General features: G+C 41.7%; 1 protein-coding gene and 2 long non-coding RNA genes across 5 annotated transcripts; 2 read left to right on the forward strand and 1 right to left on the reverse strand.

Annotated features, from left to right (window-relative positions):
- Positions 1-34,008: 34,008 nt before the first annotated feature.
- ASAP1 (ArfGAP with SH3 domain, ankyrin repeat and PH domain 1) lies at positions 34,009-180,424 on the forward strand. 3 transcript variants are annotated; one of them, XM_057429851.1, is made up of 30 exons: positions 34,009-34,595; positions 52,993-53,079; positions 63,535-63,664; positions 108,591-108,663; positions 117,367-117,512; positions 119,858-119,932; positions 120,293-120,342; positions 121,972-122,101; positions 122,825-122,910; positions 123,667-123,742; positions 124,564-124,650; positions 130,659-130,759; positions 131,177-131,246; positions 132,297-132,384; positions 132,924-132,972; positions 139,097-139,260; positions 140,808-140,941; positions 141,942-142,033; positions 142,804-142,990; positions 145,377-145,462; positions 147,735-147,850; positions 150,119-150,186; positions 153,700-153,807; positions 155,138-155,366; positions 163,905-164,066; positions 166,895-166,961; positions 169,047-169,105; positions 171,277-171,779; positions 175,821-175,943; positions 177,786-180,424. In XM_057429851.1, exons 2-30 carry the CDS (start codon positions 53,021-53,023, stop codon positions 177,858-177,860), a joined length of 3,393 nt encoding a protein of 1,130 aa, XP_057285834.1. In that variant the 5' UTR covers positions 34,009-34,595; positions 52,993-53,020; the 3' UTR covers positions 177,861-180,424. The 3 variants fall into 3 exon arrangements, with proteins under 3 accessions (XP_057285834.1, XP_057285835.1, XP_057285836.1); XM_057429852.1 differs by lacking the exon at positions 163,905-164,066 and having other exon boundaries at positions 34,010-34,595; XM_057429853.1 differs by lacking the exons at positions 34,009-34,595; positions 52,993-53,079 and adding an exon at positions 62,806-62,965.
- An 875-nt stretch (positions 180,425-181,299) lies between these two features.
- LOC130610181 (uncharacterized) lies at positions 181,300-184,522 on the reverse strand. Its single transcript, XR_008974983.1, has 3 exons — positions 183,909-184,522; positions 182,483-182,577; positions 181,300-181,431 (listed from the first exon to the last, which is right to left on the reverse strand). It is a non-coding gene; the product is annotated as an uncharacterized LOC130610181 (long non-coding RNA).
- A 908-nt stretch (positions 184,523-185,430) lies between these two features.
- Positions 185,431-198,723, forward strand: LOC130610185 (uncharacterized). Its single transcript, XR_008974985.1, has 2 exons — positions 185,431-185,550; positions 196,861-198,723. It is a non-coding gene; the product is annotated as an uncharacterized LOC130610185 (long non-coding RNA).
- Positions 198,724-243,587: the final 44,864 nt, after the last annotated feature.

Raw genomic sequence — 243,587 nt, forward strand, 5'->3', positions numbered from 1 at the left:
GGACTGTTTTACTGCTCAAGTCCTCTTAAACTGGCACCTCTACTAGCAAAGTTACGTTACATTGATGTAATAAAACCACTCACTTGAGGGAAACAGGCTTTACCCTTCAAAGATCAGATTTTTCAAGCAAGAGCATCTGTAATAGGGACCAGCAGAGCAGTGTTGTTGTGGACAAACCTCTGCATACAGCCTTGATGTGACTAAGTGGGCAAAAGGACAGAAGCTCTACCATGGAGACAAAGCTCACCTGAGATGTGATTTAACTGGGGTAAAACCCTGGGGAAACTGTTACATTATATTGCCCTCAGGCCAACATGGTTGAAAGAATAATCATGTCAATGCTGTGCTCTCTGAAATCCCATTGAAATATGAATACAAATCCCTATCCACCCGGCAGTAGAGTTGCAGGCTGCCTCTTCTGCTCTCCTTTTTGTGGGTCAGTATTTAATTTCTTTATTTAAAATGATGCCCAGGAGAACACAGGGGCAAAGCTTGTCACGTAGATGGGACCTGCTGTCTTCATTGCTTTGCAGTTCCCTGGCCTGGGACATTAGCACAAAATGCCAAATTGTAGACCTGGGCTTCAGAATCAAAGCACTTTTAAAGAACCCAGTTCCTGGCCCAAGTAGCTGAAGGAGAAAGAAAATAATCACATTTCACATGTGAACCTCTTTCATTGGACTGTATCCTGTATTCAGAAGGGAAATTTTCTCCTCCTCTAATCTCACTGCAATCAAATCTTAAGTTACACTGGGCACCTTTAATCATGAAATCTAATGTAAATGCCAATTCTTTCTGTGTGGTCTAACTGAACAGAAACCTCACAGCAGTTATTATTAGCATGAGCATATTCCACAGCATCCAATTGCTTCTCATTGCATTGGAGCATCCAGAAATCTTCATCTCCCCCAGATCTCTGAGATGTTGCCATGAGCCTGCAGTAAAAAATACTGCACTCAACAGAAGAGGAAAGCAAAATATTTAGGGCAGCTCAGAATAAATCAAACTGAAGTAAGGCTTTGCTTGGCAGCCAGTTTGGTTTTTTTATTTAAATTTAATTCTGGGGAGGAAAAGAGCAAAACCCCCGATGTTTAAAGTTTTGCTCAGTCTGTGATGTGCCTCTTAGGTAAGCTCAGTACCGCAGGTGTTTTGTTGGAGAAACCAGGTCAAGTTTCTTTGAGATGTGGGCTTTAGATCTTAGCATTGTAGGAGTCTGTGGTACTTCCAGGCACTGCAGTGAGAAGAGGAGAGTGAGGCAGAGCTGACTTCATGTGGGTACCACAGCAGACAGTGCTAGAGGCTGGGGGAAAGGTCTTCAGGCCTTTGATTTGCATCTCTCGCCTCCCCATCCCTTGGAAATCAGCTGCTGAGAACTGAGGTGAGGTGCCTCTCTGAAAGAGCTAATTTGCATCTAGCAGAGAGCAATAGAAAACGCAGGAGGCTTTCACTAGTTCTCTGTCTGGGTTTCACATGTCTCCTGTTTGATCCAAAAAATAAGTGCAGCATGTAAAGCATCACGGAGCCCAGAGAGATAAAAACCAGCTTCTTCAAAATGAGTCTGGATACTTCAGACGGGGCACAGACCAGACAGTCTGCTTCCTCCATCAGAGGCATCTGCCCTCCTCTCACAGCTAACAGACCATCATGAGGTCACCTGGGACTTCAGCCCATCCTGCGCCGCTGCAGGACAGCGCTGAGAAACCGTCCCTGCCATGTTCAGCCCAACCAGAAACCATCCCGCTTCACCTCCTATGAGAAGCTGGGTCACGTTAAGAGCAGGATTGGTCCTGGTGGTGTTTTCATCAGGCTTCACACTCTGGCATGGCCAAAAGGAAAACACATTGAGCCTTGTGGATGTGGAGCAATCCAGCTTCCTGGTCTCTCCTGATGTCCTCTCCTTACACATATCTGCTTCCTTTCAAAGAAGAGCAAGCTGAGCACTGACCTCTAGGTTTCACTGGAGTGGAGGCAGAAGGACAGCAGAAGGCACCAGTGCTGCTCTGCAGCTTCAAAGCAACCACTCTCTTCTGCTTTTCTCAGCTGTAGGTGACAGTAGACTACAGCATCCCAGCTACCTGACCAGATCATGCAGGACTGGCATGCCACTTTGTGGCACTCATGTCAAGTGTGGCCACAGCATCAATTCCCTAGGGAGCATGAGCTAGATTTCCTCAGGTGCTGGACCATGACAACTGAAAGATGGAAGAGCAAACTGATTGCCAGTCACGCTGAAGACCCTCAGTATTAGATCACCACCACTACCCCAGTGGTCTGCTCTTTCCAGTCCATTTCAGCTGGTGATTGAAGTATCTGCTCTTACTTCAGCAGCCTCTGCATTCACAACTCACTGACCCAGCCCTCCTGGTGATAAAAGGTTTCCAGACAAAAGCCCCTTCTTGACTCAGCCTGTAAGCATGGCCCTTCCCCATGTGCGTGGCACTGACTCACCTTCTTCACAGATCTCTTTCCCAGAATAAGAAGGAGAAAAAAAAGAAAGAAGGAAGTACAAGAAGAAGAAAAGCACAGAAACACATCAGGAGAATAAGCAAGCACCAAAGACATAAAAACAACAGCCACAGACAGCTCTACAAATCTTCATTACAATATTGTCGCATGAGGTTACAGTGAAGAAGCCTTGGAATTACAGACAACAGCATGGAGCAGGGTGAGTTAATGTTTGAAACAGGACAATGAATCTCAGCATCCAGGAAACTGCTATAAGTGAGATATCTGTCAGGCCACATTCACACTGCAAACATCTTAGTGACCTGCAAAAAGCATCCAAAAGAGAGGGTAAATGAGCTTCCGAGCTTTGTGTCACTGCAGCTTATATCCTGCTAGTAGCTAAGACAAGCTCAGCTGACTAATGCTGCCAAGCCCCATCTGAGTGCCTGCAGCCCTCAGGTGAGCAGCAGTCATGAAGAGCCACATCTCACCCGGACTATTTCTGGCAGTAAATTGAAATTTAGCCCCTGGTTTAGCCGGGCATTTATCTGGAAAGGAAGGGGGGGGGATTCATCCAAGGAGATGAAGGTAACTGAAACACAGAGAAGTGAAACTCAGCCTATCACTGAGTCTCTGTTAGCAATGAAATGAGAGGAACCGGCACTTGAAAGCAGTAATTCATCCACCCAACAGCAGGCAGCAGATCTAGGGGAGCTTGGAGGGACAATGTGTCCCCGTTGGTGATGCAGGGAGGCCACCTGACAAGCTCAGGTGCAGATGTTGAACAGGAGGGGATGATGCAGGTTAGATATAAGGAAGAAGTTCTTTACTGTGAGGGTGGTGAGGCACTGGAACAGGCTGCCCAAAGAAGTGGTAAATGCTCCATCCCTGGCGGTGTTCAAGGCCAGGTTGGACAGAGCCTTGGGTGGCATGGTTTAGTGTGAGGTGTCCCTGCCCATGGCAGGGGCGTTGGAATTGGATAATCTTAAGGTCCTTTCCAACCCAAACCAGTCTATGTTTCTATGATTCCCATTCCCACATGCTGACATATGCTGCAATACAGCTGGGCCATAAGACCACTAACCCTCAGATTCAGGCCTGGTGATTCCCTAAATGAAGCCAACCACCAGACTTCCATTTAAAGCAAAGTCATCAAATTGTTTAGGGAACTGAAATATGCTGCCAGACTGGGTCTGGTTTCATAATTTCCTAATTCTTCTGACACCTGAGGCTTTTTCATCAGTTTATTTCTTGAAGAAGTGGGGATTCCTCCCCTTTGCTGGGCCTGGCATGGGAAACCCATGAAATCCAACATGAAAACAACCTGGATGAAAGTAATACCAGTGGAAAAACATGAAGGGGAAAGAGAAAACTGTTCAGAAAAAACAGCAAAACAAAACCACCTCAGTAGCTCTGAGCTTTTTACACTTGTGTTTGCAAAGATACGTTCCCTGGTCAGCTCTGCAGTGCTGAATACATGGAAAGGGCCCTTTTTATGCCATACCAGAACTAAGCGCAAATAAATGCGAGCTGTCCCTTAAGTGGCCTCCTTACTCTCGCTCTGAGGAGTCTGTACGGAGCAAATTTGCCGGGACTGCTCTCCTGCTGTGATCTTTTGGGAACACCAGCAAGGGGGAAGAGAATACTTCTGGTACCATTACAAAGGCAGGATTTCTGTTGCATTTATATCCATGAGGAAAACTGCTCACCAGACACCATCCCAGCTCCCCAGAAGAGGCAACAGCTTTTCCTCTAACACTGCTGCTGTGTGGTTTGAGCCGAAATCCCAAAGCCTTCTCCTCCAGCAGCTGAGCAGACAAACCACAGGCCAGGCACTTTCCCTGTGCTTCAGTTTCCCTCTTAGCAAAGGGGGATAATAAAATTACCCAGCACTCGGGAATGCTGTAGCTTTAATTCATTAATATCTATAAGGAGCTTAGACATCCTCAGCCATAAGGGGCTCTGGAAATGCCAGCGGAAACGCTTTGCATCTTGTTGCTGTGCTCTGGCTGTCAAAATTCCCCCACTAAACCTACTGGTTCCAATAATCCAAGTTCTGGGTTTTCTGACTTGTCAAATCCGAATCAGTTCCTCGCAGTGACGCGTGGGGTAAAAATGTGCTCTTTGTCAGGGAGAGGAAGCGGGGAGCAGCGCTAGGCTATCTGTATGCTGCATGAGTCAGCCCCAGCTCCTGCACCTGCTGTGGCTCACAAGTCTGAATGCACTGACTGCACACGGAGATGCTGGTTTTGCAAACAGATGGATTTTGTAAATCCCGTTAACTTTTCTGTGTGTAAGAGCTTCCCAGCAGAAAAGGATCATGTCCACGTGAGTATCAGATCCACTTACCCTTATAGATTTTAGAAGAGTAGCTTCGTTTTGCTCAGGCTGGAGATATAAATAGAGTCACTGTAAAGTGGGCACCTGGTTGTGTTTGTGAGAATGGCGACTTTCAGGAAATTACGTTTTAAATGAGCTGCTCTAAGCCATAATAAGAGGAGAGATGTGTGCCTCTGAAGACACATCTGCTCTGGAGGAACCACAGTCCAGCAAAATAACCAGCTTGGCGATAGCACGGGGGTTGCATGTGCAAACTGCTTGTTGTCCTCGCTCTCAATCACAGCGGTTGATTCCAAAAAACTTACTGGAATGTTTTGTTCTCGTAAGGTTTAAGCAGCTTAAGCAGGGAAAATTGCATAACCCGTTTGCTATGTAAGCTTCAGTCTTTGACATGTACTGAGCTCCTTTTGCTTTGTGTGTATACACGACGTCTGAATGGACAGGGCCAGAGAAGTAAACAAGGAAGCTGAGCCTGATAAGAGGAAAAAAAGGTCCTATAAAATGCTACTTTGAATACAGGAGAAAAGGGGGGCAGGCAGCAGAACACAGGCTGTGTGCCAGCAGTTCACACATGAAATTCCTGAAATCCTCACATTCATCTAGGCAGGGTAGCTGCCATGGGGCAGGGCATGCACCCACCACACATCTGGCTGTGTGTGCCATCACTCATCAAATGCACTGGCTATCCCAAACTGACCCAAAATACATGGGAAAAGAAGGCAAAAAATGGAGAGTGGGGGAGGTTGGTGGATTCAGCAATCACAGCAGAACGCTCTTGTCACCCCTGGAAGTGGCTTCCTTTGGCTACACAGCCAGCCTTCATCCATGGGTTTGAGCTTGACCATGGTTTGGGAGGAGGAGGCGAGAACTGTGTATTGGTGAATGAACCCTCTTATTGGTGGGTACTGAGGTGCTCAGGCAAGGAGGTGACAGTCTGGCGCTGACCCCACCTCCTGAGTGCAAAGGAGATGATTGGCAGAAGTTGCATTAGAAGTTGGTGTCCAGCAGGCTGAACCCAGCTGGACACCTAGAGAGGTGTTGTAGCCCTGTACTTCCCCACATTGCTGTGATCATCAGTTATTGAACACTTGAAACCTGCTGAATACTGTAAAATCCTAGCTGTTTTCAGAATTTATTATGTGGGCAACTAACAGAGACAATCGCATTACCGCTGATGAGATTCATCTGAGTAAATCTCACATGTGTTATTCTCCTAGAAAAACAAGCGATCAACTTTTCCAAAGATAAATGTATTCTCTCATTTATTGCTAACTACACAGCTTGTGGCCATGTGGTGTGAGTATAAACAAGCTGAACAAATGCCTAGTACGGGAAGGAATAAAATGTTAATGTAAAAGACTGATTTGGTGATCTCTTTGCAGCCAGTGAGATAGATATTTCATTGCCAGGTCTGACTATGAAGAACAGTAAGTGTGTGATTTGCACTTAGTGACTGGAGTTTGTTTCTTTTCCTTCCCAATCATTAAAGCCATGTTTATCTGCTAAGAACATGCTGATAATTTCTCAATATAAAAATAAAATATAAAGGCAAGTGAATCAGAAACCACAGCAGCCTAGTCAGGCTCTGAGTAGGCTTTTTATTATTTCCCTGCATTGACATGCAGTAAAGCTTGCCAGGTAAAGCTGTCTCCAGAAGGGTAAAGCAAACTACAAAGAACAAGGAGATGGGGCAGCACCTGAGCTGTTACCCCCCCTGAAATACCAAGTCACAAGATTACATCCATACATCCATCCAGAGGAAGACAACTGGGGGAATACTGCTGTTAAAGCTGGGGGACAGTGTCATATGGAGCTGATGAGCAGACGGAGCAGCCCCACTTGCTGTGCACTACACAGGGCTTACACCCCTGAGTACAAACGTTAACCACATGAGACTGCCACAGCAAATCCCTACCTATGCATGACCCAAAACACTTCTCTAGTCCATTCTTCACCACAAAAGACTTGCTCTGCAAGGTGGTTTCCTGCTTTCCTCCCCCGCTACTTCTGGCAGCTTTTCAAAGCCTGCAGAGCAAGGCTGCATTTGATGCAAAGTGACCGGCCTCTCTGCACCCTGGGTACAGCTACGGAGAGTATTTTGCTTCTGATTACATCTGTAGCATTTCCCAGTCCTAGGAGACGTGACCTTTCACCACCACTCACGCTGCTACAAGTGGTGCTCCAAGTGGGGCTGTTGAGTACCGTAGCTGGGATTTTCAAAGACCTGTAAGGGGATTAGGTCCCTATCTATCTCCTAAAGTTTTTCAGGAAGAAAGGATGAATAATTCCTTTAGTTATGCCCACTTGTAAAAAAAAGAGACTCTCTTCACATGGTGTGTGGCAAGAACACCCTCAGGCACACTGTGAACTGACCTGTGTGAGCACATTTACATCCCTGCTCATCGCTTGGCCTATGGCAAGATAGATATCGGCTTTGTGCCATAATCACTGCAGAAAATCTTGTTCTTGTTTTGTGAGAGGAAAATCCCAAAACAGAAGAAGCTACAGTTATGGATAAATACTCATCTGGCATTTAAGAGAAATGCATAGATGCTTCTTAAGTTGTTTTCCATCTGTTAGTGATGATCCCAAGTGCTGTTACTGGAAGCAGAACCCAGCTGGCTAATTCATCCCTATTGCATTACGCCTCCAATGCCAAAGCAGAAAGCCTGTTTCCTAACCCAGGTCTGTATTGCCAGGCAAACTGTCTGAGTGATGGACTTGATTATGAACAGGAACAGAGCCAGTGCTTTGACTCTGTAGGCAGATGATGACCACAGCAAGTCGGAGGGTGGCATGGTCGAAGGAAGCAGTGCCTGTGCCTGGTCTGTCTCCTTGCTAAGGGATGCTTCTGTTACTGTGCATGGGCAGATGAGCCAGACTTCACCATTCTGGGTATAAGCAGTGTTGTCACACAACCTAGACGTTAAAAATGATGTTCGGGTCAGAAGAAAACCTGTATTGGTAAGTAAAACAAGCCAGGACATTCTGCATGTTCTTAAGGTTATTGAAGTGATGTAGCTCATATCCATTGAGCTCTTCACCCCAAACCTCAACAGCTTCACCCTTGATACCTGTTGGCCCCTGTTATCTTCTGAGCTGTGCCACAACATCTGCGGTGGAAGTGCTTGGACAGCCCAAAACCTTTGAGGGAATGTGACAATTGATAATGATCAGAGAGGGTCTCCAGCCTGTGCCCTGGCCCAGTTTAGCTCACTAGCCTAGGCATAGCCAAAGGGCCTGACTTAGGAGTCAAGCCCTTTGGACTCAGGAGTCCAAAGCTGACTTTTCTCAGCACTGCGGGTTGTGCTGAGCCTGTGATTCTAAACTGGGAGTTCCCAGCGGGACCTGAATTCCCCTGTAATTAGTAAGGGTGCCTGGAGACCATGCAGTGTCCCACTCACCACCCATTTCCACTGGACAGGCAGTGGGCCCAAATGGCTGGTTTTGATATAAAACATGTTTTCCCTATTTTTGTCACTCCCTCTCTGCTGCTCATGTGTTTGCTTCACCCAGCTGTGACTCTGTCCTTACTGCAGCCTGACTGTGGCCATGACTCCAGATGACATGGCAGTACAGCCATAAACGTGGGGCTTAATACACGAGCTTGATCCAATGCACCACCACAACCAACATAACATACCACGACAGAGCAGTAGTAATCAATAACACAAAACTGGGTACATTGTAAAGGAAATGGATAGAAATCTCCCTAAACCCAACTCCAAAAACCAGGAAAAACAACAGACTAACATCACTTTATTTCTAGTTTTGTATTTCCGATTGATGCTACTGTAGGTGGACATGCAAAAAAATGTAGGTGTCCTGCTGAATTAAATTTGGAGGCAACTGATGATGCCATGTTACATTATAAATAAGTCTGTCTAAAGCAGTTGAATTCATTCTTATAATGCTTTTTCTTTCCTCCCCTTAAAACGCTGGTGCCAAGTCCAATAAATTGTTAGAACTCCCACTCACTTCAGTAAATTTTGGATCAGGTCCTGTGGGATTAGCCCATATAAGATTTACAGTGCAAAGACTTGCACACAGCAGTAACAGATTAATGAGACCATTTCTGTGACCAAGCATTTGCCGACAGGGGTTAAGTTTGCATGGCCAAGCACTAACAGACTTAAGCCATCATCTTAATAGCCTGCGCATGCATTATATTGAAAGTGAAATGAGCACATTTGGGTGCCTAGAGATGAGGATGATTAATAAAGGGGAATAAAAAGGCAGACAACTGAGTGGGTAAAGTGAAGAAACCATATGAAGAGAATGGGACTGTCATTCAAAGAGGGATGCTCAAACCTGGGACTTTGTGGATCCAGTGAATGGTGTGTACCCTTGCATAAACACGCCACACTGACAAACGAGCCCAGTGTTTGATTTCTATTGGAGCACTGGTGACAAAGAAGCGAAATTCCTGCTTGGAATAGGAGCTGCCCATACGTGCTGGAGACCACAGTGTGAGCAGCAGGGTCCAGGTCGAACCACCTAACATGAGGAAATTGGGATTTAAGTCTAACAACTGACTGCAGGCACAGAGAGAGGGTTTAAATAAACACGCTTCAGTGCGGGGACAGGCGATATGTTTGGAAATCTGGGCAGGCTCTTTCTGCCGTCTGTGTTTTGTTTCTGAATCCAATGCTATCATAATGAATAAGCTGTTTGCTCTTTCGACTGCACACCACATGACAGCTAGTTTCCATCCAAAAGCTTTGGCCCCTGCATGTAAATTGATCCTGTAAAGTTAACTCCTTTGTTCAAGAGGTTAAGTATGTGATGTATCAATTGGGCTTTTTGTGTAAAAGCCACAGAGCAATATACTTACTGAGACATGTGGGTATTGCAGAATAATTTGCAGTAAAGGTATGTGGAGGAGCAAAGATGGATTGTACAAAAAAAATAATGTAGGCTCCAGTTCAAGAAAGTATCCATTTAGAAGAGAGCAGAATTTAAGCATATGCTTAACTCCCACTGAAATATGGTTTCCAATCACATGTTTCAGGTTAAACGTGTGGTTAATGCTGGCCCCAATAGGGAAGGGTTTAGACACACGCTTAAAACCTCTGAACTGGTGCAGGGGTTTCAAAAAGGCCTCTGGAGTCTGGGCTGACCAAAGCAGGAATTCAAACTTGCACCCAATCTCTACCAAACGTGCCAAGGAGACTCACAAGGGGAAGAAAAAGGCTGGAGAAAACAGCAGGATCATCTGGAGGCACTTCAGAAGGCTGGAAATGGAAGCTAGGCTTGATCCTAATAATACAGGACAGTGACACCTCACTGGGATGCAGCAGCACAGCCAGGAGCTGATGACACCTGGGGCTCCACCATTCCCATCTGGACCTTCTGCTTTCTGGCTAGGGGCAAGTGAATAATGATGACACCAGCCCTAGACTACAAGATCCACTTGTCCTTTTGACTTATGCTTTGGACATGACCCTGGGCTATGTTCCCACTGCACACAGTGACTCTAGTATCTGTCCCAGTCTTCCAAATGACAGTGGAGGACCAGGATCTACTCTCAGACATGGGGGGACCACAGAAGTCCCTTTTGTAAATGGCAAAGTACCTCCATCCTATATCTTGGTTGCTGTTGCTGTAAAGACATTTCAGGGGTCAGAAAGAGCTTCTGTAAAAGTAGCTTTGCCACAATGGAGAAATCAGAATGAACCACAAGGGAAAAAGGAATCTTCCTTGCAGGGAACAGGACTGTCTTTGCATTGTCTTCTTCAGTGAAATCAACGTTGCCTAGGTAGAATGACGTCTCCTCTGACATCTTAATCCCTGCCGCCTACCCTGCTGGCAGTGGGATCATATGCATCTTTGGCAACAGACAACTGGCATTTTCAAAACACATTAAATTCTTCCCTTCTGCTGCAGTGCATCTGGACACAGAACGTACTGGCAGCCTCACTCAACGTTATCATTTCATTAGAAACTCTTGAAGGAGCATATTTGTCTTATCCTTTCAGCTTTTTGTTATTTCTCTCTGGTAGCAAGAGCCAGCAGCCAGCGAGGTACTTTCCAAAGAAAATAGAGGCACAGCCTCTGCCTTGCAGAGCCATCAATCCCTTGTAGATCCTTTGCAGTGTTGTGAAATAAGAGAATCAGATCTCTAACCCCACCGTTGTGAAAATGTAAAGGTACTTTTAATATTTCTCTTTTGTGTGTGTCTCTATGTGTGAGTGTGTTTGACCTTTGTCTCTTTAATAAGGAGGTTTATTTTTTTCCATTGTAAATGTGTAGACTGGGAAAAGCAGTTTTCTCCTTGATTTCCCTACCTTAATCTGGTTCCTGCTCCAAGGTGCAGCATGGCATTGGCCATGCTATTAAACACCTAATGTGCTCTCCCTCCTCGGCAACCCTGGATTAAGCAATTCCTATGGATGCACGAGCAAAGCCTGGAACAGCATCGGCTCAAAGGACTTGCAGGGATTTCAGGAGTACGGTAAACTCTCTTCTGATCTAAACCGGCGGAGCTCCTCTGCCTTCTTCATTGCTCTGCCAGCTCTCACCAGGTGGGGATCTGGCCCTCAGCCTTCATAATTATCATATGCACTCAGAGATGAAAAATACATTTATCATGAAGCTGAGAGAAGACGCGGGAGCTGCCAAACGGGGAGGTGTTCACTCAGCTCAGCTCAGCTCAAAGGGGCATCACCTCGGTGGCACTGGGCACTGATGCTCTCACTGATGCTAAGCGAAGGTAACAGAGACAGACCAGACAGCTCTTTGGAGTCCCTCCCTGCCCTGTTTTTAATGTGATGTCTGTTATTTAACAAGGGATCCAATCTTTCCCATTGGTACAAATTATACCAGGCAAGGCCAGGCGATGTCTTGCAGCAGCAGAGGGCTCAGTGGGCTGTGCAGCTCAGTTCAGGCAGGATTTTGAGGACAAAGCTGGGCTTCAGGGGATTGGATCTGCGGAGGGGGTGACCAGGATGTCCCAGTGGAGCAGGGCTGCACATGGTGAAGGTGGTGGGCAAACGCAGAGCAGCCAGGTTTCCCTAGGCATTTCTCTGCCTGGTTTGGGAGGTTTGGTATGGATCAGGGAAGGATTTGCCAGGCTGCAGTGCCAAACCAGTGCTTGTCCACAGAAGCCTTTTTATTTTTTAATGTGAGATCTCTTGCTGGCATCTCTCTCTCTCCAAACCTGGCCAGTCACTGGAAAAGGAAGATTTATTCCTTTACGGATGAGGGTGCAAGGGGAGGGTGGAGGTTTCTTTTGTCTGACTTTAAAGAGATACCCCCTGACTTTCATCTGCTTCCAGCTCATCCTCCTAGCTGGAAGGTTCACTGCCAGGGCTGGGGAGGGAGGGGGAAGCCAACAATGGCTTCCTTGGTGTGAGAGCATCAGTAGTAACACAAGGCCCCCTCAGATGCACACGTGCCTCTCTGTTGACTGCTGTGGGAGTTGCCTGCATATTTTAGGAGACAATTAGGCCGATACAAGTGTACACTGCCTATTCACTCTTCATCTCCAGCCCTGGGGAGCAGGAGGAATGATTTATTAGGGAGACAGACTTAACGTCTTCTGGCTTTGGTCAGCTGTGATGTGAAAATAAGCTCATTGAAGGTAATTAGCATCAAACCCAGAGCAAAGCCTGGTTTGATTGCAGACAGCTACTGCACTGGAAGAATAGCAATGCAGGGAAGGGGGACAAGGAAAACAGGAGGGGAGGAGAAGGGGAGCAAAGGGGAGAGGGCAGGGACACAGCACAGAGCACTCTGAGGTGGCTCATCCTACTCATGCTGAGGGCAAGTGTGGGCAGCACTCGGGAGCACTCAGCCCCTCACAGGGGATTGCCCAGCAAGGGGAAAGTCTCTTTGCTGCTCTGCTGGGCTGTGCAGTGACCTGAAAGGCTCAAGTGATGGTTTGGGTCGGTGCATACTCAGACAGGAGAGACCAGCGCCGTTCTCTGCGACAAATCCTCAGTAATCCTCCAAAAGCAGAAACAAAAACTAAACAAGTGATGCAGCCTGAATGTGTGAACAGGCTTGGTTGGCATTGTTTGACCTTTGGCTCCTGCGCAGGCAGGGTTGGTTAATCCCTCAGCACTCCCACAAGGTTACACCAGCAGAAAGCCCATCTCTACACAGGGGGCAGGATGAGCTGTGCACCCCTTTGCAGCAGCTTTGCTAGACAGACCTTACACCCTTGCTGCTGCCCCGAAGCTCAGTGTGCAGCCCCACATTAGCTGTCTCATTAGAAATGTGCTTGTTCTGCTCTTGTGCCTGGTCCTCTATCAAGTTTGCTTGGTGACACTGAAACCACTGCAGAGAGGGTGTTTTATGCCTTTTCACTTAAATGTGCCCTCTTTTGGGTGTCCCACTCTCAGCCAGAGCCTGCAGAATGGAAGAATGTGTGTGAGCAATGGGGAAGACCATGAGATGGGGGCCTACAAGGATACCAGAGAGGGACTCTTCGTCAGGGACTGTAGTGATAAGACAAGTGGTGATGAGTTTAGATTTAAAGAGGGGAAGTTCAGGTTAGATATGAGGAAGAAGTTCTTTACTGTGAGGGTGGTGAGGCACTGGAACAGGCCGTCCAAAGTGGTAAATGCTCCATCCTTGGCAGTGCTCAAGGCCAGGCTGGACAGAGCCTTGGGTGACATGGTCTAGTGTGAGGTGTCCCTGCCCATGGCAGGGGGTTGGAAATGAATGATCCAACCCAAGCCATTCTATAATTCTAAGACCCTCTAAGGTTGGGTTATGCTGCCCAGGCCTCTTTAGCCCCGTACTCCCCATGCCTGCCTGCAAGCAATGCCCTGCCAGGGTTCCTCACTACCTTCAGTGCCCCAAGGGACACAACAGCAGCACTTGTGATTACAAATTAAACATGCCCAGGAATCTTCTCTGGCACCAAGGCCAACTGGTTTAAAATAGCCTGCACTCATGCTCCTAAGCTTTTTTGCTCTCCAAAACACTCTGACTTCTTCCAAGTTGCCTACTGGGAGAATTGGTTGACCCATGCTAATTCCTGACCTTTATAACAATATAACAGTGCAGAAAAGTTCCAGCACTTGGGGAAAACCCCCTAGATCTATTTAATTTATCAGTCAAGAAACAGATTAGTCATCTTCAGTATATTCAGGTGAACGCAAGACTTCTGTGATTGAAGTTGCTGATCCAAAACACTAGCAGTGTAGGAGAATTTTGTAGGGTTTCTGCTCTGGGGAAAGCAGCCCCTGCTTGAGCCAAAGTCATTACTAATCCAAGCATGAGTGTATTCAGCATGTTGATATCCACCATATCTGCTGCAGGTAGTGGCTGTGGGGTTCTCAGTGCACTCCTGCCTATCTCCTAAGCATCACACAGCATCACGCCACTGCTCTCACCTCCCTGCCCCAACCCGGCTTCCTACATGGGAGGAAAGAGGAAGGGGACCAAAGGTGTTTCCATTGCAATCACGCTGCCAGCAGTGCCTCGAATGCCCACCAGCATCATCAGTGACGGGAGGTGTGAATGGGCCGGTCTTGCCATCCCGTTGCTCTGCTTGTGCAACTGCCCTCACACTCACTGCACACAGGACCTGTGAACAGGCTGAAGAGAAACCCAAAGCAGAGCTGCCCCACAAACATTATGCATTGCTTCTTACACAGGGAAACAGACAATTCCAAACACTAAGAAAATTTGGATCTGGAATCTGCTCCTAAGCCAGAGCTTTGTTAAAATTAAATGCGTTAAGTTATGCCTCACCATAACGTACCAAATCAGACAACACGTTGCAGTCCCTTAAACCAACGCTATTACTGTAAGCAGTGCTGTACAGTTTGTGGTACAGTAAGCACTGTTGTATACTGTGGTAAGAGAAATTCATTAAGAGTCTGTGCTAAAGCAGGTGATCCCACTCAGTTCTGGTAAGGTTTCCACTTAAAGGACAGGCTTCCTTCTCTGAGGTTGCAACAAAACTTGGGTTCCTGTTCCTAAAAGGAACTGGTGTATGTCATCATCTGTCCAATTTATTCTGAGATATTTTTCGCCTCAGGTCTGCCTGCATTGCTATGAGTCATTTCCCCAGAATTATGTGAGGATATTTAGAATGTGTGCTTGGCATATTTAACAGCCTGAGCTAGTTGCCAGTTTTGGGTTCCTTTAGCATAGTCTACTGAAAAGATTTTGAAGATTAACTGTTTTATTAGATAGCAAGGATTAGATCTTCAGCTGTACAAACTGAGCGGTCTCACTGCTAATTCCCAGATAGGATCCTTATCTCACTCCTGCATACATCTTCAGCCTTGAGCTACACTTGCTTTTTCTGTATCTTGGGAGAGATCCAATGGGAGGAGTAACATGTTCTGTATCCTAGTGAGGGGGAGATACTGTCATGGCACCTGCCCTAGGGCCCACTGAAGGCAGTAAAAAGCTGCACTTTGATTTTGAGATCAGGCTTAAGCCTGGCACAGCAAAGCACTGCTTAAACAAGTAATTAACTTCAACCATGTGCCTTATTTTTAGTGACTTCAACAAGACTCAAAAATGAGATTTTCCAGATGCTGATTTGAGGACATGGTAAGCGTGTTGCCAATTCAGGGCCTAGCTGCAGCTGTTTCATGCGCAGAACCTGGACCAGGCTTGCACTGAGCTTGCACTGCTCCATACCCACTGCCTTTCCAGGGCAGATGTTCTCATTGCAACTCAGTCCATCACATGCCAGAGCTGAGCTTTCAGATGCTGCAGTTAAACAGCCATACCCCCTGCAGAAAAGCCCTCCACAACTTAATAGGAAATTCCAGCCCTGAAAATGCTTATTTGGGGGCTTTTAAATCATTTTAACAGGAAATTGAGTATAAAATGCTATAGAATAGGTAGGAAATCTACTGAATTTCAGGATCTATTTCAGATTTTTTTCTCCTGTGCTCCATCCTTGAAGATCTTCATGCTTTCACCAATATTAAATTCTGCAGGACTTTTCCACAGAGGAAATATGTCATTTATTTTCTTTACGCTCCTGACTGAGCAAATATAGACAAAATAAAGTTTACTGTGGCACAAGGGAGACTTGAATCTGAAGTTGCTTTTCAATCGTCTGACATTACAAATGCCTGGAGCTGTGACTGATATCTCACACCCACAGCCAATTATGTTGCTTGGAAAATCCTGTTACATGAGCGAATGAGAAGGGTAAAATATATTAATCAAAGTTTTTCACTTTTGCAGAATTTTGGGGGTTTTTCTTCATTTTTCCCTTTATCTGCCTTGACTTTAAGAGGCTGATTCACAAAAAGCAGGATTTTCCTACCCAAAAGAGAAATGCATCCTCAGAATTATCACATCTGGTCCAAACTGAATCTTGATCCATGCACGTATTTCCTCCAGGACTGTTTCAGACTCAGGGTTGTGATTCAGGTGTATCTTCCTAATGAAGATGAATTGCATATTGGTTTCCTTGCAGTTTCAGAGACCTAAAGGGCTGCACGGAGACCAACAGAGGCAGATTTTTGCATGAGGGAAGACCCACTGGTGCATGTACATCTTTATATTAATTATATATCTAAGAACAGGATGACTGAATATTTGTACATGCCTCTGTCTAATTGGGAGACTAATTATACAGGTACAGATTTATAAAAAGAATGGAGAAAGAGGGCTGAAAAGAAGTAGAAGAGTGGATTATCAATTCCATCACGCACAATCTATGCTCCTGCATCCCAAAGACTTACATTATCTCTTTCCCAGGGTTAGGCTTCATCCACTCCCACTGTTCAGGCACATTTTCATGCACACTCATATGTTTCTTTACATTGCTAAGTTACACAAGTCTGAAAACCTGTGTGCTATCTGAATGTGTCCAGCTTTGAAATCTGAGCCCTGCTATCAAAGCTGGATAATGAAAACCAACATAAAAATCAGATTCAAGGGATTTTATGTCTTGAGTTAACACAGCAGAGCAGGGACCATCCATGGTTTTGGTGTGGCTGCTGCAAAATGCATGTTTTGATTCGGTGCCCTGGGAGCCTCAAGTCTGCTGTTACTATTTCTTTTCCAATTATTGCTGTGAGTGGATAAAATATATTTTAATATCTTTGTGCTAGGAGTCCTATCTAGAGAGAGAGAGGTATTTCCACTGCACTTCAAGACCATTACATTTATTTGCACAATTCACTTAACTCTGGTCCATGATATCGCCAGAAGCCCTTGATGGAATTATGGTTCCATAATTATAGCTTTATAAATTACAGTCCTTAATAGCTTTAGGGCTGGATTCTCTCTTGCAATCAATCATCAGGGCTTCATTGATTTTATTGAAGTATATGGAGGTATGTCAGCTTACACCAGCTGAAAACTGAGGTGAGATTCTCACCCTTTGAAGTCATTGGGAGTTCTGCCATCAACTTAAAGGCAGCCAGAAGTTAACCCTTGGTCCTCATTTTTCACAGCCACTTTGCTACTGTGAACTGTGTCAATAGAATAAATCATTGAAAATAACGATATCACAAACCAAAATGATGTTGCTAATTAAAATCTGTCATTATCACTTGTGCTGTAAAAGGTTGGGCACTAAAAGGGTTTGATTCCCTACCGCTCTGCACCTGAGACTCCCTTTGTATAGTCTAACACATCCTCAACTCCTGTAATACCCTAATATCTTTTTATGGATGTTCTTAGATATGCACACACGAATATAAAGTTTCAGAGTATGTCACTGTGCACTCTCAGCTTATTTATTGTTCATGCATGAGCCTCAGTGAGAGGAACAGATAAATAACTGGAAGACATCCAGCATTTCAAATGATCAGCAAATGAGTGCACTCAGGCTCCTCAGGCAATGTGCACAGTCTTCTGCCAAGAAACCAGACAGTAGAAGAGAAGGTTAAAATACTGAGCGTGTGGGGAAGCATTGCACTGAGTGAAACAAACATTCATACATAAGTAGTGAAAGTCACTCACTGCCACGGGTCAGGTTTGACCTAGTATTGATCACTTGGGATGGATGTGACAATCGTTCACTTAGAGAATAAGTAAAATACACTGTTAAGTCTTTCCCATTAAAATAGCCTACCTAGACCATAATAGTTCTGTGGGCTTAAATTTGGCTATATCTGCATTTTCAGTTACGGAAACGAAGTCACTGAAAATTTCAGTAGAAACCAGCTATTGATTTTTATGGCAATCAAAATGTGAACATCTGTGCCTTGCCCAAAGTCACTTTTGGCAGGGACATCAGGGACCATCAGTTCCTAAATCCAACCAGTGAACCCTCAATCACAGCTTATTCCATCTGATGTTAATTAAAAATCAAACCAGATCCTTCAGAGGAGAATTACTAAGGGGTCTGTTAAGAACAGCAAAGCACAGGCCCAGATTTACCAACAGGTGAGGCAGTTGCGGTGTATGCAAAGGAAGGCATAAAATGTTTATCCATTTAAGCCACGGTGACTGATGAAGGGTAAGCTTGAGAGTGCTTTCTTGGGTATTCCTGCACTGCAGTTTGGTTTTCCTTTCCTCTGCACTTATGGTTACATCTGTATTATTTGTCCCTCAGCTAAGATAAACATTTGAATCTGTTACAACTAATTTACTGGTTGCAGTCAGAAAAAAGCTCTCTGTTGCTTCTTGATAGCTCCATCACAGAGAGATAAGGGGCAGACTGTTTGAAACATTGAGCTTCTCATAACAAGGGAATCAAAGGCCACGAGACAGGCAGGCAATGAGGGAGCTCCAGCTCCAGGGCAGGTTGTGCTCTCCTCAGGAACCCTGGGGCAGCTGAAGTGGTGTTTTGGCTCTGACACATCAAAGGTGGCATTTAGGAAGAAAGCATTTCTTCAACTTGTGTCAGGACCATGATGAACAAAAAGCAAAGATAGAAAGTCAGGAAAAGGGTAAAGCACTGCATCCAAACCATATCCAAGGAGAGGATAACTGAGAAATTAAAAGCATTTGACCAGACACTTTCAAATGGACATCTCAACTTGGAGGACGATGTGCTGATGCCAGCAGCTACCCTGTAAGGTATGGATCCACTGCAGCACAAAATGCTATGGCAGGGAGGAGCCCACTCCAGCATTCCTGAACCCACATGCTTTCATGTGAACCAAGCCCTAAAAATAACATGAAAGCCATATCAAAAATGAACTGATGAAGTCAATCGAGGGGCTTTTTTCTTTGCTGTTGCTTGGAGGTATGTTGTAAGCAGTTTCATCTCAGCCATGTAGTACAAACTCATTGTACTACCGGAGGAGAGAGAAGTTTTCACATAGTAAACAGTTACTCCAAGCTACCTGCAAGGCAGTGATGAATACAGCAGCAGGGACTGCAGTTTTCTGGGTCCAGTGCATTAACAGAGTGTTAACTAGGAGAACATTAATTATACATTGTGCCTGCTGCTCACCCCAAAGGAATTCAGTCTGGCAAAAAACCATCATAAAAAGGAAGGCATTTGGAACAAATCGACGTGTGTGTGACATATATAAATGCCATTTGCATCCTGCCATGAAGGCTCTTCAAGCCTCATGGCTCGAACTGGCTGTCAGGGTCTGCAGTGTCATCAAGAGCACCCTCAGATCATGGTCCAGTGACTCTGATCTCCACTTAATGAGCACTGACAGGGAGATTAGAACAAAACCCAAGATACCCTCTGGTAACATTTCTAGGCATAAAAACTCCTTTTCTGGTGAAGCTATAGGCTTGAGGTTTTTTTTCTCTTAATAATTCTGGTTTAAGGTAGACTTCAACATTTCAGTGACTGTGTACCAAGACATCTGGGTCTCTGGGATTAATAATGTGCTGTGAGGACACAGCTCCCTCAATGTCTGTCCAATTTCATGCCCAGAGCCACCTGACTTACTTGAATCCACACTCTCCCCACAAGCCAGTTCCTTACTGTGAGGATGGTGAGGCACTAGAATAGGCTGCCCAAAGAAGTGGTAAATGCTCCACCCCTGGCAGTGTTTAAGGCCAGGTTGGACAGAGCCTTGGGTGACATGGTCTAGTGTGAGGGGTCCCTGCCCACGGCAGGGTGGCTGGAACTGGATGATCTTAAGATCCTTTCCAACTGTAACCATTCTATGATTCTATGACAAGCCAGCACAGCACACCATCAGCTTGCACTCATCCACCCCTCAGGAAAGAAAACCAGGAGATCCAGTCTGCCACATCTAGGTCTGCTGGAGATGCAACAGCACAGGGAGGCAGCCAAGACAGTCCCAAGGGGCTGAATCAGCTCCTCCCAGTTACAGAGGGTTGTATTTGGTTTCCACTCAGACCAGTTGTTTATAGAGTGCTGATCATCCATCTCCAGGACGCTTTGAACAGAAGCACACCTATCACCAGATGCCAAAATGATGTTCAGAAGAGCAAAGTGACCTGTATTTTCAAATCTATACAAGAGGGGTCAGGAGTTAGGTTCAACAGCTGGTTACATTACCAGAACGCTATGTCGCTAATGCATGCACGCTCACAGGGCATAGCCTGGTGTGAGCACTGAGACTTTGGGTTAAAGCCACCATCGCTTTATAAATTGTGCACAATCATCCGTAATCTTTGCAAAATACAAAGTACAGTTTGCTTTCTGTTCTGCACAGCCCTTTCATTAGAGAAACATCTGTTAGAAGTGCTTTAGCTAAGGGCTCGTCAGAGTTTCCATTATAAACCCCCATTTTCAAGGGGTTACTGCAGGGGTTTCAAGGGGTTTACTGAGCCATAAAAAGTTGCTCCAGGCTTAAACTTGGCATAAAAGGTCTCCAGTGGGAGAATTTGTATTTTTTTTCTGAAACCAAAATGTTAAAATACATGCAGTTAAACAAAAGAAATTCACTTTCCATCAGAGAGTGCCTCTCCCAAATCTGTATGTGTTAGACACACATACATCTACACACATCGTACATGGGCCTTTAAAAGCAAACTATTGATTAATTAATTTATTAAGCTATTTATTAAAATAAAGTCACTAACTTCAGAGCTTTATTGATTCATTTCAAATATAAGTGCCCAGGTGATTTCAGATAGAAAAGCAGCAACTACATAGAAAATAAATTATCTATCCATATAAAAAGGTGTTGGGGAAGAAGTACTTTTAGGCTATTTTGTCATCCCCAGCTTTAACTAAGCATTTCTCTTGCAGACAATAGGTTTACCCCTGCATTGGCAGTAGGATCTAATGACCAGTGACCCGAGGGCAAGCGGAGACAATATTTCTTTCAAGAGGCTGTCTGCTCCAGCAAGATGGAGAAGATTATCAGGAAGATGTTAAGTAGGAGGAAATATGCTTGTTTAGAGAAGATAAGCAGAGGGGAAGGATTCACTGTACTGTACTGATCAAGGCAGTCAAGGTGATCCATGAGCAGTGGTAGACACAAAAATCCCCCAGGCAGCCTGGGGACAATGAAGAAGAGGCAGAAGCCATAGGAGTGTTCAATCCAGGAAGGTCTGGTTCACAGGTAAAGGAAGATGAAGCAAAGCTAAGATCCAGGAGACCTGTGAATTGGAAGGCTCATTTTGCAAGCTTGAGGGTATGAGCAGTTCTGATGTTCGGCAGGGCAGCCTTTGGCTATAGGACGAGCAAAACTCTTGTTACACCATTAATTGTGCTGCCATCGGCAGCTGCAGCAACAGACCTCAGTGCTGATCCTGCAGGAATTTAAGCCCATAAGTAATCCCATTTAAATTAATGGGATTATGCCTCAGAAGTGTAGAGTTAAGCATATGTGTATGCGTTTGCTGGAGCAGGCCCTCGGCAGCAAGCTCACTTGCAGAGCAACCTGCCTTCGGCAATGCTCTTTGTGCTGCCATCCCAGCGGCACCATCCAACAGGCAGAATGGCTCCAGAGTGAGCTGTAAGGTCTCTAAGGAAACCCAAAAAACTGGGGGAAGTCACACAGTGATTCAGCGAGTGGCACCCTTTCCTCTGACTCAGTCCTGAGCAAAAGTCCCAGCACGGCTTTAAGATGGGAAACTACGGCTGGATGTGCAGTCCCTTGGAGGAGATGGAAAACAAACATCCTGCCCGTGACCACCACAGAAGGTCTCAGCAGCTCTTTAGGAGGGTTGGTTTTTCTCCCTGGTGTTTCTGGCCAAAATCCAATGGCTGTAATTTCAGCTTTCTGGTTCACCCTCCCAGCATGGGCTCCTGCTCTCTCACAGCCTTGTTTGCATTTTTGAACACCAACAAATAGCTGGTGCAACTCTGAAGGGTGAGGGAAGATGTCTGTACACACAGCAGATGACCCTGGCTCTCTATGAGAATGAGCGTGATGTGAAGAAGCAGCATTGCTTCCTTCACTTGCACTGAAGACTGTTTTGGTTTGTATTAAAAGCAGAATGCTCAGCGTGCTTGACTCCAACAGAGCGGCTCTAGTTGGAACAACTAGAGATTTCACTACATGCAAATGGTTTCCTTTAATCCCCTCAAAGGCTTCAACTCTAACACTTAACTCAGGGAAAAGCTGAAAACATGGTACAGCTATCTTATGTGAATAATTGCATATGTAGTGTCCTGCCTATGGATATAAAAGAGGAAAATTCTTCCACTGCATCTTATTATCAGCATGCTTGAGACATTTCTGACACTTGGGTGTTGGCCAGCCTCCCCCAGTGCTCTGGAGTCATCACTGCCATCACCTGATGCCTTGTGGCAAACCCATCTTTGAGCATCAGGAGCTCCTAGAAAGAAAATCAATCACTGAAGTCACAGGTTATCTGAAGTGAAGGCTGCTCATGGTTTCCTTCCTTCTTCTTGTCTTCTGTAACCTTCTTCTAAGGCAGTTGACACCATGCTTCTTAGGTCAAGAATGCGCAGGTGATCACCTCCTCACATTTATTATTATTATTATTATTATTATTATTATTATTATCCTCTATATCATGGAAGTCCTCTCAATTAGAAGGAATGTCTCAAATATAAAAGCTTTGACTGGATTGCTCCCAGAAATTCAGTTTTTCATCATTTGCAATGATGTAGATACATGTTTTGGCTGGTTCAATAACTTTTCTTGAAAACATAAATATTAAAAATCTGACAACAAAAGTTGACAATAAGTAGCTGGAGAGCTAGGATATACACCAGCTAATGGGAATTTCCTGCTGCTACTGCATAGGTTTCTACCTTAAATCACCGTGACATTATTTTCTTATCCTGGGCCGTCCAACATGGCATAAGAGGAGCAGATATCTGACAGGTCCTAAAGAAGCCTTTTAGAATAGACCATACATTAAAGATTTGCCTTTGCTCCAGGAAGAGAACAATGTTCACAAAAGTTATATACATTTCTGTGCATTAGAATATTTTTCCTGGGCAGTCATAGCTAATGTCAACTTTATGTATCGTTCCATTTTGAAATTTCCAACATGCCCATCTCCACAAGCCCAAGGAAAAAGTCCTTTTCTTTAGACATTCTTTACAAGAAAGTGCTGAAAATCATGCTTTTTAAAATGAATGAGGATTGATGTGATTGTGTTACTTTAACAAGAAACAATCTAGTATTTCCATAAGCAATTAGACTATGTTAATAGTCCACAATCTATCTTTCCCAGAAATGACAGAAGCAACTTCTTAACTATATACAAGTGTCAGGGGTTTTGTTAATGTTTCTGTTTTAGAGACAAGGTAACTCACATTTCCATCTGGATCTAGCTCAGCTGTTGTGAAAGAGCAGCATCAGCATCCGCAAGAGCAGAAACAGCAGAGAGTCAGAGTTCAGGCCCCAGTGCCATCCTGTTGTTTCTGCAAGAGGAAGACAAATGACCCTGGGAAAATACAGCAGATTGCATCAGGGAGAGGTGTTATACTTGGCTGTAAACCTCTCTCTGAAGTAATCACTGGGGGTGTTGACTTGCTTTTCTTTTATTTTGCTTATTAAATATGATCTGTGATCCTGTTAGCACTTTGAGTGTCACACTGAAGCTTCACACTAGAAAAGGACTGCGTTGGAGATTCCTTTAGCTGTGGTCCACAGCACACTGGTGAGCGCTCACTGTGCCTGCAGTATGCTGGCTTTCGTCCTGGACTTGAGTTGAGAGGAACAAAGCCAAGGGAAGAAGAGATGAGATAAACAGCAAAAGCAGAAACCATGGTCAACTTTTACAGGAAGGTCAATACCTGTATTCCTCTAAAGACCTTTTAAAAAGAGGCACAAATGCTTTTTCAGTATGGTTTTCCATGTAATGTAAATTGCCACAGGGATGTTACACAATGACTCTCAGGATAAGTGCCCACGAGGCTGTTTCTTTATTGAGATGTAGAGCTCATCACAGAAAAGCTGGAAAACACCTGTAGGCGTGGGAATAAGTTTCTGCTTTTACTGGAATAAGCCATACCCTGATCGTTGTGTAGGCTTTTCAAGACCCCACAGCATACAACAGCTATTTATGCCTGTCTTCTGAAGGAGCCTTTCATTCTTTCACAGTGTAGAGAATTTAACTGGCTTTTAACAGAAGAAAACAACATTAAACCACACAATGAAGGTGGGCCATGAAGAGAAGCTAAGTGACATTAGCTAAATGCTGTAATCCAACACGTCAAGTGCAAGATTATACTAATCCTGAGATGCAGTGTTAGCACTGGCCTTTGGCACACTATTATGTTGTATTTCCAATGAATATAATAAAAGGCATAGCACTGAATGATTCAGAAGTCTGATCACAGAAGCTGAAGGGCAGTTTCCTGTTGTCTGTAGCAGCACTTGACAACCTTTTTCAGGAAGCCACATCGATCACTTTTAACAGGCTCAACCATGTCAAAACCCTGAGAAAATCAGTTCTCTAAGCTGTACCTATTTGCACCACACTTTCTACCTTAGCTGCCTTTCTCAGGCTGATCTATTTTAAATATTTCTTTCTGGAAGCTTAAAAGCTTGAGTCATTTGAGATGATGGAGTTACAGGGAAAGCTCCTTTTCCACCTCCTTTCCACACCTCCATGTTACAGGACTGTGAATGCCCTGTCCATGAAACTTCATTCTTTTCCTCCATTAGAAGAACTTGAAATTTGGCAGTGAAATGGCTTTTCAGACAGATGTAGCTTTCACATCTTTGAAAACCAGCATATATCCAGACAAATCTAGGTTTCAACGAGCAATGCACCCTTGGTACACAGGATATGCCAACCCAGAGCTGATCAGGGCTGATCTAGATGACAACTGAGCCAGCGCACAGACATCTGAGAGCTGCAAAATTCAACCCTGCTGAGAAGAGGGGAAGGGAAAATCAGGGAATATTCAAGGAGAGAGAAACACGTATCCACATATCCAACAGGGATGGGAAGAAACTTCATGGCCAAAAACAGGGAAAAGGCAGGTTTGCCACAGCTCTGCCCACACAGCTTTCAGTGACCAGTCAATGCTCCCTTACAGCACGGCTATGGCATACAGTATCCTACAGTACACATTGAATTTTCACTTTTTTTGTGCAGATTTTCACAGCCTTCCCTTCCTCCTGTGGCTTTTACTACCTGAGAAGGGAGAAGGGAGGAACAAAAAGCTGCAAACTGAAAGGAGTGTGGGTGTGAGGGGGTTTATGTGTGCTTTGGTTCCAAAGCTTTGGCCTGAAAAGAGATATTTGCGTTAACAGACTACAAAAGAGGGATGATTTGCTGTGCTGGAAAAGTTAGAAACTCCTGCAACGTCAACACAGTTCATTGAAAGTTAGAAGGGGGCGTGTTATTTTTAGGTGCTAAGTAATTCACAACATTTTGTGTTTAAAATAAAGTATTCATCTGTACCATTATGAGTCATCTTTGCTCAGAGAGTTTACTAAAATATTCTCCTTATGTAATACTACCATCCAACATATTCAGGATCTCTATTTTTATCATGAAGTTGGTGTACACGAGAAAGTCTCCCAATATATTTATGTTCTTAAGGCTAATAGCAAAGCAAAACAATATTTCAGGTAGAGTCACTATTAACAAGTTGTAAAACGTTGATTTCTCGTCTTGTATTTTCAAATACTCTAAGTCTTTCCTATTATTATTTTTCTTCTGCAGTTTGTGTTCTGCATGCCTGCAGCCAGGAACATGTGTTTGCAATTATCTGAGCTTTCCATACCAGCTTTGCATTCAACAGCAACTTCTTTTTTTTAAGGTACTGCTCCTCCTCCCACAGAAGTTAATATTCCTCTCCTTTTTCACGCAGCAAAGAGCAGCAGCTCTTGATTTCAGGCCCATTTTAGAAATCATTTAATTTGGAGCTCCCCCAGACAGGAATGTTACTTCCTTCTAAACTTCTTGTACATTTTATGAGACAAAACCAAGCTTTCCCATTGAATGTGCATAAAGTGTTGAAGCAAGAGAAGGAAAACTGATGTCATCCACTCTGCCTTCATGAAATTTTCTTTAGTTTCCTATACAGTGAAGAATCCAAGAATCTAATTTGACCACTAGAGCCATAACAGTAGAAAGGTTTGATAGCATCCAACCCTTAAAGCTCATGCTTAGCCCTTGCAAATCCCATCCTGCGCAACCTGTGACCTGTAGCATACCTGTGTCATGGGTTGTAAGGTCATAAATTGTGGTTATCCCCATTTGTACATGGAGAATTGAGGCAGGCGTATGCTTGTGCCTCTGTGTTGACTTACTTAGGGCTCAAGCTTGCATTTGACTATTCTCTATGCAGTACTGGGCCCCATAATTTAGAAAGCATATTAAGGTACATGAATGCATCTGGAGGGGGGCAAAAAATCCGGTGGTGGGGCTGGAAGGCATGTCCTATGAGGAGGGGTAAGGACTTCATGCTTGTCTTGTTTGGAGGAGAGGAGGCTGAGGGGCAACCTCATTGCTCTCTACAGCTTCCTGAGGAGGGGAAGTGGAGAGGAACGTGATGAGCTCTTCTCCCTGGTATCCAGTGACAGGGCACATAGGAACGGTTCAAAGCTGCATCAGGAGAGGTTGAGACTTAATAATAGGAATCATTTCATAGAATCATAGAATCATTGAATCACAGAGTCATTTAGGTTGGAAAAGACTTTTAAGATCATCAAGTCCAACTGTAAACCTAACACTAACAAGTCCATCATTAATCGTGTGCCTAAGTACATCTACACGTCTTTTAAATATCTCCAGGGATGGTGACTCAGCCATTTCCCTGGGCAGCCTGTTCCAACGCTTGACAACCCTTTCAGTGAAGAAATTTTTCCTAATATACAGTCTAAATGTCCCCTGGTGCAACTTCAGGATGTTTCCTTTTGTGCTATCATTTGTTACCTGGAAAAAGAGACCAATCCATACCTTGCTGGATGAGCTGACCAAGGCCAGTGTAAGAGCTTGATCTCAGCATTATCCATGAATCTCCTTAATGAATCTTCATTACCAGCTGAATCTGCTTCCCACGACTGGAGAGGGATCAGAAGAGGTAAGCCACATCAAACTTCATGGGCACCATGGGGGCAGAGAATGCTCTAGGCCCCAGGCAGCAGAAAGGCTGGTTTGAAGGTGTTAGGGTGTTAAGAATAGGTTATAAATCCCTGCCCTTTGGTCACTGAGTAACCAAAGATTGAATAGCAGATCACCCATATGACCTCCACATGAGGAAAATTAACAGTTCCTCATTTGTATGAAAAGTGCTATTTGAACACTACTGTGTGGCTGCCCAGAGCACCAGGAGATATGGGTACCTACTGAAGCACAAAGCTAGTGAGGCATTGTGTGCCACAATTAAAGGGTAGGAAATCAAGATATTTAACCCAAGAAGAGTAATTCAGAAAGAGGGCTAATTCATGCTTGGTGTCATATAACCCTCCCTCATGGATGTGCTGTGCAGCCCTGAAACAAATGTGTGGTCAGCATAATACTGCAGTGTTTGAAACCTCTGACGAGAACATGGCAGAGCACAAGTGAGATCCCCTTACTGAGCCAGGATTAGTGCTTCAGCCAGTGAACACTTGTGAAGGGACTCGCAGCAAGTGAGAGTGGGATGAAGGCAGCCACCACCTCCTGCAGAAGACCACCTCAAGCAGAAGCTTATAACCAGAACATACGCAGCCAGAACAGTGATGTAATGGGGAGAAATATGGAAATGAGATACCTGCAGAGCCCATTCCTCCTCTGGGGAAGTGCTGCAGTCCTTCTGTGACACAGTCTCTTCTCATCACTGCATCTTCTCCCTAAGAGCCATCAGACTTCTTGGTGATGGTCCCAGGTGCATTTGTAGTCGAGGTCAGGAGCTGCAGCCCTTCTGAGCATGGGATACAGCACTTTCTGATTAATTTGATCTAATGGAGGCAACCCTGCCACCTACTCCCCACTATCTTCTCCCTGCAAAAGTTCCATCTTTCTGCAGCAGTTCCAATCTCCTGCTGGGCCAAGTCATTCTCCTCTACATAATTCAGGACCATAAGAGACCAGGCTTGCATTTTACCCTTCTGCTTTGTTTCTCAGTCTTGTTTCCTCATCAGCATTTGAGGGTTTGCATTTTGACTATACACACACATGCATACACATAAAAACCTAAAGGCCTAAAAGATTACAGTCATGGGGAAAAAACTGGCTTTGAGTTTTTCCTTGTTGTACACATGTTGCCATTACTGTCATCACCTGCTTCCAAAAGCTGCAACTGGAAGGAGAAATATTTCCTTGTTTTCCTGTGGCCTTTCCTTTTCCAGACCCCACTGAAGCTCCCTTCATATAGCTTTTGTATGCAGTCAGTGAAGTTTGCAGCATTTACAACAGTGCTGACCCTCATGTGTCTATGACAACTCTCATGACTTCCATCATTTTAAATGTTCAGCTCCATGTGATAAGGGATTGACAAGAATTTTAGCACTAATTTTTATGCATGCATCTAGTCTTCATTTGTAAAAAACGCTTAAAATTATTGCTCATATGACTTCCAAATACTCAGATCATGAGAAGCTTACATTTCTCTTAAAAAAAGCATAATTGCTAAACCAATCTGGTGATCATCTGGGGGTTTGTCATAGTGTTATTAATGTCTGCAATTCATCTGCTGTGTTTGTCATTTAAATTTTCTGCCACAAACCAATGACAGCACACTGAAAAGGCATCTTTTTCACCCGCTTTTAGAAAGGAAGGTGAGGAAGACTTTGGTGGCAAAAGGAGAATAAGACTGGTGTGATGCTCACAGCATGTCCAAGGTTTCCTCCTAGTCCAGCCCTTTCAACACAACTGGTGGCATGGAAATCTATAGACAATGGTGCAGAGATGCTCAGAAATTCAAGTTTCAGCCTTTTCCCCACACAGCAGCATTTCATTGCTGCTGGTGTCTGTAGTGTATAATTCAACTTACAGCTGTCCCTGAACGTTATCTGGAGCTTCCACATATCTCTGGCAAATGATGAAGCCAGAAGCTACACTCAAACCATGGGGACATCTTTAGGTGACAGTTGTTTTCCTTTATTGACTATATTTCTCTACAGTATATTTTGAGCAGAGCTGGTTAAAAATCTTGTTTGGAAATGTCTTTGGTTTCATCTTTCCACATGCCACCTCAGAAAGAAAAGATTGAGGGAGAAAAAGGGGACTAGGGGAAAACTCCCCTTTTTTGCCATTGCAACAAGGAAGAGTGAAAAGGAGAGGATTCTGTTTTCCTATTGAAAAATATAAACCCATAATAACAGCTGAAAATGAAGTGTGCTCAGCATCCTGCACATTGGTACTGACTAGTTACCACCAAGGGTCAGGTGTTTCTTGTCAAGGCAGTTTCTAACGCCTGGACCTTTCTCTATCATCAAGAGGTGCTATTTGCTTAATGAATGTACAAACATGTAGTTAAACCTGTTAGAACACAACTTCTGCTGTATTTCACTGAATGAACAGTGAGGAAAGTGGCAACGTTTCTTGTGCAACGTCAGAACAAATGGTTTGCTAGTGATTGAACGGGGCTCGCTGCTTTTCCTAAGGCCACACAGCCAGCATGCATGCCGATCTCAAAAGTAAACCTCCTTGACTGCACCAGTCAAAAAAGTGACAGGGATCTCCAAGCAAACATTAACATTAAAAGCCAGTGCACAAATAGAGATGTTTTGTAATGCAGCAAGAAGTCTCTAAACCAGTTAATTACTGCATTTTTGTGAGAAAAAAATAGTGTTTATAGCTTATGGTAAGTTATGTCAGTGTTTATGAAATCCTTTTGCTTGTTTTTTTCTACTCATAGTCTCTAATGTTTGCTAAGTTTTAGCATATGTTGTAAATCCAGATAGAGCCATAGTGTGAATGGGGAACTTTGTTCAAGCATTTTGCAGTATTTCTCTGGCATCCAGTTTCTGGTAGCTACTGAGAGGTCTGGGATTGCTGAGCATACAGGGCTGGCCATGCTCTAAAGTAAATTAGTTTCATGTGAATATATTAAGTCATATTTTTCAAGGATGTAAAGCCTCAGGGTGACTGAAGGGTGAAGAATGATAAAATTGGGACCTGCAATTTCTTTTACCAAACGTTTTAACTATTCTGCTGAAGCCTTCTCCAAATGCAATAAGCAGGAGGTGAAAATTAAAGAACCAATCTTTGTTTCAAATCTATACTGGGAAAAAAAAATCATCCTAACAATAAGGCTTGTCATTGAACCACAGAAAATAACAGAGGTTGGGGCTCTGTTAATGATAACTCCTTCTTGAGCATTTTGTCCACAATCTCAATTATCATTTCATACGCTTTATCTCTCACATGCATAACTAAACCCTTTTAATCTTTAATGAACTAATTTGTCTTAATTCAGTAGCTATAGGGTTCTCTGAGGAAAAAGTGAGAATTTCATTATCAGCTCTAGGACTACAGAAAAGTACATCCTGGGGAGATGGAGCAAGCGAGCAGAAAGCTCAGCTGCTGTGGCTACATCAAGGGTGGATGTAGTGGAGGGGATTTTTCCAATTTAAAAGCAAGCATCTTCACATCTGTATTGAGCGAGGCTTTTTTCCTCAGGTGATGGTGGATTTTTTGCAGCTGCTGTGTCCTTTCAGGAATCTTTATCCAGTGTTCAGCTTTGATAGCTCTTCTGGCCCGGGTTTGAAGTTGTCTCTCTACCCCATTTCTGCTGAAATATTTCTGTATGGTGTTTTCCTGCCAGCTTTGTTATTCTACCTGCTATGCTGCCCCTGTTCTCATCTTTTACGAAGACTGACATTAACACCTTTCTGTAGAGCTTTTCAGCAGCAACTTCTCATCAAATGAACATTTTCACACAACCTTTTTTCAACTTATTTTTGACTAGGAAACCAGAAATGTACAACGCTTGTTGTGGTTCTGTATGGAAATTGTTGGAGTTGTTTCATAAACTGACAGTTTTCCACTGAATATACCAATGATTTTTTCCTTCTCTTTTGAATTTTTCTAGGAACAAACCCTATTTGCAGCAGGCACTTGCTCTTCTGCTTACAGCCCACTGAAGGTAGCTGGAGGACGCTGGCCTTTTTAATTATTGCTTTATCCCCTCTCACCTTGACCTAACTGTGCCCTGGCAGGGAATGTTTGCCTACCTCTAACTGATTTACAGCAGATGTTAGTAGTAATAAATTATATCCCGCGTCCCCCAGCTCCTTTTTTTTCCTACAGCTCCTCGAATGTTTTCAAATGAAAAGTCTCTCAAAAGGTGTTTCTATTTCAAAATGTATATTTTGAGGGTTTATGAGTATTTTCTCTTTTTTTCCCAGTTATACTGAAAAGCAAAGGCTTTTCCTCTATTTTTGCTTTCCTTTTGCTACTGGAAAGAGTGGCACTAAGGTGAAAATACAAGAAAAAGGAAGGTGAAAAGAACTGTGACAACAGAAGAACTTCTATGGAAAAAAAGCAAGTAACTGAAATAGCTCATTGGCAAAGCACATGGAACAAAAAGGGGAAAAAAAGTCCAACGCTGACATGTTTTATTTTTTTCTTGTTTTTCCACCAGTTCCCTCCTGACATCATCAAACAACCATTTGGTACTTGTTTCATGTAGCACATGCTAGGCAAGGCGAATGACTTCATGCCTCTAAAGCCAAGCCTTTGTTCTACCAGCTATTTGCACAGATGCTGTCATCAGTGCCCTGGCCACGCTCATAAGAACCAACCTCCATCACCAGCCTTATGCATCCTGAAAGCACAGCAAAAGAATGACTGGGAATGTGAGGATCCAGCCTGAGAGAGTGTTCAAGGCTACGTTGGATGTGGATGTGAACAACCTGGTCTAGTGAGATGCGTCCCTGCCCATGGCAAGGGGTGGACCTAAATGATATTAAGTGAGTAGTGACTAGTGAGTAGTGATATTAGGTTATCCTGCCCCTCTACTTTGTTCTCGTGAGACCTCACTTGGAGTATTGTGTGCAGTTCTGGTGTCCTCAACATAAAAAGGACATGGAACTGTTGGAACAAGTCCAGAGGAGGGCCACGAAGATGATCAGGGGACTGGAGCACCTCCTGTATGAAGATAGGCTGAGAAAGTTGGGGCTGTTCAGCCTGGAGAAGAGAAGGCTGTGTGGAGACCTCATAGCAGCCTTCCAGTATCTGAAGGGGGGCTATGGGGATGCTGGGGAGGGACTCTTCATTAGGACTGTAGTGATAGGACAAGGGGTAACGGGTTAAAACTTAAACAGGGGAAGTTTAGATTGGATCTAAGGAGGAAGTTCTTTACTGTAAAGGTGGTGAGGCACTGGACTGGGTTGCCCAGGGAAGCTGTGAATGCTCCATCCCCGGTGGTGTTCAAGGCCAGGTTGGACAGAGCCTTGGGTGTCATGGTTTAGTGTGAGGTTCCCTGGGCATGGCAGTGGGGTTGGAACTTGATGATCTTAAAGTCCTTTCCAACCATAACTATTCTATGATTCTATCTTAAGGTCCTTTTCAACCCTAACTATTCTATGATTCTATGATATAAAGGTCTTTTCCAACCCAAACTGTTCTATGATTCTGTGTTTCCTGACTCAGAACTGGTCTGGAGACCAGAGGAGATTTCCTGAGGCAGGGATGCCCCAGAATCCCTGTCTCCCTCCCCAGCTCTGCTGCCAGGCTCCCCATGGTGTTGCTTGGCCAACACAACCTGTCTCATTGGACCAGGCATGGTTTCCAAGCCTGGCCACTTCCAGGGAATGCGCTACACAATGTTGGTTTGCCAGAGCTTCTGTCTTTGAAACAATATGCAGAAACACACCTTAAGTAGTAGAAAGTGCTGAAGGAAGCCTTTTCCTATAGTGCTCCTACTTTGTTCCTAGTGGGTACCTTAATGTGATGATATAGGTTAATATTGCATGTGGCACTTACATGAAAGCTATTTCAGATGAGCTAATTTGCCAGTGCCTTAAGCAAAGACACCAGTTGGTGGATATTACCTCTGTGTCTAATCACTTCCACCAGCAAGTGGCCAAGTGAAATTCAAGCTACTAATTTTCAGCATTTTTTTATTGCTATGAAGTCCTAGGAGAATCAGAAAATCTAAAGACATAGCATTTTATTTCCAACATGCTTTAGGCAGGACTGTCCCAAAAAGTCAATTTGAAGAGAACAACATTGGGTTTGGAAGCAGGCCCTTGCCTTAGGAGTCAATAACCTCTGAAAAGCCGTGAAGCCTGAAACTGTCCTCCTACAGAACACACTGTGAAGTCCCCATCCTGCAGACATGCAAGGGCTTAATTGTGTGTGTGCTTGTAGTCCTATGGATTTAAATTGGACAACTCTTAGGTAAACCTCACTGTATTAATTACATCTGTGGGAGCAAGAGGTCAGCTCTATAAAATACTTTTGCTTCTTCTTGCTATTGTAGCTAGCTAAGAGTTTCCATGAATAGTTTAACCAAGGTAGATCATATAGAAGAAATCAATTATAAAATGTTAACTGGTGTTTTTAATAATGGGGAATTAAGACACAAAAAGCAAAGTTTATCTTCTGGAAACAACTAACTATACAAACTTCATCTTAATCTTACTAGGGACCACAGAATTTGATCATCAGTTCCTTGGCAAAAGGGTATAAAGGGAGTTTCCAAACTCCCCTGTTCCTTTAAGAAGTCTCCCCCTCTAATTTCTAAGGTGCCCCCCAACCCCTGCTGAACCAGCCCTGGAGTAAATCATCACTAGAACCATGTAAGTGTCCTACAGACAGCTATATAAATCTTGTGTTACAGCAAAACAAGAGGGGGAAAACCAAGTAAAACTAATTCAGGACTACCATGTACCCAGGGTTGGTGACACACAGGAGTTCAGGCAGGTTGCCCCGCTGTTGCAGGGCTCTGGGTGCAGTATCATCTCCTTCTCAGAGGAGGAAAATCATACCCTTTTTAATTAAAGCATCACCTTCTATGTAGAAGTAAAGGAGGGAAATATCCCTGCAGGAGCAGCAAGGGAAGAGCAGGCAGGGTGGAACACAGGCTGCTGCTCAGACGCTGGAGCCCCCCGGGCAGCTTGTGTTTCTAGGCGGTGCAGATCTGATTTCAGCCTCAGCCATGGGCAGGCTAAGGGTTAACAGGAGACGCAGCACGTTAACTGTATCTGTGGAGATTATGGCATGTTTATCCAGTGTTCAGATTTCCTGTCTGAGTGTTTGGATTTCCTGAAATCCCTGCTATCAGCCCAAGTGCTGTCCACTGAGCAAACCTTTTCTCTCTCTCCCCTTTTTTCTCCCCCTTCTTTTTTTTTTAGCTTTGCTCACATGGTAGGTTTTCCTTCCTGCTCTCTTTCCAGTTGTAGTGCCTGTGTCTCCTCACCGGTCAGGACATTTATGGATGCAGATCAACACTCTTAGACTCCAGAACTCTGGGAATCGCCGTCCATTGGATTTCCTTTTTTATTATTCTTATTTTATTTCACTTTGTTTTCTCTTTTTGTGGCAAGAAAACCTGAAGAAACATGCTCTTTTCTCAGCTGCCCATGGGAGAATATGTTTTAGTCTGAGATGGAATAATGGCCTTAGGTTTGAGGACCAAGACTGGAATGGGAATTCAGACTGCACGCGTCCTGGTGAGTTACAGTGTGTTGGGGCTGAGTGTGGTTGTTAATGAGCAGCTCTGAAACAGGAACAAAGGCTGAGCACGTCCATTCAATGTGGCTGCTGAGCAGACTGCAAAAAGCAGATGGGTGATGCAGAAGTTAGAACTTTTTCCAAAGAAAACAGCTAAAGTCCACTTTTAATTCCTAAAAACACGCTGCTCTACAGCCCATATAACCTCTAGGTAAACATTAGTGTAGCAAAATGTATAAGGCCACATTTTGCAAGTCCTTACTCATATAAGTAACTTTTACTCACATAAGCAACCTCAGTGACTTTAAAAAGGGCTCATGTAATATAAGACTTGCAGAATGGGGCCCACACTGAGCAAACTGCAATGTCTCGATCTCAGCAAAACTTAAAAGAAAAATTAGTTTTGTAAGTGCCTTTGCATGTTTCCTTGGCCTTTTATGTTTTATTGTTGATCTAGATTTAAGTTTTAAGAAGAATCTACGTGCCAACTATTTCTCTTATTGTCTCTTAAATAAGTTTGCAGTAGGAGTGACAACGTATTTCATGCAGCAGTGTTCCGGGAGGCCAGAAAGGGGCTTTCTGTTGGAGGGAAAGTGCTGAGTGCTCTGCTGCTCTGAATAAACTGGAGAGCTGCATCCAGACGTGAGGCTCAGCTAAGGTTTTAGATTCACCTTTGGATGCGAGAGTCCATGATGGCATTGTTAGTCTTAGGTGGGTTTAGTTAAACCACGGTCACAAATGCAACAAGTTGACCAGTCTCAGTCAGTGACTCAGCATTTGAAACAGAAAAAGTCTTCTTTTCAGAACTCCTTAAAGCAAATTTCACTGCTGGCACCCATGGAAGTGTTGATGGAGTAAGATGTGGCAGATAAAGCATCATCACTGTTGCAACTTTTGTTCTGTCCCATAGCTGGAGGCTGTGGTTGTGCTGAACATTCCTAAACTACTCCTTGGAGCTGCTCCAGGGATTCAATTCTTTAATTTGAAGGCAAAAAGATTGATTCAGAAATTGTTTAGATGTTAGGAAACATCTACAGGAAAACCAGCTTTCCACAGTAATTTTACTTCAGCCCTTATTTTCCTTAGACTATTGCATATGTCCTGAATTCTTGTGTTTAATACTGCATGTCAGTCAAGAGACTTTAACATTTAAATTCTTGGGGTTTAGCAGGACAGAATACACTCCCATTTTATACCAGTAAAGGGAAAGATTTGTTTTCCAAATTCTTTGCAGAGCTTCCAAATCTGAAGTTTTAAACTAATTGCCTGGTGTGCAGGCTTTCCGCACAAACTTCTGAATGCGATCCTGCTGCTCTTCAAGGTTTTCTTTGGTATTGGTGGAAGGCTTTTGTGAGACCAGCCACACCAAACTCATGTTTTCTCTGCCTGCAAGCCTGCAGAGATCCAACTTTAATTATTAACATAAGGAAATGCTGAAGCTGAAGGCATTTTATGCATTGAGATGTCAGTTCTTGCTGTGTATATAAGTGTTTACTTTCATTGTAGGGGGTTGGCAGGGAGAACAAGGAGGCCCTCACCCAAATTAGAGTGGACCATGGTGTCCTATCTTGCATTTAACATGCAATTTGGTGGTCTGTGGTCATGGATGAGACTAATCTGGCTATAGCAGAAATGTGCTCTTCTCAAAGCTGGCAGAAAAGATGAAATGTCACCAAGGATCAGTGAACTGCAGAAGATACAGAGTACAAATGAGGACTCAGTGGAAATATAAAGACTTCTCTACATTTATCTAAACCTCCTGGTTTTAGGAATTATGTTGGCTTTCCAATGAGCAGGATGCTTGAGACTGGGTCAGTTGTGGGGCTTCCTCCCCCTTCTTTACAGGACAAGCAGAACTTTCTGGTTTCAGTCAAGTTGGAAATGCTGTGGGAATAGTTTTTGTGGTGGTATTTTAGTATTTCCTCTTCTGCTCACACCCAGACCAGGAAGCGCAGAAGCACAACCTTCAACTCATTGTGTACATGTTTCTTTTTATAAACCTGAATTCCCTTCCCTCCCCCTTTTGTGTGTCGTCCCCCCTCTGTTCCATCCCCCCCCCCCACTTTTTCTTTTTTTCTCCTTATGGCTCTCACATAGGATTAAAGTTCTGCTTCATTTAGACTGTGGGAATTTTTCATCCCTCTTCATATAGCTATACCAAGCACTAAATAGTTCATTAATAAGTGATTATGACATTAGTTTTGAATTATTTAAGTGCAATATTCCCAACTCAGCTAACCATGGACAATAATGTTAATGTGCCGGTATCCCCTAGCAGATGTTTCTGCTGACATTTACTTCTGAACCTTCACCAGTGTGAGGTCTAACTGGCCACTAAGACCTATCTACCCAGCTGCCCATGAAGAAGTTCTGCAAAAGGTCATTTTCTTTGTAACCAGCTGCATCATTAAACTCTTCCAGATTAGAGACTTCAAGCTTTATTGTTTCCCTCCCTCTTTTTCCCTCTCTGCACCAGTAAGGAGGTTCAACTCATGCGCCCTTGCTCCATGTGTCCAACTCATTCACCATCATGACTGTCAGTCCTCCTGCCTTCCTTGCTGTTGTTGGCAAGTATGGATAAACAATTTTGACAGGTATAGAGTCCTGCAGGGCTAACTTCACACACAGAGTGATGTTTCTCTGCTCAGATGATAAATGGACCAGAGGAACTGAGCCACTTTCTCTGAAACTTTTCCCCACATCCAAAGCTTTTAGACCCTCCATTTCACACCGTTTTCCTCAAAAAGCAAAGAATGCAATTTGGTTTCATACCTAAGGAAAGCAGATCACATTTGGATTGCAACTCTTCCTTCACGACTCTTCAAGCCACCTTGTAGAGTCTTTAATCCACCATTTTATAAATGAAAATAAACTTAAGATGAATCTTAAATTTGGCCCCCCAGAGGCAGCGATGCTTTTCGTGTGTTCTCCTCTATCTCGGCTGGAATTAACAAAATCCATCTGTCTCTGTGAGTCAGCAGAAAAGTATTCCTCTTTTATAAGAGTTAAGGGACATGGGATAGGGCAATGTCAAAGAGCAGAAGTCTTCCTCTAGCTCAGCATTTGCACGGCAGCCATGGAGAGGAGGTCGTGTTTTCGCTTCCCATTCATGGAACGAGCTAGATTTACACCAGCAAAGGACGTGGCCTGTGGTGTGCATGGCCACGGCTGTCGAACAAGGCTCCTTTCATCAGCAGTAAACGTGAACAAATGTGCGAATGGCACCAACCAGCACGCACAGCAGTGTGGCGGCCCCTGGAAAAGTCAAAAGAAAACTCTATTTTCTTCTCATCACAAGCAAAAAGAGGAAGCTTCCCCCCTCCCCTTCCACCTCCACCGCTACCACCCTGGCTCGAGCAAGTTGATCCATAGGTATTTGTGTGGGGGTTTGTTCTCCGCGGTTAACCACATAACAATTTGAAGCATGTGGCTAACTCAAAAGAAACTGCCTTTAAACATTTGCAGACTGTAATTGTGTTAGGGAGAGCGGAAGCGCTGAACATCCCACAGCAAGGTCCTGTGAAGAGGGAAAAACCCCCTTGCTTTATCTCTAGGAGTTTCTCTTCTTGCCAATGCTCTGCAGCCGGGGCCAGATGTTCCCCACCTCCTGTTTTGTGTCTTTATCTGGTGTGTCAGGGCAAGAAACAAAACAGAGAGAAAAGGGGTGGTGATGAAGGGGAGGGCATTTCAGCACACAGCTTTCACAAATAAAGCTTAAGTAATAATAACAAACAAATTGGAGAAGCTTTACTACGAAGCTGAGCGTGTGTGAGACCACTGGGTGATCCCCAAAGGATGTGGTGACAGGCAGCATGGGGCTGGAGACCAGGCTCCAGAGGGCCAGCAAGGAGAAACCCTCCTCAGGGTGGTAAAATGCCCCATTCAAGCTCTTCCATCCTTCAAACCTGAATCTGTTGGGCAGGGAGGAAAGGCTGGAGGAAGCCCATGTGCAGCTGTGCTTGTGGGAGTAAAGATACCAAGACCACATGGTGCCACAGCGCTTGTTATCACAGAGACATGGGGCTATACTAACATCCAGTTTTAACGAATTTTGGGCTTAAGGAAACCACTAAAACTGAACATTGCAACATTTCCCCATGGGACGAGATGCCTGTGAGACATTCTGCAAGTGGGTTGTGGCTCCCAAAGGTCATGAGCTTTTAATTTCCATCCATTCCCAGTGTATTCTCAGTCTATGATTAGGAGAACCTTTCCTTGGCCACAGACATGCTCTTAAGTGTTCATTACACAAATAAAATAGTGCAATTAATTTTCTTCACCCTGCTGCAAGCCTCTTTTGTAATTCAGCAGGTAAAAATACCATATCTGTACAATCACTAAAATAGCCCCTGTTCTAGGAAAGCCAATGACTTCTGGAGTGTGGCCTGAAGGTTGGAAATTCAGCCTGCTCTGGAGAAAGGGTAAATAAGGCATTACCAAGTCTTCTCTCTGTTACAGTGGCTGGAGCTGTGGCCTTGTGGCACAAGGATGGGGTAGGATTGCAGTTAGAAACCAAACTGTGCCCTGTGGTCCTGTAGCCACATGCATTTCTCCATATCTATTCTCCATTCTGGGGACTAAAGAAATCAATTTTTAGTCAGTGGCTGAACAGCCCTGATATTTCACCTTTTGGCACTAAATTATAATGTGACTGCAGGCAAGTCACTGCAGAAGTGTGGCTGGCTCCCCGTTTCTTCTTGTTCATCTGTGCAGTAACCAGAAGGAAGCATGTACATGGGAAATACAGGCACATGTTTTGATGTGCTCCTCAAAACTGCTGGGGCAAGGAGAGGGAGATGCCTCCTGCCAAAGCTGGCACAGCTGCATGCCCTTTTTATAGCAGTTGGCCAAAAGTGATTTTATTCTGGCCAGAACTGCCAGCCAGAGAGGCAGCAGGATGATTCAAGGCACTGAGACAAGCCTTATGGTATCTAGATTCAGCATAACTCCAAGCCCTTAGCATAATAATATGGTTCTGTGTAAGAACATAAAACCATCTGAGCCAACACTTCAGGATCCTGTCTCCAGTAGCGGCTGACATGTGTAGGATGCAAGAGTTGAACAGGGAGGACATGTAACAGTATTACCCCAGATTACGGCCCCAGTGTTCCAGGATCTCACCTGGAGAATTTTCTGAGCCAGATCTCATTCCTAGGATGAACTTGTCCTGCAGATATTTGCAACATGGATTTTCAGGCTTTTTTCTGCTTTAACTAATAAGCATTATTTTAAGCATCCATTTAAAAAAAAAAAAACCTTATATGGGTGCAACAAATTGGTAAACAATAATGGGTGGACAAATTCATGGAAGGAATTTTGTCCTGAATTTACAGCTATTAAATCATTGCTGATTGTGACGGTCCAATCCTAGTCTCTTATGTGATTTATAGTAGTGCTATAAACTGAATGTTGTGGAAATATTGCAGATTTATTTGTGGGTAAATAAGATCTCTACCAGCATCATAGAACTCTAACATTTATTTTATAGAATTTAGTGTGAAACTATATACCTACTATCCTTCTGCATTCAAATCCAAGCATTTCACTAGTTGCCCAAATTAATTACTGATGTAATCATTTACCTAATGGTATATTTGTCATTGAATGCATAAGACAGCATTTTGTGCTGGTATAGGATACTGGCTTCATCCATCAGATCAGAGGCAGATTGTAGTTTCATATCCTTGAATAATTATTTCTGCAGGTGTCCTTTTATTCCAGTTCATAATTAGTATCCGAGTATTTAGCAAAGCTTTTTAGGATCAGAAATCCCTACAACACAGTAGTTATCTATATTCATGAACAGAGAGGAGCTCTACATTGGTAGAATAATTTCTGAAGATATTTTATTAAAACTAATGGGTATCATAATTTTACATCAAATGTAGAGCTTTTAAATTACTATCAACCAGCAGGGTATAATTCTGATCTTACACTTGTCCTAAATTAATATCACAATCTGACTCCAGATTTAATCAATGGTAAGACAGTTCTTAGCCAGAATCCCAGCTCTCCCAGGTCACTTAAACTTTATAATTTTTATTTTCTATATGTTTATGATGTTGTGGCTGAGGAGGAGTTATTGTGTTCACGTGTTGTCCAGGACGGGGTTAAAAATCTACTTTTGACCCAAGATGATCTACAGTTGGTATCTGTTCTCAGCGCTTAGACAGACAAATGGGATTTGGCTCAGTTGAAAGACATTTCCTTACCATTGAGAATATTAAACTTAAAGGGTGCCAGTAGCAGCAGGAACAAGGATAAAAAGGTGATTGTAAGTCATGTTTTGCTCCTGTTTTGCTGGAGCCTACCTGACACCTGGTCTGAATTACAGAGATCTCTTGACTGTTGAGATTTATGTTCTTCTTCACAGAGTTCCTAGGAAGCTCAGTAATTATGCAGTGCCCCCCTATAGGGTGGGATATATGTTATGCATATATGCACACAGTATATCAAAAATTCCTACACCTTCAAGTACAGAAAACAGTCTGGCTGTAAGGTTCCTCTTCAGCCAGAAACCTTCCTGCAAAGGATCATTTCTAGCACTAATTCTGCCCATTTTAAGATTGTTTCATTTACTTAATAGCCAGTAGGCCTAAGCCACTCCTTCTCAAGGCTGCAACAGGCCTATGTCCTGTGAGTCATATCAGCATAAGCAAAAGTCCTCTGATCGCTACAACTTGAGCAAGAGAGTTAGACTTAAAAATAAACTCCTACTATATATTTGCACCATTAGACAGATCAGGCACAGAGGAAACATGACCCCAACCACTGAGACCAGTTTTACCCTGACTCTAAGGAAAACAAGCAGTCTTAGACAACACTTTTTCATGGTGCTGGATGCTGATGGACATCTTATCACTGCAGGAAATCTTATTCATGTTGTGATTTACATCCTGGGAGAAAAAAAAGAATTTCTACCATGGAAATTTAGATCATTCAAGTGGAGTTTAAGTAACATATATAACATATAATAGGGAGGTTTAGGTTGAATATAAGGAAGAAATTCTTTATTGGGAGGCACTGAAACAGGCTGCTCAAGGAAGTTGTGAATGCTCCATCCCTGACAGTGTTCAAGGCCAGGCTAGATGGGGCTTTGAACAGCCCGGTCTAATGGAAGGTGTCCCAGCCCATGGCAGAGGGGTTGAAACTGAATGATCTTAAGGTCCTTTCCAACCCAAACCATTCTATGATTCTATCATATTTGCAGCCTGGTCTCTACGAGTGAGGCTGAGGCAATTGCACTGTGCATGCATGTGTCCCCCCAAGACTTTGAAGGCCCCTCAACCAAGACAGATGGAGGAACAGAAGTCACAAGTCCTCCTACACATTTTGTAAAACCAGGCAGAAGGCTGGAAGAAAGCAGCTCTGTAACCTCTGACTATCTCCTCCCCAAGCAGAAAGCCACAACTACTGTGGGGGAATAAGACAATTTCCACAGAAGTGCTGTGCTCACCACAACCTGGGGAAAAGCTTCCATGGGCATTTGCCCTTCAGGCTGCATGTGTGGGGCTTCAGGATTCCCAGTTTCTCTTGGTGTTCATGCAGACCTGTACGTACCAGAGTGGCTTTCAAAGCAGTAACAGTTAGGTGAAAGACACCTGTTGTTATTTATTGTAGTACTTAAATTCTCTCTCCTTGGAAGAAATAACTTCTTGCAATATTACAGGCCATTAAACCACCATGTTAATGCAGAAAGCGTTTCCGGGGGATAATAATATCCTGACATTGGAATTGCTTTCATAGTACTGCTGGCTGCTACTACAGTGGCAACATTTTGCTTAGACAAGCAATACCAGGCAAGGACCTTGTTTGCTAAAGCTTAAATAAAAGCTTAAATCAGTGATTTTCAAAATCTAGCTTCCTAAAATTCAGACTCTTAGTTCATAACAAAGTCCTGGATAAATTATTTCAATGTCATTTTGAAAGTGAGGTCAGTTATTTCAGTCCATTAAATAGGGTTTTGGTAGACATGAGTTCAGCGCTTCCTCTTGAGTTTCCCAGTGCAGGACAATGTAACTGAGTTCTGAGCTGCAGAACATTTGGTTTTGTAATTCAAGGCCCTTTCTAAAAAGAAATCATCAGCTGGGTCAGACTGTTGAAGACAAATCAATTTGTTTCTCAGAGACACTCCAGAATGTGAACGTAGACGGGAAAGAAACCCAGATCCCCAGAAAGGGTAGGTTAGGGCTTTCACTCCTTAACACTTCCAGCCATCTGCAATGTATATTAGTTTAGCAGGAAAGTGGTGGTCACAAACACCAGAACTGAGCAGTCTCATCCAGCTCCTACTCCAGATGCAAACTGCAGGGTTTTGCTCTGGTTCCTAGAGACAATGGAGCAGGAAGGACCGCAGTGACCAGGCAGCAAGTGAACACTGGCAACACCCTCTGGTTTCGACAGTAGTTATCACAAGAAAGTATGTTTCTGCTTTGTCTTTTCCTTTCCATGACAAAAACAAACAAGATATTTGTTTCCCAATAAGGAAATAGGCTCATTCTGGAATGCACTGGGCAAACCAGGTTCTTCTAAGGATGAAAGATACATATGAGATTTCAACATTTTTAAGCCCTCCCAGGATATTTGTGCAATAGTAATTGTGTCAGCCACTGTATTTTGCAGCAAACAGTAGACCTGAGGTAAGGAAACCTGGCCTCATTTGTGCTGTTAATGTTGTCTTTCTTAGAAGCAGAACCTATTTGCAAGACCATAATTTCCCTCACAGACAGTATTTTAATTGGGGAAGAGTTCTCTCAGGAATAATAGTCTTACTTCTGTTCCCATCTGCACAGTATTTTCCTGATCAGGAGATCAAGAGAAAGAGGATCTGAGCAACTGCTTCTCTAAGTAAGAATGAACAGAGAGCTGTGCAGTAAATCATAATGCGCAATAAAATAGAAAACAAAATTTGGCTGGAGATTAATGACTGGAATGGGACTTACTGAATTAAACTGCATCAGATGTTCCCTGGAAAAAAATCTGAGTTAGATTCACAGCTCTCTATGGTTTTGGTTTTGTTTTTCACAAAGGAAGATTTAACGTGATTGTTTTGCAACTACTAACATTTTCTAGGCCTTGCAGAGTGGTCTTAGGGGCCTGCAGGAGAGGACAGGCACTGGCTGGAAATCCTGGTCTCACTCAGGCAGAAGAGGGAATTGAGCATGGAGCCTTCCCACAATGCCAATAACTGCACAGATGTTACAGGAGGCATCACATTTTTACAAGATATGAAGGGCTGATTTCAGTTCCCATCTCCAGAGACACATTTGTGATTACAGGTCTGCTGCGGAGACAGATATCCCTGAGCCCTTGAAGGCTGTGATCAAAGCCCAGTTGAATCTATCCTGTTCCTTGTTAGGTGGCTTAGGTGCCTCCTTCTTGTGTGCCTTCTGTGAACCCCCTTGTAAGTGTCCAGCCTTCCAGATGTTGGTTAAAAAGACATATGTGCAGCTGACTCCAGCTTTTGAATTATCCCAGGGACTAAGGCAGCCAAAGGCTTGGTGTTGACTGTTCACACCAGGCTTCCTTTATCTTTACTGATGTCAATACAGACAGCTGAAATTAGGTTGTCGCTCACCTGATCCTATAGAAGTAGGTGTTTAAAATAGAGATACTAAAGTCAATGTCTACAAAGGCCAGGTGATTCACAGCCTAAACTGACTCTTCTACTGGTTAAAAGAAAGAGAGCAGGGTGCTGAGTCCAAAGATGCTGAGTGTATTAAGTGCATTGCAGCATGGTCTTACTTCTACCTGAACCATACCATAGCAGATACAAGACTGTCCCTCTAATTCTACATTCAAGAAGAGGTGCCAGGAGCAAGAAAATATTTTTTTTTAAAAAAAAAAAAGCTTTTAAAATATAACCCAAAATAAGGCACACTCAGCTTGGTGTTCCAGGGCCAGATTTCCTTGGGATTCTGACCTTAAGCAGAAAAAAGTTTGCACTTCTAGTGTTGAAGAAACTTAAAACTGTAAACCAGTGACAGGGATTGGCATATCCTGTTGGTTTTTTTTCTAATCAGAGATGTCTCTTGTTTTGTTAAGATCCAGACTTGGTTCATTAACATCTCAGAGGAAGGAAACCAAAGCTGCATAAGTTACCACTGACTGTTTAACGTGATTGTTTTGCAATCTGATTGTGCTAGAGATACCAAAACTCTTTCCCCCTTTAATTAATTTTATTTGCTGAACTGAAACTGGAAGAGATCAATAATATGACAGATTAAAAAGCTCACCTTTGTAGGCACAATGTGAAGGGAGCACACACACATCTGCCTTCTTGCCTGCTCTCAGGCACCTGGCAGCTCTGCAGCACTGGATTTAGTGACTTTGTCCTAGTAACTCAGTTTCCTCAGGCTTTTGTAAAAAATGGACTAAACAGCAGATGCCTAGAGCCAGAAGAAGAGCCTGGCTACGTTATTAAAACCCAGAATGCAACACCAGTTTAAAATTCATCAAAGTGCTCAGAACAAATTCCCCAGACATTGGGGCTTAGTCATCCCAGGTTTCTACAGCTCATTTCGATAATTGCCCCTTGAAATAGTTGTCTTTCTCTTTTTTTTTTCCTCTTATTTTTTTTTTAAACACTGCTACTTGGCAAGCATTCACTGAGCAGGCAGCTCTGCTCCACAGCTGCAGAAGGGCAGAAGAAACATCAAGATTCCCACCATGCGCATCTCTACTTTCTACAACATGAGCCAATCACATCTGAGTGCACCCAAAATAGTCATCTCACTGTCACCTGATGTTAGAAACTCATTAGCCAGTTTAACTCATTAATGTACTGCTAAAATTAATTCATGAAGTGATTTATTAATTAATAGGAGGTATTTAAAAGAGTGTAGTGTGTCAGTTATTCAGTATTTTTAAGTACCATCAGTGCCTGCAGACACTCAGTCTCAATGCTTTCCCACCTTCTTGAAAACTGTATGGTTAGATGCCCAAAGAAGCAGTAAATGCTCCATCCCTAGCAGTGTTTAAGGCCAGGTTGGACAGAGCCTTGGGAGTCATGGTCTAGTGTGAGGTACCCCTGCCCATGGCAGAGGGGATTGAAAATAGATGCTCTTTCCAACCCAAACCATTCTATGATTCTAAGATTCTATGATTGCTTCTGTCTTGGTATAAATTCACCAAGGAAGACAGTCACATAAGCTTTGTCAGGAAACTGATACAAATGAAACTGAAAAAAAGGAGGTTACTTTTCTGCTGCATCATTCTTCTTTTGGTAGAAATATAAAACTTATATTACAACATAGGATTGTATTGTATTTTCCTGATGTAACTTCTTCTATCCAAGAAAAACTAAAGATCATTACAAGCTCTCATTAGGTTGCCATTGGAAATCATGTCAGCACCCACATTAGTGCACCAATAGGTTTGGGGTTTTGGGGGTTTTGGGGGTTTTGGGGTTTGGGATTTATTTTAAAAGATTGGGGTTCTTTTTAAATATTAATTTTCTTGCTCCTTGCACCTCTTCTTGAATGTAGAATTAGAGGGACAGTCTCGTATCTGCCTATGGTACGGTTCAGGTAGAAGTAAGACCATGCTGCAATGCACTTAGGGCATGCAGCATCTTTGGGTAGGTGTCACCTCTGGGCTCAGCACCCTGCTCTCTCTCTTTTAGCCAGTAGAAGAGGCAGTTTAGGCTGTGAATCACCTGGCCTTTGTAGACATCAACTTTAGTACCTCTATTTTAAATATCTACTTCTGTAGGATCAGGTGAGCTACAACCTAGTTTCAGCTGTCTGTATTGACTGAGTCATCAGTAAAGATAAAGGGAGCCTGGAGTGAACAGACCAGGCAAAGACACTTTGCCAGATACATCCCACTTTTGCATCCTAAAAGTTGAGTCAGAGCACACTAAAGTGGATGCAAAGAATCCCATTTACATTGATATGTTGTATCAAGTTTTAAAGGCCCTGTTCTGTCACTTACTTTGAGTTAGTCTCATTTTTCTATGTAGATACCACATAGATTTCAAAGAGCATGCTCATAGATCTGGGCATGACTCACTGTAGGGGTAGATACCAACACGAAGGACAAAAGAAGAGAATATTTGGGACATCTTTGTATTCCTGTTTCTATAAGCCTTGTATTAGCGGTGATTCTGCAGAGATGCTTTGATAGTTCTGCACTCAGCTGAAGGACAGGATAGGTAGCAGTATTATATCAGCCAAAATATGTGACATTTTCACAGGGCTTCTAAGTAGGAGAGTGGCACTGCTTGGCGCATGTTAAAGAGGAAGGCATGAAAAACACACCGCTGTGAAGGGCAGCACAGTACCAAGACAAGAGGGATTGGCAGAAGACACTGTAGAGTCATCCTTGCGATCAAAGACTGGCTCTGTACTTGAGACATCAGACTGAAGGTGAGCACATCAGTCCATTGCTTCTGCCACAGACCGGAGCCTGATGTGCTCATCTTCAGTCTGGGGTCTCAAGTACAGAGCCAGCCTTTGATCACAAGGATATACAGCCATCCTACAAATATATATCAAACATTAACTTCTGTGAGATGTTCAGACACAAGGACAATGCAAGACTTTATTAGTGCCTGACTAATCAATGAGGGCTAGAAGCAGAAGCTGTGCTGCTTGACTTGAGAGCTGTCAACAGGGTAGAAAAGCTGCTGTAGAAAGGACATGGGGAGCTCAGATGCACCAGACTTTTCGTACAGAGACAAGCTGATCAAACTATACCAGGTTTAGTTCCTATTTTTTATAATGACTCTTTCTTAAATACACATCCAGCAAATGGCTGATATTGAATTCAGCCCACAATTAGTGGCTATTGAGCCACTTGATGCCACTAGGACTTGATGCCACGTTCAGATAATATTAATCTGTTATCTATATACCTATATATGTATATATAATCTACACAAATTATATATGTACAGGCTATTTTGCTGTAGACTACATACTGAGTAAATAATTACTAACCATACAGAGAAGGTGTGAAGCACTCTTATGTGTTATTAGCCCCTCATAGTCTTCAGAAGTTGATTGTAAGTAACAAAAAGTCTTGGACTGTGGATGGCAGCCTTGTCATTAAGTATAAAAAAATACCCTAGAATACCCTTGACGAGATCAGCGAAAGCTCTGCAGAGGTCAGAGGCTGAGCAGCAGACACTCTGATTAGCTGCTGCTGCCACAAAATGAAAATTCTTCCCTGAGCCCAAGAAACAGATGATGGATATAGTTGGAAGTGATGAAAAGGTCATTCCTAAGTAGATACAAGGAGATTTAACTCACAATACCATCATCCTGAAGCCCTTAGACAAATAACAAAAGACAGGCTTCAAAGACTGGAGAGTCCTTCAGTCTAAACACTTACACAAATCTCTTTGTCATATATCTGAATCTTAAGGAAAATTCACCTTTGAATGAGACAGCAGAAAATTACTAAACAAGTACACTAAAGCCCTCAGGTCCTCTATAGCAATATGTTGTACCATTGTACAGTGGTGATATATTATAAAAGTGTTGAGTCTTAGAGTTATTGTGTTTTGCAGCATGAATTCCTAAGCCACATCTAAGCTGTCAAGTGCAACTATTCTATAGCACTTGCACAGTCCATGTATCCTACTATGATAATTATATAATCATATGATGAACATATCAGCTGAGGGTGGGGAACTAATTTCCATTCTAAGAGCAATGCCATGTCCTAAAACTAGATTTTTTTTTTAACTAATTATTATTTCTAGGGATACTGTTCAAGAAACTATCTGAATTTTTAAGTTGATCTTCTGTACATATCGAAACATGTGGGTATTTCAAGATGAATGCATTAAAGCTCATACTTTGCCAATATATTTAAAAGTTCAGTGGAATGACCCGAGGATTGATATCCTTCTCAGCCTGACATCAATCCAGTGTAAAACACCGCAATGGCAAATTCCAGGCACTATTCATAAAGAATCACAGGAAAGATATGCAATTCATGCTAGTCAGGACGGAATTAAGGAAAACACATTTAATTTCAAATACTGTTGATGTAATATTCAGAAACTTTGGTAGAACTTCTGGCACCAAACAGAATTTTGATTAAGGATTATCTAAAGTCATCGCTGTAATTATTTAATAGATTAAACATTGAGCACTTGACATTTCTCAGGAACCATTATAAATAGGGACGCATCATCAAGAGGATGTCAGTCAGCTCTTCAGGGTCACTCCTGGGCTCTATGCTGAGTTAGTACAATTCAGAGATGACTTTTCCATTACTCCTTTCAGGATTCACATCGTGCCTATAGGCATGTCAGTATTTCGATTGTGTATTTTTATGGAAGCACAAACAGCTGATGCACAAGGTCAGACCAGAGATTCTTTTGCTTAGGACATACTAAAATCAAGTCTGAAGTGACTTGTCCACAGACAAATATCCTCGGATTTGCTTCACTGAAGTTTGTTAGACCACATCCTAACAATGTTATCCAAATTGTGGATTAGAGTGAAGCCAAAGAGTGTATGTTTGTCACATCCTGTTTGGATGATACCAACATAGACACAAACAGAACAAGCAGATTTTGGCATGAAATGAAAGACATTTTCCTTAATCTCACAGTTGTTCAAGAACATGCCAGTTATCACATGGACTAAATAATTTAATTCTGTATTTTGCCCTGAAAACAGATTGAATAGCCTTGCAAAACGTGATTTTGAAGACAATCTTTACATTTATAAGGTATGCTTTTCAACAGAGTATATTTGCAGGAAATAAGATTTTTTTTCTACCTGCTTTATTTTAAAACTTCTGGGGATATAAAAGCTTTCTGCTCAGTCATTAGTTGTCAGTTGCAGAATGAAGCAGTACCCTACAGCATTTCCAGATGAAGTAGTCTGTTTATACAGAAAGCGCAAGAGCTGTAATTACTACATGATCGCATTTGTGTATCAAGGTCAGAATTCTGTGATTCATGCTATTGTTTGGACATAAAGGGAGTTGATTTTCATCATGGTGGTGTACAACTACTATTATTGTTACATCAAGGACTGTAGAAACAATATTAACTTTTGGTTGTCTGAGGTTTTCGGGTTAGGTTAACTCCAGCTCAGGCATAGATGGAAACTGGCTGTTCAATGTTTGTCCTGAAATCTTCATTAGACATGCAAATTAGATATGTATATTGTTGCTGTTCAGGTTGTGTATTCTATTATGAAAGAAGAAAAAATAATCCTACAAAACAAACCAAAATAGGTAATGAAATGACTTATGCATGAAATCATAGAGTTTAAGCAATATCAAATGCAGGGAATTAAAGAGTATGAAAATATTTCCTGATCTTTTCCCCTCATCTGAAAAATCTCTGCATGGGATTTTCTTCTTGACTGTTATTTAATATATTGACAATTTTTATATTCCCTCTAAATAGGCTTTCCACACTATTTAATGAGTTCTAAAAGCTTAAAAATATAGGAATTCAACTTATTATACTTACTAGTTAAGAGCTAGGATTATTCAAGCACTTAAGATTGTAAAATTTGATATGATTGCACATATTTATAATCAGGCACAACAACAAATGCTTTCCTCATCTGAGGACTAATAGAATCTGCTACTGCATTATTGTATTGTATGTATGCATTGTATTTTATTGAATTGTCCCCCAGCTGTCATTAATGTCACCCTCTTCTCAGTTAGACCTTACTTAAGCTTCAACTAGTCTTTCTCTCTTTGGGTGCAGGTGTCCCTAGCTAAAAAGCAATCATATTTCTAGGTTTTGATTGTCCTCTATCTATTCTGGGATTTACATCTCCTTTTCACTCCCTGCTCCAACTCACATACTGTCATATATAAGGACTCTACATAAATCTGATAGTGTTGCCCTCACATTGCCCTGGACAGTTGGGAAGTACTGTTTTTCTTTCAGGTTTTTCTGGGGGGACTGTGTGTGTGTGAAAGAGAGTCAAGATGCCATCTTCACACAGCCTGAATTCTATTACTGTCCTTGGTTGAGAGTTTCATAAAAGCTGTATTTATCGTCAAAAGAATTTTACCCGGACAAAACACTCACATGGGCATGAGGCCTGAGGAACCTGCCATCTGAATGGTGCCCTAATAACTTCTCCAAATTCACCAAGTCAGGGAGTTGAACTCACATAGGCATATTCCTCACAGGGCTACCTTTCTTCTCTCTAGGAAATCTACATGTTTCCTTCTCAGTGTTGTTAACTTCAGTCCTGCTAACTTCAACCAACTTGATTTCTTTATAAATATTTTTCTGCATTTCTTTCATATTTCATTTTATTTTTTAGTTGCTGTAGTACTGAGAGGCCCAGTGTAGGAGACCTAAAAAGGGAACATAATCATCCTGAACCACTGAGATGTAAGCACAAATGCTGGTAACTCCTTTGCTGTATACAGCAAATGACTAAGTAACATTCAGTGGCTTATTATAGCAGAAGTAAGGAGATTCTGTGACTTTCTGGAATTATGAAAAATAAATTACCATCAAGTCAAAATGTAATTTAATGTAAATCATAGTTACTTGTGCACTGAGCTCAGCATTTCATTTAGAAAGCAATGAGCCATTATAGATTCTTGTCTTTTTGCTTTGACTTGAACGCATACACCTATGATGATGAAGGTGACTGTTTCGCCCAAGGAGATGGATAATACCATTAAAAGGAACAGATGTGCTGTAAAGTTAAACAACAAGCAGACATGTCATTGTGGTTTGAGTCAGATCCAGGATGCCAGTGGCTGTGGTTTTGCTATAAGAGAGTGGTATTTGTTTGTCTGCTGGTGGAGGTCTTTCCCAGTCCACAAAAAAACAGTGCAATGACCAGATCTTCTAACACCTTCTTCCTGCAGGTAACATAATATTCAAGCATAATATTCTTGGTTCAAAGTAGATAATTCTCCTCTTACACCCTTACCTTCATATCAAAGGACACACCTCTTCCTTATGGACAAAGCCCATAACCATTTCTTCCCCCATGCTGCCAAGCTGGTAGAATTTCAGATACCTTCCAGCCAGTATGTAAAAGTCTGCATCTGCTGGTTAAGCCCTGGTAATGGCAAAAGAGCTCTCCACAACATACTTGAAAGTATCCTAAAGGCTCAGTAAGGGAAAAGAGATACAGTAACATCCCATCCAAAACCTTCTATGTTGCAATGTTTTATTGAATCCCATGTGTCTTGGAGACAGGGATTACTCTATGTTATTTTAAATGTTAAGGGTTGGCAAACCTCCAGGCCCACATGACATATTTGGAAACATAAAACAAGCAGGACAAAATCCATAAACAAACTACAGCAGTCTCTGGGGAAATAGGTCAAGAGAAGTAACAAGACTTCTCTTACACAGAAGATTTAAAAAAAAAAAAGAGTCATGGAGGAGATGTGCTTTTCCTTATGGAATCAAATGGCACACTCAAATGGAAATAGGCAGACTGGCTAAGCAAAGGGTGTGATCTGGTGGCAGCCTCCCTCGCACTGCCCGACTGCCTTCACCCCTCTTTTTGGTCCCAGTGTCACCCCTGTGGGTCCTAGTTCTGTCTCCCTTTCTACCAGCCTGCCTGGTCCACGTCTCCATCTCATGTGATTGTCCCAGTCTCCTTGCTTTACCACCTCATCTTACAAGGCAACAGCTTCTGGGTAGTCTTCTCCTACCCAGCACCAATATTTGACCCCAAATTTTTTCCACGTCATCCCTTTGGACCTACTATGGAGATCAGCCCAGCAGATTGCAAAGTGAAATGTATGACCCAGTCCTACTCACCTCCTTCAGAGGCTCTTCAGCATCTCTAACCCTAACCCTTCCCCCACAGAAACACAAGTCATAAACTGGAAACAGTATGAAACATAATAGTGGAGGAGTCTGATGAAAAACTGTGATTTCACTTGCCCATGTCCTGGATGACTGTCTCCCCACACCCTCCTCCCCTCTCCTACAGGCAGGATTCTTCCCTATCAGGCCACTTCTTGCTCCCAGGCTCTTGATCCTTCAAATCTTATCTCCATCTTCCAAAAAGAATCAGTCTGGTGCACACACCTGACATGGAAATTTTCAGCCTGAATGGTTAGACTGAAGTTGTATCTGAAAACTGGGTCTTCTGAAGTGTCAGACAACTTGGACAGGCAATGTTTCCAGTTCTGCACTCAGTGCAGCTGACTGAGTAGTTGCCACATTCAGTTAGACAGAGTTTTCCCAGTCAGCTGAACGAAATTCTCCTGTGGCAATTTTAACAAGGTATTATTTTTCAGGTGATTTCTGATGGATCTGTTTACCACAATGACATTCACGATATCAAATGCAGTAATCAAATAATGTACGGTAAATTGTTATCACTGAAGAATTAACAGACATTGTTTCAAACTGACTAAGTGATCTTCTTAGTCCCATAACTTTGGTCAGTTTTACTTACTTGATCTTTTCTCCTCATCTAGGTAGGTTTCTGGTTGTGACAGATGAGACATGAGATCTTCAGCTTCCAGGCTTTCAAGTTTTTCTTCAAGAGATTCACTATGGAATCGGTAAGAATAAGAAAGATATAAATAACTGCTTTAAAGGCTTAAAAACAGAGCATGATCTAAGAAAAATAAGCCTAAAAGAAATTGGTATTGTCCTTTGTAATATCTGCCACTGGGTTTTTCCTCGGCTTTATGATGCTTTGGGTATTACTACAGTGGGTGTTTTTCAGATAAGGTATAACCTATTGATCATTCCAAGGGCCAAAAATTCCAACAAATCAGTAAATCCTTACCAAACACTGACTGCCTGAGCAAGTAATGGAACAAACACTAACATTTATTATGTATTTTGCTTTGCTTTCATAGATTTCAAAGCTGGAAGAGGGGGGCAGGGTATAAAAAGGACACTAACTCTTTTCAACTCGTCTAGATCTGGTAACTGATGTTGTTTTAACTGAAAACAACAAATCTCTGAAATCAGCCTGAAAAATCTATGGCAGATTTGTGCGGGGGCTTGAAAGAGGAGGGACTCTTTTTCTCGTGATGTAAAGTGCTGAATAGCACACAGTTGTCTAAATATGCTTTTGTTTATTCAGTCTCTGTATGGTGAGTGCTCTTGTTTTAAAGTTTTTAAAGTGTTTCACTGAACCACTAAAAGCTACATTCAGATTGCTTTTACAACAACACCACTGATGCTTAAGGCTGAAGACTTCTTTGTACCTGGCGCACTGGCTGGAGCTGTCCTGGCACAGGTCACTGCTTCCTGCATGGCCATTACAGCAGTGTGGGACTTTCATCTTTTCTTCTTCCCTGGGGGAAACAGTTGACCATATTGCACTCCAGCTCAGCCAAGAGGGTGATTCACTGCTGCTGATCTTCTGAAAACTGAATAAATCTTCCTTTCATGCATTTGCTTTGTCACATGGCTACACATATTTTTCCTTTTTTAAATCCATGATGACTTAAATAAGAGAGAGTTCAGAAGTCAAACAATCATCTTTGCAAAAATATGAAGCTATTAAGATGAATGTTCCTATTTGATTCTGAAACAGCCCTTAGGTTTTTATATCCTACTGCTCCTACATTTTCTTGGAGGAATAAAATAAAACAAAACACAACACAACCACCAGCAAGCAAAGAAGTAGTGGTAAGATCACTGAAATTAATGAAACCTGAGTTCCTCTGGATTTGTGTCTTGACTGCAGCTCCTGAGCTGGGATCAGCAATGCATTACAAAAATCATTAGAGGCAGGACAGATGAGCAGTTGATGACCTTCTACTGTAGTCAGTGGAAAGCCAGTTAACTTAGGAAGCAGCAAGCTCAATTTCAGTGGTTAAAAGTAGCAGCAAATGAGTAATCAGAGATAGTAGCTGCTGTGATGGACTTATGGACTGAAATTCTTCTTATTTCATTTAGCACCATATCAACACTGACCCAATGGAGATTAGGTCCATGCAGCAAGACCAGTTTCCAAAAGCTTCCAGATGGTTGTCTATCATCCTGGGATTTAACAGAACCCCACAACTAAAACATTCAAATGTCTACTTTAAATGTCTACATTCAGAACTGGATTTTAAATTTGAGTAGTTTTTGCTTAATGAAAAGCTTTTTAGCACTAAAGCAGGTATACCTCAAATTATTTCAGGTCTTCTGTATTGTTAAACGTATTTATCTCCTTACTAAAACAAACAAGCACCCAAGACCCCACCAAAACCCAAGAGGTATCACTCCTGCACTGAAAATTTCCTATGCTAAGTTCAAATTTAAAGACTGGCCAACTGATGCATCCTTGAAAGTAGAGGCTTATGTAAGGGAAATACAGATGTGCTGATAAGTTCAGTGGTTGCAAGGGATTTTTTTGTAACACCCAACATCTGCAGATTTATTTCCAGCATTTCCCTAATGAGATGCTATTTAGCGAATTAAGAAATTAAGTATGCTCAGTCAACACTGTAAACCAGCTTTTGAACTTCAACTCAGTAGGCCCATACACGTGAACGCCTGCACATGTCTTAGAAAAGCTTGTGTAAAGCTACAAATGACTTCTGTGTGTTTGTTTAACATGATGGGACTTCAGTCCCTTCTTTTTCACTAAATATGGTTTTAATGCTAATAAATTCATAATACGGAGGAGGAAAAAACCCTCACAAAACCAGATCTCTCTGCTATAGATTTTCACATCATGAACAACTAGTAGAAAGAAACTCTTTCCTTTACCTGCCAATCCTTTTTTTCTATCCAATAAAATGCTGATTAAATTGTTTGGCCTGAGAGCCCTTTTCATCCTTCAGCTACTTTTTCTAAACTCTTACTATAAAACATATAAAAAAAACTTACTTCTGATGTAGCACTACTCAGCTGGAAAAGCCCAGTGTGCTTTCACCTAGAAAAATACATGTAATTGTCTGCATTCCATAGATAGAGAAATGAAGCCCACAGAGATCAAATGCCATGTCACAGCCATGAGTGGCAGCTCAAAGACATGATCCCAGCTCTACAGAGCCTTTATTTTGCTCTTAAACTGTTTCCCAGGTTCATTTTGGCATGAACCTCCAGGCAAGATGCATGCTGCCATCAGCACACATTTAGCAGCTTAGGTAGAACTAGAGAAGTGCCTGGATAATGAGACAGCCATATCATTTCCAGAAGGAAAGAGAAAATATTGAAATGTTTGCAGTGCAGGTTAAGGCTTTATTTCATTCTCTTTTTATTTTGGAGAGCCTGCTATGCCAGCTGCCCTGCAACATGTTCATTTCTGCAGTATCATTCTCTGATTTTAGTCACTGCTATATCTCATATTTAAAAAAAAAAAAAAGTATTCATCTCCTATGAATTCTGCTTTGGAAGGCCTCTTATTTCTCTTGTTTCAGTCAGAGTAGCCCTTCATGATATATTGGCTTTATCTTGTGCTTTCCAATCCCATTGCATGGCCTGCTCTCGTGCTTTCTAGCAAGCCTCCCAGGATCTGCTCAGGGTCAGGAATGCAAGGTAACAATGAACAGATTTCCCCTGTGCCCATCCTCACCAACATGGTGATGGTAGATACTGCTGGCAGAGCAACCCTGTGGGGCTGGCAGTCTTTGCACAGCTGTCTCCATAAGTGATGAGCAGGCTCCCACCTGCACCATGGGCAATATAGAATCATAGAATAATTAGGGTTGGAAAGGACCTTAAGATCCTTTAGTTCCAACCCCCCTGCCAGGGGCAGAGACACCTCACGCTAAACCATATCACTCAAGGCTCTGTCCAACCTGGCCTTGAACACCACCAGGGATGGAGCATTCACAACTTCCTTGGGCAACCCATTCCAGTGCCTCACCATCCTTACAGTAAAGAACTTCTTCCTTATATCCAATCTAAACTTCCTCTGTTTTATATTCTGTAGACGTTTTAAGGGCTGTATTTGAATCTGGTCTCTACTGACATGCAGTATTACTTCCTATGTCCTTAAGTAAGATTTCATAAATGAGCATCTCTCACAAAAAAAGTTCAGCATACCTACAACAAAACCCAAAGCATGCCTTCCCTGCCCTGAGCTTGCTGATGCTTGCTGCTGGTGAGCATTTTGCTGGTTTTCTCTTTGGAGGATGCAGAGGTTGCAGGGGAACAGCCCCTTGCTTGTTGTTGTTACTGTGAGCCGGGAATGCCATTGCGTGTTTGTCTGAATGACTCTTGATACTGCATGACAAAACCAAAAAACAAAGGCAAAACTGAATCAGCAGATTAGTCAGCTTAATCTTGTGTAACTCAATGCTGTACTTCATTTTCAGTGCTGTTATTTTCAGCTGTCCTTTGAGATGGCTATTTGAGCTCACCTATCATTCTGCCAAGCTACTTGCATGGAACATTCAAGTAGATAAGATGCAAAATATATAATTCAGTGGAACGTTTCTGATGTTTTGATTTAATCTTTTTCATTTGGTACACAGAGTGTTAAAAATGCAAGATCTTAATGTTACCAAAATGTCCTTTATAATGAGAACACAATGGGTTCTTTTTTTGCTATCATATTACTATTGAAAGAATGCAAAAAGAACCTTTTGTTTAAACCAATATTGCTACTGCTAAAAGGCTTTTAAACTAATACTGTAGTTTCTGAGGCAGTTGCTTATGTTTCCTTACCTAATTTTAAATACCAGTAGAAGACAAATGCTCAGAGATGCCAGTATTAAAATTGAAATAAGCTGATCCTTCTATTCAAATCAGTTACAGCAGCAACACAAATTATTGATGCAGCTCATGTGGTTCATGAGCCATATTGGTAAATGCTGTCACTTAAAAACACAGAATTGCAATCAGCATGTTTGCTGGATCTGGATTTTGGGTTTCTGCATGTACAGCGATACAATTTAGATAAGAACATTCTTCCTTGACTGGAAAGTTACCTGACTATTCTGTCTCAATAACACAATCATTTCAAAGATTTGTTTGCAAATGCCAAATCCAACAGCCTTCTTTCTCAAGCAGAAACACTTTGCAGTTTACCATATAACTTCCCTTGAAGCAAATTAGCAACAGTCAATGTGTGATGTAGGCTTCAATTTTTAAAATAGGCTTTGCTATTTCCTGTGAGTATATCATGCACTTATATGATATTAAAAGTGTAAACATTCTGCAGGTTAAAATATGTAGCTGTTACATTTCACACATGGCTCAGGTGGCCAACGGGACTGTTCTCTGAGAGGACTCTCTTCCTGAGATGAAACTTCTAACTAAACGTCTCCTGCTCAAGTACAAAGGGATGATGTTACATGTCCTTATATAAATGGGGTGGGTTTGTTTTTCAAAACAAAACTGTGAGAGTTCCGTTAACAAAAAAAGTTTACTGAGTTTTAGCATAAGACACTCCAAAAACCAAAAGCCAAACTCACCCTGCTGAGATTCTTGTTGATTTGAAGCTCCTTTTAACCTCTAAGCCCAACATTCAACTCAAATGAGAAGAGTTGATGTTCAGAAATATCTGTGGATATTCTACAGCCATAAATTTAAATAAGTATTTTCCATCAATTTTATTAGAAGTTATGTGAAAATGGAATTATTAAAATGCAGCAACAGCAATTAACCATGTACAAGTTTTCTCTGAGAATCTCAAGCCGGCTTTATCAGATATCAAATGCCACGGCTGCTTTACACCATACAGTGATCCCATACAGCGAGTTAGGATAGGAAGTATGAGAAATAATGCTGACTGCTGTGTTTAGCTGACATGTATGAATACAACACCAAACCACAAATTTATTCAGAATAGCAGTACAGTAAAGCAGCATAGCCTAAGGATATTTTCCTGATGAGTTTTAGCACACCACTAGTTCTGTTGCTATTCGCTGCTGAGCTGGTGATACTGTGTTTGTGAAGATGCTAAAGAGCATAAAAAGAACAACTATATAGTTTACTATCAAAAGCATGTGTCTTTCAATGACCTGACGTTTTAATTAAACTCTAATGTCTGATCAGCAGATGCTTTTATCAGCAGTAATAGCCACAATGGGAACCTTGAAAGTAAAGAAATGAGCATTGGTGTAAACCCATATTTGCAAAGTGGCAACATTTCGATCATTCTTGGGAAAGAAAAAAAACCCAAATTTGACATGTGAGATCCTGGCATGATTGTGTCTGTACTAATCAAGAGGAGTCATCTGCACAGTAGCCATGTGCACAGTGATTTCCTTCTTCAGCTAACAACTCATTTCCCCACCACACTGACAGGTTGTAAATGGCCCTGAAGGCAGCTTGTCTGAGCATGCTTGACAGCATATTTGGTGCACAGCCAGGGACCTGGGTCAATCTTGTTTCCAGAAACCAAGCAGCAGCCACACCTGAGTTTGTATCTGTGAGCTCGCTATCTATGAAGCAGGGAAGCGTGGCCCTGGGGGTGGCTCCCGGGCTGCTCTCTGCAGGCAGTGTAATCGTATCCTATGGGAGATCCGGCGCCAGCTCCAGCACAGCTGAGGTGTTGATACCCTGAAGAGCTGACTCGGCACTACTAAAGCTAGACAGCCAACCATACAGCCCTGCTTTTGGTCGCAGGGCCACAGCCTCCTGTATCTGTCTCCTTTATAGTGGAAATATAACCTTTCTGTTCTCTACCTCACCGTTGCATGGGTTAAACAGTTAATTGCACTGATGACATAAAGAGCTATGCAAGTGCTGTGTAGCTCTTCACCTCTGGCACGGATCTGTAATGTCTGAAAGTTTGCAACAACGACAATAGTCATCATCACCTGATGACTACTGCTCAGCTCTTGTGAATGACTGATGATCTCAATCTAAATATGACTAGAGTACTATAAAATGAAAAATACCATAGTTGCTATTCAGCCTGTTGCAAAACACCTGTGTTAATAGTTTGTGCTTGTTGTTGCTATGCTCCTTAGCCTCTCCTTAAGCATGGTGACTATCATTACTGCAGAAATATCAGTTCTCTGTAATTAACTCTTCTGTTGGCAATCACAGTAAAAAAGGCCAGGGAATAAAATGGATTTGTAGAATGAATCACTGGGTGGGATGGCAAGACAGCAAAACTTCCTAACTTCCTTGACTGCAATGTATCATCAGCAAGGAGTATGCTTTCCAGAGGTGCTTGCATGATGCTCACCCGCTCTAGCTTGGCCCAGGATGGACAGGAAAATGCATTTCACAATCAGAATACCAAGAGGAGTGAGACAAGCATAACTTCTATTGGCAAGCCTTACACGAGAAATAGGCTGCGACACAGCCTCCCCCAGGATCTAGCACAGACTAAGATAGCGTTAGAGCAGACGCCGTGAAATATAACTTTCACACTCTGCTGATTATTCTTTGACATTTGTGAAGTGAAACAGTGATTTCAGTTAGTGACAATTTATAGAGAGGTGAATCTTGCAAATTTAGAAGTGAATCTCAGATACTGATGGCAATTCAAAACAGGAAACATGGTTAAATCTGAAATCCACTAAAAGCTACCTGAAACACTTATATAATCTAACTAGTTTAAATGCAAGCACATTTTATCTTTTATTAACAGCATATTAATTAACTAATTTTGCTTCCAGTGAGTTTAAGTGAAGATAATTCAAGCCTAAAGAAGTCATGCCCACGGGGCTATTTTCTCTACTAGCATTTGTATAGGGGAAGAGGAAATGCTGCCTCAAAGCAGCAAAACTGAGGACTATATTCTCTTTAATAGAGTTAACAATTTCAGAATTGCCAAAAGACCAGACTAATGAGCAATTATGATCAGTAGCTATTGATCTTCCTTTTCATCTTTAGGCCTTGTGCTGTTCTCTGATTTCCCAGTATTCTTCCATATTCTTTCTACTTTTATGTATTTTAGTTTTAAAGGTAATTTTTTTTTTTCCTGAGGAGGAAACACAGAAGCTCAGCTACTGCTACTCTCTGCTGTGCCTTCATTTCTGTCACTCTTCACTGCTCCCGTTTCCCTGGCCTGCCTCCTGCCTTTCTTTGTTGAACATGCTGCTCCTTAATTCTGCAGTTTTCATTTTCTCTAAAGAGTATTAAAGAAATTATGTCTGTAGCAATATGTCCAGCTTTGTGTCCACACTCTCTGGGGTAGAATTTGGTTAGGATAGCAGACGAAGTTATTTTACAGTCCAAAGACTACTGTTCAAGTTCACTAACCTCAGTCTGAAGAGGAACAATTCTATTTTAACAGTGAGAGTACCCAACTAATTAAACCAGTTTACCCATCAGTGTGATGGATTTATCTTCACTTGAAATCTGCTAGAGCAGGATCAGGACTCCTCCTAACATGAACACCCTGAAGCTGACCCTCAGACCGTAGGTCTGGCTCAGGAACGGCTGTGTTGACAACCCATGATGGATGTCCTACAGGAAATTAGCAGGGGTGATCACAGAGACCCTGTGTGGCCCTCGGGCTGCGTCCAGCCCCTCACCCATCCGCTTTCCATGCAAGCGAGGTATACTGAAACAGCTCTTTCTGATGCTAACAGCTCTTTCCTGGCCCAAACCCCAAGGCAATTCTTCACTCTCCTTTCCATACTACTTTTGATGCCACCAGCCATTTTTATCCTCTTGATCTCTCTTCCTCCTCCACTGCTCTTATGAACATGATCCTCAATTGAATTTCTTCCTACCCCTCCAGTTGCTTCTTCAGTGCTTCATTTTCAAATCCATTTTTCAGTGTAACTCCCACACAGTTCTTTTCTTGGCTCCCTCCTCCTCTTGCCTACTCTACCTTTCAGAGTCTCATGATGTTTAACAATCATCTGTACGAGCCTGGAGCCTTTTTGCCGGAAAGCTGGATCACGTGAAGCAGCAACAGCAGCAATCACATGGCCATATGGAGGGCTTCTGCTAAGGCAATGAAATCAAGGAAACATGTTCAGGCAGGACCATTTCTCAGGAGTATTGGTCATATTTTTTGCTGGCAGAACTGCATTTAAATCATTTTTTTATGGGTATACACCAATTAGGTATCTCCTTTTATCACACACATCACAGCCTTCTGTTGATGTTTTCAACTATTTTTTGAGTTGCACAGGCATTTTTTATTTGAATTACATAGAAAACCATGTAAAGGCCTGAGCGCATTGTAATATGGGAGTTGGTCCTTATATAGAGAACATTAAAACCTTTGGAATGAACATATCCATAATAATACTGCTCATTGCCAATTGTTCAGATTTGAGAATATTTACCATGCCTGAATTCCCCAGCTTCTGTGGAGAGAACCCCAAACACAGAAAAGGAAAACACATTGTATGAGTAAATAAATGAGACAGAAACAGCAGATGACCATAATTACTTGAGTCTCCTGAGACCTCCACTTCTTTAGAAAGGCACATATGGGCCCCAAAATCTAAGCTTAAAAAAAAACCAACCCAAAACCTCATTAGTGCTGTCCATCAATTCCCAGAGTTACATGATGCAATGACAGATAAATGGTGTTTTAGTTTATTCGGAAATACAGCTGGTGAGTGCACAAAGGACATCAGGGATGCGGTGAAGGGTTCAGGTGGTGGCTGTTGTGCGAGGGGCTGCGGTGAGCCATGCAGCCTGGCCATGGTGTGTGAGGGTTGTGGTGAGCCCTGAGGCCGGCCATTGCATGTGAGGGGCTGTGGTGAGCCCGGCCATGTGTGTGTGAGGGTTGTGGTGAGCCCTGAGGCCGGCCATGGCATGTGAGGGGCTGTGGTGAGCCGTGGAACCCAGCCATGGCAGTAGGGGTGTACCACCCTCTTCCTCTCTTTGGACAAGCTCAGGAGCATAATTAGTAACAGGTATCAGTAACAGCAGCTCCAGCGGTGTCGCTGAGACATGGCAGAACTTGTTAAAAATTACCTAAGGAGAGTAAAATCTGTATGGTCAGGTTGCTTAAAGTGATGACTGCCAGCACTGGCTGTATGAAATCTTCATGCTTTATGCCATAGGAAGCTTGTAGCACAAGCAGAGGCTTTTCCACTGGCTAGATTGACTTAAACAAGGGCAAAGTAAGACCAAATACCACAGAGCCGGCCGCCGCTCCCCGCGGCTGAAAGCGGCCGTCAGGTCCTTGCGACTGCCCCACGGCTGCCGGCGTGGGGAGCCCTGTCTCACAGCTGGGAACAGAGCCGGAGCGCGTCGCTCCCCGGCCTTGCCGCTTCCAGCAGAAACCTCTTTTTAACAATGAAATAAAAGGAAAACGAAAAACTAAAGAGAAACAGAGCCGCAGCGTGAGGCGCGCACCGCAGCGCGGAGGGAGGTGGGAGGGGAGAGGGGCCTGACGGGGGCGTGCGCGAGGCCGGGGAAGGGAGGGAGGCAGCTGGAGCATGCGCAGAGCACTTCCTCGTTGGCCTCACGTAACGGCTGCGGGCGGGCGTTGGGTAGCGCGTGTCAGTCACCGGGTGACTGTCAGCGGCGGCGGGAGTCCTGCCAGCCCCGGCCAAGCCCCCGCCAGCCCCGGCCCTTCCCCTCCTTCCCCCCGGCCGGGGGGCGCAGCCGGAGCCCGCACAAGTTAGTGCTCAAGTTGGCGGCGGGCGGGAGCGGCGGTTAAGGCGAGGGGCGTGAGGGGGGTCGGCGGCGGGTGGGGAAAGGGGCTGAGCTCGGTGGGGTGGGGGCTGGCGGGTGCCGCTCCCTCCTTCTCTTCCTCCTCTCCCGCCCTCCCCTCAGCGCCGGCGGTGGGGCCGGGCTTCTCAGAGACGGCCCCGTCCCCGCAGCCGTCGGGGGGCCGCAGGCAGCCGAGGGAGCTCTCCCCGCCGGCGGGGCCGGGCTGCGCGGGCAGCGGTGCCGTGTGGGGGCCTTTCCCCCTTCACCTCCTGTCCGGGAGGAGGAGGGGGCGGCCGGGTGAGAGGCTCGATGTGGAGGCTGAAGCCTCAGCCTCTCTCTGCGGCTCCGCGGCTTTGATGCTGCGGGTCTCTGCTGGCTGCTAACATCTTCCCTCTTTTTTTTTTCTTTTTTTTTTTTTTCCTCCTTCCTTATTTTTTTTTTCCCCTCCACCTCCCCCCCCCCCCCCCCCCCCAACTTGGCTTCCCCTTCTCCGGATCTGTGTGTTCGGCTCCTTCTGGGCTTTACCGGTGGGGTAGGATCATGCCGGACCAGATCACCGTGTCGGAGTTCATCGCCGAGACTACAGAGGATTACAACTCCCCGACCACCTCCAGCTTCACCACCCGGTTGCAGAACTGCAGAAATACGGTCACGCTGCTGGAAGAGGTAAATCACCCACATACACCTCCCTCCCTTTGTTTTCTTTTCCTTTTTATTTTCTTTTTTTGTCTTTGAGAAAGAGCATCAGAGACAGGGCAGTACCGCCTGCCCAAATCCAAGGGAGCTAGAGGCATTGGTATGCATGTAATCTGGTCTTTTAATTGTGGGACTTTGCTCTTGTGCTGAGCTAGTTACTGAAAGCTTTCCTGCCCTGGCGTCTTAAAGATTAGTGGATAAAGCAGTTGTCTGAATTTAAATACTACTGTTGTATGTCTTGGATTTTTTGGTGTTGGTGGTTGTTGCAGTAGGAAAGAAAAGTGAATGTTGGGATTTTTAGAGGGAATCGTTTGGGAGCGTTAGCAGCCACTCGTTAGATCAAGTCAGCGCAGAACTCTTGACTGCAGAAACCTGCCAAGGGAGACCTCGTTTAAGAAACGAGGTAAGGATGAAGAGATAAATGTGGGGTGAGGAAAACAATATGAAAACAAAATAGGTGGTGGAAGGACAGGAGCAGAATAATGCAGCAGAGTGATTATAGTCACAGCATCTCAACATTGAAGCCTCACTGCTGGTTTGGTTATTTTATTGCATATTATGAAAGTCATTTAGATGTTCATCCTGCTTCACTGTCAAGAAATAAGAGTGTGAAAGTGGGTAAACTTCCAGAGCTGGTTTCTATGGGATATCAGTCCACTGCTTCCTATTTGAGGTTTCAGTGTGATTTCCTATGGACTAGGTCAGCAGTTAGGAGGAAACATCTTCCAAATGACTTGAAAACAAGGCAAAGTATAGCTCTTCTCTTGCCCCACACTTGTTTGAAGCTGCAAGCATAATGACTCTGAAAGAAGACAGCTTTTTGCTATTGTTTCATGGGTTGCAGTGAGTTGGTTTGGATTATATACTCAGTTCATGAAGTATTTGTCAATTATTCAGGAGCCGGCGCGTATCTAGGAGATGGATTTAATAGATTCTTTTTAGTTTTGTTGACTGTGTTGGCGTGAGCAAAGCATTTGGTATGCAAGAAAAGAGTACTAATCATGATGTTCTCCAGATAGTCTTGGGTATGGAAAATAGGATTAAAACTAGTTAATGCTGGCTTAGTAGAAAACTTCCTATGTTCAACATTTTAACAGTGCTTTTGTTTATAGCAATTGACCAGGTAATAGAGCGACTGTATGACTGCATTTAAAATTATGTGTTTTATTTTTATTATGTAACCTAGATTAATTTGTGTAACTTTCCCATAACTGTAACTGCTAATTTCTCACCTAACTGAGCTGTGGTTGCTTACAGGTTTGTCAGACATAAACCTGTTTTGGTTTGCGTTTGACAGTATTGCTGCCCCCTGGTCTTAGCTGCGTGGAATAGGTTCAGCCATTGGTATATACTTACTAGTGCAGTCGACAGCATTCAGAGAGTTAAGCAAACATGTATTCTGCCATCTCTGATGGTTCTAGGGTAAGAACACAGTCCAATGCTTTCATGATTTAGGAAGTACATCAGTACAGTCTGAGTGGCATAATGCCTGTCCGAAGAAAACCAAAATGCAGAGGATAAATACACGGTGTTCTGCACTATTTGTGTGGATTGAGCATATTTTCAAAGTTTTTATGTCTGGTTTGACAGCAGTAAATCACAGGAATAGAGAATAATCGGCGCTTCTAGTACGTGTGTTGGTATTTCTTGAATTTATTTTGTTTGTGTAACTATTTTATGTGTCCTACTTAAGCCCTTTGCAGTTCCAATTGATGCTCGATTTATGTTTATTAACTGTAAATATAAAAACCCCTTTATCTGTTAGCAGACAACATAGAAATATGCTCTGTTGTTACATACTGCAAAAAATCTGCAGCTCTCCCAAAATTTACTTATTAAATTGCATGAAGAGGTGCAGATGGTCAGAATGAGGCAGGCAAAGTGCTCCATTAGAGTCCTTGTGTCTTTATTGTAGCTGTAGCTTGCATGCTCAGTTCTGCTGCTGCTGCTCTAAAGCTGGGGCTGTTTTCTGTCCATCTGCTTACCTACGGCTGTGATTCATGTGAAGCAGGGACTGAAATGGAGCAGTTGAAGTGGCTGTTATGTGGCTCCTATTACTGCTCCCACTGTCCACACATTGTGGACGAGCAAAAAGCTCTTCAAGCAGCTCCTGAACTTCAATTTTGAGCCCACTGTGTTAAGACAAAGGGGATGATCCCATCCTTGGAGCTGTTTGATTTTTACCTTAATGTTGTGTGTGGTTGGAGCCCTCACTGGCCTCTTGCAGGCAGTGTCCAGCTCTGTGCTGTTAGGGCACTGCAGCCTGAAGTATCTTGGGTCATTATCTGAGAGCTAATGTAGTTCAACACAACCTGTACCTACCTCAGTGACTATAAGCTGGTTTGTGGATAAACTAATAATTTTCTTTATTCTGAACAAGACTGTGAACTAGAACTATTTCTCCAAACGGAACTGGTAGGGAAATTGAGCAGACTTAACAAGAGTTACATCTGTTTTGTAGCCTCTGAGTCTGATGTAACTCCTGCCAGAGCTCAGAGCAGTGGTTAGATAGGAGCCACTGTTTCATAAAGAATGTGACAAAAAAGAAGCAGACTGTTTTGTGTGCCTCTGTGTCTCTGTCTAGTTCCTTGAAGGTATCCCAGAGTTATGAATTTACTGTTTCTTAATTACAATTAACAAGTTTTCTGAAGCAATAAAATAGATGATGGACTCGGTTGCTGGTTTTTTTTTTCACTTGATTGAACTCCAGTGGAAGTGCAGTTAGTTCAGCTGAGCAGATTGATATATATTCTCTCCTAGTTGTGACTCTTCTATTATAACTCTTAGATCCTGTTAGATGCATTTTTGGGACAAGTTTCAGGTGAAAAAATCAGAGCAGGCATTTTTACTAATTCTGATGACTTTGCGCTTGATAAGGTTGTAATGGAAAACCCAACAAAATGTGAAGGCATACCTGAAAAAATAAGTCCAGGAAAGATTATCCAAAGGACTTCTGTGTGTTTAGACTGCATGTTAGGAAAAATTTCTTCATTGAAATGGTAGTCAGGGATTGGAACAGGCTTCCCAAGGAAGTGGTGGAATCACCAACTTTAGAAGTGTCCAAAACCCATGTAGATGAGGCCCTAGTGACATGGTTTAGTGGTGGACTTGGCGGTCCCGGGCTAACAGTTGGACTGGATGATCTTAGAGGTCTTTTCCAACCTAGTTAATTCTATGACTTACTAAAAAAGACCCAAAGCCATCAAACACCATGTGTCATCATCCATCCTGTCCCTCTCCCTCATAAAATACCACCCAGAGTTTATCTGTTGTAATATTGTTAAAGGAGAAAATAGTAGGTAAATGCTGTTATGTGGCAGTTTATTGACTAGAAAAGTTTCAGGCTACATTGTTTAAACTACTGAAACTTTGGGAAATTGTCAATTTTTTTTTTCTTCCTAAGAGAGAAAACTGGAAGTTTTTGTCATCCAGTCACACCAGACCAAGGAAAACAGACCCTGTCATCTTCATAGCCAGGCATAGCCATCTTATATATTCGTTACCAAAGACCAGCAAGATCAATTTTTTAGTAATATTTATTTTTGAAGCATGAGTGTTATGTAGGGTCCATCAGAAAACGCAATTTTTAAGGTTCATTCTATTGCTAAAGTAATGCTATTTTTTTGTTCAGACTCCAAATAGAAAGATCAAGCCTATTATGTTGTAGTCTGGATCTAGTTTAAGAGAATTTGCAGTCTGTACTCCTTTCCATGTTGGTTTCTTCAGCTTAATGTTACGTTCATGCAAAGAAGACATTTTTAACTTCACATTTCTGCATGAACTGGGAGAAGTTTCTTATAATATTCATATGAAGAGGTGGATTATTGCGTATGTAGGTGGGTGGTTAATTACTTTTTATGGAAAATTGAAGTCCTAAGATAGTATAGACAGATTGCTGCTACAGTGTCTTAAAGTACAGCCTCTGCATTTTACTGTAAAATACAGTAGCTCCATGATTTGTGTTACTCAAGATTTTGAAGAGTTCATTTTAATCTTTGAGTTGATATTACTGTGTGAGCTAGTTGGAATTTTTAGGGAATGATGACATCTGTTCTGAGAATAAGTGGTGCGCATGTGGGATTGCCACAAGACTGTCTTGATTACCATTCTGCTGTGTTCCAGCTCCAGCTGAAAGGACATCTTTGCACTCAAGGGATAACTTGGTTATCGTGACCAGGCAGTTCTGAGTCTTTCTCCTAAAGCAGCAGATGTCTTGCAGGGCTGCCTTGAGATACAGAGGTTAAGCTTAAATAGTTAAATTCTCTTTAGGTAGGCTGGTAAATAAGAAAGAGCAATTAGAAGCTGATAATACAATAAAGAGTAGATGTAGTTGGTTGGTGCCTGTTTTATACTTTCATAATGCTTGAGCATTGTTATTTATTTCTTTTGCTCTTCAATGACAAGTCAAAAACTTAAAATGTGCTTTCTACCAGTTAGAGCTTGATATAGCCATCCTTTTTTAATAAATGTTTAACTGATGTGTGTAATGAAATATGGCTGCAGAAGTGTTTGGGTTGGTTTTTGTTTGGTTTTGTTTTTTTTCAAGTAGTACCCTCCAACCACCGTTCCTGTAATAGTTGCTCATTTTGCTTCTCTCTGTGCTGGTCTACTTGAGCTCAGAGGTCTGTTGGTCTAGACTGGTGCTGTAACAGATGTGATCATGCTACATCAGTGAAAGAATGACCGTTTGGCTCCTGCTGAGCCTAACATAAATTTTGTTGTTCTCACTGCAAATATGGTATAATCTAACATAACTTGAAAGAGGAAGATTTCTCAATGTCCTCCATCATGTCATGGGCACTTACCTAAGGTTAGAGATGGGAAAGGGGAAAGTATGGGGGAAATTTTTGGTTTGCCTTTTAAAACTTTTCTTTGAAAGTTCTGTTGTGGATGAATCATTTTCGCAGTTTCCTGTATGTAACTTTCCCTTCGTGCTTCAGTTTGTGATTTTTTTTTTTTTTTTATTCTTTTTTTTTCTTACCCTACTGGGGGAAGGCTTTTGGGCCAGTGATAAGGGGAGAGGGTTTTTCCTTCTTACAATTTTGTAGAAACTTGTGTGGCCCTGAAATGGCTGTACAGTCAGTTCATCTACATTGACTTCATATACTTTTCTCTCACAAGATCCTTTCCAGTGACAAAGGATTCAGTGAAGGGAGGCAGGTGAAACCATGTAAGCAAACAGGAGCATTTCCATTCTAAATCAGGTTTTTGTTTTAGTTGCCAGTACATTCAGACTTTGTTCATTAGCCTGAACTCTGAAAACTGGTAAAATCTATTCTGTGTGTCTGAAGTGAAAAATTTCTGTCATTTCTATCACTTCATTTCTCTTCAAGCATCACTTCTATGTAATTACAACAGGTCAATTGTAACATCCTATTCTTTATCTTTTATTTTATTAAAATGGATTTTTATTTTTGGGGGGGGGAGGGAAACCAGGAGGTTCCAGCAGCACTAGTCTTAAACCCAGCTTTTCCTAACCTTGTAATATGTTACTTATGGCAGCCAGAAGAAGTCTTTCATCATGGAGAGCTTTGTACTTAAGATTTGTTTCTTGCGTAACAGACCACAAGCAATCTTCAGGTGTCAAAGAAATATTCTTTTGGTAACAGTTCATCCTAAAAACCAGCTAAGAAAAGCTTCTTTGTCTAATACGTAAGACTCAGGGTATTTATTATTGCTTTTTATACTGAATGGCAAATTGCACCAAAGATGGAAAAATGGGTTCATGTGCACTTTAAAATACAGAGGCCTCAGTGACAGCTCATGGATAGCCCTTGGTCATGATTGAAAATCTGATCAAGAAGGAGACTTGACAGCAATGTCCTGTATTTGCAACAGCAGGTCTCACAAAAATGCAGTTGAGGCTGTTTTACATTTACATGCTACACTAATGGCGCTTAGTATGACATTTAGTATGTAACTGGTTCTAACCTTGATTTGATGCTAGTTGAAATGTGGCTGCAACAAGCAGGGAATCTCTTTTTTCCTCAGTGTGACTGATGTGAGGAGAGGCAAAAAAAATATTCACTGCTAGTTCAAAGTTTCAGTCATGGCAGACAAATTAGCTCTGCCTCTTGAGAATTTGTATTTATTTCAGGCGCATTTTTGAAAATACTTACTGCTTTTTGGTAGCTCATTTGTTTTTTAGGGAAGTACTGCTTCTTGTTTTGAACTCCCAACAGGCTTCTTCATGTTTGTTCATCAGTTAGGGAACTGTGAAAGTGCTCTTTGGTGCACTCTGATCAGTATGCTCCTGACAGATCGTGTTCCATGCAGTCATGGGAACTTGGGCTCTGATGGAGAAGAGATTGGTGCTTAAAGTGGCATGACTTAAAGTTGGGATTAATGTTTAGGTTGGAGTCCTGGGGAGAATCTTCTGTAGTTAAAAAGCAATAAGAAGGGGGGGGGGGGGGAAGTTCTTTGAAGGAAAAAAAGTGGTGGGAGGGGAAACAATCAACAAACCTATGTTTGTAATCCAGCATGGTGTCACTGAAAGACTGCAGGAGAGTGATTCGGAGCAGAATTAGGTTAGTTGATGTAATTTCCAGTAGTTTCCTCTCTCCAGTTAGTAAAATTTGATTTTCATAGCTGTTGTTGTGATTTGTAATGATGTAAATGAAGGTGTTTTAAAAAAAATAATAACAGATGTGACACAAATTCATAGAGGGGAACTGAAAGGAAGATCATAACATCTTACTTTGAATGCAATAGTACCTTGCAGGAAAGTCAGGAGGCAGCATCAAGCCAAGAATGTTAATTAATTACTAGCATTGTTTCAGGGGCAGAGGAAGGCAATATAAACATGTCCTAAAAACCATGCCCTAAACGATGGTACATTTGTGTATTTCATGGGAAACTTTTCAGGATGTAGTTAATAGTATGTGCCCTGGTACTTCTCTTTAGAGACTGTTGTGTGAGGTTTGATTGATACTGGCCAAGAGGCCTAAAGTTTACTGGTGAGTGTGAAGGAAAACTCCTGAGATAATAGCATGAGTTTCCTTTCCTGAAGGAGTACAGCTGGAAGTATAAGCCCAGCTGAGAAGTGCAGCAGTTATTTTATAGTTCTGAAGAGACAGTGTTGAACTGCATTATATATATTGTCTTTTAAATACCGGTGGGCTAAGGCTGAGGTTTTGTGTAAGCATTGTTACAAGTAAGATGTTTGTGGATAGTGGGTTTCATTGTGGTCATTTGGACAAACTTTAATGATACTGTGAAAAAGCAAACAAAGGCTGTTGGGATCCCGTTTCACCCTTTATACACATAGATGTGCACACAGGGCCTCCTTGTCTCTTTCACTCACTGGTGACAAGCCAGGCCTGAAGTTGTGTTGTTGCTGTGGTTAGACCAAAGGGTGTATGCTTTTTCTTTCTTTTTAGTAGCCACCTCTATCTTAACCTTACTTGTTTTATCCTTCTTTTTACATTATCAGGAAATACACAGAAGTCTTTCTCATGCAGAAATAGATACTTACAATACAAATAGAGTCTACTGTTTTTTTAACCTGCCTGAGAGCTAAAAGCCTAGTATGATGCTGGAAATAATTTTCTGTAGAAGAAAAGTCTGTAGGAATGCAAGGTCTTTAATATAGTCTGCTCTGATAGCCTTCTGTCTGGGTTAGTGAGAGGTGGACCAGATGAATAACCTGCAGGGTGGGTGGGCTGCCAAGCCCGGAGGGTGATATCAGTGAAGTCCAGCCAGTAACAGATCACAAGTGGCATCCTTCCAGGATCAGTTCTGGGGCCAGTACTACTTGGTGTCTTTTAATTGTCTAGATGATGGGCTGGAGTGTGATCTCAACAAGTATGTTTGAATGATACTGAGTTGCTTGATATGCTAGTGGGTAGAATCACCATTCAGTGGGACCTGGAGAAATGGCCTGATAGGAGGAGCCTTGTGGCACTTTATGAAGAGAAATGTGAAATCATAGAATGGTTTGGGTTGGGAAGGACCATAAGATCATCTAGTTCCAAACCACTGCCATGGGCAGGGACACCTCACACGAGACCATGTCACCCAACCGGCGATGAAGTAGCCCCATGGAGCAGTACAGGCTGGCTAGAAGACAGGTTTCCAAGAAAGGACCTTGGACTCAGATAGATGGTAAGTTCAGCGGGGTTTGGGAGTGACAAAGGCCAGCCACGTCCTGGGCTGCATTAGTAAGAGTGCAGCCAGAAAATAGTGGTTCTTCCCCTATATTTAGCAACTATGAGGCCACATCTGAAGTACTATCTTTAGGGTTCACCAGTACATGAAAGAAGTGACATACTGCCACAAGTATGGAGATCACCAAGGTGATTAGGGACCTAACACACATCACTCCAGCAGGGGAAACTGGATTTCTTCGACCTTAAAAGGGAGGCTAAGGTTAAAAAAGCTACTGCTTTTTTCAAGTACATAATTGAAGAAAACTAAGAAGGCAGAAATTCTGATTAGATTTGAGGGGTTTGTATATGTTTGTTGTTCTGGGGGTTCATTAGTTTGTTTTTTACTATGAATCTGATGAACAGGTGCCCAGAGAGACTATGGACCCTCTATCCAGAGATAATCAAAATGCCACCTGTTGAAGTAGTCCTTCTTAAAACTGTTTAGACTGCATAATTTAATCTTTAAGAAGATATGCAGGCAGAGTAAAGTGCTTATTGAGTTTCATGAATGTTTTTTATATTTTCAGGTAGAAGTTTATGCTGAGCTTATTCTTGGGGAAACAGCATGTTTAAACCTGAGAGAATGGATGTAAGCAAAGTTGATAACTCTTTTTTTCCTTCAATGAAAGACTTCTTTAATAAAGAAAATGGGATACTACTCACATTTTTGCAAGTGTATATTTCAGAAAGTTTATCAAATTTGAGTGTTTGGATGACTTTTAAGAATAGTTTGAATAGTTACCGAGTGTTTGATAAGGATAGAGTTCTTTTTAAAGGATCAACCTGCACTTCTAGAAAGTCACCTGATTTATCCTGCAAAGTGATGACTGTTATAGCTTAAATATGACTCTCCTGAATTAAGTTCTGTGAGGAAGATCTGAACTTTGAATTTAGTCACTGGGACAACATTTGCCAGCTTCCAATTGACTAAGACCTCTCCAGATTCCCACAGCTGCTGCAAAATAATGGAGAGGTGTCCTGCAATGATATCCCAGCTCTTTCAGTACTCTGGGATGAATCCCGTTGGGCCATAGAGACTTATGTGCATTCACCTGGAGCAGCAAGTCTTAAATAAGTTCAGGGCCAGCTTGTTTCTTTAAAACAAAACAGAAATCCCCTAATGGTTACATGAAGCTAACTTAACACTTTTGTTATGCTCTGCTTCTGTTAGATTTACGTCAAAATTTCACATTTCATTGTAATCATTTACATCTATTTTAGAATTGAAAAGGAATAATGTTAAGCATATCACCAAGAAAGTCTTTCAGTATTTAAATCTGTGTATTCTTTTGATGCTATCTGCAGAATTTGGTTTTGTTGTATTCAGGTCATTTCAGAATGAGACTGACATGTTAATGCTGGGTGTAGAAAGTTAGGGTTCCCAGATACTTTACATTTTAATTAATGCAAACTATTTTTGCCCAAGCAATATTTAGGTTGTTACATATCTTCTGGAAAAGTGATACTTTTGCTGTACTCAAATTTAAATTGCATCGCATTTTTGTAGTGCTTTTTTTGATAGTTCTTAGTCACGATGTAGCACTGTGTAGCATTTAGTAGCACTGCTTGATAGTAATTATAGAATGGTTTGAGTTGGGACCTTAAGGATCATCGAGTTCCAACCCTTTGCTTCAGACAGGGCCACCTTTGAGTAGACCGTGTTGATCCAAGCCCTGTCCCACCTGGCCCTGAACACTGCCAGGGATGGGGCAGCCACAGCTTCTCTGGGCAACCTGTGCCAGGGCCTCACCACACTCATTATAAAAATGATTTCCTCCTCATCTACAATATAGATCTACACTTTTTCAGTTTAAAACTATTGTACTTTGTCCTGTCACTACAGGCCCTGGTAAGAAGTATCTCTCCATCTTGTTTATAAGCCCCATTAAAGTGTTGAAAGGCTACTCTAAGGTCTTCCCTGAGCCTTCTCTTCTCCATGCTGAACAACCCCACCTCTGTCATCCTGTCTTCATAGGAGAGGTGCTTCAGCCTTTCACCACTTTCATGTCCTCTAACCCTCTGGACCCACTTTTACAGGTGCTGGAGCCCCCAGAGCTGGATTCAGTAGTCCAAGTGGGATCACGCAAGAGCTGAATAGAGGGGGAAAAATCACCTCCCTTGACCTGCTGGTCATGCTTCTTTTGATGTAGCTTAGGATACAGTTAACTTTTTGGGCTGGAAGTGAACAGTGCTGGCTCATGACCAGTTTTTTTCCTTTTTCTTTTCCTTTTTTTTTTATTTTTTTATTTATTTTTTTTTATTCACCAATATCCTTTGCCTCTGGTGGCATTTTCCCTCTGTGTTGCTAAGCTTGGTGTCATCTGTACACTTTGCAGAGAGTGCACTGAATCCCACTGTCTATGTCATTAACAAAGATATTAAACAGTACTGGTCCCAGTATGGGCCCCTGAGGGACACCACTCATTACTGATCTCCATTTGTTCATTGAGCCATTGATTCAAACTCTTTGGATGTGGTCATCCAGCCAGTTCCTTATCCACTGAATAGTCCATCCATCAAACCCATACCTCTTCAATGTAATGACAAGGATGTCGTGAGGGACTCTGTCGAGCCTTGTAGAAGGCAAGGTAGATGAGATGGAAGTACATGAATGTGATGCTCACTGCTAACCAAACAAGACCGTTTTATTAAGTATTTCTCCATGGTAATGTCAGTGTCTTGAAAGTACAACACAGTGAAAGCAGTTGAGCTGTTGTTTTGTCCAGTGTGTATCAAGGAATGAAGACAACCGTTAGAAAAATGTAACAGTGATATTAAAGCAAACTATAGACGCTTCTGGTCAGTGATGGCAGAGACCTATTTACAGCCTTCAGAAACTATTTGTTAATTGTCAGTTTATGAAACTGATGAATTTTATTAAAGCTGAGTGACGCTGGGATGGGTCTGGGAAAGTATAGTACGTGTTGAGCAATCCCTTCAGTGTTGAGAATGTTGTCTGGAGCTCAAGAAAAGTGGTCTGTAGAGTATAACAGTGTGCAAACTGTGGTGGCCTGTGCTGTGTTGTAAGGGGGGAGGACCATGATGGTCTCTTCCTTTGCTCTTGATAGTATCGTGTACAATGGTGATGATAAGTGGCTTACGAAAACAGCAGGAATTGGGTGACTTTTAACTCAGAATTTCTAAGGAGGTAGCTTAGATGTAAGATGCACTGACATTCTTGTTGGCTGTGTTTTGGCTTTGTATTTCTTTTCTCTCACTATGAGCTGGAATTTTGGGGAATTATAAAACTAGGAGTGATGATGCTGTGACAGCGGGATATCCTGACTGTATCTGTTGTCTAAACCAACCTCTTATCCTAGAAGAGTGTTTATGCCGTCCACATTAGTCATTAAGGTGGGACTTATTATAACAGACAAGTATAACTAAAGAGAAAGTTGAATGAAATCGCCTTTAATGTTCTGACAAAGTTTGTTTTCACTGTAAAACTGGTCTTGCACACTACATTTTCCTATGCTTATAAACAGTGCTTTGATTTCTTTTGAAAATTCTTCTTCATATGAGGCCTTGCTAAAATTAAGCTCTTATGATTTAATTTGTGAAAAATTAGTTAGGCAAAATAATTTTGCTTTTTGCAAGGCAGAAGGATATATATTACAGTTTCTAGTATATTGTCATGCCTGCAGCACCTACACATTTTTTTTCAAGGGGATGCTTTGTGTCATTTGTGTCCCCCTCCTCACATATGCACACCTGTAGTGTCTTCTGGGAGGGATGAAAGAACCTTTCGGAGGCTTTTGATGTGAAGACTTACTTAGATTATTTTTCAGTGTTATGATACCAGGGCTGTTTGTGTGCAGATTTGGAAACAATTGTAGTGATAAATAGCAAACATGATTCAAGTGTCCAAGAGGAGTAATGTCTTCTGGAGTGGGGTGACCTGCAGAAGCTTGAGTGCCCAAAGCATTGTAAGCTCACTAGTACAGTTACAGTACTAATACAGTAACTAGTATGGTTACAGGGAAAGAGATAAGAATTCTAATACCTCTGTTAAAAAGTATTTGTAGTCCTGTGGTGACAGATTTGTTGTCGAGCTGGTGTTGCTTTCACAGGAAGTGCTTGGAAGGCGACCTTGTTTAAACTGGCAGAGAAAGCCTGGGAAGAAATGCAGTTTCTTTCCTTGCTGACACTTTGCAGGTTACTGAAGCTCTTGGTCATAGATGCTACTAACTTAAACTCTTAACTTCATTGCCTGCCTTTCCTTGCCTCCCTGTTTCATTTGAAGTGCTTTGAATGCTTCCTTTTGTTCCACCATGTCTAGAGTAGCTACTTCAAAGACATTTTTTGTCCATGGCTATGGTACTGTCTGGTTAAAATCTCTGGAACTGTGTCACTTTACTTCAGGAAAGCCTGGTCTTTTTGCTGAACTCGTTTGTAGTTTAGTATAGCTTCCTGTTTTTCTCATTTAATTGGGCAACAAGTTGCAGCAAAGCAGCTTCCTTTTAAGTTGAATCATGATTATTGTACATATTGTAAATATGGATGCAACTGATGTCTCCTTGAATGTTCCCAAACTCTTAGGCTCCTTCCTGTAGCTTTAATGTTGGTGTGGAAGGCCAAACCTGGTTTCAAATAAAGCAATTACCCCATTTCTGTTTATTCCTTTTCAATTTTGTTGGATTTATTTTTTGCTCTCTATTTCTGTCTTTTGATGGTAACAATAAAGAACTGTCCTACTTTATTCCTTTCTTTTTCCTGTTATCTCTATTGCTTCGTGTTGTATAACTTGTTCCTACAAGTAATGGTGGCACTTCCTTGGATTGAGATGTGTGTAGTGCTGTCCTAAGATAATGATTCAATCAAATTGACATGCAAAAATATTTATCAAAACTGTTGTTTTTGTAGAGAGCATTGCATAGTGTGATTATAGCAGTACAGCTGTTTCTTTGAAACACTGTGTGTGTTTTCACACACAAGGAAATGGGAGTAAACACAGGCAATATAGGTGGGTGCAGAGCTGAGTACATGCTATAAACCTGGAAAACATTGACTGACAGGGATTGGTATGAAATCACTGATTCATGAGTCAAACTATAAGGGTGAACTATGGGACAGAACGATGATGTTCTGCTGGTGGTTATAGTCCTGAGTGCAGTTCTGGTGTCCTCAACATAAGAAGGACATGGAGCTGTTGGAGCAAGTCAGAGGAGGGCCATGAGGATGATCAGAGGGCTGGAGCACCTCCCATATGAAGACAGGCTGAGAAAGTTCAGCCTGGAGAAGAAAAGGCTACATGGAGACCTCATAGCAGCCTTCCAGTATCTGAAGGGGCCCTACAGGGATGCTGGAGAGGGACTCTTTATGCGAGATGGGCTGGGATAAGTGGAAATAAAAGGCTATAGAGACATGTGGTTGTTTAGTGACACAATACAGGGGAGTTTGTTTTATTATAACAAGATGTAAATGGAGCTTTCAGTAGGGCTTCCATGTTCTGTATTAACCTTACTGCTTTACCCTTTGTGTGAGGGTACACACACCTCAGTGCAGAAATGTTGTGTGAGTGGAGCTGCTGCTTCTGTTGCAGTGCTGTGGTTTCTGACCAGCTAAGTAGGCAAATGGATGAGCTTCTAAAGTATGTATGATACATTAATGTAGTGGGTCGTGCTGTTTTGGACATTGCTTTCCAAAAAATTGCATGAGCATATGATGAAGTGTAAAGGAAAATGCAGATGATGAAAGATGATGATAATGTTCCAGGAGCTGCTGGGGACCAGGTATAGTTTAGTGCTTAAAGAGCTGAAGCATCATATTACTGCTCCACAGTGTTGGAGGCAGAAATGTTTTAATTTCTACCGAGAAAAGAGGAAGCAGTGCTATAAAAACTTCAGAAGTCTTAAGCTTGAGCACTGCTTTCTAATGAAGTTATATGAAATTCTGCTCTGCCTTTGAGCACAATAATTGGATGGTACTAATTTATAGTCCATAGTAAACAATTTATTTTCAGATACAAGATTAATTTGCAAGATTTACCAAAGATTTAAGTGCATTTGCTGCTGACTATTAAATTCCTAAATGAGTGAAATCCTTCCTTTTGCTGACATGGTTTTACATTGGTGTTCATGCTTCTCACCCAGCTTTCCATCCTCCTGCTGTACCTTGTATCCTGTCCCTTCTTGAGGGAGCTGATGTTGACTGATATCAAGTCTGTGTGCAAAGCTTTTCAATGCTTCAGTGCTTGTAGCAAGATCTCTGAAACCCTTGACTAACAACCCTCTCTACAAACAGTGCTTTTATTTTGCAGAAATAAAGTTATTGTTCATAACTTCAGTAGATTGTTTTCCTGGGTAGTTTGTTCTGAAAGATGGTAGATGTTCCTCTAAATTATATTAGTTATAACTTTTATTGTTAGCCATTTTTCTAGCTGCTTTAACTTAAAGCTTCTCAAACCCCTTGGCTTACGTGAATGTGACCATCCACATTAAGAAGTGAGAAATGTGAATTGGTAGGAATTGAAACACACTGTGTGGGTTGAGAGACGTAGTTGTATTATGTGCTATGATGGAAAGAGTAGAAAGTTATTGTCAAAAGTATTTTAAGTTGTCAGTGTTTTTTTACCAGAAACTACCACCATATTAAGTCAAACCACAAGTACACCTAACCCTGTTCCCTGCCTTTTAACACTCCATGATTGATAGCATAGACCTATTTGAGCTGGAAGGCATCTTTAGAGATCATCCAGTCCTAACCCCCTGCCACAGGCAGGGACACCTTCCACTAGACCGGGTAGCTCCAAGCCATGTCCAGTTTGGCCTTGAACGCTGCTAGGGATTGGACAGCCACAGCTTCTCTGGGCAACCTGTGCCAGTGCCTCAGCACCCTCATAGTGAAGAGCTTTTTAATATCTAATCTAAATCTCCCCTCTATCAGTTTAAAGCCATTACTCCTTGTCCTATCACTACAACATTTTGTTGTAAGAAAGAGGGTCCCTTGTTGTAAGAAGGTCCCTTTCCGGACTTAGTCCCCCTTTAGGTACTGGAAGCTGCTGCAAGGTCTCCCTGGAGCCTTCTGTTCTCCAGGCTGAACGAGCCCAACTGTCTCAGCCTGTCTTCATAGGAGAGGTGCTCCAGCTCTCTAAGTATACTTGTGGCCCTCCCGTGGACTTGCTTTAATAGCAGCTGCCTTGAGGAGAGCATTAAGAAGAGGGAAACTTGCTGTGATACTATTCAAACAATTTGCAGCTCAGAACTTTTCTGAGCTGAAAGTGATGGAACTGTTAAACACAGTTGTCTTGGATATCACATTAATTATATGAGTTCAGAAATCACTTGTTTGCATCCATGGAAACCTGAATGTCACATCTTACCTAGGTAGTGGTTAGGTCAAAAAGCAAACTGAAATGAAGTCTGCAGGCTGATGATTTAGTTTGATGTCCCTAGTTTTAATAGTGTGAGAAAATAAGTAATCATTCCCTGCTTATTTCTTCTGTCCTTACTGTTTGAAGACATCTCTTGTTCTACCTCAGTGATTTCTTTGGGAGGTTGAAGACTCAGCATACATTGTTTACCCCCACCTCTCTTAGGAAATGTTTCCTTGGTTGAGGTCAACCTAGTTGCCTCCTTTATTCCTCTTTTACCTTTTTTGAGATACAAAGAATGAAATACAGATATACTGTGAACTTGCATCTTGGTGTGATGGTGCCCTCTGTGCTGCTCTTACTCCACCCCAATGACTTGCAGCATTATGGTTTGAGATTCTGGTAGCTCCTGAATATTCAAGGAATAGTTCAGGAAGACTGCTCTTAAAGCTGCAGCATGTTTTTGCCTACCCTCGTAGCAGAGGATTTGGAGTATTTTTCCTGTGTGCATTGCTCTATGCTTATGTGTTTATATATATAATTTTGCTGTCTTAATGGGTATTTAGTATTGGTGAAGTTCCCTGTGCTTTCCATATCTAGGTTTTGTTTTTTTCCACTTGAACATCTTATATCATCAATAAACTTTGTCACTTCACCATTCACATCCTTTTCTAGATAATGTCTGAGCACAAGCTGCACAGATAACAGAACTGCTTCCTGATGACTTCTCTTGGATGACAAAGATGACAGTTCAGTTAGTTCCTGTTTCCTTTCTTTTACATCAGTTCCTGCTCCAGAAGAGTGATTTCCCCTCATGTCAGTTTATGTTTTTCAAGGACGTTTGCTGTTGAACATTTAGATCTTTTTGGAAATGCAGATACCCTGTGTCAACAAGTGTGTTTGTCCAGCAAAAAATGGGCATAGTATATTAAATTACTTGGATCTTGAGAGTTCCCTTTACAAAACCCATGGGTTTAGTTAGTTATTCCTCACTCTGCCCATGGTTTTTTTTGTTTCTTTGTTGGTTTTAAGTGTATGAATGAGAGAGGAGGTACACAGCAGAATTCAGACAAGTTTTTTGCTTTGAATGTGGTTGAAAATAGGCTCATTTTTACACATTCAGAAAAATTCTCACTATTAATCTCCTACTTTGTGAGTTTTCACATTTAATTCATAAGCATGAAAGCTTATGTGATACCCTCATTTGCCCATGTCTTCTGCTTGCTGAAAGATGTCTTTTAGTAATCTCCTTTTACTGGCTCTTTTGTCATTGTGGTCTTTCTGAAAAGATATGCTTCTGAAATGACAACCCTTAATTTACTGAGGTACAATCACTTCAAATGATTTGAAGTTGTAGATCAGGGATAGTGGAAGATCTTTAACACATCTTTCTGAAACACTGACACTGAAAATTATATGTGAGTAATAATTTGGTACAACTAAATATTTAAAGTGTTTCAGCAGGAAACCATCTCACATTAAGCTGAATTTTAATTACTTTCAAAAAGGTTGTGTATTTCCAAGTAAACTGTTATTGCCATTAGGTATAAAAGCCATGTTAGTTCATTTTCAAGACAAAACACCTTTTTAAGCAGCTGACCTCTGCTAAAAGCTTACGGATGAATTTTAGATTAGAAGTATGCTGAAGACAGAGCCTTGGGCGTTGCGGTCTACTGTGAGGTGTCTCTGCCTGTGGCAGGGGGGTTGGAACTAGGTGATCTTGAAGTCCTTTCCAACCCAAACCATTCTATGATTCTATGACATCAGCATGTAAATTTTCTTTATTATTTATTTGAAGAGATTCTGACACCCACTAGCAAATGGGGTCGGTGAACCTGCTTCCACAGGTTCATTGAGCTGGTATTCAAAATGTCAGGGAACTTCCTCCTTTCCCTGTGGAAAATTAGACAGCACTTCTGTGGGGAAGCTAATATTAGAATGTCCTGCTAGAGAGAAGATGGTCTTAAGTACTTTCTTACGTCATCAGAGAATTGGGCAGATGCTTTCTTCAAATAGTATTTAAACCTAGAATAATTTATTACAGTGAGGGGTAAGGTTCATGGTGTTACTGTTTTTCCTCTACCTACTTGGATGAGTTATATTAAAAATAAACCAAACCCCTTCAAGTTTTACACTGTCATCCTTGTGTCTTTACCAAAAAGATTTTTACCCTTTCTTTTCTCGTCTCCTTACCTCAGTACGCTGCAGTCAGACAGAGTCTTTGCTGGGGCACTGCTGGAGCTGCATTCACTGCACCAGTGCCTGCACAGGAAATGGAAACTTTCTTGCCTGTACTGCAAGAGGAGTTGTGACATTGGTTGGGTAGGTGGCATTGCTGCCTGAAGTTCTGTCTCTTGGCAGGAAGAATGTGCCTTCTCTGCACCCCTCCTGAATGGGTTTGATTAGGAAGAACTTTCAGATTACCGCCTTCAAGTGGAGATAGCCAATCAGTTCAGGATTTAAAAGTGTGTAGCCAGCTGCTGTTCGTTACAGTGTTAGTAAAGAACAGGGTAACTTTGGGTCTTTGTACTGCCTTTGGGGTTGCTTTTCTCATCTCAATTCTTTTGATCGCTTGTGTAGCGGACGTGGAAGAAAAGGGTGTATTCCTCCAGGCTTAACTTGTTAACCAAGAAGTTTCTTTGTTCTTTGTTTCAATGCATCTCCTATCAAAGGGTAGAACCACTGTGCTGGTGTTACACAATTCCCCTTTGGCTGGTTGCGTGTGTAGCAGGAGTGGTGTTTGCTGCTGCCTGCCTTCCCCAGCCTGCTGCTCTTGACTTGCTGGTATGCCCAGCAAAGGGAGTGGGCAGCACTGGACTGCACAAGGAGTGGCAAGGGCCAGTTCCTTGTTTCTCACTGCTGAAGAGTGAGCTCGCTCAACTCTCCTTGCTTTTTTTCCTGCTGCCTGGACACTTGTGACTCTTTTCTAGTAGAATATTTGTTTCCTAAGCTGGATCTTTTGACTGCCAGTTTTTAAGTGTAAAAACAAAATACCAAAAAGGCACCTGCCTGACAATGGCATTGAGCTGGGAATGCAATATGATGCCGTTCTGGGAGAAGAGAAAGGGAAAAGGGATGGAAAGGGAGATGAAGTTCTTCATGCACAGTGGAGGAAATGCTTCCATGTTATCTTCAGCATGTGGCTCTCCTCATCTTGTTTCTTTTTTTCTTCACAGAGGCAGCAAAATGTGTCATTAGATTTAACTAGGAATTTGTTTGAGGCCTGCAGGGATTGAGAGTATAGGGTTTTATTTAGGACCTTTGATGTTCACTGGGGAGTAGTTCTGTTTCTGTGCCAGACAATGTTCACTTTATCCAGCTTTTTGTTTCCTTTGCAAACTGCAGTCTCACTGTTTCTTACTTTCCTCTGTAACTGTTACTGTTTCTTATTTAGCTTTTCTTTCCCAGACAACATCCTAGGCTTTAGCAAATTTGCTTATGCAAATTCTATGGGATTAAATTTAATGCAAGAGAAGATGGGGTATGTTTTATATTAGTGTTCTTTGAGTTTTATATAGAGAAATAATATTTTTTTTAGCACCATGTTTGTATTAAAGCTGCATATGGATAGATAGTTTACCTTCTTATGGTCACTAAAGCCAGTACTTAAAATATTAGAGTCTTGATGTCATGCTCTGTGCTTGCCTTTTCTATTTTTCTTATGATAGTAACTTGTAAGTTAATTTTATTTCCTGTTTATGTTGTGAGTATTTCAGCATTTGGCTTTCAGATAATTTAAAACAAATGTTTGGTTTTTAAGTCTAATGGAATGACTTCACCGTTTTAAGAGATGACTCTTCATAAAATTAGCAGAACCGTACACTGGGTGTCATATTTAAAGTAACTTACTCTTCGGGAAGAAAAAGAGTAGTTATTCCCTGCAAGCCATCACTTAGAACAATGGAAACTGTTACTTTATTTTTAGCTTGCATAGATTTGCCTGCTACTTGCTTCTTGCTGCCTTTCCTGGGCTCAATATATTTAAACCTCTCTAGTCCTCGCCCACATGATTTGAGAGGGAAGTTTGCAGTGTAAGCTGGTTCTACAGCCAGGTGTTACCTATGCTTACTGAACAGATTAAAAGAAACTGAAATAGAGAAAGGAGCTTGCACAGAAGGTCACCGTATTGGGATAACATTAACTAAACATGTTGCATTTGGGAAGTTACCAGGTTTCAGCTTAAGGGCAGAAGCAGATGAGACACCTGCACCACGGTTACCTTGTGTGATCAATAGGAGGATTGCCACTGAAGGTTGATAAATAAACTACATTCCTATCTCTGTACTCATGTTGTGACCCAGGCTGGCCTTAAGAGGGCCCTGGCAACCCTGTGGCTCCTGAGAACAGTTGTTTGCAGCCAGTGATACCACTGAGATGGTGCAGGTTGTCTGGGAGAAGTTGTCTCTAAGATTTTCATGTGTGTCATTGTTTCTGTTTCTTATTCAATAACGTTTTCTGATTGTTACAGTGTTTCATTAAAAACGACTGTAAGGAACATACCTGAAGAGCTATACCCAGTGCATGAAAAGTGATAATTTTCATGATTAAGTTGAATTAATAATAAATTAAATTATAAATGAAATAAATTTAAAAAAAAACCAAACAACTTAGTCCCAAGTTCAAAGATAAATTCAGGAATCACTTAAAAAAAAATATTAAGTGTATTACGTCCTTCATGGAATTAAAGCTGGCCCTGCCTAGTGTGGAGACAGCTTCTGGTGTCTTCTTACACAAGCCACCTCTGCAGCCCCTCTCTGCCCCCCTCCCCAGCTACCAAAACCATGCCACATAAACACCATACAACAAGTACAACGTCTGCCCAGCAGTAAAGTTATTTTAATGATGAATTTGAAAATGTCCTTAGCCAAATTATAGTAACAACTGTGAAATGTGGCTGTGGGTTGGGAAATAAAGTGAAAGATGGATCAAAACATGCCTGCAAAATCAGCACACATTTTGATAGTGCAGTGCTTTTTGTAAGACTCTAACATAAAATTGCCTAAAAGTATTTGCCCTGAACTAGTTTGACTGATAAGTGTACTTGAAGAGCATTTAAACCAGTTCTCCAGGATTACTGCCTGAGCAGCAAGTTTGACAATTCTTAGGAGAACTAGGCTTTCAGGAGAGTTAGTCTAGAAGTGTCTAACAAATGCAGCGCTTTTAGGAGTTACTGTGCATGCTGTGTGGATTTTGCAGAATCAGGTGAGTGGGTGCTGATGTCCATATTACTGAGTATATCCAGGCCCAGGAGCAGTTTCTGCTGCGCATGTTGTGAGCTGGTACTCATGTAAGGCCACAAAACCACTGGAAACCCAGACAACTGCAGAAAACCCTCAGTTTGTATAGGCACAATTCCTGGATTTCTTAGTCTGCACTATTCAGTTGAAATGGGAACTTGTGCCTCTGATAGCCCCTCGAATAACCTAAAGATGTTATAGGCTGGTTGGGGGTGGGGGGATGGTGGGGTGGTAGCATGTCACTCTTTGGTAGTTTGCTACATAGGATAATGAAAAATCAGTTACTGTTTCTTTACCTTAAATCACATTCAGCCCAGGGTGAAATAGAGCGCAAACTTAAAACACCCATTGTAACTTTGAGAATGGGCAACACAATTCCAAATGCTGCTAAATCGTGTAGGTTATAAAATGAGTGATACTTAACCAAGTTGCACGTGACTTCACTGAAGTGTTTCCCCTCTGATGTTAGCACTGAGTCAGCTGCAGTCCTGGATTCTGTCTTTCATCATACTTCCTGCTGCACCTGGTAGCAAACACAGCCAGACCTGATGCAGAGTGTTTGTATGTAGGACTAATCTTATCCTTGAAGTCCTGAGTGGAAAAGAGGGAGGCGTTTACACTTTGAATCCTTCTCCAGTTTTTCCTTTCCTCCTTGCAGATGAAAATACAGGTCAAGGTGTCTTGCAAAGCAGCCTATAGTATTTGACAGCCTGATGAACAAATGTCTGCCAGAGAGTGTGGTAGAATTTTCCTGTCCTTTTTTGTGACTTAAGTATGTTTATGCTGCAAGTCTTTCTACTGTAATCTTTTTGTTTTGATGATGCAGGCTCTGTCACACTGTACACCAACAATCATACTTCATACAGGGTACTGAATGGGATAAATAGATGTCATTACAGGCATTGAATTAAGTCTAACCACAGTGGGATTTACAGGTTTTGGGATAACTGACCTCCCACTTTTATCCTAAGTTTGCAGTAACAGTAGACAGTAACACTCACCTGCTTATCAAGTATGAAGGAGGCAGTGGAATCAATGAAGCAAAACTAAACCCCTATTGCTGTCATAGAATCACAGAATGATGATCACCAGTGATGACTTAGTTGATATTAAGACCACATGGATGTGTTCTTCCTGAGAAAAATTAAGATGGCTCAGACACTGGTATTTATAGGCAAAGCAAACTAGTGGACATCTTGTTTTTCATCCCCTTTTACTAGCGATATGGACTGATGGGGCTCCAAGCTAACAATTATGTTTTGTCTTTGGAGTGTTTCAGAGATAACTTTAAGATACATGTATTTTGGTGTCTTTCCTGGTACCTTTTGAAAATAGGAAGTGAGTTGCTTGGAAACTGCTCAGTGAAATACGCTTTCTGGTCATAATGCTTCTCTCTAATTTCGTGGTGCAGATGCAGTTAAAGCCTGTGAGTTTGGTGGTTGCACTGATTGTAACAGTGCTGTCAGTGAAAGGTAACCTGTAAACATGTGGTCTAAGCTGCTTTGTGTTTGCTCCAGGCTAGGAGCATGCACAGGGGTATTTATTAAAGATTCCAATTAATTTTACGTGTTAAGATGCTGTATGTTTGTCTGGAAAAAAGGTTTTGGGGGATAAAAAGGACCTAACTTCTATTGTATGCTCTATGGACACTCATATATTGTTAATAATTATTGATTTTTTTATTTTTTTTCCAGGACTTGCTTTTATTTTTAATAACTTGAGTGAGTTATTTCTACAGGAGTTGTCTTGTTTCTTTTTATCACAAGAAATCATTGAAAAACTGCTGCTCATGTTGATAAACAACAACCAGCTTTTTATTGACTCAAGGCAGAAAGAGAATAGAGGTCTCAACAGAGCATGTGACTGTTCAGGCATAAGAAAATCAAAGCAGCTGGTTGAATAGCTTGGGTTTGTTTTTTTTTTAGTGCCAACCTTGCCAAGACATCTGTGCTCTATAGGATGTTAAGGAGAGAAGCTGATTTCAAAAAGTGGTGTGTTTTTGGCACCTTTCTTTTGAATAAGGGGTCTGTATGAGTCAAAAAGGCAGGAGGCCACGTGACCGTCCTTTCTACTGCAACCTTCCTGATGTGCAAAGTGTTTTAGTAAGTCTGTGTTCATCTGGAGTGTCAGTTTTATGTTAGCTCTCCCCTTCCCAAGCAGGAAGTACTTTGTATTCACTGCAACAGTAGAACTGTCACTGAGTTTTGCTTTGTGAGAACTGGGGCAAAACCTTTCTTTTGGGGTTTTGGATTACCTCTTGTACCATTCAGTTGTGAAACTAAGAGGTTCACAAGTATTTGGGTTTTAGTTATGAGTTTCAGGAATGTGTACTAGAAGAGTATCCCATGGTAGTTTCGTAAGTGTTTGGATGTTTGGAATATCCTTCTTTCTGTCTCCAGCTGATTGTTTCAGTGTCTTGTTTTTCTTTCAGTTTCACAAAGCTTAGGATATAACTGAGATTTTATTTTTTCCCAACATTCCCAAGACATCCAATAGACACCTTATGATCCCATACTTAACCTGGCTTCAGGAGCCTCTGATGCCTTATTTCCCTTGAAATGACACATGCAGGGGTCAGAGGATACTTATGTATCATAGAAAAGCTCTGCTTTCTTACAAGACTGAAGATTCTCTGAATTTCTTGAGCTCAGCTGAAGTCAGTGACACTTTGCCATAGGAATAACATCATATAAATGTCGTGGTTTAAACCCAGTCAGGTAACTCGTTCACTCACTCCCCCCTTCTTTCCCTCCCCCTACTCCTGGAGGGATGGAGAGGAGAATCAAAAAGAATGCAACTCCCACGGGTTGAGATAAGAACAGTTTAGTAACTAAGGTATAACACAAATCACTGCTGCTACCACCAATAGTAACAATGATAAAGGAAATAACAAGGGAAGAGAATACGACATCTCACCACCAGCTGACCGATAACTCGCCCCCCCAGCCCGACCAAGCTCTGACCGATACCTCCTCCAACCCCGCAGTCTCCCAGCCCTTCCGGCTAACTCCCAGTTACATCCTGGGCATGATGTGCTGTGGTATGGAATACCTCTTTGGCTAGCTTGCGTCAGGTGTCCTGTCTCTGTTTCCTCCTGGCTTCCCCTCCTCCCTGGCAGAGCATGACGCTCACAAAGTCCTTGGCCAAACCAAAACATCATTGTTATCAGCTCTGTTCCCAGGCCAAAAGTCAAAACACAGCACTGCACCGGCTACCAAGAAGGAGAAAAATGACTGCTACTGCTGAACCCGGGACAATAAATTAAGTAGCCTGGCCAAAAGACAGTCATATACTGCCACAAACCGCACAGGAAATCGTAGTTCTTAACTTCACAGAACAATTGGGAAGAGGAGCAAAGTTGCTGCTAATTGCTGTGAAACAGTGATGTTGCAGTGAAGTTCTTTGTTAATTTTACACTTCTGTGTAAGAGTGCACACGCAGACAGCAGGTGAATGTGTGTTAACTGAGTGACTGTGTAGTTCTGCCCTGTTGTCATGGAAAGGTAGCTCAAGGTAGTTTAGTGTAATAAATGATCTGAAAGAATCCTGGGAATTTAGATTTCTCAGTTATTAAAAATATTAGCAGTATGAAACGTGTAAGTATGGACTAGTTATTTGTGGAACTCTTATTACAGACAAAGCCTATATCGTCACTTTTCAGAATTTCCCAGGCAAAGTCTCTGTAGCATCTGTTGTTTCGGGGTCAGTCACTGTGACCAGCTGAAGGTGCTCTCTCTTCATGAGCCCAAGTGGTCTGTAAGATGTAGTGATGCCATCCTGCCTGTTCTGCAGCCCTGGGCTGCAAATGCTGTTGCACCACATGCAGGTGGAAGGCACAGCAGCAGTTACGTCTAGCTGGGAAAGGGAGGTGATTCTCTCCCTCTACTCTGCTCTTGCGAGACCCCACCTGCAGTACTGTGTCGAGCTCTAGGGTCCCCAGCAGAACAAGGATGTGGACCTGTTGGAGCAAGTCCTGAGGAGGCCATGGAGATGCTCCAAGGGCTGGAACATTTCTATGAAAACAGGCTGAGATTTGGGGTTGTTCAGCCTGGAGAAGACTGCTCTTAGCAGTCTTCCATTACCTAAAGGGGGCCTACAAGAAAGCGGTAGAAGGACTTTTACAAGGGCATGTAAGGGTAGGACAATGGGGAGATTTAGATTAGATATTAGAAAGAAGCTCTTTACTGTGAGGGTGGTGAGGCACTGGCAGAGGTTGCCCAGAGAAGCTGTGGCTGCCCCATCCCTGGCAGTGTTCAGGGCCAGGTTGGACGGGGCTTGGAGCAACCTGGTCTAGGGGAAGGTGTCCCTGCCCTTGTCAGGGGGTTGAAACTGGATGATCTTTAAAGTTCCTTCCAACCCAACCCATTCTGTGATTCTCAAATAAAATATGAAAAACTGAACTTCTGCATTTCCCCCTTTTACTTGTCTATAATAGCACCCTTGGAACAGTGACTTATTTTTAACTGCATGGGGTTTAGGTTTGTATTTTGTTGTACTCATTTGTTCTAAGTTGCTGGTCAGTTAACCTATGAGTTCACTCAAGTGCTTCGTTGCTCTGTGAGTATGTGATGTACGCATTTGCTTGGAAACTTCCAGGGAGCTTGTTTGACTTCTGTGATACAACTTGTGCTTGCTAGTGACTTCTACCGGTATGCTCAAATGTTACCTAATTCTCTTTCATGATGTCAGTAGAAACTTGAAAAGATGTCTGTCATGCTGCCAGGAGCTCTCTTGTACTCCTTTGTGTAAGAAAGCATATTCCTTTTCTTTCATGTGTTGCCTCTGTCAGATCAGAGGCTTTGATAGGCACTTGCAGAGTTCTTACTCCAAAGGAATTTGGCTTATGTTTGGACACTTTGGTAATGTCATTAAGAATACTTCAGCCTTTGCTGACGACAACAATTTGACTTAAATTTCTTTTTTAATTGTTAGACTATAGCATATATGGGGAAACTGTCATTAGCTGCTCAAGGCAAATCCTTATCACCATTGCAAGTTAATTTCTTCTCTTCATTTTTTTCAGGCATGTACATTCTAATAAGTTTCTGATTTTATTTCAGGCTTTCCGATACCTCTTTATAAAAATATGATTTTAATACATATCACAGCACCTTAACTCCTGAGTATTTGAGCTGCACAGTGAACGACAGTGCAGTCCTCTGTGGCTTTATTTTTAAGTGGGGGGAGAGGTTAGGTTTTGTGAAGAGCATCATGGAATTGTTCAGGACTTACTGTGGAATGTTTAGGGGAAGGACCAAAGGCAGGGTAAAGGAGGATCTGAGGTGGTCTGGGGAGGAGCAAGCATTGGAAACCAGAAGGATAGGGAATGAAAAGGATAGTTTTATTTGCCTGGTGAAGGGACTCTCTTCTATAGACATGTATACATGGAGCACAAAGTGCCAGTCTCAGACCACAGTTCAGACTGGAGTCAAGCCATTGGGGTCATACGGGCCTGCACATCTCGAGGTGCCAGCAGCTGGAGAGCATGGATGTTGTGTAGATATGTAAGTCAGTGTGCAGCACTAAGCAGGGCTGTTAGTGGGCTGGTGAGCAGGTAAGATGCTTGGGAGCCTGGTATTGAAGCAGCCATAGATCTGGGAAAGACTGAGAGAAGGGAGAGTCTGGCACTTGGCTGGTAGAGGGACTAGCAGCTCCAAGCCAGCTACTGTAGGTGCAATAAGCCCTTGGGGCTGGTTGAGAGACTCATTTGCATGTGTATGTCTCTGGGCATGAAGCACTTAGCTTCTGTAACACACTTTTGTCCTGGTCAGCCATAGTGGAGACCAGCACAAGGAACCCTTTGTGCTGTGTGTGTCTGTTGGAGATGCCTGCTCAGCCTTGGTACTGGCTGAAACTGGGAGTGGAATCGGCAACCTATAACCCATTTGGATTCAGTTTGTGTGTATGGCTGTCTCTTTCCTCTGCTTTCTTTTGTGTGGGGCTAAAAATAGTACAAGGTAGACTCTTGGGATATATCTAATGAGGCTTTTTATAGATTTTTATTTAGAAGAGATTTATTTACCAAATTGCATGTCCAAAGACAGCAAATACTATCAATGTACTATCAATATTTATAGCAAATACTGAGATTTAGTAATTATCACCTTTACTGTAGATTATCCTTTTTCAGGTGCAGCCCTCTGAAGATCATACCTAATATCAAGAGGGCTTCTGGACTCTTTTATAAAAACAGCCCAGTGATAGCTGCCCTTTTCTGCACAACCTGTAACACACAGTTCCTGCTTTCAAGGAACAATGGATGTGTAGAATTCTGTATAGAAATGAGTACAAACTGTAAAGAACAGGAGGATGAGTAAGCATATGGTGGTATAACTCTATTGCCTTCTGAAAATCGGACTCCTGACAACAGGGAGTCTTTGATAGTGGTCTTAATTTTTAGCACTGTTTTTGCTGTATTCTGGTTTGGAACATAAGTGTTGTTTTGAAGTGAATTTCCTAATTATCTCTCTTATTATGCCATGTCTCATGTCATGAAACAGTTTTATAGTAGACAAAACTGGCTTACTTTTGGATGAAAATGAACTGGAAGATGCATTCCCAAATGCTGCTGAGCATTTGGTGCACAGAGCAGTTTAAATCTGGGCTGGAATAAACCTGTCTGAAACGCACCTTATGTGGATAAAGTATATTTTGTTTTACAGATCCTAGCCTAATATTGTGCTGTACTTGTGGCTATAGATACGGTCTTTATTTTATGAAGCAGCACAAATATGTCTGGTGTGAGCTGTTTGCTTTTCCTGCTTTAAACAGAAGCAAAGCTTCACCTTCCCCACACTCTCTAAAGGGGCTTTGTTCCTGTGCACCGTACTGATGAGGGAGCTGCTAGTAATATGTACCCCTTGAAAATACTCTGGCCTGCAAATCTCCTTCCTCTCTTCCTTATTATGCTATATATTTAAATGCCCCCCCCCCCCCCCCGTGCTGCTCCCTCTGCTTCACTGTTTGTATTATTTCCTTAACATGATTTTTTCCTTGCTGCCTCTGACTTTGTTAGTATATAAAATATTCCCTTATTTGTCATCCTCAAGCTCTGTCTTTCATCTTTTTATAACTATTGTGAAATGTACCACACAATCACATCCACCATGGGAGAGAATTATCTACAGTTGCCATCACCTATGGTATTATGTGTCTTTAACTATGGTTTTTATTTGTGTACACTACACAAACTGTATGTAACACTGGCATTAAATTAATATATTTCTAAATTTTGGAACTCTGATTTTGTGATTAACAGGTGTTGCCTTTATGACTATTCAGTATAGAACTAGAGTTTGAACATGTTCCAAATGCAAATGCCTAGAAAAATAGTTCTTTACTGAATCTTCTATTTATATTCCTCATGTGAATGAGCTGGAGGTTTTCTTACTTTCTTCCTCTTATTCAGGCAGAATACAAATCAGCAATAGGAATGTTTTTTTCACCATTGCACACAGCTTCCTTTTCTGTTGCTCCATTCTATTTGTGTCCTGCCTTCAGCCCTGCTCCAACACAGCCCTTAGCATTCTGTGCAATCCCAGCTTCCAGAGAACCAAATAATGCGACGTTCATGGAAGCTTGAAAGACTGCAGTTGCCAGGTGTAGGATTTACTCTGCTCTAGCTGCCTGCTGTTAGCTCATAATAAACCAAGACAAAAGTAGAATCCAACAATATTTTCTTGTGAATTCACAAATAAAAAGATTCCTTCATGGGAATGAAGGTACCTTTGCTTACTGAGCCCATAGCTGTCCCTAACCAAGGTGAGAAATGGATGCCTATGGAAAGAGTGCAGAAACAGTATGCAGTGCTATTTATCTTGGTATGCTCAAAGGGACGCTTTGAGCTGGAGTTCCATCATGCATACAAATATCTTAAGGCCGGGTGTCAAGAGGATGGGCCAGACTCTTTTCAGTGGTGCCCAGCAACAGGATAAGGGGTGACAGGCAGAAACTGAAACACCAGATGTTGCATCCAACTGAATATGGGGAAGAACTTTACTCTGAGAGTGGCAGAGCACTGGAACAGGCTGCCCAGGGAGGTTGTGGAGTCTCCTTCTCTGGAGGGATTCAAAACCTGTGTGGATGTGTTCCTGTGTAAACTGCTCTGGGTGACTGCCTTGACAGGGGGTTTGGATGAGGTAATCTCCAACAGTCCCTTCCAACCCCAACCATTCTGTGACTCTGTGAAAAGCTATTACAGTTGAATCAAGACTTACTGGCAGTATCACTACCATATCTTTTACCATTTCTGTTTTCCTACCCTCAATTTGATTCAAATCTGATGTAAGCTAGAGTTTTGTTGTAGTTTACCTGGTAGATGTTCATCAGTCATTTATTTTTAATTATTGGTCAAAATACTCTCGTGTCAAGGTAGGTACTTCTGCAAGGCAGCATTCCTTGTAATCCACATTGGTAAGCAAAGCTGATCAAAGCTGAAAGTATAGGGCTGATCTCAGCATGGTGGGTTTCATCAATATCTGGTGTACCAAGATTCTTTCCAAAGCAGTATATGTATGAAGAAATCTCAGCTAAAATATAACTTTTAAAAGGCTAGGAGCTAGCTTAGTAACAGTCAATTTTTGGTGAAGGATTATGGATTTTATTAAAATGGCTTTCTGAAAAGACTTTATAATTTTAGTATTTCAGTTGCATGCGTTAGTTCAGTAACTTTCCATTCACTGCATAAAGATTGGATATTCTGAAATAATATAAAGAAGTTAACTGACTCACTCTTGGGTGTAGGGCAAAGATACAACATCAAACGTGTCCTTGTGAAGTCTGGCAATAAACCACAGCTTTTCTTTTTCTATGACTGTAGAAACAAACATTCTCTATACATGAAACAATTGGCTTTTGTTCTCTTTTAAGATATACTGTAAAATAACAAGCTTGAACAAATTAGTTAAAGTTTAATCATTCCATTTTGCTGGAGCACATCAGTGTAATTTGTGAGATATCACAGAATCATAGAATCATTAGGGCTGGAAAGGACCTTAAGATCATCTAGTTCCAACCGCCCTGCCGTGGGCAGGGACACCTTACACCAAATCATATCACCCAAGGCCTCGTCCAACCTGATCTTGGACACTGCCAGGGATGGAGCATTCACAACCTCCCTGGGCAACCCATTCCAGTGCCTCACCACCCTAACAGGAAAGAATTTCCTTCTTATATCCAACCTAAACTTCCCCTGTTTAAGTTTTAACCCGTTACCCCTTGTCCTATCACTACAGTCCCTAATGAAGAGTCCCTCTCCAGCATCCCTATAGGCCCCCTTCAGATACTGGAAGGCTGCTATTGAGGTCTCCATGTCTGTAGGCTCTGTACATTTAAAAACCCAAATGTATGAAATGTGTCATTGGTCTGGTGAACATAATTGGTCAAGTAATAGCTTCCTACTTAATTATTGCTAAACATTTCAGAAAATCTTCCCCTTTCTGTATGTGAATACCCTGTGAGGGTGCTGCGGCTCTGGCATAGGGTGCCCAGAGAAGCTGTGGCTGTCCGGTCCCTGGCAGCGTTCAAGGTCACTTTGGACGGGGCTTGGAGCAGCCTGCTCTAGTTGAAGGTGTCCTTGCCTGTGGCAGAGGAGCTGGAACTGGATGATTCTTAAGGTCCCTTCCAACCCAAACCATTCCATGATTCTACGATATATAGAGAAATCGATTAATATATAGTAGTTATATTTTGGAGCGGCCTAATTTTAACCAACCAAAATGTTACAGTCAAACAACAAAAATAAACTCTTACAAAAGAAGATGTAGTATTTCTGTTCTTTAACTGAGAGGCACCATATTCTCAAATCACACCATTTCTGTGATAGCTAAAACTGGTACATCCGTGGCAGGGGCTTGGAACTGGATGAACTTTAAGGTCCCTTCCAATCCAAAGCATTCTGTGGAGTAGGTTTTGGGGGTTCAGCATTGACAGTTGATACTCAGACATGAAGAAAAGCAAAGCTGTATGAAGGAAGAGGAAAATATGTCCTAGTTTGCTACAGGACTCTTTTCTTTTTCTCATATTTTCTTCCCCATTTTTTTTACTGACGTTTGCCTGTTGCTTGGTGTTGTATATATATGGTTATCTACTGGTGAATTCTTTTTCACTGCAGCTTACATATCAGAAATACCATTAGTGGGTGGAAGATCAGCTGTGCTGGGATAGTCCAGGAGCTGATGAAAGCCTAGGATCTTCTCTGACAGTGCCAGCCGTAGATGACAAGAGAAGAGTGTAGGAAAAGGGCAGAAATGCACGGACACCTTCTCCAGTATGATCTTCCAATCTCCAGTAACTTGCAGTTCCGGATATGGCAGAACAAAGGTGTTGAATTTATATTTAATGGGCATGCTGGATTTCTCTTCCATTACTTTATCCCTTCCCCCCCCTTCTTTTAAGTATATAAAATTTTAGGACCCAAAAGGAGTTCCACAGTTTGTCCTGTGCAGTGCAAAGCACTCTGCTTTTCTAGTTTTTAGCTTTTTAGTTTGAATTTGCTACCTGCTGATTTGTTTCAAGTCCTCTGCCCTTTGTGTCAGAACAGACTGTGTTCAGCCATTGGATGCCCACTTCTCTTTGCTATTTGGGATTTTATAACCCTGTGAGGTCAGGCAGGATGCTCAGCCTCTGTCTTGGCATGTGCTTGTCACCAAGAGAAGCACTTTGTGCTTGCTTCAGAGATCTGAAGGGTTGCACTTACTGTGACAGGTAATGGGGACGAGAAGGTGGGACTTAGCAGGGGCCGCTCTGTGAAAGGAAATACAAGGTTTCGTATTGTCAGTTTCTTACAACTTCTGTTCCACCACTTAGTGTTTTCTTTCTATTTAGTTCTCTGTCAAGGCCAGCTTCTGGCCTTTTAAACTCACCTTTACTAAATAACTCTGAGTGAGGAGCATACTGAGAGGAAGTGCTGCTTGCTTGGAGGTGATGTGTGGTGTAGTGCATAAATGGTCTTTTGAAAGTAGCAGGAGGTATTTAAACTAGGTTACTAGAGAGTTAATAGTACAGCACGCTAAAAGTTGCCTGAAGTGCTTTTCAGATTTGGCTTGAATTGGTGTCATCAAGTGCAGTAATTCTGCAAATGTAAAACTCCAGTCCATGCTTCAGCAATGGTTTAAGCACTTGTGAAGATCGTGAGAAAAGACATCATGAGCTCCACTTAGATACTGTAGTTTTAAATAGTTGCATTTCTGAGGGGTATAACCATTTTAAAATCAAGAGAAAGAATGTGAGATTCTAAAAGGAGATCTGTGGCCTGAGTCACCCCTGCTGGCGAAGGAGGAAATTGGATTTAACTCCTACATGTGTGAATGTTGCTGCTTTTTCACAGAGTTGGTTTCTAAGCACCCAAGTTTTACAGTCTCAAAGTGTATCTTCACAGATCACAAGTAGGTGGATTGCAAGGGATGCAGCTGGGATGGAACAGATCTTACTGTAGCTGAAATATTAAAGATCATCTGTCTTCTCAGGCTACAGTCACATAATCTATTTCAGTATAAGCTCATGCATCTAAGGGTAGAGCCACCATGTGTGTGGCTGCCCTCCTTTGTGCTGGCCGTAACACAACAAAAAAGGCAGTTTTCATCTGATCTTATTCCTTGACTTCGTGATTTTCTGACCAGTAGTGTGCTGGTACACAGAGGGTAGTGGGACTAGTGACTGGTTGGCAGAGGAAAATGGGAAAACCACCTCTTTCAGGTCCTGTGGAGCTACCACATACTCCCCACAAAAGCCTGCAGGGTTGCCTGTTGACCTGTTGCTTCTGATCATAATATTCTAGTTGGAGTGTGGAATGCCATTGATGTTAATCTTCATTTGCTTAACCTTTTAATCTTTCCTGTCCAAATATTCATGATATTACCATTTTTCTATACATTTGTTCTGTGTTCCAAATAGAATCTTTTAACCATATGCATACATTTAGTGTATATTACAAGACTATTGTATTTCATAGACATACAAAGCAGTGGAACAGTTGTTATTTCTTAATGAAAAGGAAAAAATTACATCTTCATTCATATGCCTCCGCTGAATTAAATTGCATTTGGAGGTTTTAATTTTTTCATTAAAAAATAAAACTGAAGAAGCTACAGAAATTTAAAAATTAAGAAACTCTTTCCAGCTAAGTAAAAGTGTTGATGAAAAGCTGCTACATTCATTGATGATGACATTGTGTTATATCCCATATGTTCTGTTTGTAGCTTCTTTGCAACCTTGCAAGAGCTTGCTGTGCCCTAACTTAAAATACTGCAGTCCCCTCTTGTTCCCATACCTCAGTCTGTCTGGTTTTTATGTGCAATCATTCAACCATTGTATGAGCTTCTTGAGTATCTTTAAGACTGATGTTGAAGTGTTAATTTTATATAAGGACTAACTGCATCCATTAGGGTTAGCTAATATGACTTTTAATGTGGATTGGAATTTGTGTATTGCTTTTGAGAACCATGGTAACTTTAAAATAAATGCCATAAACTAATGACTTACACAATCCCTCCACAGTAAAACTAATGTTTAGTTTAAAAATCATTGGACTAAAATATGAATAACTTAGTGTTCAATTAAGTAGAGTTTCCTATGTAATTCCAACTCGGGGGGGGGGGGTGGGGTGGGGGTATTAAACTATCCAATTGCTTTATCCTTTATTTCTATATCCTATATTTTCTAATTACATATTATACAAGAATGAAAGGCTACATGGTAATGATCAGCTTTGTCCATGCACCCCTGTTATCCTGTAGTAGCAGTCTTGTTTTTCATGAGCTTTTCCTTTCTTGATCCTGAATCATACATTGGATTCCTTATTTTAGAGTAGAATATTGCCAACCTGTATGCTTTTGAAGTGATAGATATCCTCTTCAGCTGTAAGACTGCTGTTTAAAAAAACGCAAACAAAATAAACCTAAAACCCAACAATATTTTCCTTCTCAGTGGTGTTTTCCAATTCTTCCTGTATACAAAAGTGTTATTTCCAACCTTTGCTTTGCCCCGAGTGCTTTAGTTTATATTCTAGCTAATCCTGTGGGATATGCCATTTGATGATTCACTGAAGCTGATTCTACTCTTGCCTTCCTTGATTCTTTTTGCAGAAGACAAGTTTCAGGGATCCATGTGTTAAATCCCCTCAAATAAGTAGTAGTTGTCTGAAATATGGGTGTAGGAATGCCTCTTCCAAAGGGGAAGATGAGAGTAAACAGACTGAAAACCTACTTTCCATACAATATTTAATGTCACAAGGAAATGATTAACTGGTTGTTGGTGGTGGTGGTTGTTGTTTTTTTTTTTTGTGGGTTTTGGTATTTTCTTGGTGTTTTGTTGGGGTGGTTTTTTACTTCTAGCAAGATAAACTAGAAGTCAAGAGCTGCTGCTAGAATGTGGCTGTTACTGAGTAAGCTGCTGTTGTCATTAGTAGAGCAAGAATATTGATTTTGAAGAAGTTAATGCTCATTGCTGTGTTCAAAGTCCTTTATGATTCACTATGTGGATGATGTGCAAGGCCTGTGTTTTATCTGACAAGTATTATTTTACAGAGCAGGGTTTGTTACGCAGGTGTTTGATAGTCAGGGTGGGTGTATGCCTGGGAGTCCAGCATAAGTGTTGGCAGGAGTGATTTAAGCCCTGGCTTGAGGAAGAAAAGGATGATTGTGCATGATCTTCTCTAGTTCTGCTGAACCTGAACATTCTACTTTGGTGCTGTGTATATGGGGAAGTTGTTATCTTCGACTAAAGTTTTGCTTTTGAATCTGTGGAATTTGAATGCCTTTGAAGCTCCAGGTCCTCAAACAGTTACCTCTCTCCCATCTAAGACTTTTCTTTTCTTGAGAACTCCTCTGTTTTTGGCTAATTTGCATGAGCTGTTTCACTGTGCCTCCCAAAATGATTAAAGAATATAATTGAGAAGTGTCATAAAATTAAGGGGTGAGGGGGTAAGGAGGCAGTTAAATACTCCCTGGCAAAACAGTTCTTTGTTCAGCTGCTTGCACAACTGTATATGAATGTGGCATTATTTGTATTACCAATATTCAGTTAAATCTGTGATCAGACAAATCAGTTGCATTTTCTGAATGGAAGACTGTAGTTATTTTAATATCTGACAGTAAGTATTTTTATGTTGTTGCTAGTGTAACTTAGGTGTGTTTAGGATTGTGGATGTCAAATATGTCTGAAGATTAATATTAAGAAAATGTATAGAATATTCTCTAAGGGCTTCTGTTCTCTCATACAGTCTTAAAACAGAACTAGCGTGGGACTATTTTTACCCAACACAATACTATGTTGAAAGATGCTCTGAAGTAAGTAGCAGTTTCCTTGCAAAGCACTTGTACTGTTGCCTAACATACTGGAAATTACTGCTAAATTCATATAAATGTCATTGTATTTTTAAAACAATACTTTTAAAGTTTCTATTTGAAGTGTTCTCCTCATGGAAGGGAAAGTGGTAGCTTCTGTGTTGCCCCAATTACTTTGTCAGGTCATGTATGCAGTTTGGGCAAATTAAGGATTTCAGTGGTGCTGGTGTATCATTTTCTTCCCCCTTGGTTGGTTGCTGTAGCTTATGCACTTGTATGGAAGTCAGAAGTTCCTTTCTAGACTTAACTGGTTTTCCAGTGCTCATCATGTGTGCCAGCCACTTCAAACAAACCCTGGAGAATCTGATTGGACAAGTGGGTTTCCTTTAGGCTGGACATCCCTTTTTGTTCCACTGGATTTTACTTGGATATTGAGAAAGCAGATCTCACTCTGGTCTTCAGTAGTATATAGAATGATTCTACTGATAAAAGCATACATATCACTACATAATATGTATTACATATTTATGGGATGGGGGGTTTTTGGCCTGTCTTGCTCTTTAGGTCTGTTTTTCTTTACCACAGCAAAGATGACATGTGCATTTTAGTTTTCTAATGCCTATTGCACGTTGATCAAAAGGAGTGAAAGGTGATATAGGAGGAGGAGGTTTTTAGATGAGGCTTTTATTAAAGTTTTAGAATTGACTATTCTGGTTATCATGTTTCCTGTTCTGTAATTTCCCCCCCTAAATTAAATGTTCAGAGAATACATTTGTATTGAAGAACAGGGCATGGAAGTTCAAGCTTAGCTCTAATGCTCCACATCTCAATTATGCTGTTGTGATTACTTTCTGTTTTTGGAAGGAGAGATTCAAACCCCCTCTTGTGCATTTTTTAAATCGGCTCTAGTCAAAGTCTAATCATAATGATTAGAAACACAGCTCCTGCTATTTATTGTAAATCTTAATTCCATTTTTAACTTTTGCCTTAAAAACAACAAAGAATTGAACGTTTGCTTATTTTCTAGAATACTGATACTTTGTTGTTATTCTCTCTCCTGCTGTTGTCCTATAGTGTCAGTCTACATTACATACTGTAAGAAGAGTTAGATGGTAGACTCTCCTAACTGGTCGTCTGAACGCAGCTCCAAATTTCATAGTAGTGGTGGTTACAGCTTTAACATGGTGTAAGATTGAAGTCTTATTGAGTCTGAGCATTACTTTGAGTGACAAAATGAAACTGAGTTAAGCAGTGTCCCAGAATGCTGTATAGTTTGCAAGGTCTGTGTTATACACAGAGTAATACATTTCAGATTAATACAATACAGAGTAATGTATTTCCCCTGGACTTTGAAAAAAGTTTTGGGAGAGGTTTGCAGAGCACAGGGACAGAATAGGCTTTTATGTCTTAGGTTGTTGAGATCATTCCCTTTGTGTTTTTCAGGCAGTACTTAGTAATTGCTGACATGGACAAGGAGGATCAACTTGGAGGAAAAAAGATTGACAATATGCCATGACTACTAAAAAGTACAGCACAACTGAACTGCTTATTTTTAAACATGGAAGCATGTATCACATAGGCGACCGTTCTGTTTGAGTCCTGTGCAATCACTTGCTAGTGCTGTGCAGCTTTAACACTAGCAAAAGTTGTGGGTGCAACTTGGGAATCTTGCTCGGTGTCATCATGGGAAGTGTGGACCTGGCTATGTGTTTGCTAGTTTCTGAGCTTTAGCCATGTTTTACCCCATTAACATGTTAGTGAGTGCTGCTGAAGTAAGAAATAGGTCTAATTGTGCTGTAGTGACATGAAAACTGGAAAGTTTTCTTCACTGCTTTTGCTGTCTGAGGCTTGTAATTAGTAGTAGTAAAGCTGCCCTGTCTATTGCAGTGAGTTTGGATGTAATGAATGGTAACTGTTCAACTGGTCAGGTAGTTCAAGGTACATAGTTGCCAGTGTAAGGGTATTATTTCTACTGAGAAGCTGTGGCTGCCCTATCCCTGGCAGTGTTCAAGGCCAGGCTGGATGGGGCTTGGAGCAGTCTGGTCTAATGGAACATATCCCTGTCTATAGTAGGGGATTGGAACTGGATGAGCTTTAATGGTCCCTCCCAGGCCAAATCATTCTGTGATTCTGTGGTATTTATCACCAAGCTTAGTTTCTACCCAGTGCAAGTTGTGCCTGTGGGGAAAATTTTCTGTCTGTCACTGGATGTTTTCAAGTGTTGTCACTAGCTGTGGGCATTTCAGCAGCTCCTACACAACAGAAGGTAGAAAATGAATGTGTTCTGTGTCATCATTTTATCTGGAAACAAATCTCATCATTTTATTTTTCAGTTACCTCCTAAAGGTACCTTGTGCACAAAATGAGCTGAATGCAGAAATGCTCATGTAACTCATCTGAGAACCTGAAGAAGGAACTTCCCCAAATATTGTTAAGTGTTCCCAAATGTGCCAGAATGTGCACAAGATCAAACGGCTGCTCCATGCTCATTAGGAAAAATGTGATGCTAACTCCATTTCATCTAGAAATAATCACATATAGATAGCAATTAGTATCTATGTTCAGAAAAGGCTTTGGGTGGGAGTCTGATTGCAAAGAGGAGCCCAGAGGTCAGTTGTCAAAACCAATTGCTGTTAGCAATACTGGACTTTTTAGAGGTTTTACAAGCAATATCTACTCAGCTTCCGTTTGAGTAATGCTTGAAGAATAATTTGGTGACTATTATTTTTGCAGTTCTCTAGAGACTACACAGAGGAGCTTGCTCATCTAATGTGACCTTTATAGCACTGAAGGGCTGATGATATTTCTTGCATATGCGAGCTAAGAGGGAGGCTGTTGCATTGCATCAGGCCCTGTAACTGACAGTAGGAGATGTGAGGGAAGTTCAGCTAATGGATCGCTGTTAAGCGTTGGCATTACCTGAAAAGAAAGATTTACTGGAAAAAATGTATTTCCTAAATTTGATTCCTGCTTGGTTATGGTTAAAAACTCCAGTTTGGATGAGGCTTTGAGCAGCCTGGTCCAGAGGAAAGTGTACCTGCCCATGGCAGGGCGGTTAGAACAAGATGATCTTTAAGGTGCTTTTCAACCTAAACCATTTTGTGATTCTATGAAAATTCTTGAAGCTTCCAATTTTCAGGGAAACCACAATTTAAAAAAAAAAAATATTATCTTTTAATTGGTCTCAGTGGGAATAGCTGGTACACAGTAGTGTACGAGGTGATGTTGGCAGCAGTTATTACAGTGCCAAGTGCTTACTGATGTGTTGATCTTGTTTGTTTTCTCTCATTTGGATCCTTTTGGGATCTTTTACATGAAGGGATTAATAGTCTCTAGAAAATTCTTAACCAGTCCCCTATTTTTGTCATGTAGACATGTGCTGAGGCCAACAGTTGGAAATAGATTTTGCCAGTACTTTGCCAATTGAGTGAGGAGGGAGGGACGGGAAGGATGGTTTGAATTGCTTCTCCACATACAGAATGAAGTGAATTTGGTAGTCTGCTCCTGTCTGAGTGGGTAAGCTACAAGGGGCCAGCACCTGACTTTTATCTTCTGCTTTGATTGTATTTCACTGGGGAAATGGTGGGGTTTTGTATAGTTGCAATTTCTGTGGCATGTAATAATTTAACACGCTGTCTAATCTGCATTTGTTATCCATTTGATGAAGTTTGGATTTTATTGTGAAGAAAACTGATCCTGGTGCCGAAGAGCCATAACTTTGTACAGTGCCATTGCTCTGCCATGTTGTATGGACATTGTTAACCGGGACTTGAGCAGACACAGTAACTGTATTTTCCAGTGCAAGCAATAGTAACTGTCAGTCACTTCTGTGCCAGGGTTTAGATCAGTGTATGAATTGAAAAGTGAAAGACTTGCTGCTTATAGTCCCTTGAAGTCAGTGTGTCATCTGTGTATTCTCTATGAAATAATGAATCTTGTATCTGACAACCTGTGTCACTACAAAGCATGTGTATACCCATTTATGTTTATAACCTCAAATATCTTGTACTTCACATTTATTGCTTGGTGTTTTAATATAGGAAAATGTATTCTTAAAATACACGGAGTGGTTTTGTCCTGAGTGCACAGACTGCTTATGCTCTCATAGCCTTCCAAATTCTCTCATGGGCTTGTCCTGTGCAAAATACTGTAATTGTTTAAAACACTTCTGTTTTGGTATATCACTTTTGTGGGTGGGTTTTAGTAGTGGTAGAATATGGACAAATATAGACTATAGGGCAAACTTCCTGCAAATGGGGTGAAATTCTAAACCTTCTCTGATATGAGGTTGAGCAGTTTGTTCCAGTTGGAAAATGCATCTCTGGGTAATAATCTACTTGGAGGAATTAATAATGTATGCTGACATATTAATGTGATTGTCAGTGCCTTGAGCCACTCTTTATAAGGCTGAATCAGAAATCAGTGGGGTTTTTCTTCTTGAAATTGTAAAGGTTTTCAGGGTACATAAAACATGTTTGATGTTTTAGTAGGTTGAGTGAGCTGAAGGGGCCATAGCATCCTCTGTGCAAATGTGCATCTGCTTCTGGGATCATACTGATTTATAGCAGAGCTGGATTTAATATGTACTTGAACTGCATTTGTGATCAGTTTCTGTAACAGTAGTTTTACATCAATCAAGAAAGGAAGATATTTGTGTTGCTCAGTCCATCTTTTTAATATTTATTTGTAATAACCACATCAGATAGTCTGAAGTATGATTCCTAATATATAGACTTTGATGTACGTATGCATACATACAAACACATATTGGTATCTACCCACATGTAGGCACACAAATATATATGTATTTATACATAATGAAAAGATAGAAGGTTCTAAAGAAACAATGTGGTCTATCTAAACATGAGTTTGCAGGTTTTAATATATGAAATGTTGAGAACAATCCAGAATGGAGCACTTCACACACTGCACAGTAGTACAGTTTCTGGTATAATATTCAGTAGCTATTAAAATTGGCCCAAGAATAGAAACAGCCTTTACTGAGAAGAGGTCAGGTTTTAAAGAGCAGAAGAGAGGCAAAAGCAGTGTCTGCAGAGCTCTGCCTCATCTCAGAGAGAGGACTGCAGCGTGGGTTATGGGATGTAAGCATATCCCTTTTCTGACCTGCTGCTGACGTGTGTGCTGCGTCATGCTGGTAAAAGTATATGTGCAAATACAAAGTTATGTACATCAGTGATCCATTGGTAGGACTCACCTTCCTCCTCCCTCAGATTATTCTGGTTTTGTTTCTTCAGGTGGACAAGTTTTTCAGTTCTTATATTTGTATGAATAGCTATCAGTAAATGTACATGTTGAGAAGGAGGGTGCTGTAAGAAGTCTTGCCTCTGAATGTGAAGTGGTCATTCTAAGTACAAATCACTGCCAGTGTGCATGCTCTGATGGAAGGTGAGCTACATCCACAGTGCTCATAAGGAGCCTCTGTTTTTCTTGGAGCTAAGGTCATCACAGCAGTCACTGAACTGGGTCACAGTGTGTAGCCAACATGAGTTCTCTGGTATGAAGAAGAGGCACCACTTTCTTCAGTAGTACAGATCTGAATGAGGTTGGTGGTTTGAAATTGCAGTCCAGGTTCAAAGTAGTTGAATTTTGACCAAAAGGAGAAATGAAATCTGAGGTGACTGTCTGGGGGGGTTCCAGACTGATCTTGCATGATCAGGCTGTTTTCTTATTGAGCATAAGCTTCAATGTAAGGGAATGCAGCAATATGAAACCTTGACAGGGCGTATGTCAGAGATCATGTGCAGCAAACCTGCTATGTATGAGGGGCAAGTTTTCCTTGCTTAATTTTATATAGGCAGACTAAATAGAATGGGGTTTGTTTTTTCCTTAATTTCTTCATTAATATGTGTCAGGAGTTTTTGTGAACCCTAATTTTGCATTATTTTAAATAAAAATAGAGGTTGTCTCACAGATGACTGTTGTCAAGAATAAAGCTTTGTTCATCCAAGAGGTAGTAAAGCTGTGTTGCAGGTAACTTTAGTAGATTATGTCTTTTCAGAATGCATAAGATGGTATGAAAAGGATCTCTCAGAGAAGTTAAAAAGGCCTCCTGGGAACTGGTATCACAGAAATGAAGAAAGAAGCATTTTCCAGGGTGATAAGGAAGAGTTCAGTATGTAGGAAGGTAGGAAGGGGAATACATCTGAATACCTAGAGACTGTCACAGAGACTCCTTGGTTCTCTAAGGCATTGTAGTTTTCAATGATGTAAGTGTCCCTTTTACTGAAAGATCAGACTTTGTGTTTTCAAACATGGGGAGTAAAAATATTTAGTATTCTGAATGCTGGAAAATAAAATTTAGGGGGAAAGCACACCTTGGAGTACCCATTAAAGGGGGAAGCAAGGGCTGTTCTGTCTAGTTTAACATGTTTAAAAGGTAACTTTACTCTGGAATAATAATTGAATTGAGCATTGAGTGCAGCTTAATTCCTTTACAGCAGGGTGCAGCTAAAAGTCATTAGCAAATGACATTCAAAAGGAATGTGTTATACTTGGACACAAACTGCCTACAGTTATGTAAAACAAAAAACAGCCATCAAAAAAACCCCACAAAAACCCACTCCAAAACCCCCTAGGTAACAGTTTGTGTGTACCTAGAATCCTATGCAGGCTTGGGATTCCACTTCAGTAGGCATTCCACATACTGCCCAGGTATTGGGTTATAAGTGTGCAGGGATATATAGAGAGTTTTGGTCTAAAAGAAGAACTAGTTCACATAAAGTTCCTATTTGCAAATATAAAAGCACAAGGTTGACCTGTGATGTTATTCTGACTTAGATCACTGGCTCCTTCAGGCAGTGGATGTCATCTCTGTGTATCGCTTCATCATTGATTGCTCTTAAAATAATGAATGCTCCCTTCCTCTTGCTCCCACACTGGTGATTAAGTTTAATTTAATAGCAGATCCAATTTGAAAGATTTTTCTAGTCCATTTGTCCTAGACTTCTAGATTGATAACATTAGGAACACGTACTGTCTTTCTTGGAGTTTTTGTATTTGTTTCCTCTTCCTGAGTATCCAGTTTGCTTCAATATTAGAATTTAGTACAAAGCTTTATCTCTGAAATCTCATCAGTGTTAATGGTTGTCTTTTTTCCAAGATACTTGCTTCAAATTCTTAGGATATCCTGCATTCAAACTCTCCAAGGACAAGTGAATCATATTTTTCTGGTCACTGAAGATAGAACTTCAGTAGAAATGTATAACAGCAGTCTGGCATAGCATGCAGACAGAAGTAAAAGCTTTTGACAGTGTTTGCAAAGGAATCTAAGGAGAATCACCTGCTGTGCACTGTCTGGAAAAGGAACACAGAGTTCTTAATTTATTAAACTCAAAAAATTTCTGTCAAGGTGGAAGTCAAATAAAATCCACAATTTTACTGGGCGCAAAAGAAATAATGGCATTTACATTTCTGAGTGTTTGAATCTGTTGTTCTGCTGCAAATTGAAAACTAGAGAGAAATAATATTAGAAAGAACTTTAATTCTGTGGTTCCAAACGTTTTAGTTTTAACTACCATGGAAGTGGTGTGATGTGAGAATATGGTGGTTTTTGGTGTGATATGAGAATATGGTGGTTTTTAACAGAAATACTGCATCTTTTTTTGCAACAGATCCTTATACAGTTCAACTGTAACATTTTGTTTGGTTAAAATTGGACCACTCCAAAATAAATTAATTAGTTTATCTATATATGATAGAATCCCAGACTGGTTTGGGTTGGAAGGGACTTTAAAGCTCATCTAGTTCTAATCCCCTGCCAGAGGCCGGGACACCTTCCACTAGAGCAGGTTACTCCAAGCCCCATCCAACCTGGCTTTGAACACTGCCAGGGATGGGGCAGCCACAGCTTCTCTGGGCACCCTATGCCAGTGTCTCACCACCCTCACAGGGAAAAACTTACTCGTAATATCTAATCTAAATCTGCACTCAGGTTAAAGCTATTCCCCCTTGTTCTGTCCCCACATATATCTCTATGTAACATGTCTCCAGTTTTCTTGTAGCCCCACTTTAGGTACTGGAAGTTGCTTTAAGGTCTCCCCAGAGCCTTCTCTTCTCCAGGCTGAATAACCCCAACTGTCTCAGCCTGTCTCCATAGTAGAGGTCATCCAGCTCTCTGATCAGATTTGTGGCCTTCTTTAGATTCACTCCAACAGCTCCACATCCTTCTTATGTTGGGGCCCCCAAAGCTGAACACAATACTGCAGGTGGGTTCTCATGAGAGCCAAACAGAGGGATAGAATCCCCTCCCTCAACCTGCTGGTCATGCTTCTTTTAATGCTGCCCAGGATTTGATTGGCTTTCTGGGCTGAAAGCACATGCTGCCAAGTCATTATGTAGCTTCTCATCAACCATCGCCCCTAAATCCTTCTCCTCAGGGGCGTTCTCAATCCATTCTCTGTATTTGTGCTGTAGGGTGTAAGTGTGCATACAGTGAAACACTCACTTGAACTTACCTAGGAGTGTTATTCTCATGCATGACCATCTCCACTGTTTAACGCTCCAGTTGACCTGGAGCTCCTGCTGTGGGTTGGTTTTTGTTTTTGGTTTTGTTTTTTTTTTTGAGCTTCAATGTCTAGTGCAATGTAGTTATCTCAGCTTTGACAGTAAAGCTCTGCTCACTGGTTATGTATTCACTCATAGTGTTGCGTGTAGTAACCCTCTGTGGTGATGTACATCCTGCTATGGGAGTAGCTGCCATTCTGCCTTAGTGTGCCAGTCTCCAGGTACCAGACCCACAGGAGCTCTAAGCTTTAAACGGTTTGGATAATATTCTACCCCAGGGTCTCTGCAACAGGAACTTTGTTGTCTACAGCAGCAAACAGGCACAGTTGGACTGCTACTCCAACGGTGAACCTGAGTAGAAGTTCTCCAATCTTCAGTGATTTGGACATAAATATAATATGGCAAATGATTCGAGCTTCATTAAAACTTGCGATTATTAATCTGATGTTGCTTTTGGTGATGGGGAATTGCCTATGACCTAAATGGGAGGGAAAAAAAACCCAGGAAATGATTTAAGCATTTCTCTGTGTGTTCTCTGTGGATAGCTTCAGTGAAATTAACTGGATCGCTGCACACAGGGCCTGTGAAGGACAGTAGCTTTTAAGTTTCTTGATTCCACAAGTCTAGGCTAATGGTTGCTTTGTTTTTATTTTCTGCTTTATCATAGTAGTTCTTTCTCATGCTGATTTGATGCCTTAAATCAGATTGGGAGCGGGTAGGGAGGAGTGACGTTGGTTAAAAAGGAAAGTACCTAAACAGCTAATCCTGAATTCATTATTGCTTAGTAACATTTCAGTCTGGATTTTGAAACTATTGCAGAGAACTTGAAATTCAGAATTATGGAATCCTGAAAATACATGTTTGACTGTTATGATAAATATTTCCTTTCAGTCGCATGATGCTGCACAAAATCAGATCTTAGTCCTTTTGATATTTTTCATCTGCTCTATTTCTAAAATTATCTTGTGGAGTTAAGTGCAAGAGGTTAGTGTGATAATCTGTTTCTATAATTGGAAGACTATTACTATTGGAAAACCACAGAAGTTAACAATTAATTTAGTAGAAACTGGAGGGCTGTGGAAGCATCTGCTAACTATTTCTCGTTTTTTTGTTTGTTTTTTGTTTTTTTTTAACATAATTTGAATAAATGTTTTTCCCTTAAAAAAACTGACATAGTGTTTGCCTTTCAGCACTGTCACTAGTGCTCTGCTGTACCGCCAGAGCACTTTCAGTTCAGTTCTTTAATTAGTCCTGAAGGGGTTGAATGACCTCAGACCCTCCAGCAGGCTGGATTTGTTGTATTGGCAGTTGTTTCCAGCCTGTGAAACTAATTTTCTGGCGTTCTGTGGATTGCTGAAGTAAATATTGAAAGTTTGTTTATTTCTTGATATTGTAGGCATTGGATCAAGACAGAACTGCTCTACAGAAGGTGAAAAAATCTGTGAAAGCAATATATAATTCGGGGCAAGGTAAGACATTGTTTTACGTTTTACATGAAAACCTAAGGATTTGATTTCCAGTTTGAGAAGTGTCTTGCAATTTATCCCGTTGAAGTGTGTAGCAGAACACTGCTCAGAAGTGTTTGGATGTAGAAACATGCTTTCTTTGCTTCTGATTATACCTCATATATATGTGCTTTCCAGTTCTTAAACGCTCAAATTCCTTCTCAAAGGCCTCTGGGAGGACTCCCATGGGTAAATTTTCCTGCTGTGATGATATTTCAAGCAGTTACCTCCAGCTAGAATGGTGACAACAGCATTCTAGACTGCATTTACGGAGTGCACTTCTAAGAGATACAAGAGTGAGAACTTGCTAAAAGGTTTAAAAAACAAAAGGAAATATCTATAGGTAGATGTATTTTGTTTCAACACGTGCTCTCCCCTTGTGACACGGACAGTAAAAATTATGTATTTCCTCTCTTACCTAAAATAGTGGAGATTTGTCATTATGTTGTTTGTTCGAAGACGCTGTCAGTGTTTTATTGGAACTGTAGAAGTAATTTTGTGGGAGGATAGGTGGCTGGAATGTGAACTGATGATCCATTTGAGTTTAGTAACAAATCATGATCAAGCACAGATCAATGTACAAATTAGATTTTGGAGATATTATAAAGTCTACCTGGCTTCTACCTCTGCTTCTCTTAAGGTCTAAACACTGTGCCAGAGGCAGATACGGTAGCAGAGCTGTACGCCTTGTAATAACTATCTGGCTGTAAACACTGAACTTTATAAAAGCCCAGTTCGTATTCCCTAGCAATAGTACTAAGTTTAGCAAGTATTTCCCTTATGCAGAGCCACTTCTGAGTGGTGTTAGTTCTATTCTGTGTGTTGTACCATTAACTTGTGGTTATGGAAGTGTGGGAGTGTTTTAATGTATGGTAGGGTCCTAACTTTTCCACCAATCACTAATACTGTTGCTCTACTAGCATCATGTTTTAATTAGCTTTTCTGTAATTTCAGTTGTTGATGAATGTTTTCCCAATAGACTGTGAAGCCTGATACAAAATGAGATTACTTTTTGGTAGGGTGGATATTTTAGTTCTGTGCTTATAGAAGTACTCAGATGCTTAAAGTAGCTTTTCTATTTTGGAAGTACCTACTTACCAGATTTCCAACCTACTGAAAACTGCAGAACACACAAAAAGTATTCTGCCTGGTTTGAAATACAGAAATGATACTAGGCATTTTAGTTATAATTTGATTTGAGCCTCATAATAAAAGTAATACTGTTTTCAGTAAGTAGGCCATGCTATGGCATGAATCATTCACATAGAGTAAAAGCAATAGAAGTTTGGTTAATGGTTTTAATTGGCTACCTTTATATTTCAAAAGGACCAGAGATAGTCAGGTAGCTGAGTTTTTGTTTGTTTCAGGTTGAATTATTTCCTTTTTTGACAAGTCTGGTTTCAAAGGTACAAGTAACTATTATTTCCTCTGGGTAAAGCAAGCGCTATGCACAATACTCTAGCTCCCTCTTCAGAATGCTGTTGGTGATAGGCTACACTATAACAGGGAAAGGTGTGCACAGGAGACAGTCATACAGTAATTGAGAAACATGAACTAGTGTTAGTAAAAGCAAGACCGAAAGCATGTGTTATGTGTGTGAAACCTTGTGAGTATAAAGTAACTGAATTAAAACTCAAACTCATTTTGCCTGTAAGCCAGCTATTTTCTTATGCTTCAGTGATGAAAGTGGCTTTTGATGTTTAACTTCACTTAAACCATACTAAAACCAGCTGTAAAATGCAGTGTTGTTTATCAGTTCAAGAAGAAATTGACTATTTTTGTATTTCAAAAGAAGGCCTCGAACAACAGTTTGAGATCTCAGAATTGGAATTTGTTTCACAAATTTGTTTGCCAGAAGGTGAGGCCGTGTTTAAACTACTGGAGTAGGAAATGTCTTTTTAAAAACTCCCTTGCTTCATAGTCTCCTTTCAGAACTCAGCTGGGCTGGTGAGAAGTGGTTATCCAGAGGCAATAGAAACTCTTCTCTCTCCAGTTCAGTAATCCAATTCATACTCCTACAAAAAATTATAGGTAGGATTTTTGGGGCTATATTAGTGGGGGGTTTGGTTTGTTTTTTGCCTGGAGTTACGTTTGAAGAGTAGCATTCACACGCTGCAGTATCTCATACAGAATTCTTCAGAAAGCCTTAGCTCTCTGTTGTGTTGGTTCATTCCTCTTCATTGCTGAATGGTGGGTCACAAGGGACTCTCTTATGTTACAAAGAGAGCTTAGATGTCCCCCAAATACTTTCTGCTTTTTGTGTACATCATTCACCCATTTGTCATATTTAGATTTAGACCTTCTGCAGTGGAAAGGAAAACATACCAGCCCAGAAATGTGGAAATCCCTTAGAAAAGCCTCATCCTTTTTTCCCAATCTGAAAGTACTGTTTGGGAAAGTACTGTTTATGAAATCCAGTGAGACACAGAAATTGGTGCCTCTTTCTCACCACTTCCTCCTTATCTGCCTTGCTGTTTACTTCAGACATGATAGATTGCATCTGTAAGCAGGAACCCATCTTATGTGAGCGGTGCTTGAACTTCTTAGAGAATCTGTTCTGACTGGCTTTCCCATAACATTTGGATTGAATTGAAGCAGACGTGGATTGCACAATTAGTTTTGTTGCAGATTTTCAATAGCTCTTTTTCATTACTTCCCTGGTATAACTCCCAAATATAGCCAAAAGAATTTACACAATAGAGAAATAAAACCATAAAGCTCCATGCAAGCCCCACAGTACTGAGCTGGATCAGCTCAGTCCACATGGCCTCCTGCAGTGATCAACAGCAGATGCCTGAGGGAGTAGAACAGTGCAAAGATGGGAGTATATTTTTATAAGTTAATTATTTTCAAACACTTTCTCAGCTCACAGTGATCTGAAGGCCAGGAATTATCCGTGTCGGGACACATACCATGATGCTGGGTACTTGTTAGCAGACTTGTACAGCTCATTTTGTCTAAAGAAATTAAATTCATGGAAATCTTTATCATTCATAGTCTTCCATCAGCCCTGTTAAATGTTCTCTTGCTAAGTGATGCTGATCATGGTCCTCAGGCCTTAAGTCCCTTGATGAGGAGACTGGCCCTATCCATGTCTTAAATCATTGGCCTCAGGCCCACCACAATGACACAGCTGATGAGAAACTGAGGGACTTGTTCTGGGGCATGAGGGTTTGTAGGGGGCTTGAAAGTGCCAAAGCTCGCTTGAGTAGTGACAGAGGACTTCTTGGTGGATGAATCAAGACTTGATTCAGTCCCATCCATCCTATCTCTTGAAATAGGTTTTTGAATTGAATTGTTTCCATAACCACCCACAATATCTTTCTTTTTGAGGTTAATTGTTGGGGATTTTTTTTTTACAGAAACTGTGCATTTAATCATCCTTACTCTCCTCCAAGGCAGCATAGACTTTCTTTTCAAAAACAAGGAGGAAGAAGAGTGAATTTCAGGCAACAGAGTTGGAACTGCATACAGTCTTAAGGGTTTAAGCACACAAGGGTGATGCTTCTATGTTGCCCTGCTGCATGCTGTGTTTCTTAATAATTTCTGATGTTCAGCTTTGTTTTGCTTGATATTGAATGTCAAGATGATGTAACCCAAGACCCTTTCTTTATAATGTCTAGTTGCACAGCTGTTTCTTGAAGTTAGAAGTGTTTTCCCTCAAATGTTACCCTGCCTAATGCACATGTTCATGCACTGGCCATTCAGCGTGGGATTCCATATATAATTTGGGAGCTACCCATCTGTGAGCCTGTTGCTCTAGACTCTGTGCACAAGTAATGCATGTATGTAGAGATTTCTAGGGTGAGATACTGCCTCTGCAGTTACTGCAAGATGAGCTGAGCTGTAATTTTTCCTGTGTTGAGTGTAAGGAGAAGGGGTAGACCCGCAGCTCCTATATGGGTACCTTTGTTGTAGAGGTCTGTGTTTGGACAGATTAATGTCACCTTTAGGGTCAGCTTTTGTTTCCGTTTCCCTGAATAATTTCTAGTATTGTATGGAAAAGAACAACAAAGTTTATCACTATGAATCTTACTTCCGAACTCATGTGTTGTAAAGTGATGTGGGCCTTGTCACTGTTTCATACAGGATTTCACTGGTGACCTCCCTCTGTTGAGAAAATGAACTCTATTCTTCCCTTTCCCCCACCATGCCTCTGTGTGAGGCTTATCCCTCTTAGCTGAATTCCTTTTTCCTGTTTTGGTGGGGGCCAGACCTTCTCAGAAATCCAGACAGATCATTTCATGTGGATTTCTTGCCACCATGTGTTCAGTTCACTGGAGGTGGGTAGTTGTTTTTTTTAAGTAAACATTTATTTTTATGAAACCTGTGTTTGTCGTTCAGCATTTTGCATTTACCTGCATGTCTACCAATGCTGTTCCACACTGTAGTTTCTACAAATTGCCTGAAGAATATGTAAGCATTACTGCTCTGCTGCTGCATACTGGAATTCTCAGTTTCCTCTGGAGTTCTTATTAAAAAATTAAAAAAAATATATTTGCTTCTCATTCTCCCTGTAGTATAGAGGCAGTTTTAAATAAGATGCTTTACTTTACAACGATAGTTTGCCTGTTTTATTCTTCTGTGTGTGGGTGTGAGTGACTTGCCATTACTCATTTTGTCAACTTTTATGAATTCTACTCTTAGCACTTGGATTTGGTATAAGTCCTCCGAAGCAGAGTTAAAAGAAAATCCTTCCCTGAGAACTTCCCAAGCATGGCAGCAATGAACACAGGTGCAAAAAGGAGTCATTTACCTTTCTGGGCTGGTTATCTCTCTGCTTTGCATGGTCTAGAGAACCTTGCAGACTCCCTGAGACACTCCTTGCACTGGGAATCTTTGAGAAAGGCTTTTATTACTTTTCCCTTCAGCAATGTCAGTCCAAAAGACATTATTTTCATCAATGCCAGATAAGAATATGGTGCTCGAATATCCTTTTTCTTTTCTCTTACTTTTTCATTACATTTCACCTTTGTGAAGGATGAAATGAAAACGGATGCAAACTTCTTTTGCCATCGTTTTTAACCTCAGCAGCTCGCTTGCTTTTTCTAAAGTCTTTCTGAGTCTTTTTTCATTCATAAGTGCAGCTTGGCTCTGACCTTGGTTATTTTTCCTCCAGCTACCCTTGGAATAAAGCCATTTTATGAAGTGCAACATAAAAATAGCTTCAAGCTGATGAGGATTCTGAATAATTATATTATTAGTCTTATTATTAAGTGTTTGCAAAGTAATATATGTGAACAAAAGGAGACTTTAAGGCTTAAATTTTAGTGCTGTGTTTTCTAGCTCTACTACATAAAGGCTGTTCTTTAGCCTCTCTTCAGTGTTTGTTCTTCAGTTTCCTTACTTAATGTGCACAATTAGACATGAATTTCACTGGGTTCTGAAGCATAGTCTAAATTCTGGTAAGTATTTAATGGGAAATAAGCATAGCACTTACTGAATGTTACGAGTTTCAGTGAAAGAGTTTTGTCTTTGTCCTGGGGAAAGTTTTTACCACAAGTTGACTTTAGACATAGCTTCAGGTGACTGCCTGGGGTAGCAGAACAAGGTGGGATTCAGCCGTGGGAGTCCTTAAATTCTGGATGCTCGGGGCTCAAAGTAGGTGTGCTCCCTGCTTCTGGTGAGTAGTGCTGTGCAGCAACAGGCTGCTGTAAGCTGCTAAGGCTGCAGTTCTTCCTCACTTGCTTGGATCTGCATCTTCAGATGTGTTTGTATTATTTCTTCTTAATATGTAATCTTCAATATACAGGTTGTAGCACTGAAGTATGGGATGCCACAACATTGCTGTGCACTGCACCCTACCAGGGTTTTCTCAAAGGTAAATCCTGTGCTGGGTGTTACACAGAGGTGACGGGGTGGATTATGGAGAAGATGCATACATAAGGAAGAAATTTCTCACTATGAAAGTGATGAGGCAGTAGAACAGGTTGCACTGAGAAGCTGAGCTTGCCCCATCCTTGGTAGTGTTCAAGGCCAGGCTGGATGGGGCTTTGAGCAACCTGGTCTAGTGGAATATGTCCCTGCCTGTGGCAGGGGGTTGGAACTGGATGAGCTTTAAGGTCCCTTCCAACCCAAACCATTCTGTGATTCTCTGATCTTTCAGCCCAGAAAATACCACTGCTGTATCTGGTCTAATACGTGTCTTTATGCTACATCTACTGTTCTGTAGTGAGGTTCTAACCATGGACTCATGTACTGGATGCCCTACCAGATCCTGTTGGGTAGTGATTAGTGAGGCCCCTGTCCCTGCCTATATTCATTTTGAAGGGAGTGGGTTTAGAGACTTAATTGTCCATGGTCCTGGCACCTCTCAGGTAGCTGCTGAAGGAGGAGAATGTCTCTTTGGGGAAGCTGTTTTGTTTTCATCATAGTACTGAGCTTTGTTTATGTTATTGAGAAGATATGAACTGGTTGTAGAAGACAAACATTATCTTTTGTATGTACTGCTGTCAGTATCATGCCTCCCTCTCTAGGGTTATTAGAGTCCTTCCTACAGTACTTGTATCTAAGGAAGTAAACATGCATGTTACAGCTTTCTCTTTGCAAAGAAAATTCTATTGGGATACTAGGAAGTTGTTTCTGTGTTTGCATGAGGCACTCATGTAAGTACAGGGAGATTAAAGCATGTTCTTTGCTTTAAGCATGTTGGCTTACGTATGTTACATTTTAGCACAGGCTACGTTGCTGATTTAGTTTTTCATGAGTCTGCCGTTAAGGTCAAGTAGGGAACAGCCTTACCTCTTCAACACAAAGTTTTTTTGCTCTCGTTTGACAAGATTTACACTGATAGCTATGTAAAAAATGGCAATCTATTATTCTTACACAGTACTTGAATGTTGTGTGTGTGGTAACTACAGAATATTCCCTTTACATCATAATCAAAGCCTCATGTCTAGATTTAGGTGATTTGTAGTCTGGGATTCTTGAGAATTTCCTATATATTGTTCCAGGACAATGATCCACTCCCTGCTTCCTCTTTCTGATGGGGAATTTTTTTGCCTTTCCACAGATAAAGAAAGCAGTCCTTGTCTCCAGCTCTTTTTCAGTCTTTCTATGAAATCACTTTTGAAAATACTCTGTGAAACGACACAGTGCTTAAAATCAAAATACTGAGAGTCATTGTGGGGTTAGATGGGCTTCACAGGCACGGATAGGGGTTTCATGATCTAGCAGACTTCTCCTGACCTTATTCCATTCTCCTTCCTTTTCTTTCAGCACTGTTCAGTACATTTGAGCTTTATTATCTCAGGACTGCATAAGCCAAAGCTCCTTCCTAGATAAAGTCTTCTGTTTATATTTATGCAACAGCTTTTACGTCAAAACAAACTGCAGGTTTTATTATTATATAGTGGTTTCCTTGGATTTGATGCTAAGCCACTTGGATTAAAACCATACGGTTTTTGAACAGTTTCATTAAAAAACATACTGCTTGAATTACAATTCCATATTATCATACGATTAAATATTTGGCATTTTGAAAACCTCAGTGTTAATGTCTGTTTAGAATGGAACTTGTCAAATACGTGGGGTTTGGGCTTTGTTTTGCATAAATAAATATTGCAAATATTTTTTTTGTCATCTTATAGGTCTTCACTAGGTTTTGTTGGAGCTTTAGTGCACTGTTGTTTTGCGTACCCATAATACCTTAAAAACTGTGATTGTTTAACTCTACATTGGCTCTTGGTTAATGTCAAAGTAGATTGTGGAGCATTACCCACTAGCCTTGTTTGAAACTTATGTTTCAGTTTTCTTCCCCCCATTCCTTGTAATTCAGTTGCTCTCAGGCAATATGACAGCTTGAAGAATATAAAACTTGTGGGTTTGTGGTAAAAACATGGTACCTATTGGCAACTATTTTCTCTTTCTTCCCCCTGTCATTACACACATCTAGTTCAGTAGCTCTGTGGTTTTGTATTTGCGGCTGGTAGGAAAAAAAACCATAGTAAGACTAGGAAACTCATTAAGGTGAAATAATTAATACCACCAATATTCCTCTAAGAGATGGAGTTTTGTTCCTAGGGGCTGCAGTGGCAAACTTTCTATTTAAAGATACTAAATTGAAATAAAAGAAAATATGCAAACAGATGCCAGAAAGGAAATTAATAGAAGCAGGAAAGCATTTTGGGCACAGTGGTTTCTAATTCAGAACTTCCTTCATCCTTGAGTTAAGGATTTTTGCTTCCTTTCTCTGACTTAAATGTCATCATCTTGTTCTGACCTCTCTGTGCATGCAGTTTGCCATTAACATTGAAGCAAGTCTTTGGCGATGTACCGCAACACATTGCATCCTGTGTGGTAGCTCTGGTTTTCAAAGCACTTGAAAAGGGAATATTTGTCTATAAGACCTGTTTCTTCTTGCAGTCATGTTCAGGCTTGGTCTCCTTTTATATCTGATGCTATTGACTTTTTCTGTTCTGTAAGTGCCTACATTACAATTAAAAGTAGCTTGCATTACAGTAGACACTTATAAATTCCTGCGTAGCTCACAAAACGAGCACATGTACTTAGCTTGATTGACCTTTGCTTGATCTTACTACTTTATAGATAACTACAGAGCTTTTATCCTTGATGTGCTACACATTCAAGTTGCTGATTTAAAACCTGCCTATTTGTAAATTTTTTTCAATATTAAAATGATCATTTTTGACTTTTTCTTCTTTTCAGATCATGTCCAAAATGAAGAAAACTATGCACAAGTACTAGATAAATTCGGAAGTAATTTTTTAAGTCGGGATAATCCAGATCTTGGCACAGCTTTTGTAAAGTTTTCCACGCTTACTAAAGAATTATCAACGCTGCTGAAGAACCTGGTGAGGACTTTCATGCTTCATTAGGTTTTTTCCATTGTCAACACTAGTCTAGGTTTTCAACATTCTTGGGGTGTCCCATCTCCTTTCCTTTTCCATGTTTCATTCTTTCTGCAGTAATTCATTATAATAGTGCATTAAAAAACTGTTTGAAGATTGCATATGTGAAAATGACTGCATTGGTATCTTTAAATTGATCTGGATGAGGTTTGGGAAGAACATTGGCAGTGCTTGCAGATGACTTGTTTTTTTCTGTTATTGTACATGGTGCTTGGCTTTTTCCAAGTGCTTAAGGCCTGTTTTTCCCACCTCCCTTTTCTCTAAATGTCCTCAGCTAATCTTTGTGTACCAATTATCTTCTGTTCACATCCCTCCTTGCCAAATTATCATATGTGTTTCCATCTGTTAAAGGGTTTTCCCATATTTTGCTCTAGATATGAGACTGTTTTGCTTTATCAGACATGTTTCCAATTCATTTCAGCTACTGTTTTATCAAATCTTCAACAATGTAATAAACAATTCCAAAATGTTGCCATATTGGAGTAAGATACTACTATTTAGATGGGATTTTTATTTTGACTAGCTGGCTATTGTTCAGTAATTTCAAGCCAAGTATTAGTGGCTTGAATTGGTTATCCTTAATGATTACACTTGGAAAAATGAAAAAAGCTGGACTAATGTACTGTTGTTCATGCCTTTTGACTACTGTTTTTCAAAATTCACATTTGAGATATGAACTTCAGTTTAGCTTAAGTGGAAACAGATTTAAATGGTTGAGAATGAAAACAGCAATAGCTATTCTTCAATCATGTGTTGATAAAGTAGAAAGCTTAATCACTTGTAGGCTTAATATTCATAATTCTTTTCCTTCTCTGACAAAACTGACATTGCAATGGAGTTGTCGGTTGTGATGGATTGAGATAAAAATCCAACGGAGGGCAAACTGCAGAAAGGAATAATCCTCTAAAATTCCCAGGCTCCTTTTATTTCCATTGTGAAATAATATTGTGTGGGGGTCATGCAAATGATTAAGCTCAGTAGAAAGAAAAACAGAATCTAGCTCTTAAAATAGAATTGAAGCTTAGACTATCTGCTACAAACTCCTTAATGATGTCAGGTGAAGAAAAAAGATCTTTTGGGGTTTTAATCACTAAAAGTGATCAAGTTGCTTTTTCAAAATCAGTATTTGAGCATTAATTGTTGCAACAAAGGAGAAATTTTTATGTGCATGTATTTAAAATTGCATAATGTCACTTGAAAATGGAATATTGAATTTTTCATACATGGCTTTTGGATATACATGGAGTTTGTGACTGGAACTTTACACCTGAAAAACCTGTTTGAGTGGTCATTTAGATATTGTCATCTGTGTGAATCATCTATTTCACAAAAGTCCCTTAAAACTCAGTTTTGTGGACTAAAATATGCTCTGAAGACATTATAGGAGAGGGGAGCTGGGCCATACATATGATGGGTTAGAAACACTAATGTAACACTTCCCTACTTCTTTGGTTTACAAGCAGAGGATGTGATATTTTGCAGCCTTCCTATTGTTCTCCCTGTCCTTCTTTAGCAAGGAACGGGAGAATTCATTGAGTATTTTGGGGGAGAAATGGAGGGATGAAGTAGGAGATGCAACAGACTTCTCATTAGACTGGGGTAGTACTGATACATGTGTCTTTGCTGTGGTCATGACCCTTTGAGAGCCATGCCCCCCATACGTGCTCAGATAGGATCACAGCAGTGGGGTTTCCTAAATTCACATTGGCAAAGACAAATGGAACATATCCAGAGATATGTAATCAAACAGGCATGGACTTAATGGGGTGAAATTTAAACTCTGGTGAGTTTAAGGAGATGCCAGATTTCCACACTGGACAGGGAAAGGAACAGTCTTTGCAACTAGCTGGGAATAATCAAAGAGCTGGTGACACTCTTTGCTCCTTTTGTTTGAGGCTGAATTAACATGCGCCTTGCGTGTTGTCTGCCTGTAGCACAGCAGGTCCTTGCTTTTTCCTCAGGAGGCTATAAGAAACATTTGTTCCAAAACCTAATTTGCTTCCTAAATAATTAAGCAGTGTTCAAATGTTTGCTTCAAGACTGGAGATTACCTTGAGGTATTTTCAAAACTTTGCTTATATGCTACTTTTAAATTATTACCCTTTATAATGAAGAATAATCATAATGCTTCTATGTCTGTTTATGAATATTTAGTAATTCTTCCCAGATTTGAATGTACCATTAATTTATACATCTTGAGGTGATTGCAACTTCGTTGTTGACAGGAGTTTGATAAGATCACAATAAGTCTTTTTTGAATTATAACGGTATAATGTTTTTCTCTTTAGCTCCAAGGTTTAAGCCACAATGTTATTTTCACTTTGGATTCTCTCTTAAAAGGAGACCTAAAAGGTGTTAAAGGGGTAAGTGTTGAAAACTTTATTTAAGGACGTGGTTTCAGGTTCAGCTGCCTTGTGACTTTTTTTCATTCATCCAGGGCAGTATTTCTTACATTGGCATCCATTCATATGTATGTAATCCAAAGAGCAAATTAAAAATTGCCTGGACTCTGATGCTGCTTTAGAATTTTACTGTAAATTCGTGTCTTAACATGCCCAGGAAAGCACTGCTTTACAAGATTCAAAAATAGCATTGTTTTCCAAATGTTGCCTGAAAAGTTTTAAAAGAAAACAGTATTTTTTATTGCTGTTTATAACTTAGTGTCTAGTAAGCATAATGGCAAAGCTTTAAAAATGCTCTGTGTGATTTTTCTGTTTCCTAAGGACCTCAAAAAACCTTTTGACAAAGCCTGGAAGGATTATGAAACCAAATTGTAAGTATTTTTCTCCCTTACCCCCATTCCCTCCTCTTCCCAAACCATGTGCTGTATCTGTGGATATGAATGTGAACATGAGCAAGGCATCTCCTCTGTGGATCTCTCTTCTGCGCTAATAGAGACTATTTTAGTTGCTTTATGAAGTAGTAAAGAACATACTTAATGCACAGATACTGACCATGGTAAAAGGAATTGTGAGATTTCAGGTGGCATTTACACATAACCATATACATAAAATATATCTATAATAAAAAGTGAGATTTATGTGTTGTCCTGTATTGCAGAACTGTGTTTTTCTGAGACAAGAATTTTAGTGGAGTTGGTGTGACTTCTGAAATATCTGTGGCTTTAAAAAATACTTTCTTGCTATAATACCTGTCTTTTCTGGGTAAAGGATGATTTATAAAAATAGAAGGTTGGAAACCAGTAGTATCACAGTTGCAGAATTGTTAGTGGAATGGTTCGGAATGCTCTCAAGGAAGTGATGTGCAGTTGCTTTATCAGAATTCAAGAGCCCTCAGGAGTTAATTCATATTTTGTATCCTTCAATTTATTCCCCTTTTTAATCCTATTATTAATTTTGTCTCATTTGTCTATAACCAGAAGGTTGGGGGAAAGCTATGAAAGGAAAAAGTCAGGCCACTAAGAAGTGCTGCAATATTTATTATCAGCATTAATAAATGTTTCATAGAATCATAGAATAGTTAGGGTTGGAAAGGACTTTAAGATCATCTAGTTCCAACCCCCCCGCCATGGGCAGGGACACCTCACACTAAACCATATCACCCAAGGCCTCATGAAGCCTGGTCTTGAACACTGCCAGGGATGGAGCATTCACAGCCTCCCTGGGCAGCCTATTCCAGTGCCTCACCACCCTAACAGGAAAGAATTTCCTCCTTATATCCAATCTAAACTTCCCCTGTTTAAGTTTTAACCTGTTATCCCTTGTCCTGTCACTACAGTCTCTAATGAAGAGTCCCTCTCCAGCATCCCCATAGGCCCCCTTCAGATACTGGAAGGCTGCTATGAGGTCTCCATGCAGCCTTCTCTTGTCCAGACTGAACAGCCCCAACTTTCTCAGCCTGTCTTCATACGGGAGGTGCTCCAGTCCCCTGATCATCCTCGTGGCCCTTCTCTGGACTTGTTCCAACAGTTCCATGTCCTTTTTATGTTGAGGACACCAGAACTGCACACAATACTCCAGGTGAGGTCTCCTGAGAGCAGAGTGAAGGGGCAGGATCACCTCCTTCGACCTGCTGGTCATGCTCCTTTTAATGCAGCCCAGGATACGGTTGGCTTTCTGGGCTGCATGTGCACACTGAAGCTGGCTCATGTTCATTTTCTCATCGACCAACACCCCCAAGTCCTTCTCCACAGGGCTGCTCTGAATCTCTTCTCTGCCCAACCTGTAGCTGTGCCTGGGATTGCTCTGATCCAGGTGTAGGACCTTGCACCTGTCATGGTTAAACTTCATGAGGTTGGCATCAGCCCACCTCACAAGCGTGTCGAGGTCCCTCTGGATGGCATTTCTCGATGGTTTTTGTTTTTTTTTTCCTTCCCTAAATAATACAAGGTCACATGTTAGTAGAAGAAATCCTTTAAAATGTTTTGTAATTAAAATTTCAGCACGAAAATTGAAAAGGAAAAAAGAGAACATGCAAAACAGCATGGGATGATAAGAACTGAAATAACAGGAGCCGAGATAGCAGAGGAAATGGAGAAGGAAAGGCGACTATTTCAGCTACAGATGTGTGAAGTAAGAAGCAAGTTCCAGCTTTTATGATGCCATAACTTGTGGACCCTTTTACTTAAAGGGGGTGAAACCTAATTTGTTGTTTAATGGGGGTGGAGGGAGGCAATGATCTCAAGGTCACACAGTACATCAATATAAAGATAATTCTTTTAGCAACTCTACAAAACTTGACTTCCTTTTGGTTTATTCCTTTCTTATTAGATTATTATGCTAAGGTTGTGCTGAGTCTATGCTATAGAAATATTTCTTATTTTTTAAGGTTTATGGTTGAGCCATTCAGGAAGTATTTTTGATCTCTTCTTCCAACGTGCTTTCTGAAACCTTTAAAAATTTCCATTGAAGCTATGAATTATAGTGATCTGTTAGTTCCATAAAACTGCTTTTTATATTAATAGTTCTCTATATTACATTTTAGTTATAAGTACTCTATTGCAAAGTATTTACATTTTTAGAATATGCCAGTAATTGCTGCATTTAAAAAGGAACATCTTAAGACAGTTGTAAAAGATGAAACTTTTTCTTGAAAATGTTGCATGTGTTTGGAGTGTTGGAATTTCTTGGAATGGCCAAATAAACTGCTAAACTGTGGTGGACTGGTGGCTTATGAGTCAGCACACAGCTTAAGCACAGAGAGATTAATTCATTGAGGAAAATATGTTTTATTGATTAAAAACTGTTGAAGGTTGTGAGGAGTAATTACCAACATGTTTTTCACTGTCTGTACAGTATCTTATTAAGGTTAATGAAATAAAGACAAAAAAGGGTGTGGACCTTCTGCAGAACCTGATTAAGTATTACCATGCACAATGCAAGTAAGTGTAAGGCTTTCAAGCTTTAGTTACCATTTCCTTTTTTACATATATGTTTGTTTCATTTTGTTTTGACTTTGCTTTGGTTGCATGAATAATTTCTGTGTCATAATTGTAATCTACCAGGTGTCTGCACCTTCATCTTACTGTAGTCAGTCAGTAGAGTGTATGAGAGTTAGTGACTGGGGTAGGGGAGTGATGGAGAAAGGAGCCAAGGGAAAACCTCACGTTGCATACAGGATTAATTTTAGTTCATGAGGCATAGATCTAGAAAGTAGTTTTAGAAACAGCTTCTTTATTCTATCTGTTAGTTTTTAGAGTATATGTAAAATTTAAAACCATTGTGACAGCCAGTGATTTCTTTCAAATTCCTTGATGTGAAAATGTCAAGTTACAACTTTGTCATCAGTAGAATCACAAAGGCAAATGTGCAGGAACTTAGGTTAAATACAGGAAAAAGGTTTTAGAAATCGTAAAGGGGAAACATGTTGCAGGGATAAAAATAATCTAAACTATATTCTCCCTAATTTGATAATTGTTAAAGTCACAGCAGTGTATCTCCACTCCTGAAAGGTATTGTAGTTTAAAAAGACTAGGAAGGCTGGTTTTGTTGAGGGTTTGTTGTTGCTTTGTTTGTGAACATGGAGGAGCTGGATAAGTTTTATTGGGTTTTGTCTGGTATTTTTTTTCCCAAGACAATCCACTTTGTGTTATGAATTATACCTATTCCTGATAAATCACAGGTATTTTTCAATGTAGTTTCTTCCAGGATGGCTTGAAAACAGCTGATAAACTTAAACAATATATTGAAAAGTTGGCTGCTGACCTGTATAATGTAAGTTTACTTATAAGTAGTTTCATGTCTGAAAATTGAAATATTTTGTTTATATAAATACATTTTAGATATGACTATAAGGGTGTTTATTTCATTTGTACCTTAAAAATTCAAAGTGTGTCCTTTGAATATATCTGGACTAAGGAAAAAACATCTTGTCTATCTTAAACTTTCTATTCTGTTTTTACAGTTATTAGGAAAAGTAGCTTTCATTCTATTACTAATTTAATGTTGCATTAAAATAAAACCAATTCAGAGTCTGAATTGGATTACATTGTTAGCACCAATTTTAGCTACCTCTTAAATTTCTAAAAAACCAAACTGCCTGATGAGAGCACTGCAGTTTTTAAGTGAATTAACTTGTGATGTTCATTTAAGGCAAGTAATAATGTGGAATCAAAACCCGCTTGTCACCCAAGTGCTTTTGTATTCTATAATCAGAATTATAATAATCCCATTTGCTATTGTAGTTTGTGGCTAAATTAAACTGTATTTCCATTCCTTAAAACATCTGTCAAGCTTATTGGAGTTATTTAATTAATATTTCAGAAACTAATTTAGTTACATTAGATATAGTGAGCCATTAAAGCATCATGGAACACAGCATGCAGAGTACATTCGTTTTAGCTTGCTTTTCAAGTAATGTGTGCATAGAATGTGAACACAGAAGAATGGACTAGTCCATGGATATAATCTCGGGTATTATAGAAGCACAGAGTAGTTGAACTGGGTTTTTAAGACATCTAAACCAGTACATTGCAGTGCATAAAAGAAATGAAAGTTACAGCCAAAAAGCATATAATGGCAATCTCTTTCCATAGATAAAGCAGACACAAGATGAAGAAAAGAAACAGCTTACTGCCCTTCGTGATTTGATAAAATCTTCTCTGCAGCTTGATCAGAAGGAGGTAAATCATTTAGACACATTATTCTCAGAGATAATGTGAATTCAAGAATTATGTCTTCAGAAATTGGTTTAATTTGTGTACTTACTGGTTCAGAAGAGTTGGACTTTGAACGTATGGCAAAACTAGCACTTGGAATGTTCAACTGCATATCAGCAGATAATAATTTTAGATTAGTTTTGTGTGTGAAGAAATTGTTACTTTTTTGTGTAATTTTTTAGTGCACTTTTTTAATGTACTGCAAGAACAGCTGTAATGGGTCAGATAGATTCTTCATCCAGCCTAGGATCATGTCCTTGACAATGATAAAGAATGAGTGTTCAGGAAAAAATACAGATGGGTTGAATGCACACTTCCTTGTTCTGTCCTGCCATCCCCAGCCAGGATGTGTCCAGGATTTTCCTGACCTATGTGATCCTGACTAAGCCACAGTTACATGTGGTTTCTATGTTGCTATTCATCTGCCAACTCACGTGGATTTTGTGCTGCTGTTCTGCTTCCCAAATGCCTTTTGCTAATACTGGACTGTAAGGAAGAAAATCTGTATGTTAACCAGATAGCAGTGGCTGAGTCAGGGCACTTAAAAATACATCAGTTGCACTGGTATCAGAGAGAGGGGGCAATATGCAATGTGCATTGCAGATGTACTGGAATACTCCTTTTGAACTAGGAGGTAGATATAATGTACATCCCAGCTTTTACCTGAGATAATAATGTGGCTTTTTCCAAATCATAGTGCCTGAGAGTCAGAAATACTGAATATGCCATGGTAAAGCTGAGCGTTGGGGAGGAGGAGGGCTTTCCTTTAGGAAAAGATTTATTTACATACGAGAAAACTGAACATAGGGTAAGCAAACATTAGCATTTGCTAGGTGTCTGCTCAGCTGATTAAATATTTATAATAATGATTCATATTTAATAATAATTAAACATTAAACAGATGCCATTCTGCTGCATATATATTATCATTCATATATCTGATGGGTCAGTGTTGCTGATACCAAATATACATGAGAATGTAATTTGCAACCAAAGGTACTGCATCAGCCAAGTGTCCAACAGCAATCACTAATGGATTCTTAGAGTAAAACGAATACCCTCCCATTAGTAGTTTGACTGTCTTTGCAGTCTCTTCACCACCCAGTGGATTTCCTGTCTTTGAACGTGTGCAGCTGCTTTTTGAAGCAGTGTAAATGGTCACCTTCTGTTACTACATGTTGTGTGGAAAAGTCCTAACATTGACTTGGTTTTTGAGGAGTGCTTAGTGCAGAGAAGGTGGTGTATGTAATTTAATCAGCTTTAAGGGTATAACCATATCATCCTGGTTTAGAATCTTAATAGTCAACTCATATTATCTCACTTTTCCCCTCTGCATCGCTTTGCATTTGTTTATGCTGATCTTCACTTGCTGTTTATTGTCAAGTTTACTGTCTTAAGGTCTTTCAGAAATTCTTCAGTCAGCCTTTGTTGGGGAGCCTGAATAGTTTAATACCATCTAGCAAACTTTGGCAGTTGACTGTTCACCCTTTTCCAAATTGTTTTAGTGTTGCACACCAGATGTGCTGGCACAGCTTTCTGTGAAACTCAATTGTTTGTTTCCTGCTTCTTAGGTCATCTGAGGACTTTTCTCTTGTCCTGTAGCAATGTAATTCTTTACCTTCCGTAAGGAACACTAAGTGCCCACTGAAAGTCCAGGTACACTGTACGAGTCTGATCCCTCTTGCTAATTCCTTCAGAGAACTCCAGGACATTTTTGAGACATAAGTATTATGCACAAAAGCTGCACTGATTTTTCCAGTGTATGTAATACTAAATGTACTTTTAAAAGTAGTTTTTGTTAATGTTTCTTATGTGGTGTGAAGGTTACTAAATCTTTCCTAGAATTCTTTTGGAACTTCTTCATAAGTAGGACTTCAATAACTGGGGCAAGTAAGTATTTGTATGGGCTGTCCTGTAATTTAGTAGGTAGCGCATTGTGATTATGGCTTGAAGGTGGAATTACAGTTAATAGGGAATGACTGAGTAATTCCTTATAGTGTATTGGTGTGTTTTTTTATTCTTTTGAATACTTGCCTATATGTGCTTTCGTAATGTAGATGTACACTGTATAGCAAATAAACCTTAGCCAAAATGCTATTCCTTTCCCTGCACTTTTAATCACTTCATTCTGAAGGACAGCACAGCCTTACCCTGTACTGTCAACGGTTTTCAGAATTTCTTTGTCACAAATGATGACAGGAGCACTACAGCACACCTTTGAATAGATCCCAATTTATTGTAGACCTGTCAGTTCTATCTAATACCGGTGCTCTGCTTGATACTTCTTTTCCTTCCATCTGTGCATATGAACCTACTAGATCTCTTCCATAATACTTGCAGAGCTTCCCATACATGCGTTACATTTGTAGTCTCCCCAGCATCTAAATCACTCTGAATGTAACTCGTGCTCATTCTCCATCCTCATCCCCAAAAGTGGAACAGAGAACATTAAATTTCAAGAGCTATTTGGAAATTCTAAAGTGTTTTTATGAATCAGTTCTCAACACACAGAAGAACAAGACCTCCTCTGTTCTCGTGTACCTTTTTTCTTCCACAAGCTGATTATCTGGGAAGCAAAGAAAAACACCTCCTTCTCTCCTGTCTGTAGAGTAAGTTCAAGTTCTTGTGTAATCAACCAGCTCTTGCAAGTAAAGTAAGACAAGTGGGTTATGCTTTGGTGCTGTGTATTCTACATACATGGCTGCATACAGGACAACTCAAGTTGCTCATAGAGTATTATGAGGTGGAATAACTAAATGAAATACATGTCTAAGTTTCACAATTTGACTTGTTTTATTTTTATGTTTTAAGTTAGGTTACCTTCCACCAAAACAGAATAATTGTATTTCATTTAGTTTTGTAATAAAGTAGCTTCAGAGACATCACCAGAGTAAACTATGCAGCTTTTTTAATAGTGTAGACAAATCCTAGGACTCCTGAAAAACATGTGTTTACATGTATGTTAGCTATGTGAAAAAGTTGTAAAGTGTTTGGCTTGAAAGGAATTGAAATGTGTCCTAGAAGAACAAGGAGCAATACTATGATTCTCAGATATTCAGACAAATCAGGAGAGATCTGCTGTAATGAAAGAATCTACTGCTTTGGATGAAATAACCATTTTATCACATGGATGTTCAAGTGTCTGTTTCAAAATCAACGTGATGACTTTCATGAGTTCCATGAGTCAGAACAGAATGATGCTGGCAGATACTGAGGAGGTTGATAAAACAATGTCTCTGTTGCTTAGGTATTCAATGTTTGAATCCTGAAATAGCATGCCAGTAGTCATTACTCCTTTCCTAAGTGGCAATGAAACTTGACACAGGGCCTGAATTTCACCAGTTACCTCTCCATCACTGTGCATATCTGAATCTTCAAGTATGTAAAGTTGGGCTTTATTATGGTGACAGATGGCCTGGTTGATTGTGATTAAGAATACATTTCCCCCCTTATATTTAGTGCATTATAATCTCACAGTTGGAAAATTTATGGATAAATGGAAATATCAAAGAATATGAAATGAAGGGGATTTTCTCTGGTGGATTTGTAAGGATTCAGAAATACTCTTATCAAAAATTACTGTGGCAGGGGAACAATTCGAAATACTAAAATTGAGGCTCTGTTGGTGTGTGGCTTTAAGTTTCTTTTGCTCCTTTGTACAAGACAAGGAAGCTGAAATTAGTGATTTCTGTCCAAACTAAATTCTGTCACTGTTAACCTCTTTGGAGTTGCCATTAGATAAGTGAAAGTTCCTGCCCATCCGAGGCTGACCTGCTGTCCCAGATGACAAATGATTCCTGTATAGCTGTTAAATCTACTAAGCATTTAGGATGTTTTTGAGTTTAGAATCACATGTAGGGAAAAACTGCTCTTCAGCACCCACCCTTTCATTCAGGAAGAAACACTAATGTACTAAAACCCTACACTTGCTCGAGGTCTTACAATGCAACTCTTGTTTCACTCTTGCATTCATTGAAGGTGTTTATTTAGCATTATGGACATCTCTAATGCTCGTGCACATTGTTCTGCAGACCTGTCCCTCCCTTGCTGAAATCTCTGCAATTACCTGGCACTTCTTGACAGTCTTTGAATCTTGGGTTGTGCTGAAGTGCTACAGCTGTAGCATTGCTGTGTGAAGTACAATTTACGGTGGCTGTGTTACCTGCAATGTCTCTTGTGGCTGCTATCTACTGTCTCGGAATTAATTTAGGGCAGTTTCTGTGCAAGAATTACCTGACTTTTTAAAATGACTATGGTTTATAGTTTTGGGGGGAAATATTTTAAGGAGCACTAGTATAACTTTAATTGTATGAAGTATTTATTTTGCATGTTGAAGAGTGCTTATACATCTAAGAAGCTGAAATACTAAAGGAAACCAGGCCTTAAATACAGTCTTCTATTCCCTATTTTTGTATGCTAATTATTGGTACACATGTAAGTTAATAGCTCTAAGTTGTAGCTAGTGTTTAGAATCATGTTTCATGTCTGTTTTCTTGATTCTTTCCTTTCCTCAAATCTCCATCTGATGGACACTTTGGAACAGGAATTATGTCTCATTTCATTCTTTCCTAAGCTAATACAAGTAGGAGGTTTGAAATACACTTGTAATAAAAAAGCTGCTTATTGTGGTAGCGTAAACATGGCACATTGCACACAGCCGTTGTGCTGCTTCCAGCAGTTTTACCAAACGCTTCTCTCAACTCCCATTATGAATTTGTTACCAAATGAAAAAACAGTTGTAAGGACACTGAATAAAATAGGAGGGAGTAATCTTCAGTATATATTGGTTACGGTAATTGGAAGAAACTGCTTTGAGAGAGAAAAGGTTATTGCCAAGGGAGTCATGGAACTTCTTTTGATCTTTTTGTGGGATTTTGTCAGATGTTTTGCAGATAAATGTGTCACAGCTATATTTAAAACTCTGTCAATGTGTCCTTAATGGTACCTTTTTATATACACTTGCAAAAAATTAAAAGCTAATTTTGGGCCTGATCTTTTTCAAAGGAAGAAAATTCAGAATTGGCTTCGGTTTGGTGGAGGATGCAGTCTAGCTATCACTTTAGATAATTTAAACGTATTGAAGAGTGGAAGGCATTTAGTAAGAATTGATCCTTCAGTCATCTTAGGTGCTTTTTAATCCAATGTCATATATGCAAGGTTGCACAGATTCTATTATGATGTTTTGTTACTTGATGAGAAAAGACACCAGTGTGCCTAAGAGTAGTTTTTGCTTTCTTTCTAGTACTGTTGTTAGAAAGGGGAATTGTTTTACTAGATGTGGGGGCTATGCAATTTATGTTCAAGGAACATGGTTTTTAAATAAAATAATAATTCTTGTTTTAAATTGTTTGCTTTCTCTTCCCTCTGTTCCTTTTGCCTTTCGTGATCGAAGTCTAGGAGAGTAAGTCAATGTTTTAATGAACTTTGGGGGATTTGTTTTTGCTGATGCACTTACAACAATCTGTTTCACTCAGTTGTTTCACTAGATCAGGCCAAATGTTCTTGCAGTTGACTTCATGCACTAAACCTCATGATTTACATGCATATTTTTTAATTGGATTAAAAACCCCAGTGATGATTAGTATTTGATTCTGGTTTATAGATGTGTTTTTCTGTATATATGCATGCTATATTCTGTTGCTTTCTTTTTGCAACTTTATCTTAGCATTTTACTCTTTAACTGTAAGATTCTACAGTATTTCTATATTTTAAAAGTCATTATTTTGAGATGAATATTTGCCTTATGAAGTAACTGAATCTTGAACATGCAGTTAGTTCAGGATCGAGTGATGTAAAAGCAAGCTTTCCTATGGTTGTAAACTCCTACATGCGGTAGGAGTTCTCTTTTTAAATCTTTATGAATTTGTGGAGTTGTGGTAGAGAAGAGAAATAAAGTAAAAGAGGCTTAAAGGTTAGGAAAACTTAACTGTGCATATCAGGAAATATTAATGGTGGTTTTTTCCCTTTTTTAGGATTCACAGAGCAGGCAAGGAGGATATAGTATGCATCAGCTGCAGGGGAATAAGGAATATGGTAGTGAGAAGAAAGGTTATCTTTTAAAGAAGAGTGATGGGTATGTTCTTGGAGCGCATTGTACATAGTGAGAACTCTTACCATGTTTATGCACTGATTATATTGTTTTCTACTGTGGGTGCTTAAGGTGCATTCTTCTAAGTGCCGCAAGTACTCAAGAATTTCACAGTTCAAATCTGAGCACAGATCTGAGTTTCATATAGTAAATGCAAAAAGCATGTCAAGCAATCATAAAAAACAAAGTCATATTAAAAAGAAAGCTATTGCTTTTATGAGTCTCTGCAAAGTGATTAAGACCTGTCATAAAATTCTGATTTGCTTTTGGTGAGGCATTTAGTAAAATTCTGACTGCATCTGTTTGTTTCTCAAGGCTAATCTTCTCAAAATGTCAATGGAATGAACATGTGTTTTGAAGTCATGTCTAGTTACCGAATTTGTTGTTGATGTTATTCTTTAGGTTAAGGAAAGTATGGCAAAGAAGAAAGTGCACTGTTAAAAATGGAATTCTTACCATATCACATGCAACGGTAAGTTATTTTTATGCCTTTTTATTAAAATAGTAAATTAACATTATCCTTTCCTAGTGAATCTGCTGGTTTTAGTCTACTATTACAGAAAAATATGCCATTTCTGCTTCTGACTGTTGAAGTTCTATGGATTGCCAGAAGTTGGAGACAGATTTATGGAAGTACTGTTCCACTTGCTCTGTTGAATTCTTTGCTAATTGTCTGCTGCTGACCACTAGTGGGAACTTCAGGTTAAATGGAGCAGCACGTCTGTTCTTACTATACCTTTGAGATATGGATGAGATTCAGCTGAATAGAATGAAATGGCTGCAGTGTAGCTGTCTGCATCAGAGCAAGATCTTGTAGACTTCTCTCCTAGCCACTGGAGAGAATTGGTCAATGCAGTCAAAAGAGTCTGGGTAATTTGATCAGATGTCTTGTTATAAACTCAGTTTTGGCTGTTGGCTGTGCTGGAAGACCAATAATTAGCTCATACATAGATGTCATAGATGTTTTATTCCTACATAGGATGTTAACTGTTTAAAACATTTTAATGCCTACACATTCATTTTGTAAAAGAAACTAAAGTTGTTCAACTAATCAGTGAGAAAATGAGCCTAAAAGGTGGTTAATTTCAAAACTTCCTGTGGGCTGCATGAAGTAAGTGAACTCTTCTTTAGCCTTCTAAAATGTCTTCAGTTATTTCCCCCACTGTTGTAGATTATGACAGTTGATTTAATACTTGCTGTAATGAAAAATTGCATAATAGTTTTACCATTGGTTTATGAGATACAAGTAAACCTTCAGTATTAGCATATTCTAAATTTAGATTTATTCCATTAATTCCTTTCAAATAGTCAGGAAGAGTTGCCGTGAAGATTTCAGTCTTTAGATTTAGAAGTCTGTCCATTCTGAGAGGCCAGGTCAGACAAAGTCGTACAGGTCTCGTCTTTGAGGTTGTACATGTATGCATGCCCACACTTTAAATTAATATCACATATACCTGCTCCCAGAAAAGAAAAATAATCCTAAGTCAAGACATTTTAAAAGTAAATCAAGTTTTCTTTTTAGTCCAACAGGCAACCAGCTAAATTGAATTTATTGACCTGCCAGGTGAAGCCAAATGCTGAAGATAAGAAGTCTTTTGATCTAATATCACGTATGTAGCAATTTGAGTACTGCCTTGCACTCTTATTGCCAAATGCATTATTGCCAAAAATGTCATTACAAGATAGTTTGAGTATAAATAAAAGTATAAATAAGGCTGTAGTTCAAAATTCAGGTCTGTATCCGGATACATGCAGTGCTTCGTAAGTGTGCAGATCTCTTCAGTTTTGAAGATGGGTTCAGTGGACAAATGAATAAAAGATGTTTTGTGTGTGATATAAATACTGCTTGTTTGTGACAAGGTTTTGCTTCAAAAGGGCAAAATTTGACTCATGCTTATTTTTCATATTTCTAAACTAACACTTTTGAAATATGTACATAAATCAAAATTCGCTTATTCCATCTTTCTCTGTTTTTTCTTTTCTCTTGGAATCATTTTCCATAGATACAAATAAAGTATTAATGTTGCTGCTTAATTGCAATTGCTCTTCAGGGCTTTGGTTGCCAAGTAGGTTTTAGTAACCTACTAAATACGTAGCTATTTTAGAATGTATCATGTACCAAATGAAAATATGTATTTATTCATTTCAGATAACAGAACATACCACTTTCAAGCAGAAGATGAACAGGAATACGTAGCGTAAGAACACTTCTAAGTTTTCAAGTTTGTTTTGCCATTAAGGCTGTATAAAAATAACACCTAACAGTGGAAATACATTTCTCAGTTAATCATAGAATCATATAATGGTTTGGGTTGGAAAGGACCTTAAGATCGTCTGGTTCCAACCCCCAGTAATGCAGGAGTTGTGCCTACGGTTGTAAATCTGTAAGTGTAAACTATTTTGTGCCCACTACAGGGCTTTTTGAAAACCCTGTAACACTAAAAGCAAAACAAAATCCAACCAACCAAACCTTCATTTAGGTCATGTACCCTGCCAGCCCGTGGTTTGTGTGCAGCTGCTTGGCAGGTACTGTAGATCAGGTTATTAAGGAGCAAATGAAATGTTTTCTACTTGCTCTTAAACCTTCTGTGTCAACCTCTTTTTTTGCAGTTACTAGTTTTCCTCCTGATCTTACCTTTTCCTTTAAATTAAAAATAATAAATAGATAAAAGGTCTCCATATAACACAAAGGCGATGCATCTTTTGTACAGTAGGCCTAGAAATAAACAGACCTGAGATCTGTGTACTTCAGAATCCAGTAAATTGCTTCATTAATGTGTGTTTTCAACCAGATTATTCCCTTTAAACCAATCTTTCTTCCTCTTGGATCAGAGCTGCTTCTTGCCTGAGAACTATGTACTACTTTTTTTCCTCCTGAATGTTTCTCTGTTATCAAAAAATGAGTTGTGCAGGAAGTTACAAGCTCATCACCTGACAGCTCTAGAAAAGAAAGCGGCAAGCCTGAGCATTCCAGGCTGCCTCATTCTTCAGGACTATTGTGCTCCTTTGTTACATGCCTATATTCTAATGGAAGATGGTGTTGCTCCATGTGTATTTTAAAGGAGCAAGGAATGCTGGTAGGGTGTTTCAGTTGTTTGCTAGTGTTGGGAGGCAGTGGCATTGACAGTTCAACGCTGGGAGACATGGGTAAAATGAGGAGGCTGGGTAATTCTTTGCCATGCGGCTGTTTGCTTCCAGAGTCTCCCACAACTTTATGCTGGCTCTTAGAGTGCAAGGCTGACCTGGTAGTCATGCTTAGTGCAGTCATTCTGGAACTTAATTATTCCAGTGATGTTCTCAGTCGAGAAGAAAACACTGTCATTTCTGATCAGTAATGGATTTGGTGAGTCATAAGGTTTTGTGTCTCTGCCATAAATTAGTTTTTACTAATTTGTTGATTTAAAAGGTCAAGGGTTTTGTTTAACACATGAGCAAGGTGGGGCGAATACATTAGTGATGTACTTCTGATTGGCAGGTCTATCAGTTCAGTTTAGCTAGCTCTCTGTTGGCCTGTTTTGAAATTCCAGGCTGGTTTTGTTTCCCGTTAAAAGCATACTTTCCATTTGTTTACCACTGAAGTCTGGTTTATCACTTCAAAGTCCAGTGGCTGAAAAAATAGCTTGTACTGGAATACAGAATCATAGAGTATCTCAAGTTGGAAAGCACCCATCGGGATCACCAAGTCCGACTCATTGCTCCTCACAGGATTTCCTAAAACTAAACCATATGACTGAGAGCATCATCTGGATGCTCCTTGAGCTCTGACAGTTTCAGTGCAGTGACTGTGTCCCTGGGGGTCAGCCTGTTCTAGTGACCAACCACCCTCTCGGTGAAGAACCTTTTCCTGATGTCCCATCTGAACTTCCCCTAGTGCAGCTTCATCCCGTTTCTTTGTGTCCTACCCCTGGTCACCAGAGAAAGGAGATCAGCTCCTCCTCTCTGCACCTGCATGAGGAAGGTGTCAACTGCGATGAAGGCACCCCATAGCCTTCTCTTCCCCAGGCTGAACAAACCAGGTGACCTCAGCTGCTTCTCCTAAGTCTTGCCCTGGGGCCTTTCACCATCTTGGTTGCCCTCCTCTGGACACAATCTACTAGTCTGATGTCCTCCTTATACTGAGACATCTAAAACTGCACACGGTACTCAAGGTGGGGCCATGCCAGTGCAGTGCGCAGTGGAGTGTAGCATCTTAATGCTGATGCAAGTTTAAAAAGTTTTGTTTGGCTGAAGAGACATTATATGCATGCAAGTGCTGAAATACATGCACACAAACTAAGTGTATTTTGCCCATATTGGCACTGTAAGCCACATTCAAAAAGGTATTGTAATGCAACTAGAACAAGTGTTCCGTTTCAGAAGATCTCTTAAGTGACCCAAGTAATGGTATCTGCTGGAGATGCACATAGAAACTTACCTTTCTTTTCCTTTAGGAAAATTTCTGCAATATCTTTAGTTAGTTGAAGTTCATGATCCAGAATGGCTGTTAATGTGTTGATGAAAAACTGCTGTATAACCAAATGGTCTGTTTTTCTTGTGCAGCCACTGAGTAGTCCTGAATTGCTTTATTATCTAAGGTGTCATGTGAACAGCACCCTTTGACTTCTAATCTTACCGATTTGAGTGTTCTGCAGGAGCTATGTGACGTAGCTCCTTGATTATAGTTGTCATCCTCTTGTTCCGGTTTTCACCTGAATTGTATATGTGTGCCTCACTGTCAACCTTTTCTTCTCTGTCTTGTGTTTTGTCCACCCAGTTTTAATGCCGCCTCCATTCTGTCTTTTTTCCTTTGTTCACCAATTGATTTTCAAATTATAGAATCATAGAATCAGAATCCTTCCATAAATCTAAATAGAGGAAAAAAGCAAAGATGCATTTATACTCTAGTTTAATTGACCTTGCATGCATTTTCCTGGTGAGCATTTGAAACTGCTTCCTTAAATAGCTTCTCAAACTAGTTAAAACTAATGATGATTTTAAAAAGCAGATGGTTTAAAATACAAATCAGTGAAACCTATGTTCTGTTACAGGTTTGCTTCCCCTCAAACATTGCCTTTACTTCAGTGCATTTCTTGATTATTTTTTAGTTTCTTATTTTTATCCAGCCAGCTCTCTGTTGACCTTTAATTACTGCTTGACTGCCTTTAAAGTCTCAGTGGGTTTTATTAGTTTCTCTAATAGATAGTACAGTGGGTGTGGGGGGAGAGGAAGGAGGTATGTCTATGTGCATATATATATTTGTGTATATTATGAGAAACAGAACCTCAGATCTCTAAAAAACCAGGTTATTTTTAACATTTGCAATAAGAGGTACTTTCTACTTTGATAATTGGATATTGGATATTTGATAATTGTGGATAAGGCCAAACATTCTCCAGATAAAATATTTTAGTTCTTTTCTACTCTCTTTGAAGCCCAAGAGTATCTTGATTTCTGTAGGAGATGCCTGGAATATTAACAAAGCTATTCCAAATTTCTGCTATGAAGAAACATGCATCTAACTTCAGTATAGTGTTTAGCAACAATCTTCAGATGTTTTTTACTTTGGGAATACCAAAGGAATGGGAAGGTCTTGATACTCTCTGTTGCTTCTTCCATACAAAAAAGTTGTTTCTGAATGTTGGAAAAATATTATGCTATTTTTGTTCTGTTTATGCATTTACCTGGAAATAACACTGTTGCAGTAGTGATTGTCAGAAGAGACACAATCCTTTATTGCAAACTGAAATAACTGATTGTTGTCTTGGTGGGGAGGGAAAGGAGGAGCTTTTATTGGCATAGAAATACTGGACTAATCCACCCAAAACTAACGAATACTTCTCCTTCATTGGATCCAGAAGTCACCCATGATGCCAGATTTTTGTTTAGCCTCATGATTTTCTTCAGCACTGGGAATCTCCAGCAAACAGAATGCCTTAAAGGATCGTGAGACTGCAGAGATTCAGAAAGAGAAGTGTAGTAGCAGATTGGACAACCTGTTTTACTGTATTTGATAGAAGACAAAGAGGTTCTGTTAAGACTTGAGTAAATTTTAAATTATTTGAAAGAACAATACAAAGTATTAGTAGAATCACAGAATAGTTTGGGTTGGACAGGACCTTTGAGGTCATCCAGTTCCCACCCCTTACCATGGGCAGGGGACACCTTCTGCTAGACTGGGTTGCTCAAGGCCCCGTCCAACTTGGCCTTGGTATTACCAGAAGTTTTCTGACTGTTACCTTGACACTGGTGGTATAAAATAAAGAAAATACATTTTTTAAAAACAAAGGAAAAAGGAGACTTGTATAGATAAGAAAAAGAGAAAGAACAGCAGCCAGAAGGCAGTTTTTATAAACTGTTGGCATTGAATTAATATCTTTATTGATTTGAGTTGTTTGGTTTGGGTGCACAGCCTGCCAGAAGGCCAGGTGACCAACGGGGGACCTGTATAATTAGCACCAGTCATTAAGAATGTGTCTGCTGTGCTTGTGTTCAATGGGCCTTGCTGCTGCTGTCTGGGGCAAGCTGACACAGCAGTGCCAAGCAACCTTGGGCAGGGGTTCCCTCTAGCTGAGGAAGCACAACCAAAATAAGCTACTGCTCTTCCAGTTTAGAAACCCGCAATATGGAGATCTGTATCAAACTAACAGCTGGCTCAGTCATGTTGTATTTATTTTAATGGCATCTAATATTTTTTTGATTGTTCCTGCATAGTTGAGTTTTATTCAAATTCTGCCTTTTTAACAAACTAATCAAACTGTAACCCTGAAAGAAATTGTCATCAAATGCTGGAATAAATGTTGTCTGTCTGATTTTAATGATTATTTTACTGCTTGTTTAACCAAACATTACTGTAATATTAGAAGCAAGACACTGCTGCCTCTTGAGTTTGTTAATAACCTTGGATGTCATCAGAAAACTTGCAGAAGAATGCCATCTAGTGTGGGTTCTTGTATGTTATCATATAACTGGAGATAATGGAAATACATTGTTTTCAGCATATAAATTATGGGGCAAATTTGGTTTTAATTTGTTAAATTTCTTTTATTTTTGAGGGTGATTTTTTAAATAATTTAAGCATTTTCTGTTTTGTAAATCCAACTTCTCAGACTACTCTTTGCCCATTAGATTTAAAAAATGTATGCATATCAAGTTATTATATACAGTATATATAGTTAACATATGTATACGTAGTTATATGTAGTTTAAGCTCTGAATCTGTATTGCAAGATTATGTATATGAATTCCTCTCTGAAATCCTTTTAAAGTTTCTTTTCATTATGATTTCAGAGAGAAATGATGAATCTCAATCTGAAGTTTGCTTAGATGACCGCAGCCATTTCAATGCCTTTCAGCAGATTGGTGACTGCAGATAATTGGAATATTGTAAACAGGAAATGTGAGGACACTACCAGTTTAAAATATTCCTATGTAAAAAATACGTGTTTGCAGTAGATCTAAAATCATTGTACCTGGGAGGATTTCTATATTTAACTTGCAGTGCTGCCTCACTTAGGAAAAAGAGCATCTGCAACATGATTGTCCTTAGTGTCACTGCTTTCCCTTCTTTACTTCCACCGGGAGGGCAGCAGCCCCTGGGAGGGATTTTTTGGGTTAGCTGTCATTTAAAACATCATTGTATAAACAAAACCTTGCAGAGTGGTTGGGAGCGGGGGCAGCCATTGCCTGAAATGTTATTGAAGAGTCTTGATATGCTGCATTCAACAGTTGCTCTTAATATTTTCTGTTAGCTCTCAGTATGGTTACTCCTCTGCCATGCTCCCTTCTTTAGCTATTTGTTGCCATGGCAGTTTTCATTAATTTGGTCATTACAGTCTGACTCTGAGTGCGCCGAGACCTGCATTTTGAAAGGCAACTAGCCATTAGCACATTAAAAATGTGCTTGTTGTCTCCTCTGTGAAGAGAGATGCACACTGGAGAAAGTAGTGGTTGCAATTTTCTCCTTCAGTAATGGGATAGATTTCAGGAAGATCTTAGACACCTACTTTTAAAGCAGTTAAATTTACAGGAGCTTAATGGCACCTTTTCTCTTCCACAGCGTCTGCTTATTTGAGGAACTTGAGAACTGTGCTGCTTTGGCTTTAAATTGTTCACCAAAGGGATTTTAGAATTAAGACTTTTTCTCTTTGCCTTTTCTCATTCTTTATTACTTTTTCTCAAATCTTTCCTTTCCACCTCTCACTTTCCTCCCACTCGGTCTCTCCCACAGTACAATCCCTCCTTATATTCCCACTAATATTTTGTTCCTGGCAAGCTTTCTATGGTTTATAGGTTAACTTGTATTTACAAATGCAGATCTTCATTAAGGTCTTTATCTTGTGCTAGATGGATATCAGTATTGACTAACAGCAAAGAAGAAGCATTAAATATGGCATTCCGTGGAGAGCAGAGCACAGGGGAGAACAGTTTAGAGGATCTGACAAAAGCCATTATTGATGACATACAGAGATTACCCGGAAATGAAGTCTGTTGTGATTGTGGCTCACCAGGTATCTCAATTTGTTCATGTCATCAACTTCTTGTCGGAAGCAAAGTAATTTCTTTAGAGATGTGTTTGTAGAGTGCAAACTAATTTTCTAAGTGATGTGTTGATCAGTCTTCAACCTGTTTTTAAAAGAACAAATACGACTTTCATACATTAGTTCCATTTAATTCACTAAAATATTTTTGTGTGTTGTCTGTGCTTACTTCCAGCAGTTCAAGCCCCTCTGGAGTTTGAACTGTTCTTGTTGCACTGTCTCTAGATGCTTGTTGCACTTGAATGGAAGTTGCTTGGCATCACTGATCCTGTGCATGCTACTAAGTAGAAGTGAGTAATGCTTAGACAATGATTGTGGAAAAATTGACCTGGCCAGGATCTTACTCTGAGGTTTTATCTTGGCATGAGACTATTGGAACTGCAGTAGCAAAAATACCTAATCTTGTGCAAAGAATGAGACCCAGAGTTGAAATCCTCTCAGATAATATCTTCAGAAGTGCAGAGTTAACAGGTCAGTTACATGTCACTTAAACCTAGAGATGAGTCAAATCGTCGTAGTACTACTGAACTGATACGGTAGTTGGCAGCTGCTACAGCTTTCACATCTGAAGAGATAGTTCATGAAGGTGATGTTCGTTTGGAACTGAGTAGATAGTGTGTGTCTTAAAGATGCTAACTGATGCAGAACTGATCCAAATAGGAAATACCTAGATAAAAAATGCGAAGTGGAGTATAATTTTGTCATATCCTGGAATTGGTTCATTCAATTAGTCCATGATGTAAAGCTACAGAAATTCAGATTACAGTTCTCACTCTTCGTTTAATTTATAGTGAAGTTTTAAGCTTCACTCCTGCACCCCAGCTTGCTGCTTTAAAACTCCTGACAATGCTTTGTCAGTTACTATTTAAGATCAAGGAAGGGATTGATTTGAAAACATGTATGTGTCTGGAAATATGTCTGGAGCTTTTTCTTTTCCTTTAAAAATGGTCTTGCTTCTTATGTTGCATTCATAGTGTAAGATCTATTCTCATATTACATGCACATCTCCTACCATGGCAGCAATGTTTTTTTGTCCTGGACTAGCCAGCATTACTAAAATGTTCTACAACATATTACTGTTTTACATATTGAAAAATGCTATAGTCAATCTTTTATGAAGAAAGACTATTTAAAATTTAAGATGTAAAGATTAAAACTTTGTTGCCAACAGTGGAATTTAGGAGATCTGTTCCTTTTAAGAACAGGAAGCAAAGGCCTTACTTTCTACAAGAAAAAAATCCTAAATGTATTCAAATACAGTCATTCAGTATGGATTTGTACATCTGAATTCAGTGCCTTTGAGGCTGTCTCTAGATCTGAAAAACTTAATTCCATTGGTATCAATCTGTGGTTAAATTTGCGTTGTGGTTTGGAGAAAACTATGGAATATTCTTAGTTTATTTCCATTTGTTAAAGCATTAAATGAGGAATCATTTCAGAATGCATTGGGATTTCTTACCACCATTGAAAAACTTTTCTTGGACTTTGATTAAATACGTTGTTTTGCAATTCTGCAGATCCAACATGGCTATCAACTAACTTGGGCATTTTAACCTGCATTGAGTGTTCTGGAATACACAGAGAAATGGGTGTCCATATTTCTCGAATCCAGTCTTTGGAATTAGACAAATTAGGAACGTCTGAACTCTTGGTAAGTTCTTTTAATTTGGATTATTTTATTCTTTTCTAGTCAGATGTTCTGGATACAGGTATCATTCAGCTGTATAATTTACTGTTAAATTTTTTGAAGGTATGTGTTTTGCAGAATGTTGTCTTCAGATTTTTGTATCTATCTTACAGGAGTTTTTTTACTATTATGTGTTATTGATGCTTTTAACCATCTGTCGCTTCTGATGTTAATTTGCAGAATGAATATTGACAGTAGTGCCATCAGGATTTTGCCTCTCATTAGCGGATCTTGACCTTAAATCAGAGCAGCCCAAAATCTCATGTAATTAAAGAAAATGAAAGCTAATTTAACTTGACAAGTGAGAATGACCATTGCTAATTCTGACAGAAAATTGTTAGGAGAATCTTTTAATTTTATGGAAGAAACCCTGTAACATTAAAATTACTCAAGGAATTTGATGCAGCTACTAAAACTAAACCAAACAAAAACAAAACAAAAAACAAAGAAAGAAAAAACACAGTTACGGCAGGTTTATCTCCTCAGCTGTGTTTGGTGTTTGAGAAGACACTTGTCACAGAAACTTTGTATGGGAAAATCGAGAGAAGATAAAAGGCAGTTCTGGATTTGTGTATGGTTTAACATTAGCACTGGAAGCATTTTTGAAATCTTGAGTTGCTTTCAAAGTTAGTAGTGATTTAAATCAAGTTTTACCAAGTGTGACTTTGCAGTAGGTCTGAGCTCCTTTCCAAAAGTAACTTCCTGTTTAGTGTACTAGAACTGTTTCAGTGTTTGTGCTGCTAGTTCCTCATTCTGTTCTTATGCTGGAGGTTGATTGTCTTCAAATACAGCAGCAGTGCCTGGGATGATCAGATTCACACTTAAAAATTTCAGTTCTTTTATATGTGTAATCACTATGCTTTTATTCTGAAATTTGTTGTGTTCCATCTTTTAGCAATAGTATGGAAAATGAACATTAATAGTCCAGGTTGTTGTATATTTTATTCTGTTTTTCTTATTGCAGCTGGCCAAGAATGTAGGAAATACTAGTTTTAATGATATTATGGAAGGGAATTTACCTAGTCCTTCACCTAAACCCACTCCATCAAGTGATATGTAAGTTTAGAATCTTTAAATTCTTTAAGATTAAGTTTACTGTGGAATATATATGTGATGTAAAGTGTCTTAAAGAGTAACCAAGCCAGAGGAGGGCTGGGACAGCAGAAGAAAGGGATTTCTTACTCCACCTGTGGGGTTTCTTAGAAGTACAGACTTTTGTCATGCAGTCACATTTAAGCTACAGCTTCTTGGTGTAGAAAACTTCAGGTTTGGGTTTCAAGATCCGTTATTTTGAATCTTGACAGTTTTTGAGTTTTGTAGCATCTCATCAGGTGAGAGACACAGTTGGACTAAATGACACCAGGTTCAGGTACTGTCTTGAGATGGAGATGAGCTTTTTCTTTCTTTCCCTGGTGTTGGAGCTGCACAGAGAGCATCACAGATGTTGTTTTGCCACAGAAGGCTTTTTAACCTATTATGGTGTTTTCTAGCTCACTAGAATGAGTTTTAAGCATGTTTTTCATGCTTGTCCTTTTTTTAACAGATAGACGTGTTTCCATGAGAAATCACATTTCAGGCTTTGTTTTTTCTTTGGTCTTAGTCCTCAAAGTCAGAGTAATTTTTGTATGTAACAAGACGGCAGGATAAAATTGAATATAGCCTTTGTTTGGGGCTTGTTTGCAAGACTGACATGCATCATAAGGTCTTTATCAATAGTTTTCTTCTTCCCTTCTCAGCTCCTGAATTAGGCAAGGTGAGTTTAAATTTAAGTCATTGACCCATTTTTCTAAATATTTCTAAACCAAGCTCTATTTTCACACCCACAGGACTGCACGTAAAGAATTTATCACTGCTAAATATGTAGATCATAAGTTCTCCAGGAAGACTTGTGCATCTGCAGCAGCTAAACTGAGTGAATTACTTGAGGCTGTCAAATCCAGGGATTTACTTGCACTAATTCAAGTCTATGCAGAGGGGGTAGAGCTAATGGAGCCACTGTTAGAGCCTGGACAGGTAAGCTTATCAGGTAAACAAAGCAGAGTATTTTAAGTAATGTGTATTTGTAAAATGTCTGGGACTGGGACTGTTCTCTTAGATGCAAAACAAGAGAAATAACAGACTAAAATGTGGCCTCCTTTGGGGAGGTAAGAAGATGTATCACTTGTCATCAAATCCTCTGAAGGACCGTGAAACGTAATAGTAGTGTCAGACTGTTCTAGGTGCAACTATTATGTTGAACAGCACCTGTTCTGCAGTGTGTTTCTTTAGGATAAGGCCTAGAGAAAGAAAGGGCTTGTCTTGATAACCCTGGCTCACCTGATACCGCAAACAATATCATATCTGCTTTTGTAGTAGATGTTGAAGGAACACATTAATGACTGTGCACAAGTCTCTGTTTCTCTGTGAGGAAAGAAAATACGATGCCTTCACAGCTTCTGATGAAACATTTACAGAAGTACAGTTTCTTTCAACCAGGAAGACAGATTCATTTATTATTTTTAATAAACTTCTGAATAGTTGATCTTCCTTCTAAAGTCAGTGATAGCTTTTTGGAAAAATCAGCCCAGCTTGACTTGGAGCATCCGTGTAGAAGAAAAGCACGGTGTGTAAACATTTCTATAGACAATTGCTGCTGTGTGACCAGTTGGTCAGCAATGTTTTCTCCCATTACTTTTGGACATAACTTGGAGCGATCAAGAACAAGTTCTGTGGAAATAGGTACCTTGGCAAAGGGCAGAGTGCCTGTCTGTATCGAGTGAAGGGAGTTCACTATAGTCTCAGCACTTGAAATATCACAGAGTGCTTATCATGGAAACACATTACAAATTCTCTATCTACAAGGTGAACTTCCTATATTTATCATCCTTAGCAGTTACCACAGGATTAGCTCCTTAGCGTTTCTCAGCTGGTACAGCCAGTGATACCTAGACAGGTGTGAGCACCACCTGAAATGTGGGCTGCATTTAAGACATTGATGCACTGTAAATTGTCTGATGTTTAAAAAGTCTTTTTAGTTAAAGTTGTGATTTAAGTATGTGTACTGTAATATATTTTTAATGCCCCTTTTGATCAGTAGAAGTTAATGAGATCTGGTTTTAGATTAATTTCTCATCAACTTTGAATTAAACAGAACTTATATCGTCATTTAAATGCATAAATGTTTGTGTTGTATTTATAGAAAATGAAGTGTTATTCTGTTTAAATTAATGAAGAAAAGCCCTATATCTGGGGAGGAACAACCCCATGCACTAGTATATGCTAGGCACTACTCAGCTGGAAAGCAGCTTGGCAGAAAAAGGCCTGGGGGTCCTGGTGGACAGCAGGCTGAAATAAGACAACAGTGTGCCCCTGCGGCAAGGAAAGCCAATGGTATATAGGCTGCAGTAGGCAAAGTACTGCCACCACGTTGATGGCAGTGATCCTTCCCCTCTACTCGGTGCTGGTGAGGCCATAGCTGGAGTACCGAGTCCAGTTCTGGTCTCCCCAGTCCAAGAGAGACTTTGATGTACTGGAGAGAACACAACGAAGGGCCACAGAGGTGTTCAGAGGACATGATATATGAGGAAAGGCTGAGAGATCTGGGACTTTTCAGACTTCAGAAGAGAAAGCTCAGGGAGATCTTACCCATATATAGAGGGAAGGTGTAAAGAAGATGAAGCCAGGCTCATTTCGGTGGTTCCCAGTGACAGGACCATAGGCAGTGGGCACAGTTTGAAACACAGGAGGTTCCCTCTGAACAAGGGGAAAGTTTTTTCTTATTGTGAAGGTAACTATGCACTGACATGGGTTGCCCAGGGAGATTTTGGGGTCCCCCAACCTTGGAGAGATACTCCAGAGTCATGTGGACGTGGTCCTGGAGAATTGGCTTTAGGTGGCCCTGCTTGGGGAGGGAGGTGGGACCAGATGTCCTCCACAGGTCTCTTCCAACTTCAACCATTCTGTGATTCTGTAAGGGATTTAATGTAGGTAGGACTGTGATTTTGGTGGGGATTTTCCTAGGTTTTGTAGGAAATAGTGTTGTTGGGTATGCTTAGTGCTCACCAAGGTGTCATAAAGCAACAAGTACGTGAACTCACTCATTATTCCTTGACAGGATCCATTGTAGTTACTAGTAGCTAAAATGGTTAAAGGTCTTCAAGATTGTTCTATCCAGCTGGGAAAAAGAGAAGACTGGTTTTGAGGAACCTGTGATGTCAAAGTGTGATGCTCTTTCCTTTGAAGCGCATGGTGTCTTTTAAGGATCCAGAAAGGCAATAACTATTTTCATCATAATTTCCTAATAACATTTTTCCTTTGAAAGACTTGTAAAAGACCAATTGACATATATCTTGTAGGTCTGATATTACAAGCTTTGCAGAAATAAGGCACAAAAATCTAACTTCTATTTGTGTGTGTTTAGGAGCCAGGTGAAACAGCACTTCATTTAGCAGTCCGGACTGCTGACCAAACCTCTCTCCATCTGGTTGACTTCCTTGTACAAAACTGGTATGGATTGATCAATTTTCATTATGTATGAAAAATGTAAATGTTCAAAGCTACCCATGCAGTGCTTTGGACAGTGTTTGCTTATCACTTACATGCTCCTTAGATATGCTTCAAAAGAGCATAATTTTAATACCTTTGAGTTGACCCTTATGCTCCTAAGTGTGGACAGAAGTGTAGGTTAAAACATGGAAAGCAGTTATAAAAATAGGATGAATGGAAAAACTATGTAGAGCAAAAGAGATGAATGATTTATAACACATTACTATGAAACAATGCAGATGAATAGTTCAGGTAAAGGAGAGGTGGTGAAGTAAACATTCCAAATACAGGACACATGCAAAGAAATTGTAAGAGTAGAAAACAAGGATATGTCTCATAAATTTGATTAGAAGCTAGATTGACTTCAAAAAAGGTGTTGTAGTAGTTAATAAAGTATTAAAGTTATTGACAGCCTGATCTTCTTAACTACTAATTTTCAACATCTAGGTTGAGCTATTCTTTGTTGTCAAGAGATGTGTTCACAGAAGTGAAAAACCTTAATGAAAACACTTAAAAAAAATGAAATGGTACAACATTATTTTTCATATGGTTCACAACAGAATTAAACATTAGCTGGAATTAATTCCAATCCACCTCTCCAGTATGCCATGAAGCAAAGGAAGTGGCAGTCACTTGCTGTGTCAGGTGGTGGGTTTTGGAGAATGAGGAGAGGAAGACTGGGGAAACACAGAAGATTCATCACAACTCCCTCAGCACGGGGAGTCCTTCCCACTGTTGAAGCGCAGTCAGTGAATACATGGTTCTTTTCCTTCCCCTCTCTAATAGTTTATGTAGCATTGTCTGTAGGGAGCGTTAGAAGGTTTGGTCTTCTGATAACAGCACAGACTTGAAATCCATGTTCCTGACACCATCTCTTGGGCACTGTGGACTAGCAGTGTAACCTTCACTTTAACTTATTCTACTGCTACTCCCTCATGTTAAATGGAGTGCTGACTATTGTAGGAGTGTTCTTAAAGTAAAAAAATAAAATACAGTAAAAAATAAGCTATTCCTATTTACAAGCTGAGGTCATAATTTGAAAACTATTTTAGAAGCCCAAATTATTATTCTGAGCAATATTAAAGGATTTGTTATTTTGGATTATTATGTAAAATTGTTTTGTGTGAAGAAACTATGAAGCTTCATAACATCAGGGACTGTAGTGATAGGACAGGGGGTGGTAGGTTTAAGCTTCAACAGGGGAAGTTCAGGTTAGATATAAGGAAGAAGTTCTTTACTGTGAGTGTGGTGAGGCACTGGAATGGGTTGCCCAAGGAAGTAAGTGGTAAATGCTCCATCTCTGGCAATGTTCAGGGCTCGGTTGGACGGGGTCTTGGGTGACATGGTCTGGTGTGAGGTGTCCCCGCCCATGGCAGCGGGGTTGGAACTGGATGATCTTAAGGTCCTTTCCAGCCCTAACCATTCTGTGATTCTATGATTCTATAACTATCATCCTTTATGTGTTTTTGTCAGCTGTCTGTAGTTTTGTCTCAATCTCAAATTTAAGAGCATCTTTACATCCATATGGGCTCTGCACTTACTGTTCAGTGTGGGTAATACTGAGTGGAAGTAAAGCTGTCATTTTCTGAGCTTTTCATTTTTATAAATGTATTAAATTGATCTCAGTATGTCATGACTTTTTTCAAGAAACCTTGTTTCAGAAATTGAAAATGGAAAGAAAGAACAGTTTTAAAAAGCCCTGTGAACCCCTTTGCACAGCTTGTCTCTCCCAGTTTGTATCCTTCCATTCCTTCTTATGACACTCTTATGCATCCTCACAGCCACCCTCTTTGTAGTTCCTTGAACTTGAAGTGTGGGACTTACTAGCGTGCTCTAACTGTATTAGAATGATTTTTTACATATTTTTAATTGGGCTAATTTAGCATGTTTGAAAAAGAAATGTCAGTAAAGTGGAGGGCGAAAACCAACTGCCATGACCTTACAGAGGATTAGGTTTGAATCTCTGAGTTTCCGGTTTGCTGTTTGTTTTTTCAATGAACACCTGTAGATGCTCAGTCCTTGTCAGCCACAGCTCAGGAATTTCCAGTATGTTTGGAACTATTCTTACTAGTCCTTGAAAGCAATGTTTAACTTGAAAAGTATTTCTCTCTCTTTCTACTCCGTATTTGTCCCATAAAGTATTAATGCATTTATTGCTGCTAGGGATGCTTGCTCTGAGACAAACAGCACTGCACACTAGATGTCTCTTGATTATTTCTTCTTTTGTGTTTAGTGGAAACCTGGATAAGCAAACAGCGCTGGGCAATACAGTTCTACACTACTGCAGTATGTATAATAAGCCTGAGTGTTTGAAATTGCTTTTGAGGGGGAAGCCAACTATTGATGTAGGTAAGTTCATTATTTAAAGCTAGGAAAAAAAGATTTACTAACATTTCTTCCTATTATTTTAGCCACTTCTGTGTTAGGAATTTGGCAACTTTACCATCAACAAGCCTAAAGGAAGTGTTCAGTTAAGAAATAGAACTTAAATTCTTAGGAGATAATCGTGGCAAACATTTTCTCATATAAAATACTAATGGTAAAGCCTAGCTTTCCTGATACATACTTTTCTGATGCATCATAAACAGCCTGGAATTTAGGTTTATTGTTTATATCGTAAAAGTCATCTACTACTTGCCTGTTATAATGCTTCAAATGGCTGCTCACGTTAATTGCACTTCAGACATAGGTGGGCTTTCTGTACACAACAGTTAATTCTTCTTTTAATATTCATGTCATTTGGCACTGTGTCTTCACCCAGAGTGCCCCAGCCACCGCTGTAGGTGATTAGGGAAGGGATTAGCTATTTCAGCTGCATTTCTCCCTCTGTTTGCAATCCACGTGTGTGTAATAGGTATAACACTTGCCGTACCTAAACCAGTCCATTTTTCATCATGGCTTAGCAGAAGCTAATTAAAAATAAAATCTCTGTAAACTGTTTGCTTACACTTAGGATAATCTCTTGTTTAATAGATGCTCTCCTTTCCCTGCCATATTTTGAGTTAAGAAGATACTCCATGAATCCAGGCTCAGGAGCTAAGTTTCATCAGCATGTCTAGGAAACATTTGCATTTTGTCAGTTCTTGGTATAGGAGGACAGCTTTATGAACAGTTGGTGCAAACTGAAGAGGATAAACTTTTTTTTTTTTTTTTTTTACCTTTTCACTCATTGCCATAATTTTCCTCCTCTGCCCTCTAAAACGCTGTGGCGTAAATTTAAGTTCATAGCTTGGTGGCAGAAGTCACTGGTTCCTTGGCCTTCTTATACATCCTTAGAATACGTTCTAATATTACCACAAGTCAAAGAATTTGTTGTAATCTGTTTTAACAGATATATCCCTCATTAAGAAAATGGAAAAGCTGTCTGCACAAGCTTAAGCATGCCTATTGGTCCTTCCATTGAACTCTCTCTTAGGTAGATGCCAGAAGGGTGTTTGTACCCTTTTGGGTTCTGTTTCTTGTTGGGGATTTTGTTTTGTTTTTATGCTCTCACTTAGGAACTATGTATCTTCACTAGGACTTGAACCATCAGGTTTATACTTAAAGATTGAAATTTGGAATTGGCTGGTCTCTTTAAGTTCTCTGTGTGCTCACTTCAGTTAAATACTGTGTTTTCATTCCTTTCCATATTAAAACTCCTGAACCATCCTGGATCTTTCTATAAGGAGCCCTCTTTCTAGGGATCTTAATTCTTTCAAATTCATAGGCCTTTCTGTTAGCCCTTGTATTTTCTACATAGGCTTTGTGTTTTCTAGAATTCATGACTGGCATTCTGTGTGTAATATTACAGATAGACATATTTCCTTATGAGCCCTCAGTTTGACTGTTTTCAGTTCCCAGTCACAGAAGCTCTTTACAATCCTGATGTGATGTGGAGCATACTCTTTTCCAGGTCCACGGCATTCACTGCTTACTGTAAGGCTAAATTTTACCTAAGGTTTGTCCACATCTGGTTGGGATGTGGGGTTTGATCTTTTCTTGAGACTTGCTACTGATCATCTAGGAAGGATCCCATTAGGTGTTGTGCCAGAGGACCTTTAGAGTGCTCAAATGACACCTTCTATCTGATCAGGCCTTATTTAAAAAGGGAAACCATTTTACGGCTTTTAAAAACAAGAAATTGCTAGGGAGTTTTAAAATTATTCTTGTCCAAATGTCATCTTAGAATAGGATTTCTGTCTTCAAATTCAGGCTTCAAACCACTACATACTAATCAAAGTAAAAGGTGCTTGGATCAACATTTACTGGTTTTAAAATCTTAAAATAGTTTTCTTTTTTAAGCTGTTAAAGCTTTGCTTTTCCTGATTATTCATGTAAGAGTTTTACTGGCAAAGGAGTTGAGTGGAGAATGACTAAATTTCTTTATATTCTCTGCTAGGATGGTTAGGAGGGATTTGGGAAGTGTCCCAGCAGATGCTGCTGATCAGAAAGAACCTGATGATACATGAAATGCATGAGCACTTAGAGTGGAATCTTAAAGAGTTGCAGCTGCTATAGAGTAAATAGATGTTTTTGATCACTTTTAGAAGTTACTCTGCTAAAAATACTGAAACTTATAGAATTGAGTCTTTAATCATCTCAAAGAACCACTCTCCTGTTTTATTGTTAATTTTGTAGTCAACCAAGCTGGAGAGACTGCTCTGGACACGGCAAAAAGAGTGAAAGCTGTCCAGTGTGAGGAACTGGTAAGAACCGGGGTGGGGAAGAAGGATGGGGGATGTTTGTATGTTTAAAGATGTGGTCTACTGAAGATGGTGTTTCCACTGTATCTCAGACTTTATCGCTGTGAGCTGGCTGTATGCTAGGCTGAAGGTCCTACCATAGGTGAGCATTTTCTAACTTCAAAATGCAAGAGTTGTTTTCTTTGTAAGAGTTAAAGATCTTACTTGTGTTGGAAGTAGTTAGATATTTTAACCAGACCCTAAATGCTTGAGAGTCTAGCTGTCACAGAACCAATAAATTGAGGCTAAACTAGATTTATGGTTCAAACTCAATTAAAGCTCCACCAACATTAACTACGGATTTGGGATTTCACATGGATTCGCCACTACACTGATGACTCTTAAACTTTATGGCAAGTGATCCAAAAAGTGCAATCACTCACCTAAAAGGGAGGGCTCTACCTTGAGGAGTTCCCTTGGACAACATCCTGACCTAAAGGAGAGTCCCTGACTGCAGCCAGCGCTGCTCTGAGGAGGAGCAACTCCAAATGGCTGCCCCAAGGGGCTCCATTGCTGCCCTGTTCGGATCTGAGCTGTTGTCAGATGTGGTCTTGTACACCCATGGGTTCAGGACCCAACTTCCTGCCCCTGCACCCACCAACCAGCACCATGTGTGTGGATAAAGAGCTATGCACATGGGAGCTCTCCTGGGATCTTGTCTGTGAGAAGAAGCTTTTGCAGGCTTTGGTCAGGGCTTTGTTTGGGCTTTTGTACCTGCCAAACAGGTATTTGAATACCAGTTAATACCAATTCTAGGACATTTGGGCTTCATCACCTTAAAAGTTCTTCTTAAAGCTGTTTCAGAGGTTGCTCTGTACTTCTGATAGAAATTCAAATCTGTTAAGACCTTTGAGGTCCTTTAGATCCTTTTGGTCTGGACCTTTCTTTGACTTTTCCTGCTTTGGCTTTTCCCAGATGACTTTAACAGGGCAGATAGTTCAGAGATGATGAAAGTCATCTTACAAGCAGAATTGAAATAACTTGAAATTAAAACCACCTCACAGGTGGTAGAGAAAGAGGCAAAAGTGTAATGTCTGGAAGTTAGGGTATCAGAAAATGTAGAACACCAGCTTCTGTTGGACTTTGTCTCTCTACTGAACATGATCAGAGCAAAAGCATTCTGGAATTTTGAGAATATTTAAGGAATGCTAACAGATGCCACTCAAGAAACCTATTGGCATTCAGGAACTAAAGGTGTTAAAGGATTTTCTCAGGTACTCTTATGAAGCAGTTAGCCAAGAATATGGTTTCTACATCAGACTAAGGAGCTTGTTTGTTCAAGCCCTCTAAAGTGCCTCTCACCAGCATGCATTTAGTAGGCAAGTGAGTTTAAGTACTGCCAAGGGATTAAGAAGTCTAAGCAGTCTAAGTGATTTCATATTCAACACAGAACCAGAAGAATTTACAAAACAGCTGCCATTTGCTGCTTAATTCTGTTTCTCAGAACAGTTTTGCTTCATTTGGATGAACCAAGGAGGATATCTACTTTTGCTCTGCAGCTAGTAATTTTAATACCTTTCATTTGACAATTGAACGTTCTTGTCATGTATTAATTAATTGTTGCAAAATCAAGAGAGCTTGTCCTTCAGAAATCACAATAATTTTCCATATTTCTGGGGATGCAAATCAATGTTTTGCTATGGTTGATGAGGTGGTACTCTCACCACCTTCTCAATTACTCCCATGTCTGCTGTGTAAGTAAGTACACTGTGTTTCCAGTGTTCTGACTGTTTCTGCTGTTGACAGTGTTTCTGTCAGCTGAAAACCAGATCAGCCATACAGCATACAATTGGTATGGATTGCTTTTTTCTTAACAGTATATATTTAATAGAATAACATCAGCTGTTAATGTGGACCAACTGATTGTGCTGTAAACAAAAAAAAAAACACAAACAAGTGGATGTGATCAGTGAGCTTATCTAGCAGCTAATAGTTTCAATTATTATAATCAAAATTCTGGGAATACCTCACTGGTTATAAGGACATAGAGCTGTTGGAGCAAGTCCAGAGGAGGCCATGAGGATGATAAAGGGGGCTGAAGCATCACCCATTTGAACATAGGCTGAGGAAATTCAGGCTGTTCAGCCTGGAGAAGAGAAGGCTGCAAGGAGACCTCATAGCAGCCTTCCAGTATCTGAAGGGGGCCTATAGGGATGTTGGGGAGGGACTCTTCATCGGGGACTGTAGCGGTAAGACAAGTGGTAACGGGTTAAAACTTAAATGGGGGAAGTTTAGATTGGATGTAAGGAAGTTCTTTACTGTAAGGGTGGTGAGGCACCGGAACAGGTTGCCCAAAGAAGTTGTGAATGCTCCATCCCTGGCAGTGTTCAAGGCCAGGTTGGACAGAAGCCTGGGTGACATGGTTTGGTGTGAGGCATCCCTGCCCTTGGCAGGGGGTTGGAACTTCATAATCTTAAGGTCCTTTCCAACCCAGACCATTCTATGATTATTGCAATTAACTGTAATAGAGCATTTTCTCTCTTTTTTTTTTTCCTTTTCCATTTGTTAACAGAAAAATTATTCCTGCATTTTGTCTCAAAATTGGCAAAGAGATAAGGTAAAGAGTAAAAACATCATATGAGTGATCATACTGTTTGCCATGGGCAATAAAAAAACTACAGAATAAATAGCTAGATGTTTGCAGTGCGGTAGATGTACAAAGCAAATTTCTCTTGCATAGCTGGAGTCTTGATTGTGTAATTCAATTTCGGCTCAAGTGAACTCATGAATACTTATATAATGGGTGGAAAATAATTTGATCCAAATTTTATTTCAGGAAGATGGTTAAAGGCTCTCCTGAATCAAGCAGTACCAAATAGACAACTTATCAAATATCGTAGACTCATAGAAATGATAATGGGAAATCTAAGTATTAATAAAGAAAATTTATCTTCTCAGAATAACCATGAACTGCAATTTTCCGGGGTTTGCTGATCAGTGAAGTAGTGGGCTTTTAAAGAATCTGAGTACATGATTTGAAATGGCAAAGTAGAGGAATTTCGTGCTTAAGACACATTGGCCTCATCCAGTGAGGGAGGGATATATTTAACTAAAGGGTAAATACCCTTTATTTCTATTCAACACAAGGACTGTGACTTTGGAGGGATAATCTCTGTATGTACCAGAACCTGTAAGTAGGTTCTGCCTTCCCTTCTTGGAAAGGAGGGCTCCAAGTGCATTTCTGCTTTTGTGTCTGTACCTTCTCTTCTTGCCATCTAGTCAAACGCTTGTCAAACGTGGCAACTGCTACCCATTTGGAGAAAGTTTTCTCTTCTGCCTCTTGGCTGGTTCTCTATACCTCAAATAAATGAAGGATGTTAATGTGTGATTTGCCCTGAAGTTGTGGTTTGTTTTTTTTTTTAATGTCAGGAAGAGTTTTCAACTTCTGAATATTTCAGCTCATCACTTGCTGATACAAAACTTCACTGACACTGAAGGAACAGCAAATATTTTAACAAGAACCTTTCTTTCTTTCAGCTTTCTCAAGCCAAGGCAGGAAAGTTAAACCCACACGTCCATGTAGAGTACGAATGGAATCTTCGGCAGGAAGAGATCGATGAAAGTGATGATGACTTAGATGATAAAGTAAGCAGGGAATTTGCACAAAACCTGACAATTTCTGTTCTGTGGACATGAATGGAAATACAGACCCACTTGAACATTTTTTTTCCTCACAGATTTTATTGGATGGTGCAAAAGCTAGTTTTGAGGCTCATATTAAATATTGCCAAAGTGCTTTTTGATTTGATTTTGTCAACATAGTCATTATGGATTTCAGCTTCAGAGGTTTTGCTTTGACAAGACATACAATTTCATCTAAATCAGTAAATGTAGATTACTTATTACTTTGCCATTTTATCCCCTAATTGTAGATTGTTAATTTTTAGCTGGAGGAAATCCAAAGCTTCCGTATTTATTTTTTCCATAAATTAATAAACCCGAGTTGTTGAATAAAGAGCTCTGTTTTTCAGAAACTGTGCTGTGCACTTTATTTCTGGTTAAGAAGTAACAGGAAGACAAAACTTGAGGGCACAGGATAATTGCCACGCTAGAATATGTGAAAACTTAGCCTCTGTGCTCTACTTTAGCAAGTCAGTTAATTACTCTGTGCTCTGTTTCTGTAATAAATGCGAATACTCCTCTCCTATTTCTCTATATCTCTATAGACACCTCTGTATCTCCGGGTGCTGTAGAGAGGAAATGTGGTCAACTTTTCATTTTCTGTGACACATGAGACTGAAACATTCAGAAACAAAAATGATTTGCATGTCCTCAAGGACAGGAGAGAACAAAATGATTATCTGTGCAGGGAGCCTCAGGAGGATAACAAATGCTGTATGGGAGATAATAGCCTGAACCAGAGCTGCAGTAAAACAGATCTTGCTCCATATACAGCCATTAACATGCAGCAGTTAAAAATTGCTGTGTAAAATTTCTTCAAAGAGCAATTAGATACGTTTAAAAGAGATGTACCATGGAATATATTGCTAGGTCAGTCAACAGATGAATCTGCTGTGCCAAAAGAGGCTATTTTTAATATGCACCAGTGGGATAATATACTTGATCTTTGAGATAACTGTCTGGTGTGGGTAAAGAACTATTTGATGAACTGAAAAGTTATACTCTAAAAACTTCACTAGGCTTTTATTGGTATATTATTTATTATATTATTATTGTGTATTTTCTTTAAGAATAAATCTAACTTTGTGTACGTGGTAATGTGTTGATGCTACAATATTTTTCGTTTAGAGGAGAGAATCAGTGGATCACTAAGAGGAGGAATATAGGCTTATTGGTCCATTAAAGAAAGAAATTATGTTCGGTTCATTAGAATATGCTCTGTTAACTTTTCTCCCAAACACTAACTATATTTACTGGTTACACCTGTATAATGCATTCATTTTTCTGTTCACAGCCTAGTCCCATAAAAAAAGAAAGATCTCCAAGACCCCAAAGTTTCTGTCACTCTTCAAGCATTTCTCCTCAAGAGAAACTGACTCATCCTGCATTTAGCACTCCCAGAGACAAGCAAAGACTCTCCTATGGAGCTTTTACCAATCAGATCTTCGCTTCTACAAGCACAGATTCACCCACCTCTCCAACTGCCGATGCTCCTCCTCTTCCTCCTAGAAATGCTGGCAAAGGTAAGTCTATCTCCAAAGTAAGTCTGTCTAGATTTGCAAGTGGTAATTTTTATACATTTGTCCTTCCTTTAGCCAGGTGGGTTAGAGAGTTTCAAGATGTAGCATAGTTTTTTCCTGTTACATTGATGCAGTAAACCGATACAATGCATGTTCAGAACTTAAAATGCCCCTCCCCTGTTTTTTTAATGGTCTCATAACTGTACATGACTAGGTGAAAAAATAAAGTAATTCTTTATTGAATAAAATCTGGTTCATTTTCTCTAGAATTTTTGTTCATATTTAGGAGAAGCGTTTTTAAGCATTTATAGTATTTACAGTAACAAAAATGCAAGTGATCTGGAAGAGGTGCTGGTGGGTAGTGCTAGGGATGTGATGTATAGTGTCTGGCAGAGGGGGTGAAGACTTTAGAGGAGGTGCAAGAAGGCTCCCTCACTTTGCAGTCAGACCCTGTGGATAAAGACAAATACCAGAATGACCTGTGAAGTACTGAGCAGGTTGGTACTGAAGTTCCTTCCCTCTCAGTGCATCAAGGATCTCCTCTTTCACTTTGCTGCTAGAGAGGCATAAGGAAAGGCAGAGAAAATACTAAGCTTATTGACAAATTGTTTAAAAGCCACTTAGGCACTGAAGATCTAAAGCAAACATCATCCATTCTTCCCTGAGTGAAACAACTATTTTGCTCTTGTAGAAGTATCTGTAAGGAAGGTTTGTGCTACAATTCAAGCAGTCTACATTTAGCTGAAATGAGTGGGATGCTTTTTCTTAGTAATGACACTCTGGGTAGCCCTTGGAAAGGAAGAGAACTTATTTGCCTATGAGGCTTACTCTTGCAGTAAGTGGATGGTGGTTCTTTGACCTTAAACTTCAAGTTTTGATGATGTATTTATGAAAAAAAAACATTACTTTAATTTGTACAAATCAATGTTTTAGAAGAAAAAAAAATCCCTCTTCATTTTTTTACCTTTTTTGCACACAATTAATTTAGAAACAGCCAAACTGTGTTTTTACAACAGACTTATTAGAGGAAGCTTCAGTTGTGGAGTCTCCTACACTGGAGATATTCAAGGCCCGCCTGGACAAGTTCCTGTGTGATGTACTCTAGGTTACCCTGCTCTTGCAGGAGGGTTGGACTAGATGATCTTTTGAGGTCCCTTCCAACCCTTAGGATTCTGTGATTCTGTGATTCAGTCTGACCTAGGATAACTTCTTTTTGTCATAAAGTTGCAAGGCTTGGAGACTAATCACAAATCCCATTTTGATAAGAAGGTCATGAGGTTTGCGTCTTGTATCTGTCTGTACACTGCTTAGTATATTGCAGCTTTCAGTGGATTATAATGAACTTTATTTCTTTGTCGTTGCCTTTTCTCCAGGAAGGGGAATATTTACATGCTTATTTCATGCTAAGTATGCATTCAAGTTTTAGAAACATTAGGCATATTCCTAGGTGTTCCTGCAAAGTCCTGGATGAGTGAATCGACACAAGACCAAAGCTACTTGGAAAGAAAGGAAACACCAAGTTCTTGTGTGCTTTCATGTCAAGAATTACACAAAGGAAATCCTTATATTACAACAAAATAACATGATATTATCACAAAATACAGAGAACTGTTGACTTCTAAAGTAACATTAACTGCTTCATCAGAGTGGAAAATGCCAGATTTGCACTGCAAGAGAGAAAGGTTGAATGTCACTAGGCTTCTCTGCTTCAAATATGCCAAAATTTGACAGTCTCGGAGTGATACTGGGTTTTTGGTTGGTTTTCATTCTGTAACATTGTAAAGTATTTAATCCCTTTTAGGAGTTTCCATTAAATATATGCCCGTGTTACAGGAGTAATTTAAGACTCAAAAGAACAGGGGAACAAGGTGATGTGCTTAGAACAATTCATCAATGTGGAAAAGTCACTCCAGACACATCATTGCAGATGTACTTATGCTTCATTATAAATTCTGCTACACCTGGTTATCTCCCCCACTTCCAGCTCCCAAACAGATAGATAGTTTTAAAGTAAAAGAAGCAGATACTCTACTTCCATAAGACACTGGTGATGCATCTTAATTTTGAAACAGTCTGACTTAATTTTGTTTCTGTAGGAAAAAGTAATCCTATGGGAATTATCTGCTCTTTTGAGATTAATAGTAATAGGGTATAACCCTTACATCAAAGTCTAACATGCAAGCTTACTTACCAAATCCTTTCTATTGTTCATTTTAATAGCTACCTATTTGATTTAAGATCACATGAAAACACAATAATGTATTTTGCTCTAAGTTCCCTAAATATCAAGAGTAAAAAGAGCATTGAATCTTTAATTCAGTTTAAGCTTTTCTTCTGTGCCCAAATATAATCTGATCTTTGTCGTTCTCTTCTATGAAGCCCCAGCAGATACCATGGGACCCTGCTAGAACATGGAGACAGTCTGTAGGGAGGGATAGCTGATGGGATCTTATTTTAGAATGAGGCAGAGGAATTTAAAGTTTCATGGTTTTTATCCTTTGAGGCATACAGATAAAACTCTTTTCCAAAACACATTGTATGTTTAAACAAAACCACCTCACTTTAGCCCTCTGTAAGCTGGCTTCATGCACCAGTGAAGTTCCTTAGTAGCCAGGTTCTATGGTGTTTACTGAGATGCCACAGTGGCTGGGAGCCATCAAGTCTGGACTTTGATTGGGCAAAGAAGGTAAGTTGTTGGAGAATGTGTATATAGAGGTCCCTAAAATGCTGGAATGTCGGTATACTTTACAGTAAACAAACTCTTTTTTTTGGATACATCTTACTTTTTGCTATCTCTGCTACAGATTTACTTAATCCAAACAGAATGAAGAGTACAGAATGAGTGCAGTAGCTGCATAAGTGAACCACTGTTTGCCTTCTCCAGTAGTTCCTCTCAGCTTATTCAGGTTCAGCTTATTATCAGCCCAATCTTTAGTCTGTAGCATTCTAAAAAATCATCAGTCTTTCCAGCTTACACCTGCATTATGGCTCCAGACATCTAGCAGGTCTTCTGCTTTAAAAAACCCAAAATACCAATATTGGTGTGGTTGCATGACTCAGCACAGCAGCAAAAGAAACTTTGCATGACCTTAGTTGTGAATCCAAAGTGAAGGCAATGTTGCTAACTAGTTTTGTAGAAGTTAGGCAGTCTAAGACAAGTTTCCTTAATTTGAGCTGAAAGTGAATTAATTTGTAATGGTTCTGCCTATTTTCGTGTACGGGGTGAACATGGAGGTCAAGGATCAGTTTGATACCATGAAGTGAATCTTGGTGACTTACATGTTTGCATATTTTAGGCTCTTTTTCACAGCTCTGATGTTAGGTACGTAAACCCAAAGGCATTTGTGTTTCCAGTCCACTGCCACTGCAGATACCATATTCATATAATCTGCTTCTCACTTGATCAGATTCAATTCCTAACCAAATTTGCTTATTTGCCTTTACTAGTAACTTCTAGAAGCTGTGTGACTGCATTGCTCGCAGGATTAGCAATCTTCTCAGATCCATTATATTACTTTGTTCATGTACCAATATTGTCATTTAGCTTTGGTGTTTTTTCTGTCATTGTGTCTGTGTCAAGGCACGACTTGGAAAGCAGTCATGCAGGTCTCCTTTTCTGTTTTGTTAGATAAACCAACCATATTTCACCTTTTCTGAGAGAAGAGTATTTGCATTCTCCTGTCATTCAAGTCACCCTTTCATCATACTAGCCTTTCTCTGTACCTTTGCTGTTTAAATCAGCTTTCTTAAATACAAGTGACTGGAAGTACAGAGACAGCATTAAAACCTTGCTGTTAGTGCTGGAAGGACTACATCAGAACTTCCTTTGTCCTAATTTTTTTATTATTATTCCATCATATTATAGCATATCAGGCATTACACAGTCTCTAGTACCATTTTCAACTGGAGCCCTTGATTTACAGAACAAATGCTTCCTTAATATGGAGTTTTAACATTATCCACAATACTTCTCTATTTAATCTCATTTCCATTACCTCAGCCTTTAAGGTTGTCCAGTTTCTTCTGTTTTGTACTAGTGCATCAATCCGAAATGCAACATTCTTTAACATAAAGTCTGGGGTTTTTTAACAGGACATTTTTCAGCTTTTTATTATAGCATGTACTGCAAATGCTGTTGTTGAATTGATGTCTATTCTTAGCTTTCTTTTTCAGAGTGATCATGGTAATTTTGTCTTTATGATCTTCTTTTCAGTCCTGAAAATGTGATGCGAAGTAAGACAAACTGAGGAAGGCTTTTAGTAATATCTGCAAAAACATCACTCATAAGAACTTTAAGAATAACAACACTTGTCAATGAAGATTCTACTTTTAATATACACTTACTTTCCTTTGCAGTTCCTGTTATACCATTAACTGGAATAATGGTTCTTCCATATCTGTCATTAAGTGGTAAAAAAAAAAATACAAATGTGAGGTTTTACACCCTAAGCGCACCATTTCTTGAGTGGATGGCAACAGCTTTGCATGGTCTCACAGCTACACAAATTAATAGATACTGTACTAACTGCACAACAGCTGAAGGGCAATGCACTATTAATGGTGGAACTTTTCCTGTTACTTACCTTAGTACAATAAATTTGAGATTATTTGATCTATCTACACATGAAAGTGTGATCCTTGCAATATGAAAAACTGATAAACGATGACAACAGTTTGCACTGAAAGTGACAGTTCCCAGCTAACTGAAGAGAGCCCAGTGGGAGCACAACTAAGAAAGTCTAGGTGGTTTTCCTGTTTGTTGTACTTTTTTTCCTTGTGTGAAGAAAGTGTTCTCATGAAATATGAACTTCACAACTGTGTGGGAAATCATCATTAAGATGGCTGTGCAGAAGAAATTCAGTGGTTGGCTTACTTGCTGCCTGGTTAGAATCACAAAATATCTTTGGTCTAGAAAAGTAACTGCTCTGGTTGTTGCTTAAAAATGCCTAGTTAAGCGTGTGTAATTAAAAATATCATGTAAGAATTGTTTTAAGGTTTTGTTTATGCATAGATTTATGTGTATCACTGAGGTGAGCAGCTCTAGTGCTGACATGATAGGCAATAGAGAGCTTTAGTGTGGTGGTTTGCTGGACCAGCCAAGCTGAGACCCAGCAGGAGCGCATAGTTCGAGGCAGTTGATGGTGATCCATGCAGCAGCAAAACCACAAAGGTTATTGATGTGTTAGAAACCATGAAAGTACCTGAGAGTGGTCACGTAGGAACTGGGGCTTCTCCCCCACAAAAGGTGGGAGGATCAGCCCAACTGAAGTGCATCTCCACCAATGCACACAGTGTGGGCAACAAACAGGAGGAGCCGGCAGCCGTTTTGCAGCAGGAGAACTGTGACATAGTTGCAATCACAGAAACATGGTGGCATGACTCGCACAACTGGAGTGCTGCAATGGATGGTTATAAACTCTTCAGAGGGATAGGCAAGGAAGGAGCGGTGGGGGGGGGTAGCCCTGTGCATTTCAGAGTGTTTTGCTTATCTGGAGCTTAATGATGATGATGAGGCCCTGAGTGACATTGGTCAGTGCCCAGTGCCTTGGCAGTCCTGGGGTAACGGTTGGACTTGGTGATCTTAAAGGTCTTTTCCATCCGAAATTATTCCATAATACAAAGTATTTCATAATAAATTTAACGATGCTTTGTACATCATTATTAGATCTGTGTATTGTTTCACCAGTTGTTTCCAAAAGCTGATTCAGATTCCAGAACATTTCCCATGTTTGCTTTATTCAAAGTGATGTGACTTCATACCTCTTTCTGAAAAGATATTTTGAAGTTTTCCTTTATTTTCTGTTTATTGAAAGTTATTTTGTATTTCAGCCATGTAATCATTAGTGTATGATTCCTAAATTTATAATTATCTTCAGTGAAATTAATATAGGGATAAACGGTATGGTAGGGGCCTGGCAAGATGCATTAATTTCAATGCTTTAACACCTTTTCCCATGAACTGTTTTATGCCATAGGACCTTTTGAAAGCTATGAAGCAATAATGTTTTTCAACTCCTCTCTGATGTCTGGAGATACACTACTAGTGTAAAATATAAAATATATATCCATATAACCACCTTCAAAGAATTTTATCCTACTAAATTTTAGTTTTATAGAGAAGGATTCTTCACTTTATTGGCAATAAAAAGGAAACATTTTACTTCGTGCCTGAGGTTTTATTTTTACGATAAGCACACAATACTGCTTCACTGCATTTCCTCCACTTTCTGGCCTTCAAGCCTAGTTTGAACTCTGTGTCACTCATGGTGGGGCTGGAGACCGTGTTGGCATTGAGGGGTCGGGCTGCAGTGCAGTACTAACAGCAGCACAGCAGGTGGTGGTAGGAGCGAGCCTCCGAGGTGTTGGACATCCCCCACTTGCAGTTTGTCAGTGTGCAGTGCCTTTCTGAGATGTGAAATGCAGACATTCTGTGTATGGTTTTGACATGCTTTAAAAGTAATGTTACTGTTAACACTGGATGGTGAATTCTCCTTTCCCCCTCAGCACTCCTACGTTATACTCTGAGTTACTACTGTTTACAGAACAACCTTTGATTCATATTTATTTAAGCCAACTGAAGAATTTATGACTAGTCTGGGGGATCATCAGTCAAAGCATAGCCTGAGAAAAGTTTTCTTCTTTTTGCTGCAGAAATATTTCAGTTCTTGGTTTACATTAGCTTCCTTTCTTAAAGCTCAAGGAAGACATTCAAATGAGAAAGGATGCAAACTGGGGAACAAGCATTAATGTGCACTAACATTTGGCTTTTTGTCAGTTAATGGTCTTGTGAACTTGGGAGTAAATTGAGAGGAAGAATCCCATAATACATAATTTGATTTATGAGGGTAAGCAGCTAATGGAAAGCCAGCTCCAACATACCTGTGGGGATGTGGTTGAGAGATTCTCCTGAGCAGCAAAAGGCCTTCCAGGCTGGAATCTGGAGGAGAGCAGAATGAATCATTAACTCAATATGGGCAGTTTTACCAGTCTTTTCTTTGGGATTTAGAAGAAGGAGGGAGGTCACCTGCTGAAAACGCCTGGCAAATACACACTTACTTGTAGGGTAATTGAAGTTACCTTTTTCAATGTTTAGTGTTTCACCTAGGGAATTTTAACAAAGACTGTTCTTCACTGACTCTGGTACTTTTATGATGTGTGGTAATTTAGGAAGGAATGCAGACTTTGGTGACTTCTAGTCTATCTGTAGAGAGTGGTAGTATATATTTGTGAAGAGGCAGCTGTAGTCCTGTGTGCAGGTCAGGCTGTATCCTAATCACCACAATGAAGATTTTTGTCTCAAACACCTTTCAAATAGGTTTTTAAAAAAGGGGTGAATTTGTTCTATAGTGCTACAAAATGTGACTTGACTTGAAATTTCAGGTATAATTACACTTTGCTTTTAAATCGATTTTCTGCATGTATCGAGAGCCTGTGATAACAAAGCTCTTACCTGCAAATGTAATTGCAAGATCATGACTGCAGGGCAGCATTATTTGTTGGTTAGATTAAAACCAACTGAACAAAAACCCCCTAGAGCTGTTCTAACCTAATGCAGACTAATTGGGATAAGTGTTTACAGGTAACTTCTTACGGAAATGGCCACTGACTGGAGCAGTTGTCCCCTCACTGCATGTTTGCTCCCTGCACTGCCTGCTTCCTTGAGCTGCTCACTAAGGACAATTTTGAAGGGGAAGGATGAAGTTGATCAGGGAAAACTTGGCTTCCCTCTAGGTTATTTTGTCTTTTAACCTGTGTGTGTTCCCACATCCTGTAAAACACGCATTTTGTTGAGTATTTGTGCCAACACTGGTGCAGGGGGAAATAAAGTGTTTAAGGGGAGGGGTGACTGCATAAGCTCTATAAGCAATGCTACCATTAAATACCCAGTTTCAGCCTCGGAAAGGGCTTTGCTGATGTTGATTTTATGCACACTGCATACAACAGTTTGCACTGCAAGAATGTATAGTCTCATTTATGTAAGCCACATAAAAAAAGGGAAATAAGCATAGAAAAAATTAAGCTTACAATACAATTTTCAAAATGCAAGGCAAATTCATAGGTAGTTTTCTGTTCCCTGCATCCCCCTCAGTTTATTAACAGAATTCTTACGGGATGCTGTTACGGGATGTGGAAAACATGTCCCCACATACTAGAACATCTAGAAAGGTATTTCTTTTTGTTCCAAATTAATACTAGCTTTAATCCCACATGCTTAATATTTACTTAATTTTAAGATTTCATGCCTTTTTTTCTTTTATGCCTAAAATTAGGAATCATGAACCGATTAATCCTGTATTTTTAAACATAAGTACACGTGTCGGTCTATTGTCAAGTTGCTTATATTCCCACAGCTGAGATGGTTAAAAACGTGGTGAACGTGTCGTTTAATCTAAACAGTGTTCTGGCATGGCTTGTCTTTTCATTTGAGTCCTTTGCTGCACTTTGCTGTGGGTCTGACTGTGATTTTTTTTTTTTTTTTTTCAGTGCTGCTTTGACGTTTATGCACATGTATTTGTAAGAAGGTTGTTTGTTATTTTGCAGGCCCACCTTCAACCCTCCCTCTAAGCACTCAAACCTCTAGTGGCAGCTCCACTCTTTCCAAGAAGAGACCACCTCCCCCACCCCCAGGACACAAAAGAACCCTCTCTGACCCACCAAGCCCACTACCTCATGGACCCCAGAATAAGGGCCCAATTCCTTGGGGTGAGTTTTGAAACGCAAAACAAAAGGGCAGGGGAAAACCTTTTATGATGGATGATATATGATCTTTGGTTTCTTTTCACCTGGTGCTTGCTTTCCAATGATTGCAGCTTGATGCAGCGTCAGCTCAGATAAATCAGCAGTTCTATCTCCTGTCACTCTAGCTTCCAGGCTTCTGTAGCCGAGTCTTACTTGAGAAACCTGAAAACACTCCATGCTCCCCCTGGGGCACAATTCGGTCTCTGCTGCCTCCTTCTCTCTACCCCAGCTGCCCAGGCTGCCCTCACCCTAGCCCCTGCATCTGCTGCATCTCCTCTGCCTCTGCTTCCTCACCCCTGCTGCTATTCCGACCAGCTCCCTCATGTAGGTGGCTCATGAGCTGGGACAGATAAACCCCAGTGAATCTGTGTGGTTCTGATTCCCAAAAGAGCTGGTTTCCTTGGGCTCTGTGCCAGATCTCTCTGACAAAGTGTTGGCAGCTAGCTGATGATGTGTTGTCTTAATATGTTTTGGGGGTTTGTGATGTTGTCTGTGCATACACAAAGACTGATAGGGTCACATCCTTCTACCTGCAGAAGTTATACAGAAACAGCACAGGGTTTTTTTTCTTTCTTTTTAAGAGGGTACTTTTCTGACAAGCTTTTTACAAACTATTTACCAGACTACTTGAATGACTCCTCTTTTCAATAAACATTGCTCTATGCAGTCAGCTTCTCCCTGTAAATCCCAGTACCTATAAATCTCAGGACCAGGAAATTTACTAGTGTTGGTGGCAGGTTTTCCATGTATCTCTAAACTTTTGAGCTGGGATCCAATGCTTACAATGGGGGGTCCATACATTTCTTGTGTTTTAAGATTATCCTCTCTCTGTTCTAATGCAGATTACTAGCCTAAAAAAATTGTAAGCGTAAAACCAGCAATGAGTTAAATGTGGTAAATCATAGAGTACTCGTGTAGAATATGTGATTTCATCTAGGATTTGATAAGAAGTGAAATACAGAGTCCAGTGAAAAGCACAGTCTTTTTCTGTTTCTCAAAGGAATACAAATAATGACAGTCTTTTGCAGTTCTCTACTTTTCAGATGTCTGGGCTATGGAAAAAATGTTTCCTATGTTCTGGTCTAACAGCCCTCTGCTGTTCCAGAGGTAGTAAAGGCATGTTGAAGAGCCTCAAAAATCTATGAAAAGTCCAAAACAACATCTAAAATACCAGATACTGGAATACGCTCTGATGTCAGACTATCGGAATGAGAAGTGTGGTAGGAACAGATGCTAAGCTAGTGCCAACTATTCTTTAAAAACATTAGATGACAGATAAAGGAGAAGAAAAATACTGCAGAGGTGCAGGTGTGGAGTCAAAGAACCTCATAGCAGTAGAATACCTTTTCAAGGCAGGGCTGGAGTAGAACATTGCTTATTCTGTCTCTTTTCTGCTCTGCAGCGCACTCTAAGCTTCAGTGACGGAAGAGGGGCCTCTTCTCCCCTCTTAGCAGAGATCTGTGCAAAAACTTGTTTCAAAGTCTGTTTGGATTTTAAGCAAGGATTAAGTTTTGTGTTTATAAAAGAGGGAGTTTCTTGTATCTGCCTTTGTGGTTTGGTTTAAAAGCATTGTCAAACGTTCGCTGCTTTCCCTTTCAGAAGCTTTTTTTTCCATGTTGTATTTCTTGTCATGTTGAATTTCAGCGTTTGTTTCCTAATCTGTGCACTGATTGAGGCTTCAAGCAGAGCAATCCTTAGCTTATGTCTAAGAAAATGAAGTTACTATTCAAAGAGATTCTAAAAATGTCATTTAGATTATTTTGGATTCCCATAGCAACCACAGGATATTTTCCCTTGTTTGATCCATAGGATCTACATGCGAAGGATTTGCTGTTTGTTTTACCTTTATTTTTCTTTTCCCCCATTTGAAATTCACACATATTTTTAGCAAGGCTCAGCATGAGCTTTTTCTGCATTTCCATTTAAACTTCAGTGCACTAAGAATGGCATCTAAGCAAATGTGTCGTTCTTTTGCATGGGAAGTATTTTCTGTTCTTGGATCATTAAATGTCAATTTACGTCTATTTCAGTGACAGAATTTACTGATGGTTGTTGAAGTTGGTTCTGAGATTGTTTAGACATGCTATAATAGAAGAGAGGGGGGGAATGATAAAGGCACTAAAAGTAGTTAGTATAATTGTACCTTGGGAATGGTGATGGTTAATGAAAAAGAAGCCTTCTGAAGGAGTTCAGGAGCACTTGGGTTTGGATTTTGCTGCCTTGACAGAATTGAGTATACCCAGGATCTTTCTTTTACCAACGGTTAACATTCAGGTTATGGTTACATACTGACTTAGTTATTATATGAGCAAAAGCTATTCTTTACATAGGATAAAATACCAGGCCTTAGAAATAATGTTTTGTTAATAAAATCAAGTTCAAGGTGGTTTTAAAAAGATGTGCCTCATAATGCAAACATCTGTGATAAATTTATTTGGTCCTGGCCTGCAGTATCTCCTTCTATTCAGAGAAAATTGAAACACTCTATTCACAACAAATGCCCTAGAGCACTAACTCAGCAATGTCATTCAGTCTTTCCCTGCCAGCAGATGTGAGCTACCAGTAAATTGTTTTAAGCTGTGTTATATGTAAGGTCAAGTTGGATTATTACTGTCCCTGCTGTTTTTTCAGTTACAAAGCTATTAGTAAACAATGATGTTTAACATCTCTAGACATGTTGTATAGAGGATACTTGGACGAATGTGTACTTCGCCTGAAGTTGCACCCTCCGGTGATTATATTTCAGTTATCATAATGATAATTTTCTTTAAATTGTGCTTCTTTCACCTCAGGTAATGATTTGGGCCCACCTTCAACTAAGGCTGCAAACAAGTTTGAGGGGATGTCTCAGCAGTCAAGGTAAAATCTGTGTATATGAAGGCAAAGATGAAAATTTATCTAAGGATAACTCACTTATAAAGTAGAAAAGAAATTGCCTTTCATATGAAGTAAAATCCTAGCTATGTTTCTTCATTAGTTTTCTGCATGCCTGACTACCATGCAAATACTTTGGCTTCATCGAGCCTCCTACGCTTGGTTCATAGCTGTCCAGACACAATTCATCCTTTGAGAGGGATGGGCAGAACAACTTGGACCAGAATCTATCTACTGCTCCTACACAAGCACTCTCTGAGCTGGGGAATGCTGCCTCAGACTGCAGTCCGGCAGGACAAAAGTTTTCTTTTCATGTGTCCTGTATTTGATTTTTATGTGCTTCAGTGTGAGGTCTCACTCCTTCAGCTGCAGGAGTGTCACTCTGGGTATAGGCTGGCATCGGAGACAGCTCTGTAAGAGAGAGAATTCATCTCACTTGTCCAGCTTAACTGTTTGCCAGTCTGTGCTGACACACACTGTGTAAGCTGTAATACCACAAACTGCTTTTAGCTCATAGTTCATCAGGTCAGTGCATTACAAGTGTCTTCTTCAATAGCTGCAGGAGTAAGGATAACCATACATCCGTGTCACTTGGTATTTGCTACTCCTTTATCAGTATTGTGATTCCAAAATCCTGAGGTTCAAAAAGCATGGTAATTCTAATAAACATGTGCCTTGGGCAATACAACAGAGACTGTGCATGACCACAGTGTGCGTGATCAGGCCGTGACTGGAGGTGGATGTGTAATGTCAAACAAATCACAGAACAAGATGTATAGGTAGCCTTTCTGGACACTCCTCAGTCTGTGATCTGCCCTGTCAGGACAGGCAGGGGACGTGGTGGTGGTGGCACAGCTGACTTGCCATGTTGGCTGAATCCATCCGGGTGGCACTGGGTATTCAGAGAGAAAGTGGTGACGTTCCTACAGCGCAAAGAGCTGGTGCCATACTTGGTGCTTGTAAGACAAGGGTAGAAGTGTGGTTCTTGTGTTTGATGGCATTAGATAAAGGCTGAGGTAATTATTTGGTGAATCAAGACTGAGCTTGGCTGTTCTTTCAGTTTTGTATCATGATATATTTTGACTATTTAAGAAAAGCTAGGAAATCAAAATTAGTCATACTCGTTTCGAAACGTTAGCTGTGGAGACAAATAACACCAGAATCAAGGCTGTTTGATGCAGAAGACACTCCGCTCTCTTGAACTTATTCTGGCAACTTCCTCACCCATTTTTCTTTTCCCTCGTGTTTTGAGTAACTATTTTGAGGTGATACTGGTTTTCATTTGATTATTGATTGCTTGATTTTTATGCCTTAAATCAATTGGCTTTCGTTTTTTCTTCCACTCTCCTTTTCTATAAAAGTGAACTGAATGTGGTTTTAGTAGAAGAAACTTGGTGGGTTCTGTTGGAACTTGTAACATGTTTTGCCCTCATGTGCCAGGTTTGTGAATCTGAGCCAGCCTGGTGTTAATTCTGACAAAACATTGCCTACAACAGAAAGCTTAGATGGAAAGTTTTGGCAGTGTGCAACTATCTCAGATTTTTGTGCTGTAACAAATTACTCACAACTCCTGCTTGTATTGTTGTTTACTCCTATAAATAGCCAACACAGCTGTAACACAGGCTGGCAAGTAAACCCTGTTGTTTTTCCACAATTATCAGTATTCCCTCAGAGTAGCCGAGGCTTTGTTTCCTGATGCGGCTGCAGTTTATGGGTAATACAGTCTCATACTCATGCAGTAGGCTACAAGGCATAGGCTTAGTCCTGGGAAACTTCAAACCACTGACATAAAGCACAAATTGTTTTGAATGCTTCGGTATGATTATTTTAAAGAGCCAAGTTTTCCTTAAAGTTCTGGATCTGCCCTCTCAGCTGGTCTTTCAGCTTCACCTACTTTTAAAGTACAGTTTTGCACATACCATAGTTTGTAGAATAAATCTGCCCTTTAGCATTAAAGCCCTGTGGGGTTTGTATGTCTTTATCTGTGTAAAAGCAGTTAATTCTTAACAGTGTTTTGAGTATACTTTATAACAGCATGAAAGCACTAACAAGTCACATCTGTTGATTTAGCACTGGGACTGCAAAGACTGCACTTGGCCCTAGAGTTCTTCCCAAACTACCTCAAAAAGGTAAGAGGTCTCTTTGTGGGTGTTCTCATAATGGCATCTTTTAAATACGTGTGAAAGTAGATGCTTGGTTTAAATATATGGGACTTTTCAGCAAAAGGTGTATTTCTAAAATGCACAAACCACAAAAGCTTAGCAAAAACCAGACAGGATTCACCAATATCGGGAAGGTTTTTATTAAACTAAAAGAATAGTTAGACCTGTGGGAAATACAATTAAAAAATATCATAAACTAACTGAAGCTGGAAGAGACCTCAGGGCTGGTCCAATCCAGCACTCGGAGCAGGACCAACTTTCTGACGTGAGAGCAGGTTGCCATGGCTGTGTCCAGTCACATTTTGAGGCTCTCCATGCATAACCTCCCGGGGCTTCTGTTTTTTCTATCTTTGGCTGCTTTCATTGGTCAGTTTTTTTTTCTCCTTCCTAATATCCGTAAGTGAAATTTCTTGATACCTTGAAGCAAGTTATGTCCATTGCCATGTTTTGGTGGTCAGGGTTGTTCTCCTTACAACAACTTTGAAAAGAATCAGGTGTTGTTACATGCTCACTGAGTGACAGACTTGCTGAGCCCCTCATCCCAATGAACACCTTATGGCCCTTCCTTCTTAGAAATGTTTTTTCTAGTCTCTCTTTAAACTCACAGAGCAGGTTTTATTTAGTTGAGTTCTTGCAGTAATTGATTGTAAAGTTGAACGTATACCTACCTTGTAGCTCTGATACAGAGTCCATCAAAAAGATGTTCTGTCTGTGCGAGTGGATCATCACCACAAAGCCTGAAGATCAGGAAGTGATGCCTGCCCAAACTTCAGAAGCAGGGTGCCTGAGAGTGCAAATCATTTTAACAGAAAATGCAAATATGGGATTTCAACTTTATTAAATTAGTTACTATGACCTGGTATCATCTTTTGAAAGAGACACCAATGATGCGATAGGGCACCACTGCAAAGACAGCACTTCCTTGATTTCAAATTATAAGGTTGAAAACTTAAGATGGGCTCAATCAAAGCACTTTAGAGGGCTACTGACATTTTTTTCATCTCATTTACTTAAGCCTCAAACCAATGTGGATGATCAGTGTTTTACATTTGCTAGTAGATAAGTCTTAAGAGACAAAGCCATATGCAGGTATCAGCACAGGCATTTTCTAAAATGAGGTATCTGATAGTAGCTATACAATTTCTTTCATGGAAATTATGCAAAGTTGGGGGGGGGGGGTGTGCTGTAAATATAAATACAGCATGGAAGTGTTATTGCAGTAGGTGATATCCAAAGGGAGTGTTGCTGCTTCCAGGACACCTTTTTGGCTGGTAGAATAATGACACTAAAGTAGTGCTGAACACAATAAGAAATTATTCCTTCTAGTCAAAATGTGTTGCTTTCATCATGGGCTGTAACTATTTTCTCTCCTGTTCCCTTTCATCTGTTTTAATGCAGAGTTGTTTGGTTTTGGTGGGGGTTGTTGTGTTCTTATGGGCTTGTTTTTAATGTGGATTTCAGTCAAGTTTTCTTAAGGAACTAGCAGTAGAATCAGCACATGACACTGGGAAAAAAAAAAACTATTTGGAAAAGCCATTTTCAATTCCTTTCCATAAAATCTGCAAAATACACATTTGAAAATGTCTCCTCTTCACTAAATTGTAAATATTTACAATAATTAAATACTATTTTTAATTTTAATGTCTGTAATACGTATTCTGTACACTGTATAGACCCATACGTGCTCATTCACTCTCTTCTTTAAGATTTTATAGGTACTAATCCTCAGAGTCAGGGGGTTTTGTATGCAGTTCAACTGTATATATGAATAATTGTCATTAAAAGAGAATTTTCACTGCAGTCACGACAGTAGCTTATATTTAATACTTTCTGATTTAGGTCCATTACAAGATCACTTTATTGCTTCTTAAGTATTTAATCTATAAATTGACATCTAGTAGCTGTTGGATTAAGCACTCATGGCCTCCAGGAGGAGCAATAAAATGAGACCTCAGTGAAAGAGGGTTACATCAAGGTGTGTTCCCTTGCATTTGCCATAAACTAGGGGAACCTATGGGCAGTTAACAGTGCTCAGTGAACATGTGGTCATTTACGCAATTACGGTTTTGATATGTGCTTAAGTTCTTTAATATTAAAATGAGATGGTGAAAACCCATTGTTATGCTCTTCTGTTTTAGTGGCACTAAGAAAAATAGAAACCAGTCATCACCTTTCAATAGATAAATCCCATCAGCACACGGAAATGTTTCAGAAGCCCTCGCTGTCCATCGATATACCACAGAAACCACAGCCTGGAGACTTGCCCCCAAAGCCTCTGCCCCTGGAATTAACTCAGAAACCTCAAGTGGTAGATTTACCCCCAAAGCCTGGAGAACTGCCCCCAAAGCCTCAGCTCGGAGACTTGCCACCAAAACCACAACTTGGAGACTTACCCCCAAAGCCGCAAATGAAGGACCTTCCTCCAAAACCTCAGCTGGGAGAGCTCTTGGCTAAAACCCAAGGTGGAGAAGCATCACCGAAGCCTCAGCCCTCAGAGGCAAATCAGAAATCTCACTCCTTAGATCTTTCTCCAAATGTACAATCTAGAGACACCGTCCAAAGGCAAGCATCTGAAGAGTCTAATGACATAACACACGCCCTGCCAGAAACCCCTGTGCCACTGCCCAGGAAAATTAACATGGTAGGTGTTATTCCAGCTCATTTAAAGTAACCATGGGAGGTTTTGAAGTTACTGCAGGACTATCTGTGCAAAAAAAAATCCCCATCTTTGAGCTATGCACACAAAGCAACAGAATGTTATGGGGTAGGATGGGGAATAAGGAGTTCTCTTTGTGCTCCCAAGAAGCTTCAGCAAATGCTGGGGGTTTACAAGGCCTCTTGCATACTGAAACAAGTACTAGTAGCATAAAACGATAGCTTTGGGAGCATAACAGTTTGTTTAGATGCATTAGGGAGCTCTGGCATTTTTGTCTGTGCTTGTTACAATTCTGAATCGATTGGTGTTTGTTTCTGTTGTCTTTGCTCACTGCTCTCTATGCCTTAGATGTTTTTTGTCTACTTCCAATGCATGCTTAACATCCCTATTACAGCTTACAAATCCCAAATACATATATATTCTGGTAAAGTTAACTGTGACAAACTAGTAAATACATGTTCCTGTTGTACTTAATGTGATGCATTGAAGTACTTAACAAAGGTTCAGCTATAATGGTGAAGTGTCAAAACTGACATTGCTGGATGGTTTGTAGTGGCAGAGCTGGAGTTATAACTCCATTCCAAGTCTCTTTGTTCAGCCCCCAGTTCATTTTCCTGTTCATCTTGCTAACCAGTGCCATTTCCATCCAACAGAGGATTCTTCATGCATATGTATATTGAAATAATTTTATGAAACTTCAGAGCAGCTCTCTTAAGGTTTTTCATCATTAAGAATACATCAGAAAGGAGATGGTTATGCTTGTCAAATTGGCTATGCAAAGCACTTAGGTAAAGGAAATAAGACTTCCACTCTTTCACTGAAAGCAAAGGGTGAGTTTCTCCCTTGTGCTGGTCTGAGGACTCTTTCTCTGGAGTCATCACTGCTCAGCTTCTGTCATGGACTTGTCTGTAAGCCCCTGTCTGAATTGAGAATGAACAACAGGGTTGTTCCTTGGGCTTCCTGAGTATTCTGGAGATTAAATAAAATAGTACAGGGATCTGATCAAAAGGTGTCTGCAACCATGCTTTGTTTACTGCATATTTTTAAATATAAGCAGGCAAATATTGCTGGACATTCTCAGCTATTTGTCACTTTATTAAAGAGTACAGAAAGTAAATAGTGATTAGTTGTTTCAGGGGTTTATTTAGATTCTCATCCTACCCGATACAGAAAAATTCTGAGTAAAGATGTGTTCTCCAAATTCAGCTGTTTTCACATGTGCAGGAAGTGAAATAGTTCCATTTTTTCTGCAGTGATAACATTATGGTGTATCCATGATGATTACTTACCAGTTTTTTACACATTGCATGCACACTTCTGTCTCTTGCTCAAGTAATAAGGTGCAAGAATTCCTCTTAAATGTATCTCACCTGGCTATATCCTCTGCACACAAACTGCTGAGTGTGCCATCAGTGCAGCAGTAAGACCGGGGCCGCTAGTCCTTGCTGGCACTTCACTCTTGGCTTTGGCTATTTAGCCACTGCATAGATGAGCACCAGTTTTGTATTGGAAGTTCTAAAAAATCAATTGTTCAGAATTATTAGGTAAAAACCACAAATGCTGCTAATACAGAAGGACTCGGAAGGATGTTTTTAAGGAAATGAAATGTACTCTGAGTGCTTCTAAATTTACACTGAGCACTTGAGTGTTCTTTTGTGTGTGTGTGTTTTCTGTAAGGGAGACAAAATAGTTGGTTTTAAACAAAGTGTTGAATTAAAATAAGAGGATGGAGCAATTATTAATGACCACAGAGGGATAGAGTCATTTAGGTTGGAAAAGACCTTCAAGATCATTGGGTCCAGCTGTTAACTGGGAACTGCCTTTGCCATCACTGCTGTTTCAGACTAACCCAAGGAAAGCAGTTGATCAGTATTCAGTCTTAAGCATAAAATCTCTTCTTAACAAGTACTGATATTGAATAAAGGACTGGGGGGGGACAGGCATTTGTTTTATCACAGTATCACAGTATCACAGTATGTTAGAGATTGGAAGGGACCTCGAAAGATCATCTAGTCCAATCCCCCTGCTGGAGCAGGAACACCTAGATAATGTTACACAGGAATGCGTCCAGGCGGGTTTTGAATGTCTCCAGGGAAGGAGACTCCACAACTTCCCTGGGCAGCCTGTTCCAGTGTTCCGTCACCCTCACTGAGAAGAAGTTTCTTCTCAAGTTTAAGTAGAACCTCTTGTGTTCCAGTTTGTACCCAAATTGCAAATTACATGTCCTGGAATTCCTTGTATTTTTTTTACAGACCAGTGCCCCAGACTATGTTCTGGAAAACGTACTCTCTTCAGATCCATCCCTTTTTTAAACCTTCCCAAGATTAAATACGTCGTGGGCTTGAATGCTGCTTTTTACCACTCTAAGTGAGAAGAATAGAATGTGTCATCTGTGGTGCTAATCTGAAGGAACCAGGAGCAATTGCTGACATTTTTCATGTGTTCTTACAAGCTGAGCTGCAAGCAGTCCTCTAAGTTTACAGGAATTTAACTTTCTTAAGTCTTTTCATTGAGAGACAGTTTTGATCTGGCAGAAGTAGTTGCTTCCCTTCATCACAGGAGGGCTGACTGGAAGCGCTCTTACTTTGCAAAGGTTCTGTGGAGCTGAAAGCTGGGCCTGGCCCCAAATACCCATTCAGATTGAATCCCGGTCCCTGGGGATAGTTGAGATTTTTTGTTCAAATTACATTAATTTGTTTAAAAAAGAGAAAATCTTCTTTGAAGTAACTTCCTGCTGCAGCAAAGCCTTGCAGTAAAAATCCCCTTTGATCTCATCTGAACTTCACTTTCTGTTCATTTGCCTTGAGTACGGGTTTTCTTAGCGTTACGTTGTTAACTGCTCTGTCCCTTAGAGCCCTCTCCAATTGTTACGCTCCTGTACCTTGAGTATGAATGCTCTTTACCGTGTCCTTGTTAATCTGCAGGGAATGGGTCTTGCCAAAGCGCAGAGGTATTTGAGTGGGTAGGCAACAGCGCAGAGAAGGCTCGCTAGGAAATTTCCTCCGTGAAGTTAATTTTGGCTCAAATTCCTCTAAACCTGCTGACTTTTTCCTTTGTAGCCCTTCTGTTTCTCATCACCTTGTGCTCTTCTTGGTCTTTTTTTTTTTTGCGCTCTTGTTATCTAACTACTTCTGTTCAAAGAAGGCACTGTAGGCTTTGAAGAAGTGTGGGTATGAAGATACAGGAATATGAAGTAGCAGAAGTGTTTTGCTGTGAAGTTTCCTTTCTGTATTTGGAAATAATTTAAAGCATTTTCCCTGCTGTGAGCAGCATATGTTCGGGGAGGAGTCCATGGCTCAGGGTTTTTCATATGAATTAGCAGGCTGCAGCAAAATCTGACCTAGAAAACACTTGGATTCAGAATGGTAGAGCTGTAAGAATATCTATTGTGACTTTTCATCACTAACGAGTACTGCCATCTTGAAACTAAGATTCTTTTCATAAGAAATGGCTAGCATTGTGGATGAGAAATCACACAATAATTTCCAGTCCTATAAGCACATCTGAAATCAAAGGATACTGTATTACTGCACTAGATCCAAAACTGTAAGGAGTACTGGTATTTCAGTGCAGCATTTTGCTCAGCTCTCACCTCTCTTGTAACCTTTAGATGAAGCTGGATTTAATCTTCTGCTCATGGTGGATTTTTTTAAATGAAGTGTGTATTACAGGAGAAAAAGGGGTTTGTGGACTGGAACAATGTGAAGATGTCATTTAAACTTCCTTTACTGGAGGAAGCACAAGTTATTTGAGCCATGAACTACATGTTAAAGTCTCTTTGGGAGTTCTGAATCTTAGGAAGAAGAAAACCTGGGCAGATAATTTCAGTAGTATTATTATTTTGTTTTAGTATCTATCCTTGTTGAAGCAGAGTTTTTTGATTGTATGTCCCTGATTGCAGGAAAAGCAATTTTGTCATCTTCACCTTCTTGTAAAATAAACCATAACTACAAGGCAAAATTCCTACCATATATATGCTGTCACTGTTCCTCATGTCCTTCATCTAAAACTTCATTCTATTTTTAGGGGAAAAACAAAGTTAGGCGAGTGAAGACCATTTATGACTGTCAGGCAGATAATGATGATGAGCTCACATTTGTTGAAGGAGAAGTAATTATTGTAACCGGTGAAGAGGACCAAGAGTGGTGGGTACGTATCTTTTCCTTTCATAGTCCCACGTAACTTCTTTATGACCTCTAAAGGAATGTTGTTTTGTGGTTTTTTTCCCCAAATTTGGAGGCTTTGTCATTATTTTGGCTAGTGGGTGGTGGGGTTTTATTTGGTTTTGGCTGTGTTTTGCCTGAGCTAACATCCAGCACTCAAACCTTTATTAGGGGAAAAACCTCTTTCTCTGGTAGGGCCTGTCTCTTCCTGGGAGTCTGTTAGAACCATCCTGAATGAGTTTGGCTTTTTGTTTGGCTCATAACAACATGTAATTTATGTATGTCACTCTTTGCAATGCACACTAGCCTGCCATTAAATGAAGAAGTGGTGATTTTTACTCCGTTTAGCATGTTTATACCCCTCATGAAAAATGAGATACATAATTATATGTATAATTATATAATGAGATACATAATTATCTTCAGTTCACCGGAAATGTTAAGCTGTACCTACAGGGGTTGATGGAAGTCTGAAAAACCATTAGTAATTGGTGCTGTAAGCTCTCGGTTTTCCTCCTTAAATGAAAGGTAGTTAACATTCCCTTCTTCCCTCCTGTGCCACTGGTTTGTGTCCTACTCTGTCTTTGGTTCTTAAGTGCTAACACCAGGGGTTTTTCAACCCCAGTTGAAGTCTCCAACCCTCCCTTGACACTCTGCTTCTTGCCTCCAAAGCCCTGCTACATCTTATTTCCCTACCTAACAATTACTATTGGGGAAAATGGGACAGTTTTCATCTTGTTTAAAACAAATGCTGCCTATGATCTCCTAATCCAAGAGTGCAGCACAACCTTTCCTGGTTTAATTCTAGCTATGTGGTTTTGCCTCACTCATGATTTAAGCATGGAAGATTTTCAGATGAAAAGGTGGCATCAAAAAAAAGCAATGTCCAGTGGAAACCTGCTGTATTAACTGTATCATCCAGTCCCTGATTATAGCTGCATTCATTGCTGAAACTGTTTTGTGAAGTGGCTTTTTGAGACCCGAGAAGTTCCATGAGGTGCTGCAATCTGAATGTTTCTGAGAAGGGAAACGAGGGCTGTTGACTCATATGCTTCAAAAATTTGGCTTTACAAGAGGAAATGGCCGGCCCTGCATGTTTCCCCTTCCCATTTTGTTAGCGTGGGGAAGAGGAAGGAGGTACACTATTATTCTGAAAGCAGTGAGCAGCACTGCAGCAGAAGAGGCTTCTGTGCTCAGTCAAGACTGCTGCTCCAGTGCTGTATCAGTTTGACAGTTATTTATAACTCTCCATTTTAAACATGTGAAGTTCCATTATTACTAATTATTTCTAGAAGTTGGCTGGCTATTGAAGTTCTACATGAAGGGTATTTATCAGGCCACAGCGTGATAAATACTAATATGCACATAAATCATTAGGCGCAACACTAACTCAATGAGAAAATAGCTGGTATTTTATCACTTTAAGTAAGCGAAGCATGCAGATTATCATAACTTCACAACTGTAGCAGACATTTCCCTTTAGTGAGATGTTTAGGCTTTATTCAGTTAACGAAGATGAATGGTTTCAGAGATGTAGATCTCGTTACTCAAAGTCTATCAGACAAAAGAAAGATCAGGCTTCCGTTTTGGTGAGATACTTGACATTCAGTGATGTGTGTAGGTTTCTAAAAAACCTGCAGGTTTGATTCCTTTAGATTTAGTTGGCTCAGTGTCTGATAGATGTAAATATTAACTGTGGTCTGCTATAAAGTGTCCAAGGACTTCCAAAGGCTCTGTAGGATCCGTGTGGTTCTGCTGCTTTTGACTGAAGTAAATGAAGTCTATGAAGTCTGTATGTATCTATGTGCATTTTTCTCCTGTGTTGCAGATTGGCCACATCGAAGGACAGCCAGAGAGGAAAGGGGTCTTCCCGGTGTCCTTTGTGCACATTCTGTCAGACTAGTAAAAACAAATAAACAAAACCCATCCTAAACTTGAGCATTGCACATTCTTCATGCAAGACGGGCTTTTTAGCAAAAGCGAACGCTGCTGCCTCCCTGTAATCCTGTGCACAATTGTATATATAGCTGCTGTTACAAATTAAGGATTCATTTAAGTTTTCACCTCATGAGGTTGAATTATATGTATTGTAAATATACTGTGTTATTCTGCCTTTGCCAGTATTATGGTAGCCTTGGAACCTGGCACGCCTTATTGGGTTTGTTGAAGCCATCCTCGGCATCTAGCACTTACATCTCTGTCTAGGAACTGCCAGCTTTCCAAACATAGGTGGTTTCTGTCAACCATGTAACTGTACAGAAATGACTGTTCCTAATAACTCGGTATTCTCAATATACAATTAGCAGAAAGTTAGAATGAGTGAATGGTTTTGGAGACTTTAAAAACCAGTCTGCAGTTTCTAAGTGTATGCAGTTTACAGCTATGAAACCCACTTTGGTATTTATTTAATATAGTGCTCAGTTCAGTGTAATTATGAAGACAAATATTCACTGACTTTACAGATAACAGTAATGTTTTACTGCGTGCACACAGCATTTCATGTTTCTATGACGTGGACCTATGCCAAACTGTGATTGCAGTTCCCCTGTGATATTACCTCACTATCAAAAGTTACCAATTTCTTTCATTCGAAACCTTCTTTTAATGAAAATGAGTCCTCTTGTTCTTTAGTAGATATATGTGAAATTTGCTGGGTTCTTTCACTGAATTCTTAGTAACCAAGGACTTCTAGACAATGTTAACTGTTGACATTATGCATGCATTTAGACGCTTACTTGAAACCTGCCTTTGTACAAAAGTAGTACTGTAGTCATATAGCTACATTTGAGGAAAAGAACATTTTAACTTAATTGCTATTCAGATCAATGTGAGCTTGCAACAGTATTTGTTTATAGCTGAATTGGCTCTTTGAAAAATGAGTTTGTGGGGTTTTATTTTCCTCTTGTCTTCAACCTTACTAAAAGTTAGTGACCTAAAATAAAACTTACGTGGTGATATAAGGATAAATTTAAATCATTTCTAAGTGCTCTAAAAAGTGGAAGTTAAGGTGACCTCTCATGCATTTGATCAGGCTGTTAATGACAGAACTCAGATCAGGCTGGTTTTAGTAGTGTTCACTGAACTGTAATAGTCTTAATTCAAAGCACCAAGTAACAGACCATTCCAAAGCTAATTTCTAAGAAAATCTGTGGAAGGCTGCTTTGGACCTGAGGCTTCTTGGAAGCTGGGATGAAGCTGCATTGCCAGAAAACACGTACATGTATTACTGGAAACTTTTTATTTCCTGTGCCACTTTCAACATCACTTTTTACCTTTTGAAGCATACCACAGTTGTGTTTTTCCCATGGTTTGTCTGTAGCAGGTTCCGTGACTTTCATACCTAGTTTTGTGTTACTTGCTTTAAACGTTACTTTGGCTTCAGTAACTGGTGCTGCTGTTTCAAAGCAGATTGTCTTGGCTGCATAGAAGGATTTTCATTTCATCAAAGCACACCTCAGACCCTCTGAGGCTTCCATTTTTAAGTCACTTTTACAAGACTGTAGTCAGTGAATATTTAATTCTGTTCATGGTTAATATAGAAACAAGTATCAGTCCAAACCCCACATGGAAGGAAACGCAAAGCATTTATCAATGGTCTTATCATTTATAACAAAAGTTTATGACAAGTAATAATAATCACGCCATGAGTGAGGAGCCTGCTGGCATCTAATCTTCAGTATTACCAGCTCCAGTATTTCAGACTTTAGTCTATTTTTTATGGAAAGGAAGTCAGGTTTAGCATTTATTTAGCATTCCATTTTATCCATTACTCCAATGTTTTAAGTTGCATTAAAGAACAAAACCTATTCACTTTTGTGGTCAATTGTATTTTTAAGTGATCTTGAAATAAACTGATAAAAGCAAATCATATAACGAGAACCTAGGCATGTAAAATTATGTAGAGTCAAATGTCTATTCTTTTCTACGCTCTTTAAAATAGTATACATATGCATTTTATAAAATGAAATGAGTTCCATCGGGAACAATAGTTCTGTTTATTCTGGCTTCTTGTGGGTCATAAGAAATCTGAAAATGTATGATATTGATTGAGTTTAAGTACAGTATTATATTTGAACTCAATGAGCCACTGTCTGCAATTTTGTATATGACATAGTATTTGGAAAGTCTAAATCTTTATGGAAAATTAGCTGATAAAGGGTTGGGGGGAGGGCCAGGGGAAGGTGCCCCCAGAGGGGGAAGTTTGCTCTGCAGATGATGTCTTATTTACTGTTGAACAACAGTTGCTATTTATTTTTTTATTACATAGTACATCAACGTGTACAGAAATCAGATCTGGTCATGCCACTAGTTAAAATCTTGACTTCTCATCGAATGTTAAGGTAAAACATCAGTACACATGTCTATTCACATGTATTTAATGTGACAGTTTTTGAGTACTGTATGTGTTAATTTCTACTTTTTTAATATTTAAAATTGCTTTTAAATAAATGTATTCAGTTGATCCCAGATATCTGCACAAGGCCCTTTTGTCAACTGGAATATCTTCTAGGGAGAAAGTCTGGATTCCAAACAGGTGGAACTAAAACACTTGAAATGTTTCCTCTCAACTATAAAGCACCCCTTATATAATGCAATTAAATGTGTATCTATCTCTTTAACAGCTGTTAAATATGGATGCAATTGCCTTTATCTGGAAAACTTTACTTACTAAAGTTAGCATCAAAACACTTCTTTTTGTCCATGAGTTTCGATTGCTTTCTCTCTGACTTCAGTAGGCTCTACAGGAAGCCAGCCTGGTGTGTCCTGTTTTCTTAGAGCTGGCCCTTTGGGTTGGAAAGAACGGCACACTGTCCTGAATCTGGCCTTCCTCCATCCATGGGCATGATTACCAAACCCAACAGCAGCTCTGGAACCAACTCAGCAGTAACCTTTCCTGAATGGAGTGACTTCATTGCTTAGAATTTCAGTTCCGACCCAGCTTACTCCCTCACTTAGTTCTTGGAAGCTTCTTATTTAAGACCTGTTCCCATCAAAACTGCTCCAAAACAAACAAGTCACTTGAAATTGCTAGAAAGCACTGAGAACATCCTTTAGCCAGAGGAAAGGCTGGAATATGAGGTGATATCACATCTGGTTTGTATCAGAAATAGTAACTGCAGCAGCACAGGGCTCTAGAGAGAGCGTATGGGAAGAGCTTCTTGAACACTGAACTGTAGCACGGGCACAGCCTGGGTTCCTCACAGAATATTCTGCCTGGTTAGTTTAAATTAACCTAGGCTTAATTAACCTCTTAATCTAGGGCAAGGGGTGTGTGAACTATGGATGTGGGACAGGGGAAGCAGCGTGGTTAGATACTCTGCTCTTGCTCAGTTCCTCCCTTGTCACAGTATTTCAGGTATCAGCATTCAGAGATCCGTTGATTCCAGTATCCTCTGTTCTCTGTCCTACTTGTACTTCCATGACATGTATTGATTTCCTTTTGCAAGTGAAAATTGATGTGGATCCCTCATAAACTGTTTGGAGCAGAAGAGACCAAGATAAACACGTGCCCAGAGAACTCCCTTGTTCAAAGTTGGTCTGCTTACCTTTTCCTGGCAAACTGAGAGCTTATAATTGAATAGAAATCTCGTTAACTCATCAAAACCAGTGATAGTGGTGCAGATCTTAAGTACCAGTGAGTGAAACTCCGAAGTAGCTCCCACTGCTCAACAAAACCCCACACTCCAACTCTATCAATAAGATTTAAATGCTTCCCCCCTCCCCAGGCTATAGTTCTGTGTGACAGTTCACTTGAGTGTCAACAGAAAACTTTACTTTCCACTCACTCTACCCTATTACATAGTTTCATGCCATTCACACCCTCAACCAGTAACCCTCCTATGCCAAGAAACCAGACTATGACAGAGGAGCAAACATCCCTAAGTAAATAAAGTTCAGCTTCAGCCCTTACCAACTAACCTTGGAGTTATGGCTGTTGCAGTGCTTTTATGAGGCACCTTAGCCCTTCCTTAAAACACAGCTGGACGCTTTTCAGATGGGCACAGTGCATGCGAACTGTAAGGTTTCATCTTTATAGCTGCAAGCAGAAGATTTTCATATAATAGAAACTAACCATTTAAAGTTGTCTTGATGATACTTTTATGGCTACAAACCCCATGATTTACAGCTCTGTCATCTGCTGAGAGAGTTCTCAAATTTCTTCTTGAGATAAGCTAAGTGTCATTTGCCAACTTGTACTTAAGCTGACACCCCCTGTGCTGCAGCATGCACAAAACCTTGAGTCTTGACCAGTTTTTGTCAGCTGCTGTTGGAGTGACACTAAAAACGATAGTGTGTCATGGTACAGGCTTTGCCTTGTTCCTCTGTGAATTACAGAACAGATCCTCCTGTCTGCATGAGGCGGATGTGTGCTCTGGTCTCTTTCTATAATGGTGGGGGGGGGGGGCAGGAGACAAGCAACTTGTGACAGCTGCCACATCTGCTAACCATGTCAGAGCAGAGGAGAAGCTGATCACTCGTCTGCTGCAACACCTGAAGAATGATTTGAACAAGTTTTAAGCTTACCTGGAACTTTAAATCTGCACTTCATACCAGTTTGGTCTTGGTTCTTGTAGTGTGTGATCAGAAGCATCCCCTCACCTCGTGCTTGTTGCTTTTTGCTGAAAGGAAGTGTGGGATTAGGTCTGTTCCCCCATGAGATTTTTTTTTCCCCAAAGCTTGAAGATGTTTCTTGTGCTTCAGTTACCACCAGAAATTAAGAGACCTGATTTTGCTCTGTGTCCCATTGCATAGATGAATCACCCCTGAACGTTCAGACTAGACTCCTCTAGAATGGCTTCCCTAGAGGTCGTTTCATGGTATCTACCTTTGTTCAGTTCAAAGCAATAGCATTAGGCTTGGGGTTTTGTAACTAATTCCCCTAGTCTCTTCTCCAGGGAATACTCCAGGAATAACTTAACCACAGCTGCTTGTAAACTTACAAGAGCAAGGAGTACTGTGCAGTAGCTTAAGTTTGAAGCTGCTCTCAAACCTAGTTTAATGAATTTCAGACCAAAGAAAACCAAGCCACCTCCTGTGCTGAACATGCACATGAGAGGTCAGAAGCTGATTGTTGGCCAAGCAGGGGTTTGTGATGGTTTTCTCTTGGAGCCTGCAGACGTCCTCAGTGACCTGGTGACACCAGGAGCCACACACTGCTCCAGAGACACCTCAAAGATGAAAGCAGATGTTTTTTCACATTAATAAAGATTATACTGCCTGTAATCACCTGTCCATACTGCAAGCCAACCCATCCATGGGTCCAGACCTACAACATGTCCTAGCCTTACCTTTATTCATCATAGATTTTTAATTCAGAGCTGTAGCTCTTCAGCAACTAGGCAGGACAGCAAGAGTCCCAAGTAGCTGAGCAGTGAGTTAGCTGCAGCCAGCCACATGCTCTTGTTTCAGTTGAAACTATTTAGTGTGTGACAACCCACCAGGAGCTGGAAAAAAGCCCTGGGGAGCAACTCCAGGACCACTGACAGTAGTTCTGAGCTCTGCGGATAGAAGTGCGGGGGCAAAGGGCTGATCTGTGATCCAGGGTCTTCCTCGGGCTCTACCCTCCATACAACCTCCGCAGAAAGAAAGAGGAGAATGAACACTAAACCTGCCCTGATAGCGGTGCACAGAGCTGCTGGCCTCCTTGAAAGGGAAATTTAGCAGCTTGGACGACTGCACAAGGAGCATTCAGATTCATGTGACAAGAACTTTCACTGAGTGATGCTGGAAGATGGGCACTTCCAAGTCTTCTACAGAGAACATGAACAAACCTGAACTCTGCATGGGCTACAAGGTGGAGGTGTGAGAAGAGCAGAGGGATGGGGGCAACACAAACCACAACTTGGACACCTCTGAAGGAGAATGAATGACTCCATCGTTGATGTGAAGATCAATCATAGAGTCAGCAGTTCTCCTGTGAGCACTGCCTGTAGGTGGGCCATATACTCACCTCAAAGCTCAAGGTAATGCAGAGATTGAATTGATATGAAGAAGTGAGGGTCCCTTGTCCAGGAGACACAGCAAGATCTTGGCAGATGATAATGGGGAAGGGAGAGCAGTGGTCAGCACTATGCAAGTAGCTGCGGTAGTGGCTGGGCCCTGTGAAGGAGCAGAAGGCACCAGATGTGCAGGCAGGACCCATGCCCAAGATCCAATGAGCAGGAGCATCTGGATGTAAGCCCTGCCAGGTCCACCTTAGGCATGGTTCTGACACCCACTACCTCCTTGGAGCAGGTCTGGAATGGTCACCTTGTTTAGGGATGAGTTTTGCTCAGGATCAGCCTTTAACTCAGCACCTGTATTCCTGCCAGGTCTGTCTGAGCGACATGCTGCCAGGTCCAGCAAAAAAGCTCCTTCTGTTCCCCCTTCCCTGCCAGGATGCAGAGAAAGTTGAGATGAAAAATACTGAATTTTGGGGTGTGAAAATCCTTTCTGCTTCAAAACCCTTCAGAGCCGCATTTTGTTCCTCTCACTTGCACACAGCAGCGTTCTGCCTGAATGTCTTTCATGCAAAATGTGGCCCCTGGTAGTGTCTGTCTAGAACGGGGTCTGCTGCCCTCATCTCTATCTGCTTTGGGCCAAAGACAGGACTTGGAGCCATCATGGCCATCACGGTGAGAGCCATGCACTGGTGTGGAGCATCTGAGGCTACAGGGAGCTCAAGTGTCACAGCCGCCTCCCAGCAATAGACAGTAAAGCCAAGGCAGCAAAATGCTGTTTAGAGCTATTACCTTAACACATGTTACCCCCATCTAATCCCTGTCCCTTCCTGAGAGGGATTGGTGGTGCCGGAGAATAACAGCATCTGTCGCTGGAGGGAGAGCTTCCTGCTGGGCTGACAGGGATGGAGATGCCATGTCCTGGGGGGACCCTCCCTCCTCCTGCAACCGGAATACCATCAGTAGTCAACACGAGACGGAGGAGCAACTAAGCAGGGTGCCTCAGGGCTGTCATCACTGCTCCAGAGATGGAAGGAGCTGTTGGGGTTTGAAGGAAAATATCACCTTTGATGAGCTATTTCTTTGGTTAGGATCAGTCTTAAAGCCAGGTGGGGCTACCAGAGTCTGCAGCGGGGATATCTGGAGTGGCCAACAGCCCCGTCCCTGCGCTGTCACAGTGGTGCCGGCCTGCAGCCCCCATACCCCTATGAAGCCACAGGCTCTGCCGCCGCACGGCTGACGGCCGGGTTTGGGGCACAGAGGCATCCAAAGTTTGCCAGGCACTGCCGCATGCCGCCGGTACCTCCCTGTCCCTGCCCGAGCCTGCCCGGCAGCACAAGGCCGGGCACACCGCAGGCTCCAGCCCCGGGTAGGGCTGAGGCGGCGGGCTCAGCCCTGCGCTAACCCCACAGGGCGGACGGGCCCGCTCGGCACCGCAGGGGCTCCCTTCCCGAGCGGGGCTGCCCGGCTGCAGCCGCAGCGGGGGGGGGGAACCGGGGCTCGGGGCCGCCTCCACACACCCCCACCCCTCCGCACACACACACACCCCGCGCCGCTTCCTTCTACAGCGCCGCGGCACCGCAGCAACCTGTGCCCGTGACGCCGCCCGGCACCCGGAAGGCCAGGCTGAGCCGCGGGCCGCCCGCCGCACAGGTAGGCTGCCGCGGAGCCGGGCGCGGCATGAGCGGGGCGGCGGCTGCCGGCGGGCGTCCCCCCCCCCCCCCCCCGCGTCGGCGCTGAGGGGAGCCGGGAGTGGGCGCCTGAGGCGAGCGGGCATCGCCTGAGGGGAGCCGGGGCGGAGCCCGAGCGGAGCGGGCATCGCCTGAGGGGAGCGGGCACCGCCTGAGGGGAGCGGGCATCGCCTGAGGGGAGCGGGCACCGCCTGAGGGGAGCCGGGGCGGAGCCCGAGCGGAGCGGGCATCGCCTGAGGGGAGCGGGCACCGCCTGAGGGGAGCGGGCATCGCCTGAGGGGAGCCGGGGCGGAGCCCGAGCGGAGCGGGCATCGCCTGAGGGGAGCGGGCACCGCCTGAGGGGAGCCGCAGGGTGGGCGCCTGAGGGGAGCAGGGGCTGTGTGAGGGGAGCGGGCACCGCCTGAGCGGAGCAGGGGTCGGTCTGAGGGGAGCCGGTGTAAGCAGCCGGCGGCAATGGGCCCGAGGTGCGGCTCCGCTGACCCGTCCTGGCGGGAAGGCGCAGCCCCCCGGGGGCGGCGGAGGGTGCTGGCTCCTGCCCGGCCGCTGCCCGCCCCGCCGGGCCGCCTGTCGCGCCGCGGGCAGAGCCGGCGCCGAGCCCTGTTTGGGTGAAGGCCGGAGCCGCCGCCTCAGTTCCCTTCAGCGCTCGGGGCTGCGCGGGGCGCGGTGTGAGCGGCTGGGACGGGGGAGGCTGTGCCCGGGGCTGGACCAACCAACAGCACCCCCGGAAGCTGCCAGCCTGAGCCCCAGCAGCAGTAACCCGGGGCTGGCTTCAGGAGGAAGCCCGGTTTGGTACCACCATGGTACCACGCCGGGGTGGGAGCAGCGGGGATGTTAGCTCTGCTTGCTGCACTGTGCCGAGTGCTCTGCATTCGACTGTGCCCCGAAGCTCGGGCAGTGCCAGGATGGAGGCTTTTCAGTCCTCACTCACATAAATCTTGCATGTAGGAGTTCAGCCAGGGATGGGCTGGACTGTCCGGCCAGGAGGTGAGCACTGCTGCTGGGGGGGATCCGGTACTTCCTCGTCTGGGTGGGTTGTGATGGTGACTGTGTGAAAACTGCCCCTCTCTTCAGCTCTAGCGTTTCAAAAGGGGTAGTGGTGAAACGGGAAATAGGACAGAGCAACCCTGTAACCATGAAGACTGGCTTAGAGTGGCGTTACCCTTTTACTGCTTAAAAACAAACTGTTATCCCTAATACACATGGCCCAGAAAGCCACGAGGGGTATACTTGCTTATTTGGTGTTTTGTTGGGTGTGTGATTAACACAGCGGAGGCCCTCTATTTCAGTCAAACCCAACATCTGCACCCGAACCGAGAACTGTTTTGAAGAGATGTGGGATTTCATCGGAAGTGCAGCATAGTTTTTGTCTCAGTGCTTGACTGAAACCAAGCCTGGCAGCAGGCTGGTGCCTGTGCCATGTCAAGGACACCAGTACTGCTGCTGTGGGGAGCGGGGAAGTGTTCAGGGTGCCTGCAGGAGGTCAGAGGGACCCTCCCTGGTGCACACAGGCACCCTGGGTCATTTCACTACTTAGCGCTGCATGTCAGAGCTGCCTTAGCCAGAGGCAGCTCTTACTGCATGGCTCCTGTGGTGGTCCTGCTCGGTGCCAGTCCAGGCAGCAGGATGTTCTCAAGCTGCTGTTGCAGGCGGTGGTTCCTACCTGATATTTCCTCTGGTGAGATGAGACCAAGAGGCACAACAGTGTTTTCTGACAGTTGTCATCACTCGCTTCGCCAGGGAGCACCGGAGATCAGTGGTGGGATTCCTCTGCGGCTCAGCAGAAGCACCCCTGGCATGATGGGGTTTGTGGGCAGGCCTGAGGCGGTCTTCATACTTAGGATCCATCGGGAACACTTGTACCACTAGGGCTTTGAAAAACCTGCCCAATAAAGTCTAGAACACCCGTTTCTCTCACTGAGATCGATGGTTCAGACTGCTCAGCAAGGAGCATGTGTGATGGATTTTCAATAACCCGCATGGCGCAGCTTGGGCACGAAGAGAAGATAATGAGGCCTCATCCTGTGCCTCTAAATGTGAGTGTGCCCAGAGAGAGCAGGGGAAGGAGCTGCTGTGCTGCGGGTAGTTAAAAGCTTAATGCCGCCTCCAGAGTGTGGGTGGGCACGGCCACTCTGAACTGCTGTTGCTTTCTACTCGGTGGTTATCAGAGGATAAATAGTGTCTCACAAGAATAAAGATGTTTGAGAGACTTCCTGAGCTTGCTGGAGAAGAATAAGACCAAAATAAAAGCATACTTCCTGTGAGAAACTTTTGCTGAGGCAAAGGGTGAGATGGTTTTAGAGCTGGAGGCTCAGCTGTGTGATTCAGGGTCGGTGTGAGGCAGAGCAGAGGGCACTGAGCACTGGCCTGTCTGAACCTGCAAATGGGGCATCACGCACAGCATCATGTGCTCCTCCTGCTTCCCTGGGAACAGGAGGAGAGGCCGTGTCCTCTGCCTGCAAACCGCCTTGAGAACCTGATTACAGACTGCAGGTTGGTTCATCTGCAGGTATAAACCGGCCTGCCCTGGTTGACTAAATGCACAGTCCAGAGGCCCAGCTGAGAGCAGGGCTCTTGGCTGCCCAAGCAAAGTAGTTGCAGGAGTGTGATCCCATCGTGGGCTTCACAAGTGTTTCTGTCAGCTGAAGTTCATTCCTGCAGCCATCTCTTGACCCTGACTTAGAAAGAAAAGCTTGTCTCTGAGGTTAGCTCAGTCCAACACCTATCTCTCTAATCATCTGGTTTAGGTTTTCCTTTAGTGCTTACCCAGGCTGTAAGCTTATCTGCTGAATCACTGTCCTCCTGCAGACCTGCACAGTGCCACCGGGAGCTGAGCCTGCCTCCCTGGCTCCCAGTTCTTCCTCTGCAGCAGCACAGCTCTGAGGGAGGAGGCGGCTGGAGCAGCACTCACCGGCTGCGGTAATACAGCTGCTGGAGCCGGGATTTCAGACCTGCTGTGTCCTGCAATGAGCAGAAAGCTCTTTGTGCAGTGTCTGCAGTTACTGAGCTGCTGGAAATCTTTGTTCTGTGCTGCTCTGTGCAGAGCTTCATGCAGCCTGAATTTTCTTTTGGTGCCTTGGTTCTATTACTGTCTTTGCTGGGTGTATTTTAAAACTCCTCTCCCCAGTGGGTTCTTTGTTGGTTTCTGAATACTGCTCACATGAATTTATCCCTTTAAGATCTTCCCACACCAGAGATGCTCAAACTGAGCCTGTGTGTGACCTTGTGGTATTAGGTGGGATAAATCTAATAGGTAGCTTTGGTTTCTGTTCCCAGCAGGTTTTTCCATGGTGCAAGCTGCTTTTCTATCATCAAAATGCCATTTTTATAAAATGCTGAGTTTGATATCTGCAGTGCAGAAATGCTGTAAGATCTACTCCACGGTGTCCAGTGGACAAACTATTTCTCAAAGGCTTTCTGGATAGAAAGGGAAAAATACCAAATGTTTAAACTACAGCAGAGAACTAGGAATTTTATCTGAGTCTCACTAAAATGGTCTTTCTTAGAATCATAGAATGGTTTGGGTTGGAAGGGACCTTAACAATCGTCTGGTTTTTGTCTCAGCCAGAATTAGAGACACCCCCCCCCCCCATCTGCCTTGCTCCCAGTCTTGAGGTCAAACCTCCTGGCTACAACCCTTGCTATGTAAGACGAGAAATATAGACACTAGTTGTAATCTGTGCTATGAAAATCTAATCTGTGACCTAATTTGTTGTGATACCATGAAGAACCTGTCAGGAGCAATCACTGTAACCCGTGGCACGGATGCACTGCTGCTTTCCAGGAGCACTCACTCGTTTCAGCCTCGGAGCAGTGTCACGCTTAGTCTTGTGTGTTTGGGCTCCTCCGCTGCCAAATTTGGGGAATAATATGCAGACAACTCGCAGATCACTTTTGTTATTCTTTTAAAATTAAAAGTGGGCAGCCTTATTACATGTGGAAGTGAACCTCTTCTGCAGGACAATCCCTGCAGAACAAGCTGGTTTGAAACAGGCTGAGAAAGCTGGGGTTGGTCAGCCTGGAGAAGGCTCAGGGAGACCTTGTAATAGTCTTTCAATGCTTAAAGGGGCCTACAGGAAATCTGGAGAGGGGCTTTTGACAAGGGCCTGTAGTGACAGGTCAAGGGGGAATGGCTTTAAACTGACAGAGGGAAGATTTAGATATGAGGAAGAAATTCTTTACTATGAGGGTGGAACAGGGTGCCCAGAGAAGCTGTGGCTCCCCATCCCTGGCAGTGTTCAAGGCCAGGTTGGATGGGGCTTGGAGCAACCTGCTCCAGTGGAAGGTGTCTCTGCCCATGGCAGGGGGTTGGAAATGGATGAGCTTTAAGGTTCCTTCCAACCCACACCAATCTGTGATTCTGTGAAACATGTGGGAAGGAAAATGAAATCTAACCATTTTCTGTGCATGTTGTAATAGCTGTTTGTGTACCTGTTAATTGCTAATGACCTTGTCTGTGGTAGCAACCTGGATAAAACCAGCTCACTGGGTGAGTGGTTAGAGGAGTGACATGTCTGAACACCCAGTGTTAGCTGAGGTTTCATGTGCTGATTCTGAGAGGGCAAAACTGGCCGGATTCTGGTACAGGCCCTTTGAGTCAAGTTTGTTGTCCTTTTAGGAGAAAACCCAAGGTCTTCTGTGGAGCGTTACTGAAGCCATAACACTGCCAGTCTTTCTCTACAAGGCTAGAGAAGGCAGGAAGGTTTTACAGGTCAGGGATACACAAATAATAAGCTGAAAAACTGGTAATCGTGTTCCTAGGTATTTGCGCTGCTGCAGGGAGAAATCTGAACTGAGGAACTGCTGCTCTGTCAAAACAGCAGAGCGGGGCTTCCAGTTTCATTGTTGTAGAAACAACTGTTCATTTGAAAACAGAAATATTACCTTTAAAAGGCTTTAATTGAAAGCACTAAATGAAAATGCAGTCTATTCATAGCTGCCAAGATCTCTGTGCTTAGTGAGACACCATCAGTCTGTCTGGACTTTGAGAGCCTCTGGGTTGCTGTCTGGGTTGTGGGATCCAGTAAGATGCATGGGCAACTTGAGGCCTTTATCAATGACCTGATGCCTTTTCTGCTCACCCTCACAGGAGCTACCTGTGCTGCTGTAAGGCATTGCCTCTTACACTTCTGATTTTCAGCTTCCTCTTTATTTTCAGTGCTTGTGCACATCTTGTTGCCTTGCATACACTGGGTGCACATAGCATAGAATATGCGCATTTGGGTAGTGTTTTGTAAACTTGGCATTCTTACATATACCCTGGGCACTCAGTGCTCAGGTTTCAGTGTGGTATTTGTTGATTTTGGTTCACTCCAGGCTTTTCCCTCCACCCACTCACTTCCTCTCACAAATGTTTCCTCATTTCACCATTTTTTATACACATTTTAGGTTGCTGCCTGTTGCAGGCAGGCTCAGCAGAAGACGAGCAAGGATGGGTGATGGAGAGGAGGAGCAGAGGCAGGGAGAGGGTGTGGGGTGAGGGGGTCTGGGTGCAGGTGTATTTTGGAGCAAGGGCTTGGAAGCAGGGTGGATGTATGGTGGAGGTGTGCAGAGAGCAGATGGCTGTATGTGTCCTCAGGGTGAAATCACCATCCCTGGAAGTGTTCAGAAACTGCAGGCCCTTAGTGACAAGGTTTAGCAGTGGACTTGGCAGCCCTGTAGTAGAATTTGATGAACTTAAAGGTCTTTTCCAACCTAGTTGGTTCTATGATTCTATGTCAGCATGCACACAGCTGGGAGACACAAGGCATGACAGGATGGTCTGTGTGTGAGTTTTGAGGAAGGTGCATGCTCCATACCAGAATGCAGCTGACCGGGGCCCCGCTCCCCTCCTCCGTCCAGCACAGACAGGTTGCTCTGCCTCCAAGACTTGTTCTTGGAGCTTAAAAGCATGCTTTAAAGTGCCATTTTATTCTGTGTGCTTCTTATTTCTAACAAAGGTTTCCCAGCTCTCCTTAGACAACACCAATTTCTCAACCACGCAGGTGCATCTGGCAGCTTACAACCTGTTAAAAAGAAGGAAAAAAAACAAAACACCATGAAAATAGCATCTCTATAGTTTTGAATTAGGCAAGGGCTAAAATTAGAAAGAACAGGTCTGTCTGTGGCTGTGCAAACCAGCAGAGAATTAACATTCATCTGCTGCTGAGCAAGGCAAGCAGAGGTTCGCAGCTTGCACTTTCTTCGCCTTGTCCTGTTCTTGGCCTTGCAGCTTCTTTTCCCTGTATGGCTCAGTCAGGAGTTAGCACAGAGCTGTACAGATGCCACTTGCTGTGTGCCAACACTAGTGCTTCTCTCAGCACTGCGAAATGTTAGCAATAGCCAAAGTGGTTTTATTGCATACCTTTAATGTCTTTGCTCAGCTGCTATGAATGGTGCACCATGCTCAGGTCACTTGCCAGAGCCCTGGATGTAGCCTGAGTCCCATGGTGGGGCCCATGTCTACCCACCACTTCCTTGGCGAGACAGCTGTCCCATGACACTTGTGCTTGTTTCCTCTCCCCAGCTGTGGTTTACTTTGCTCAGCTGGAACTGTCCTGCTGTTAATGGGGCTGCAGCAGAAACCAGTCACTGAAATAATTTATACCACAAGTGTAACTTTAGGTGGGTTTGGTTCTTTGCAGGTCCATCTTTAATTTTACATCCTGGCACCGTTTCCATTTGCAGCTAGACCCGTGCAAATGGGATTAGATATTAGGATGTTATTTACTGTGAGGGTGCTGAGGCCCTGGCACAGGGTGCCCAGAGAAGCTGTGCCTGCCCCATCCTTGGCAATCTTTAAGGCCAGGTTGGATGGAGCTTGGAGCAAGCTGTTCTAGTGGAAGGTGTCCCTGCCCATGGCAGGGGGTTGGAACTGGATGAGCTTTAAGGTCCCTTCCAGCCTAAATGAGTCTATGATTCCAAGTTGAAGTGGGCAATAGATTGGTGGGAAACTTGATTCTGGAGGGCAGAATGATACAAAAAAAGGACCTTGAGCTGCTGAGGAAGGGAGCTGCAGGAGGGGTGGCTGTTATTTGGTTCTGCTGGTGGAGGTGACATCTGATGGAGCTGCTCATCTTTGGTGTTTGAGGGCAGGGAGAACACCAGGAGCCTTCCCACCTCTCGTCCCTGCCCTGGGAACCACTGTGCTGGGCACCACTGGAGATAAACTGATTCCTGGGAGTGAACATTCTTCCACCCTTAGCATACCCAGAGGAACTGCAGGTCACTTGGAAATCAGAATTGAACAATGCCTCGGTGCAGCTTTGAAACATTTACTCACAGGGCTGGCGGCTCCCTCCCGTAACAGTACAGGAGACAGGGCTCTGGTTTGGCTGTCAGCAGCCAGCAGTTACTGCAGAGCTTCACCAGCAATGGCAGGGCTGCATTCCTGCCCCTCTCACCTTGCTCCCACTGGAGCCCACAGGGTGCTAAAGCAGGGAGGGCTGGACTGTGTCAGACACACTGCTGCCCAGCAGCTCATGCCGGAGGGTTTGAAGTGTCTGGGCAGCTGCAGGCCAGGGCCAGCACTGAAGGACCATCCTAAAATGGGAACAGCCATGTGGCTGTGCTTTGGAGGAGGGCAGCAGCCCACACTGAACCTGGAGCTGACTTATTTCCCTCTCTGAGCTGCCCTGTGGAGAGACAACCAGAGCCCATCTCTGTAGGCATCCCCAGGTGGTGTGCTGATTTTGGACAACTGATGCCATTGGGGTAGAGTTATGTGATGTATGATTTATGTTCCCCACAGCTCAGTGCCTTGCCAGAGACATTCCCCATCACACTACCCCCTGTCCCTATATCTCTGCAGTCTGAGATCTCCAGGGATGATTTGGGTTTTCATGATGGTGGTTATGGGCTAGTCAGCAAAACTTAAAGGGAGGAAATAGGAGCCCCATTCCTAATTCTGTTCTGCTAGTCCTAGCACTGAGGGCAGATGCTCCAGCCTGTGAATCCTCATCCCTCTAAAGGACTGGCCATAGGGCAGACACACTCTCTGTGCATTTGTGGGTCTGTCTGGCAGCCTGTTTATGTTGAGGTGTGAAGAAGTATTTACTGTATGTGGCAGCATCCTTGTGTAAGTGGGTATCACAGGTACCTGCTGGCACTGGCCTGCAGTAATCTGTCAAATGTGAATGAAGAAGCCCCTCACACCTCTATTTAAGGGTTGAGACCAAGTTTCTTTCCCAGGATTCTCACTCTGAAAGGAGATTGTTTTAGGAACAGCTCTGAGCTGTAAAACTTGTACTGGGACTTCTTGTGCCCAGGATTCACAGCGCATCAGACATCCAGGTTATTTGCACTGCTGTCATTGCATTTATGAGTGAAAACTGCTTTCAGTCCGCTTGAACCTGTCCCAAGTCTGCTGTTACCCAGCTGTATGCCTGGATGTGACATGAGTCACAACACCTTTAAAACACATTTATGCATTCAGGGTACACCTAGGATTTGTAGCTGCTGGTCATACTAAAAAATGATCTTTTCAGCTTATTGATGTTCTCTTTGGTCTGTCATCTTTTCCTTAAAGATAAGCTACTTGATGTGAGAAGCAGTTGGCAGATGTACTTGGAACTCTTTGCCTGCAGGGAAACGCCACCCGAGTGGAGATGACAATAACCTTGAATGCTTCTGTATGGGGCTCCCAGGAGATCATGTAACTGGTACAGGACCAGTATGTTCTTCCTCCCTCAGACTCCTATGGCACATCAGCCAGTTTGAGGAAGCAAGTGGGGCCCAGAAGGAAAACAGCGTGCTCGAGTGAGCATGTAGGAAAGCACTGATCCTGATAACCTTGCGTGCCTGCTAGAGTGCTTATCCAGAGCCCTTGGAGAGGACCAGCAAGGCCACCCAAAAGACTGTGGTTTATCAGCAGGTTGCCCAAGGCTGCACAGGTTTGGAGCTGTTCCTGGGCAGTTGTTGTTCTCATACAGCTGAATACAGTTGTTTGCATATTGCACAGCGCTGGGGCTTTTCCTCTTCCTCTTAACTCTGTTTGGGCTCCATTGTACATGTGCCTGTGAGGGAAGTCGTGTTCTCAGTCAGCACCCAAATTGGTGTAACTTCCCCTGGGCAGTGGCTCCCAGAACTGCTGGGGAAGGGGAAGGGCTGAGGCTGCTCTGTGGGGACCTCAGAACTTCCCCTGCATTTGTTCTCCTCCCCTGGTTCCTCACACTGCTGCTGTCATGGGACATGTACCAGCTGGGGTGTCTGCCACAGGGGATGTTCGTGTCCACTCGAGAGGAGCCATGGCCTTCCTGTGAAATCCCCCGATGAAGTAACAACTCACACCCCATCCAAACTACTATGCATGTACCCGGCATGGCCCAGCCTCTCGTCAGCCCCGCCGCAGGAGGTGACCATAGGCAGACCCACTGGCCCTGCCTGCGCATGGGAAGTGGTTACCCCTCACTCCCCTCTGCTGGGAGCTGTGCCACTGGCTGCAGTAGGGAGGGGAGAGGAGGAAAGTGACCCGTTTCTGCCTGCAGCTGTGCCAGTGCATCCCAAACCTTGGTTCAGCGCAGGTGAGACCCAGAAACTTGCCAAGTTGGTCCTTCTCTCCAAAGCTGCTCACCCTTTTCTGCAGGATGGAGCCCAAACCCACAGGCAGGCTTCCTTGGGTTTTGTAAGGTTTGACCTACAAGGGACTGGTAGAGTCTGTAAGGCCGTTGTGGATGTGTCCCTAATGTGCAGATCATCTTTCTCACAATGCATTGAAAAATTTCTGAGCTGGAAGAGTGGAGAGAGCCTGTGCCTGGGAACCAGGCGAGCCACCCCCTCTCGGTGTGTACTGGTTTATGTCCTGCACTGTTCTTATGGGCTCTAGTCCTACTGTGAATTCCACTGACAGCAGTAAAACACTGACAACTCCCCCAGGTGGACCTGAGCAGGATCAGAGCTCTTGGGAGATGAAAGCAAGTCTGATGGTGCGAAAGATGTATTTTCTCTTATCCCAAAATAAGAGAAGCCTCCTTTTGCCCTAGACACGATTATTGCAAGTGCAACAGGTCAATGTAGGTTCCAGCCCTGTAAGAGGATGCACCAGTTAATGCAGCAAACTTCAGAAATTCCCTTTCCTTTCTCTGAGGTCACTTTAATCCCTTGAGTGTCCAGAGATTAAAAGATATTTGATGAACATCCTAAACATTCATTGCACATTTCCGGTATCCAGCTGACCTCAAATCCTGAATGCAATGAATTTGCATTTGCTTCTAAAAGTGTCTCATTTTGTGAATCAAACTGTCATCACATTTGAAAATGAGACATTTGTATCTCTTGGAGTTTAAACTGCGGGATCAATTTCCCATTAATACTAAGGGTGTTTAAAGGACAAATTCTCTGCCTACTGCAGTGAAAATTTACCCCGAGGTATGACATTTCACCTGCCACCGAGTATAAGAGGGCTGAATATAATGGACTGGAATAGCTAGATTTGCACATGCTGGTAACAAAAGCGGGTGAGCAGTGGAGGATCCCATTACAGAAAACCTTTCCTATTTGTTTTCTCCTCCTCTTTTTTCAGCCTTCAAAACTTGCATGCTCTTTGCAGTTTATAGAACTGCACTGCACTATTCAATAGCCTGTGCCTGAATTGTCACAGTTTAATCATGTACCATATGAGTGGATAAAGATAGCCCTGAAGAGCTTCCACTCAGAAGGGCATGAAGAAATGGGAGCACCAGGGTACATACCAAGCCTCAGAGCTGAGCAGCAGCCACACAGCCTGGCTCCAGCTTCACCAGTTCCTGTGCAGGACTGCAGAGCTACGAGTCCCATCACATGCTCTTCTGGTCACAGCTATGCTGATGGGCAGGGCTTTGCCACAGCTTGGCTCTGCTCCTCGGTGTGTCTCCATCCTGTGTTAGAAGAGAGGAGGAGGACAGTTGGCACGCCTCAACCCCCTCCTCCTCAATGAAATATGGAGGCAACTGGAGCGAGCCAGCAGCAAGCTAAAGCGCACAGAATAGCTGCAGATAATGTGAACCCAGGGGCATGGTGAACCTGAGCCTCTGCTGAGGCATGTTTCCCTGAGGAAGTGCCAACATAACCTCGGAAAACATACCATGGAATTGCACCATACTGTCCCTCCCTTGTGCTATCATGGAAACCAGATGCCAGGATGGAAAAGCACCAGGAGCTGAATATAAAAGCTTCAAGTGTCAGAGAGCCCTGCTCAGCCCTACCTTCTGCTGCAGGCCATCTATGCTTCCTGGCATTCCCTGGTCTCTTGCCAATTCCCATCAACAGCTGTGGTTTGTGGTTGTAATGCTCAGCATTTGTCTTCTCTTTCTCCTAGCAGACCTGCATCAAAGCTGGATGTGCAGCATGTAGCAGTTTGGGAGTCCCAGAATTGGCCTCCAAGCACAAAACCAAATCCTTCCTTACTGCTTTATCTTCCCCAAAGTCTGAGATGCTGCAAGAGTGGGTCTGTAACTCTTCCAGGCCCTCCCGATGGACTGTGTGAGGAAAGGTTATAACAAAGTGCTTTGTAATGCATCATTTTGTTTCTTTTAAAGAACAGGCAAGTGCCAGCAGTAAATCTAAAGCTGGATTGCCAGCCCAGAAGCAACCTGCTTACTGCATTCAGTGGATAAAATACTCTTCACTTCACTGTGCTTATTCCCAGTTTCTGTGTCTATGTATTACTGCTGAGAAGACAGTTTGGGTAGGAGCGGCTCCAAGATGTAAGTAAGTGTCTGTTAGTAATCCCAGTCCTTGCTTCAGGAGGGCCCAGAAGTTCATTAGATGTTTAATGGCTTCCAGTCACTGCTGCACTGGATGGAGCTGAACTGGTCACCGAGAGGGGAAAGGTTCTCTCACACATTTGCAAACCCAGAGGCATCTGTTCCCCAGACACAGATTTGTCTAATTCCCCTATACCACTGATGACCTGCCCTGAAATGCTATTCTCATTCCCTTAGGAAATCCCTTGGGTTGATATCAACTAGATAGTTATTTTTGGGTTCTTTCCCAGAGAGAGTGCACTGGATTGCTCTGAACCCTACGCACCAAATAAATACATCACTGGACTGTAGTAAAGGTCCAAAAAGCCTTATTCAAGGGGAAAGAGATTATTAATAATGAAGGGTAGTTCACTGTATTGTTTTGGAGCCAAGCAAAGCTAATAGACCTTTTTTATGTAGCGGAGATAAAAGTGTAGAATATGGAGACTGAATTGATTGCAATGTTTAATGGCAACATAAAAGGCAATTAATGAATTTCAATGGTTAACTCTGTGCTGAAGTGAAACATGCAGCTCTCAAGCAATGTATTAAGCATTTTTAAAGATTGCAAAAGGCAGAAACAAAAGAAACAAGCCAAACCCCTTATTGACCAGTAAATGCCTATATTATTTTCTTTCCTGAGAAACTCATCTGACCAGATTTTAGATTCCTTTATCCTAAAGCTCTGGTGCATGTATGCATGTGTGTGCTTCCCCCTTAGCACTTCTCAAGATTAAATAAAGCCTTTACAAGGAGTTGATCAGTGATTAATTGTAACCAAATTCTCATGGCAGGGACAGATGGGAGTGCAGAGGGATTGCTCTGGAAGGAAGGCTCTAAGCAAGGAGAGTTCCAAACTGCTGCATGTTTGAACTGCTCCATGTTGTTTACTGCTACCCCATTACAGTTTCCTAATGTGAAAGTGTATTTTCTATTTCTCTGCAATAACAGGACAACATAAGGTTGGTAAGAGACAACAGCATCATTGGGTGGAAAAGCTGTGCTTCAGGGGGAAGGTTTTCAAATGTTCTGCATTGAACAAATTAAAGATTTATTGCAGAATAAACCTGCAGCCATTCCTTCTCCCTGACAGTCACTCTATTGTAATTTCATCCCTTTGCAGCCTTTCCAAACCCATTCATTTCTTCTGAAACTTTTGTCCAAGCCCGCGTTTGACACGAGGTCTTTTCCTGCACTAAGGTCTCCTGCTCTGCCGTATTTCATGGTAGCCATTCAGCCTTCCAGTGGGGACACATGCCCCCTCTTTGCCATCTGGCCACATTCAAGTCCTCAGAGTGCAGTCCCCTCTGTGCTAAACCCACGCTTGTCACACTCATCTGCAAAGCCTCTCACAAGCTCAGGGCCAGAGCCTGTCATCTGAACGCACTGAGTTATGCCTCAGGACAGAAGTGACCCCATTAAAACCATTTAGAAGCACACATACTTAGGACTGTCTCACTGCCCTTATGTTTCCCTCGGCTCTCACGTGGTTCCCTTTCACATCCCTGCTCAAGCTGGTGTTTTTTGAGCAAACCACAGAAATGCTGTATTCTCCATGTCTGCCCCTACCATCCTTTTAAAGTAAAATTCAAAGATAAACAACTAATTAATAATGGGAGCATGAAGAAGCAGGTACCATGCCCGTGCTTAGTACAGAAGAACAGTGTAACTAATGAATCCTAGTTTTCTCCTGATTTGGGCTCTGTGTGCCCTGTTTTTCCCACTGGAGCTTTCTCAGTGTGAAACCTTCACTCCTCCCTGCCCCAGTTCTTCCCTGCTGTGTTTCCCGTCTCTCTTTTCCATCTCAGCAGCTGATACGTGCAGGTTGACTGGGTGGCAGACACATGCTGTTTGGTGTCCAGCAGCACAAACCAGATTTCCAGGAGAAAGTATGTCCTGGGACAGGGAGAACTGCTACCTGGAACAGGCCAAGGCAAGCTAGAGCCAGCTCTGCATGATTAGCCTTGCTGGGAAACACGTAGTAAGGCACTGGCCTGCTCTGTCTTTGGACTCAAGTTCGTTGGTTTAGGACTAACTTAGTGACTGCTGTCGACATTGTATTTTGCCACACGGAGACAAATCGCCACAGCAGTAGAAAGCCTACATGTACAACTGATCTCAGTATTTGTGCTTCCATAGAACCACAGAATGGTTTGTGTTGGAAGGGACCTTAAAGCTCATCTAGATGCAAACCCCTGCCATGGGCAGGAACACCTTCCACTAGACTAAGTGGCTCCAAGCCCTGTCCAACCTGGCCTTGAACATTGCAGGGATGGGGTAGGCACAGCTCCTCTGGGCACCCTGTGCCAGTGCCTCATCCTCTCATTATGCCTTAGACTGCGAGCTGCTTGGAGGAGGAATTGCCCCAGTGTTGCTGTAAAGCACCATACAAATCTTTCCAACTTAGTTTTTTATGTATGTCTGTAGTTACTGAAGTTTAACAGTGTCACTTCAGTCACTTAGAAACCATCAGAATGGGAGGCACCACTGACACCTCATCTTCTCACTTAACAATAAGTCCAAGGCCAGAAACATTGCTTCTCTGAGTTACAGCCTAGCACCTCACAAAGAGAAGACTATTTTAGTTTTTATCACTTTTTAGTTTGTTCGTGGTCCGAGGAATCATACAGAATAAGGAGTATATGATCATGTATTTAAAACCCACCCTGTGATGCGTTCCTGTAGAGGCACATGTTCATAGTGGAAAGCTTTGCTCTAATCTGACCATTAACATAATATGAACCTAAGCTCTGACTCCAGGAACCCAAACACTGGATCCAGATTGGTATAAACAGGCACAGAATGTTTCCCAGCTCATGCGTGGGGTTTAGCAGCTGGACATAAAAAATGCTCTCTTTTCATCAGTTGGATAAGCTCAGAATAAGTTTAATTGCAATGTGTGGTGTCAGCTGTAGTCTCTTGTCTTGCTAACTGGGTATTAAACAGCTGCATCTGGTGCTAGATTCAGTCCGAGGTACTGTATTCATGCTCAGGAAAAAGGAAGAGAAAGCATCTGGTGTGCAGTGTTCCAGTTGCTCAGCAAAGGAAGTGTTCTAAGTGCATGCCTGAATGCTTTGTTTTGTGGCAGCCTTCGTCTGCACCCAGCCTGTCCCTCTCAGATTAGAGAATGGGCAAAAGTCCTGGCTTTCCATTTCCTCTGCTAGCAAACTCTCCTTTGCAGTTAGGGAGATTTTAGCTTATGTGAGCAGTAAGGACTCAGTTTCTGTCCCTCTAGCTAACCCAGGCTTCTTAAAATGATTGCTCTCATATTTGGAAACCAAATATACCTACTGTGCAAGAGGTGGGTGACTGGGAATTTCTTATCCCACTGGAAAAGGAGTGCTGCCTGTCCACTTTGTATGAAGTCACTGGATGGTCTACAAGAAAATGTGTGTGCTGGTGGGGAAAGGGTTTTCTCAAAGGTCTTTCCTGGGTGCACTAGAATTATTTTAGTGTCTTCTGCTCTTTGGAGCATATTGATGGAATTGCATGGAGGCAGCAGTATAATGGGATACAGCAGATATAACAGTGTTAAAGAGCTAGATACAGCTGGTAAGCCAATAACTAAGTCATAGGTTTTTTTTTTGCTCACTGTTCAGTAGCTTTATACTCAACATCACTTAGATCACAAAGATGAATTTGGTTTATAGTAGTCCAAATGAATGTTGCCAAACCAGCCAAGGTTTTGATCGGCTAAACTGAATTCTACTCTTCAGATGGGAATAAACAGCCAGGTGCTTTCAACCTGAGCCAGTGGTGCAAGGACAGAACAATGGCAGCAGTGACACTGCAGCCCCATGGAGTGCTGAGCACCCTGTCTGCGGTTGTGACACCTGAGACTGAGGAACACATCCTATGGGATGGAGCCTGAGATGCTTCCCCTCGCTCATGTCTCACCCAGCCATGCCTAACACTGTTGTTCTGTGAACCTGTGTTTGTGCACTGAGTGTTGAAATGAGCCCCTGAGACTGACACTCTCCACAGCCCTTCCCTGAGGTGCTTTCTTTAACTTACCTATTTCCCCACCAAAAGATGGCAACATCCCTGTGAACTGAAGAGCAAACTAAGTACCACAGCAGCAAAGGGAACAGCTGACACAAAGTGAAATGATCTCTTGAAAGTGTCCCTTGGCAATACCTAGATACAGCCCCAGAATCACTTAGAAGCCAGATGCTGTTCTGAGAGTTTCTAATAATGAATGAAGCACTTGGGGGAAAAAAATGAGAAAAAAAGGAAGAGATAAAACCTCTCCAATGATGACATCGCTGCAAAGGACCAAAGTAAAATACCAGAGTCATGCTCCTGAGGTAGGCAGAATCCTCAGTGAAATCAATGAGTATTTGTTTCCATCAGGGCAGCACAATTGTGTTTGCTTAAAAAAAAACCCAACCCAAAACAAGAAGAAGTTCTCTTCTAGAGAGTAATGAACCAGTCTGGCCTTCTTAAATACTGCCTTCCCTGTTCTCTGAAGCATTGATTCTGTCCGTTAAATGGAATACTATTAGCTGCTAATTGATTTGAAACATTTTGTGAGTGAAAGAAAAGTTTGTGAGAAAGGTCCAGTTCAGATTATGGTTTATTTCCTACTGTGGTCCTGGTGGTTTACTTCACTTAATAACCTGCCTTGACTGTGAGCTAATGGGAAGGCAAGTGAAATGCCTGCCACTCTACACCCCCTGCATTCACAGCCTCCTCCAACCCAGTGAAGCCCTTACTTGAAGACACTCACTGCTACTGGAGTGAGTAAATCTGGGTACTTTCAGGGGCTAAGGTGGAGAAAGGTGCCTTTAATATGAGCAGAGGTGATGACCTAGCTCTTGCTAAAGTGTTTGTAGCTTCTCCTCTGCACTGTGCAAACCTCTGCTGCAAAACAGGTGCATCTGGGTTTTCCCTCACCTGAGCACCATCAATTCAGAAGCACGGCCCGTGGCCATGACCTCCTGAACTGGTAATGCTAGATTATCTCCATTGCTTAGCAGGCCTCTTCTCTCCCTGGTCAGCTCAGCTGTTTGCTAGCAGCATGGGTTTTACCACTGCCACTGCTCACAGTGCTTCTCAGTGCAGCCATGTCCGTGCAATGATCATTGAAGAAATTCTGTATTTCACAAACTTTAATAAGAGGCTTAAAGATCCTGGTGTCTAATTGTTGCTCTATTCTGTAACAAGTCACTATTCTAATTTGTCTTTCTGTTTTCCAGTAGAGATAAAATACGATTAAAATAGCTGCAGTTCCTCTTTCCACCTTCCCTTATGATTACTGGCGTGCAGCCTTCCTTCTAACGCAGACTTAACACCTGCCATTTTCTCTTTATTCCTCTTTTTGCTTCCCTGCCTCATACAGGTGAGCTGTACAGCTGAGGAAAGGCAGCAAAATCTGAAACAAAAAGAGCTTTATGTTGCAAAATCACCATTATCTTTGATCACAGTCCAACACTGAATCCTCCTGCGTCATTTGACTTAGGGTTAGTTAACTGGGAGTGTGTATCACCTGAGGCTTCCATACAGAGAGGCTGTGTTGGTCCTTTGCAGGGAGCAACTGCATCAACAGATGAACAAATTCAAAACCATCTCAGGCTCTGTAAGGGCAGAAGAGGAGATGACTAATGTAACCAGTCACGTGGAGTAGCTCCTCACAGCACGAGGAGATGACTTGCACCAGGTCTGCCAGAGGAAAAAGAATGAACTTCGGAAGCGCCTCAGTCTCCTCACCTAAATATCCAAATGACCTGTTTGGTCAAAGAGACTGAAAGGCATTCTGGGATTGTAAGTGCCTGTCTCCATGCACACATAAAACATCGCAATTGTTTGGCAGTACAGTATCTGGAAGCACTTCAGGCATCCTTATAAGCATCTAACGATTTGACCTTGGCTTTTTGTCTGTGCTTTTCAAAATGTACATAGATCATTCACATTTCGTTGTAACTGTTTATATTTCTGAAGAGCTACATTTACATCTGAGGATTTGTACTATCTAAAATGAGACCCCCAAAGGATACATAGTGTGAATGTGACTGCTTCTGCAATCCCTCATCTATCAGCCATGCACTTGAGAAGGTGGAGGAATCTAGAAGGGGGAGGGCAAAACCTCGTGTTGGCTTTATCCAAGCTGAAGGGTGCTGTGAACCACAACAGCAGAACAAGGGCTCTCTGCAGAGCTGCCTCTCTTTGCCATTCTTGACATTTTACTGTAAGAAATCCCCTCTCTTTAAAAATTATGCATATATTTATATATAAATATCTTTGGGTTTAGCATGCTTACTTTCTATTTTCATCCATGTAATGGAAAAGGACAAACGACGCTGTTGCCCATGGACAACAGGCCCTATTGTCCCTGCTGAGTAGAAATGGGAGAGGATGATGATGACTTCCTTTTCTCCTTCGGACTTTCTCCCTTAGGCTACCATTAGGCTTAAGAGCAGTATTCTGACTGTGCATGGCACCTATGGGCAGGTTTGCTTTTGTTGTTTTATCTACCTGTCTGGCTATCTACACATAAAATAAAGTCATCTTTTGTCACTGGTATACACACACATGTATAGTGTGCATATACATCCAATAGTACACGTGCAACTTAATCTTTGCTTGATGAAAACGCTCTGACCTGTTTTCTTGCCTACGTGTCAGCTATACCTACCTGGCAGCAGTACTCCTACTATCAAAACAATCCACAGGCACTGAGCAGTGTAAGAGCTGTTCTGTTACCACTCCTATATTTTATGATACGAGCTGTCAAATATAATCCCTAATTTAGTTTTTTGTATTTATCACAGTAATAATGTGGTAAAATAATTTTCTATTCAGAAGAAGCAATTAAATTAAAAGTGAAGGCAGAACTAACAGAAAATCTGTGGGTTTTTTAGTCATGCAGCATTTTCCAGAGTGTTCAGTCATTTTTTATGCTTCAATTATTACGTGGAATGTACATGTCTTAGTACACAGCTGCTGTGAAAGCGTTGGTGATGCTCAGGGTCTGGGTATTCTTACTTGTACTTCTGAGAGATCCAAATCAAGGGTACCTTATAGTTTTGGTGAGCCCTAAAGAGTAAGTAGTATCATAAGCCTGCTTATGGTTTCAGTGGGAAATTCTCCTTGTCTCACCCCACCCTGCCAAGCAACAAGCAATTTATAATGTTACAAGCATCAAAAATCATTCAACCCTGAGGCTGGTGTATGGTTTCCTTAGCTCTGTGTACCAGGACAAAGGTCTGTAGCATTAGAGGTGACAGCTCCCAGGTTTGTATTAAGCCCACATGGTAACGAGTCCAACGTGAATGGACTCAGAGCATGATTCTACTTCCCTTGAATTCAGTTCAGTGGATCTGGGTTGCTTCCTGCCTGGCACAGAGGTTCTGAAAGGTCTGCAGACTACAGAGAAGGAGAAGGGGTAGTGACCTGCCATCATCTTGGGTACATCATCACACCTCAAAATCTGTATGTGCTAGTTGCAAAAACTCCTTTGTGTAGAAGTGGAAAGTCATGTCAAGCACTTGGTTGAGCCTGCTCTCTTACACAAAGCAAGCACAAGGAGTACTGGCACATCTCTGCTGTTATACCCAAGCTGCTTCTGCGAAAATCTTCTTTCATATCTTCTTGGCCATCTCCTCTATTTGCTCCAATCTATACAAGCTTCTAGGAGCCTCTGGGGCTTGCTTGAGCACTCCCCTTTCCCTGCTTAGGCAAAGGCAGCGAACAGTTACATGGTGTTCCAGCCCTGGCCTTGCCTGAATGTTACCCAAGGACTAAAACAAAGTGCAGTGATTTTCTCTGAGTTCATCAAGGAGGTCTTGCAGCACATCTGTACTCACAGATGCTTCTTTTATATCCCAGGATACTCTTTTATCTAGAATACGTTAAAGCTACTAGTGTAGCAAATCCATGTATGGTGATGAGAGGAACTAAGTTTATCAGTTTAAGTCAACATAGGTACACATATGAACATAAAGATAAATACATTGACATATAAATAAACCTCTGAGGTCCCTTCCATTTTCATTCTTTCTCAAAGTGGTTTTGGGGGGAACTCAGTATTCACTAAGATTTGGCAATTACCAGGGTGATATTCAGCTTCTGAAGAGAAAGTAGCAGAAGTGGTTAAGCTTTTGGGTGGTTGATTTGCCTCTTTCAGATTGAATAATCACCTTTGCCAACACTAATGCTCTGCTGTTTGAGGCTGCCAGGAGTTTTGTCTCGGCTGTATCCATGTGGTACTGCTGCCGGTCCCATTCGGTCTCCAAACATGGCTTCCAAAGATGAAGGCTCAATGACACTTCATGGCAAAGGTCTGAAAATCATTGTCTGGATTCCAGGTTACTCAAAGGAAAAAAAAACAGAACTTCTATACATCTTTCACTATGAAGGTGCTGAGGCGCTGGCACAGGGTGCCCAGACAAAGCTGTGCCTGCCCCATCCCTGGCAGTGTTCAAGGCCAGGTTGGATGGGGCTTGGAGCAACCTGCTCTAGTGTCCCTGCCCATGGCAGGGGTTGGAACTGGATGAGGTTTCAGGTCCCTTCCAGCCCAAACCACTCCATGATTCTATGACATGTGTAGTTTCACTAATGAAGCAAGCTCCAAAACAAGGTTATTTGTGCTCCCCTGCTTTGGCGGTGACAAGTAGCTTAGGGTGCGCACTGTCGCCAAAACCCGAGCCGTGATACAGGGGAGTCAGAAGTGAAGCCTCCATCAGTAGGATGTGTACAGAGAGGAAATCACATAATTAACGCCATGAAATACCCTTTAAATATATTTTTGTGTTTCTTGACGCATTTTGCCTCTCTCGTTTTAAAGGGAGATGGAGAGCCCTTTGGCATTAGCCATTTGAGCAGCGGGATGTTCTTCCAGCACTTGCTGGGGAATGCAACTTTCCGCTTTATTCTTGCTTAGCTCTTACAACACATCCACCTGGGCAGCAATTTATGCGTGACTTTCAGTCAGCGACCCCGCTTTCACATAGAAGGAGCCTTATTTTCCTTTCCATCCCGGCTTTGCCAAACACAGACATTTAAAGCCCCCGAGTCAGGCTTTAAAAAAACCCATCAACATCGCACAGCCGGCTTAAGCCACGATCCATAACGCTAAGCTAATGGTTTTAGTGAGCTGTTAGAGGCTGGGAAGCAGCCGAAGGGTCCCGGCTCCCGCTCCCGCCCGCAGCGCCGTCCGCGGGGCGGCTCGGTGAGTGTCAGCGGCGCGGAGGGCGGGGGGCCGGGCGCGGCGCTTCATCCTCGCATCATCCCCGGCGGCGCGGCCCTGCCCTGCCTGCCCCTGAGGGGACGCGGCTCCCATCTGTTGCTCTCCCCCTCCCCGGGGCTGAACACGCTTCCCGGCAGTCTCTCAGCCGCTCCGCGCCCCTGCCCTCCCCGTCCCACCGCAGCTTCGCTCCGCAGCGCCCTGCGCTCAGCCCCCCGTGGTGCCTGGCGGTGTGAGGAGTGGGCTGCGGCCTCCCGCGGCGGGGACAAGCGGCGGCTGCTGCCTGGGGAGACCTCGCGGATCGCCGGGATCTACCCTGTGGTAAATAACCCTCCTGCGGGGTTCCACCGCGCTCCGGCGGGGCTCCTTCCCTTCGCCGCGGCGGGTCGGAGGCGGAGGACATGGTGCGAGTGCCGGCGGCTCCCCCGGTCTGTGGCGGGGGCTGAGGGCGCGTCCCCCGCCCGCCCGGTACAGAGCGCGGAGAGACCGAGTGACAGCGTTAAGGGTTAACCGGGAGGAGGGAACCTCGAGAAGGGCCACTGCAGCCCTTCCGACTGTGGCTGAGCCGTGCAGTGAGCACAGGAACCGCTGCGAATTTGTCATAGTCAGGGTGTATCCTGCAGGTCTGTGCGCTGTAGCTGTGATGCTGGGGCTGTAGTGCCAGGTAGGGTTAAGGTGAATTAAGGAGCTGTAACAGGAGGATGTTGTTTCTAACCTATTCATTTAAATAGCTGATAAAATCAAATTGTAATTGGATTTTTCTTCTTTGCTGTGCTGTTCAAGAATAAGGACTTGTGCAACTCAGTTCTGTTTTGTTACTTTCTATTTTACTGGTATTGAATCTTATGTGGTAGTAAAATATAAGGAGCTTCTACTCTGAAACATTTCAGATACCAAAGAAACCAAGAGGCTGTTACGAAGGTTTTTGAAGTGTTCCTGAATGTTTCTGTTCCATTGCATCTGTGTCCTGGTTCCAAATGTCAGCGGCAGTGTGACAGCTGTCCTGCTGTGATACTGGAGTCTTACTGACCTGTCCAGCCTGTCAGTCTGAATTTCTTTTAGTGCAGTATAGAAATAAAGTGTTGAATAGCATGTATGTTAATTCTCAGGGCAGTAGAACATTTTCTAGATTGATCTAATAATCTGTGTTCCCCCTTATTACTGTTTCTGTTGCTAAAAACTGCAAAGTTTGTTTTGGTCAGAGTTCACACCCCCCTCTGACACAAATGGCTTGCTTTTTTTGTGCTCTGACTGCATGGACTTAAAATATAGCTTTAAGTAAACTGGCATTTTCTGTAGTAGGTTATGGCAGCATTGGACAGAAGACATTTTAGTCACTGTACTGAGATTACTGTAGTCAAGTTTGGAATGTGAATCCAAATTTAGAAGGTTCCACCTCACAAATATGTTTGTTTGGCAAGGTGTGTTGTTTTGCAAAACATCTTCAGTTCTTTGTGGCAACTTTAACAGCAAAATCCTGAACCATATGAATAAGATATGGCCGTTTTGGGAAGTAGGAATGGGTTCTTTCGGGCATACAAAGTATTCAATTGCTGAAACAGAAGCTTTCAGTAGAAGGTAAGGGGTTTTATCAAGTCACACTGTCACATTTCTTATTGCATGTGTTAGCTGTCAGAAAGTAGAGGCTATAGAAAGAAGTGATCCAGAATCTGGTTTAAAATACCCCTGTCAAGCACTGGTTGCATGAAGGTAAGGAATAAATTTGATCCCATCTGTTATGCAACTTCCATTTGTCATCAGGTGCTCTAGATTTTCTTCATTGTTTGCAGTTTAGCTGGGGCCACCTGAGGTGGGGGATTACTGAAGAGGTTGTCTTTTGGAATCGAGATTGTCTTTTGGAATCCTCTGCCTCTCCATCTGAAACCTCTCATGTGGGAACCTCGCTGCCTTTAGAAATGTGATGTTCTTGCACATGGAACTGTCCTGTCCTCTTATCTGGGTTCTGTGGGAGTCTTAATGTCTGTATAGCAAAAGGAAGCAGTTTTGTTGTGTCTTTCAGTAGTTGTGTATCTTAGCAAAATAATTGCTTTTGAAATTGATTGAATGCAATTGGTAAAATAGTTTAGGGACAGTTATGTGGGGAACCTTCATGTGTCTGTCACCAAGCTTCTAACTGTGCTTTCTAGACACTTGGAATTAATCCTGTAAAGAGACAGAAGGGTGGGGAATATTTGTGTTGCTGCTTACTGAATTATTGAGTGATATGGTAGCATAAATTGGCTCTGTCATTTGGAAAAGTGTATGTAGGGGCCACTTTGGGTTTCTGTAGCTGCTTAGGCATGGTAAACATAAATGGTTTTATTCTCCCTGTGTATCTGGGAGAATAAAGATACACAAACAGCCTGCAGTACCCTTGCTGCCTTTTCTTTTTTGTTACTGCCTGCCAGCTGGGGGCATAGATGGAACTAATGCATACCCTGTAGTAGAGACAAGAAAAATGAAAGCTTACGTGCAAGAAGTCAGATCTGTTTTTTAAGCAGTCAGGTTTACGTGTGTGTTGTTTTGTTTGTGCTTTTTTAATTGAAGAAATAAGCTTAGTAGTGTGAATCAGGGTTATCACCTTTGGCCTTCCTAAAAGCTTGCTCTCTCATAGTTGCACCAAGAGCTTTAATCATTGGTATAGGTAGATTTAAGTTGAGAAGAACGTCTCCTGTCTGTTAAGGTAATTTTAATGACCCTGAAGTATATTCTAAATCAATAGTATGAGACCTACTCCTTGTAAAAATGTTTGAAAATGCATGTTCATAGCTGAAACATTTTGTGTTATCAAATTACATCTCATGGGCTCTCAGCTGTAAGCAAATGTGCTGCAGGCAAAGTTTGCAGCCCAAGTGAATGCATGTGTGATGAACCCACACAGGGTTTGAAGGCAGTGCCCACTCCTGTGCTTACACCAGGAAGCAGTGTCATCCCAGTAGTCACTTTGGTCCAGCTGAATCCCTCCAGGTCTATCCACACGGCTCCAGAGGTGATGAGGGTGAGGGGACTGGGGATATGGGGGAAGCTGTGCCTGGACTGGAAGGAGTTAGGTGCTGGGGAACGTGAAGCCTTGGCACTGCTTCCTGGCTGCGGCACCTGAAATCCATGCACCAGTCAGGCAGGGTGAGGTTTATTCCAGATAGTTTTCCAGGTGTATTTGGTGGCCAGCTGGAGGCACCTTTTGACCTTGTTTCTACTCCTGTTCACTTGCATATGTGGAGAGCATTTTGAAATAAATGGAGGGTTTTCTTGCGTACCTTATAAACGTTCCCTTAATATTAATCTGTGGACCTATAGGCTCAGGTGCATTAGCATTTTTTTTCCATGTGATTGTGGAAAATCTAACTACCTACCTAGTGTGGAGAAGTCTGCATCTCCATGTGTGTGAACATGGGAGCTTATTTGGTTGCCTTTAATGTCAGGATCTCTTAAAATTCACCTCAGTTTCCCCCCCTTCCTGTTATTCAGGAATGTTCTTTGGAGTGCTACAAGTTGGCTGCTGCAGCTGGCAGAGTGTTTCAGGCTGCCTCAAATTTGCTGAGAGTCATAGGCTCTGTTATATAGGCACTGTTTGACGTTTGCAGTTCCAGTGCTTACTGGAGAGATGTGCATTGCAATTATATAAACAGCAGAGCCTACCAGAAACCAACAATAATGAGCAGTTTTTGAGCTGACTAGGTAAAGCTGAAAGTATTTTTATGTACAGCCTTTTCTTCTGTGTTCCCCATCCTCTGTGCTTTTAATGGCATTCTCCTTTTTCAAAATGGCATTTTGTTGTCTGGGTCACATGAAAGCCTGATGCACAGACAACACCTTTGCTGTGGAAACAGTGAAACTAGTTACAGACAAAGCATATTGAGAGGTGTAAGTAAAAGAGTGAATGCTTTTTGCCTTTCATTCATGAGAGTTTGATTTTCAAGGTAGTTGTAGATGTGAGATAAAGTTTGACAATGTCCTGCTCAGCGTGTGTGGCTTATAAACTCACATCTGTTGTTATGAACCTTCTCATCTGGCTCTATTGCCATCTTCCTTAGCTGAAACAGTGGTAATGTTTGGTAGGTGAAATGTTTGGTAATTTATCTCTGGTTAACTCTGGAAATACTAATACTGCTCATGACATTGATTTGTAAAAGGATTTTTGGTACCAGACCTAATGTTTTGGAGTGTCCTTTGACATGACTTTATCAGCACCTAGAAAAAAGGGGTTTTATGTTTCTAGAACCTCAACAAGGATTGGCTCATTGGTGTCCGTCACAAATATGTCATTTGCCTTATTTGCACTAACCTAAAGTTCTGGTGTTGCATTTGAGGAGTGATGTATGACTGACCCAACCCAGCATCTTTTTTTACTACACAAAAATCATTGTGGGACTGTAGGGGGAATTGGGGACTAAATAGTTCTGAAACGGATTGTAAGGAAGTACAATCTCCACGTCTATAAAACGAGTTTCCTTTAATAATGTATGTATGGGACGATTCATTTTTATTCTTCTGTTCAGTGGAAATGCTCTATGGTTTGTGGGCTTGTTTTTTCAGTGTTTGGCTGATTTTTCTGGCTTTTACCTACAGCACTTGGGATTCCCAGGGTGGTCCCTCTGCAAATAGTGTAATTAGGTCTGGGACAGCTTAGCTTGTGAGAGTGAGTGTGTTCAGGTTGGTGTGGCTGTAGCTACAGAAATAGCTCCCCTTGAAAAACAGGCCTTCGTCTGCCACCCACACCAAAACCTAAAGCTTCATCCTGTAGGCAGTTAATACGTTTGTCTGGAAGCTGATTCCCATCAGCAAATGCTTTACCTGAATCAATGACTACCAGGCAAAAAGAGTTTTCTATGGGTAATCACTTTCCATATAAGAAACCCCAGCAGAACACTGGCCTAGATAACATTTTTAAAAGCACTTTTTTCTTCAAACTGCAGGGCTTAACTGTTCCCCAGTAGCAGGAGGCTGCTCTGTGAGCAGATTCTGTTTAACTGGCATGGTTCAAAAGACTCTTAAATTCAGCCATGAGGCAATTCTGGTTCTCCTTTAGTAGCAGATGATTAAATTAAATGGAGTGTTAGCGTGAGTAACTTTTTCTGGTGTGCTGTACAAGGTAATAGATGAGTTCTAGGAGCCTGAGTTGTAAATTAGCTGACTGGAAAGCCCTGTTTCTGTGACGAGTGGCTCTAGCAGTTGTATAACTTCAAAAGTCGGGTCTAATTGTGTATTCTTCCAGTCAGGTGTGGCACTGGGTGATGGCTAGGTCTCCTTTTTATTACAGCAGTCTTGAGGGTAGCATCCTCACAGGGAAAGGGAGCTCTTGTCTTTTTGTGTTGGACAGCAAAGGGGTTTGTTTCGGCTTCTGACGTACAGATCAATTGGACCTTTTTATTGGGAAAGTAATTTTTTTTGAATTCCAGCACTGCTACTCTGACAAGCTGTAAGAATTAATAAGGAATGGATTCATAGCTCCTATTTTTATAAACAAAACCTTCCTGTTTAATGTCCCTGAAAGTGAAACTTCTCAGGCAAAGCGCTTTCTGGGCATGAAAAGCCAGTTCTCTTCTTTCTGTTCCATTTGCACCTTTTATGTGCTGAGACATATGGTTATTTGAAACTGTTCATTCTTAATGTGGAAGTGAAATATGTAACCGCTGGACTTGATGAGGCTTTATCTCAAAGATAAAATTGCTGACCTTTTATCTAAATGAAGATCAGAGACAAGGAAGAGCCTTACGTAAGGATTGCTTATGGGTAGTAGTTAATTAAGAGTTTAGATTTCCTGCTTGTGTGTAGAACTCTCATGTGGGGAGACAGGGATTTATCAGCTGATCAGGCAGTTGAATTGTGTTGATAGTTTTGATTTGTTTTTTTGCTCTGTGTACTTCTTGAAAAGATTACTTGCTGCTTGCTCCCGTGTGCAACTGGCTAAAGTCGTATCCTTCCGAACACTTAACTAGTACTTTAAGTGCTTAAACTATTCCTTCGTTAACATCTTCAAGTTCAGAGCTGAATTGATTTCTTAGCAGTGGTAACAGAACAACATGACCTAGTTTGTATGTCCAGGCTTGAATTTGGAGGATGATCTCACAAGAACTTGAAGTAGGCTGACAAAACACAAATTATTTTCTTATCTTTTCTGAAGTTTCTGGTTTTAGCAATGTTCAAGTTTGTGATGGTGATACTCTTCCTGCAACTATAGCTTCTTAATAAACATGGGGAAAAATCTTGTCCCAGTGGGGAACTTGCTGTATGTGAGCCTGGCAGTAAGTCTAGTAAATGGCAATGGAGGAGGCTACTGATTAGGACCTAACACTCTAAGCAAATAATGTTATATAATATTGATGTTAATATTGTGTCAGGTTTTCAAAGGAATTTCAGTCAGACTACTTCAGTAGGTGCCAAATGCAAGGTTTGGAAGCGCATGTTGTAACTGGAGTCTGTCTTAAAATCTTTTGACAGCTCTTCAAATGGTTCTAGTGTCCCTCAGCTTTACAGCAGAGTGTTTTTTTCAGGGCTTATGCCTCTTGCTTCGCTTCGCTCTCTCTCCCTAACCCAGGATGGACCTCAGTCTGACCCCATTTACAGTCCTGTGAAAACTCATGCTCTAATATGCATGTGTCCAGCCAGAAAGTATGGGAGAAGAAATGGGTTTGGATGGAGATGACTGAGGTGAGGAGCGATGGCAGTTAACTGAACAGCAGCTTACTCTGTGCTGAAAGCAGGGAAGAATATTAACTAGAATCTGAGACCAAGTTGGGGAGAAAAATTGTTCAAAGACTAGCAGAGAAGTTGTTCTGGGAGCTTGTTGACTGTGTGCAGAGTATCCGGCAGGTACAGAGGGAGTGTGTGGGTATGATGCTGCTTCTCACTCAGCATCTTGGGGACAGCAAGGGAAATAGGGACTTGCTGGACAAAGAAAATGCATGAAAAGGAATTGATGGGGAGAAGGCTGGACAGGAGAAGTAAGACCAGGAGCTGGGATTTTGTTAAGAAGGCAGATAGGTCTGTTGGATAAGGAACTTGGGATGTTAAAAGTAGAGTGAGAAAAACTGTAAGGAAGGGACTACAGTGAAATAAATCATATTGAGTTTTGTCCAGTGCCATTAGTAACCATTGTGTCTTCACCACTTTAGCTTAATACGTATCTCCAAGTGGTGGAAATTGGTGTTGTGAGCAAGTGGTTCTGATTGTGGTGATGTGCCATGTAGCTATGAGGATGAGTTGTTCAGGCTCATCTCCTAGTTAAGAGTTTATACTTGGCCTTTCTTGTTAGGCTGCAAAACAGTGTTCAAAAGTAAAGGAACTGCAGAAAGCAAGCAGCCTTGAATACATAATAGTGTGCCAGTTCTCCCATTAGGACCCTTGCTTTATCCCCACGATGAAGTGGCTGGTGCTGGTGAGTGAACAAGTGCTCAATAGTTCTTCATTGCTTAGTACCGTACTGTGCTCTTGCTACATTGCTGCAAAGATGCAGTGAATTTCCTCTTAGAGAGTCTGATGCTGTTCTCTGTACAGTTACTTATTATCAGAATGCTCTAGTGTGATGAGGAAGTGGTTTGTTTCCTATTTCATATGAGGACCAAAGGCACAAAGAAGAGAAGTTCAGCTGTTTTTGCGTGGTTAGAAATGACTGGAACCTGAGTCTTTTTAGACTAGTTTACATATTGCACCCATATCCCCATTGAACTTGCTAGTTTTCTCTTCCTGTGATTCCATTCTTATGCTGTAGTCTGACTTCACAGTTATGTTCATTCTCAGTCTCTTTGGACTTGTAGCTGCTGTAACCATACTGAAGAACATGGCAGTGCTCAAGGTCATTCCGTTGATCATAGCAGCAGCATGTGCCCATTTAATTTTGTCAAAAAGGCAAAGTTATTTCTAGTTTCTTCTTGTACGAACCTGCTTTTTTTTTTTTTTTTTTCAGAGAAACGAGGAAGGATTAATTCAGGCATTGTGTGCTTCTGAACTCGTATTCTGGTGTTAGTAGTGCCTGCGAACTTTTGGTCTTGATGCAGATGGATTCATTCCTTAGCTGTGCTGTAGTCACACAGCTTTAGGGACAAACTGCTACTGGTTTTAAAAATAAGCTTTTTAGAGTTTAAATGTTATGGCAAAGTTGAAGTGCTGCAGCTTTATTAACAGAACTGTGGGCAATGAATTCCTTTCAGTTACGGTGAAAGGAGGAGGAATGAGCTGATTTTTATATTTCAGTTGAGGGTCTCTGTTGTCCATATAGCTCTGCTTAGCTGTTTAATTTGACAGATAGTTCTGGGCTGCTCCAGCCACTGGAAGGAAGGAACCAGAAGCTCTTTCTGTTCTGTAGAGCCTTGTGGCTTCTCAAGTTTCTCTTTAGAAGCAAAAAGGTATCAACCAATGTAAGATGTAGAAAGCTGCTGTTTCTCTGCTGTTAGAAGGAGGTGTAAAAAGTCTTTAGAGAAATACTATGAATGAGGCTTATGTTGGTTAGAAAACTGCACAGTATATAAAAAAAGAAAGAAGTCTTTACTCCTGAGTAAAGAAAAGAACAGCCTCTGCTGATGGAGCTGTGTTTTTTTGCCTTTCCTTGCCAGGCCTACTGTGTTGGCTTATGTTCAGTTAATGTTTGGCTGATCAGCTTTGCAGCTAGCAGGACTAGGAGCGCTTTTGCTGTAGATTAAGTTTGTGGAAACTTGCTCTCTCTTGAAAGCATTGCATTCAGTGGTAGTAAATCTCTTTGGGTCTTAGGGTAGAGATTTTTCTCCCCTCTTGAGGAGGGGAATGATAACAGGAGTGCTTTTGAGCTGAGGAGTCAGTCTGTACTCTGGGTTTCTTAGAGTGCAGCTGGCTTCTGATGTGATACTGGGTCCATGACAAACAGTGTTCAAACTAGAGGTACTTTCATGTGGAAAAGGACCCCTAAACAAAGACTTTAAACAATAAGAGCCTCAGGTGCTGTTTTCTGGCCCTGCGTTGGCTTTTTGTGTGTTTAGTTACGTGATGTGTCAGCTCTGCCCACCTTTACCTCTGTGGGTGGATTTATGCATTTGAAGTATCTTCAGTTCAAGTAAGAATTGTAGTGACACTTCATAAAAGAACGTGAAGTGCAACATGCTGAAGCGCAGCTACGTGTGGGTGAGTCAGGAGGGAGCTGGGAGTAGCAGCACTAAAAAAGAAGGAAGTACAGTCATGATAAAACTTTGCTTAAAAAGGAAGAAAGAAAAGAAAACACACACACACCCCCCCCCCCCCCAGCAAACCAATAACCATCTGTCTTGAGAGGATCGGAATGCAGTAAGGTGATGTAGTTTGTATCTGATAGCTACTCTCTGTGTATAGATTTTTATGTGTTTGTGTGTCTGTAAATGTGTAGCCATATACTTGCATGTCTGTTTCCATGCTGTTCAGTCTTGTTTCCTATATCTCAATTAGAGCAGTTTGTATCCCAAGCAAATTTGAGCTGATGTAGAACCCACATTCATTTTTCAGGCAACTAGTATTTTAATTGCTGGCCAAAATACTTCAGTGGTTTTGCAGCCTCTATTTTGGTACCACTGATAACAGACTTTGCTTCTGCTCCTATTGCATCTGTTGAGGGCAGAACCTCTGCCGGTGGACAAACATCAGGGCTTGCTCTGTGCTGCTGACAGTTGTCAGGATATAATAAATAGTAAGTACAATACAGTTCAGTTTTCACAGTGTGTTGGCTTTACAGCACTGCCAGTGTGATTCAGCGCTGCTTAATTTTGTGTTGTTGATGTATATGCATTAGCTTCAGAAAAAGAACCCCAAATCACTTGCTAACTTCAAGTAATTTGTGTTTAGCTTCCACAATTCTATAGCTTCTAGCTTCCTCAGAGAACGTATCGTCTTTGGTCTTAGTATCTTTGCATATCAAAAAATGAATTTGAAAGCCAAATGCTGTCTTTAAAATGAAAAGCACAATTGTTGTGCTTAGAACTGGTCTGCTTCCTGGTTCTGAATCAGTGTTAGAAAAAAACAACTACATGTATTTACTTTAGTCCTGGTAAAATGCTGCTCTGGGCAAAAGGATTGGGTGTCTCATTTTTATTGTGTCATAAATGAGCACAGATCTGAATTAACTGTTCTAGATTCTTCCTAATAACATAATCATAAGAAAAATAAGCTGTTTTATGTTGATACTTCAGCATATCTTTTGTTTCCAAGGACTGTGTTCAGTCTTAATTTGAGCTGGTGTTACAACTCGGCTTTGGAAGTTCAGTGAAATAAAAAATGAAGACAGTGAGTGTAACCCTTGTTAGGTATGTCTGACTAGTTATCTTAATATCTTATACCCTAATTAGCGTGTTTGTGCTCTCTCGTAGTGTTTTGTTCGATTTATACTTGGTTTAGTTAAGGTATTTTCTTTCCCTTGCCCTAGGGGATCCTGAGTACGGATTTGCCACATTTCATTTTCTACCCTTCACTGAAGGAGGGCACCTCATAAAATTATTTTCTTCTCTTACCAACCGGTTATTGTGTGTAACATCATCTCTTCCTTATTCCTGTCAGCTGCGTTCTGCTTCATAAACTGCTGAGGTTGCTGTTAACAGGATGGGCTGTGAACGCTGCAGTACAAGTAACTGGAAGGGTTCATGCTCTTGAGTTGTGTGTGATCAGATAGTTTCACTCTTACTGCTCTGTCCTTTCTGATCCTCTTTTATTTTTGGCATTTATGTAGAACTTCTTGCTCATACTTCAGGAAATACCTGACATAGATCACATTCTTCATGTTATCTTTTGTTTTTACCAACCATACTTTTCTCTCCTTTATTCTCTCCCAAATACTCATAAACCCAAGATGTTTAGAGTAACTGTTACTAGGAGCATCTAATTCAGTAGTGTAATAGCTCTGTTTTTTATCCCTGTGCTGCTTTGTAGTATTAATACTTGTAGCCTCAACTTTGTAGAGATGATTATACCTGCCTGAGAAGGAAACTGTTTGAGTTTTGTCTCTGAACTTTCATATTTTATTTCCCCCTGTCCCTCCTCCTGCCTGAGCATTTCCAGGGGTCATGGGAGGATGGTCATTAGGGGCTGTTTTTCAATTCTGAATGTGAGGCCAGAAGTCCAGGCAGGTTTCATTTGAACTGTGCTTTAGAACTGGGGATGGTTTGTTGAACAGGACATGGCTTTTTCTTTTCTTTCCTTTATGCTGTGGTTCTCAGGGTTTCTCAGGTCTTGTAATTGGGGCAGACTTTGTGCCTGTGGTAATCTGGTTTTCTGACAAACACTCCTTTTAGGTCTGAGTAAAGTTTACAGTGCAGAAACAAACCTTTATTCTTTGCAAAGAGCCATGAGCTGTATTCCCATCCTTTCTGAAACAGTCCTTCCAGAAAAAGGAGGGAATTCTCACTTCTGCAGCAAAGCTGATCTTCAAGGTCAATACGTCAGACTTTTCTGGTATGATTTGAGGAGAAGTAGCAAATTCACTATCTCCTATTGTTTTTGTTAACTAGGATAAGTGCTGTTCATCATAGGCTGCAGGTAATACCTCTTGAAAGATGCAACTCATTTGTCAATGTCTGTTATTGCCTGAGGCTTCATAATGGCATACATTTCTTAGAATCAGAGGTTTGGGTTGGAAGGGACCTTAAATCTCATCCAGTTCCAACCTGCTGTCTCATCAGGGACAACTTTCACTAGACCAGGTTGCTCCAAGCCCCGTCCAACCTGGCCTTGAACACTGCCAGAGATGGGGCAGGAGCAGCTTCTCCCAGCAACTTGTGCCAGTGCCTCAGTACCCTCACAGGGAAGAATTTCTTCCTTATAACTAATCTGAATCTCCCTTCTGTCAGTTTAAAGTTACTCCCCTTGTCCTATCCTACATGCCCTATGTAAAAAGTTCCTCTCCAGCTTGATTGTCATCCACCTTTAGATACTGGAAGCTGCTCTAAGGTCTCCCCAGAGCCTTTTCTTCTCCAGGCTGAGCAACCCCAGCTCTCTCAGCCTGTTTCCGTAAGAGAGGTGCTCCTGCCCTTTGATTATCTTACTTACATGGGAGTAATTCTGAAGATCTGGCTGGGCTTTTGTTGAAAAGGTGATAATATTTACTTGGATGGGTGTATTCCTTCCCCCCCCCACCCCTCCTTCCCCTTTTGTAGGTTAATTATGAAAAGTAAACCCTTTAGGGAAGTTTGACTGACACAGGAGCCATGTCCTCAGAAACTCTAGTGATTAGTTCCTCCTTTGCTGTAGCACCTCACCAAATAGTTGGCTCTGTGTGTGCTTTTCAAAATGGCAGGTATTTAATCTTTAAATGGAACTAGTTTGGTCATGGTCTTTAAATATGCTGCAATGTTGTTTTAACAGCTAACTAGGCTTCAAAGACATGATGTTGTAAAAGATCTCTGAAAGCTACAGCACCAGTACTGTCCGATGCTGAATGAGACTTTCAGCTTTTGTAGCTGAGTTACATGTGTTATCTAAACTTTTCTTTATAGAAAACCACAGTACAAATCAAGATTGGAAGAGTACTTCAGGGCCTTTAGCCTATCCAGAGCAGAGAGAATGGAAATGTGTTGTCTGGTGTGTTTGCCTGGTAACAGGGGATCGGTTCTAGCTGCTTATCATATTCATAAGACAATGATTACATTTGCATTTGTATCATTGCCCAGCTTCTGACTCACTGGAAGGTGTGGATAGTAATGCATAATGTACTGCATAGAAACATACTACTTGGAATATACCAGTATAAAACCATTGTATTTAAACAGACGATATTAAATACTGCATGATATGTTTGTTTCAGAACCTGATAGATGAAGCATGCAGTTGAAAGCTGCACTGACAAATCCATACCAGCAGATCTGGGATGTTATTTCTTTGCCTCTGAGGTTCTCTAATCCCAACTGCCAAATTGTTCAGATCATACAAGTGTGTAAGGTAGATTTGAAAAGGTCCATCCATTTCAGTGTGATGAAATGAACTGTAGTAGTATATAGCATAAATAGAAGTAGGTATCTAGAGCTTGAGCTTGTTTCCAGTGAGGAGATGTGCTTGTCCCAGCCTGTGTGCTGGTTGGGCTCTGCAAGACTGACTTGGGAAACTGGTCCAGATTTCAAACAAACCACTTCTGGGGTTAGAGTCGTTCTAACCAGGGAACTTACACACATTAACCCAATGCTGTTCATGTTGATACAGTAGAGGAAATAAGGCAAGAACTATTTCTTCTGCTGCCAGTTACAGTTTAAAATATAAGAAGATAAAAGTTTTATTTTATTTGAAGTACTAGAGAAACCAAAGGAAACAAATGCAGATCTTAATTTTATACTGAACTTGCCCTTTAGAAAGGCATTGTTTTGAAAGGCAGTTGAACTTCGTGTTTTCTCCTGCATGTGAGGGTGGTTTTGTTTTGGGTTTAGTACATTAATTTCAAGGAATTTCTTTGCACTAATTCACTCCACAAAAATGTTAAAGCATTTCATGTATCTCTGAAATCATTTGATGAAGTTGCCTGACTGTGAGGAGCACCAGATTTTGCTTCTAACAGGAGAAAAGGTGTGCAGTTCTGTGTCACTGCAAAAATGAGCCAGAGAATTGCACTCTGGCCTGCCCATGCTCTTGAATGTGAGGCCTCTCCATTAAAGATCTTTCTTCTAACATGGTTTGTTAGCTTTCTAAAAGCAGACCTAAGGATGTGACTCAACCTTGCAGAAGGAAGGAAACATGAAATGTAGGCTGTTCTCCTCTTGTGAACTTAGAGAAAACCTTTGCAAGAGGGCTTGGTGGTGTTGCTGAATAAATGTACAACTGCTGCCCTGTGCATGGAAAATGGGGAGGGCACGTCTGTGTGAGTGTTCTTGGCTTTATGGAAAAGATCTTGTGGTTAATAACATCTTGTATGTAAGTAAAATAAAAAGGCAACCTACCCCCTTATTTACATTATTTTCAGTCCAAAGAAGTGTGAAGTTCCATTCTTCTCTCCCCTTCATTTCTTAACATGTGGGAACAGAGTGCTCCGTATCCTTGCTGGATACGTGAGATGAGAATTTGAGATGGTGGATTTGGGTTTGCTGGCACTGGTGTGCAAACAAGCGAGGTGTGGACAGGAGAATGATAGTGTTGCTAGTTCTCCATTGTCATACATCATTTTGTCATTTATAGGTCTGAGTGTGACAGTTCCTGTCATCTGTTGATCCAAAATGAATTTGTGCTCAGTACAAATTTAGAAGCCAAAGTGGTGAGCATCGGTATTAAGATTCTTGATTTATGGTAGGCTTTTTTGTCTAAAAGTAACATGCTAGTTAAGGAATAGAAGATGCAGCACTTAAGCATTTTTTTGTCTTTTATTCCATTTATTATGGAGTTAGTACTGAATAGGCTTTTCATAGTCATAGGAATAGGAATGAAATCTTCTTCATGGCAATACTATAAGGGTAGGGTTTTTTCCCCAGGATTGGCTATGGACAGTGTATTGAGTTAGTTTTGTAACAAGCAAAACATCAGTTACAACAAACCTAAACGAAGTCCGCTCCCAAATCACAACTGGTAGTCACTGTGGGCCAGGGGAGAGGCTTGAGGCACCATGCATACAGGTCTCCAGGTACTCACTGCACTGAGGAGAGTGGAAATTCCCTGCACTTTGGGGGTAGGGGCAAAAGGTCATGATGTGATTGAGACATGTGGCTGATGGCTGATGCAGGACTTCTGCCCTATGTGCTTACTGTTGTGCTGCCTGATAAATCTACAGTTTGAGTCACAGGGCAAGCAAAGAAGGGGGAGACCTTCAGGAAAGCAGATACAGGAGGAGTACAGGTGGCAGAAGATGGACTTTGTTAAAGGTGTAGCCTTGTTGGCTTGATACCAGATTAATGATGTGTTCAGGTGCCACTCTCAAAGTGCGCAGTCACCCAGGGCACTGAGCTGTAGCAAGAGATTAAAGAAAAAACATGAAGCTTCTGAAGAACTGCATTGCTCTAATAAAGGCTTGAAGAATCAAAACCAACCAACCAAAACCCCAACGAACTGTCCCTGCCTTTTGCACGCATTCGCGGAGGGTGAATCCCCATGGATTTTGGGAAATGTTTGACCTGGTTCCTTGGCTAGTAGATGAATATACATGCCTGCTTTCTGTAACATCTGGTCATGGACCAAACTAATGTTTAAGGTGGTTGAAAAAAATCTTAGAATATAAAGGTAGAATACTAAATTGAACATTTTAGGCATGGTTTTAAGTAAATTGAGAGGTTATGTAACAAAGGTATATGAAATAGAAGATACAGTGCAGGCTGTGAGAGAATGAATAACACTTCTTCATGGCACCTGAAGTTGGCACTCGGTTATCAAGGAGTAAGTGTAAAAGAAATGATACTTCCCCTGCCACAATCCCCAGCTGGGCTGTAGCACTTGCAGTCAGTGTTGGCTGAGAGTCTGAAGATGTGCATAGCTATTAAGTGTGCAGATATAACTTCTAGCTAGGGCAGTCTCTGCGCTACCTTTGAAGTGGTCCTGAGGATATTTCCCTAAATACTCCCTGCTGGACTAAGGGAGCACTCTTCTGGCTGTTCATTCGTGGACGAAGAGCACCCATTCAGTAAGTGTGAGTGCAGTGGGTTATAGTCTACATTCCATGTCAAAATTCTTTAACTTTTAAGGAGAAAGTGCAGGTTTTTTGTTTGTCCTTGATTTTAGCAAGTACAGAAACAAAAATGATACATTCCAGGAAAAAAAGCCTTCTGTTAGAGGATATTCAGCTTTACGTAACACTTGAGTTTATAACTCCTGTAAAAATAGAAATGTGTGTACTTATTCTTGGGTCAGTGGTGAAAATCAGTGTATTTAAAGTTAGTGGTAGTGCTGTTGGTTGTGATATTGATTGTGAGGTTTTTTGACACCAGAAAACAAAGGGTGAGGGAAGCTGGTCTCCTTATCTCAATGGGGGCCACTAGGTATGGAATCTTGTACCTTCAGAGCTGCTTCTGAAGTAGTCCTGAATCAGGATCTAATGTCCTTCCTGTGGTAGTCTGTTGTTAAAGATGCTAGATATTCATATGTCACTGTTCAGTGTGGAATGTGACCTTGTGGAGCTGCTGATGTGGGGCTCTTGATCACCCCCCATCACTTACATACTTGAATCAGTCTAGCATTTGGCAACTCTTGCTCTGCAAATCTAAGTTTTGTGATTGAATTAAGCTTCAGTTTGTCCTTTTTTCCTGCTCTGCGCAGCAGGAAAACCAGGTTAACCTGCTGAATGGAAAAGAAACAAGTTCTCCTTCTGTTTGTGTAAAGCTGACATTGCTAAAAGGGGGAAGAGAAGGGCAGGAAGAGTATGTTTGTAGGTTAACAGCTTCTGTAGTTTCCAGAGAGCTGCACTTGGAATTATTGAGTGTTAAAACTGTCTTTAGTATGGAATTGTTCAATTCTGAGTAAAGATAGTGCTGAACTTATTGTGTGGTTACTTTTCTGTGCCAGGAGTGTTTTTCTTCCCCTTATGAGACTAATGTAAAACTGACTTATTGGTACTGGTCTATATGAAACTGAACTTCATGGGGTTTGCTGCTTGAAAGTAGGGTTTTCCTCTAGCAGATGTAGCTCAGGTTAGTTTTTAGTTTTCTGTCTGTATTAAAATACTATATAAACTAACTCTTTTTGTGCCTTTTTTCTAAAGTAAATAGGCTCTGTGTAATCTAGCATGCTGTGGGGGGGCGGCGGGGGGGGGGAACCCAAGAGAAAAGGTGTCATCAAAACTATTATAATGTAACATGTCCTCCCTACCCCCCCAAAATACATCACCACTTTCTACTGCCCCCATCTCCATCTCACCCCTGCTGTGGGTTCTGTCCCCCTCCAACCTTAGTGCAGACTGCAGAAGCCCTGCACCTGCAGGGTGGGTTTGGAAAGGTGCTTTTCCACTTTTCATCCCCACTTTTCTAGATTCCCAGGCTGGAGTGGTGGCAAGTCTGTCTCTGCATCCCACCACAGCTCCTGGGGTCCCATCCTGATGATGAGTTCCTCTAGGCTGAGGATTGTGTTGGAGGTCTCAGGGATGCTATAGTCAGGGCTGAGTGTCAGAGCAGTGAGAGTGAGCTGGTGTTGCAGGGGTAGTTGGCTCTGCCAGCCCCACCAGGGTCCCCAGGTGTGGGGATGCTGCTGGGGCCATCCTGGCTGGGCAAGGGCCAATCTGGTGGCATCTCCTTAGGCAGTGGAAGGTCACATGCTGTGTCCCCAGCAACTTGGATATGGGGAGCAGCAGAGTTGCTGCTGCCGGGGGGGGTGTTGCTGCCCCCACAGAGGTTACCATGTTGGAGAGGCTGAACTTTGCAAACTGCTGATCCATGTCCTGGGTCCCAGGAAGGCACAGTGGCAGCACTGCAGGGGCTGAGGCCACTGCTGTCCCCTGAAGGTTGAAGGTTTCAGTGTTGTGGTTGGAGCTGAGAGGTCCCAGGGGCTGTCCAGGTCCTGCAGCCCTGGAGGCTCTGCACAGCAGCACCCAGCAAAGATGCAGCACTGAAGCGAAACATGGAGGAGGCCGGTGGAGTGAAGTTGGCACTTGTCCACTGGATACAGAAGCAGCTGCAATGAGCCATCTGCAGGCCTGTGTGGGTGAGTGGAAGCTGTGCTGTGCTGAGGGACCCTCCAGGGGCACCCACCCCAATCACCAGCATCCTCTGGCTCTGTGCTAGGCACATGGGCGCTCCACATGGGGTGCGCTGCTGTGCTGGTGGGATAGGATTGCAGACTAGGGAGAAGATTCACTTAGAGGAGGTCAAACGAGAAATGGCCCAAGTATTTGGGAAGTTCTCCATAAATTGTGTTTAGTGGGCATGCATCACCCAGGTGAGGGCAGGGTTGCTCACATAGGATTACTGAACCCTCATGCCGAAGACGCTGGGGGACAGGGGATGCTGGTGGTGCTGTACCTGATGGGAGTGCCTGGGGTGTGACCCCTGCAGGGTAGGACTGCTGCAGCCTGGTCAGTTGGCACAGGTTTGCTGAGCCTGGAAAGAGATGGGAGTGATGGCTGGTGCTGACCTCTGTTCCTGCCCTCCGGAGAGTTCCCAGGCTGCAGGTGTCTGGTTAGACCTACCTTGGAGGTAGAAGGTGTCAGGGCAGACAGAAGGCTGGATGAGGCACTGCATCGGCAGTGCCTGGGGGCAGTGTAGTGAGAGCTGCAATGCTGGCAGCGGCATGTCCATTAACGTCCATTGACTTAAGGACTCCGGGCTTGTTGGCTCTGTTCTGTTTGGGGGTTTCCCAGGAGGGAATGTTGGAGCTTCCCATGTTCCACCCTGGCCCAAACAGCCTCCTAGTGCCTCATGGGAAGCGAAAGAGTTAAAGGGGTCTGGTGTACCTCTGGTCCCTATGGGCAGATATCTGAGTGCTGTGGTTGCAAACACCTTTGGCTGGAAGTCTTGGTAAGTTCACAGAGCTTTGCTATTGTGTCGGGATAGAACAAGGGAATAGCTTTAAACTGAAAGAGGGTGGAAGCTCTTTACTGTGAGGGTGATGAGGCCCTGGCGCAGGTTGCCCTGAGAAGCTATGGCTGCCCTGTCTCTGGCAGTGTTCAAGGCCAGGTTTAATGGGGCCTGGAGCAGCCTGGTCTAGTGGAAGGTGTCCTTGCCCATAGCAGGGGGTTGGAATGAGATGAGCTTTAAGGTCCCTTCTAACCCAAACCATTCTGTGATCATTGGTGATAGTTAGCCATGACCAGAGTGCTGGGATGGAGGAGTTTAGGCTGTTCATGAAGAATAGACAGGGCAGACAAGGTGGACCTGTCACACTGTGTGTGAGAGGTTTGATTGCACAGCCCTTTCAGTTAGTGATGTAGTTTAGAGCCTCTGAATTGAGGGGATGGAAAACAATGGAGTTGTTGTTTCAGGTGTCTACTACCAGTCACCCAGCTGGGATGCTAGCACTGAGTTACTCTATAGGCAATTAGGAGAAATCTCTGGATTGGTAGCCCTTGTCCTTAAGGGAGATTTCAACTTCCCAGACATCAGCTGTGAGTATTGTACTCCTGTGACAAGCAGGTTGGGAGTGGTGTGGTTGACATGCCTGAGGAATGGGATGCCATTCAGAGACACCTGGACAAGCTTAAGAAGTGGGCCCATGTGAACTTCATGAGGTTCTGCAAGGCCAAGTGCAAGGTCCTTGCCATGTTGAGGGAAACCCATGGTATAAACACAAGCAGGGGGATGAAGGGATTGAGAGCAGCCTTGAGGAGAAGGACTTGGTGATACCGGTGGATGAGAGGCTGGACATGAGCTGGCAGTGTGTACCCACAGCCCAGAAACCAGTCATGTCCTGGACACGTCAGAAGAAATGTGACCAGTGATTCTTCCCCTCTGCTTTCATGAGGTGTACCTGGAGCACTGCTTCCAGCTCTAGAGCCCTCAGAACAGGAAAGGCTTGGACCTATTGGAGCAGGTCCAGAGGAGGGTCATGAAAATAATCAGGGTTGGAGCACCTCATCTGTGAGGAAAGGCTGAGAGTTGGAGTTGTTCAGCCCAACTCTATCAGAGATAGAGAAGGAGGCTCTGGGAAGATGTTTTTGCAGGGTTCCAGTGCTGAAATGGGTTTATAAGAAAGGTGGGGACAAACTTTTCAGCAGGCTTGTTGCAATAGGAGAAGGGGTAATGGTTATAAACTGAAAGAGGGGAGATTCAGACTAGATACAAGGAAGAAATTTCTTTACAGTGAAGGTGGTGAAATGCTGGCACAGGTTGCCCAGAGAGGTGGTGGATGCCTCGTTCCTGGATATATTCAAGGCCAGGCTGTACGTGGTTCTGAGCAACCTGATGTAGTTGAAGATGTCCATGCTCCTTGCAGGGGGGTTGGGCTAGATGAGCTCTGAAGGTCCCTTCCAGCCAAAACCATTCTATTGCTTGTCAGCAATAAGGGATGTGTTGGGAAGATCTGTTTTCAGATGTTTTTCTGATCTGGTGATTTGTATTGGCTTTGTGTTACATATTTATGGTTTGAATTGCAGCTTTCCATGCTGTCCTGTTAACAAGTAGTAGTTCATTAGAATTGCAAGAACAGGTTATTTTTTGGACTTGCGTTTTAATTACTTAATGCAGCTTTTAGCCACCTTTAGTGCCGAGGACATATACTTGAACCTGTTCAAACAGCAGCACAGCAATGAAATAAACCTTTTTCCTAGCTAGAATTCTTCTGACCCTCAGATGTTAAGTAGACTTTCATATATGTCATATATATTTCATATATATTTTCACAGCGCATGTGGTACTGTGCTGCTTGTGAAAGTAGCCTGGGAAACTGGACATTCATAGTGTTGGCAGGTAGTGGAATATCCTAAAGATCCAAGATTTTGCTGCTCTATGTTTCATGTTGAATATAAACCCTATCAAGAAGTTAAACGGCCCATTCTTTCAGATTCAGATTTGAGTCAAACTAACATTGTGCTTCTGGTCCTTTCGAAAGTCTGTTCCGAATGTGACTTGTTTCTGTGCTGTGGTCATGATTTAAGACCTTGTTTTACTAACTTGGTGTCTCAAAGCAAATTTGAGATAAATGCCAGCCTCCCCAGAGAGTCCTGACAAACTGTATCAGTTGAAGATAACTGAGGGGTTTATCTTTGTAGTGGCTTCATAGTCACACAGAAACCCAAACCAAAAGCTCTAAACTGTATCTTTGTATAAAACATAAATTGTGTATGTAACTGAAACAGTAATTTGGCAAAAGAAGTCCTTGTTAATGACTTTTTAGAACTTAAAAGAATTCTGCTTGCTGAGCAGCAGTTTTTGTGCATGTGTGTAAAGATGAGCAGGAAATGATTGCTCTTCCAACTGTACAGAGCATTATTGTGCCAGCTACTGTTAAAATGACTGTCGTAGTGCTGGGGAAATGACAAATCTTGCACATTACACCAGATTCTTACTGCTGTTATCTCTGTTGTGCACAAAGTCTTTATTTTCTCTTCTATCTCAATATTCATTAAACACCATTTGATTAGATCTGACTTTAAATGGCTGCATTTAAAACTATCTCCTGAGAGCGGACAGTGTTTTTCTTCCCATGATCAAGCTGAAAGCTATGTTAAGTAGGGGTACAAAGCTCAGATGTATGAAACGTAGGGTGGAAGGTCTGAAAAATAGAAACCGACCCCAGACTTGCTGATAATAAATCTCTGGTCTGTATATAAGATAAGATAGGCTCACTGCAGGAGTGTGGTGGTCATGGTGGCAAAACTTGTGAGTGGTTAATAGTCTCAATGTTGCTGCAGTCACGGAAATGGGAGAGAAATCTTTGTTCTTAGGAGTTGTGTTGAATCATAGAATGGTTTGGGTTGGAAATGACCTCAAGATCATCCAGTTCCAAGCCCATGCCATGGGTAGGGATGCCTCACACTAGACCATGTCGTGCAAGGCTGTGTCCAGTCTGGCCTTGAGCACTGTCAGGGAGGGAGCATTTGCCACTTCTTGGGGCAGCCTGTTCCAGTGCTTCACACCACCCTCACAGTAAAGAACTTCTTCCTTATATCTAACCTGAACTTCTCCCGTTTCAGTTTAAACCCATTACCCCTTGTCCTATTGCTACAGTCCCTGATGAAGAGTTTTCTCTCTGGAATCCTTGTAAGCCCCCTTCAGATATTGGAAGGCTGCTCTGAGGTCTCCACGCAGCCTTCTCTTCTCCAGGCTGAACAGCCCCAGCTTTCTCAGCCCATCTTCATACGGAAAGAAGCATGCAAAGTAAAACTGAAATCTGAGTATATAACAGTAATGTGATGACTGAGCCATGTGTTTTGTGTTGAGGGCTGTGTATTACTGAGATTGGAGGGACCCTGAAGCATGCCTATTTGTATAGATGGTAAAGCCTTTAGAATAGAGTAAGGCGGATGAAGAGTCACAGTTCTGGCTCTACCTCATGAACATGAAAGTTGAGATTTTTTTTTGAGTGGTTAGGTGGAGGAAAACTGTAAGTGTATGCAGATAGGAACTTCTGCAAGCGCTTGACAGGTAGAACTGTCGTAACACACAGGTTGATCAAAGCTTGACTCCAGTAAAAAAACAAGACAGGCTCCTGCCTAACCTGTAACTACAGATGCTTTATTGGAACCAGTTACAGTTCTCATTTATGGCATGGTTCTGTGTTCCCAGCACAACAGCCTTCCCCCTCTCCCACTTTCTATCACTTTGGGGGTTTCTTTTCAATTTCCTGCTCTTTCTGGCAGCTAACCTGTTTGTGTTGTACAGCAATAAAAGATGTGTCTTCCTGTCTCCCCTGAGAGAGAATGGGCGCAGGTGATAAAGTGGTTAATATTACCTCCTATCACTACTTCTGTCTAGTAGCTCTTCTAAGCTTAAATAAATCTGTAGCTGTTCTTGTCAATGTGTAGAGCTCATTATGGTCATTTTCAGTTTTGGGTTTTTAAGTCTGTGTATCTCAAGGCTTTCTTCTGACAGCATCAGGCTTGTAAAGCAGTAGCAGTAATTCTTACTATGCTGACTTTGCTGAACTGTTTCACTGCCAAGTTACTCATGGGGGACCTGAGGGAGTTATGCTTGTAACTGCCTTGTGAAATTCCAGCATCCTTCCTGCTTTTAAGTGCTAAGAGGAAAGAAAAAAGCTGGTAACTCAGGCCAACTGATCTTTCTTTTCTGGGGAGAAGAAATGGGCATTTTCAGGTCTGAGAAGAGATTTTTAAGCTGGGAACCAATTACTGTCTTGGAAATACCTTTTAAAGGATGTCCTCCTGTCAGAGCTGTGAAGGCAAATGTTTTAAATAAGTTTGGAGATAAATATAATCCCTTGATCTTTGTCACAGGCAATCTCCAGTGTCAGTGTGAATTCAGAAGTGATTTGGGATTGATTGCCTTGATGCCTGCCTTTGAATTCCCTATATCCGTGCCAATTTGCTTAATATTAGTTTTGTGTGTACTTCAGGATTTAATGGGAGATTCCCCTCACCCACAAGGAGGTATTTCATTCACCCTCTTTCTTTGTAGATGCTTGTTCATATATGTGCAACAAAATTGCTTTTACCATTTGCATGCTATCTTGCCATTGAAAGCATCTAGGAATGGCATTCCTTGATTTTTATGTCCTTTCTGCCATGGAAGGAACTAACTGTCAAGACTTCTCTGCCAATAAAGAATACTTTTCGGTATTTCTTTATGAGTAGAGCCATATAGAGACAGTGTGAATTAAAGAATGGTTTAGAACTAGAAGTACACCATTCTAGACTGATGAAACAGATATTAGACCTTGCTTAATTCCTCTTTCAGTCAAATAACAATGGTAGGCTAAAAGCCTGCCTGAACTTAACCTTAACACAGCTGTATAATATAATGTTTTGAGTAGTTTTGAGTTAAGACATTTATAAGAACAGGGCTGGTAGCTGCAGATATTTCTTCATTTTTCCTCAGCAATTCAGGTGAGTCCAAAGTTGACTTCATGTTTGAGTAATCAGCCCATGGACTTCCTTCTATATGCAGAGTTTCTCCTAGAACACATATTTTGGCTGGATATCTTTTCCTCAAATAGTTGTAGGACGCTTTATTATGTCTTTCCTAACAAAGCTGAGCATCTGGAACAGCTTGTCCTCTGCCTTCAGAGATGCAAAAAATATAGATGTTGTCAGGTTTTTTTCTTTTTCTAACTTACAATAGTGTCTATTTTGGTCTCTGAGTGTCTATTTTATAAATAGGGAAAAGTAGACTTGCTTAGAATTTTGGAAAGCAGAAATGAAGTCTTAAAGGTCGCTCTGCAGAAGTGCTCATTTTCCCTTAAATTATCCACTTAGGCATTCTTTAGACAGTAAACAGGCCAGAAATAAGTTCTTGTTCTTCAGCACAGGGCTGCAGGCTAAGGAAAAGGTGGAAAACTAGGAATTTTCATGCTGCGATTGGCATTTGTAGCCGTGATTTTGGATGGTGTTGCAACACTTTACTGATCTGAATCTGATAACAGTGGTTGCACATCAGAGAAAGCCTGTTGAGGGTGAGTAAGCATGCAGCTCCATGGCAGGTGGAATTCACTGCCCACATTCAAAATTATCAACAGTGACACAAATAATACCACTTACTAAAAACATTGTGAATTCTTAACCTTTCAAAGTAGTTTACTGTTAAGAAAACTTTTAGGGAGCTCTGATTTCTGATGAAATGCACCGATAAATTCTGCTCCAAACATTAAACTGTGATGTTCTATTGTAGGATGAATTTCTGACTGTCAACTCGTGAAAGGTACTGATGTAGCTGAGTGAAACGTAAAGTAATTTCCGTGTGAAGATAGAAGGTGTTTTTCAGGGTTCTCTGCTTCACTTTTTTCACATTAGAAATACCTAAATTGTTGTAAGTTGTGAAATGCATAACCCATATTTAAGCATTTTATTTCCTTACTTGGACACACAACTGAACTTGGATATGCATGAAGTTGATAACATGAAATATTAATTCACTTTAAACCTAGAATTCACTAAAATTTTAGAGCTGCTGCTCTTTTGTATGTGAGAGACAGGAGCATTTTGGGAGTCCAGGATACTTCGGGATACAGTGACTCTATTTGAAACCTTTCTGACAACAGAAGCACTTACACATCAGTGGGCTGGCCTCTCTCTGTCCCTTTTTTATGTCCCTGTCTGGACTTACGCACACTTTTCACCTTGTGTGCCTTTTGAACCTCCATGTCATTCTGTGTAGGCATGACTTAATTCTGCTTGAATTCGGGTGCTGGGGAATGATCCCTTTGCCATTCATTGGCTCTCACCAGTGACACAGATGTCTCGAAGGAAGTGAAATAAGTGTTTTGCCTTGCACCTTACAGAGTATGGGCTTAGGACAAAAATCAGACAGCTGCAGTTAGGATGAGGTTGAGGGTCACTGCCTTAAGGTAGTAGCTTTTATTGACTAGTAGAAAAGTTATAGCTGTGGTTCCTGAGATAAATCTATTTCAGTGGCATGTCAGTACCCTGATATACCTTTTCAGAAGGGTGATCGTTGACATAAGTGGTTACTGAAGGAGTGCTTTCCTATTTCAGCAGAGTGCTCAGAGGCACAAAGTAAATGTCTGTAAAATACTGTTTGATAATCCTTATGATAGTGTGTGTCCGGGGGGGGGTTAGCAATGAAGAAATTGCTTCCTCATAGTTTAATTCTTTATCGTGTATTGTTTTTGTAGCGCTGTGTGTGTGCGCAGAGGCAGTGAATGAGGCTCAAGAAACTGCCTTACAAATACGGGGCTCTTCCCAACTAACATGCATCAGTTCTTGTCAATGTCCCTTCACGTTTGGTGCTCTCTTCCAGTATCAGTAGGATGTGAGGCCATTTAGGGCAAGCTCTTTATGCCTGAACTTACGGGTTCTGAAGCCACTTCTTGTGGGACTGGTACATTTTATTTGTAGGTTTCAAAATCGGCAAAGAAAGCGCAGCTGCTGCTGTCTTCTGCTATCCATTAGGAATGTGACATGGAACCCACAGTTAGAGGATACCGCCTTTCTGAAAGGGCCTTCTTTCCCCACCTACTTTGAGAAAACTCTTTTTCCACATTCTCATGAACTGCTTGATAACTGCTCTGTCACTGTAGGTGTTCTCTGTCATGTCGTAAAGTGTGGTGTTTGTGATCTTGGAGAACGCTCTGGCTGACTGACAAACCAAGAAACTGGTTGGACCTTTCCGGGGGTGCTTTATACTTCAGCCTCTTGGTATATGAGATAAATAGAATTTGTTGATCCTGTTAATGCTTTTAAGTATGCTCTACATCATCAAGACCACAAATTTGTCTTTGAATTGAAGGTTTCCCTGTGGGAGCAGGTTTTTTTCTGTAAATTTTATTTAAATACCCCTATTAGAATGCCAGTGGTACTCTTATGCTCATTTTTCCTCTTAGAAAGTTGTCTTAAAGCAAGGTCAGTATTGTTTTTCAACAAGTACATTCTGACTGCAAGACATTTTATGACACTGCTGTATAATCCAACAATAACCAGATGAAACTTGAGCATTTCTGGGCAGGGGGATTGTTTGGTAGATGCTTAACTCAAGCATGTTATGTTTAACTTGTGCATCTTTCCCTTCTTTAAAATGATGTTTATTTGTAATCTCTGTGAAAGGGTGACTTGATCAGCAGTTTGGAACACCTGTATGAGTTTTTGATTCAAAATAGTCTAGAAAGATTGTATGGGCAGAACTGTAATTCATATATTGAAGTACAGTTACTGTTTGTTATGTCCAGACTGAACTGTCTCAAGTGATTAATTAACTTCTTACTATTTGTAAGGCTGAAGAAGCTGAAGTTTTCAGCAGTAAAGCAGTAAGTTCCATTATTTTCAGGTTGATGCATGGGAGTTTAATGTCTTTGCCAGATAAGAATTCAGTATCTGCTTTTTGGAGTCTGTACTGCTCAGCAACTTTTGTAATGTGAAGTAGTAGAGTTTATAATGTGAAGCAGAGGTTTCAGAGGTATTCTGTGTGTGTGCTTCATTCACCCAGTATATCCTCACTGACAGGCTTGAGAGTCACTAAATTCCTTCTTCTATGCTTAGTTCCTTCACAGTCCATCCTCACCAGCCTTTGCTGGTAAGGATTCAAACCAGACATGAGTCTAAAGTCCTGCTGTGCTTAGTGCTGTGTGTTTTGCCTTGTTGCAGATGATGAACTCAGGTGCAGCAGTGTTCATTACCTGACAGCAGATAGGAAGTCTGTAGTTAAAACCAGGGATCAAATGCGTATTTCTCCAATTACTGCAACATTAGGCCAAGTAAATCCTAATAAAACATGTTTCTAAGATAGAAGCAAAGTTAGTAATGCCCTGCGGAACTCCTTCAGTTCCTCTGCAGTGATGCATTGACTGAAAGTATATCCAAGTGAAAACCTTTTTTTCTTTCAGATCTACCAGCTCTCAGTCATTGGGGGTTTTCGTACTATTTTTTCTGATATTTGCTTAAAAATACAGATAACTGAATTTCCCAAAAAATGTGGGAGGCGGAGGCTCAGAGCCCAAACACCCATTTCTAGATTTGGGTGATAAGACATTGAGTAAGTTAATATTTGTTTTGCCATTAAGTCTTTGAAAGCCAGGTTAGTTTTTACTTGGAAGAGAAGAAAGCAACTGAAAGCCTCTTGGTGAGCCAGAGGGGTTTTGCAGTGCTCTTTAGGAAGCTGGTTTGCCTGTTTTAGTATGTTTTCTGTGATGCTTATGACAGTACTATAAGGCAAAAGTAATTTTCTAGTTTAGCCACAGTGACAAGTGACTTTCTTAATGAGATTTATCCTCATAAGTCTTTACTTCCTCTGCCTTGTTTTTGTTATATTCCAGTATGCAGATTGCTGGCAATTGTCTGTTGTGTTGGGAAGTTCATATTGTATAGGAGGTTCTGCTATAAGAACACCCGTAAATCATCCAGTTCTTTGTCAGAGTCTTTGTCCCATGAGATGTCCCTGATAGACTGTGGATGTTCATGAATGGCAATGCAAATAATTCCATAGTAGGTAATGTTTGTTCTAGCCCATATTAGGCCTGACAAGCCTCAAAGTAAACCCTATCTGTCGTAAAAGTTAACATGCTTCACCTATTCTGAGACTCCTTATAACAAAGGTGGTACAGAACAGTTCTGTAATTACGCTCAGTGAATGAACAGAGGGCTTGAGGAGCTCTCATATGAGGACAGGCTGAGAGTTGGACTTCTTTATCCTGGAGAAGAGAAGGCTCTGGAGAAGGGCTTTTTACAAGGACATGCAGGGACAAGACAAGGGGAAATGGCTTTAAACTGACAGAAGAGAGATTTAGATCAGATACTGGGAAGAAGTTCTTCCCTGTGAGGGTGCTGAGATGCTGACACAGGTTGCCCAGAGAAGCTGTGGCTGCCCCATCCCTGGCAGTGTTCAAGGCCAGGTTGGATGGGGCTTGGAGCAACCTGCTGTAGTAGAAGGTGTCCCTGGCCATGGCAGGGGCTGGAACTGGATGAGCTTTAAGGTTCCTTCCAACCCAAACCATTCTATGATCCTGTAAATCTGAGGCCAAGAAAGCTTTAATCAGTTCTGTTACGGCATATGATTTAACTTTGCTGAATGCTCTCAACTGTGTGTGTGTAGCCTTTCCCTGTCAGCAGCCAGACACGTATGTGATGTACAATTAATCTGTGTATTTGTATTAAAGCCAACACACCCTGCAGGCACTGAATCATAGTCCTTGTAGAGCTCTGTAGGCACTGAATCATAATCTTTGGACAGATGAGTCTTACAGCACTATGTGATAGATCCACATTCTTCCTAGAAGGCATCTATGGTACATGTGCATGCGCTTTAGTTTATACCTCTTCCCAAGCTGTAGCTTGCTTCTGGCCTTTTACGCAGTTCATGTCACCCTTTTCTGGATACTGTGTTTCTGAAAAGCTTGGGAGTCTCTGCCTTTAATTTAGTTGAATGTAAACCTCGTATGTGGTACTGCCTATGCTCTGGTTGCATGATGTGGTAAGGGCCCTGTGGGTTTCTCATGAAGGAGCAGCCAAAAGCATGCTCCACCTGTAGAGCAACTCTTACCACATGGTTGGAAAGCACTTCACAGATGGAGGCCCTGATCTGAATTTGGAGATTGCAGAAGGCAGGTTCCTTCATTTCAAGTCTGGTTACACTTATTAGTACCATCGATCCCTATTATTCTGTTACCCTTGAAATTCATGGTCCTAGGTCTTTGCTTCAATAGCTACAGTATGTGCAGTGCTTGTGCTCATGATAGTGCCTATTGCATGTGCTTGCACTCGCTTCCAGACTTAACGGTAAGTGGTTGAAGGGGAGTTGCTATTTCTGCCTCTCTGTTGTTGTTTCACTTCTATGCAGCAGTTTTTTGTCTACTGGAATTATGTTGGTCATGACTCTACAAATACAAATTTTACGTTATGTATATTTTATGCCTCTGCTTTGTATGTGTGTGTAACTTTAGTTTTGTGGCTTCATTTCTTCCTGAAAAACAATACTTCAGAGTTTGTCAGTCTTCAAGTAAGCCTTTCTGTCCTTACAGCAGCAAAAAGACTTTGCAGTGTGCCAAGTCTCTAATAAAAGTGGGGGGTTTTCTACTTGTCTGCTGTTTCAGGGTGAAGTTTGATTTGAAAAGGATGAACTGACTCCCTTGTTGCAGTCTCTAGAACATGTGTGCGACTATTTGAATGTTGGTGTTTGTTATTTCACTTCAGCAGAAAAATATGAGGCTTGTTCTTCAATGCTTCCTTTGTTACTCCAAATACAGGGTAATATAGAAAAATCGTTGCGCTCCCACTTTGACTGAGGTTGTAACATGCACATTAAACGTAGGAAAAAATGATGGCATCTGCAAATGCACTTTGAACAAAGATCTTGTGCTCTCTCAATACGGAGGATGTGGGAGTGTGAGAATGGCTTAAAATTCATCAGATTTCCTGTACAGAAATAGGAGTCCAGTTGCCTTTAATGCCTGTCTCTAATGTGGGAAGCGGATGTAAAAGCTCAGATAGTCTACAGACAACCTTCTGAGGGTGAGATTTCTACTCAAGGTCTCAAACAGAAGCTCTGCGGTATCTTTTTCTAGTTGAAAGTAAATATTGGGTCCTAAAAAGATCATTCAGACTGTTTAAGCTAAGAGCTTAAACTATTTACACATCAGATAGAGCAAGTTAGGTACTGTAAACATGGTTAAGAGGTGGAAGCTATGCCTGTGCCTCTGTGGACTAGATAAGAAGCTTGTCTAAATCTAGCTGATTAGGAAACAGGAAAAAAGGGATATATTGACCAACTGTCCACATCACAGTATCCCCCCCCACACACTTCAGAGTTTTTAAATGGCAGGCTCTTTGGTGTAGTAACCTACTCATTGTAGCCTACTGGAAACCTACCTCTAACTTCTGAGGAGCCTTGAATTCGTCATCTGCTTGTGAGCCAGTCTGTTGCCCTGCTCGGCTGAAGCTAGGACACTTCATGAATAGAGGCTTAAGGGGTGGATCCAGGAAAGACTAAGCACAGCAGAACCTGGTGAGAAGGAATTTTTATGGAGCAGGAAAGTCTTTGTGTTTAGTCTTTGCTTACAGCAGATATTTGTCCAGCGGAAATTTTAAGCTGTTCTTGGACTGGGGATATGCAGTTTCTATCTTCTCACTGCCAGCCTTCACTTACTGAAGAATTCATGGTCTCAGGCTACTCCAGGGGAGCTTTAGATTGGATATTAGGACAAATCTCTTCACAGAGAGTGTGATCAGGTACTGGAATGGGCTGCCCAGGGAAGTGGTGGAATCACTGTGCTTGGGTATTCAGAAACTGTGTAGATGAGGCCCTCAGTGGTGTGGTTTAGTGGTGACCTTGGTAGTCCTGGTGTAATGGTTGGACTTGATGATTTTAAAGGTCTTGTCCAACCTAGCTGATTCTACGTAGATTTGCTCATAACTTTAACAGCTAAAGTAGCCTATTTGAAGGAAGCCCTACTGCTGTGCTGGTTCTGATCACACAGGGACCTTCTTTTATCATGCCTTTATAGAAAGCAGAAAAACTAAGACTGGTCTGATGTTCATTCCATGGTTCATTCGCAGTTCCTGTAGTGTAACTCAACCTCTTGATCAGGTGTGGCATCTGTACTTCAGAATGTGAAGAAGTCTCCCAAGCTGTGCCTGTTTGTCTGTATGGCTCAAAGTTTTCAAGTCAGGCTGTACACATCAGTAACTTGCTCTTGGCATCTGATTGCCAGAATTATCAGAGCTTTTGCAAGGATTGCACATTTCTGACTAACTTTCTGCAAGTTACGGGATCTAGATGTAATTGTCCTCCTTTGTGTTGTATCAAGAACATCCTCTTACCAGGAGCAGGAGAAGATGACTCTTACTTCAGCCTGTGTGTAACTGAATAGAGCTGCCGTTTTCACCCTGGTGTGGAAACCTGTTCCATAACTAATCTGGAGAACATCATCTGTGTCCTGCCTCTTCATCTCTGAGTTGAGTCACTCTGAGGAGTTAAGTTGCTCTCAAAGGAGAAGCTCTGTTTTAAAGGGGAACTGAAGAAAATACTGGTTATATTTTCTCAAGTCCTGCCTCAAATATATTGTCAACTGCCTATAGTTACAGTCAGTATTCAGTCAGCCTTCAAATGGTTAGAATCATTATGGTTCCACTTCCACATTTGTCTTTGAAATGGAGGAATATACCTGTTCCATGGTTAAACAGGACAGGTATTTAGCAGTTTCAGTCTTTTGTTTTACACACAGTTCCATTCTTTACTGCTGCATTTACAGAAAACAGAGGCCTTGCTTCCTGAGCTCCAAGCAGCTGTGTGAATGAAGTCTTGAAGGTAAAAAATGGTCTGATGATAGAACTTCTGGTGTGAGCAAGCTCTCCTGAAGCACGCACTATTCCCAATTGGAGTTAATAAATAACTGTAAAAAGAGTGGTCTAAGATTCTGTCCTTCTGTAAGACTTAAGAGTTATGTTGAAAACCTGTATTTTTAAGGGACATTGCTACACTATGCAACCCTACTGAGCAACAAATACTAAGTCCAGTGTTTGAAAGCTGAGATGTGGCACAAGAAGAGAACCTGTTCACAGCTGGAATCCTTTCTAGGACTTTGGAGTAATTAACAGAGGAAAAGCTGGTCAGGGCTTGGTTAATTACACTTCAGTTACTGCATTGTGTTGGACTGCTAATCCTTTATAAACCTGTGCCAAATGTTTGCTGTGGGGACAAGGGAAGGTTATGTGTGAGTCTTCTCCGTCTTTGTAACTCTTAATTAAGTAGACAGTCTTCATTTACACACAGAATTAGCTTCTAGTACATGGATCTAGTTTGATGTTTTCCAGCTCAACCCTGTGAGGGATATCAAATCCTGTAACTGATGTCATTCTAGTGAATGAAGAAAAGGAGTAATCTGCTGTTGAAAATGTTCATTTATCATTATTGTGATCTTAATCAGTTTCCTTTCTATCCTGATAAGGAATAAGAACTTTTTCAGCTGTGCAGAAATAAACTATTGGGGATTTTTTTAGTGGCTCTGATCACCAATTCCTCAAATCTCAGGAGAATTTTGTCTTTCAACTGAAAGTTCAAGTTTTGGCAGTATATGTTTAAGGGGACAAAGTACACTGTCATTTTAGTGAGGGATAAGATTCTCACATCTGTTTGCCATGGAGCTCTCCCAATTCTGCTTATATGTGTTTGTAGGACACTGGATGTGTTGCTTTCTGCCTATTTCTTCGTAGCTGCCTTAGTAGGATGAGTAGCCTGTCAGAAGCTCTGCAGGGATTACTTTGACTATGCAGTTTGTGTACTGTCTTGGGTCTGCAACAGAATTCTTCATAAGCTACCATAAGCCCCCTGACAGTTATCTTTATGGGTCTTTATGATTTATTTTCTTTACTCATTTTGTATACTCAGCTTTTCAGCTGCATCTCAACCTGTTGGTGGGCTGTTGTCACTAGAGGTCTTGCTGGTAGTGTTGGGGAGGATACATCACCTTAACTCGCTGTTGCTATCTCTTCTGTGTTTTCTGTGTTTTGGGCTAAGCAAAGTTGAGCACAGGCAAAGATGTTGTGTGTAATGTGGTTTTAAATGTGGTGCGTATCTTTGGGTATACAGGCTAAGTGGAGTTGCTCCTAAATGTAGTTTAGACAAAGCTTTTGAGTTGAAATAACCTGTATATTAAGTTGTGAAATTTACATTTCCCTGGGCTTTTGAAGGTGCTGTGTAAGTTACTAGAGAAAATGAAATGAGCCGGCAGTGTGCGCTTGCAGCCGAGAAAGCCAGCCATATCCTGGGCTGCATCAAAAGGAGCGTGACCAGCAGGTTGAAGGAGGTGATCCTGCCCCTCTACTCTGCTCTTGTGAGACCTCACCTGGAGTATTGAGTGCAGTTCTGGTGTCCTCAACATAAAAAGGACATGGAACTGTTGGAACAAGTCCAGAGAAGGGCCACGAGGATGATCAGGGGACTGGTGCACCTCCCGTATGAAGACAGGCTGAGGAAGTTGGGGCTGTTCAGCCTGGAGAAGAGAAGGCTGCATGGAGACCTCATAGCAGCCTTTCAGTATCTGAAGGGGGCCTATAGGGATGCTGGGGAGGGACTCTTCATTAGGGACTGTAGTGATAGGACAAGGGGTAACGGGTTAGAACTAAAACAGGGGAAGTTTAGATTGGATATAAGGAGGAAATTCTTTCCTGTTAGGGTGGTGAGGCACTGGAATGGGTTGCCCAGGGAGGTTGTGAATACTCCATCCCTGGTGGTGTTCAAGCCCAGGCTGGACGAAGCCGTGGGTGAGATGGTTTAGTGTGAGGTGTCCCATGCAGGGGGATTGGAACTGGATGATCTTAAGGTCCTTTCCAACCATAATTATTCTATGATTCTAAATGGCATCTCAGGACACCCCCGATGGTCACCTCCTTGGTGTCCTTGGGAAGCGAGCATCCAGCTGGAGCAAAGCAGAGAACTGGCATATGTATAATTTCAGGGAGGTCTTTGACCTCCCTTTCCCTCTGCATTTCAGCCCTCACCCATCCCTGTGAGCTGCTTGTGAAGAGTCGGAGCCAGCTCTGACGCATGGCTTACCTGGGCTCTGCGGGACAGTCTTGCTTTAATGGTGGCAAAGGCTGGAAAATTAAAATAACCTGAAGCCCTTAGTCTAGAAACTGCTCTGTCAATAAATAGTTGTTTGGTCACAGCATTGCAGCAAACTGCCTTGCATGGAGTACTCTGGATTGCTCAGTAAAACCTATTAACCCCTATGTTCCTGGCTTTACCTTTTCTCCTCCCAAGAACCTAGACATTACTGAATTTCTCAGCAGTGTTCTTTGTAGCTCAAACAAGTTCCCAACTTGGAGGCTTGGGAAGCAGTGGCTGTGATTCTGCCTGTTGCAACATGTACAACAGAGAAAAATGAGCACCGTGCGATTCACAGAAGACTCTTTGCATCTTCGTGGTTAATAGTCTTCTTGAGCATGAATTTTGTATGGAGAATGAGATTTAATCAGGTGCTGTGCTTCAGAGTTTAATTCTACCTTCCCGTTAAGTGACAGAACTAATGAAGTAAGGGATGGCCGCTAAAAATGACTAGGTGAAGACTCCCTCATTTACTAGGAACAAGTAGGTTTATTGTCTGCTTCGTTCTTCTGAACTCATAATCCTACAAAGCTCTGCCAGTGGTGTGTGGAGGGCAAGCAAGGAGAGCTCCTGAGAATGAGCTTGCTCTTTTGTTGTTCACCTGCTATTCTCATTAGCCTGTCAAAGAAACAGTGTTAATTTACTTCCCAAAGGTCTATTGAAGTGAAGAAAATTAACTTGGGAGCAAATAACTGACTTGAAAGCTAAGCTGGTAGCTGACTTAGTTGTTCTCAGCTGTGTTATTTATAGTGTAGGTTATAGGTTGGGGGGTCTGTTATTTAAAAGGAAAAAAATATAAAGCTCTCTTGACAGGTTTTATCAAGTGAACCAGATTAATTTAGATCATGTACAAGGAATCATTGCCTTGATCTGGAGGGATCTTCCAGAGGGACCACATGTCTGCAGCTTTGTGTGCACCTTCACTTCAGCCCATGTCCTATCCATGTATGGTGCTCCTGGTTGTTCCTGGGCAGCACACCTGTGCAGCAGCCCCTTTCCTCTCTGGTTCCTCCTGTCGCACTAGGCTTTACTCTCTGCCTAGCACTGGCAGATTGCATGGTTCCTCTGTGTGTGGATGTTTCCATGACCCCTACTGTACCTACTGCTGCACTGCCAGATTGACTTTTCCTATCTGGAATTGTCATGCAGGTGTAGCTGTTGGCACTCACTTCCCTTTCTCACCTGAAGGCCAGTCTGCAGGAATGGGTTGTCAGGGAGGAACTGCAGCATGGGAGATGGAGTAATGCAGAGCAGTGTGGGACTGCAGCAACACGAGTTGCTGCACTGCCAGATTGACTGATGATAGAACTTCTGGTGTGAGCAAGCTCTCCTATATCTGAAGCACGCACTATTCCCAATTGGAGTTAATAAATAACTGTAAAAAGAGTGGTCTAAGATTCTGTCCTCCTGTAAGACTTAAGAGTTATGTTGAAAACCTGTATTTTTAAGGGACATTCCTACACTATGCAACCCTACTGAGCAACAAATACTAAGTCCAGTGTTTGAAAGCTGAGATGTGGCACAAGAAGAGAACCTGTTCACAGCTGGAATCCTTTCTAGGACTTTGGAGTAATTAACAGAGGATTACTGTTGCACTGCTGCACTGCCAGATTGACTTCTCCTATCTGGAATTGTCATGCAGGTGTAGCTGTTGGCACTCACTTCCCTTTCTCACCTGAAGGCCAGTCTTCAGGAACGGGTTGTCAGGGAGGAACTGCAGCATGGGAGATGGAGTAATGCAGAGCAGTGTGGGACTGCAGCAACACGAGGGTCTCCAGCAGCCTTGGATCCTGCTTTCAGAAAAAACAAAATCCTGCATTTCACATAGCCATGAGGAAGTTTAAGCGTTCGAATGTGGCAGCATGATGATGTGTGTGTTGGTTCGGTGGAAGCATAACACAGTTTTTCTGCTTAATGAAATCATCAGTCATGTTTGAAAAAAATAACAAATCTATTCTTTGGTACTGGATAAGAAGTTTTCATACTGCAGTGTGGCAGGGGAGAAGGAAGTGTTTTTGTTGAGTGTGTTGAAGGAAATTGCATGTGTTGAAATTGCATAAATGGTCACTGGCCCAGAAGCACTTTCAGCTCCTGTCACCAGGCGCTGCTGCTCTGCTCAGGGGCTTCCTGAGCAGCATGTGGGTCTGAGACCTCGTGGCTTCTGCTCACAAGTTTTCAGCTGAATTGTTAACTTTGTACAGTTGCTGGGCAAGAGGACAGTGGATGAAAGGGACTCAAAATAAGGTGGTGGAACAACTGTTAAAACAATTCCTGTGCTTTAACAAAGTGAATAAGGTGTCTTTGGATGCGTTTTAGGTTTCCCTTTCTACAAGAGTAGTAGTGCTTCATCCAACATTTACTGGGAAAAAAAAACTGAAACACTGATTTGCCAGGCACCACCTTATCTTAGATGCTGCCTTGACACAAATTAGCAAATGGAACCATTGGCTAATATAGCTGTCTTTTTGGGTTTGCTTTTGAACTGTCTGGTGCAACTGTGTGCTTCAGTGTAGCTGTGAATAGCATCCCTTGATCTTATTTGTCAATTCAGTTTTGCATAGCAACTCTTGAGTCCTTTCCTCTTCTCTTAGCTGGGCTGTTCAGGTCACAAGTTTTAATTTGTGGAGAGAGGAAAACAGAATGGGTGGTTTCTTTTGATGATAATTTTCACCATGACTAAAATCATTACTGCAAAGCTCTTCCCCTTCTGTCTATCCTTCCCAAGCTGGGACAGATCAGGAATACTGAGGCTTTTGTGATAAGGAATTTTATTGCCAAGCAGCATATTTTTGTTAAATGCTTGTTAATCAGGATTATCTGATGTAAGAGGAGCTGCTGGTAGCTGATTAAATACAAATAAACACTGGATATTTCATGCCACTTCAGCTGGATCTGCAGTGACATGACAGATTTCGTATTTCTCAACCAAGTTCATGCTAAAACCAGATGTGTTGCAGAAGGTGCTTGACTTTGCTATAGAAGCAAAGAATTGTAGTACAAAATGAGAAGATGGCTCTTCAAAAGAAACCTTGAGATGTGACAGTGACATAGAATCATAGAATAGTTAAGGTTGGAAAGGACCTTAAGATCATCCAATTCCAACACCCCTGCCATGGGCAGGGACATCTCACACTAAACCATCTCACCCCAGGCTCTGTCCCACCTGGCCTTGAACACTGCCAGGGATGGAGCATTCACAGCTTCCCTGGGCAACCCATTCCAGTGCCTCACCACCCTAACAGTATGGTGGAATCTGGCACCAGGAGCAATACCTGAAGTAGGAGCAGAAGTGGTTTTACCGGAGACAGGTTAAGTGACAACCCTGCAGTATTTATAATAGCTGAAATCGCTGAATCAGAAGCAGCCTTCAAAACCCCAGATGGAAAAGGCTTAGGAGCCTTTCCCCACAACAGAAAGGTGCCAGTTTTGGCCAGTTCATTATCTAGTAATTGTACTAAAAAAAGGGAGACTGCTTGCTGTATAAACCTACTCCAAATGAACTTAAACACCCTCTGAATGCCTGCGGTAGATCTCGGTGCTGCATTGCTGTAGGCAGTGCTTCTCTGTCTGACCATACAATTTTCTAACCTTAGTTTTGAAGCAGAAAATCTCAGAAATCCTGGAGTAAGCTCAGAAATAC

This window comes from Pezoporus wallicus, unplaced genomic scaffold (genome assembly GCF_028554395.1).
Source record: "Pezoporus wallicus isolate ANWC-B61680 ecotype Strahan unplaced genomic scaffold, APGP_CSIRO_Pwel_v1 contig_7545, whole genome shotgun sequence".
Taxonomy (NCBI): Eukaryota; Metazoa; Chordata; class Aves; order Psittaciformes; family Psittacidae; genus Pezoporus; species Pezoporus wallicus.

What these genes read in the sequence shown, in the direction of transcription:
- ASAP1 (XM_057429851.1), top strand. Translation starts at nt 53,021, where the DNA reads ATGAGATCTTCAGCTTCCAGGCTTTCAAGTTTTTCTTCAAGAGATTCA. An exon ending in TAGGAACGTCTGAACTCTTG is followed by an intron (nt 140,942 to 141,941) that starts GTAAGTTCTTTT and finishes TTCTTATTGCAG; the next exon opens with CTGGCCAAGAATGTAGGAAA. An exon ending in CCCACTCCATCAAGTGATAT is followed by an intron (nt 142,034 to 142,803) that starts GTAAGTTTAGAA and finishes TCACACCCACAG; the next exon opens with GACTGCACGTAAAGAATTTA.